The 288,358-nt window shown below is 40.0% G+C and overlaps 5 protein-coding genes across 6 annotated transcripts; 4 read left to right on the top strand and 1 right to left on the bottom strand.

Annotated features, from left to right (window-relative positions):
* The first annotated feature begins 9,249 nt into the window (after positions 1-9,249).
* On the top strand, positions 9,250-51,691 carry slc7a14a (solute carrier family 7 member 14a). Of its 2 annotated transcripts, none has more exons than XM_059353326.1 (10): positions 9,250-9,369; positions 28,094-28,662; positions 31,048-31,284; positions 35,147-35,364; positions 35,482-35,628; positions 40,067-40,275; positions 40,366-40,513; positions 41,570-42,065; positions 43,477-43,713; positions 45,228-51,691. In XM_059353326.1, exons 2-10 carry the CDS (start codon positions 28,356-28,358, stop codon positions 45,524-45,526), a joined length of 2,298 nt encoding a protein of 765 aa, XP_059209309.1. In that variant the 5' UTR covers positions 9,250-9,369; positions 28,094-28,355; the 3' UTR covers positions 45,527-51,691. The 2 variants fall into 2 exon arrangements, with proteins under 2 accessions (XP_059209309.1, XP_059209310.1); XM_059353327.1 differs by lacking the exon at positions 9,250-9,369 and adding an exon at positions 9,724-9,828.
* A 3,629-nt stretch (positions 51,692-55,320) lies between these two features.
* cldn11a (claudin 11a) lies at positions 55,321-59,924 on the bottom strand. The gene is made up of 3 exons (XM_059354108.1): positions 59,486-59,924; positions 58,808-58,972; positions 55,321-56,707 (listed from the first exon to the last, which is right to left on the bottom strand). The coding sequence occupies exons 1-3, from the start codon at positions 59,709-59,711 to the stop codon at positions 56,439-56,441; spliced, it is 660 nt and encodes a 219-aa protein (XP_059210091.1). The 5' UTR covers positions 59,712-59,924; the 3' UTR covers positions 55,321-56,438.
* Positions 59,925-111,804: 51,880 nt separating this feature from the next.
* On the top strand, positions 111,805-201,994 carry LOC131988743 (glutamate receptor ionotropic, NMDA 3B-like). The gene is made up of 12 exons (XM_059353974.1): positions 111,805-112,569; positions 158,318-159,018; positions 166,196-166,692; positions 168,540-168,811; positions 169,519-169,755; positions 173,337-173,483; positions 173,794-173,939; positions 179,637-179,752; positions 194,597-194,748; positions 195,966-196,130; positions 197,442-197,509; positions 199,541-201,994. The coding sequence occupies exons 1-12, from the start codon at positions 112,033-112,035 to the stop codon at positions 200,493-200,495; spliced, it is 3,993 nt and encodes a 1,330-aa protein (XP_059209957.1). The 5' UTR covers positions 111,805-112,032; the 3' UTR covers positions 200,496-201,994.
* A 17,498-nt stretch (positions 201,995-219,492) lies between these two features.
* On the top strand, positions 219,493-236,154 carry LOC131988270 (phospholipid phosphatase-related protein type 3-like). The gene is made up of 9 exons (XM_059353371.1): positions 219,493-219,795; positions 220,254-220,439; positions 222,844-222,973; positions 224,865-225,060; positions 228,415-228,472; positions 230,827-231,000; positions 231,875-232,699; positions 233,595-234,265; positions 234,365-236,154. The coding sequence occupies exons 1-9, from the start codon at positions 219,715-219,717 to the stop codon at positions 234,708-234,710; spliced, it is 2,667 nt and encodes an 888-aa protein (XP_059209354.1). The 5' UTR covers positions 219,493-219,714; the 3' UTR covers positions 234,711-236,154.
* Positions 236,155-250,960: 14,806 nt separating this feature from the next.
* On the top strand, positions 250,961-285,076 carry palm1b (paralemmin 1b). Its single transcript, XM_059353307.1, has 6 exons — positions 250,961-251,688; positions 271,422-271,464; positions 272,798-272,878; positions 278,569-278,684; positions 280,467-280,537; positions 280,784-285,076. The coding sequence occupies exons 2-6, from the start codon at positions 271,423-271,425 to the stop codon at positions 281,161-281,163; spliced, it is 690 nt and encodes a 229-aa protein (XP_059209290.1). The 5' UTR covers positions 250,961-251,688; position 271,422; the 3' UTR covers positions 281,164-285,076.
* The last annotated feature ends 3,282 nt before the right edge of the window (positions 285,077-288,358 follow it).

Raw genomic sequence — 288,358 nt, 5'->3', positions numbered from 1 at the left:
GCTCTTCTCTCACTTCTCACATAGCTGCGTTAGCAAAGTGTCACCTTCTTATCTGTAATAAGTTGGCTGCAAATTAATTACGCTGTTATGAAGACGCTGTAGCTTGCTGTCAGCAGGATTACATGCAACGCTTGATGGTATAAAAAATGCACTGCTCACATGATGCCTATTAATATGCATAGACAGGACACAAGTCTTTTTATTTAATTTTTTTAATATATGTACTTTACATACATAATGAGGTAAATTGATTCCTTGCACTCCATTTTCATCCATATATTGGCATATTTTTTTGTGAGCTGGAGAGCAGTGAAGTGCTTCAGAAATATCAAGTCCTATTACCGAAACAATACTTGCGTTTCTGTCAACTTTCTAAGCACATTTTGAAGATTCTCATAAGAAAAAACTTGATGGAAACACCAAAATTCGATGAAAATTGGGAAAATTCACATACAAATTTTTAAGCCCCATAAGGTGTATTTTGTTTTTTGTTTCGTAAAATAGTTAATGTGCTAAATGGGATATGAAAATGCTTATTCAGATTAAGTTCCCACGAAGGGTACATTTAACTGATCAGCTGTTTCCGCTCTGCCGGTCAAGCCGAACTGACATGAGTGAACAATTATAGGTTGTCCAATTTAATCTAATTCCTGATGACATATTTTCTTTCATGGGTGGCATAAATTGTCCAGTTAGCAACCTTTTTTCCCTTCTTTTTTTCTCTCTTGCTCAATCTCTTTTTCTTCCACTGTTTTCTTGCTGGCACAATCCCTTCTTCTTACACTGTTTACTGACAGATGAGCCTACAGCAGTACATTACACTGCCTTCTTCTGACCAAAGTACATTAATACAATGTTGTGTATTCGCTTTAAACCAGCTGATGGAAAAGTTGCATTTTCTTTAATGCGACATTTCAAAATTTCACTTCAAAATTTGATTTGACGTTAATGGAAACATGACTAATGTATGTTATTCATTGAGATAAAAAAAACAGCAGCCAAATCACTTTACAGCAATATTTCTGTCATTACGAAAACAGTTTGTGTTCTGATCCCTGCACATGAGAGCGGACCATGGACACACGGTTTTGCCACCATTAAGTATATATAAAAACTTCCCCATGTGGTTAATTCATATACACTATTTACTTGTTAAATCACCAGAAAACATGCAACATAGTGATATATATTGTTGTCAAGGTATGAAATTACTTTTATCTGGCCATATCACCCAGCCAGACATCCTGACCTCCTGAAGTCTTTTTTGCAGAACTATGAAAATATCATACTAATGCTGCTTTTTCTGCTGAGTACAGACATACTTTGTTTTAGCATATGAGCAGTGCTGTTATTTCAAGTCATTAATCAGGCATCTTGTAAGAAACAGGTTTAACAAATTATTTATTTTTATTTTTTTGGTGAGGAAATTCTTTAAGGGGTGCTTTAAGTGTTTTTCCATGGGGAACATTTGTCACTATTATTGTGTTACTGTGTGTGATATCAATTCAAGCTAACCATAGCTACTATGAAGAATGAAACACTTTCTTTGACAGCCACCTGTCACACCTGTAGTATATTGGTGGATTATTAAACCCTAAAAGGATTTTCAATTGAATCATCTTTAGTTGCCTTGAAGCATCTTTTCCTCACTGTGTGGGAATATGACATACGATATTCTCTTTCTGCCAGCTCTAACACATCACTCAAGCTATTTGTCTGGATGAGATAAATCTTGACACCTGACTGCAGTTTAAAATCGCAGCATTTAAATATATCATGTAATATATGCCTTCGAAAATGTTTCTACTTGACTTAACCTTTCTGTTCTGCTGTTAGAAAATAATTTTACCATAGTCATGCTGTAAGAATATTTCATTTGACTTCTACCTCTGCAATTACTTTCTAAAACCTTTTTGCTCAATGAGACTAAATGTCTTGTCAAAAGATATTTTTGCCACATAAACACAAAAAGAATAGAACGAAAACTAGAATAAATCTGCAGCTAATGTCAATCCTTAGTATATCAATATATTTAGCAGAAAAGATAAATAAAGCACCTTCATCTTCATTTATTGCAAGTAAAGTTGATAATTATAATGAATGTTATTTGACTATTAAAGTGCTCCTGGCATGGACAAACAAGTAGTCGGCTCACACGCGTCTAGCCGACACACCTGCACGTGTAGTCAATGCAAAAACACACACGCGGTTACCATGGTTACCACCTCAGGGTGCTCTGTAGATGTCTGTGGTATCACAGATCATCTACATTTCAGAATGCTGAAGGCAATTAGAATGAACCTGACCTCACACACACAAGTTAACACACACACACACACACACACACACACACACATTCTTTAAAACCGCTTTAACGGTGGAAACCAATCTGGACTCAAACTCATCTGTCAAAGGAGGGCGCTATACTGACCAAAAAAAAACCTGACTTCGTAGGGATACAAGGTTATCACCCAGCAGCTGCAAACTCATTTTAGAAATCCAATCACACACACACACACACACACACACACACACTCTCTCTCTCTCTGTCTGCATTGCATTTGAAGCTGAACCCAGTTTATGAGAATAGATCTGAGATATCATCTGGGAAATGTACAAAGTAGGAGTCGATAGTGTGTGATATAGAGAGAATGGGAGATGGAGAATGATGATGAGACGGTGAACAGGAAGTGAGACGAATGTGAAACAGGGAAGCTGAGAAAAGAAACATCTGTTCATCCAGTGCAGCAGATTTTGTCAGGTGTGTGTCGTGTGTGCACATGTGCTTGCACGTGTGTGTTTGTATATGCTGGAAAGTCCTAATTCACTTTCCTATTCTGCTTTTCTACTTTATTCATCCATTAATACAGAACAAATGCTCCGAGTTTGATTGTGTTTTTGCCTCCTCTTTCCTCCATCCCTCACTCCTTTCTCTGCCTTGAACATTTGAAGGAGTAAACAAGCTTTGCAGTTTCAGTTTGGCTAAATGATGTCCATTCAGAGAGACATTTGTCTAAATGCACTGTTGAAACCAGTTCTCTAACTCCTGAGGTGGAAACAGACCATGCTGTTAATCACTTCTGAAAACAAATACCATATCAACACACTCATACACACACAATCACAGGGACATATAGCCTGCAAACACCAATCGATACACACTCTCAGTCGTAAATCTAAAAGACACACACACACACACACACACACACACACACACACACACACACACACACACACTCTCAATCTAGTTTGGGTCCAGCTGCACAAAATTTTCTGTGTTCCTGCTGTGCTGCAGAAAGTGTTTATTGGACCTTTATTAGTGTGTGTGTGTGTGTGTGTGTGTGTGTGTGTGTGTGTGTGTGTGTAGTTCTGAGGTGAAGCACAGACGGAGGGCAACACTAATGACCCCATCCGGACACCTGTGGGAGAAGCAGACCTCAAAGAGCTGCAGGGGATCATGGGAAGGAACCCCCGGTGCCTCAAAGAGACTTCCAGAAACAGTGGCATTAACTCACAGCACTGCCAATTAGCTTTGTGAGTCTCTATGGGTTTTGCCTTTTCGCAGACCAAGCCTGTGTCAAATTGTGATTGCACAGCCCTTACAAGGTTTGTTTTAGCTTGTTTAGGTGACAATTGAGACAGGGTGGCCAAGTAGCACAGAACAATGAGACACACACTGGTTGGAGAAGCAATATATTTCAGCCTTTTTGTTAAGCCTCAAAGTCCATGTGCAGTTTTCAGGTTCATAGTTGTATTTTGGGTTTCTACTCAAACATGTTTCTGTTTGAATTCAACAGTATTGACCCTCTGTTTGCAGTTTTGGCACCTTTCTCTTAGGCCCCTAGCTCAAAAAGCTTGTATGACCTGATTGGTCACTCGCTCTTACCTCCTCTGCGCCATCACTGCAGCCGGGGATTTACTGTAACAGCACTATAGCACCACTTTCTACCTATATTAGTGTAGTATTGTGACATCACAACCTGGAATCCTGATGGCTCATTTAAGACTCAGTTTCTGAATACCGACTGTGTGTATTTTTCCATAAATTGAGCATTTTTTTTACTTTTTGCAGTAGTTTTAATAGCATCTAAACCTAATTTACAACAATAAGAAAACACTCCAATTTTACTTTTTACAATTAAGCCTTTGATTACTGATTTTAAGCCAGCAAATTCTGAACACATAATTGTTTTTTTTAATTGGTAATTTAATTGGTTGTTATCAAACAGTTGCTTATTTACACATCCATCAGTTATGGGGCTAAGTGAACATTCGTTTGGAGTTGTGTTTCTGGCCACCTGGTAAATAAAAGTCCAATATTCATCCTCTTTTAGCTCAGCTTTTTGTCTCTACCAACTGTTGAGTTTCCCTGTACACCAATTGTGGAAATAAAATATAACACATAACATACAATATCCAACAAAGTGTGCACCAACAACAATTGACACTACATATACAGACAAACAATGGACCTATAAGTTATATAAAGAAAATTCACAGTGTGCCAGAGTGTAGTCAGATTTTAAGGTATGTTATTGAGGTGCTATTATGAAGATGCAATGTAGAAAAGAATTGCAAAGTGCAGAGCAGCACGGAGATGCAATTGTAAACATGTATGATATTATGCATGTAAAGAGAATAGTGCAAACATTGAGGGCTCTTTAACTGCTAAAGTATCCACTATATTCAACAACTATTGTCTGAAAACAAGCAAGTAGACACTGTAGTGATATCTCAAGGATCAATAGTGTTCCTGGAAATAAGAAAATGGTCTGGCCTTGTCTTTTCTAATTTAATAAAGACTATCTGTAATACTTAGATTGACCCCAAATCTCAAACAATATCCATTTAGCATCAGATCATTAAGACAAACTTTAGTTTGTTTCCCTTGGATTTCAGATAATGGCACTTAACCTTTCAATTCAAACAAATAAAACAATAATTATTTAAGGACTGTTTTTAAGCTCCCCTTGGCAGCCTTTTAGGAGGAAAAGCTATTTTGTTTAGCTGTAGGATGAAAGATTGAGTTTCTCTTAAGGTATCGTTTTCTAAATCAGGTCTGGCAGACTGAAGAAGGGTCGAAGAAACAGGACTGCAGTGACCTTGAAGCAACTTTACAAACCACTTGTTTGAAATATATATATAAAAACCATCCTGCTACATCTATCCCTCTTTCCCAACTCACTTCGTTTGTCTGCATCACCCTCTCCTCTTTTATCATTCTGTCACTGCTGCTTCCCCCTCTGTCATATCTCTTTCTTAACTCATCACCTTCCCATTTATCTCGCCTTCTCTCCTCATTTGGCCTCTGCTCTTTTTCTGTCATAATCCCTTTCTTCAAAAGCTGGCAGAGGGTGAGGCAAAGATGGAGGGAGGGTGGGAGGCTACTTCTGGAGACTGTGTTGAATAATACATGCCTGTTAGAGCGGAGCCGAGGAGGCTGACATGGATGGAGGAGAGACTATTGAGCTGGATATAGAGTTTTGATAGCGTGTGAATATGGAGCATTTATTAAGATGAGATATGAGCATGCAGGTTAGTTACAGAACGGAAATATGAGATTCAGTAAATCTATTAGGTTTACATAGGGCTGGGCGATATATAGACCAAAAGTCATATCCCAATACATTTAGGCTGAATATCAATATACAATATATATATCCCGATATCTTTATCGCAAAGTGAGAGCAAATCAAATCAAGTCAAAGTCAAATAGGACATGTCACAAGTAATTTTATTGAAGCCATTTATTTAAGTGAACGTGAATACTGTTTAACAACAGAGGTACCTTTTAAAAAAAAATCAAAGCTCCATAAAGTGCATATTTAAACAAAAAATATCTTAAATGACAAATAGCCTATGAAATAAAAATAGGCCAATCTTTTTCTGAAATACATATATTTATATGAGAAAAGAATAACGAACATTACAAAATAACTAAATATGACAAACCCTCGTAAGGGCAGCATTTATATATAAAGTAGGAAAAAAAATTGAACTATATCAATATTTTATTTTTATTGATTCATCGCCAAGCCCCAGGTTAACACATGCAAAAGGAATAGGGTTCCTAAATGTGGACACAGACCACATCCATCAACACGTTAGCAGCCACTGCAGTGTGTTAATGGTTAAACCTCACTTACATGTATGTGGGAGACGTATTGACCCGACTCTAATATGACATATGAGGAAGCAGATTGTGTGTGTGCGTGCCGTGCACTCCTGCAGGTACTCATCTGACACATATAAAGGGTCACTCCTGCCCTGTAGCCCAGTGACCTCATCAGACAGTGTTGAATTATGGGTAGTGGCACTTGGGTCTCACAGCTGTCTCTCTGCTTAGGGCGCAGTGATAGTGAGTCATCTCTCAGTCTCACACACACACACACACACACACACACACGTTCACCGAAACTCCCACACTCACATGGCCGCTGGACTGCGGGGTAGCTGACATTTAGCAGTGGAGGAAAAATCAGTGAGTGTGAGCCTGAAACAAAACAACAAAGCTGCAGCCATGATGGTATCAAACACGCCAGCATACGGTGATGTACAAACTGCACTTGCTTGATAAGCTGCCTTAAACAAATTGAGTTTCCTTTAATGTTTTTTTTTAACATCATTAACTTTTTTATTGTCAGTTGACCATTTACTAAACCCCTGGGCCCTTCATGCTTTCCATCCATGCACAGCAGTTTTGCAGACTGAAAACTGTTGTGGCAGATTTTATCAGCAATAACTAGAGAATCATGCTAATGTTAGCTCCATGAGTTGTTTGAAAATGCTACCGCTGGCAGACTTCTGACTTATTTTGCCCTTGATGGCTACATGTCATGCTAAAAGACTAAGCCCAAAGCTGTATGCATGCAAAAACTCCACATTATACATTGTACAATTGATGATCCGTGTAGAAGACAGCATTGTTCTTGTGTTGCAGTATACAGCTATTTAGTCCTAGTATTAGATGTGAAAATAAAAATATGTGATTAGACTGTTTTTTAATTCTAACACACCCCTCTGGCTGCTTAGCTTAGCTAAATCATGTCAGAGAAGAGATGAAAAGTTTTGTTTTGAAACAAAATTTTGAAATCAGCCATGTTGGTTTTGAAGAAGCTGGCTCACTTGATGATCACTTGACGTGTTTCATTTTAAGTTTTACGAGAAAAGGATTCCAGCAAAAGGACTAATTGCACATCAATTCATCTTCATCCTAAAATCCTTTTCTGTTGAATTTAGTGGATGTAATGCTATCTTGGGAAAACTTAACCCATAGACTGGAGTTAAGTTATCAGATAGCGTTAGCAAGGGGCAAAAATGAACAGCCTTCTGACTCCTTCGTGTTTCTTTTAGTATCACAGAACGCTCAACAAGATGCTTATAAGTCTTTCTAGTTCTGTGTTTTACTCGCATTCACTTCACTTCACTTCACTTTTGTGTAGGAGATGTTCTGTACTGTTCAATGAATTGTGGGCGTCTCATCTTTTATTCTCTCTGCTTCTCAAGAGCCACAAAGATGGCTGCCACAAGCAACACTGGACATATCGAGGAAAGAGGCTGGATTTGATAAAATGCCTTTGAATTGTCTACTGGAGGGACCTTGTAACTCGCACATGTCCTGTTATAACCTATGCTTATAAACTATGCTGCTTTAAAGGCACAGTCTGTCAGAGTGAATATGTGAACACAGAATATGACGGACTGCACTGAAGCTACACAAATTAAACACACACACACACACACACACATACACACACACACACACACACACACACACAATACAGCTGACAAATACTATCTATGGCAAATAACATGACCATCTGCTGAATATTTGATCAGACACCAGCACAGGCTTAATAATTTAGCAGCAGGCCTTTGCATGACTCTCACTGCTTCTGCCTTTGGAAATGAATGGTGGATTGTAGGGATGCACTTTCCCTTATGATAATAAACACCAGTGCTGCTCCAACACCCCCTCAAGTGATTGCATACATGTGAAATGTCACATGGATAAAAATGGATGTCCAATAGCTGTCTGAATCTGTCATCATTATGTTTGACAGACGTGTGACCTATGCCGCTGAAGCTCTGTGTGGCAATTTCACAACCTATTGATCTACTGCATGAATGTAAAGCAATTACCAGCCAAATTACATGGTCACATAGGACAACAACACTTCAAGTGAAACAGTAAAAGAGCAATTTGTGGTTCACCCATAGACTGTATATAAGAGGTGGGCATAGCCACTGTGATGTCACCCATTGGTTTGTGGCTTTTTAAAGCCAAGAGCATCATTTTTCCTGGAAACAAAGTATGTGCAGAATGGATTGGGCAGCCAGGAAGAAACTATGGGGCCAATGTTATCATCTAACACTAGCTCTGGCTAAGCTAGCTTGGTTAGCAAAGTGCATCCATATTAATAGGAACGCCCAATTCTTTGGAATGACTTCTTGTCCAGCCAATCACTGAACAAGACATTTAAGGCAATACAGTTAACTTTCATGAAAACACACTGTGAAAGGGTCAGAGTTCTGAGACAAAACACACAGTGCATCATGGTACCTGTCACCTGTCAATCACAAGGTAGCAACGCTCTAAAGCATACTCTACTTTATTGTCTATTTGACTCTAGATGGGACCATAATTTACCAAATAAACAAAGTTATATGAATGAAGACTTGAAACTATAGTGACCATAAACTATAAAGCCTATAAAATCCTTTGGAAAAAAAAATCTTTATCAAAATACATAATATTTGACACAATTCATTCTTTACAAATAAAATGTTTAATGTGTTTTTGACAGAATCGCATGGATAAAAACAAAAACTTCTGTGAAATATAAACATTTATTATTAAAAATCACCCGTTGCCTCTTTTATTAAACGTTAGATGTTATGACAACAAAATAAGAGAAAGCCAAAACAAAAATGCACAAAGCCAGCAGAACTACAAAGTATATAAAGTACAAAATATTGACGACGCTCCATTATATAAAAAAGATTAATTATAGGGATATTGTGTGCACGTTGTCGTACTAATCCTTGTGTCACGGTCGGGTCAGTGTACATGACGGGGGCTGTAACGTCCCGTCCGGTCAGCTCGGTGTCTCCTGGCCGTTCGAGGGCGATCAGGAAACAAACCGGATGAATAATCCACCGTGTCGGCGGTCACATGTCGTGCAGCGGGCTCCTGAATGATTTAAAGCTTTTTACATCATCAGCCTCCCCCTCCCTCCCTCCTCCTCCTCCTCCTCCCTCCCGCGCTGTCTCCCGCTGATGCACCGCGCAGCCCGGAGATGCTGCTGCTGATGCTGGTGACCGACTGCAGCATCCGACATGGGCATCCTTTAATCCGGCCGTGGCACAGTGAGTGTTTTTCCACCACTTTTTTCTCTTCCTCTCATCCCCTCGTTACCTCAAAAACCCCCTCCACCCTTCTCTCTTAGTGCCCCCCCCTTCTCTCCTCCTCCACCTCGCTTTTTTGTTGTCTTCCTTTGTGCCGATTTTTTTTTTTCATGAGCGATGGCGCATAACGCGGCGGAAACAGTGCGTCCTCGTTGAGGTGATGTTCGCGGAAAGAGTGCACGGAAATGTCGCGAAGCGGTCGCTTCCTGTATGCGCAGCTCACCTTAACGGTGCGCGTCTTTGCGTGAGAAAGACAGAAAGGGGAAGAGGGAGTTTTTAGGGCGGGTGTCGCTTCTCCCACCGGGACCAGGGGCTGCAGCAGGCTACGTTTAAAGGGTCGAGAAGAGTACAGGAAGAGACAGAGGGGCGTCTGGGACTCGACTGAAAGAGGGTGGGACGTTTAATTAAGTGCTTCTGCAGGTGAGAGTGTGTGTTGTTATTGCTTCTATCGATTTAGGTGTGTCAGAGAGGAGAGGAGAGGAACAAAGATGGTGAAACTTGGTGTGTTTATGCTCAGGATAGGAGAAAGGAAAGGAGATGGAAAAAGAGGGCTGTTCCATGCAGTAACTGTGAACAGCAGTAGAGTTTATTTTGCTGTTATTACTTATCATGATATATGGTATAATTAATGATCATGTAGCCTATAATAAGATTTTTACAAGGGCTTAATTTGATGTGAAGAAAGATTTTTTTTATTAATCACAGCCAGTCTGCATCTATCTATCTATCTATCTATCTATCTATCTATCTATCTATCTATCTATCTATCTATCTGTCTATCTATCTATCTATCTATCTATCTATCTATCTATCTATCTATCTATCCATCTACTGTGGTGCTGGATGCATGTGTGTCTATGGAAGGGCAACAGCACTCAGACACTGAAAGCCTCAAGCTGTGGAACTGGGCTAATCCCTAATGACATGTCCAGCTCTCTCTCTCCGTCTCTCTCTCTCTTTCTCTCTCTCACTCTATCTGCCATAAGGTCTTGTTCCTCTTTTCCCCCCTTTTCCTTGATTCTTTTTTTCTTCTTCTCATCCCTCATACTCCGCTGTGATGACGTGCTGTCCGTGGTGCTGAAAACAGTCATCAGCAGATCGCTTGCTAATACGCTCGAGCTTGATGGCCCTGTCAGCGCTCAACAGGTGCCTATTACTTGTAAAGAGACAGCTTCCTGTGCAGGAATAAAGAAAGTTGCTTTCAATTTTAATTTAATTACTTTTAGATCGAGGTTGTATGGTAGAGGTGTGGGGGGTTTGTTTGAAAATGACAGATTCATGACACAGAAAGTGATTCAATAGTCAACATTATTACTGACATCTTAAAATGAAAAATTGATACTTTTTATAGCACAATTGGCAATTTGGGTCCTTAGCTGAAAAAATGAGAACAATGCTTGAGCGATTATATATTTAATGGCATTTTAAAATGTAGGTAATACTTCAAAATCCTTCGAGCTTTGAAAATATACACAAGAGGTAAAAATCCACCAATATAGCACCATAGCCTGCCACAAATCCGTAAACTAGACTTAATGAAAAAGCAGAAGCAGCTCTATGCAAAACAATGGATGCAAAAGAGGAAGAAGAAAAACATAATAATGATGAAGGGGATGGTGAAAACAGCAATAATAAGAAGTAGAACCAGACGATTACATAACTGACCAATTTAGCAACTGCAGTTTGTCTTTCTGAATGTCCCCCACACACTCACTAACACACACACACACACACACACACACACACACACACACACACACACACACACACCCTCAAGACATCCAGGTCTCACATCACAGGACTCAGTCACACCACTGGAGCAGCTTGAGGTGCAGTGACTTGCTCCTTGCTTAAGGGCACTTCAGCAGAGACAGTGGGCACAAAGACAACATGACTGCCTTTTCACCATAGCATTAAAGTAGCCACTGTTTAAGCCTGGTAGAGTTTCTTCTTCTCTTTCTTTTCTACATTTATTAGGAAGTTCATAGACAGATGTGACAAAGGTTCCCAGCCGGATTAGAATTTGGGATTATTCTGTATCTTAACCTCTACGCCCAAGGGAGCATCCCAGAAGAATAGCCTACGGTAGAATGTTGCCTGCGAGGTCGGAGTGGAGAGTGCAGGCTAGCAGGCTGGAGGATAGTTCACTGGGCAGCAAGCTGGAGGCGAGGTGACTGTGATGCAGGCTAGACGCCAAAAGGCCGATGTCTGACAGGCTGGGGATCAAGCTGGAGGCTTGCAGGCTCAACGCTATGATGCAAGAATGATGGAGCGGTTTCCAAGTCCTCTGTAACTCTCAATACAATCTCTTCTAGCCAAAGCCTGTATAAACTTCCCAGAGAGTTAAAATCAAACTGCCTGTATTGTCACAGTAGTTCAGAGTGCTCTGAATAGTAAGAAATGCCCCTAAGTTCGTCCAGTGGGACCATGTTTGGCCAGATCGTTCTTTCACATTTTCTTCGTTAGAGGACCCAAATGTAGGAGACAGACTATGATGCAGATAACAGGTTTATTGCATTGATTACTGTTGATGGAGATGCGTTGAAGAAAGGGGATCATGGCAGGAGGACTGGAGAGAGGCAGGGGCCATAATGGAGAGTATGCCGATGGATGGACAGACAGGCAGACCATCAGGAATACTGAAGCAATACAAGAAAAACTATTGTCTAAGATTGAGGAGCTGGTGGCCTGAGAGTAACTACCACTGTAGCTGAGTCACTGATCTGGGGACAAGTGAGGAGAAGGGCCCCGGGTTTGATATGCAGGAGAGGTGATAATTAGATCACAGGCAGGTGTGTGGTGAGCCGAGAGCTGGAGAGGTGATGAGCCGATGGCAGGCAGGTGTCCACACACACACACACACACACACACACACAGGGAAGACAAGAGGAGTGGGAACCACAAGGGAGAAACATGGGCTGGGTTGTGGCTGTGATATTTGCATATTTTAGTCTTTTCTTTAACACCTCCCAAAATGTATAAAATAAATGTTCCTTCAAAATGCTGTAGTGTATGCAGCTTTGTCTAAACAGTGGCTACTTTGGTTCCGATTAAAGAACAGTCACAAAAAACTATTTACAAAGTTTACAAACTGACTTTCAAGCTGCCAATAAGTTTAACTATGCAACATGGTGGGAATTGAATAGAAGAAGACACAAAATTTTCTTTCGGGGATGAATAAAGTAATCTATCTATCTATCAAAATAAAAGTTTAACGAAGCAGCTCCTCCTTAATAACGGTTATGTCCATTTCAGTGTTTTGTAATTATGACTCAGACCTCTTACTGTGCAACTCAGTTTCCGCTGAAAGCAGGTCTAAATGTCAAAGTGACTCACTGATGACGTAAAGGTAATGGCTATATCTATTTATTAGCCAACATTCGCTATCATAAGCTAGTCAGTCACACCTGATTAACGAAGCATGTAGAAAGAAACCCCCTGAGTGTACTGAATGTGCCATTTCTTCTGCAATAACAGCTGAAACAAGTTGAGAGCACAAAACTGACATATCTGCATCTTTTAGGTTGATACAGTGAACTTGTCAGCAAACAATTGTTTATCTATAGATCTAGCAGTTAGGGAGAAACATTAGCCTTTATTTGGAATCGTGTTTCTGTCCACTTGATGTATATAAGTCCAATAGTCGCTCTCCTTAAGCTTTATTTTTGGTCTCCACCAACTCCTGAGGGAAATATCTGCCTCTTTAGCTGCTAATTGCGCCACTGTGTTCCAAAACTAGTTGCTAACTTTGTGTGTGTGCTGTTTGGTGCTGAGCAGGTGGTTGACGGAGGAACAGCTGCCTGTTTCAGCATGAAACGATGCCGTGAGAGTGAACTCAAACTGTAAATTTATGGGCTGGACGGCCAAACAATGAGCAGAAACTCCGCATGAAGCTCTGTAAAGCCGAGGGGAGCTGCAGCTTGCGGTGATAATTCTTTGTAGTTCGTCACAATGAGCAACTCATTTCAAGGACATGCACAGTTATTATAAAACTATCAATCAAAGTCAAGTTAGATTGAAGTCACAAGCCAAAACAATGACGACAAAGCTCTAAATATACAGAGAAATTGTGCAACTACAGGGTTAACGAAATGTTCCTATAGTCTCTCATTCATTTAGGGGGATATTTCCAGATACATTTGAAACATTGTGATGTCATTAGTTCCTGCTGACTGTAAATTATAGGGGTGACTCATGCAGCACAAACACACACACACACACACACACACACACACACACACACAAACATCCAAAAGCCTTTATATTTATGAATGGCCGACTGCCCCCACCCTTTCTCCATCAGATGCTGCTCAGCACTGACGTCAGTGGACCTGCCAGCGCATAAAGGCTAATATAATCAGGACCTCACACACACACAGACACACATTGCATCCTTTCCTTTGTCTCTGTCAGCAGTACACACACACCTCTGGTGATTGGCTCAACAGGCACTAAAGAAAGTGAAAAGAGAGACAAAGCAGAGAGATGGAAAGAGACTGGAGGGCCGGTGTGTGGGAGGTGGGCGGCCTTGATCATTATCATTACAATGTAATCCGATCACTGCTATAATTTTGTAACTGTGGTTTCTTCCCGCAAGGTTTATCAGTATTTTTCTGCCTTTTTACCTCCATTGCTTGTAATCTTGAACACTTTCTAACAAGATTTACCAATCCGCGCAATTATATTGACAGTCAGGGTTGAAAGCTTTCATGTTTTAAGAAGATAAAAAACCACCTGATGATTATTATGGATCATAGGTTAATAACTGCAATTTGGTTGGACTTTTTTTGCCTTCTACTGTGTGTATGTATGTACTGTGTGCGCCAAATGTTCCCATCATTATAAAATCCATTTAAAAAAGCAGATTGAGACATTCTGTTTCTTTGACAAACACAGTTGAACATGTTGCAGATGCAACAAGTAGTTCCAGTGTAGTAAAACTGATTGAGAGGATATCATTTCATGTCTCTAAGGCTGTCTCAGTTATCCCACCTAATAGGCCTCATTCCTATAATTTTTATGTTCCCCTCAGTAACTAACAAAGAAATTGCCTTTTGTACTTCCAGAGGTAACTACTCTTGTTGCCTCCAGAACCAGTATTGTATAAATCCTTTAGACATTAGACATCAATGTGACAGAAGAAGATAAAATGACACCAGTATTATCATTTGTTTTGTAGTTAATAGTGAATCTTTATCATTAGTTAAAAGCTCTTACAACTTATTTCTACTTGCTGTAAATTCACTGAGATAGAATGCATTAGTTAGGAATCTGTTTACGCTCCACTTTTTTAACAACCAATGGGTCCTCTTCAAGAAATGTATTTGTTTCTTCAAACGACTGAGCAGAAAACACACATACATCTTGCAAACCAGCAGCTTAAACCTTTAAGCGACAGTAGTAACTACGTGCTTCTCCTTTTCCAAAAGACAATTGCTATGTTGTTATACTCCTAATAATTAAAAAAAATACAGCTATCTCTATAGTTATTAAAAAATGACTCTTCTAGATTGCCAATTGAGTTTTTAAACATGAAAGAAAAATATTCTGATTTCAGCAAAGATATTGGCCCAAAAGCTACATTTAAACTGCAGGCAAATCTGATTTGTTTCTCAAATCAGATCTTGAAGACAGACTTTCCACACTGTTGTTTACGGTTGGATCAGAGTGGATTTGTGTGTCCAGACATCATTGACCTTTTTTCCAAGGCGGAAGCACTAGAAACGGAGCTCTGTCATTTTCTCCTCCAAACAATTGCACCGTCAAACTCTGAACTGGAGGAGGTTTGAATTAGAGCTCAACAGACATATCGGTTGACAGATATTATCGGCCTCTCAAAGGCACATTTGTATTGTGTATTTGCTGTCTAATATGTGCCATTATGAAAACTTTTTACACAAATGTTGCTTGTCATGATTTAGAAATGGTGTTAGCTATTATTTTTTAGAATAGTCAGCAATTGACTGACACTGAACTGTAATGATGTTTATTTAACTATTAAGATAAGATCAGATATGACTTTATTTATCCCGCAGTGGGGAAATGTAGTTGTCACAGCAGCTCAAGATACAGACACATAGATATAGAAGACAGAATAAGAATATAAAAAATAAGACATATACATATATTCTATATACATTATATTCATACATTTCTGCTATTTGGCATATACTATGAATATATATTTTGTGTTTGTTTGTTTTCCTGAGAGTACTTTGCATTTTACAGATATTGCACATTGGAGAAAATATATTTTAGCTTGTTAAATAAGTTTAAATAAGTTGTTGCATGTAGTAGTAGTAGTAGTAGTAGTAGTAGTAGTAGTAGTACTATATATTTTATTCCCATTTATTCTTAATGTTCTCAGTTATTTATAGAATTGGATGATAATGTAAAACATTGTAAAATGTATAACAATGTTAAATATTATTTAAGTTGAGAAAATAGCTCTCTGGGTGCATCTGCAGAGTGGTGAAAAATCTGTGCAAGATCCACATAAAAAAAGGTCTATTTTCATTCCAGCTCAAAAAATGACAATATTAGCCCCCATATCAGTTATCGATGAATTTCCTCCCTCTAAAATCAGTATCAACATCTGTCTCAAAAGTCCCATATCTGTCTGACTGTGGTTGGAAAACATTGCAAAGTGTTGTGCTGCAGTCATAGCCAGCTTCACTGTGAGAGGTGTGGTGCAGACTTTGCTAATCTTAGAAGTCAAAGTTGTTTGATTTCAAAACATGTTCATGGACACTGGAGTTCAGCGGGTTTATCCATTTGGCTTCCCAGGTACAGTGTGAAGCACTCCAAGGCCAGACTCTGAAAAAGAGACAGAGGAAAACAAAAACAGACAGTCAGACAGAGAAGCGGAGGAAATACACTTGAGAATGTGTTGTAGGTTACAGGTGAAGGTGGAATCGATGAAATTAAAAGCCCTGCCAATTGTCAGCGGACTGTTTGAGCATAGTGAGCAGTGAACACAACAGGGACGACACTTATTTGCTGGCAAGCTGTTTAGGCTGACAAACCGGTCCTGCAGGCAGAGAAAGCAGAGAGGAAGTGGAGAAAATATAAAAAGTGGTGTTAAAGCGATGCACACTATATCTGGCTCTGATGGTCTATGACAGTTGCATTTTCGCAAGTCATTTTAAAACCGAGATAGATAGAAAATGGTTTCTCTCTCATAAAACACCAGGATTGTGTGTTTTTTATGCAGTGATGCTGTAAAAAAGCTCTCGTAGATACTATAGAAGGACAACACTGCATGCAGAAAGGAGAAGGATTAGCAAATCAGATCGATAGAGACAATACTGCGGGGGAGAAAATGTCTTTTGGCAACCACTGGTAATATTTCCTTTCTCCATTATCTCTGAGTGCCACCAATATTTCTTGCTATTGGAGCAACTTGTCGAAGAATTAGTCAGCAGGATATAAATGGGCCAGTTTCAGAGCCAGGTTTTAAGCTTTCTCATAGACTATATGTCTGCAGTTGAGGTTGATACTCGGGCATCAGCTAGTTGGGGATAAGTCTCCGAGTGTGAAATGACCCTGTTGTTTTTTTGAGCATCACAGGCCACACCGACAGAGATATCATCGGCATGGCTGGTTAGTCACGGAGCCAAAGGGAGTGACACCGTTGTTTTTTATTTATCTTGTCGTCTGGAGCCAGACCCAGTGAGCTTTAAGCTTCAGGCTCCCATTGTGTTGCATTAGGGCAAGATAGATGGGGATGAGGCAGGCCAAATTGTGAGTGAACTGGGCTGGCTGACGGCTCAGTCATTTGTCTGCAGCCTGGCACCAGCAACAACACAGTCCACCTTTGAAACTTTTGACAAATAGGAACGATGCGCCTTAAATGCAGACAACTTACGGCTGGGCGATACAAACCAAAAGTCATATCCCGATATATTCAGGCTGAATATCGATGTACGATATATATTGTGATATTTTTATTTCAAAGTGAAAGCAAATGTTCAGTCAAAGTCAAAGCCAAATATGACATGTCACAAGAAGTTTTATTGAAACTGTTTATTGAAGTGAACATAAATACTGTATAACAGGAGTACCTTTTTTTTCAAAGCTGCATAAAGTGCACATTTAAATGAAAATAGCCTATGAAATAAAATAGGCCAATCTTTTTCTGAAATAAATATATTTATATTAGAAAGAATAATGAACATTACAAAAGTGATATGACAAACCCTAATAAGGGCAGCATTTATATATAAAGCAGCTTGCCTGGAGCAAGGATCACAGTGCAAACTTGAACTATATCGATATATACAATATGGTCTAATTCCATTTCACATTTAAAAAATATATCGATATATTTTTTATATCGATACATCGCCCAGCCCTATCTCTTCTTTCTGTTTATATACAGAGTACATCAGTATGATTTTTTCGGTCAAAATGTGAAGTGAATCATCTTCATTAGTAAGCCAGAATATGAGCCAGACATGTAATGAGTAAACTAGTCAGTGAGCCAACTCAGTGAAGCAGAGGGACATCCCTGTTTGTGCTCATGTTTGCCTGTTACCAGTTCCAATAGTGACGATACACACATTACACCAAATGGTTTGGAGTGCCAGTGTGCTTGATAGTGTCAGTGGTCACTCATTAATTTGTTTATACCAAAATTTGTAGGGCCAATTATTTTTTTCTACTGCCACATTGATTAACTGCACTGTGGCTGTTTTAACTTATTCCGTGTTCCAAGGCCACTGAACAGCCTGCTAGGATTTTCACAGTTTTGTCTCGTTTTCCATTTAATTAAGCAAACCAGTGCACTCACAAGTCCAGGAGGCAGGGAAAATGGTGAATGGGGATTTATTTGAATATTTAAATCACAGCAGCATTACAGGTTATTCTCATGCAGGATTAACAATCATGCCCAGATGGTTTATTAACACAATGATGCAGGACATAACACGGTCAAAAGCTTGTTTGGATTCAATTTTTTAGACTTCTACATCCTGGCACTGATAGATTTTCACACAGTCACTGACTTTCTCACAGTCATTTTCACAGTCTATTTACTTAGATATACTGTAAAAATATAAAAAATGATATCTAATTAACAGCGTAAATCAAAGCAAACCTGCTTAAATAATGAGACCTATAAAGAAATTGTAAACAAAAGTTATACAAAGTTATCGAGGGATTAAATCTCAGAGGGCGTCCATCACATCAGGGTTCTAGTGTGTTTCATTTAGTACAGCAGATGGTCACATTAACATGTTTTTATGACCGCTTTTAAAATTCTCCATACACAATAATGTTTACAAAGAGAGTTTAACTACTGTTTTCTTTATGGTAGCTCTGAGAGCTCAATGCACTGCAAGTTAGGAACACACATACACAACAAACGCAAATGCAGAAACGTCCTCATCAATAAGAAATTTGTGCTGCTTTTAGAGGAAGCTCACAACACACAGGAAGTGTGTTGTGCATGGCTGTTTTCGGGGGACTCTAAAAAGTGATGCACACAGCTGACATTGTATTTGCCTTTGATTGTTTTGTATTGATGTTGGCTGTCCATCACTGAGATTGCATGAATGAGATATAATGATAAGCAAATGGTGATAACAAAAGGTTAACAGCAGATATCTGCAATCTGCAAATAAGTCCAAACAACTTAAACTTTAGGCCATTTTCCATCACCACCGACAGCTAGCCGACTTATTTAATTTAATAATCCACAAACGGCAACAACAAGTGTTGTGTGTCCAGCAGGCGGCAACCCTCCGGTCTGAGCAGTTAGGTGGTTAACCCGGAAGTGCGGAAGTGAACGCCTGCAAGCTTTCAAAAAATCAGACAGGGGTCGCCAATGGTGGTTGCAAAAGAAGTCCGGTCCTATCTATCTCAATACACAATGAGACTACTTCTCACTCGATTTTTTTATTCTGAAAAAAATATTGTGGCAACATTATGGTTTTAACCGCCAGTTCAAGTCTTCTTTAATACAATATGATGTTAATTGTGTTAATAATAGTCCTGTTTGGGGAAAAAATAGATGATAAAGCAGGGTATGATTTGGGGCACTGCTACCTTGTGATCAATCAGGTCAATCAGGACAGAAGCCAAGCGAAACAATGTGTATCCACGACACTGTGTACATCTAAATAGCCGTGAACTTATTTTTCGTGTTTTCGTCTCGGAACTTTGAACCTTTCACCATGAATTTTCAGTTCATGGAAGTTTATTTGAACATTTTGGTAATTTATAAATGTCTTGTTCAGCATTCCTTTGTGCTAAAAGACACTCCAAGGAGTCGGCTGTTCAATTTTTCCATTAAGTAACGTACATTTTGTTTTAGCGTTAACAGTTTATTTTTAGATACACACATAAATCCAGCCCTTGCTCTTCCACAGTCCAAATATGATCTCTCCCAGTTTCAAAAGATGATGATGACAGCCCAATTGCTGAACTCGATGCTTCAAATGGGCAGTCCACAAACCAATGGGTGACATCCCAGTGACTACGTCAATTATTTATATATACAATCTATGGTGTCCAGCCATGTGCGTCACTTTTTAGTGTTCCCATGAAATAGTTTCCAATGGGTTATGAGCTTCCTGCAGTGCTTTTTCTAAATGCTGCACATGAAATTGCACAAATTGATGAAGATGTTTCTTCATTCACTTGTGTTTTATCTATTTTCTCAATTCATTTGCAGTATATTGAGCTCTCAGGGCCACTATAGATTTTGGGTTTCTGTAAAATAATCATCTGCTCTTCATAGAACTCCTCGATTAACAACCTAATCACTGTAATAACGTTTTCTCTCTCTGCATACGGAGAGGGCCCGCTGGCATGACTCGGCTGGCTGGTCAGGCCATGTAGATAGTTTGACATGAGTAAATCAAACAAAGGTTTTATCAGAAAATTACAGAAGCAGTCAGACAGTCATTTCAGCAAAACTGATGGGAACATCACAGTTCTTATTTAAAAATACGTCTCTGAACAGCGGAGACAGACAGGGAGAGTTCATGTGTAACTGATGAGCCAAGCAACGAAATCAACCTGGCAGGAGGCAATTTCTCTTTTGTGTCAAAATGAGGAATCAGATTCATTAGGGCTGTCAGACAGGGACACTGTGGCCAGTCAGCCAAAGCAGTGAACCAGCCAGGCCGTCACCAAGGTCAGCCAAGCAGAGAGAAATGAATTCAGGACTCCACGTCTTCACTTTATAACCAGCCAATTACTGCTGATATCTGAAAGACTCCCCGACTGGATCTAGTATTTTAATGCTTCTCTGTATTAGATATGAAGGCATTTAAATATTTGTATTCATGAATTGACGTTTTGGGTTTTGACCTAAACGCACACAATATTAAAAAATCAAGTGTCATTCAGGACCAGACTACGTTTAACGAAAAGGTCAAACGAAATGGAAGTAGCTGTGATTGAATGAATATGGATATACTATGTCATAGTAATTGATAGCATTATTGAAGATATTGGACTGCAGACTGCTTGGTGCTCTAAGTGCCGCTGTGTAACACTCTATAGAGGCTCATAAATCTAAACACTGAGAGGCTCTGAAGTAGAGCTGTGCACACAAACATGAATTATGCACGTTCACTTTTCCTTTTTCACACAAGCATAGTCTGTCTATCCATCTATCCACACACACACACACACGCACACACACACACACACACACACACAAACACACACACACACACACACACACACACACACACACACACTGTTTAGTAGCCTGGTTATGTAACAAGAAACACTCGCATAAACATTTTTACTCTTTAGTGGCTATTACATGTGATTCATGTGGAGCATTCACTGATTGTCTCTTTATGAGTGGTCCAGGCAGTTTTTCACTCATGGATTTTATTTTACTTTGAAGAGATTTTGAGTTTGAACATCATTTATGAATAATAAATTATAAAGTAGGTTAAAAGCATGCCTTTTCTTCCATTACGCCCATATCATTCATTATATTCTTTTTGCAAGTTAGACAAATATACAGCATGCAATACAAATAATCTAATAATATATTTGGAATATATACAATGATCTGAGTGGGTTCATTCTGCATAATGAGTACATTTTGATGCTGATACTTTTTTCTGAACTTTTGAATGCTGGACTTTTGCTTGTAGTGGAGTAATTTCACAGGGTGGTATTAGTACTTTTTTATAAGTAAGAGATCTGAATACTTTTTCCACCACTGATGAATAGTATGTTAGTATGGATTTAAATTCAAATCAGCCAAACAGAAGAAGAAAATTTTTAAAGTAAGACAAATTTCCCTGACTCAGACATTCTAACGATGAGTCGACTCCTTCCTCTTGTGTCTGTGGGCCATGAGAACGTGGGCCAGGGCTTCTTGCCAGGTTTGGTTTTTTATAGGGGCTGGGGCAACACAAGCCTGTTGCCAGGTTGGTTTTGAGTGACTGAGAAGGGCTCTCAGCCTTATTAAGTCAATGCAGCTCTTAGTGTAAAGGCAGTGAGAGCACAATCAGGTTATTCATCCAGTAATTCAGACGCAGTCAGGGGCGGACACCGAGACGAGCTTAGTCATGGCTGATTAGACACAAGGATGGATGTTCTGACAGCTCTCTTATCTGGAGAGGAAACACTAATGCTCCGATGCTAGAGGTGGCGGTGATGATTATGATGACAGGGACTCAACTATTGATCTGTAAACGGCAGCTAATGGCTGTTTGTTTAGCGATGTAATGTTGAAGAAAGGTGTTGTTGGAGATTCTATTACACTGCTTGTGTGTGTGAAACAGCAGTGTTTCCCTCACACACTCGGAGGTGACATTCATATTTTCCTTTCTCACAGCTTTTCTTCATTTTGCTTTGGGGTTTTTTTCTCCCTTCATGCTGTTTAGTTCACATATACGCTTATATTTCCAATGACTTCTCTTGTAATGAAATGGCAAGAGCGATATGAGTGGCTCCATGGCTAGATGTTAAAATATAAAATTTATTGCTTTCTCCCACACTGTATTAAATAATTCAGCAGCTAACGTCGCCGCCGGCACTTAAGTTTGTGCTCCATATAAAGGCTGAGAAGCTCAGCAGTGTGCAGCATGCAGATGTTACCACCTGCCCCTGCATACACTGTTTGTTATGTAATTACATTTTAGCTTCTGCATAAGTTTGACTGTCTGGTTTTAGTATTTTTCTCTCTTTCTTTCCCAGACTGCAGTGATCTTGCATTCATTAGACTGTATCGATCAGAGTGAATGTGCATTTTTCTTTAACTCAAATATTTGCTTTTGCTGAGAATTAGATGGAAGATGGATACCGTCGTTATGTCAGCCAGGAGGAGTTTAGCATAAAGACTTGAAGCAAGGTGAAACTGCACGAAAAATGAATAACTGCTTCTCCTGGTTACCTGGAGGCATCACAGTGATGCCAGATTTCCCCCCTGCTTCCAAGCTATTTGCCTCCTGGCTGCAGCTCCAGGGTGGTATAGATCTTCTAATCCAAGTCTTGGCAGGAAAGAAAAGTTCTAAAATGTCAAAGTATAATTAAAAGGTTGTCTTCCACCAGTCACTGCAGTATAACTGTAAGCTAGAGAGCGCAGACAGTATATACACTGCAAGGGTGCATAATTATATTGTTGTGAATAGGAAATTATAAATGTTTTAAGGGGCTGTACGTGACATTCAGAACATTTATGTAGCAAGAAACAATTATTTACTATGTATAGACATAGTGGAATAATGGCATCCTGAATTAAGTCACATCTCCTCCATTTGTGTTATATCCAAGCTTCTTTGTTGACAAAAAACAACACAAAATTGTTGTGGGAGCTGCATCATATAGCGGTAATTGCTGATAATGACTTTCCTGACCCACAATGTTGTCATGGAAGCGTAATGGTCAACCACTGGTTCCCTTCTTGTTTTACATTGTTAGCTCTGTCCCCAATTTTTTGCTGTTTTTAGGACTGTTAGCAGTGGTGTTAGGACTGTTAGCATAGAAGCCAGCTCAGCCACCACCACCATATTGAAGCCATGCTCAGGCCATCGATGCTCTGTATTCCGTGTACAGCCACTTTAACCTTCATCTGGATGATAATCTGAATTCAATTATAAACAGTGACAAGAAATCCTGTGATTCATACGCTTTTTTTTTCTGCCTCCACATGGTGACAGCCTTCTATGCACGTACGCATTTGCATCCCATTCTCGTGAACGAATATCTCAGGACTATGGCAGGGTATTAGGGCTCTCATTTGCTCTCTCGAAATATTAGGCAAGGCAAGTTTATTTGTATAGCACAATTCAACACAAGGTAATTCAAAGTGCTTTACATAAACATTAAAAACAGCAAGACACAATTGAAAACAGTAAAAACAATCAATTAAAACAGGGGAATAGAAATAAAAATAGAAATAAGATAAAATAAGATACAGCAGGCTAAGAAAATAGATGAAATAATAAAAAGCACAACTCAAACATTGTGTAGTTAAAAAGTAAGGGCAGTAGAGTACAGCAGGTAAGTGTTAAAGTTAAGAGTACGCTGCAGTAAACAATAGACCTCAGATCTACAGGTAGCTTGTATTACCCCCCTCCGCCGCGTCCATAAATATATATATATTTGTTTTCATACTTGGCCCTAATATGCCGTCGTACAGGACCACCTGGAGAAACTTTTTAAAATTCCAAATGTCCTTTGTACGCTGCATTGGGTCAGCTCCTGACTGAACTCCGAACATCATATAAGTCAATTTATATCACGAAAGTCTGTGCACACAAGACAGTTTAGTAATCATATTTAATCTATGAATAATATTTACTCTATGAATATATATATATATATATATATATATATATATATATATATATATATATATATATATATATATATATATATATATATATATAATACATAATTTAATTCATATTTACGGTAAAACACATTTCAATTGTTTTGTCTTTATTTATTTATTATTTAGGTTTAATCCTTTGTGATTGTTTTATTGTGAAGGTAAACTAAAAACACCTTTTTAACTTGTTTTTAAAGGCCCGTAAGTCTTGGTGTCTGTAAAGGTTAAATGCTCTTAGACTAACCTTTATTCCAGGGAGGACTGACAGTAAAGTGGAGCCAGTTTTCCAGCACAGCGCAAATTGAACACCTGCTGCCACAGTGCTTTGTGCAGCTCTGTTTTGTTGATCTACAACTGTTCAAATAGCTCGCACAGGCTCAACACAGGCAGGCAGGTGGTGGTCACTGTCAATGAAACCAGCCAGAGAATATTAAAATGTCACAGATGCTCTGAAAAAACAAGCTGCTTGCTTGATTTGATTTGTGATAGGGAATGATGAAAGGCTGAGTGTGCATGTTGTTGTTTGTGTGTAGTACTCAATACACATCAACACTAAAGTCTCAATAAGAGCTTATTTAGTTCAAAGCTGCCACCTTTTTAAAAAAATCTGCTGAATGTGATTGGATACATGCAGAGGTATTAATTTTTCCAATTTAAGGTCTGTCTGTCTCATTACACACACACACACACACACACACAAAATATTACTGGCAGTTGAGCGAGCTGGCTTTCTTGATGGTCAGTGTCTGACTGAAAAAAGGGCAAAAAATCGAATGGGGGCACATTGCTTTTTCATTTTCATTTGATTTTTCATTTTTTTTAAATTATTTTGAAATTACCCTTTTACTTGAGGTCCAAGCAGGAAACATGCAGGTGGAATTAATAACACTAATGATGGCTGCAGGGACAGGGACATTTTTTTTTTTTGGCCAATCAGAAAGTTAATGTCACCCTGGTTGCCCGTACACAGAGCCAATGGAATTTTTACATTGGATTTTTGATTATTGGAGAAAAATAAACTCTGTGGCAAACAAAAGTTTATGATAGTTACATGTTTTGTTCAGCAAAGAACAACATAAATGCAAACACTAGTCCATGCACAAACTACACAATGGTTGCATGACAACCTCTGTTGTCTCATTTAGCCACTTGTTAGCAATAATCCTTTTTAAGACAAAAAGAAAGCTTTAAAATGTACGAGTTGGGTATTTACTAGGGATGCACCGATCTATCCGTCGCACATCGGTATCGGCCGATATCCACCCTGTTAACTGCCATCAGCCTATCGGCAAATAAGATTACATTCGCCGTTTGCAGTAGCCAATGCTCATCAGTTTGTTCACATCATTTTTGAGCCGGCAAAATGTTGTGTTGACTGACTCCTATAGCCTAATTCGGAAAAGAAGAATTATAGGCTTTTTTAGGTAATTGTATAGCAAGCTAAAGAGGCTTTTGTAACAGTTATTATTTTGCAAATACTTCAAATCAATCAAAGCAAATCAAATCAAAATGACTTTATTTATCCCTGAGGGACAGTTCAGTTAATCTGTTAGCTCTGTTAGAATGAGACAGCCTGATGGCTGTAGGAGTGAAGGGTCTTTTGAATCTCTCTGTCCTGCAACGGAAAGAGAGAGGAGCCGTCCTGCTGTTTTTTTGGTCCATAAAGGTGTTTGTCATGTGAAAAATAAATTCAAAAGTAAATTTGCATTGTAGAATTTTTGCTCATTCAAAGATAGTGTGATGAAGAGCTGAAAGACAGTTCAGTTATATTTTTATAATAAAATATTTAGTTGTAAATAAATAACAACAAAACAAAATAAAGAAAAACAACAAAAAAAACATTGACATGGGCAAAGTGGCATTTTAATTTTTTTTTTTTCATTGGTATCGGCCCAGAATTTTGCAATTGGTGCATCCTTAATATTTACTGACGTATTTTATGTTGCAGAGTAAAATGTAAAAATCCCAAGACCTTATTTCAGGCATCTTACCAAAAACCCATTCAAAAATCCCACCAACTTGAAGAGAACTGGAAGAGCAAAAATGCTCATTCCTGCAGCACTTTTTTTAGTTTCAGGGTTCTGGTATCGTCATTGCTTATTGTCACGTCTCCCCTCTACAAGTAAATTGTGAAATTTAATTGAATTACAGTCAGGATACCTGTGGGTCGGCCTTGTGACGGGGTTAATAGCTCCTGCTCCATCGCACGCAAAATGAAATCACCTTTTGAGCTTTTTCTACTGCCGCACATGCTCGTACTCCCACTAAGTGCAGGGACAATAGCAGTCCCAGCCTACTCTGGTTAAACAGCTGGGTAATTGCAGCCATCATTTGAGTGGCTCATATTATAGCTGAGAGGCGATGTGAGTGCGCTGTATGTGAGTGTGTGTTTGTTCAGCAACTTGCGCTTGTTGTTCAAAGTGGATGAATGGTGAGTGTTAGTTCACTGCTGTTAAGAGAGATGGAGAGAACGAGAGAGAGATGGACGGTGCTACAATTGATGTCGATAATAGCTCTCTATTCAACAGCTACGTATGACATCAGAGACACTGATGAGGAGCTGCAGTATAATAAAGCCTCTGCAGTTCTAATATGTCCTATCATTGTTTAAACAAAACAAAATGTTGTAATAATTCTGCACTAAAATCTTGCGTGTTAGCTTAATATTTCTGACCCAAAGCATTGTCAGTTTGTTGATTTAGTATGATCAGATGAGATGGGGACATATTTTCTAGACATGGAGAAACTAAAAAGTTCAGTGGCTTTTTGGATTATAGCTGCAGAATAATAATACAAAGTTTTGGAAAAATTATTCAGATACTTTATTTACATAAAAGTAGCAATGTGGGAATTAGTCCTACATTCAAAGTCTTACTTGCAGCATGTAAAAGTTCTGTAGAATTTTCAGCAAAATGTTCAAAAACTACCAAAACAAAAAAAAGACTTATTATGCATAAAAATGCACCTCATTTTATTATTATTACTGATGTATTAATTACACTATTATACAATAATTATTAGTACATTCTTATAATAATAATAATTATGATAATAATAATAAATAACATATTAATAAAAAATAATACTAATACTATAGTAATGATAAATTACTATATAATTTTGACCTCTAAGAGAAATTGCCTAATTCCAATTCAGTTATTTGCTTTTTTACTTGAAGTTAATTATTAGTTTGTTATCTTTTTTGTATTATTATTTCTGACTTTTTCTGACACCCATTAGTTGCAAAATTGTTGTAGAAGGCAATTGTTTTTCAACATTTTTATTTTTATTTTATTTTTGACACTAATATGTTGCAATTTATTTCTTGTATTGGACAAATTAGGGCTCATTAGTGTGTTAATTTTGGGAGTTATTAAGATTTTAATGTAAAATAGATGCAGTAAAAAGCACAATATTTCTCTTTGAAATGAGATGTGTAAAATTATATTGGAGCATGAAATGTAAATTACATGTAACTTTATAAAGTTAAGCTATTATAGTACCACTGATTCTACATTAATGTATCTGTAGAAACTTTATAAACTTTGGTTTGGGTTCAGTAGAAATATATGAGCCATAAATATAATTTCACATATTGCTCCCTCTCCTCCGTACAAACAAAAAAAGATTAAGCATCTATTGTCGTCACTAATGAGCTTGGCTACTATAGCAACAGAGCTACAGGGAGAGGACGGCTAATTAGCTGCTTCCTCATTCAGGTACAATTTATATGTGGACGAATGTGAAATGCATCTCCACTGTTGGGCTCCTGTGTATGTTGGCGTGCATGAAAATAAGCATTATGTAAGAAAAGTAATATAAGGTAATGTGCTGTGAAATACTGCAAAAATAAATCATCCCACCTTTGTTTTTCAGATATCTGTCTCTCTCACCCTGTGGGGAACAACTAAGATGGCTTTCCACTAAACAAGAGACGAGAGGTTGCATAATACGGACGCAGCAAGACAAAACCACGGCACGACCTTTTTTGAATCCACCATCATTTGGATAACTCTTCTTCCTCAGTGCTGCACATTGTTTTCACAAGAAAACAGTAGAAGTACCAAAGAGACAACTTCACACTCTTCCTTGTGAAATCCTTCCCTTTGACTCTGACCCTTGACCTTTAGCTCTCAGTATGACCAGTCTGGTTGGGAAGCTAGACCCTCGGAGGGTACAATGGCGCTCCACGTGGAACACCTTTACGTCCCGTGTCCTGAGGACCAAACCTGTGGAGTCCATGTTGGATTCGGCCATGACGGGCACCAGCTCGCATGGGACCAGACTGGCCCGGGTCCTATCCACAGTGGACCTGGTGTCGCTGGGCGTCGGCAGCTGCGTCGGGACGGGGATGTATGTGGTCTCGGGGCTGGTCGCAAAGGAGATGGCTGGTCCGGGGGTCATTGTGTCCTTCATTATTGCTGCTGTGGCCTCCATACTATCAGGTGAGATGGGAGCAGTGGTGGAAGAAGTATTCAGATCTCTTACTTAAGGAAAAGTACTAATACAACACTGTGAAATTACTCCACTACAAGTAAAAGTCCTATATTCAAAACTTACTTAAGTAAAAGTAAAAAAATACCAGTATCAAAATGTACTTAAAGTATCAAAAGTAAAAGTACTCATTATGCAGAATGGACCCACTCAGACTGTTTTTTATATCTTCTCAAGTCAAGTCAACTTTATTATCAGTGCTGCCATATGTACAGGACATACAGAGAACAGAAATTGCGTTTCCCTCTTATCAACGGAACAGAAACAAACAACAACAACAACAGAAATAAACATCAAATATAAAATATAAGTAAAATATATAAAATATAAATATAAAAACATAACTTAAGTTATTGTACATTTTCTCAGTATATATATCATTTTATCAATTAAACCCTAAGAGAACCCACACTGACACAGTTAGAACATGCACACAGAAGACCCGCAGGCTGGAGTCGATCCAGCAACCCTCTTGCTGTGAGGCAAGAGCGCTTACCACTTCACGGTGTAGCTCTGCATGCACAATATGTTCCTGCAAAATGTCCAGAAAACAAGAATTTTTCACAGTAAGACTCTTGATTTTAATAAAAGTGATTCTGTGTAGTTTAGAAATATAATATCGTATGTTATATGCAATAAAATGTACTTACTCCTATTTCAACCCCTATTCCTAAAAAGTTGGGATGCTGTCTAAAATGTTGATAAAAAATAATTGGATAATTTGTTAATAGTTTTGTAAAACTGTCCAAAGGCAATATTTTAAACTATTGAACTGTAACTTTCGTAAATGCACATTCTGATTTTGGTTCATTTTGTTTTCCTCACATTCAACAAAGCATCCCAACTGTTGAATTGTCAATCTCTTTTCACCAATAATTCATTTTTTTTACATTTCCAGAATGTGCTTTATAATAGTGATGTATCAATGAAGCCTCATGAACCATTTGCTTTATTTTCTGAGTCCACTAGATGTTGTTGTTGGTGTTTTTTTTAATGCGTTAGCCTGATGTGAATCTTCAGACTTGTGGGGAAACCGGAGCGTCCCGGCGAAAACCCAAAAAGCAATGCTCTTCTGCTAATATTGATGTTGTGGTGTTCTTGTAGATGTTGTTGTTGGCGTTTTTTTAATGTGCTAGTCTGATGTGAATCTTCAGACTTGTGGGGAAACCGGAGCGTTTATATTATTGGTCAACAGATTTATGTAAAATGTGGTGGAAACAAAAAAAAAATCTGCACCAAAAAACAAATTATTGGTTTTTGGTGCAGAAAGTGAACAAGTGGTAACTTATGAAGCTCTTTACATTTTTGTTGAGTCTTGACCGATCGAAGAGAAGACAGTGGCAAATCTGGAAGATGTAATTAGTATAAATATGGCGGTATGAACAGATTAACGGGATAAATATGGCGAATATTTCAAATGAACAGTATAAATAGAAACAACAGTCTAGCAGTATCATTATGGCAATATGGCACAGTATAAACATAATTATCAGTATAAATATAAATATGGCAGTATAAACAGAATTTACAGTATAAACAGTGAAGTCTATCAAAAAAAGAGTTTGTCAATGTAAAAGTGGCTGGTGCCATTTTTTCCCATTCTAAATATATTATTACATTATTTGTTTTGATGCTTTTATGTCAGCAGTGTTTTCATTTTGTAAAGATGGGGCTCATTTAATTACTTAATATACTGTTATAAGATTTAATTTAAAAAAGTCTAATCACTTTAAATTGATCATATATTTCATGTTAAATCTCAACCTGTAAAGTAACTAAAGCTGTCAGCTAAATGTAGTGGAGTAAAAAGTACAATATTTGCCTAAAAATGTTGTGGAGTAGAAGTATAAAGTTACATAAAATGGAAATACTCAAGTGAAGTACAAGTACCTCAAAATTGTACATAAGTACAGTACTTGGGTAAATGTACTTAGTTACTTTCCACCATTGGACAGGAGTGAATTCACCTTGTCCTTTTTTTCTGCACTTAAACTCTTTTACTGTCTCTCACTCTTTCACACACACACACACACACACACACACACACACACACACACACACACACACACAGGGCTGAGTGTAACATAGTTAAAGGTTACTGTCATTCTTATTCCCATTACGCTGACATGATTCATATGAAGAGCCTGTTAATACCTATCCAGTTAGAACAAGGGCGAACACATTATACGGGCGAAGCTATAATATAAAAGGCACTCAGGGGATATTTTAGCACTACATTAGTGCTCCAGTCTATATACCTTCAGCTCTGCCTTTCTCAGATGATAATGCATCTGAGTGTCACTGATATGTGTATGAATGTGTGTCTGTTCCCACAGGAGTGTGCTATGCAGAGTTCGGCGTGCGGGTGCCCAAGACCACAGGTTCAGCCTACACGTACAGCTACGTGACCGTGGGCGAGTGCGTGGCTTTTTTCATCGGCTGGAACTTAATTCTGGAGTATCTGATCGGCACGGCGGCGGGGGCGTCGGCTCTCAGCAGCATGGCGGACTCACTGGCCAATCACAGCATCAGCAACTTCATGATTACACACATCGGAACGCTCAATGGTTTGGGTGAGTGGGGAAGGATGTGTGCTTAGCAATGTTTAATCCACACTACATGAGTACCAAAGGGGTCAGATCTCTGCACTGATCACACGATACAATTTGCTGTCTTGAGTCTTAAAGTTGTGGTTTTCACACTACATAACTGCCTGGCGACATGGGATTACACACTCCACCATTTTTTCTTCTATGACCAGCAGGAATCTGGTCTCCACACGACATTTTGTTATGAAAACGATAGTCATGCTTGTTGATGTTGTCGTTGGCACCAAATAGACTATTTCCACACAACTTTAGTATTTAGAGCCTGTTTCCTCTTAGTGCAAAAACAACTTTGGTCAGTGTTGCAAATGCAATGCAGACAATACAGTTCCTGTTGTTTCAGGCAACCCCTGCCCCAGTTTTCTCCTCAGCCCTTGCTGTACACTCACATTGGCCCACAAGACTCCTTGACAGGTCTAGACACCACATAGCAGTGATTAGTCGGTGATGCATCAGCAATCCTCTCGGCCTCCATCTTTGAACAGTTCACATACTGGCCCTCATTTTTCAAACGAGCGTATGACAGAAAGTGAGCGTAAAGTGGGCGTACGATCATTTCTACACAAGGCTCGGCATTTATAAATATGTGGGCGGAGGGTACGATCAGATCTCATGTCTGGTCTCAGCTCGTGTACGCAAATTTGAGTCAGTCCACACATCTGAGAATTGTTATTAGACTATTGTATCGATGCCTGGAGCTGATAAAACTCTGCTGTGTTTTGTTTTTTAATGGTGGCAAACCAAAGCATGTTTAGGCTACATCACGTATCATTAAAACCTCATGGAAAATAAATACACCTTGACCATGAAATTCTTTGAACAGGCTACAAGCTGAGGCTACTTCTTTTATTTCATAAACCCCAGTCGCTGCGTATTTCTGTAAAATGTCTATTTCGCTCCTGTTGTTATTTGTCATAGTGCACTTTGCTGATAAAGGTGACTTTAAAAAAAATAAAAGGAAAAAAAGAAATTGCTGTATTGTGTCCTTCGATGTCGTAAACTCTCGGCATCTGAATCGAGTATATATTAGGGCGTGATATTTAAATGCTAAAGAGCCGACCATTCTTACACTGTGATTGGAGACATGCGAGCATTCATTTCATTAATCACACGTGAACCTCTTTCTTAAGATGATATATACGCTGATCTGTGCTCGTTTCTACGTTTGTTTGATAAATGAGGGCCATTGTGTGAGAGCACTGATTTTCCGAGCTAATGGCGATTTTGGGCCTTTTGTCTGGGAGCCTCACTTGTGTAAAATTAGAGCTTAAGCTGTGTAGTGTGAAATACTCTTTAGAGGAAAAATATGATTTAACTTAAGTTTCCGATGAGTTTTAGTGTCAGGATTTGTATTAATAATGACTAAGTCTTAGTCTGAGATCTGTATGCAATGCTGCAGTGATACAGGAGGGATGGTTTAAGTAACTTGTGCTGTTTTATCATAGAAGGTCAGCATCGAAAATTAAGTAATTTACTATTTTTCTGATGCTTGGGAACAATACATACATTCCTTGGAAAGAGTGGTAGCTAATACACAATAAATACAAGGACAAATATTTATAGCATTTTTTTATTCTGTTGATTACACTATAATTGCCTCCCCTTATACGCTATTAGCTTTAGTCAACTGTCGAGTAAAGATTGCTTTAAAAACTATAAATAAATGAAAAATACATTTAGTCAAGTGACCTCTAGAAAGAAACAATCTCTTTTACTCCCCACCACAGGTCAGAGACACTTCTTATGGTCCAAATATTTGCTTCTGCAGAGTGTTGAACCTGAGTTATCTTGGTTTAAATGTCAGCTTTGTCAATCTTTTGACCCAAAGAAGCAGATTTAATAAACTCCATTTTAGCTGTAGTTGTTTATGTTTGTCATCAGTGTCACAAACTGCCTTCTCAACAGAAGCACAATGTCATCTGTATCCCTGGAGAACGTTTGTGGCCACTGTGTTTGAATGATAGTACATATTTGAAATCCTGAAAAACACAAAACAATAACACCATCTGGGAAATCAAACCATATCAGATTTTTTTCCATGGAACATCTGAATGAAGTTTCACCGCTTATCTTGGCAATCATGTCATGATGGAAAGTAACAGCGATCGTAGCATCTTGGATTTCTAAATGATTCCTGCAACACAGTGTTCCAGGTCATAAAGCGTAGCATGAGGGGAATGCCTGCTAATCTGCTGTAATACTATATCTGATGTGTGTGCCAGCTGCGTCTATCAAGGCGACACCACCCTGACCGTCTCTTCCTGTCGGACACTGACAAAGCGGTGGTAGTGGTCACATGATAAGCAGCATGGCCAGCTGTTCAACACCATAATGGAAAGTTAATGTTTTCCCTTTTCCTGCCTGCTGGAGATAAACGTGTTTCTCCACACCACGGGGAACGTGTGGAATTTAGCTCCAAATATGTCTCATTAGTTTGTTAGCAGTATGTGTGTGTTTCCAATTTTGACATTTATAAAACAAATGTAACAATTTCTAGGACAGTCCCTATTTTATGTATTTTTTTAGATTAACCAGATTTAAAGAAAGATGATGTAACCGCTAGCTTTCAAATACCAAACCTTGTAATCATCCATGTCTCCCTATGGTCACTTATAACTTTTGTGCATACACTGCGCTGAGTGACTGTACTAGCATCATACAGGCTTCACAGTGTTGTTGAGGAGCACTGAATTTAATGTTTTTAACAGGATCTGGTTTGTGCAAATGGCATATTTTTGGCAATTTAAATGAGACAGGTAGAGTGAAGTGATTTTGACAGAAATATCACAATTTTAAGCTTTGTTTTGGTCACTTTTTTTTAGATTAAAACGATCAAAACCTATGAGCTGTTTGAGGACTGTCAGAAAGTTCAAATTCTTCTAGTTCAGTTTCTTATTTAAAAAAAAACATGTATAGATTCATCAAGAAATAATTCCTTTTAATCAGCACTAATGATCCAATAGAAGTGTGTGTGTGTCTGTATGTGCAGAAGCCCTTCCCTCTGCCTGCAGTTTATTATTTTCTTTTCATTTTGCTGTTGATCTTTCTGGGCGTCACCCTTTGGATACTGGCTGTGTAGCCCCGAGTGTGAGAGCTGGATTCCATCAAAAGGTAGAAAGATGGTTAGCAAGCATCCAAGAGGAAAAGATGGAAAAGGCAGACACATGCTAAAATAACACAACCATAACTTAGTGAAATGCACAGTTCATTCCAAAACAAAAGGGTCAACTTAAAGTGTTGTGTTTATAAATTGCAATCAACAGATCCTACTCATTGTGCCTTTAAAGTGGCTCTTTAAATCGTATCCAGCAGTGCTGAAACAATTAGTTGATTAATGGGCGACCTAGATGATTTTGGAAACCATATAAATACAAGGTCTAACTTTTCCAGAGTTTTAATTTCACTGCCTTCTTTTCCACTCGCTGCAATTTGCTCAATAAAAAGAACAACATCTAACTGAACATAAAATGTGGTTACAGCCTTGGAAACAACAAATGAGGTTAATCAGTGATACGACTGTGTCGAAATTTCCTCTGTCAAGTAATCTTTTTTTTTTTTTTGCTGCTGCTGCACTGCTCACGTTCTGTGGGTTTGGGACTTTTGATCAGACAATACAATACATTTAAAGATGTGGGAAATATGGGAGAGCATTTTTCACATTTTTATGAACAAATAAACCAATCAAACTAATAGATTAGTTGATTTAGCCAGCTGTGTTTTTGCAAGGCAATTTGCATCACCCACCGCCACCAAGGTGCTTGAATTTCACAGGTTCAGTGTATACAACTATATCTGTGTGCATGTGTGTAATCCTAATCCTCTCCTGCAGGTAAAGGGGAGCAGTCGTACCCGGACCTGCTGGCGCTGCTGATAGCGCTGCTGGTGACAGTGATAGTTGCTTTGGGAGTGAAGAACTCTGTGGGATTCAACAACGTGCTGAACGTCATCAATCTCATAGTGTGGGTGTTCATGATGATCGCCGGGCTGTTCTTCGTCAACGGAGAGAACTGGGACGAGGGGAGGTTCCTGCCCTTCGGCTGGTCAGGGGTACGCACACACACGGAGATACACTCGCATAATGAGTAATAATAATGTTTATTTAGTCTCCGTCTGCTTGTGTTCTTTATGCAATCTATAATTTATCTTGCTTCTGTTCTGCTCCAGGTGATGCAGGGTGCAGCCACCTGTTTCTATGCCTTTATTGGATTTGACATCATCGCTACAACAGGAGAGGAGGCCAAGAGTCCCAACACCTCCATCCCCTATGCCATCACTGCCTCACTCATCACCTGCCTCACTGCCTACGTCTCTGTGAGTTGCCTTAAATACCTCAGACAGAGACATATAAAATGCCTCATTTGTTCCCCTATGTTAGTACTAATCGTGTAAGTCAAGTGCAAGGGGCCGTCCTGGCCTTCACATACTTTGTCACTCTAAGTAACCAACCACAACAACTATGAAAAGGAGTCAAACAACCACAAGGAGACACAAAATGACCAAAAAGAGACACAAACCAATTTCAAAGAGGCACAAAACAACTACAGAGAAACAAAATGACTGCAATTAGACACAGGTGACCAGAAACAAAACAACAACACAGAGATACACAATTACTACAAAGAGACACACATCAACTTCAAAGAGACACAAGCTGACCACAAAGGAAAACAAAACAACTACAAAGAGACTTAAAATGACTATAATTAGACACAATATGACCACAAAGAGGAACAAAGCAACTACAATGAAACATAAAACAACTACAAAGAGACTCAAAATAACTACCATTAGACACAAAATGACCACAAAGAGAAACAAAACAACTACAAAGAGACATAAAATGACCACAAAGAGACACAAAAATTACCTCAGAGTAACACAAAACAACTAAAAAAAGACTTAACATGACAACAGAGAGACACTCAATGATTGCAAAGAGAAACAAAACGACTACAAAGAGACATAGTACAACTACTTACTAAGTACTACGACACAACTACTGTGTCTCAAAAGTATTACAATTAGACACAAGACGACCACAAAGAGAAACAAAATAACTTCAAAGAGACTTAAAATGACTACAGAGAGACACAATATAATAACAAAGAGAAACAAAACAACTACAGAGACTTAAAATGACTACAAAGAGACACAAAGTTACTGCAGAGACTTTTAATTACCATAAAGAGACATAAAACAACTAAAAAATAGACTTAACATGACAACAGAGAGACAAACTGATTACAAAGAAAAACAAAACAACTTCAAAGAGACTTAAAATGACTACAGAGAGACACAAAATAATTACAAAGAGACACACAACAACTTCAAAGAGACACAAATCACTACAAAATGACTACATTGTGACACAAGATTACCACAAAGATACTCAAAATTTCCACAAAGAGACACAAAACAACTACAAAAAAACTTGATGACTACAGAGAGACACAAAATGATTACTAAGAGAAACCAAACGACTACTATGACTCAAAATTAGTACAATTAGACACAAGATGACCACAAAGAGAAATAGAACAACTTCAAAGAGACTTAAAATGACTACAGAGAGACACAAAATGATTACAAAGAGAAACAAAACAACAAAAAGAGGCTATAGAGTCTGTGTGCCTTTCTCCTGTGTTGGAGAGGTGTTGCACGTTGGTGTCCAGGGACCTGTTGTCTCATAACCCTCCCATGATAGCAACTGAACACAATCCCTGTTGCTGAATTGAATGTTTCTGGCATGCACTGTGTAATATTGAGGTGAGATAATAACTTGGCTCACTGATTCCGAAATACAATTGTTATTTCACAGATGAATACAGTCTTCCCACACTGATTGTGGGAAGACTGCAGTCTACAATCACAGTTTAATATCCATGCACCCACATTGTTTTTTTTTTGGTAAACACTTTGAAACAAACTGAACTGAGAACAGAACAGAATTTCAGTTAATGTTTTGGTCATTTTTTGCAGTCATTTTTAACCAAAATCTTAATTAAACTGCTTGTGTATTTATCATTCTCAATGCATTAACTTCAACGTTACTTTCCACTTCTTATCCACATACTAATGAACACAGACTGAACGTGTTACCCCAAATTTTGAGCAGTGTCTGACAGTAGGAGGAAAATATTCAACATCCTGATGCTTCTTCTGCACTCCAACTGTGTGGGTGCTTGTCTCATCTCTGATCTTTACGTATTCAGCTCGCACAGCCGACCAGATTCTTACTTTGACACGTTTGTGCTGGATGGATGTTGCTATGGGTACCATGTAACATCGGCCTATCAGGAGAGAGGATTCTTTTTCAACGACGCCTGGGGCCAAAGATTGCATCAACTTCAAAACTTCTCTTTTGAAGAAGTCGTCTCTCTGCTTCTGTGTCTACAAGTCGCATCTATTCCTCCAAATAACTGCAGAATCTATTTTCTCCACTTGTCTTAATCTCCATCTTTCTTTGATGTGTCTCACTCCGTCGCCATCTTGGAATAACTTTTTTTGGTCCCATTAGGATTCTCGAGCTGCTGCACTTTTAAGATTCAGAATCACTTAATCATTAAACACATGTGTCACATCTATTCTCTGGTGGTTTACGATGCACTGTAGCTTCATCCAGAATCATCAAACTGAGTAGGGTTCATCCTTCAGTGCTCCCCCTGACTGTTTCTCCACGCTGAATTGCCTCACATCTATGCTCTTAAGTGGGCGTCAGCACACTAAAAAGGGCAGTGAAGGAGATGCTTTTGGGAAACCCTCAGTCACGGTGGGGAGTCACATGAATGTACAAGCTGAAAATTGGCTGACAGGGAGCTAAATTTGCACTGTAGGATGCCATTTGGGATCAGCTTTACTCTCCAAAACAAATATGTTAAACTGGGATTTGTTGCAGGATTCCCTCTAGATTAGTATAGTCCCTTTTGACTTGGTTCACACACGCAGTCGACCATCCTGTGCCCAGATTGGACGCAGGGTTAAAGGGCAGCGGGGCTACTAGGAGAAAACTGATCTTTATATCTTCCTCTCTGTGAGGGTTAGTCTTTTATTATTCCTGTCTCTTTCTGCAATCTGTTCATGCAAATCCCTCTTTTGCAGCACAGTATCTGACAGATGGCCCCGCATGATTTCACACGTCAGACGCAGCGATCAAGATCACACGCACACACACACACAAATACACACACGCACACACACGCAAACACACACACACACACACACACACACGCACACGCACACACACACACACACACACACACACACACACACACACACACACACACACACAAGCCTATACACATGCACAGACAATGAGAGAGAAGCATGACTAATGAACATTTTGCATGTGATGCACTGGCGGTGTGGAATGTAGCTCAACACTACGTATAAACATTTAGTCTTTAAAACCTCAATATTTGCATGATTATAACATAAGTCAAATGATTCTGATGAGGTGATTAAAACAGCTTAAATGTGAGATTAATTTCCATTTAGTAGCTTTTCTGGAGCTTTATATCATATCTCATGATCTTCATCATCTTTTTTTAAATTACTTTGAAACTAGTGAACAATGGCCTGCATAGATAAAGATAAATATTTAATTATTTCACTTTGAAAATGAAAGGACACTTTTTGACATAGCAATATATCATGATGAACATAAGGAAACCTTGTTTGTTTTATCATATTGCAACAAAGAACTCATTATTTTTCCAAAATTATACACTGAACAAAAATATAAACACCCCATGTCAAATTTTAGAATTTTTATTAACATTAGGGTTATGCATATGAAGCAAATCAAGATTACTTTTTGTTAGTGACTAATCTTCAGATCAACGTCCATTACATCTTGATATAGGCATCAGCAAAGAAGTGACAATCCTTGGAACACGTTTGAAGAAATTGAATGTTCAATATCTTGTGTGTGCACCATTTGCATTTCTCTCCTTCGCATGGAGGTGATCATGTTTCTATGGTGGTCTGTGGAATTTTATTCCATTCTTCCCGCAGGGCCACACAGAGCTGGCACACATTAACCAGAACTGGAACACGGTTGTGGACACATCGATCCAGAACATCCCAAAGATGCTCTATGAGCGACATTTCCGGCAAATACGAACTCTCAAACTATCTAATTCTGTCTGATCACTGCCTGGGAAAGCCACACCCATGTACTAAGTGAAATCACTGCATCACTGAGCAATTGCTCACTGACAGAGAGATGGCTTAAAAATGTTACACAAATCAAGAGAAATAATCCTATTGTACAAGTAAAAGTTAGCATTTGTTCAATTAGAGTTGTTAACTCTCTGTGGCATCAATATTTGACATGAGCGTTTATATTTTTGTTCAGTATATATTTAGTATGATAAGGAAAAAATATTTTCTATTAGTAATCAGTGGGGATTTTTTTTTTTAAATGACGGAAACATTTTCACATTGTTTTCAAAAGTATGTTTTCCATGTTTTTGTTAACATTTTTTCTGACACAGATATGCAGAGTAAAAAAAAACTGTATTTGTGCACATGGGACTACAGTCTTTCCTCAAATATAATGGAGTCTACTGCAAAAACAGTAGTGCCCAAAAACTAGCACAATGAAAAAAACTCACTTTTCAGCCATTTAAAAATGGTTTTATCTACATTTGTGCTGAGGCAAGCCCAGAGAACACTTCCACCAAAGGAAATAAAACAATTCAGTTGGGTTAACAAAGCCTCTGTTTTTCTTCCCCCCTCTTCCATCCAGGTTTCTGTGATCCTGACTCTGATGGTGCCGTACAATGAGATTGACGCAGACGCCCCGCTCATGGAGATGTTTGCCGTGCACGGCTGTATGTTCGCAAAGTATATCGTGGCCGTGGGCTCCATAGCCGGACTCACAGTCTCCCTCCTGGGCTCTCTGTTCCCCATGCCCAGGGTCATCTACGCCATGGCGGGTGACGGCCTGCTGTTTAAGTCAGTCCACATACTTATTTAGCATTCATTAATTTTCATGTTAAGTCTCATGACGTGTGCAACTGAGTCAATTAACTTCTGTGTGTCTAGGTTCCTGGCCAGTGTGTCTTCCTACACAGAGACCCCTGCTGTTGCCTGTGTGGTGTCAGGCTTCCTGGCTGCCCTGCTGTCCCTCCTGGTCAGCCTCAGAGACCTCATAGAGATGATGTCTATAGGAACCCTGCTGGCCTACACCCTGGTGAGTGGATAATGATGGTGGACTTTATATAGACCATATGGGTACTTGAAGGATGTAGCGGATTACCATATATATCTTGTTTTATTCCAGAGATTTATTCCGAGACCCATTTGCAGAAATTTTATCCTTTAAGGAGTTATTGTGCACTGCAACAGGGATTTTTGTGGGAAAACTAACACATAAATCATGTAGAATTCTGCAATAGCTGGAAACATGTAGTGCATAACCAGCCAGTGTTCCCTGGTAGCCGGTACGGGTAGGCAATATGGCCAAAATACTCCATACTCCATCATCATACTCCATATATGATTTTATATCACGGTGACAATGTATTTCATGACAGAGTAGCTGTTCTATAAATCTGATTTAAGAAAAGCTTTAAAATAACAACACTCTATTTCATATTTTCTTATTTTCTTATTTGCAATGTTCATGTTACAAACAAAAGCAAATGCCTCATGTCATACAATTAAAAACCAAAATACTCAGAACAATAAAATAAAATTCTACCAAAATGGAAGTTTTATGTTTCTTGAGAACAATCTTTTTTCCAAGAGCGGCAGGTGGAGGAGCTCTGAAGAAGATCTTAGTCGTGCAAACAGTTAATTAGTTTATTAGTAAGTTTGTTTGGGCGAAATTTTAATGAGACATTTCTGATCTTGTAGTGATTTTAAAGAAATTTCACGATTTAAAGCTAGGATGTTGTTATTTTTCCTGACACAAGCATTTGTCACACTTTTTTTTAGAGAGCTATCAGTGATTTGAAAATATGTCAATCATTTCTGTTTTTACAGTTTTTGGCTATGATAATTGATGTGATCTTGGAGATATTTTTATGTTATTTTTTTAAGAAAACATGGCTGTTTAACCTGCAGGTGTTGTTCCGAGGTTGGAAGTTAAACTAATCAAACCACATAAAATAAACCATGAACTTACATGCATGAGTTAAAAACAATTATTCTTGTTGGATGAAGTAATTACTAGAAGGAAAGCACTTTTTTTCCCAACTTCCTGCTTATAAAAGAAACAAATCGTTTTTTCCCTCCTGTTCTGCAGGTCAGCCTGTGTGTGCTCCTGCTGCGTTACCAACCTGAAGGCGACATCCACGGCTTCGTGAACTTCCTCTCTGAGGAACAGAACAACAAGAGGAAGGAAGGCGTTCTGGCTGAGTGTGAGAAAGACGCCTGCTCGCCAACCAGTGAAGCAGATGAGTACGGAGGTCCGGCCACTAACACCTGCGGAGCCAAAAACCTGCCGTCACTGGGCGACAACGAGATGCTGATTGGCAAACCGGATAAAACCGCCTACACGGCCAGCCACCCAAACTACGGCACCGTGGATATGACCACTGGCATTGAAGCAGAGGAGACAGAGGGCGGGTTGTCCCGGCGGCTGAAGAAGCTGATTGGGCCGCGCTACTACACCTTGAGGATCCGACTGGGCCTCCCGGGGAAGATGGACAGGCCGACTCCAGCCACGGGGAAAACTGTGACTGTGTGTGTGCTGCTGCTCTTCATTTCCATCTTCGCTTTCTGCTCTTTCATCATTTTTGGTGAGAACACATGAACAAATTGAGACAGGGATTTACACAGTCGTGGAAAAAAATATTAGACCAACCTTTTTCTTCAATTTCTTGTTCATTTTAATGCCTGGTACAACTAAAGGTACATTTGTTTGCACAAATATATATTGATAACAAGAAAAATAGCTCATAAAAGTTTAATTTATGAGCTGATATCTAGACATTTTCCATGGTTTTCTTGATAATAACCAAAATCATTATCAAGTTAACCATGGAAAATGGTCATTCTGTGGAACTGCACCATGTAAATAATAAATAAAAACACCTTTTCAACTTCTTTTAACCCTCATCTTACAGGTGTATGTCAATACATTAGAATATCATAGAAAAGTTTATTTATGTCAGTAATTCAATTCAAAAAGTGGAAATAACACATTATATAGATCCATTACACACAGAATTAAACATTTCATGTCTTAATTTATTATATATTATATTTATTATTTTATATTTATATATATTTATTATTATATATTATATTTAATAGCTCATAAGAGTTTAATTTAAGAGCTGATATCTGGAAAACCATGTCCAAACAAATGGATCTGTAGTCGTACCAGGCATTGAAATTATCGATAAATTGAAGAAAACAAGGGTTGCCTAATATTTTTTTCCATGACTGTAGTTCAGGCAAGGCAAGTTTATTTGTATAGCACCTTTCAAAAACAAGGCAATTCAGAGTGCTTTACACAACACATTAAAAGTTTAGAAAGAGACTTTGAAATTACATTCAAATATTATAACATTTTAAGACTGAAAATGAGCAAATACAATACAGTATTGCGATACAATGTACTGCAATTTAACTGTTTAAATGTATTTTGTGTCCAAAAAAATTAAATTAAATCACTATTTTTTTTGTCAAATAAGAGAAAATTATCAATGTAATAATCTCACTTCAGTCTTTTTATTCCTCCACAATGAGAGTCAACTTGTGGGAACCTAGAGATCCTATTTTCATTGAGATAGCATGATGTCAGAGGTCACATGACTACTTTGAAAATCACCATGAAACATAAAAAAAAGCCTAACTTTGCAGAGAAAAAAAATTGCTAAATACCTATACCTGGTGGCCATGAATCATTATAATATTGTCACACAAAATATTGCAATACTGCAATCAATTTTTTTCCCCACCTCTAGTAATTAAGCAGAAGATCAGAAATGTATTGCCCCTAAACCATTCAGTGCTTTGTAGACCAACAATAGTATTTTGAAATCTGAATTCTTTGACAGACAGGAAGCCAGTGTAAGGACTTAAGAACTGCAGTAATATGATCTACTTTTTGGGTCTTAGTGAGGACTCTGAATGAGCTGCAGCTGTCTGATGGACTTTTTAGGGTAACCATGAATTCAGCGCTAATCTTTCTTCTCTCCTCAGGAGCGAGCAGCATCACGGAGGGTCGCTGGTGGGCTTTGCTGCTGTTAATCTTCTTCATCATCTTCCTCGCCCTGCTCGTCATCATCATCCTCCAGCAGCCAGAGAACCCTAAGCGGCTGCCCTACATGGCGCCCTGTGTGCCCTGGGTCCCTGCTTCAGCCATGCTGGTCAACATCTACCTCATGCTTAAACTGTCTGCCATCACCTGGATACGCTTTTCAATCTGGTGCATCGTTGGTAAGCCGCCACTTCACTGAATGATCCTTTGTCTTGACTTCAGTTTGGTGTCTTTTATTGGCAGGATTTGTGTCGATACTGTCATTCTGGGCAGATGGGAACTCATCATGTTTTGATCTTAAACAATGGAGTGATCACTTTACTATAGAAATGACTCATTTCTCATTGGCTCAGTGAACCGGTCAAATCTTGCGCGTCTCACTTACTCACTGTGTTTATTTTTTTATGGAAGAAGAAGAAAGTCTCATTTTACTGTTATATCCTGCCTCCGTTTTATCTGTTGATACATCTGTATTTGTGTGTGTGTGTGTGTGTGTGTGTGTGTGTGTGTGTGTGTGTGTGTGTGTGTAAATGCAAATAAATAGTCAATAGTTCAACTTATCATGCTGACATTTCTTTGAAGTTTTCACTGCTTATGTAAAAACATGATGAATGCAGATTGGCTGTTTTTGTTTGTACACAAACACTGTTGGGCATCTGAGCTTTTTTTTTTTTTTTTTTTGCTGTGTGAGTAGGATTGCAGTATTATTCTTTATTCTGACTCACTCAGAGTGGGTGATTGCTTAGAAGCAGATAGAGAGCTTACTTTTTCTTTGTGCTTTTTTGAGTGTTTGCATAAAATGAGATTCAAATATACATTTTCAAGACTGAATTAGCAGATAAAATATTTTTAGCGTTTGTATGAGGTGCTAATCCATAGTTATTGTATTACCTTGAATGGTAGGCTGGAGTACAGGCACATAGGCTAAACAATGTAGTGCTGTGGACAGGGGCAGCAGCAAAATGTATATTAACCACCTAAACAGAAAATATATGTTACAGTATACAGCATATTTCAAATATTTTCCATCACTTTACCTTGTTGTCAGAGAGTCCTATTTAAGTTTACATAGAGGGGAACTGAAGTTGTTATCTCTTTTTAAAGTCACCAGACTTCATTGACAAAAACTGTAATTTTAACTTGCAGAATAAATGAGTTGCTGGTCTGCTGCTGCCTCAAACAGTTAGTTAGTTAGTGTTATTGTGTTACTTTATTGATTAAAAGGGTTAGTTCAGATTCTGCAAAGTCACACAATAACCCAAAAAAACGAACCAATCAAGGCAGCGGTAGAAGGGTAACTTGTATGTTCTGCGAGACAAAATTACTGTTTTTTATCAATGTGGTCTGGTGACTTTTAAGTGAGCAAAGATAGATATATGGGCTTCAGTTGCCGTTCAGAAAGGGCCGCCTGACAGCAGGCTAAAGCGGTAAAAAAGACTCTAAATATAACTTGGATGCGAACTGATTTTTTTTTTTTCAACATACGTTTTGTGCTGCCCCCGTCCACAGAAGTACATTGTTTAGCTTCCAGTCCACTACTCTTGAAGGCTTCTCCTAACTGCTGCTTAATGCCAAATATGGAAGTATTTCATACAACACCACATCCAAACTATCTGCTTAAAACGTGGCTGTAAGCTCTGGTTTTGTATTTGTGTATGTGTGTATACGCTGATGTCTGTGTGTGTCCGTTCAGGTGTGCTCATCTACTTTGGCTATGGCATGTGGAACAGCACGCTGGAGATCACCGCCAGAGAAAACGAGGTGCACGCCTCCACCTACCAGCGCTACGATCAAGGTGTGGACGAAGGCTTCTGTGGCTTCGACGATGATTTCTACCCGCCTACCACTGACTCCTGGGGTGCACCCGAGGGGGGCTCAGGGCTCACCCCGCCCCCTGAGGCGAAATCCGAAAGTGACGGGGCGCCGCCCAAAAGCGGAGGCAGGACCATTGCCAATCACGGCCTCGCTGAGGAGGATCCCATGGATTTCTGAAGGGACTGACTCTGTGTTACCCTGAATGTACTGCCTTGTCTGCTGCCTGGGGAAAGGGAGGGGAACAGTAGTGTGAGTGCATGGATGACTGTGAGTGTGCGTGCGTGAGCGTGTGCATGCCTGCATGTGTGTGTGTATTTGTTAGTGTGTCTAACCCTTGGGCTAGATAGTTTCTTGGCAGTGGAGCGGCTTTTCATTCACCTTACTTTGCCACGCTTGGCTCTCCAGCTCACACAGCAAATGAGGACGTCAAGGTCAAGTGTCTTGTCACTTGTTATTCACTTACTGGAGTCCGCATCCCACACAAACCACCGGCAGATAGAAAAGTGCGGACGTAGCAGAAGATAAAATATAATGTGGTTCACTGCACTGTGAAACATTGTTTATTGAGCAGTCCGTTAACGGTATATCTTAGAGTTTACGGGACATAGGAGAGGACAAGGTGATAAGCAAGGGACAGATGAATCAGCACCTCTCTTCCTGTTTCAACACAGACAGACAGGAAAGTTAGATGACAGCATGCCATGACCAAGAGATTTCCCCTGTACAGGTGTGACTTTTGCTCATTTCCTTTTCTGCAGACAGGAAAACGGCTACATATGTTCCCAAAAATCCCCACAAAAACTTGCTTAAAAATCATAAAACTGCTTTCTGTCTGTCTTTACCATTTCCCCTGACCCCTAACATCTAGCCCAAGGGATTCAGGCCTGGACTGGGAAGAGGGTGTTGATGTTTTCTGTCACAAATAGTACTTGGACTTTGCTTGCAATAGTGCCTTCATCTACTGTATGTGTATGTGAGTTTCTGACCTGATTATGTCTGTTTTATACTTTAATTTTGCCTGTGTATGTGTGAGGGTGTATGTGCAATCAAACTCCACCTTTTGCATCGATTCTCATGTCTGTGTGTGTGTGTAGATATAAAGTGTGTTCTTCAGGTTGTTTTACTGTGTACGTGTAGGTATTTGTTTCGTTTTTGTTACTCTTTGCCCCCAGCATGAAGCTCAAAATCAATCCGCCCGCAACAAAGCAGCTCATGGTGCAATGTAACACATACTCATCAGCTCGTCGGCGTTCCTAAAAACAGGGGAGAGGAGACGGTGTAACAGAGAGAGAACAGGTTGAATCCTAATTGACAGCCTGCACAGTTTATTGTGATGGATGTCATATTTCCTGCGTGCTTGTTCCTCTGGTGATGCAGTTCTTGCTGTCTTAGCAGAGCTTAGGAGGAATTAATTTTCAGTTCATTCAATTCAGGGAATGGATTTTCTGCATAGTTTGTATCTTTTCTCACAGAAAAGAAAACAGTTATGGGACTGTGCAAAAATAATTTTGAGAGAGAGATGGGGAGGTCAGAATAGGGGAGAATTTACTTTTTTTCCGTTTTCTTGCTTATGTTTGGGTATTTTGACTTTGGGGGCAAACAGGTGAGGGAATTTGAGTCGTACTTATATTGGCCTTGTCTGAGGCTACATCCACACGACTAGATTTTGTTTAAAAATGAAAATGATCTCTACCTAGCTTGCCTAAAATGCAGGATTTCACTGCACAACAGCTGCTAGCATAGACAACAAGGTCAGAAACGGCTATCATTTGTTATCCATGTTGAGTCAACCACTGATAGTCAAGGCCGATGTTGTGCATGTGTGATGTGTGACGAAGCACAGGAGGACATTTTGTGATTTGTAAGCCCTAATCAGGAAGAGAACGTTGGTGTCAGACTCAGACAGTTTTATTGTCATTGAAACCACAGCATAGAAGAATGAAATATAGTTTTCAGGTCTCAGTTTACGTTACTAGGATTCAAATATATAAATATATAGATACAAATATATAAATGTCAGTACCTAAATAAATAAAACTAAAATAGAATAAAATAAAGACTAGATTTGCACAACGTATGGCAGGTGTAAACATAGCAATGTTCAAAAATACAAGAGTGCAGCAAAACATAGCATAGCAGCAGCTGGTAAAGTGACATGATCAAATCTCCTTTTCTGCCCTTCCAGACTGAAATGCAACCTGCAGTTTTCAAACTAAAACACTGTCGGCAGCATTTTAAAATATTTCCGTTTTAGGAGTTCAGAAACACAGGAGTAGTGTGGACAATAGTGGTAAAAAAACAAAAAAAATTAGAGTGGATGTAGACTAAATTTAAGCGGAAGATCCAAATAAATATTAATATTAGTAATGCTGTGGCAGGTCTTGCTATTTTTTTTTAAAGTCCCTCCCCAACAAATATTTTTTGTACAGTCCCTAACACAGAAGGGTTGCATTGAAAACTAGTTTTACTGACAGTGTGCGTTGAGTGAACTGAAATATAATCCCTCCTATTCCCTCTCTCCCCCTCTCTTTCATTTTTAAATCTTATCCTTCCTTCTCCACATTTTTTATCCTCTACTTCCACCACTGCTTTGCACTTCCAGCCTGACTCTTCCTCCATCTACTTCCCACTTCGCCCCGCTCTTGATCTCATCCAGCCATGGCAGCAGGGGAGTTGCCACTCTAAGTCACAAGTGATAGAGCCAGGATTGGTTTTCAGCGATGTGTTCGTGGCCTATCTCTGATACATTAGCTCCAGTTTCACCTCAGGGTGTCTGCTATCTCTCGTCTGATTTGTCACTGGAGCGTTTACTTCTCTCCCTGTGGTCCTGCTCCGATACTGGCCCACACTAGTCTGAATGAGCCTCCCTGTTGTCTGAACCTCTTCATGTAGCTAGTGTTGAAGTCCCACTCTTCACATGTTACCTACACTGCTGCTGCACCCCGAAGAGATATTGTGAAAATCAATCAAATCAAATCATGGTCCTACAGAGCTCAGTGTGTAGGCCATGTAAGCTAATGCTGCCAGGGTTCGGGGTTTGAGTCTATACTTGAAATGTATGCACTCGTGGCACTGTAAGGGATTGTGGCGTACACCAAATAGCATACTGTTATGTTATTATGTTGAGGGTGGGGGCACTTCTACAATAGCTGCTGCTGTGTGCCCTGATTGTGTGTCTTTTCCTCTTGCCCCCTGTTGCTGCATCTGTCCCTTCCAGGGAAGCCTTATTTGTCTAATGCACTAAATCTAAGGATGCCACGCTAACCCCCCACCCTACCTCTGCTCCTCCCACATCTATCACTCCAAAAAAAACCCCTTTGTATAGTAATAGGCCCCTCAGTGTCGTCCAGTTATTGTGATACCTGTCCCAAAAAACAGCCCACTATTCCGAGGAATTGCGCTCATATTGGACGATTCTGCAGCTTGCTAATGCAGGAAGTAAGGTGTTGTTTCTGTAGTGTAGTGGAACATAAGGATGCTGAGGTTGTGGAGGTGGACTGATGGGGCTCTTCCAACTGTCATGCAGTGACTGGAGTGCCCATCAACTGAGGTCATGTCTCATGAATCTTTCACAACCAATAGGTGGTATAATGACTTGGAGGAAGTTTATATTCTACGATAGAAAGTTGCACATTGTTTATGTTTTACAAGCTAAATCCAGTATTCCAGTAAACTATATTTATATTTGTTTTGGCCAACAGAAAAGATGTAAATAATGAGGTCAGTATTTAATGTAGGGAGCTTGATGTAGCAACAGACATTATAAAAAGTTTATAGTAAAAATTATAGTATAGAAAATATAAGAAAAGTATAATTACCGTGTCCATGATCTCTGACAGAAGCCCTGAGAGGCAAGTGAGGAAAAAACTTGTGATCCATTTTCTAATATGTGAATCTAATCTGGGAAATATGTGCTTTGCCAGGATAAACTTTCTTAGTTTCTTAATTTTTTTTTATCAGTGAAACCGGTTAGGGGTTAAAGTCTTACTGGGTGATTCTCTTTCTGTTTTTTTCTCACTTTATTTTTTTGGCCAGGATTATTTTTCTAAGTTTTTTTGAGTAAAATGATCCTGGACCAAAAAGAGGTCCACCTGTTTTACAGATTTTACCTTTTCTTTTTTATTATTTATATAAAATATTGATTTGCCTGTTCTTAAGTATTAACACAGGAGCAAAAACTATTTTGATAAAACCTAGAAAAAGCTCACCAGATTTTTTTCTCACTACCCTTTCAGGGCCTCTGCATGTTTCCTATTCTAAGTCATGTAATTTAGTAGCCTAACTTTAACCATAGTTAATTTAGTCAATTCACATGGAGGGATAAGGAATTGTTATGTGAATTTAGAATATGTATGGCACAAGGTAAATCCAGATGATAATAACCAAAACCGTAATATGATTATTAACCCCACTGCAGTGGCTTTGCATGGGTGTTGTAGAAATAGATATTTTTGTAAATTGATGTCGTTGAATGTAGCCTTGAAGAGGTTTTGCAGAATTGTCCAATATCAACGTTCTGTCTGGTGATGGGGTTGGAAAAAACAGCACATCCTAAAACATTCTGCACACTATATCACACACCCATCCAAACATATATTCCACTTTTTCACTCTTCAGCCAAAATACCACCAACTCCCGACTCAGCCAAAAAGAATCCAGCCGTTTTGCATTCATAGCTCAGCCAAAACAAGACGGCAAATCCAGGCGCTGCCATGCCTCTGACACTGAACTGTACAGTCAACTTATTATATAATCTGCTCTGTGCGTGTGTATGCATATGAGTGCGTGAGTGCATGTATAGTATGTGTGTACGTGTGTTTGTGGTTTATGCCTGCGCCTCAATGTGACCGTCTGGTGAATGTGTAGCATGCTCTCATGCACGAGGCCCAGACTGTAAATGTTGTACTTGCATGTGGTGACTGATCGCTACGAGACATAATAGAACACTAAACCAAACCAAACGCAGGCTTAGTTCTTATACCTGGGAACGCTGGCCTCTGCGCTCTGAGAGGATTTAACAGATGTATTACAACCAAATCAGCTTCAAAAACATCATTGTTCAGAATCCTTACCAGCGAATTGAACCGAGAGCTATTATATTCGGTAAAGATTGCTATCATTTTTATTTAGATTCAAACCCAAACCTTTCTTAACAACTGAATATTATGTTAAAAGCGAATTCTTTGAGCCGAAAGAAGATTAATCTCTCCTTTATTTCTCAGCTCGTACGGTAATCTCACCCAGGTATGGGAACCAGGGCTCCGTTTGAAAATAGAACATGTAGCAAACACACAGGTGTGGGGATGACTCCTCTCTCATCCTCCCTCAAACACTTACAGTATGCCTACTTCCTGTATATCCCTTTTTGCAACCACAACCTCTGCAAGCCAAAGTCCACAATGTTTGTTTACTTTTCACATACAGGAGACTGTAGTTTCTTCAGAGTGAACACTTATAGATACAACAGAGCTAACCTTTTTTCTTGGGGGTGGGGGGTGGGGGTGCTAATAAGCTACTAATGTCAGTTTAACACGGTGACAACAGTGCAATGATCATTTTTAAAATCCTAGTTGCTAAGTATTTCATTGAAAGTATTAGTCTAGACAGCGATGGCTACGGCGGATGGGTTTGTCCAACACTGAAGGAGAAAAGAAAAGTATTTTTCTACAGCTGTCTCCCGTCCACAGGTCCTCCTCGGGTTAGGTGTGCACAAAAGAGCCGGGTGGAGTTATCAGCCTTCACTTTCTGTGTTTTTATTTAATCACAAGAAGGCCTGGGAGAAACTGCTAAAATATATTTTTAACAACCGTAGTCTCTTGAACGATAACGCTCATTTATAAACCTTAATCCTTTCCTTTAAAGGATTTCGAAATGGTTGCTCTTGACGTCAATAGGACTGTAGAAGGTTTAGGAGTACTAAAGAAAACATGCAGAGACTATTTTAATACAATTCTATAAAGGGTAAAACTACAAGCATAATCAAATATTGCCACTATTGCTTTTAAAGTCAGCTACTATTTGTTTATTTTGTCTCGGAGAAGGCGTGCCATGTTCTTCCTGTGCTCTGTGTTCGCTGTGGCCACGTGTCCAGTCAGTGTGTGTCGGACTTGTTGAGATTGGCTTCTCTCGCAAACAAACTAGATATTCCTTTTCTCTTCTGTATATTTTGGCACAAAGCTGTATAATGTAGTTGTTTTTTATGTTGATTTTTTTAATGGTTTCTTCCATATGTGTGGTTATTTTGCTCCTGGGTGCACTGTTTTTTGCTGAGTTGTTGATATTGCTTCCATGCAACAATGAAAGCTATTTATTGCAAATACTAAAAAGAGGTTTCTCATTTTTTATTGTTTCCTGCTCTGACTTTTATAATGAATACCATACATTGACTTCAGTCACATTTACATATTTGAGAAGAATATGCATGAATGACTGATCCTAAGTCCCGCCCATTCTCATTTTGTGCTCCAATAGCAGTTCAGCAAGCTTGATACCGGCAGAACCTGGGATCAACTTTCTGTATCTCTCTTCTTACTGTATGTGCTACGCTCATGTTGGAAAAAGTGAAACTGGATACCCTGATCGTCACATCTTAAATTAGTTGTTAGAAAAATGCTAGCTTAGGTATCGCTGCAGAGAGTCAGTTAGCCATAGTTAGTTAGCCTAAAGGCAGGTCACGGTGGGCAAGAAAATACAAAGGCTAGCTTCCCTTTGTTTATATCATCTCTGGAAACCATGTGCTGCCTTGAAGTAAATTTTTGGTGTAATTAAGTTGGATATACAAAACATCTATCATCCAGTGAGTAAAGTAAGATACTGTCGCCTCTGCTGCTAGCTTCTTGAAGACTGCAGCACCTGGATAAACAGAACCAGTGTCACCGTGTTTCTGTCAAGCTTGTCCAACCTAGCAACAGTAACTAATGGGGCTGGGACTTTGGATTGGTCAATTAAACACAGTTTTACCATGCTATTCCAGGTTAAACCCAATATAGAAGGACCTCCTAAAGACAAACTGGTTTCATGTCAATTGGAGCTGATGAGCTTCATGGTATCCAAAACTCCACCAGTATTTAAAACAACATTTTAATGGAATATTCAATGGAACTTTCGCAGTCAATAGATCTGCGTGTTGATTTAGTCAATTTAGAAATATTAATTTAATTATAATTATAAAAAAGTATTTCAAATATCTGGATCTCAGAAATATTTAATATTTCTACAGTGAATTTTTAAATATTGATTTGTGCATTTAAACATCAGAAAACGTTGATGGCGCTGACTTTGAAGGAAACTGAAAGCTGGACAGTCCAAAACATAACAAGCTATCATTAGCCCATTAGACATGTTGTGTCATCCAATTTGGGTAGTGCAGTGTAACTGGTCAGATTTACTGGTCAGACCTCATGTGCTCATTTGCATATTGGTGATATTACCACACATCAAACTCAGAGGATGTTTTGGCTGACTGACTACACATGGTGTAAGAGGAGAGGAAGAGGCCCCTTGATGTTGGCAGAAGAGCTACTGTGAGCATCATGCATGAGAATGAATCACACAGATATATTTCTTGCTTTTCCCCTGATGTCTGTTTAAGTTGCTACATTTGACGCTAGTTGTTTTTATTTAAGAATAGAAGTCGCTAAGAGAGTCTGAAAAGTTGCTAAAATCTAGCCCAAGCTAGCTGGCTCAGGAAGCGAGCTAGCTTGGGCACCAGCTCAGTGTTGTCAACTTGAGAATTAAAGTTACTTACTAGTAATAGTTACTTACTTATTCCAAAATCGTTACTTTTTCTTTGTACTTTTATATTATACTCCAGCAACTCCATATATGGACTGTTGCATTATGCATACAACTTAATCATAACATGGTGTATTGAACTTTTACCCTAAGGCTCCTATATGTTGTGCAGGGCATTGTGGGTCAGAATAGCCAGTCTTGCAAATGCTTTATGAGGAAGGATATGCATTAACATGTTTATTAGACCTCAAGGACACATACAAATGTGTCGTGGTATACTGAATAAATAAATAAATAAAACTCCACAGGGTGCCTTTAACTCTGAGTTTTCAGATTCTTGCTTGGCCTTTTGTGGTCTATTTTGTTGTTAACTGGTCAAACCATAGCCATTACCATGTTTGACAATTCTACCATAGTGTGGTGTGAACATATAGATTCTCTAACATTACTTTGAGATAAAGTGCAGCACAGTTACAATGCTGTTAACTAGTTTTTGTGTCTCTCATCAGTACAAAAGAACAGGGTTTTCTGTTGAGTTTTCACAATGCAGCAATGATCTACAATCGAACTGTGTGAAATCCATTGAGGCAGAAAATCCTATTCCCTCCACCTGCAGGGCAGCTTCACTAAACCAAAACACAACTCAGCCACAAGACACAGCTTTCTTTTATTTGTTTTTATCCGAGGGCTCACCTCTTACCCTCTTTCAGCCGTAAAAACTTGCTGTATTGCTCCAACATTGCAGCTATAATTGTTCTAACCTCCCACACAGAAACAAAGCGGAAGTGGAAAAAGGTCACTGGTGTTCTCTGGGTGTTGCTGAATGGTATTCTGGGAAATGAAACGGAAATTTCAACTGAAGTAGAAATAGACAAGCCAGGATGATGGACAGTGGATCCAGAAAAGTAATTATCAGGAAGAATTCTTGGGAAAGTACAGAATATCACAGACTAATGGTGTTTGTGTATGTTAATGTCCAAGAGCAGAATCTCATTTCTCTGTTCAAACTTCCTCTTAGTCAACAAAAAAGTTTCATTGGTAGATAGAAACTTAAGATAGCAACGTCTTAGCATAGCTTATGAAAACACTGCTAGTCTCTTTCAGTAATACGGGACAGCTTGGTTGCCCACTACCCTCCCACTGTCCTCCTGTGGACTGGATGGCACTGTGCCTGGAAGAGGATCTCATTTCAGGGAACACACACACACCGACATGATCGCACACACCTGCACACACAGGCCGGGAAATACACATACTGTACACAAGTGACAGAATGATGTGTTGAAACTAGGGCAGATGGGTGTGTGTGTGTGTGTGTGTGTGTGTGTGTGTGTGTATGTGTGTGTGTGGAGGGGGGGTGTTTGAAGATAAGCAGAGGACAACTGAGCACATATTGTTTCTAAAGTATCATGTAATATCTATGATGTGGCTCAGTGACCTTGATATGGACAGAGTCAGCCACACACTGGACACAATTATCCTTCTTTGTTGCATACCGTGTGTGTGTGTTTGGCAGGGGAGGGCTGTGTGTGTACTTGTATTTCCTACGAACTGAGGACCAGAATATGTTTTTATCTGACAGAGTGAGGACATTTTTGGGAAGTGAGGACATTTCAGCCGGTCCTCACTTTGTCAAAGGCTTGTTTGAGGGTTAAGACTTGGTTTCAAGGTAAAAGTTAGGTTAAGGGTAAGGGTTGGCGCTAGGAATTTAAAAATGAGTTAGATTAAGGAAAGGGAAAGGGGCTAGGGAATGTATTCCTGTATGTCAATGAAGGGTCCTGTGTGTGTGTGTGTGTGTGTGTGTGTGCGTGCGTGCGTGCGTGCATGTGTATGTGTGTGTATGTGTGTGTGTGTGGCTTTGAGTGTCTTAGAGACAGGCTCCTCTGTGCTGACCTTATACAAGGGCACTGAATCATATTACAGATATGATGCATTAATAACAATTCATGTTTTCTCATTGTTCCCAGCCTATATTCACATAAACAGGGACACATATGACACACACACACACACACACACACACACACACACACACACACAGATTAGTTTATATCATCAACCTACAACAATCAGCTTGTTCCAGCACATTGATTACTGTATCACACACACCAACACATACAATGTCAGCTTTCTGTCTGCTGTGTTGTTTGTGACAAAATGAAACCTAACACCAAGATAGAGTAAAAGAAAGTGATGTGTGTGGGGGGAGAACATCTTATCGACTCAGCATGGCAGACTCGAGACAAAGACCCTTTTAATTCTTTTGTCTTTTATTATAGAAAATCAAACAACAGCACATCCGAGAAACAATAAATAACCAGTTAATACTGCTTCTGCGGGTATCTGAGTTGGAAATTTCCATTTGTGTTCAGAGCACTTTGGAGATATTGAACATTCAAGTCATCACAATTCTTAAAAATGAGATAATCTACATAATACTGATTTAAAGCTACAGACCGGTTCTCTGTAAAAAAAAAAAAAAAAAAAAAAAAGTTTAACTAAGATGTTTAATGGTAAGGTATAATTCCACAGTTAAAGGATAAGCCGTGTTTTTTCACTCAGTTGTTATCCAAATAAAACAGAAGCAAGTTAGTCACAAAAATGTGTAAGGTTTGGATAATGAAATACTATCAGATGAGGGAGAATAAATGAAGGTTTTTTTTACTCTCTTGTAAGTTATTTTTGCCAAGTAAGTGCACATACTAAAGACTGTAACACTGCTGGCTGTGAAATTTATGTTCCCATCATCCTGCAGTGGCTTGGAAAAAGCAGTGCCGCATTTTTTAATCAAGTCCATCACTCAAGAGGCAAATGCACTAGAGACTTGTACAATGCTGTCAAGGAAAAATCAATGTCCATAAACAATGTTAATAAACATATTTTCAATTCCAAACACAATGCTATCATACCCTGCTTATCAAAACAACAGATATATGATATTATATGATTTAAAAAAACATAGGAGCATCTAAATAGAAAAATAGAAGTAGTATAGAAGATCAATATCTCAGTCCACAAGGTGATCGGGACCTCATGCTGCTTTGCAGGCAGTTATTTGTACAATTATGTAACAGCGGGGAGAGTCCACACCACGCCCATCATGAGGAGGCTGGAAGATGAGCTCTGTGATACAAAAACAATCCATCGGCAAGAAAAGAGCTCCAACAAAAACAGTCTTTGTGTGTTTAGATGTGTGAATGTCTCTTATGTATGTTTGTGTGCCCCTTCAAATATTTTTCTTGAGTGTGTTTATGTGTTTTCTTCAGGTTTGTATGTAGCTGTGATTGTATGTGTGTGCTAGTGTATATGTCTCTATATACAAACTCCAGTCCTCTATACATCCAATCTCTCCCCCTCAGACGTGGGCGCTCTTGGCGTGATTGGTGGAGGTGGGTGCTGGCGGGTTGCCAGCTCCCTGTTTGGAGTAATAGAAACGATTGTTGTCCTGGTAGGAGCGAGATGAGGAGGAGGCCTCGGAGGAGCAGCAGGTGAGAATGGACCCGCCCAGCAGGGAGAAGATAGTGCCCACCCATCCGATGTAGAGGGACAGGCCGAACGCCATGAGGCCCTGCTCCTGGTGAGCACCGATGGGAAACCAGACCGTAGACACCATGCCACACAATGCTGAGGAGAAACACAGAGAGAAATTGTTAGTGGTCAAATTAAATGAAAGGAAATAAAGAAAAAAACAGAGACTCAAGTGTAATTGAATTGGTGATTGTAATAAATACACACAAACATTTAGTCTTACCACTCAGTGTAAGGTTAGAATGGCAAATTACATAGTAAAACTTTGGATGCAAAATGGTTCAAATAAAAGCATCACAAGCGATATAACAGATAAACTGAACAGGGAATGCAAAATGGTGCTGCTAATTATAATAAATACCTACAGACATGTTGTATTATCACACAGTGTTAGGTTTGAATGGGAAATTACATAATATTGCTGGGGATGCAAAATGGTTCAAATAAAAGCATTACAAGCGATAGGACAGACAAACTGAATTTGGAATGCAAAATGGTTTGCGCTACAAACATTTTGTATTACCATACAGTGTTAAGTTAGAATTGTAAATGTAATTTTAAAACTGGGATGCAAAATGGTGCAAATTAAAGCAATACAAGCTTTATGAAAACTGACAGACTCAAAAGTAAACTAAATTGGGAATGCAAAATTCTACTGATTATATTAAATATGCACAAAATATTTGTATTACCGTACAGTGTTAGGTTTAAATAGCAAATGAAATGATAAAAGTCGGGATGCAAAATTATGCAAGCTATATAAAAACAGACACACTCAAAATTGGGAATGCAAAATGGTGCTGCTGAACTTAATAGGTACACACAATAATTTTGTACCATCACTCAAGGCTAGCTGTTAATAACAAATAAACAACTAGAGATGAAAAATGGTGCACATAAACCCTGCCAAATAGACCAAATAAAAGACTGTTAAATGTAACTAAAATCCGGATGTATTGACATAAACAAAGCTAATAAGATTTAATAATAAAGTAATAATAAGAAAATGGTTGTATGCTGGTATGAGTACGAAGTAAAAACTGTTAGCTTGTTAGTAACTGTTGAATTATTATATTTTTGTTATCATTTATCCTTCAAACAGGACACAAGGGCATGACAGATTGGAAGAAGGAATGTGTGCAATAATATTAGTTAGCAGCCAGACTTAATGGTATTATATAAGCTTTGCCTTGAACTACAGAACAGAGGCTTGATCTAAGACTTATACAAATATTGAAATCCCCATACGGCTGACACGGACACATTTAGTATACATTGGATTGGTGCCAGTTTGCACCCGAGGCTAACTCAGAACAACTGCATGGAATCCTTTTATCACCAATACGTTTTGAATATACTGCACTAGAAAGGGCAATAACCAAATCCACAAATAATATGTGGACTGAAGGCTTACCAGCTGATGCTTCAGAGGACACAGTTTACAAAAATAGTTTAAGTTGGACTCAAAATAATTGCTGCTGGGGGAGATTTCGCTGTAGAGAGGTAGTGATAGGCAATATGGTGAATGGTTTTTTATTTTTCTGTGCAACAAGCTTGCAAATGCACAAACAAAGTGTTCCCGGTGACAAAATGCAAAATCTTTCAACCAAGTCAGAGCTTTAACTTTAACTTTAACTGGAATCAATGGTGATGATTGTGAATCAGAGATGTACAGCACATGTTGGGAATTGTTTGGCTTTTAAAAAAACGTGGGCAGTGGAAAAGTCATGCGATGGATGCAGGTGTTAAAATTTCATTTGAGGGACAGAGGCGTTGGAAAATGCTGAAGCCCCAGTCAAATATTTATAAGCACAGTAAAGTGGACAAATCGGGGAGTGAGTTTCCATGTGGTTCAGGACAAAGGCTGGGTGTGGATGAGAGTAGGTGGAGGAGAGGAATGCGATGGGATCTTGGGGGAAGGGTTCAACAGAACAGGAACATATAATGTGTGTGTGCATATGTGTGCACCCTTGGGAGGAAGACAGACATATTCAACATCCTCTGTTCTCAGCAGCTTGTAAGCATTTGAGGTGGGGTTAAAAGAGGTCACAGTCAGAAAGCTGGAAGGGATGTTGAATGTGAGCGCAACACAATTTGACTGCTCTGACTTAACATATATTTCCTCTGACCTTGACATTCAGTCTACTATTTTGTTATAGTTCTATTGTGTGAATAAAGTTAAGTTGAGTCTCTTACCGACTATGAGCATAAGCACTCCTCCCAGGATGGTGCATTTGTTCTTGGAGGCCTGGGGCTCAATGCCGAGGCTGATGCAGGGCATGGACATAAGGATCATTACCACTGCTGGGAGACCCAGGATCGAACCTGTGATCATCAGGGCACGAGTCGTATGGACGTAGGCTACAGAAACACATATAAAACAAGGACAGTTCACACCCTGGACATTCACTGTTGCTACAGAGCAATAAAACAAGGACAAACAGATTAAAAAACAGTTTTTATCCAACAGCAGTCACCATACTCAATACTCAAAAAGCATATAATGTGCAATAAGGGACCAGTGCAATGGAATGTACAATTGTGCGTGTATGAGTGATGGGTATCTGTTTTTTTTAGCAGCTTTTATTTATACGTTTTATTGATTGATTTTATATGTTGCAAAGATGAGATGGCACTTTTAAATCTCGTTGTATTTGTTATAATGACAATATAGATATTCTATTCTATTATAAAACAAATAAGACATATTTGATCTTGTGGGCATTTTTTTATGAAAAGGGGGCTTAAATAAAAAGCTGTGTTACGAAGAAGGAACATAATTAAAATACATGGCATAACATTAAGTGATAAAAATAATAAACCTCAATGTATCAAGTGAATACAAACATGGTGCTGTTACAGGGATGTACACACCTGGCAGGTCCAGCATCTGCGTTATGGACACGCAGTGGTAGATTCCTGTGGAGATGACACAGTCCGCCCAGGGTCCCTTGCCTCCCAGCTCATCCATCTTCTTGCACGTGTTATAACCGTATTTACACATTAACACCCAGTCATTCGTGGACGCCGCGATCACGATGCCCAGCCAGCCGAGGCAGCTGATGAGAAAACCGCTCAGTTGAAGACACGAGTTCGCCATTGCGCAATCTGTGCGTAAAGACCACTTGTCCTGGCTTCAGAAACCGTAAGAAACCTTAAAAACTACAGCTGGGAGTTACTAACAAAATGAACCAATTCTGATTTAAGAGCTGTTATTCCACCGTAAAAGTTAATCCACTCAGTGTCACTTTTCCTCCGCAATTCAATAAGTCCATCAATTGAGCTGCAGGCTTTTGCGCACTTCAAAAGAGTGAAGGTTTCACATCATCACAGGTTTTATAGGGGAAAGTTCAGTCAGGGAAAAAACTACTCTAAAAGTGACAACCAATCAGAAACTTAGATACGGACAAAAAATGTTTTAAAAATGGAGAAAACAACACACCCCACTTGTGTTATCTGGTGTGCACTGCCCCTTCCTTGCATCCAGTCATACAATACATTCTGAGCAGTGTTGACTGACTGAGCTGAGAACATGTAACCAGAAGTCTGGTGCCATCTACTGGCCAAACTTGCCAAAGTGTCATACATCTTCATCTTACCCAAAAAAACACCTCTTTTGGGTCCCTTAACTACTATACTACAGATGTGGAAGTAACGAATAAACAAAATCAATATCAAGAAATCCATGGAAAATGTCTAGATATCAGCTCTGAAATTAAACTCTTATGAGCTATTTTTGTTGTTATCGTTATATTTGTTCAAACTAATGTACCTTTAGTTGTACCGGGCATTAAAATGAACAATAAACTGAAGGAAAAGTGTGGTCTAATTATTTTTTTCATGACTGTAAGTGCTTTTTTTTCAACCTCGTCTCTCTCATGTACTGTAGGCTTCTTCGAGTAAAAACAAAAGTCACATTTAAAAAATCCACGAAGAAGTCAACGGTGATGCTCAGGTTTGATATGTTTACCTTCACCTGCCGAGGTATGTATGGGGGTGTTGTGGTACCCGCCGGGGCTAGTAGTTTGTGAACATTGTTAAAATTCACAACAATGTAATCAAATTAAGGATCGGGTAGTAATGAGTTATGGTTAAAATTAACACTACTGTGGCCCGGCATTTGCGTCTAATCGAATTTAAACGCTTAATCGTTTATTTAATTGACCGGCTTGCGGGCATGCTGGGTGACCTAAATCAAACACACCCCTGCCGTTAACGGGTACACGCTGCACCTGGAGGGAATGCTAAACGCTAAAATACTCATGGTGGGCATTTGCTCTGGAAAGTCTGTCTTCAGTGAGGTGTGGGAGGACTTTATGCTGTTTGTGACAGTAATGTCTGATGCTACTGTCATTCAGCTCAAACATGTTTGGAACTATGAGGAGTACAGTGGTACTAGGGAGGCTGAGTGGATTTGTTATGCTATGCTTTGAATATGGATGAAATAAAAATACACCTGGAACAGATTGTGGAGGACTTTGCAGTGCACAGGACTTTAGACAGGTGAGTACAGCAACACACATGGAGGTAACTTACAAACTGTGCAAGCTCTAGTGTTTAAAGGGGAACACCACCAGACACTAGAGAAGTATTTATTTAAAGCATAAAGTCTGAAGCTGCTTCATAGACAATGAATGGGGGACTTGATTTTGTTGACCCACAAAATGTTTTTCTTTTCTTTTTTAACCCAAACAACTTTTATTCTGTTGTAGTGTTTTCAGCTCTGAACCAAAATATTTTTATATATACTGAGAAAATACCCCTGGGGGATCTCACTGTCATAACATCCATAACATATCTCCCAATTCACTGCCTATGGAGCAGTTACATACTTTACACTTGACACATCACATATTTTAGTGTCGGCACTCTAGATTTTTGTAGTTAGGAGAGAGCTCTTCATGTTTGCTTATATTTTTGGACTGTCTTGTTATTGTTGGTAAGTCTCATTGCTTCAATCAATGTGTTTGTATCTTCCAAATATACTTAAATGAGATTTAAAAGAAGCTAAAATAAAGGTTTTGAATGCTTAAATATCATCTTTGTCGTTTTTTAATGTGCCCCTTTGATTGAACACTGGCCCCTCCTTGGCCCTTACAGTAAAATTGGTCTAGAACTGCCACTGGATTAGCGTGTATGCATTTTGAAAATGGGGTGTATTTCCCCTTTAATGTGTTTTTTGTGTGTCTGTAGCTGCTTGTCTTAACATCTCTGTGTTGGCTGCCCTGGTGGGTGATGCTTTAATTTGTCGTGTTAATTAACTGATTAATGATGCTTGTGCACCCGCTGCGGTGTCTATACCTCCTTTTGTTTATTGTTTGTCATTTCTGTGTAATTGTCTGACTTCTGCACTCTTTCTGATTAAATCTTGGACGGCTACAGCGGAGATGAGTGTTAATTTCTAATTGCTAAACTGCAAAGGCTGCAAATGTAAATCATACTACTTGTAGTTTTGCTCTTTTTGTGCTGGTCCCTAAATCAGAATTCTGGAAGCACTGCCCTATACTCTAAATTACCAACAGAGGGCGACATAGCACAGTAACAGTCCACTGCTGACATTCAGGTGTTGCAGGACATAGTGTTTCTTTCTTCCTGTCCTTGCTGGATGGAGTTAAATAAGTCCTCCATCACTCACATCAGACCAGTGATGTGGCAGCAGCATAGCAATCAGTTTAAGAGGAAGACAGAGACTCAGTGAGACGCTTCAGATGGTTCTACAAGGTCACTGAGTGTAATGACATGTTTGGCCTACTTCTTCCTCTCATGTTCTCCACATTGCTCTTGTCCTGTTGGCAGTGTTCACACTGGCTGGCAAAAGTGACACAATTTTGATTGAATGTGATTGAAATCCGGTATGTGTTGACGGATAAAAACATGTTATCTGTTCGGTTCCAGGTCTGTTATGTTTTGTCTTGTGGACAAAAACAAATCTAGATGAGAATCAGATATGTAGGAAGGCAATATTCATCCGAATGTATCCATCAGAAATTTTAGGTCATTGCAATTTTCTTGGAGTGCGTGCAATTTCTCACTTCAGTAGTGTATCCCAGCAGTATTACCGTACCTATCAAAATATAACGTGTGCTGCATATATATATATATATATATATATATATATATATATATATATATATATATATATATATATATATATATATATATAAGCTGCTCTGAGTAGAAAAATCACGTTTTAGCGAGAGAAAAGCAGCTGAAAAACAGATGTTTCAGCCAGCACTTTTGGAGTAATGACACACGTTTCTTTGTCAAAACATGCTCAATATTTCCTGCAGCTGTCGAAGATGATCAATTATTGCTTTTCACTGTGGATCTGTTGTGGGTATTGTTTTCATTGTAACTTCATATTTTATAAGAGACTACAAGTTGTTCTACAAAATTTATGCTTCATACTTTTTTTTTTTCCCTTACTTGACAGAAGATGAATTTTATTCAAGTCAGCTGCTTAGATGAAGAGCTGCAGGCACTTACTGGAGTTTAGGCAATTAGAAAAGCTCTAACACACGGTCTACAAGCCCCTGACACGGCTCTGGTCAGCCCTCTAGCCCTTAGACCAGCCCCAGCTGACACTCCAGCATGGATGATCATTATCTGTCTCTTTGTGGTCATTGCAGATGGCTGCGCTTTAACTAGGGGCTTGTTTATTTATGTATGCATGTGGCGTGTGTTGAGTGCCAACATAATAAAGGATGAACAAAGTACAAAAAAATTGACAAGTGTGTTTAAAGACCTGTGGTGGAGACACTGTTTGTGTGTGTGTCACATCTGGGGTAAAAATTGTAAGACACAAACATTATAAATCATTGGGCTTAGTGGTTTGAGCGAGTAAGACACGTAAACACACAGAGTTGCACTTTATCTCACACCCTATTACGCTGTGTTTCACATATCTCTCTCTCTCTTTCCTCGCAACCTTTCTGACTCGCACCTCGAATAGAGTTGTCTGCGCAGACAGACGGACAGACAGACGGACTGACACATTCATGGAGCAGAATCTAAGACATTAATAGAGAGTGAGTGAGTGAATTAATGTGTGTTCATGAGAAAAAGTCAAAAGGCATAGAGTGAGCATGAGCGGGGGCATATCCCTCTGATTCCCAGAGCAGTTTGTCTGATACAGGAGGAGTGAGACGGCAAGGGAATGGGAATATTATGCTAATGGAGTGAGGATTGCAACAGCGATGCTGACATAGAGGGATGATGGGATTTTAGCCCTCCTGGGGTGGGAAAGAGGGGGCGGCGGTGCATGTTAGACTATGTGTGTGGGTGGAATGGGGCATCTGAACGCAGCGGAAAGTTTAAAACCTTTTGGCGCAGGAGGGGGAGGCAGAGCAGCAGAGTAACTCCACTCCTACCCTTCATGCTGTCAGAGCTGTCAGTCAGGCAATTGAAAGAGATGAGGAGCAATGACACACTCTTTGTCTCAGCAAAGCAAGACTAGTGGTCCGGTTCAGAGGTGGGGGGGTGCGGTGGAGGAGAATGAGTTATGAGCGGGGAGGTGAAGAGAAGCAATGATAAAGTGATTGGAGTGAGAAGGGAACCTTTTTAAGGCCGGCCCACTGTGATGGAGTGGCAGCCATACTGGATGAGTCATCCCGGGCCTGGGGGAATGATGGGTACTTTTTCAAATAGTTGTCAAGTCACATTCTGTGATTAACAGGAGGCAGACGCCGAGGAGAGGAGGATCAGTTTATGCTACAGTGCAACAGTGACGTGACTTGAACTGATGAGGTTTGTGACTGACTAAACACTGCACAGTTGATGAGTCGAGAAAAAACAATATACTTGTCCCATAACTCTAAAATACACATAACGCCATCTGGTCTGTGAAACTGCTATCAGGCAGGTAGAGGAGGCATTTAGATACACTTTTCTTTCTCTGTTATGTACTACAGCTGCCCTTACAAAGTACATACTGTTTCATGCAGTATGAGTACATACAATTGTGCCTTGAACTTTGACCCTCTGGCTCATATATAGACCCATTTATATGTTTATATATAACCAGAGCAGGGGCGTCTCTCTCTACCTTTAAAAAAGACCCAGCTCTTCAGAGAGCATCTTCTTTCCTAGCACCACACGACAATTCTACTCCTCAAAGAATTGTCACTAGCACTTATTGATGCAGTAATAGCTCTTATTGCACTATACCTTGATTGTTTGTTTTTATTCTTCCTGTAAGTCGCTTTGGATAAAAGCGTCTGCTAAATGACTAAATGTAAATGTATGTTAAATCATGCATAGCACCCTGCAAAATACAACTGGCTGTTGTAAGACATCTTTGTATTTTTTACATACTGTTTGACATACAGGTGCATCTCAATAAATTAAAATATCATAGAAAGTTGTAAAAAGTGTAGTCAAAAAGTGGTAACGAATTATATATCCATTACACACAGAATTAAACATTTCATGTCTTAATTTATTTAATTTCTTCTAATTATAATGATTATGGCTTACATTTTATGAAGACCTTAAATTCAGTGTCTTGAAAAATGTTAATATTACAAAAGACCAATTTTAAAAATTATGTTTAATATGGAAATGTTGGTCTCTGAAAAGTATGTCCATCTATATGCACTCAATACTTGGTTGGGGCTATTTGACTTGAACTACTGGAAATGGACTTTTCCATTCTATTCTAATTTATTGAGGGAATGGGAATTATGGGAATTAACAGGAATTTATGGGATTTTTACTTATTTTTTGAATGGGTGGGGGTCGTGGAGGATGAGTAATATTTAATGTGGCATTCATGTTTTAGTTTGTTCAATAAAATAATTTAAACTTGATAAAGTTCTACTTACAAGTAAATCTGTTGAAATTTCATGTTTTTGGATTGTATTTGCAATATTTTGAATGGTTTCTGCTTATGACAAAACAAAATGTTTATATTTAAATTTTCCGATTTGTAATATTTCCAGAATTCCCCAGCTTAACCTCCCATGGAAAGTTTCTGGAAATTTCCAGTAAATTTTCCACCCCTTTACAGCCTAATTGTAGTATGGGTATTGGAACATACAGTGTGTGTCTTATGAAGGGACACAACTCTGAAAAAACATTTTCCTGCTATTGCTATTCTCCTAATTTGAAACCAAATCGATTTAACTTGCAGCTTCTGATTCTTTCTTTCCACAGAGGCTGTCTCTGTTGTGCTTCTGTGGCTCTGCTGTGCATTTACCAGCGTGTTATTCACAAAGAAACAGTCTGCTCAATAAGAAGTAAAACCGAAGCCTCCGTATTGGGGGAATTTTGGCATAGTTTTTGCTGACATTTGAATGTGAGGCATTGTCACGCATTAAAGTAAAAGTCTAAGTGAGTGTGAATAATATCCTCTCCTTGCCCAGAGCTTCCACCAAATTTAAGTTGCTTGTTGGTGAAAATGATTTTATATCCCCGGCTCTGTGCTCGGTGTTAACAGGCATCACTTGCCTGGATTTTTGCATAGACACGATTAAGATGGATTACACTTAAATCTTCTCTCTTGCTGTATGCATATACATCTCTCACATCACTTCCTGCCATCGCGAGCTGCCTGCCACCTGTTTTCCATGCGCTATGCACTTTCTGGTTGATTTTTGGAGGTGAACTTTTCCCACAACATTTTAATGTTAAAGGGACAGTTCACCCCAAGATCAAAAATATATATTTGGTCTTTTATATGTAGTTCTAGGGCTGAGCGATATATCAATATAAAAGATATATCGATATATTTTTAAATGTGATATGGAATTAGACAACATCGCATCTATCGATATAGTTCCATTTGTTTTCTTTCTTTATATATAAATGCTGCCCTTACTAGGGTTTGTCATATTTAGTTATTTTGTAATGTTCATTATTATTTTCTCATATAAATATATTTATTTCAGAAAAAGATTGGCCTAATTTATTTCTTAGGGTATTTTTATTTAAGATATTTTTTTTATTTTAATGTTCACTTTATGGAGCTTTGATTTTGAAAAAAAGGTACTTCTGTTATTATACAGTATTTATGTTTACTTAAATAAACGGTTTCAATAAAACGACTTGTGACATGTCATGTTTGGCTTTGACTTTGACTGAACATTTGCTCTCACTTGGCGATAAAAATATCACGATATATATCGTATATCGATATTTAGCCTAAATATATCGGGATATGACTTTTGGTCCATATTGCCCAGCCCTAAGTATTTCTATTTATTATTCTAGATTATTTTGGTGTGAGTTGCCGAGCGGTTGGAGTTATTGGCTGTATAAATGTGGTGCTCAGCTTGTGGTGGTCCAATTTCTAAAAAAGGTATTTTTTTTATTTTTGTGCTTTGAGCACCACAAGTGGAGTACCATCAAGTTCCATTATGTTTGATAGAAGGCAGACACCTCTACAGACAGCTGATATCTTCAACACTCTCAACTCACACCAAAATGATCTCGGCTGATAAATTGCACTACAGATAAGAGAGAAAAGTGTATTTTGGACTCTGGACTGAATTTTGAAGTGGAAAATTTTAGTTAACCTGCATTTTTATTATTATTATTATTATTATTATTATTATTATTATTATTATTATTATTATTATTATTATTATTAATAATAATAATAATAGATTTTATTTATGGGCGCCTTTCACGTCACTAAAGGTCACCTTACAAACACAGCAAAAAACATTGGCTAAAAACAAGAACACAAACAGCTACATAAAAACAAACAAACTACATAAAACCAACAAACAGAGCAGAGGATGGCAAGGTCAAAGGCTAATCTAAACAAGTGAGCTTTGAGCTGTGATTGAAGGTGGAGAGAGAGGTAATGTCACGGATGGTTTGTGGGAGAGAGTTCCAGAGCCGGGGGGCTGCACGGCTAAAAGCTCCTGACCCCGTTGAAGAGAGGCGGGCAGGAGGAGTAGTGAGGAGCATGGAGGAGGAGGAGCGGAGGGTCCTGGAGGGCGTGTAGGCTTGGAGGAGATCAGAAAGGTACATAGGTGGGAGGTTATGAAGAGCTTTGAAAGTGAGGAGAAGTATCTTTTAAATCTATGCGGTATTCAAAAGGCTAGTGCAGTTGTTGGAGGACAGGCGTGATTTCTGGAGGGGGTTCTGGTGATGATCCGGGCAGCTGAGTTCTGGACCAGTTGGAGTTTATTGGAAAGCTTGAGAGGTAAGAACATTGCTCAGTTTTTGCTTATGTTGGGCCGGAAGGCTGTTATGACCAAATGGGTAGGAGATGAACTTCCTTCAATACATCTCTGGAAGTCCTTGTTATCAGACTATATTTCTTTGGAAAGACTAAGATTTTGTATTAATGATAAGAAGGATCTCTTTACAGTTAAGTTTGGCAAAGTGTTGGACTATCTTGGAACTTCGAGTGTAACTGCCTGAAATGAAAGACCTAATAAGGACTTTTGAGATCATTGCTGTGGACGTTTTTAGGATTTGCTACATATTTTATACTATCTGTATGTGTACTGTGCTGGACTGTTATATTTTTTAAATAAAAATAATGTAAAAAAAAAAAAAAAAGAAAAGCTTGAGAGGTAGACCAGAAAGGAGGGAATTGCAGAAGTCTATACGGGAGGTAACCAGGGCGTTTCTAAGGATGGCGGTACTGTTAGGTGTGAGAGACGGACAGAGAGGGTTGATGTTGCGCAGGTGGAAATAGGCTGATCGATTGATATTGTTGATTGTTCAAATGACAGAGTGCTGTCGAGGATGACACCCAGGACTATGGAGTTGTCAATTGTTATAGTGAGGTGGTCAGACTTGGCCCAAGTAGATTTTGAGCTAACAAGGAGAACTTCAGTTTTATTGCTATTGAGTTTTTTCTCTCCCTTTTTTTACTTCTCAAACTGCGGCTACAGCTCAGTTTATTCCTCCATAACAGAGCTTATACCCATGAGTTATTTGAATGTCATTTTTATCAGTTGTCAAACTGTAGATGTCACAATTTGAAACAAATACCTCCAGTAAAGCTTGCAGCTAACTAGTGTCCGAAGAGCTGCTTCACGGTCCCACTCACATCTCTGTTTGTTTCAGCCTGTAGATGACAGGACAGACGGAGCGTGTTGCTGCAGTGGAAACTCGAGTCGCAACTTGATTTGTGTCTAATCCTCCAGTGTGTCTGCAGTGTAGCAGCCATCACTCACCGCTAACTGTGTTAGCCATTAGTATCAATTAATCTCAACAAACGCTGTTGGCCATTACACTCAATACATCACCACAGGCTCTGCTAACTATATACCGCGCCGAACATAACAGTTGCACGGCCCCGCCGCTCTGTGGGAGAAGATGAGAGATACATGTGTCATTCCCCATATGGCTAAGTGAGAGACAGGGAGATCCAAGTGGAAAACAGGAAAGCAGACAGAGGTAGGGGGAGAAGAGTGAAAGAAGAAGGCGATACATAACTCACTCTGGGCCTCTGGGACTGAGGAGTGTAGCCTCTGTCAACACAGTAAATATACTCTCAGTATTTGTCATAATAGTTCATTAGTGCTGGGGAGAGATTTACGCAGGGAGCAGGGGTGAGGAGAGTGGATTAGGAAAGGGGGCATTTTGTTTTCCAAAATACGTGTACTAAAACGTATTTTTTTTTTTTTAGCTTGAACGTATTTTAAAACTCCCTGACAGTTGGCACCTCACCATATAAAATTATTTCCATTAAGCCCTCTCTCTCTCTGTCTCTCTGTCTCTCTGTCTCTCTGTCTCTCTGTCTCTCTCTCTCTGTCTCTCTCTCCAGAATTTTCAACCTGCCTTAAATTAGCCTCCTCATCATTCTGCTCTTTATAATCCTCCTCCCCTCCGCCTTTCTCCTCTGTTGTCACCAGGAATAGAATAATCTATTGCTCTTTACATGGTGGGCTGTGCATTATCTAATATAGGAGATGGGAATGTGTTGGGCAGTGGGACAGAGAGGGAGAGAGAGAGAGAGAAGAGGAGAGAGAGAGAGAGATAAAGAGAGGGGGGAGATGCGTCATGACTTGTATATCATGTTGATGAGAGGCTCTGCAGTGCTGGACTGGAGTTTAATTTCGGCCATGTGAGGACGATGTGGACTGTGTGTGGATAGTGGAACAATTTCAAAAATACACTTATACTCTTTTTTTTTTTAAATCTGAGAATTGTATGAAAGGAAATTTATTGACCTTATGTCTGTGTTGAATATGGAGTGGTAGTCATGGCGTCATACTGGAGATGGGAGAAACACCTCGTCTGGAACTGTTGGAAAAACAAAAAACAAAATGCTTTTGAAATTTTGAAGTTTCATTCATAACAAATTTGTTTGAATGCTGTGCAACATTTTTTGCACATCTATTCATTCTGTTAAATCTCAGTATTTCTGCATTGCAGATAAAGATCAGAATACACTGATATTACTAGAATTATACTATTTATAGATTTAGGTTCCAGTGGTGGCTGCATGATTAATTTAATACCCACACTCCCTACACCTCTTTTTTTATTTCATTAAAAAAACCCACTTAATCTGCTGAATCACTTAATTTAAATTGAGGATTTTGTTTTCCAAGGCGATGAAGTCATAAACTATGATAACAGACATTTAAAGCTTCATTCCAAAACCTTTTAATATAAGCTTTAGATGTAAATATACTAATAATTTGTACATTTTATGTGATTTTAGTGCAGGTTGCCACAAGCATGATACCAAAGCTGGCAACTTAACTGTGACAATAAACTTTGACAAGCTGTGCAGTCAGGCACACAGCTGTTGTTTTTCTGAAAAATAGTTCCAGCAAATACCATGTCCCACACCTCTAATTATCCATTGTCTATGTGGAGGTGAAAAACCCCACATAATATAACAATAATATTTGTTAGCCAAGGGCAGCCTTCATTCTTTCTGCTAAGCTAGGCTTTAGACAAACTCCAGCTCCTCAGTTAATACACAGTCATCTCATCTCAAAAAACAAATATGCACAGCACTATCTTCTAAAATGTTTGAACTCTCCAAAGCTTCACTAATTAATATTTTCATACTAACAATGGGTCAAGTGATTATGTGATGTGAAAGCTTATGAACATACAAAGAGTCATCATTCAGCTCTGCAGCTCCCATCAGCTCTGTGAAGTGTTTCAGCATCTTTCAGCTCATTGCTTTGGCTTTATGGCCCGCAACTTTATTGTTTGGTTCTCTCTCATCAATCTCATATTCAGTCGCTGCAAGATAAAGTCACTATATGTTACTCATCTTATACATCAAACAGCAGATAGACTTTTACGGAATTTAGTGGCTTAAAAGAAAGAGTATTTGGAGGAGACCAAAGCAGAGCAAACGGGAGAGGGAATGTTAGACTCATGTCGGTCAGGCATGTAAATGTAATTATGACATTAAGGGGCGGGGTGTGAGGACTTGGCAGTTTAGTATAAAGACAAAGAAAATCTGCTTAGTGTGGGTGGAAGCAGTGGTGGATGGGTCAAACAATCACAGGACTTTGACCCAAGAAACCAATGTTCATGCTAGGGATGGGCGTTTGGAAGGAACATGCCAACTCGATTATCTATAACATTAACGATCAATTAATCGATTAATCGCTGCATGCGTACATGTGCAAAATAAAACATATACAGTACTATGCAAAATAATGTTTTGATAATGGATGGTTTTATTTTGAAAGGACGAAAAGAGACTTGATCCTGTCCATCGTAAAACTAACACAAGTGAGGTGATACTGTAAAGATAATGTCAAGGAGTTCAATGTTTTATGTTTCAGCCCCCGAAGAGACATGAGGTTAGTTTTCACAGTAATCTTGCATATTTAAGTGTGTTTTGTGTTTAAATAAGTTTTGGATCAAATTTAACCTAGTAATTCATGCTAGCAAGGTTTGATACAGTAAGCAAGTTTTGCTCAAATTAATACTCGTGCTAGTACTACTTGTATTTCTGTGTGTTTTATAATTGTTATTGCAACTTTAAGTTTGCAAACTGTAGCTTTCATTCATTCATTCATTCGCTTATCCGCGGGCTTGAGCCAATCCCAGCTGACATTCTGTGAGAGGGTACACACTGGACAGGTCGCCAGATGTGGCCACAGTCCAAAAACTACATTTTACTTCCTCCCACAGTCTCCCCCACTTTTTGGACTGTGGGAGCAAGCAAAACTTAGTTTAAAAAAGGAAGCCCGGAGTACCCGGTGAGAACCCACGCTGACATGGGGAGAACATGCAAACTCCACACAGAAGAGCCGCAGGCGGGAGGCGAGTGTTAACCACTACACCACCGTATATCAGTCATAGATAAAATTAACGTTAAAAAAATACACAGATCTATAAAAAATTCCACGTGATCGACCAAATTCTTAACGACCATCATCGATTATTTATTCCCATCCTTAGTTCATGCCCCTTTTGTGACCCAAAGTCAACATTTTTATTTTGAGTTTACCCACCAATTATATTCTATACATAGATATGTTGAGTCCTACGTCTATTTCCACATCACCTAAGGAACTGTGGTCTCAAAGTAGTTATTTTAATCTCAAACATGGTTACGTTTAGGCAACAAAACTACCAAGACTTCAGCTCAACAACATTTACCGTTTGTATTAAACGGCTGCCGTCACATGTTTAAAACGGCGATCGTGCAACTGTTTCATAACCTTAATTATATTTCTTAAGCTATCTTACGAACCACTGTGCATACATTTTTGTGAGACATCATACAAACTATAACTACACCGGTCCCACGAAATGAATGGCCACGATTCTTACAGATGTCTCGAAGCTTTATTTTCTCTCTCTCTCTGTACTTCAGCTGACACCGTGAAAACTACAATAAATAAAGACATACACACTTGAAAACACATGTAACTCCCAATCACTGTTAATTATCATTGTAACATATAAACAGAAAGTTACCGTGTCCGCCACTTGGACCACATGTAGAATTATTGTTCTGCCGTTGCTTGCTCTCCTCTACAGCCTTTTCTGCTGCTCTGACCCATAATGCAACTGAACCACAACAAACTGACCCGGCCTCACATTTCGACCTCACATTTCCCACAATGCCCTAAATCAGACCCTTACATTTCACATTAAAAGCCCTCAAAAAGAAATACATTTAACCAAACATTTTATGACATATTAATTATTGTAGTTTAAATCACCTTTTTATAACCAGGAACCTGAATGACCATGAATGTCTATAAACACTACAAACACATAAACTGTTTCAGAGACAGTTACACAAACTGTTCAACTTTTTCACTGCTGTGGTTGTGGGCCAATCACATGTTGCATTGAACTGAAGAACACACTGATTGACTATGAGCGATACTAAATACAAATATATACAATACATACAATACTAAATACAAATTGACATTTTTTTCCTAGATCTCGGTAAAAAAAAGATATATTTTGGCTGGAGAAGTTTCTATACCACTTGGTTATTTCAGTCCATACCTTAAAGGTATCCGGTGCTGATACCTGCCCTATGGGCAGGAAGACTGACAGACAGATTCCTCATTCAGGCACTTAAAACAGATGTGCCTGGTCTGTGGGAATCAACTGGCTTTTGCTGCCTTTTTAAGACACTCCTCAGAATGAGTGCTGACACATTGGCACGAGTGCTGATCCGCTCCAGGATCGCCTCATAGGTGAATTTCATTATTTATTTTTTAGACGAGATTAACTATAATGGACGGGGGTCGATGACCCGAGAAGATCATTACTTATCCACTGACTCAGTCACCGGTCTATACCTTGCTATTCCTCAATTACCAGCTGACAGACAGCCACGTGGAAACAGGGTCATGCCAAAGCCCCAGCCTCCCTACGTATATTAGGGCTAAATCTCCTTCCTCTCACCCCGCTACCCCTCTCTGGGACTCTCCAGGGAACGTGGGAGAGATTGAGTGCTCTATTGTTTCTGTTAATGCGGTTTAGCTGCCTGTCAAAGAGGCGGTTGGGAAGTGCTTCAGTCTTAACCGCCAGCTTGTCGCTCACTGTGTGTGTGTGTGTGTGTGTGTGTGTGTGTGTGGTTGACATGTAACTGTAATGCGCTTGAGTGTGTCGCATGCATTGGTGCAGTATTTAAACATGACTTGTATACATTTCTGTGTGTACACATGCAGCTGTTGATGTCGAACTACATGATTATGTTTATTTCCCAGCCCACTTTCTTATCAGTGCATTCTCATGGTGCTTTTCTATATGTTCTACTGCCTCTTTTATCCTGCTTCTGAGCTTAAAAACTTGCATTTATGCTTTTTTTCCACTAACTTGCCACCCCCCCTACCCATTCCATATGTATGCTTAACCATACAAATGCATTTAAATGTATTTACCCCCTATCTGCCTTTGCTCCCTGACTGCCAACCCCGCTTTCCCCCTCTTAAATAAACCAATTTAATCATGGAGGCTTCTTTGCCCTTGTGCAATGCTGTGTGTTTCTGTGTGCTGCTGGTTTGTGCCTCGAAGTGACTGTGTGTGTGTGTGTTTATGTGCGCGCAATAGAGTGAGCTAGTGAAAGAGAGAGAGCGAGAGATCCCCACAGGCTTGTGTGTGTGTGTTTGCAAGTGTGCACGTGCATCCTGCTCTTCTGCTGTCAGTGGTGGGTTCAGTGATGCCCAGCATACTCATCCAAAATCTGTGTGACCTTGCCAGTCAGCTAGTCAGTCAGGCATGGCGGGGCATCTAGTACACCTGCCCTCCTATGCTGTTTGTGTGCGTGCATGTTTGTGTGTACAGTACGTGTGTGTGTGTGTGTGTGAAGGAATCTTCCTCCTTCCTTCCTGTCTTATTTGTGAAGCTCCAACTGTAACAGACAAACAAGACCCCCGTTTTGTCCCCCTAGATCATCTGATTAGCATCTGATTGGGCCTTTAATCCTAATGACTTTTTCCACCACACGCTTTAAGATCAGACTGTCTTTGTCACCCAGTTCCAGCCAATAAAACATGTTCCCTTCAGACGTGTCCCGAAGTGACGGCAACGATTGCATAATGTCACATTTTTTAATGTATTTGAGTTTGGAAAGTTGCCGCTTGAGATTGCAAGACAAGCTGTGATACCCAGACGGGTAAAAGAAAAAAAAAAAAACAGAAAAAAGTATGTGCTCTCTTTTTCGCCATAACAACTACTATCGAAATGTCCCGGAGCATTTATCAGGTGTGTATTCATCAAAACTGTTCAGGGAATCGAAACTGTTCAGCCGCTGACAGTTTCAACTGTAATTGTTCTTGAAAATGCCTTGATGTGAATGTTTTTAACTAGCAATGTGAAGCAGAGTGTTACTGCAAAAAGAGCCTAAGTGCTGAGCAAACCTTCCCTGGATAAATAGAGATTAGAAACACACACACACACACACACACACACACACACACACACAGGTCTTACGTGAAATAGACCAGGCTCAAAGGCGAATACCAAACAATGCAGCAAGAAGCTGCGATACTGTAATTTCAGGACAGGCTTGAGTAATTCAGCCAAAGGAAATCCTGATCTAGCATCTCATCAATCACTTCTGTGCGAACAGCAGCACCTGTGTGTGTGTGTGTGTGTGTGTTCTTATTCTGTTCACTTCTGTTAACTTCCTGTCTCCTGTGGAGGGACATTGAGCTTAATTCATTTCTCTAAAGAAGCAATCTGGCTCCGGGCCGTTCAGTGCAAAAACCAGAGCAGCGTCTCCATCATCTTAATATCAAAAATGGCCCGCATCCCTCCCACTGCCCCTCATCTGCTCTGGCTGGCACACCCCCAGGGCCGTTTGTCATGCAAACAGCGTCTCATATGAGAAGGGGGGGTTGACATCAGGAAAGACAGATGACACATTTCACTACACCTTTATATAATTGCAGAGGCTTGTCCGTCAAACTACTGCAGAGAAGAGGAATGAATGAGAACCCTGTGGCTCGGGGCGGGAATGGAAAGAGTATTGGTTCTGATTCTTCATTTTCCTCTCTTTCTCAGAACTTTACTCAACTGCCACCTTCCTTCCTCTCTTCATATTTCGCCTCTGTAATGGATAAGGCCGGCTGAGTACAACCAGTTCAGCGTTGGCTCAAAAGCCATTAGATATAGATGCTGGATGTGTTCTTGGATAGGACATAGGGGCTTTTATTAATCATTTTCATGTCCTGGAAAGTGTAATCTTGAAATTACACTTAATAAATAGCACCCTGAACTCTAGTGACTTGGCACTTTATAAGCTGATGTCTTAATCAATTAACAGGCTTGTCTAAAAAATACAGATCCATACTTTTGAGGCCCTGCAGCCTCTCAATTGCTTGCCGTTGTCGTTACAGATTTAACTCATTCATGCCAATAGGAGTGCACGTTTACACCTGTATAAAAACTGCAATTACTCACCTCCTTCAGTAGTGTTAAAGATAAATAAATCAACTTATTCGTCATTATCAATTACTCAAAATGTATGTAAATACAAGTCCACGCCTTCCCTTCCTCTTACTAGATTAAAAAGTCAAGATGGCTAATGAAATGATGATGTTGAATGGATCATTGTCTAACAAAAGAAGAGTTGAATATCTTTCTGGGTTCCTTAGAATATGGCAACAAAGATAACAACAACAACGGGGATATATTTATATTGTGCCTAACTTTAACGGGACATAGCATATATAATGGGCTCAGAAAAGCTTAGAACGGTTGCCCACTGATTGGTGGTTTGTTCTCTGGTCACAGACCACCACAACATCTCAGTCTACAGGCGCATCTCAATGAATAAATATATCATAGAAAAGTTTATTTATGTCAGTAATCAAATTCAAAAAGTGGAAATAACACATTATATAGATCCATTACACATAGAATTAAACATTTCATGTCTTAATTTATTTAGTTTCTTCTAATTATAATGATTATGGCTTACAGTTAATGAAGACTTAAAATTCAGTGTCTCAAAAACAATTGAATATTACAAAAGACCAATTTTAAAAACGATGTTTAATATGGAAATGTTGGCCTAAAAGTATGTCCATCTTTATGACTCAATACTTGGTTGGGGCTATTTGACTTGAATTACTGGAAATGGACTTTTCCACCATATTCTAATGTGTTGAGATGCACCTGTACATGTCCAAGATCCAAGTTCCTTTGATGGATGTCCCATTGGTGTGTGAGTGTGAATATGTATGTTGCACCTTACATGGCAGCCTCAGCTAGTCCATGAATGTTGACTCGTTTTTTCGTTATGATGAGAAAAGCATGATGCAAATGCAGTCCATTTGACCAAATCAGGTATGGAATAAATCTGCACATTCTCGGGTTCAAAATGAGACCAAACTTTTCAATCAATGTCCATTTTGGAGTCATGATAAAGGTCAAAATGTGGCCCACAACAGATGAGGTAAGGCTTGTTTTTAGCCTGGTAGATTGTTGGATATGAACCGACTGAAGCAGTTGTTGATCACTTGTGAACTCAACCAGCCTGGTGAGAAGATTGCAGGAGTCATTAGGCAATGGAATAAATAAATAAAACAGGGTTTTTCAACAATTGGGAGTCATTGCTACCACAATAGATCTTTGTGTATCAATGTGGTCACCTGAATAAATATTGACATTGTATGTTCCCCCATAAGGAGCTAGAAGTTGTGGCTAAGGAGAGCAAAGTCTGGAATACCTTGCTTTGCTTTCTGCCCCCATTATCCAGCTATGGATGGATGGATGGATTGTATGTTTCTGCAAACCATTGATAACGCTGAATTTCTAAATTTTTCGACCACAAATATCCATGTTTCTGAAACACTGTTTTCACTGAGACACATGCCTTCTACAACACACATAAATGTCCATTACTGTTTTCGGGACGATCAGTGTTTTAAACCCTTTGAAAACATTTGGAGTTTAGTCACCAAAATCACTTGGTTAAGGTAAGGGGAAAAACACTAACACTGATTTCATGCACAACTTCCAACACAAGGACAAAGCCCTGGTTCAAAGCCCTGGGTCGGCTCGTTTGCTGGAGACTGGTAGTGAGCTTAGTCATAAATGTGTAGAAAAAATATTTGGGTCATGGGTCCAGTAGTAAGTATGCAAGCTTTTTTGCGGACAAACAGATACACACACACGACCAAACGCAAGATCCTCTCCGGGCTCACGCCTGCTGGACATAATTATTTTTGTATAAAAAATTGGAACGGGTTAAGACCAGGAGCAAAAATGCGAAAGCTGAAGAATTTGAAATCAGCATAACTGTCCCAGATGTGAGGGTTGCAATTTGATATGTGCATTTTTTTTAGTTTCTGTTGAAATTTTTTAGTTTCTGTTGAAATTTTTCCTTTATTTTCTCTTCCCTCCTTCCTGCAGACTGAGATAACTGTTGCAGGTGATTTAGCATCAGAAGATCTGGTGAGGAGGAGGAGGAGGAGGAAAGGGAGCAGAAGGGGGAGCTGTCTAAAGGGGAGAAATGGATGGACGTGCAGGGATCACGAGGGGACACGGGAGGGCCGCGGTGCTGACACCAAATCGTCTGAATCAGGCTTTCTCAAGGACTTTTCTAATTCACAGTTTGATCTTGGCCTGGGGGATCACGGGGAAGACGAATGAAGGAAAGGAGGAGGGGGAGCGTCGGAGGGATGTGGAGAGTAAAGAAGGAAGGGCTCTCACAGGAGCTGAGGAAATTGAGAGAACAAGCTGGTATTTTAGGACGGGGAGATGGATTGGTATCTGATACAGTGCAACTCTGATGACAAATGGGCCCTGTTGTTCCTCAGATCCACAGAAAGCAGCCAGTGCAATGTTTGGTGTTTCTCTGTTATAAAAGTGTGTGGAGAGGTGGCCTTTGCTGACAATTAATGAGACTAGGGGGACTGTCCAACATAGGAGATTAATGTTGGATATTCAGGCTAGCAGTGGATAAATCAAGCCTCAAGCTGCCCGTTTGAAGCCCATAAATTACTGAATGGCGGGGAAATACACGATTCGCTAAAAACACCTCAATTGTTCGTTGGCAAACCCTTTACAAAAGCACTTGTTTAAGTGGCCACAGTGACAACAACTGCCCTATCATCATACCAATTCAATAGTGTTCTGTTTTAACTGTGCTGCAGCAACTTTATTGATTGTAAAACAACAGAGCGCTAATTGTCTCTTCAATTTGTAATGCATTTAAGTCTGGAGAGGAATCGCGTCCTTATCAGCACTGAGCCAGGCAGCAGGAAGCGGTGCCGGCGTCTCACACAGAATCACACTCCACCGGATGTACATACACATATAAATGCATTGCGGGCTTGCACACATGCACACACAGATATGGCTACATGGACACACACAAAGACACACACGAACACGCATGAACAGCCCTACCTGCGAGCGGACCACCCCCGAGGCCGTTTTCATCCGTCCAGTCATGTATGTGTGTGTTTGAATACCTCAAAGAGTCGTGCCGGAGCCCGCCACTCCGCTCGCTCTGCAGCCCTAAGCTGCGGGAGGCAGAAGAAAAAAGGATTTGCGAGTTCACCACTGGCTGCTGAAAATGACTGCGATGCTTTGGCGAGTTCTGCCTATGTGGGATTTAAGTGGCTGAGAAATTCGAGGACAGTTTTTACTCCTCTGATTCAATCCACTGACTGATCTGTCTTTGGCAAACTTAATACACGAATGTAAGATTTAAAACCTCAGGGGCCAAAGAAGCTCTTGACTACTTTCCTTTTGAGCGGGTTGTAATAAAAAGTGTCATTGTGAGGGAAAATACTCTCCATAGCCCTGCGGGTGCAATTTACAATATATTTGAATATCATAAACCATGCATACACAGCCAATCCACGGACTCGTTTAACACTGTGTTTGCGAGGCAACTATTCCATACATTGTGAAAAAGCAGAGTTAATCATTTATGGCTGCAGAAATTCTACATTTTCTTTCCTAAATCTATCCAAAGTGTCGGTTCCAGTGGTTTCCTTTTGCTTATCCTTAAGCCAGGACCGGCTTAGACTGATAAGAGGAGCTAGCCGAGGGTCATCAACTGCTTAGCCTGTAGGCTTCTATGTGTGTGTGTGTGTGTGTCCATATACGGAATTGTGCACATTGCAGTATGCGCATGTTTGGTTGTGTGCATGCATGTGCGTCAATATTCATTATATGCCAGCATATGCACAAGCATTGTGTGTTTTGTCAGCAGTGCTGATGTGCAGTGTATATGTGCAGAGGTATTCAGAGAGGTCTGGGATCTGCTTTATCTCAGCTCTGTATAAGAAATCCTTCCCTGACCACATTCAGGGGCCAATCTTATATACTGTACCTGCTCCTGCAGTGAGATATGGTCATACAGGTAAAAGATATTATGGCTGTTAAAGCATGCTGTGCATTCCTCCATATTGCTGTAATTGTATTCTGTGCTTTAACCCGACTTACTCAACTTTAAATTCTGCTTAGTCTGAGTTTCTGTATTCAGCTCTATGGTATTATACTTACTATTATCAGTTCTTCTGTAATCTATTTGGCTCTAATTCTCTCCTGTACTGTTCTTAGTACTTCAGACCATTCTGTTTCTTCCTTTAATCTTCCTACATGGTTGTCAGCCTGAAAAAAAATCAATCAGGGTGCTAACAAGATGACGTGGAAGACATGAAATCTGTGAACAAATTGGTGAAAACTGCACACTGTGGTAACTGAGATCAAATGTAACAGTCTTTATTGTGTGGGGGCACCAGATTTGATTTTGTTTTGTCTGGAGTTGGGCATAAAAGTTAGTTGGAAAAGGGCAGAGACACAGTTGGTTGTCTTGTATCAACACCATTAAAATTATGTGAGGAGGAAGTTGTTTGTACCTAATCAGACAAACAGTACAAACAGCCATTAGTGTAGCCTATTCAAAAGCTGCACTAGTTCTCATTATCCCCCATATTTACAACTACTTTATGTCACCTAAGATGTAATTCATTATTATCATTAAGAATATTGTCCTGACTGAATTAATTTTAAGCCTCAATCACATTCTAATGATTAATGTAATAAATAGGAGTGTAAAAAAAATAATGATACACTTGAGTATTGCAATATTGTGTTTTGTTTTACTGAATCGATTCTCAGTTATACCTTATCATCCATCCATCCATTATCTCTAACCGATTATCGGAACTTAGAGACTATCACAAGAGAGACAACTATTCATGCTCTCATTCACTCCTATGGTCAATTTAGAGTCACCAATTAAACTTGGTTCGACTCCGGCTTGCAGCTCTTCTGTGTGGAGTTTGCATGTTGTCCCCGTGTCAGCGTGTGTTCTCTCTGGGTCCTCCAGCTTCTTCCCACAGTCCAAAACATGCAGATTAGGTTTAATTGATGACTCTAAGTATTGTAGGAGTGAATGACAGCGTGAGTGGTTGTCTGTCTGTATGTGTCAGCCCGTGACACATGTGACAGTCTGGCAACCTGTCCACAGTGTAACCCGCCTCTCACCCAATGTCAGCTGGGATTGACTCGAGCCTCCCACGACCCGAGTTAATATAACCAGTTCAGTAGAATAGATGGATGGATTGTTAGCAGAAATATAATATAGAAACAAGAAATAAAAACACAACAAGTTAGCTTTTCTTATTGATGACTGCATAAAAATAAACCCTTATCTAAATTTATGCGTATGGTGATCAGGGTTTGTACAGGTGCTTGAAATCCTTGAAAATGTTTGAATTTAAATGTATTTTCAAGGTAAAAAAAAAGTGCTTTCTTACTGTATTTCTCTTGCAATCTGACTATATCCATCTATAGACTATAGATAATCACATGTTTAATGTAAAAAATTATGAATAGCCTATCTGAAATGAAGACCGTTCCTCCTTAAAGTGTAATACCATCGCTGTTGGTATGGTTAAGTTAAATCTCCCCCTTTTAGTATGTAAGTACTCATCTAAAACAGACAATTTACAACAGGTGTAAGATACTGGAAAAGCTTGAAAATTGAAAAGTGTACGAACCCTAGGTGATGTGTTTAAAATATAATTGATTTAAACAGTTGCAATATATCGCCTTGTTTACAGTATCACAATATAATGATGTACAGTGGTAATCCTTGTATCATGATACGTTTTGTATCACCATATTCTTGACCAATACATGGCCCTAAAGAAACAACTTGATCAGAGACAATTGTGTGCTGGGATCACACCAGCTGTGGATCCATATAAGCCCTTTCCTTATTTTCTACCCCTGACTTCCTGTGCCCTTGCTCAGTCCACTGCTCAGACTGCATCCATCTTTAAATTCGGCCTTCATTTTGATCTCTGCTACACACCTGTATAGTTTTGTGACTGCACCCTAGACAGTTATGACGTTATCGTGGTGACAAAATCTGACTGCAGACAGAAATATAAAAGCAATGCAAAGTACTGCGTGCAACTCTCTGATCACACACACACACAGACTCAGCGTGAAAACAATCCCAGCGTTGCTGTCACGGCTGTTAAAGAGGAAAACAATGAAATAAGGTATGAGATGTGTACAAATCTGATAACCGGCTTGTGACGGAGGCTGTAAGTACTGTAAATGTTTCTTTAAAGGGCTGAAGACACGGAGCTGTACTCTACTCTGTTCTGCTCTACTTTCATCTGCTGGATTGCACTCTCGCACAGCGCTTTACTCCACTCAGGTAAATATTATAAAGCACAAGTCTGAGCAAATATCCTTTGTCAAATGAAAACAAGACGTTCATTTCATTCACAATGTAGTTGTTTTAAAAGTTGTGTACTGCACAAAAAAGCATCTTAAAACACAGCACAGGGCAGATCAGATTGTCAGGATGATCATGTTAAAGTTAATTTGTATTGACAATAGATGAAATAATGATTTTTTTTACAGCAGGAAGTTATGGGTGGGTATAAAGAAATATTCTGTCACATAACCTCCTGTAAAATAGTGAAATTGCAGGTAGTTGAGTTTTGTTACCTTTCGGATAGAGCCTTACAAGTTGTTTCCCCCCGGACCGCTACATATTTACCGAACAGAAATGAGTATCAATCTTGTGATCTAACCCTCCGCGAGAAAGCAAATAAGCCTATTTCTCAAAATGTCAAACTACTGTATAGTAATTTTAGAAGAACATTTTGTTCTGTGTTGTACTTGGAGGGGAGGAAAGGACTTCATAATCTAATGGAGAGCTGCAGGAGAAAGAGGAGCAGCAATGGTCGTAAGGAAATTATATGGCTTTTAGATGATTTAGACTTTCGCTTTTATGGTATTTCAGCACAATCAGATCTTGTATAAAACTTGTTTACAGCGCACTCGTAAATATTGCTTCTTGTTTTTCTGATTATTTACTGTGCACCATCCAAGACTCAAGTGTCATCATTCTGGAAGGATTATTATCTGAGGTGTTACGAGGTCTGAACTAACTTATCTGTTGGCTGAGATAAAACTAAATCTTTCCCCTCTTGCTGTACGGTAACACTGGACATAAATTACATCTAGTGTTAGTGTCCTCGAAGCACGAAACACAGCAGCAACACGAAGCTTTATGGAGCAACGAGCATCATTAGATATGAGGGTTTTAATAGTGGGAATTTATGCCTGTGGTTAATGAAGCAAGTCTCAAAGTGGCTGTAACTATTTCTGAACTGCAGGAATTAATTGGATTGCTGCAAAATGGTTAAAGTACACGTCAGCCAGATATCTACTTTAAATTCTTTACAGTTGGAGAAATTTCTGTCTTTGATGTAAGAATTTCCACGGCGAGATTATTGATTCCCTTTAACTCCAGCTGTGAATTGGGTCCGGCTTGGAGGGAGACTCATGAATGAAATAAGAAGAACTTTCTAACGCATACAACTCAATCTTCTGATCAGTTATAACATAAGTCTATACGCAGATATCATAATTCCTCTTGAATCTACAGATGACAAACAGTTTTTTTGGGATGGAATCATGTTTCTCATTGGAAGCCGCTTTTATTCATTGGGATCAGTATCTTCCTATCTGTGTGACTGAGTGAGTTCACACCAGCTGATCAATAAAGAGCTCTGTTTACTCTGTTTGTTTTATGTGAAACAAACACACCCAGCAGGCCATTATTGTTTCCCTCAGCGTGATAGTAAAAATACATCATAAACATCTTCCAACTACCCTGTTGCCTTGAAATTGATCATTGCTTCATTGACGCCCACTGTAGCGTGTCATAGCGACGGTAATGATATGAGGAATATTAGGCCATTGACAACACAATCGTCCATCTGTTTTTAAAATCTTGACCTTGACTTATGTGTAAGAGAGTCATGGCATTGATCTCAGGACTAAGCCGTGATGTATTTGTGCTGGTCATGTGTGGAGAGTGTTGACTATTTTGCCTCCCGTGAGATCAATATTCATTACTTGTCAGTTTAGAGCTTAATTATGAATGGTTATAATTAATGCTTTGCTTGTTTGATGAATGGTTATCATTGTGTGCGGTGGCACCTGGCGCCGGCGGCGACAGCAGTTTACAATATCATTTCTCCAGCGAGCCCTCGGCTATTTCGTACCCTGTGACCCCGTGCTCCCCATGCATCTGCAGCATCTGTACGCCTCTGCAGACGGCTAATCAATGATCTAGATTGTCTTATACATAAAAAATGATGCAGGAGTGCCTGAAGGAGATACATCATGAATGGAACTTGTCAATGGAAACTAATGCAGGTTTTTTATTCCCCCCCCCCCCCCCCCCCATATATTCATATATTCTTTATTGGCAGGACCATAAGAGAGTTGCAAAATATGAGGTGTTATGTTGGGCATCCAAAGCACTTCAAAGGCTTGGATGGTCATTAAACTCTTCAGATGGATTATCAGTACAAAATATAAAAACATTTTTTTGTACTGAAATGTTTTTACTGAAAATGTTCCAAATATTCCAGCAACATTTGGCAGCCTTGGAGCATTGAGCTCAGCTGCTTTTTTTAAATGTATTTTTCTATATTATTTTTGTGACCATTGTGTCTAATTTCGGGCCTATAAAGATGATCTCTTCAAGCATGGTCCAAACATCAAAGGTACAAGCTTTCCCAGGGATATTTCTGTAAGAAACGTCCAATCACAGTGCCAAGAATCTTGCATCTTGAAGTAATAGATTACTTTGCAGAAACTTGGTGACACAATCAGCTGTTTGTGTCAGTTCACTTTGGGAATCTGGATCAGGTTTAGATGAATTCAACAGTTATGTTGCAGTGTTTCATTCCCAGTCACGACAAAAAATGCTTGGTTTCTGCCTGAATGGAGGTTTTACGTTGGTAAAGGAGGTTAAGTAATGTGGGAATCAATATTTAGAGCATGTTAATCCATTATTTAGAGCCATCCAACCTTCAAGAAATGTCTATAAAGAAAGACTGAGAATAATTCAAACTGATGGCTATAACCTAAACCTACATTATCACTGAGATTTCTGGAAAAAAAGAGACAATTTTGACATGGAAGCTTAGAGTGGAAAATCTTTAGAACCAGCACTTGCACCAATATTGCAACTCTATTAAATACAGTATTGCCAAAGCAGGCTGTATAAACAGATTATCCTTAATCCATATTTATGTTTGAATGCTTCTGTCATTTAATTGCATGAGCGATATATTGTTTATACATGTAGAAAGAAAAATCACTTGTATTGCTAAATGTCACTGTTTCCATTTGGACTTGCCAACAAATTAGGGTTGTCAAAAGTATCGATACTCAAAAAAGTATCGATACTAAAACGTTGTATCCGGATACAATACTCATTTTCAAAAGTATCAAGTATCTGAAGCTTGTTATCATAGTTGCAGTTTCTTTTTGCACAACTGTTTTTTATTATAAATACTTAACCTGTGGTTCTGTTAATTTTAACATGTTGCATTTTTCTTGTTGTTCAAAATAATTCTGTTAAATTTTGGGGTCTTTGTTTTTATCCTGGTGGTATCGAAAATGGTATCGAGTATCGAATATTTTCCTGAGTATCGGTATTGACTTGAAAATTTTACTATCGTGACGACCCTACAACAAATGTTACATTCCTTTTTCATTGTTTGTGGTTGATAAGCGACAACCTCTTTTGGTTGTTGAAATTATGATTGGGGGCAAAGGAGGAAGTCAGGCGAAGTAGTATAGAGTGACAAAGTCCACACAGGGACGAGGTCAGGATGGATGGATGGCTCAAACAAACACAGGACTTCTATTGTCCTGCGTGAAATTAAATCAGTCATGCACAAACAGCCTATTATGTTGTTTTGGTATAAGGATATTTTATGTATGAGGTTTAAAATGCAAGTATAATACCACCATTTAGGGGAAGAAAGGAAAATAATGTGCACATTGCTAGACAGCAAGAAAGAGGAACAAGCTGAAATTTGCACAAATATATTGGAAAACAAATAAAATATTTAAAAGAAACCATATAATAAGATGAGATGTACTTAAGCCATTGTAATGGTAAGAACCATGATAGAATAGAGAAGAAGATCTAAAGAGCAGGATGGAGACTGGACGATGCTGCTTTGATATTCCCCCTGCTTGTGTTCCTTTTTCAACAAATGTTGTCAGGAAAACAAAACATTAACTTCTTCTAGATGTGTCTCCTGGCCAAGTATTTGGCAGACAGGCTGTAAATTTCAGAGAGATAAACAAGTTAATGGGGTAACATGGGACCAGCACCCTGGGGTGTTGGTTTAATCCAGGCATGTCGTACTTTCTTTTCATTCCACTGCTTTAACATTTGACTCACTCAACTTTTCCTGTAGCTCCAGCACAAAGATCTCAAATCCTATTTTTCTGCCTCCACCCCAGCAACAGCCATGGCCAGAGGCATTACGTATCTGTCCTTCTGTACCACGAGGGAATCTCTTCAGATATGATGCAGACATCCACTTGGAATCAAGGATGGACTGATTAGATTTTGGAGGTTAAACGTCAAGATTTGCTGTGATCTCACTAATTGTGTTTTTGGCCATAACTCAAAAAGGAATTAGCTGATTATAACAAAATTTCACATAAATGTCTAATAGGGCAAAACGATAAAGTGAGGAAGTTTTAGATCCAAAAGGTCAAAGGTCAACTTCACTGTGACTTCATAAAGTTCTGCAAAAAACACTTTTTCTGGCCATTATTCAACATCATAACTCTGAACAGAAGGGGAGATTGTGACCATATTTCATATTTTGTCAGATACTGAATTGGTGAGACTAATCTTGTTGCCGGCTTGAAGATGTATGTGAAGCATCCAGTTTTTAGAATTTGTAGCCCCTTTGCACCAACATCCATTTTTGAAGCGTTGTCTGCCACTGTGGGTACATGAGCAGTGGTGGTAAGTAACTAAGTACATTTACTCAAGTACTGTAGTATCATTTTTAAGTACTTGTGTTGTACTTCAGTATTTCCATTTTATGTAACTTTATCCTTCTACTTCAGCAAATTATGAGGCAATTGTTGTACTTTTTACTCCACTACGTTTAGCTGCCAGGTTTAGTTGGATTTTTGTTATTAAACCTCATAACAGTATATTAAATAGTTTAAATGAGACCTACCTTGAGAAAGTTCAAACGCTGCTTGCATAAATGCATCAATAATAATAATACGTCAATAATATGTTTAGAATATATAAAACAATCTTAGTGAGGTCATTCTGCATAATGATTACTTTTACTTTTGATACTTTAAGTACATTTTGATGATGATACTTTTCTACTTTTACTTCAGTCATTTTTTTTTTGTAACTATCTTTTTATTTGTGAATTTCAGGTTAAAACAAAACAGAAGAGCAATAGTAGAAAGATTTTGGTAACATAGGCCATATCATAGTGTAGAAAGAAAAAGCGAAGAAATAAAAACACACAGAGAAAAAAACAACAAATAGCATGAGTGGTTTCCAATTACAACAGGTTACATAACATACTTTGTGTAGACCATTTCCTCCAAACTTATCATATATTGGTCAGATTGCAGCCTGGATAAGGAGGTAAATCTCTCCATACAGTTTATCTCGTTAATTATTGCAATCCAATCATCCTTTGTTGGCAGGTTTACCTGCAGCCATTTCAGTGTAATAGTTTTCTTACTTGCAGCCAAAAGGACTTTGTATAGGTACCTATAGGGCTGTTTCCACTACCGAGCAATACCTGGAATGAGGCGGGTCTCACTTGCCGAAACGCCCCTAATTTAAATATAAGCAGTCCGGAGCTGACTTTAGTCTGGACTTTTTTCGTCCCTGTGGAAGAGCAGGGCCATTTTTCTCCCCTGAAAGAAGCCTGGTTACTGATTGGATAGATCGCTAAGCGGGATGTGACCTACTAAGCGGGATGTGAGGTAGTACTCTACATGACAACACACGTCATTTGTAAAAGCCGTCAAAGCAGTGTTCCCAACTTAGCAACTTTGTTGCTGAATTTAGCAACTTTTCAGACCCCCTTAGCGTCTATTTTCATTCAAATCCAACGACTCCTTCTTACTCTTCTTAACAAGCTGCTAACGAGCCGGAGGCCGGCTTGTTAAGAAGAGCCGCCGTTAGCGGCAGTTAGCTACAGTTAGCTCTGTAGCAGTACAGTGTGTATGTGCTGCTGCTACAGGAGGTGTTCACTTAGCGATCTCTGTTTGTTTACAACAAGCACCGGACACTCTATGCACAGTTAGCGATGCCGTTAATTCACAATCACTATGTTTATGATCAGCGGAGAAGCTGCGCGTAATTAGCCATGCCGCTTTCAGCTGCTGACGTTGTGCACAGTTAGCAACAGCGAAAACCATCAGCACCTCCGGAGTCTCGTAAGTCCCTCTGGGGGCTAACTTGTAATGGAGACAGGCAGAGTGAGCAGACTTTTAAGAGGGTGTGGCCTGAGACTTTCCAGGTGGACACTTTACCCCCTAGTCCAAACGTGGCTTATCATGGGCCACGAGATTGTCCGGAAATTTGCCCAGGTATAGTACAAAAAAAATCACAGGTAACTGTTATCCAAAATATATACTTAAGTAAGTTTTGAATGCTTGGCTTTTACTTGTAGTGGAGTCATTTCATAGTGTGGTATTAGTACTTTTACTTAAGTAATGGACCTGAATACATTTTCCACCACTGTACATGAGACTGTACAGACATTGATGTAAACTGCAGCTTGGCTGGTTGGTGTGAGGCATACAACTGCAAGGTGGTGATTCTAGTTTCTATATGTACAAGGTGTGTGATGTATGTTGTCCAAGAGGGAGCTTAATCTCTGATTGTCTCGGTAGATTTCCAAACTTCTTCGGGTTGGATGGAAGCACTGGTCTTCAAATGAACACTGACAGTTTGGTTTATTCCTCCGTCTCAGTGAGTTATCAGTCCCCATCAGCCGCCCCTAGAGCACTGTGATGTGGAGAGGTTTTTATTATGTGTGTGTGTGTGTTATTGACACTAGCAGAAGGACAGAAACACCCCCAGGTTAAAGGAGGATGTACCATTCTCTGATTTATTTTCATTTCTAGACCACACCTCATAGGAGTACCTTACAGACCCTCATATTAATTTACAAAGGCAGCTACACACACAAACGCACACACACACACACACACACACACACATACTAATAGAACACACACACATAGAACACACACACTGTAAACACATGTGCACAGCCTCACTAAGTCTGAGGATTAAAACCCTCTGTTTGGTCACAAATTAAACGTGTGTGTCTTCCTGCATGTGTGTGTTAGTGTGTGTTTTGAGTGTATGATGAGAGGGAGAGAGAGGGGGATTTTGGCAGTGTGCTAAGACGAGAGAAGGTTCAAAGCTGTGGGATTCTTTTTTTTGCCGTCTCACTGCTTCAGCGTGGCACCACCAATGACCTCAATTAGCTCTGCCTCTGATAGACACACACAGAGCATCCTGAGATCACACACACACACACATGCATACACTAGCGAATACTGGGATATAGTGCAAAGAGAGAGGGGACGGCACTGGTGATACGGCAGGATTAGTGAAAGAAGTGTGTTTGAATTTGCTGCTCAAACATGTTTGTGTACTTCTTCGTTTCATCATTAAAGGTAAACTTTCACTTCCCAGGTCTTCTGCCTGTTGGCTGGGAAAAGAAAAAGGATTGTGACACAGAGTGAGAAAGTGACAGAGGAAGAGAGACGGAGAATCACAGAGCCTATCTACAAGGAGAAGGGCGAGACAGTGAGTAAAAGTTGGGTGCAGATCAAAGAAAGGCTGTGAGAAAGGGAAAAAAAAGAGGAGACAGAACAGAGTCACAGAGCCAAGAAAAAAAAAGAAAAAGTACAAAAAAGCAGAAGGGACTTTAAGTTCAAAGAAACGAAAAAAAGAAGGAAGAATATCAGAGGAAGAAGAAGTTAAAAAGGGACGGAAGAGGGATGAAATGGGGAGATGAATGAATGAAAGGCACAGAGAATGAATGAAAAGCAGAGGAAAGAAATATGAAGAAGGAGAACATGAACAGGAAGAAGCGGGCTGTGCACAGATGTAGATGGAGGAAGCGAGGATCTGTCAAACGGCAGGCTCGCTGAGAAACAGTACTCTGACCTTCACGAGACAAGCTGCTACCACTGACAAGAATTTATGCATGCTCTCACTTTGTATTATTGGCTCAGAACAGAGAGTACAGCCATGCGTGCACACTTTGTGTGTGAATGAACATATGAGAATGAGTGTGTGGGCGCACGCCAGCCACAGCGTGAATAAGGTAAAGATTAAGGGTTTTCCCTCCATCACACACATCCTGCGTCCTTCTCTTCCATTTTTTTTGCTCTCTCTCTGGAGCCCCATCTCTCTCTGCTCTCCGCAGGAACTCCATTAGACCTTGCACTATGTTATCTTATCCAGGAAAAATAGCTAAACCGCCTGCGGTTCAGAGCAATTATTGTACAACGTATCTCAGGAGGTGTTACAAATTAAACATGGCTTGGGTCACGCACGTTCCCGCTTTAAGCAACAGCACGCAAGCGAGCGCTCACCCTGTAACATCCTACTGTATCACGTGTGATCACAAGATCCCAACGGTTGCACCTATTATTCAATTTGTCATACAAGTAGGAAGCACCTGAGGTGTAGAATATAAGAAAAGGTCATCCTATAATGTTAATAGAGTCACGGAAAACCCAATCATGATTCATCATGAGCAGAGGATGCTGTTAAATACAAACAAGAGATTAGTGTGTGAGGCTTTGGTGGCCTCAGGAACATTTAGTTAGCGAGTGAATAATATTTCAAAACAGTCGGTGGAGAAATGATTGAATTTCTTGTCCGAGGAGTTGGTCTGAAGAATAAATAGCTGAATTAATTGCGATCTAGAAGCTGCCTTAATTCTTTCTGAGTGAGACTGCGATCCTCAGGGGAACAACATAGATTGAAAAACATCATGTAAACTCAGCAAGAGTATTTTCTGCTAAAACTAAAGCCGGTGTCTTAAGGAAAAAATTATATTTTCCCTCTATAAACAAGTGGTTCACATGTCGTGAAAGCTTATCCGTTAACAGCAAGATCACAAGTGAAAGCTCACAAGAAATCCATCTGAAATAATTGGCTACCGAACAGGCACAGCTGATCATGCGGCGTGAATGCTTATTTCTTTCTGTGTAATAAATTGTACTTTTTCTCATTTTATGTTTTTAATTTGTAGTGTGGAATGATAGGAATTCTTTCTTGCTTATTCAGCGTATTGGCTGAATGTTTTTTCATGAGTTTAGAGGTTTATGGACAGTTACTTTTACAGCTCAACATTACATAACTGAATTAAATGCAGCCTGTGGGGATGAATACAGATGAAGTGGGGTAGACATATTTTAGATGCTTTCCGCACCGCTGCTGTACTTATGAAGGGGGGTGGGGTGGGGGGGTACTGTAACCAAAACAAATTACTTCCTTGTAGCTATCCTGCAGTACTAATGCGGGGCAGCTGCACGCAAGGCGGAATTTCTACAATAGCCACCACTGCAGGTTCATTTTCAGAGAATTGAATAAATATCTGCTGTGCAGCTCAAAATGTCAGGGAACCTAAATAAATGTACCCCAAGGGAGCAAAACATTTTTTACACACTCTGCTTTTTTATTGTTTATTCGCTCTCCTGGTATCTTCTCCCGATCTGAGTGTGCACACGTGTGTGTGAGTCTCATCATGCCTCGTGTGTGTGTGTGTAAGTGCATGTGATTTGGAGTGTCTTATGCAGATTTCAGGAAGCCCGTGCTAGCAATCTGGCTACTTTTAGAAGCATCTGCATCTATGACGGCAGTTGTCCACCTGTTGTGTGAGCCAACATTACAGAAGGCTTTCCAAGAGCGTGGAGAGAAGTGGGGGGTGGCGGAATTATCACAAACACAGACTGATCGCTTCTGATGTCTGGCCATGAAGCCAGTTGGAGATTTATGGCCACGCCCCAACATAAGACTGGCAAAGCTGGAGGACGGAAACTTTTAGCTTCTTTTAACTTCATAATATCACATGCACACGCACACACACACACACACACACACACACACACACACACATTCCTGCTGGCTTCACATGAACCCGCTGATAACCTGCAGACACTCAGCAGGGCTTAAAAACTACACATTCACATAGAAACACACACACACACAGGCCAGAGGCTGTTTTCTGACATGTGATTAGCGATGACTCCTAAAAGTTAACTGGCCTCTGGTTACCAACACACACCCACCCACACACACACACACACACACACATGCTGCACACAGACACTCGGGTAAGTTAAAGAGGTTTTCTGCCCTGTGGTTGTCCTTGGGCAATATCATCACAGAGAGAATCAATAGAGCCATCGCTCAGAGTGAATGGGAAAAAAGGAGAGAGACAGAGAGACATTGAGAAATATATAGCAGGACAGAGGGGGGTGTAGAGAAAGATGGGGGGAATAATAGATGTGAGGTAGGGGGAAGGGAGGGAGAGCAGGAGTAAGGAAGGGGAAAGAAATAAAAAAGCAGAAAAGTGAGTAAAAGAGTGTTTCATTAGAGGGAGCGAGAGTAGCAGAGTATCACAGAGGGATAAAGAGGAGGAGTGGAGTAAGCAGCTGGCAACAGTGTTCGCGGCAACAGAGTACAAAAGGAAGCTGAAGAAAAGTGACAAGGATGGATGAAGGAAGCAAGTGAAAGTAGAACAGATGGAGAAAGAGGGGAGGGAGAGACGGGATGAGTGAGTAAGCAAGGCCTGTGAGCAAGTGAGTAGTAGGGAAAAAAGGAGGGGAAGGATTTAAGGAAGAAGAAAATCAGAGTATGATTCATGACAAGAAATGGGTGGAATAAAGAGAGAAGGAAGGGAATAAGTTAGAAATTAAGGATAAAGGTGGAGTGACTCAGTCTGAGTGAGTAAATAAAGAAGAAGACAGAAGGGGAGGAAAGTTGAGAGGGAACCATCGAGTGAGCCGGTGATTAAGGAGACAAAGAGTGACCCTGCAATCAAATTCTGTCAGATTTATGGCGCGCTGTACATGAGTGACACTTTATTACGTCCGAGGATCAAATTGTGTTGTAATTGCTCTTGTCAACACGGCCGATCAGAGCGGCGGTTCTACTTGAGCGGCAATAAATTCAATACAATAAAGTTGAAAGTAAAACAATGCTACAAAATTGGTACACACGCAGAGGGCATTTCCTGAGCAGAAGTCATCAAACATTTACTTCCTTCCTTGTGCTGTGAATTTTTAAAGCTGTACTTATCAATATTTTTTATCTTAACAATAGATCCAATGTGGAACGGGGAACGGGTTAATCGAAGTGACAAACCCACATAGAATCATCACTCTGCTGTTCTTCTCACCTCTACACATGCACTTTTAGTGTCTTTGAGCGAATGTATTTGGTTTTACAGCCCACAGTTTTACTGTCTTGGTTTACTATATAACTGTTCTCTTTAGCCCAGCTCCAACTGCACCTGCTGAGCACTAAACAGCTAACAGATAAAGCTGCCAAATAGTTGGTAAACAGAAGCATTTAGCACTTAAAGAGACAGAAACTCTCAGTTGTTGGCAAAGGAGAGTAAATATTGGACTTCCATTAATCAGGTCACCAAAGGTCACCTCATAAAAGCTATTAGAGCTATTATCTAGCCATTTTCCATGTTTTTTTAATAAAGATGTTGGTTATTATCAAGAAAACCATGGAAAATGTCTAGATATCAGCTCTTAAATTAAACTCTGAGCTATTTTTGTTATTATATTTGTCCAAACAAATGTACCTTTAGTTGTACCAGGCATTAAAATTAACAAGAAATTGAAGAAAACAAGGTTGGTCTAATAATTTTTTCCATGACTGTATATTGTTAGGCTTCAGGGTTGACTAAGACCAGAATAACAAACAAAGACTCTGTCTAGAAAATAAGGACTTTAACTAACCAAAACAAATGAAAAAAGTCTTACCTCCCTACCTAGTTAAACAGGAGAAAAACGACAATAACAAAACCGGGCGGTCCACCCTTACTACTCAAAAGGAAAAACTATATCTAAATCTCAAACAAGTTTCATTAAGCAGTGTGTGGGAGCGGTTGGGAGAGGAGGAGGATGAAGAAATGCCTGCTGCCCGCACTGCCATCTTGGCTCTTCTCATACCAGGTGGTTTCCTGGATGAAGCCAATCCCGGCCAGGGTGTGGAACCTTGCCACCAATCCTCCCGCGGCCACGGCACACCCCTATCTGCATATGAAAGTGAAAAAAATAAAGACACAGGGCACACACACAGCAGACTGCAAAAAACGCAGTCATAACACATAGGATACCAAACTATTGCTAATGTTGCTCCATGTCAGCTTGAAGTCTGAACAGGAACCATAACCGTTCTCCCGGTTTAATGCTAGCATAGTGCTATTGTTGTAAACAATGAATGAAATTTGGAAACTTCACTATGGCAATCCAGCCATCAGTGATTGTACGGTTTTATCTGTGTCTCACTCAAGCTCGGACAGCCGATTACCCTCTTTTCACTTTTTTATTTTGCATTAGCATTCAACAATTACTCATGCTATGCTTATTAGCACCTGAATAGCAACCGTGCTGTTCATCAGGTTATCAACTGAAATGAAACAAATGTAAACAAAAGCACAACATTAATGACACGGACATATTATCAACTGTACAATCCGCATGCATGAACATATTTAAGGGCTTCAACACAAGTTGTAGTCACATTTGTATATAGATATCTTAACTTACCAGCTCAGCTTCACCATTCAAAACAACAGCATTCATACAAAAGAAGATCCAGTCGGTAAATGCATCCGCCCCAAAACACACTGGGGGAACTGCTACCACGAGAGGTCGCTATAATAACCACAAATGTGAGCAAACTTCACACAGTGATTGAGAATGACACACGAAAATAGCCTAAAGTCACATTTGAGGTGATCATACTGAATCATATCAGCACCTCCTCAGCACCTCCTGGCAATGAGAGTAATTCCCAAAACGCTGTCGAAATGTGCTTTTTTTATATTGACCAGCTGGTCTCACACTGCCAGCTGCAGTGTTTCCCACAGAGATAGATTCTGTTTGTTGTGGTACCTGACCAGGGGACGGTACTGACCTTTAGTTAGCTTCTGTAGCAACTCTAGTTCAGGCCAGATACCCCACCAGATCAGCAACTTGTTGCTGATTAGACCCAGCAGTGCCGCTGGGCAGCAGCCCCCCAGCAGAGGCTGAATGTTGCTGAGTTTCTATAGCTGCTCACTGAAGGTCTGTCTCGGGAGCTGCTCCTCCTCCACTCTCCTCACATTGAAGCCTCCATGCTGTGATCTGGTTTAGAAAACTTTAGACAGTTTGGAGATGGGAGGTTGAGCAATTCTGTTCTCTAAAAAGCTGAGAAACCCCCCTTATTGTCAATATACCTAGCAAAGCTTCGTCCTTCAACTGGATCGGTCTCTAGTTTATGTTTGTAAAGTTTCATGGCGCTGTTATTATCCTAGAGGTCTCAACAAGTCATTTTATACAGTGAGGTCAAGTTTCACAAAATGTTCTCACTGCAATTAAATGGCTATTACAGCTACTAACATCATCGCACATGAATAAAACTGGGTTCAGTGAAACCACAAGAGTCTCAGCTTTCCAGTGAGATCCAATTGATGCAATTCACAGGCTCTTTAGGGACCCCAGCGTGCAGAGATATTCATTTGCAATGAGTGAAAATAATGGATGAGGCATGTGGTTCTTGCCTTAAACTGCATTTTATCACCATGAAGCAGGCATGTACAGTATGTAAAGAGGAGACTTGAGACCCGCAGCCCGTTTTCATTCAGATATCTTGCCATCTTGCTCTCTGAAGGTAAAAAATGGCACAAAAAATTGCCTGGTTAACTTAACAAATTTCCAAATAGCCATTATTTAGATCACATATGGGAATTTATATATTCCCATATGTGAAAAAATAACCAGTTATAACTGGTTATTTTTTCCCCTGAAAATAATATTAAAACTTTATAACGGTTGTTTTTTTAAGATGAAAATTGCTATTTGACTGGTGACGCAAAGTGATTGGACTCTGCTCTATAGTAAGATTACAAAATGACATAGTGTGGGAGAAGCCTAGTTCAGGGTCATGAAAAGGTAAACAGTGATGCCGTCTCAATGCTGTGTTTACATTTACTTTGTGTGGTGAGAAATGCGCTGTGTCACACCTGGGTCCCGGAGGTCACCTGTACATCACCGCAGCAAGGGGATAAGACAAGTCTGTCTTTGTATATCTGAAACAGCCATGCAGTAATATATGTTACTACCATTACTGGCCACTGACGGCTTCTGTCACCTTGGTCTAACCCTAAAACATATGACTGCTAGTGGTCTGGACAAGGGTCTAGAGGAGGAGCAGCAAGAGGTAGCCGGAGCTGATGGGCTCCTCTGAATGTGTAATTACATCGGACTAGTTCCAGCCAGGAAGGCAGCCTGTCTGTCGTCAACTTCATTAGCAGGTCCCATGTTAATGCAATGACAAATGGCCTACACGGGAAAGAGGCTGATTAGATTGGAGTAGATCATAGAAGACACAGATTAGCTCATATTAGCCTCATACAGGACCTCTCATTATTACCCAGCTGGCCTGTGCTCCTGTTCTGAGGTGAGCTTCGGCTCCCCTAGCTCCCTCCTCCTCCTCCTCCTCCTCCTCTTCTTCGTCTCTCCCACTCTGCACATTGCAAAGTGCTGTGAACGCTTGGGGAGAGGCATAGTGGCCTATATTAATGTAATCCCCTGCACCTCGCACTGCCAGCTCAGCACAGTGCAGCCTCCTCTACGACAATGGGAGTAATGGGTATGTCTCTTATGTATTATCACCACTCACCGTTAGCCAGGGAGACATTAACCTGTGGAACTCAACATGTACATCTTTCTCACCATGACAGTCTGCTGCGGCCTGATTTTTTTTGTTGCCGTGAAGAAACGGATCCAGGAATGTTTAATGTAGGTTGAATCTTTACCGCTGTTCCGGAGGGACTCTCTATCTAGGAGAGAAAGTATTGGGCACATTTATTTCTCCGCAGCTAAGGAAATTGCAAAACAGTTGCAAGGTACAGCTAATCTTTTTCACCCTGTAAATTAACAAAAAATGTAATTAACCCACACAGCCCTCCGGCATGAAATGAAAAACACACTTAGTTTACACATATCAGGTTGATCAAGGACAATTTGCGCTTATATTTGTTCAGATCTTAAAGATACAAGTTCTCTGCTGAAACTGTCTTGAAGCTTAACTTTAACTTGCTCAATCAATCTACAAAGATTGTATGGAAATGGGCAAATATTGTGGATCAAAGGCTTGAATGTGATGATGAAATGAAGAGCATGATGGTGAAATGAAGAAATTAAGCTTCTGGAGAAATATAAAGCAAGAACTCAAGTCAGCCAAACTTTTTTTGAAAGATGAAACTTGAGGAGTTTTAGACCAAGTGGACACACAAAACAGAATGTTTGATAAAGTAATTTATGTGTAACATTTTAGACTGGATCCTATATATTTACAGAGGCTGCCTGAGGAAGCAAGCAACAAATGTTAAACATCGTATATCATTGTGTAATTAAATCTGAAGCCCCGCCATAATTACTTTACACAAATGAAACCACGGTTGAGGGGATTGGTATAGACATCTCTGCTAGTCTCGTTACTGTAGTGCTTGTGCTTTTCTCAATTAACATCACATTTACCATAAACCTCATTACTTACTGCAGTAAAGCGCCGTTGTGACTTGTCACTCCTCCTCCTCCCTACCATCACTCCATGCACATATTTTTTTTTAATGTTTTACTTAAGAGGATAAATATGTTGGAAGTGATTCTTAAGCTTTTCATTCATTCTGCCATCTGCCATCTCATGAAACTCTGAAGGCTTTAATTAAGCTTCAGCCTTTCTCAGTTATGTGCTCTAAAATAAGTTTTCTGTCAGTCTGACCCAATGACATACTTAAAATGCAATTTTCTTGCACATTTTTTATTTAGAAGATAATTAGTCTAATTGCTAAAACATCTTGTCCTACATAGCCTCTTTAAAGGTGTTTTGACTAAGTCAAGCAAAGGATGTGAATGTTTTCCAATCAACATTTAAAGCAGTGTTCATTTCTTTTATTGTTTTTTAGACACTATGAGACATTGGAGCAAGCTGTGAAAGCAACATTGACAACACCTTATTAAGTTGTGATGGCAAACATTAGCAACTGTTTACACATCCAGACACTGAGCAACATTAGCATTCATTTTCAGTCTTGTTTCTGGCCACCGGATAAACAAAAGTCCAATGTTTATTCTTATTTTATCTCTGTTTTGGCTACAGAGCCACATCACTCTATCCACTCTCCGCAAGCATAATTACATCAATCTTTACAAATGTTGCTCCTGGTTTTGCAAACCCGCATTGATAACCAAACATGACTGGTACAACACATGTGTGCTTAGGGCTGGGCGATATATCAATATAAATGATATATAGATATATTTTTAAATGTGATATGGAATTAGACCATATTGCATATACCGATATAGTTTTAAAAAATGTCTTTCTTTATATATGAATGCTGTCCTGACGAGAGTTTGTCATATTTAGTTATTTTGTAATGTTTGTTATTCTTTTCTCATATAAATATATTTATTTCAGAAAAAGATTGGCCTATTTTATTTCATAGGCCATTTTATTTAAGATATTTTTCATTTAAATGTGCACTTTATGGAGCTGCTGACGTAAGCCGTTTGTGGTTCAAGACCAGCAGACAGTTGGTGCCACTCTGGAACCAGTTTTCCTGGCCCAGAGCCGGTTCTTCTTCGAAACACAAAGAACTGGTTCAAGATTAGGAACTGACTCAGAACTGGCCCTGGAACTGTCTTTGTGGAAAAGGGGTATGATTGGATTCCTATGATATTCTTAAACTAACCATAACCAATCTCACTCCTCGTTCCTAAACCTAACCAACCCACCACCACTTGATGGTTGTGGAAGTCCCGTCCATACCCTTGCCTGACTCAATTGCAAGTCAACCACAACTGTCAATCATGACATCAGGCTAGGGCTGGGCGATATGGACCAAAAGTCATATAATATCAGATATATTTAGGCTTAATAACGATACACGATATATTTATCCCAATATTTTTATCGCAAAGTGAGAGCAAATGTTCAGTCAAAGTCAAAACCAGATATGACATGTCACAAGTAGTTTTATTTAAGTGAACATAAATACTGTATAACAACAGGAGTACCTTTTTTAAAAATCAAAGCTCCATGAAGTGCACATAAAAAAAAATAAAATATATATAAAATATATAAAATATATATATATACATATATATATATATACACATATACACACACATATATATATATATATATATATATATCGCCCAGCCCTACATCAGACCCCTTTTTATAACAACAAATAACTAGAGCTGTCCTTGCCCAAGGAAAATTCTCTGTGACTAGCACATAATGATTCTGTCGACAAACTGGTTAATTGATTTCATCCATAAATTTTAAATCTTGTTTTTACTAGAGAGGATTGATTAGAGATGAGGTCAACTAAAGAAATCTTCAATTAAGACTTATAAAAAATTTAAACAAAACCTATGAGAAGAATAAACACTCAGCATGACTACTACCTTAACTGCTAAACTACCTAAAATGACAGAAAATATATTTGGGAAACATTTATTTATTGAGAACTTTGATTTTTTTTTTGTAGTTTAGCCTATGTACCATCTGCTTTCATGGAGGGAGCGGAATTCATACAGCAGCCAGCCACCTGGGGAGCTGCTCGGCAGGTAGCAGACAGTCAATTCAGAAGAGCTTTTCCTTTTAAAACGGCTGCCTGTTGAAACTGGGTTGATGTTAGCAGCGATCCTGAATAAACTATCAAAGTTGCCGCCTGTACAAAACATAACAATAAGCTAAATAAACAGGGTTAAATCCTTTAGCATAAGCTCTTGGGTTTGTCACTGTAGGTGACCCCTTTCACATTACATATTCATTTGATCTATCATTAAAATAAAAATACAAAATATATTTTAGTGGCTTTAAAATCATAACTGAAATGTCCTTTGATATTTAAATAAATGGTGTCAAATCTCTTTGTTTGTCTTGTACTTGTTGTATTTCTGTGTGAGGAGTTTATTCAGTAGCTGTCATACAATCCCCACCAGCAATGTCATGATTAAATAAAACATTTAATTCTAACTGAGCTAGCTTTTATAATGCAGTGGTGTGTGATTGTCAAAGACTGGAGTCGCCATGGGAATTTTCAGGAGCCAATAAAATCGAGTTTGTGACAAATTAAGGAGGAATACAATAAATGTCAGCAGCCTTGATGTCAGTTTTGTGCCCCAAACAATCTCTCTGTCATATTACTGATGTCACAAACGTTGTCTCTACGATGACAAGAAGCTTAGTTCTTTAAAGCAAAATGACATATAGCTTTCTCTGCAGATTATAAAGACATTTTATCCAGGGCTTATTGTTGTGCATTTCCATCCTTGTTTTTGGCCCGCAGAATCTGTTTCCTCTGTGAAAATTACAGAACAAACCACAACAAGCTGTTCAAGAACAGACCTACCACAAACAGCATCTGTTTGTTTCCCGTCTTTTGTTTTACACCAGCAACAGGTGTTACTTGCATGCGTCGGCTGAGATAAAAGACAGAAAATCTTCAGACGCCTATCGATATGCACGTGCTTTCATTGTTGCTTATGATCAGCACGAGCTCATAATGAGCCTAAGACATTATTTTGAACACAACACGATGATCAAAGACCAGGAAGGAGCATAAAGAGAAAGAAAAAGAGCAGCAGGCCAGCACAATCCTCCACCTTGGGAAAGTTTAAATGATTAAAGGGCTCACAGTCTAACCCCCGCCACCATCCTGCTGCTCATTATGCGCCGTGTCCTACTATTGGACCTCATCATTTTCTATAATTGCCCCCATTGGCCGGACTCCTATCTGGCCTATTTTGTCCCATTCTGCTGAGAAATTAAGGCATTCCTCTAGCGACCCTGACCTGTCCCAGGCCTTGTCGTGTGACTGACAGCCCATTAGCGGCCCATTGATTGGTTGAATCTTGGAATGTGTGAGCCAACCTAATTAGGGCCGAGGCCCTCCTCTCTGAATGTCAATTGAGACCCATGGAGGAAACAAAACTTCAGGCAAATGAGGCCTTTCTAATCCTCTGGACGGAGACTGTTGTTTTTACTGAACAAGATAAGTGTAATTTACAGTACAGAACCTCAAAAACAATCTCTGAGTATGTGATGTACAGTACAATGTGTCATGCACATATTAATTAGCCCTGTAAGCATGCAACGATACGTAAATACACACTCCCTTGTGCATTGACTGTAATTTCCACATTTCATACACATATATTCACAGAAATATAGCCAGAGGTCCTGATTAATGCTTCACCTCAGCCACCTGCACAAACCCACAATGTCTCTTAGGGAGGTGATTAAGCGGACACACACATTTGTATGCACACACTCACAGGAAAAGAAAACTTCCTATCTGTCTCTTTTCTCTCGCAAACACGGAAAGTGTGCTTTACTCTGTTTAAACACACACACACAGACATGCTAAGACACACACTCGCTCACTGGAGGATACGTGCTCGCATGTTTTTCTGGGAGCCGGTTTTGCCGACGGCACGTTTGGAGACTGTTTGGGCTAATCAGTGCAGCTCTCCACCACAGATGGTCCTTGACTGAATCTACTACTATCCGCCATTAGTCATCTTGCCTTCTTCTCTCTATTCAGGCAACAACAACAATGTATTCCTCCCAAAAAAGTTACCATGACAGTTTGGGTTTTAATGGGTTTGTGAATTCAATCATGAAATCGTAACCACTTGTGTGTTCACAGGAGTGCTCAGGAGGATTTTTTTTTTACTGCAGGCGAGATGCTAATGAAAAGTGTAGTTGATGATGCTTTTGTTTTGAAAAATTGGTGCTTGTGTGGATGACAGTTCATCAAAATGACTTAGGGTTAGAGGTATATTTGTTGGAGGTAGTTAGGACAAGCTGTTAAACATTTTCTGTGTATTTCTATATTTTTTTCTGTATTTCTGCAGTTGGATTTCTATGTGTAGCAGCTCTTTGTATTGAGCTACATCTGAGTGTTTTCTGTTCTGCGTCTGAGGGTCCAAGGTCTTTTTAAGGACACCAACTTAACTCAATTTGCTGATCAGCCACTGCTCTCCCCGGCAACACAGGGAAAGAACAGAGGGACAACTTATCAGAAGGCAAACCGGTCGTGCAAACATACATTGTTTACAAAACAATCCTCATATAAAATATTGACACCTTATTTGAAATATACATAATTATAAACCCTAAAATGCAACTGTACTCTGAATATTTAATTCTCATTTTTAATTGTTTAGAGCTTTTTGTGTGAAATAATTTACCACTTAAGAGCATTTCTTTGTTACGATCGTCAGAAGAGCATCTTAGCGTGTCGTGGTTCACCTGCTTCTCTTTCCTGCCAGTGTGATGAAAACAGCAAATTGAGCTGATTTAATTAACTGGGAATGTTGTTTCTATATGCTAGTTAGGGTTGGGCGATATGGACCAAAAGTCATATTCCGATATATTTATATTTAGGCTGAATATCGATATACGATATATATCCCGATATTTTTATTGCAAAGTGAGATTATTTAAGTGAACATAAATACTGTATAACAGGAGTACCTTCTTTTAAAAGCAAAGCTCCATAAAGTGCACATTTAAATAAAAAATAAAATAAAAATAGCCTATGAAATAAAATAGGCCAATCTTTTTCTGAAATAAATATATTTATATGAGAAAAGAATAACAAACATTACAAAATAACTAAATATGACAAACCCTAGTAAGGGCAGCATTTATATATTTTATATATATATATATATGTATATATATATATATATATATATACATATATATTTTAAACAATATTGATATATGTGATATGGTCTAATTCCATATCACATTAAACAATATATCAATATATTTTTTATACTAATATATCGCCCAGCCCTAATGCTACTTACAATGCTAACATGCTAATGTGTCAATGAATGTTCACTGTGTTAACAGCGCTCTAACAGACCATATTGCAGCTGAGGTTGAGGGGAATGTAATCAGTTGGTTTATTTTGCAGGTATTTGCTGATAAAGTATTGGTTAAATGAACTGTTTGTCCTGGTGGTGGCACAAGAGGAAAAGTGAAGATAAGATCTATATGAAATCAAAGACATCTTTACCAACAGCTATGACATTTCACTCCAAACCACAAATGTCCACCCCACGGTGGCCCTGGAGGAAAAGTCAACAAAGTTCATTATAATACATCATCATGATCCATGAATGTGTGTACGAAATGTTGTGCCTATCCATCTAGTAGACATCTCTGTTCCCCCTGTAATTGTACAGGCCTTGTGCCAGACCAATGGGAACCCACACAAGAAAAAAAAAAAGAAAGAAAAAAATATATATCCATTTCCAGTGTTTCCTCTATATTTATTTTGCAGTGGTGCTCTGCTGTGTGTCCAAGAATGAGGCAAGTGTCTGTAGTTAGTAGGAATGGGAATTAATAATTGATAATCGATTATTGGTCGTTAACAATTTGGTCGATCACATGGAATTTTTAATTGATCTGTGTTTTTTTAAATTTTCATTTTATTTATAACTGTGTATCAGTATCACTGGACTGAAACTCGGCAGAGCGTTCAGTTCTGCGGCCGTACGTCAATAAGCCAATGAGCTGAGAATTAAGTTGGATAAAGCTACAGTTTGCAAACTGAAAGTTGCAATAACAATTATAAAACACAAAGAAATACAAGAGTATTAATTGGAGCAAAACTAGGTTACTGTATCAAACCTTGCTAACATGAATTACTAGGTTTAATTTTATCCAAAATGTATGTAAACACAAAACACACTTAAATATGCAAGACTGTGAAAACGTACCGTGTCTCTTTGGGGGCTAAAACATATAACATTGAACTATTTTGTCCTTTTAAATTAAAAGCATCCATTATCAAAACAGGCTTTCGCATAGTACTGTATATATACCTTTACTTTGCCCATGTATGCAGGCAGCGATTAATTGATTGATAACATTATAGATTCTTTGAGTTGGCAGGTTTCTTCCAAACGCCCATCCCTAGTAGTGAGTTCATGTCTGTAATAATCGTAGGACAGTTGAGGGTATTTGTTATCTAAACTGCCACAGTCAGTTGAGCAGGTGAACTGGAGGTAACGTTGTGGGTAGCCTATTCTGTATATTAGTGTCTTTAGCTGAGCTAAACTAAATAATATTAAATCATAAAGGATCAATGATGCTCTTTGGCCGTCATTTTTCTCTGTGAAGTTTGCTGGAAGTGATCTCAGTGTAGCCCCAGTTTGTGAGCTCTGCACCAGACTCTGTTTTTTGCCAGCTGCTAAAGGTTAAATGAGTAAAATTTTACAACTTAATGCTTCATCCGCACACAGCATCGCAGAGCACATTGCTCGTTGCTGTCGCCACATGAAAGCATGGTGGGAAATGGCAAGCTATAACTCTGTAGCCTTCTGCTAGTTAGCTAAATAGTTTGTTACTTTCATTAGAGGTGTGAATCAGTAGAGGCCCAATGATGCGATTTCATCCCGATACTTGAGTCACGATACGATATTATTGCAATTTTAAGCAATTTTGCGATATGGTGAGTACTGCGATACAATATTTTGCGATTCAACTGTTTAACTCCATTTTGTGTCCACAAAATTAAAGTCAATCGAGAATTATTTTGTCAATAACAGAAAATTCTCAGTCTATTCGTCTCACTTAAGTCTTTTTATTTCTACATGCTGGGAGTCAAACCCACAGACTGACCAACAAAGTATTCAGTCAAATTGAACTGAACTAATATCAAACATGTATGGACGACAACAACTGCAGCATTTTAGCAAACTTTTTCCTCAACTTTAAGCTTCACTGCTCTGAATTATTTTTTCAATGAAAAAATAAAAAAAGCCTAACTTTGCAGTGCTATTTTGGCAACTTCCCAATAAAAAAGTGACCATGCTACAGCCTCTTGAAAAAAACAGCCAAAATACTGCTGTTAGAATGCTAAATATCGATACATGAATCGGCCATGAATAGATATAATATTGCCACGCAAAATATCACAATATTATGCTGTATTGATTTCTTCCCCCACCTCTAACTCCCACTATGCTTTGGAATATTTTTCTGTAATCAGTGTAGCATAAAAGCAAGGTGGAATTAACAAACTAGCTAGCTAACTAGCAGAAGGCTATTGAGTAATTGCTCTCTAATTCCCACCATGCTTCCATGTAGGGCTGCACAATAAATCGTTAAAAAAACGTGAACTCGATTCACGCATACATGTGATTTCATTTCTATACACATCGATTCTGAAGCATTTTATATCTCGAGCTACATCAGAAACAAATGCTCCTATTTCCTCCCGGATTTTTTCAAGCGCCCCCAAACGCAGCACTGCCGCTGCCTCCTCCCTCAACCAATGGTAGAGCTTCTTTACGTTGACACGTGTTTCAGAGGAGGAAGCCCGTCTGCAGTTGAGTGTTTGGAAACAGTGAGTCAAAGCGGAGGAAAGTCAGGAGGGTTGAATGAATGGCGACAAAATCCCAAGTAGTATTGGCGAGAGTCACCCACCCACCAGAACCGACCTTGTGCCCAAAAAATGTTCGCATTGAGTGGTATGGAAGTATTAAGGATTTAAGCCAGTCAATGACAAACAGTGTGAGGTGCATTGTAAAGTGTGTTTTGCCCCCGTTGCGGCGCCGCAAGGCAACACCACAAATCTCTACAATGACCTTTAATCTGCTTCAGACAACCTAAAACAAGCAGTGTCCTCAGAGCTTGCGTCATATCTTCTGACAAGCAACATCGACAGTGAAGATGACCCCTTAATCTGGTGGGGGCAAAATAAGGGTCAATATCCACGACTGTCTGTGATAGTGAGAACATACCTGTGTATTCCTGCGACAAGCTCACCTTCTGAACGTCTGTTTAGTATAGGTGGGAACATTGTGACATGTCACCGTTCGTCACTGAAGCCTCAACTTGATAGACTTAAGCCAATTCTGAAGTGCTATGTTCAGGGTTGTTGTTCAGTTGCTGTTGATACGCATTGTTCTGCTTCTCTTCTGAGGACGGCCTTGTTAGTCATCAAATCATACAATTCTTTTGTCTTGAAGAAGATTTTTTACTCGCGATTGAGATGATAGTGTTGTCCTAAAAAAAATTCTGAGGTAATAAATCAGTTGAGAAGTTTTCTCATTTTGTATTGAAATGAATGGACCGAAATGCTTCTGCAACCTTCGTCAGCGGCCCCTGTTGGAATTTTGGGTAGATTGCAGCTTAAGGCACTTCCTGGTTTGCCTCTCTGCTCAGACCCGGAAGTTGCCACCTGGCTAGACCGCTAATTCTTGTCTTATTCATGGTCTAATAATCAGTAAATTCATCAATTCAGCCACTGACAGAAGTCTTCTAAAGTGGGTTGGAAAAACAAGAATTTTCTTACCCTCCCATCCCTGCTCCATCTGCTACTTGGGTCCAAACAGTCACTGGATCTTTGACCTGCTGGAGTCTCTACAGGAACAGTCAGGGGATCATTAATAGGCTTCATCCTCTGGGGACCACAACTGCCTGTACAAAATTGAATGATAATCCATCCAGTGCTTAGTCTAGCTGTGATATTTCAGTCTGCACTGGAGTGGTGGACCTTGCATAAACTTGCATAAATACATATCTCTTTCACCTCAAAATACAGAATTGAAAAATTCTGAAACAAAAAAATCATAACACCACAAATGAGAGCGAGTGTCTTTAAAGAGGCTTCAATAATCCGCAATAATGAAATCTGTTACCACCTGAGTGCTGCATGAGCGGTTTAAAACAGAAAGGAATCTTGGCAGAAAATGAAATATGCACAAACACACACCAGACACACACAATGCCTGCACTCTGCCGCGCACACACACACACACACACACACACACACACATGTACAGTACACATGTGCAGTCACAGACACACAGGCTCAAACCCCCACACACAAGACGACACATTTACACATGCAGGGTGCTGCTGTTGCTTCCAGATAAGTCTCTCTCCATAGACCAGTGTCTTTGTACATCAGGGGGAGCAGAGGGTGAAAGGAACTGCGACGGATGAACTCATGTCGTTAATTTGTTTCAACTCTAAAAGACACAACACTTGCCAACACCAAATCTTCCTCCAACATTACCACTTCTTCTCACTTGTGTACTTTTTCCTGCTCCCTGCAACCCTTTCCAGTTTAGCTACATGTGGATATTTCTCTTTCTTTCTTCCCTTTTTTCCTTCCTTTCTCTCTCCCCGTCCTTCTATTCTCGCCTCTCAGTCTTGCCCCTTGTTAGCGAGCATTGTGCTAAAAGGTGATATTAGTGGCTTTAGTGCAGTGCCAGGAATACTAACTCACAGCTCCCTGGCATTTCAACAGCCTCTGTGCTACCTGGGTTTGTACTGCCAGATTATTTAGGATTACATTTACACGAACAGACACACACATACACACAAAGAGACGCACACATGCATAGACACAGACTTCCCCCCCTCACAGAGGAGCACCAACCTTACTCAAATTGGCAGTTGTTGTTGGCTCACCCCTCGGCTGAACCGCTATGTTCTCCAGCAGTCTTCTACCAGTGTAATTGCAGTTCCGGCTCAGGAATTAATCACTGATGTGGTTTAATGGTGTGGGTTGTATGTTTGGGGGCAAAAAAAAAAAAAGAAAATTTGCTGTCTACCTCAAAGAAACAGAAATGTAAAAAAGGAGAGTTAGAGGGAAAAGATCAGAGGGAAATGGGAATGAAGGTAAAGGCAGGACCAAATGGGAGGAGCTGGGGAGATAAACGGATGAGGAGAGGATGTGTGCACATTTGAAATGCAAAGACAGAGGGCAGGTGGAGAGAGGAGTGGAAGGAGCAGAGGGCAGGAGGTGACGAGGCAACAGGAGAGGAGGGATCTCACACAGTGAAACCGAAACGTGGCCCCCGCTAGCAGAGATGAAGGGCTACTTTAATTGGGTTTCTGATGCCTTCTTAATCCCTTTCTCCATATTAATCCCTTACAATGTACATAATCAAAACAAATACTCCCATGGGGGCACAGCTGTTAATAGGAAACAGTAATACAGATAAAGTGTGCATTTGAGATACCTGTATATAAACCTTTGGGGACAAACTAAGGACATGTCCCAGTCATCACTCTCCCTGTGCAGTGGTGCCAAAGGGGACTTGCCATCACACTTGAGACCTTTAATAAGCATCCTCCTGCTGGAATGTATTGTGCTGCTGCAAAGTAATTGTGCAGTCATTCTATTCTTGAACACGGCTTGATATCCATGCAAGGCGGCAACAAGTGGAAACAAGTCACCTTGCCCAAAAATAAAAATTACATTTGGGTCTACCTTTTTTTCTCAGTTCTGTTTGTGCCGACTGCTGAAAAATATCTATTCCCAACGCTCCCAATGCTTCAATTCGTCATGCAGCCACTTACGAGGCTCTAGAGTTTATAGTGTCTATACTTAACAATGCATATAATTAATTTCACAGTTAATTCTTTTCACTCTTATGGTGGATTCAATTTGGAATGCTTTTTCTAAGCTGCAAAACTTACTCTACCGTTTTTTGAGTGACTTTATTAACATTTAAGACTGCTATGTGCATTTTAGTTGCATTTGGGGGAAGATGCCTTAGTGATATTATTTATTCACCGGAAAATGAATATGAGGTGTTTGAGTGTGATGTAAGTACATACAGTGTTGTCATGCATAAACCTACTTAGTATGGGGGTAAAATAAAGGCACCTGCCCCTGGGAGTCATTTTTATTTTAAATGTTTATAGATTTTATAATTTACACAATGGATGCCATCTAATCAGGAGCATTGCTTTTATTGATTTATCATTTACACAGTAAAATAAACTGTTTTCAAAAAGCCAAGGAGGGCTGCCTCAGTGTCATTTATTGTTAAAGCATCAACGAAACAAAGAAAATAACGAACAGTATTTTAATTATGGCACCAGTTCTGCATTTTAAAGAGAGGTCTGTGGGTAAATTGCCACAAGATGCTTTTGCAAAACAATTAGGTGTCGGTTTGCAGTTGTGAATTTTTTTTTAAGAGAATGCTTTTCCTTATTTTGCGTCATATATATTACAGAGTTGAATGTTCATATTAAATGGGGCCTGTTTGATTTTATCTTTTCACAGCAGAAAATGCCACTCCATTGCAGTTATAGTCATTCCTCACACAATCTAATATCAGTAAAACCCCTAGTCTAGGTTAATTTCTCCCCAATTTTGGATAACATTCCTCCTCAAAATGTTCTGTGGTGTAGTTTGTTAGTTAAGAAGCTTTTATTTGTGATGTCACTGCAGAAAGTGTCACTGCTCCTATTCCTCTGCTACATGTAGCTACATGCTAACATCAATGAAACCCCTAGTCCTGGTTAATTTATCCCCAATGTCAGATCACATTCTTGCTAGAGCATATTTGATCTTGTAGATGTTGGTTTTTGAAGCTTTGGTGATTTTTCATGATAATTGTGTGGCTAAGCTCCATCTCCGACTGGGCTTCTTTGGGGGCGGGGCTTAAAGAGGCAGATCGTCTCAGACAGAGGATGAGTAAAGGTGCACCAACCATGGTCAGAATGAGGAAAATTACATGTTTTTGAAAAATTATGCATGTAAACATGTTTTCTTAGAAACCCAAACACTTGACTGGAAATTTGCACAATAGGTCCCCTTTAAACATAAGCCAATCTATGTTTTTCTTCAAACAAATAATTTGTTCCTCATATGGATCTCTAACTGGATTTTTAAATTCTTCTACAATGTGTCTCTGTAACACTTTTAGCTTCACCATTTTACCCTATAGTCTTATAATTTTCCGTCATACTATCATGTGTAAATATACGTTCGGTTAGGCGTTGTTATGCTGACTCGCCGCTATAATGACATTAAGCACATGATCTACTGCACTTAAAGTGACAAACGGTATATCATTATGTTACTGACATTGTCAAATCTGAGCTCATGTTCGAAAGAATGTGACATCAAAAAATATAGTGTTGATATAATAATATAATGTGAGCAAATGTGATTATAAGGTAAGAAGAGAAACTGTTCCTGTAGCATGTGATTATAGGTATTTTATTTTTACATGATTTGATATCTTGGAAGTAGAAAAATTGCTTCAGCAGCCTGGTATATCCAGACACCTGCATATTTTATATAAGGCACCTTGTGGTGAACTTGACTTGACCCAATAACCACATTTTACAGCATACACAGAGAGGAGTACATTTGGAAACACTTAGTTTGTTCTTGTTCCGGCCCAGCTTCAACAGGTACCTGAGGGAGAGTGTGTGAGGAGCCATGCAAGTTTAATGTTGCTGGTTTCTGCTGCAGAACAAAGCCCACAGTGTTGGTTTTCATCTTTCCTCTATATGGAGCAAGTGGAGCATGAGGAGACGGAGGAAAGGTAAGAAAACACTTTGTGCCCAACTGGATCAGATTTGTCAGTAAAACCGCACTGGTATCACACCAGGTCACCCAGCAGGCTGTGAAATGACTTGTTGATCCCCAGGAATGTGTATGTATGTGTGTATATGTGTGTGTGTGTGTGAGGCAGACAGAGCCAGTGATACCTTTATCTGCAGGTGGAAACCTTTTCATGTCAGACCTCTCACACTGAAATGGCCCCTGCAGCCTCACCCCTATCCCAAAGCCGCAGAGAGCGAGACAGAAAGAAGAGGCAGAAAAACAAGAAAAGATAGACATTTGAAGCATCAGTGGTGTCTGACAAACAGTGAATTATCAGAAAAAGAGAATGTGGGGGCCCAGAGAGAGCCACACACGCCACTGCCCAGATTTCTGCCGGACATGAAGATTTACTGAATGTTCTGCTCTGACGATGGCAAATTAGATCGGGGGAGAAGAGAAGTGAGAGCTGAATGAATGAAAGGAGGACTGAGTGCTGTCCCTTCCATGAAGCCAAATTAGCATGCACAGTAGATCTCTTTTATGGCAGTGGCGCTGTCCGTGGTGCTGAAGAGATGTGGTTACACAACGGATAATGTTCTACTTGGACGGCAGGAAGGAAAGTGGGAATAAATCTCAGTGGAACATTGAGATTTCAGCAAGCTATTAGCTTTGTGTTGGCCAAACCTGGCAGGGACATTGTGGTCGGAGCTGCAAAGGTACTTAAAAGTGTCCTATTAGCTCCTGAAACAAATGGCAACCATTTATAACACCATCCAATTCTCCCCTTTTTGGGGGGACAAAAATCAATCTTATTGAAACTTGCAGCAGTTTATTTTCAATATTTATGCTCTAAATGTGTGTTTTAGAAAGGTTTCTACCAGCCTTAGGCTAAGAGAATATTATAGTAAATGAGTTTGCCTTTCACTAAAATGCAAAAAATACACTATAACCTCTGAAAGTAATTTCTGGATTGGATTGCCTGTCTTATGCTACAAAAAAATCATAAAATAATTACAAGGAGACATATTTGATTGCTTGTAATTTCAATTCTGAATGAAAACATTAAGTGCAAATTCTCTCTGGGACGCGAAGAAGCGGAAGGAAATGTTACCCGACGAATTTTCATTAAAATTCAACAAGAGGCAGGCTCCGTGAGAGGTTAGATTATTGGCCGGCAGGCGCATGGACACACACACATTGAGACACGCGCACACACATACACACACACACTTCACAGCTGGTGTGCCTTCCTCCAGCAGAGACTGACAGAAGCGGGGCGACCGCTCTAAGCTGTGAGCGCTCATCTCTCCTCTCCTCCACCAAGCGCGTCTTTTTACTGTTGACATAAAAACTTTGAAGAGGTGAGAGCCGGAACGTCAAAACGCCGACAAATCACCGTCGACATCGTGCATCAATAAAGGGGGGGAAAGAAAAGAACCATCAAGTCCGAGAAAAAGCGTTGGAGCCGGGAGAAAGAGGGAGCTATGCCATCTCCCGCCGAGCAGAGCCCAGTCCTCCTCTGTTGTGTGTCGGAGCTGCAGCATGGTGTCTCTCTCTGGACTCTGGACCTACTGCCTCGCCCCCGGGAGACCTCATCTCCTCTTCCTCTCCGCCAGACCGCTCCTGCTGCTGCTTCTATTTACCGTCCTGTGCTCCCCGGAGCCGTGCTTCCCGCACCCGCAGCCTTGCCACATCCTCGCCCGGATAGGACACACCGTGCGTCTCGGCGCGCTCTTGCCGACCCGACAGCCGGCACGGATACAAAACGCGCTCAACCGCGCCCTGGCTAGCCTCCGGCACCAGAGCGGAGGTGGGGCGGACTCCACCACGACAGCCTCCCAAACGCCTCCTCTGCTGCCCTATAACCTGAGCCTGGAGATGGTGGCTCGATCGCCCGCTGGAGGGGACCCGGAGTCGCTGTCCCGGAGCGCCTGCCAGGACCTGGTGGTCAGGGGGGTGTCCGCGGTGCTCGCCTTCCCCCGCTCCAGGGAAGAGCTGATCCAGGTGGAGTTCCTGTCCTCTTTCCTGGAGCTCCCTTTCATCTCCATCCTGGAGGACACAGAACCTCTAGTGACTAAGGTATGCTGTCCCCGTGCACCTGTAGCAGTACAGGCACACTGAAGGTTATGTCATTGTTTTCTGCACCTTGCACTTTAATAAGCAGCAACACATTTTCAGCTGGACTTTATCACAGAGTCGACACACAGATAAACCTTTGCCTGACCTGTTAGCCTGTGGCAAGGATTTTGGTGTCTGAGCTGGTGAAAACTCATCTCAGCAGCCAGATTTTTAAACCAAGCTAAAGGCAAAGGAATCGTTTAAGGAAAGGTAATTGTACCAAGGATCAATTATTCTTAAGAATGATTAGAATAATACCATTGGGGAACAATATAGTAAAAATATAATGTGGATAATTGGACTAGAAGATTAAAAGGCCATTTAGTGTCTCCGACTCTTAAGTTGCAGCACTAAATGTCTTCTTCCAGCAAAGTGTGTGTTCAGATTGATCTCAGCTGAGCGTTTCACTGGTGCACCTGCAGGCCCTTCACATGCATGTTTAATATCTGGTAGCTCTGCCTTAGTATTGGACTGAAACCCTCCAGCCCTCCAGCAGCAGAGGTTTAAAGTGAAATGCTTTCTCTCTCTCTCTCTCTCTCTCTCTCTCTCTCTCTCTCTCTCTCTCTCTCTCTCTCTCTCTCTCTCTCGTTAAGCTCTCCTCTTCTTGTGTGTGTGTGTGTGTGTTAACAGACTCTGTGTGCATCTGTGTGCACCTCAATGGGAGTGTGTGTGTGCATGTATGATTGAAGACGGCTGTGTTTTGGCAGCTTTCACAGTGAATCATTCAAACAGTTGAGATGCTGATAGATGGATGCTGTGGAGAGGCGTGGTCGGGGGAATTTGTGCGTGGTCACATCTGTATGTTTATACATGTGTGTGTGTGTATGTGTGTGTGCAAATTTGTAGGTAAGCAATATGTGTGTGTGTGTGTGTGTGTGTGTGTGTCATGTTAGTATTCCCAGCAGCAGTCGAGCTGCTTGCCAGTCAGTCAATCCAACTCCAGTCATATCTGCCTCTATCCAACTGAGCAGCCAACTGCATCTCTGTCACACACACACTCTTGCAAAGGGGGAACAGGACACACACACAGAAGGGCACATAAAGAGGACTTCAACTTTCATGCGTGTGCAACACACACACACACACACACACACACACACACCGGCTGAACTAAGAAGCAGCATTAGGGAACAGAGAGAGAGAGAGAGGGAGGAGTGGAGGAAAAGATCTATAGTTTAAGTCTGAAATCTTTGTCCTGTCGCGTCTCTTTGTCAACAATGGATTGCTTATTCGATTTCAATAAAGCTTGCATGAATGAGAAGTCACACCACTTGACGAATGTGTCGGCAATGCAAGGAGATAAGCAGGGGAGAGCGGGAGGAAAGAGAGAGGAGAGATGAGGGGAGGAAGAGAGGAAGGGGTGGGCAGGGGAGGAGGAGAGGGCTCTTTTTGAGCTGTGGGAGGCCTTTCAGTTCTTCAGAACTGTGCCAAGCAGTCAGTGGGCAAAAGAGAAACAACCATCACTCTCTTTCTCTCTGTGTCTCCCTCTTTCAGTATTTTTAGCAATAATTTTCAAGCAGCATTTTCATATAAATGGATGCCAGTTTGCTTTGTTGTTTAAGCTACAGAGAAGTGTTTCAGCCTTTTTATTAAATTCATGGAATCTTTTTTTTTTTCCCTTAGTGTCAGGTTTCTTGGTTCATACGAGGTGACGTGTTCTAGGTGTCTGCCAGCAGCAACATCTGTTTGTTTGTATGCCGTGGAGGAAAAACAGGGCAGCGACGAGGAGGATGCAGCAGATATATAAAAGACGAAGGACAGAAACTCGAAATTAGAAAAGGTTAAAGATAACACAGTACTGAGTACTGGACTGATCTCTATAGGAAAATGAAGTGCAGAAAAATGAGCCATTTAGAACCAGAAATATAATTAAATATAAAAGGAATAATAAACTTGCATAGACTATTCTACAGCACTACATTATTTAGAAGAAATATCTAATTGTGATTATTTTGACTGATATTGTTATTGCAAAATGATTCAAGATATTAGAGGGAGTGATCATTTTTGCATAATACTCTCATTTTCATTTAAAAATCTAATAAAATGTGTGATGTTTTGCGAGAATCTCTAGCAAACAAACATTATTTCTTAAATCTGTTTAATAAAATTTGTTGGCCGGGACATCTCAGATGGAATTTTGACACATACAATTCAACAACTATTGAGCTTCTGATAAGGATATTGCACTACTCCATATTGTGATTTCAATAAAATTTTGATTAATCTAGCAGCCCTAAGCTTGCATAATATGAAATATCAAGGATACCCCCCTTCTGTTGTTGTAAAAGTTTGTGTTGTTTCTTGAGTTAACAGTATAGCGCTTAAAAAGTTCCTTAATTATTAAAATCAATAGAAAATGAGTTGCTAATCCTCCTTTTATGAGAAAAAATGGCAACCTTTTTCTGTTTCCATTATCTCATAAATAAGGATTTGCAGCTTTTATCCATTTTATATAAGTGTAAATGCGATGTTTTCTTCCGATTTGAAGACATCCCCCTCTCAGGGACATTTTTCACTATTTTCTGACATTGAAGTGAGTCAAAAAAATGGATCGATTTATCACCCAACTGCTTTGTAGAAAGCGACAAAAATCATTAGCCCCCAAACAGCATGAATTTCAGTTTGTGGCCAGTTGAAATGCATTCTCTTTCTTTACCTCTCCAGGGTTTACCTCCATAGACAAAGAGTAATGTGAGAAATAAACTAAAAGGAGGTTGGGAGGAGGTGGGACCGATTCTTAAACACACGCAGAGGGCAGTGACGAGTGGGCTGGGTCAACAGGGAGGCAAATTGTTACCCTGTACAAACAAGGAACAGTACACTGGTTTTTCTGCTGATAGCAAAATACACAAACAGAAGATATAATTCTAATTAAAAATGCTATTTACATTTTAGCATCAGTGGAGGAGGAGTACTCCTGAGACAGAGAAGGAGGGCTGGAGAAATGCAGAGACAAAACAAACGCCTCTGCCAAAAATGTACCGGATCCGTCACAGATTGATCCAAATAGAGGAGGTTTTTTTTGTTTGTCTTTGGAAGGAGAGACTTCTCCCTGGAGTTTTTTCATGAAATTGTGTAGATTTTTCCCTGCAGGGCATTGGGAATTAAGCCTGTGTTTTTTTCTGGTGAACAGATCCCTTCTCTGGACATCAGAGAGAGGTAGATATAAACACAGAAAGGAAGAGAAACACTTGCACATGCAGCTGGAGACACTTGCTGTGCTTCCTTCCAGCTGTCAAGTAAATTTTACACACATTTTAAAATGCCACAAAAAAATGAAAGGGGACTTGTTGAGTGTGTTGCTATTACAGGCTAAATAAACCTACCCAAGGTCAAAGAACATGTCTTTCAGAAATTAATTCATATTTTTTCTTTACTGTCAGCTAATTTTTGCCATATTCTTCCTGAAGACAAAAACATTGCTTGGCAGCGCCGCGGTGGGGGCGTCATACAGCCTGTGTGACATTTCTTGGAGGTTGTGATGATAGATGTTTCCCAGGCTACCTTTCAGTTCACCCGAAATTACTGCTGAAGGGCTGTCATCATTATGTGCTTGACAAGTGAATTTCTTTCTAATTATCACAAGTTTGCTGTTGTCAAAATATTCAAAATATGTTGCAATAGCGGGGAAATTCCAGCAGCGGCGGAGACACGTGAAGAGGACACAGACGGAGAGAGGGACAGACAGACAAACAGAGTCAGACAGAGACAGAGGTCGGTTGTCCGTCTCCTCCTCTCTGCTTAGTCAGACTGAGCTGTGGGACTTGGTGATGCGTCTCAGCAAAGGAAGTGCTTATTCCTCCCAACCTACTTAAGCTAATTAGAACCAGTGTATGACCCCTAACTGTAAATCTCTCCTGTTCATCTATGGCAGGGAGGAGGAGAGGAGAGGAGAAAGGAAAGAGAAACAGAGGAGAGGAAAGGAACAAAGGACAGATGAGAGGAGAGGAGAGGAGAAAGGAAAGAGGAACAGAGGAGAGGAGAAAGGAAAGAGGGAAAGAGGAGATGAGAGGAGAGGAGAAAGGAAAGAGGGAAAGAGGAGACGAGAGGAGCGGAAATGAGGAGAGATGAGGAGGAGAGAAGAAAGGAAAGAGGGACAGAGGAGAGGAGAGAAAAGGAAAGAGGGACAGAGGAGAGGAGAAAGGAAGGAGAGGAATGGAAAGAGGGACAAAGGGGAGGAGGAGAGGATAAAGGAAAGAGGGACAGAGGAGAGGAGGAGAGGAGAAAGGAAAGAGGGACGGAGGAGAGGAACAGAGGAGAGGAGAAAGGAAGGAGAGGAATGGAAAGAGGGACAGAGGAGAGGAGGAGAGGAGAAAGGAAAGAGGGACAGAGGAGAGGAGGAGAGGAACAGAGGAGAGGAGAAAGGAAGGAGAGACAGAGGAGAGGAATGGAAAGAGGGACAGAGGAGAGGAGAAAGGAAAGAGGGACTGAGGGGAGGAGGGGAACAAAAAAAATAAATGGCCTTCCAATTCCCATCAGGGCCATTATGGGCATTTGGGCAGGTGATTTGTTCATCAGAATCTTCTCATGGAACGAGGGAAAGAAATGAAATTGAGGATATTTGATGTTTAAAAGGAGAAATTTAGAAATAACCTTAATTAACCCAAAAAATAAATCATCTGGGTTTTGAAATTGGTATTCCACCAGTGTTTTAGGATGTGTTGGCAATAGAAGCATAGTCATTATCGAATAAAAATAACTCGTTTGTGCAACAGAGTTAATTGAAAGCGACCAATCTCAGCTCACTCTTAATGCGGCCGGGCCTTTTATAAAGCGCAGTCGTACTGAACAATTCTAGATACGCTGATAGTATCACAGAAATTATTTTTGTGGATCATGATTTCTATTCCGGAAATGTATTAGCAGAGGGGAGCTGAAGGAAATGGTTTTTGCTGATTCCTGAATGTGATTACGTGAGAGGGGTGGTACGGTGTGAATTCATTATTTGTCGTTCTTCACAGTGGAAGCTGTGTTCCCGCAGCTCCGTTACTGTCACTTTGCTCCCAGCTGCACCTTTTGGCTGCAAATTCAGGACTGTATTTCACAAAAGTCTGACTCTGAATATCACTCATATTTTTTTTCCCGTCTTTGTAGTTCAGTTAGCTCCATTATTTCCACATGAAATGTTATATTCTCGTACTCCCTACAAAGCAGAGGAGCAGTTTATTCATATTTCTCAAGGTCTAGCTTCAACTTGTGTGGTTTTTAAAAAAAAAAATTTACGCAGACCTTTTATATGCACATTAGAAGGCATATTTGCTTGGATCCTGTTGCTCTGACCCCTCACTTATTACAGCGATATTCCTAATGTTGATGATTTGATCTTAAACTATTTGTAATTTAGCTCATTGTGCGGCTGCAATTTAACTCCCTCTGAATCCCAACATTAGTAGAAATGCCTAAACTGCAAATGTCACTGTCATTAGCCCTTTCCCTTCAAACATAATCACTACAATACACACTCGAGTACAGTCCTGTAAGTGTATTATTCATGAATTTCTCACTGTTTATGATTCGGAATAACCTTTATCATTCTGGTGGGGAACTACTTTCCCCGCTGCAATCTATCCATCCTGCATTCTTTCATTAAGTCACTTCTTTTTTTTAATGACATACCTCATTCTGCTTAGTAAAATGAAGATTAGTACAGTAAAAAACCCAATTTGCGACTTTGAATGAAATTACATTTTAATCCAGGGACCCTGCTGAATAAGACGCATTGTGGCTCTGAGCTAGCCCTGCTCTCAGAGGACACGCACACTGCACACACGAACACACACACACACACACACACACACACACACATTTATGCACGTACGTATGCAGAAAAGCACATGCACGAGCCACACACAAATGTACACCTGCATATATATGTGATTAACGCACACGCATACACATACAGTGTCGTCTCTCACTAAAGGTTATTAAGCCTAATGAGGCTTTACAAGGCCATGCTGCCTTTAGTGTTTTCTTTGAGATGAAGAGGGGATTTGTGCCCCGACCACAGTGGAATAAATGAGTGCAAGGAGAGGGACAAAACTTGTGTCGAGCCAGAGCCGCAGGCAAACTGACAGTTTGAGACAAGCAGGCCACTTAATGCAAACAGCTCAAAGCTTTTTCTTTATTAGTGTTATGATGACAGTCCAGCGTGGTCTTGACTGAGCCAGATTAATTGAGCAGAGCAGAAACAGCCGAGTGTGTATTACCAAAAGGACCGTGGGCCTGTTTGAGCTGCTCAGTATGGCATTTGAGTTTGTGTTTGTAATGTTTGGCTTGTGTTCGGCTTGTGTTCTCGCCTCTGGTGAAACAAATGTTTCCAGTAACTCCACACCAGTACGAGATTTCTCCATAGAGCGAAATAATAAGCCAAGCAGACCAGTGATGGATGGAGGCAGAATTGGAAATAAAAGGGCTGCATGTTTCAGAGAGAGGGAGATGTGGTTGTCATTATGGTGGGATTGAGCGAGGTATGTATGGATCGAGGAATGAGGGATCAAGGAAGAAAGAGGGGAATGACTGGGTAGGGAATGCTAAAAGGAGGGATCAGGAAGGAGAGAGGGAATTGGGTATTAGGGAACAAGGGAAGGAGAGATTAAGGAAAAAAGGGAGAAATCTAGCAGTTGGGTATGAGGAAATGAGGGAGGATGGGAAGAAATCTGTTGCAGAATGTTATGAAGGAAAGGTTATCATTCAGTAGGGGCAAGGAAGAAAGGGGGGACCAAAAAAAGCACAGGAGGGAAAGAATTTTAAGATTTAGGAATGAGGGATGGATGGATGCAGGACGAAAAGGATGTAGAAAGGTGAATCAGGAAAGAGGGCGTAAGGAAAAAAGAAATGGATCAGCTACAGAACACAAGAAGGAAAGAACAACTGGACAAAGGAAGAGTGAAGTAGTGATCAAAGGAGGAATCAAATGGGGATCAAGGATGAAAGGAAAAAAAAGCCGGTATGTAATCTCAGAATTTATCGACTATCTGTCCGACGACAATTTAGCCTCCGGGGGCAACAGCCAATATTTCCAGGGTTCCAGTTCAGTCGGTGGATATCCAGATAGACTTCCTCCTCGATCATTGTTCACAATCCGAACTTCACTGATACTTTTTAAGTTAAAAGGCCTAGATGACATTTTGTCTTATCTATATAAACAGACATCAGCACATTAATGCAGATAAAGTTGTTGTTTTTTTAAAGCGCTGATTAAAAAGATGATGGCCGATGGGTTTTGAGATTACATTTGGGCCAATGTGTCCCTCTTTTTTTTTTTTATCTCTACACTGTTTACCTGCATTCAACCAAAACTCGCTCAAAAGTGATTGGACAATTCAACTTGTACCACAAACACAATGAAAATGGAAATGCTTTTGATACCAAGATCTTGTTCAGTCATTCATATGATATCTGTTTGGATAGATCATAGGGTTGGGCGATATGAGAGAATATACCGTACAACCAGCCTGTTCTCCCATCAAAAACATCAATATATTAGTGTACAGGCAGCGAAAAATGAGCAAACGTTGAACAAACAACGGACTTTCACCCAGGAGAGTGGGGTTCACGTCCCGTGGGAAAACAAAAGTAAACCATTTTTAATTTAAGTTGTTTATGTTACATTTTTTATGGAACTTGCGGCAGTACCGCCAGCCGCGATACGTACAAACGTGCCGTAATTTGCGGTACCGACACACAACCTCTTCTGCTGTTTATGTTGTAGAACTTGTTGGTACAACAGTAGAAATGTGTCCACTGGTCAAGGTTTTGTCAGTACGGTTTCCACCGCGGTAGCTATTCTTGTGCGATCTCATACAATCTCACAGTCTCATTATTCTCGCCCCGTTTTATGATCTTGCAAATCCAGCTGCCTGCTAGTAACTTCATTTGGGATACAGAGCAGGAGGAGGCTTCCTGTGAACCTTAAAACCTGTAACATTTGGGATTATTGTTCTCAAGCTTCCATTTTGAAAGGATTTTACTTTTACTGTTTTAAATCTGTTTCCAAATATAAGAAGAAAGTACGTCACGTTATTTCAAAGCAGTTACTAATTGAAATCACTGTTCGATGGATCGTTACTGTGATATGAAGTTATGTAATTCATGATGAAGCTTTTGGCCATATCGGCCACCCGTAATTGATTAGATGGTATGTGATGAGGGGAAGAGGGATCATAAAAAATTGAAGGAGTCAGTTGAGAGACGGATGGGGAAGAGGGGACGGAAGGAAAAAAGAAGGAAGAAACGGTCTCAGAAGAAAGAATCAGGTGTGAAATGAGTAGAGAAGGGATCAACAGCAGAGGAAAGGATAGATGGAAGGTTGCAGGGACGGAAGGAGGGATGACAGAGGGCGGGGGATGAGGGTATTGAGGGAATGCAGGGAGGGATGACGGGAGGTCTGGGCCTTGTGCTTTCTCTTCCATTGAGGAGTTTGATGGAGGCAGTTTTATCTAAACTGTGCCGGTTCATTAGAGGATTAGTGAGTGATAACTTCGAGCTATCTGTGATTGAAAAACACCCTCACACCTACATGCGCACACCCAAACTGATAAGTGAAAGCACACACACACACATTCTGTCTGATGCTCGCACACATTGCACATATATTAACTCATGCAAACATATTCAAAACACACAGAGATGAAAATACACATGTTGACATACTTTCAAACGTCCCACATCCTCCCAAAGTTTCTACCATCTTTCCCTTTCATATAACTTATGCTGTTGACTGTGCGGCAGTTGTTTTTGTGTGTATGTGTGTGTGTACACAAATGGAAATGTGTGTTATTGTGTTAAAGTAGGTGGCAACTGAAGCAGAACAGCAGAAATCTAGGCCAGGTGGGCTTCGGTGATAAGGGCAGACTCTGAGCCTAGGCACACATATAGAGCCCTATAGAAGCTCCCATAGGTCACAGGTGAAAGACGAGCAGACGGGAGAGGCAGACAGGAGCGCGAGACAGGTGAGAGGAGGCGAGAGAGACGTGCTGATGTGAGATTAAACAGATGCTGACAGATGGCTGTGCGACACGGTTGAACGAGTGCCAAAGCGACAGGTTAGCCAAACACCCGCGGGTGAAGACAAGAAAGTGGGGTAAATGTCCGGAAAGGGGGGGGGGAACAAAATGAAAAGTAACAAAGGATAAAGAGTAAGCAAAAAAGAAAGAGCTATCGAACAAACAGGCTTAGACAGACAGAGTGAGCGATCCAGACAAGTTGAAAGGCGAGAAAAAGGAAAGATTAAAAAGGAAGAAATAGACAGCAAAGTAAAGTGAGCAAGCTAGTAAAAAGATAAAAGAAGTAGGAAAGGTACCAGGAGGTGACAAAGAAAATGTGACAGAGCGACAAGCTGTCAGAGATGAAGTTATTTGGGAAGCGGCTGAGGTGCAGACAGGGGGATTGAAAGATGGTAGACCCCAAGGTAACTTCTGTGTTCCTTCTGGGATATTTATGTTGTGAGTTGGCAAGAAAACAGGGATGATTTAGAGCCCATCTGGATGGGCTTCAACACCACCTGCCCACAGAGGAAAGGCTGTCTGTAAGGAGGCACACACCAGTGCACCGGTGGCACCCACACACCAACACGCATCGTTACATCGGTTACATGTGTAGAAATGCAGCCATTTTTTTGCCCATTTGGCTCTACCCCAGCTTGTTTGATTTGAAATTAAATAATCACCATCCTGTTGAAATGGTGGCTTTTAAGGCAATGGATTGAGGCAATGATCCCAATCATGCGCACCAGGCAACCAGAGAGTTGCCTAGAATAGACTCAGGGCAAGAATTCTTCAAACCAATAAAGTGGAGAAGTAAAGTGAAGAAGGCTGCAGCACAGGGCTGTAGGGCTGTCAAAATTGGCCAGAAATGATATTCAAATAATTCTTCAAAACAACACACATAGGTTTTAAGTATTCGAATATTGGTAATTGTGCATTTTGTACATAAGAGACAAGCCATGACAGACATGACTACATGTATAGTTATACATATTTAACATATACATGTCTTTTAAAAGAGCTACATACCTAGACATTACAAGATAAAAAAATAAGATGTCAAAAAGCAAAAAAATGTAAATTATAGGTGCTGCAGTTACAGTGGCATGAAAAAGTATGTGAACCCTTTGAAATTACCTAGTTTTCTGCATTAATTTGTTATTAAATGTGATCTTATTTGCAAGTCCCAAGTATAGACAAACACAGCATGCTTATCCTAATACCACACAAACAATTATGATATTTTATGTCTTTATTGAACACATCCATTAATCATTCAAAGTGATGGTGGAAAAAGTAAGTGTTTGGCTAGTGACTCCATTAAGAGCTAATTGGAGTCAGGAATTAGCAAACTTGGAGTCCTTACAATGAAATGAGATTTGAGTGAGGTGTAAAGATACTTTGACCTGTAAAAAAATACTCAAACTTTTTGAGATTGCTATTCACAAAAAGCATCTGCTCATGTGACCCATGCCTCACAAAAAAAGAGATCTCTGAAGACCTGCAATCAAGAATTGTTGATTTGCATCAGACTGGAAGGGGTAACAAAGTAATCTCAAAGAGTTTAGGAATTCACCAGTCCACAGTTAGACAAATGGTCAACAAATAAAGACGATTTAGTACTGTGGCTACTCTCCCTAGAAGTGGGTGCCCAGCCAAGTTCACTCCAAAGGCACAACGTAGAAAGGGACCAGTGAGTGATTTATTCTTGTTTATTTGTTTTCTTTCGTTAGCCCTTCTTGCTTTGTTTGCCTATTTATTTTCATTGTGTTATACATATAAGTGAGCCATGTTATATTTATTTATATATATGTCGTAGCATCTGCCCCTCATCCATATACACACACACGCACACACACACACACCTGTGATGCCTCTGTGCAAATCGTCTATCATTTATATTTTTCTTTGTTGTTGTTTGCGCTGTATGTCTACTGTCTCTACTTGTGGTCCACATGGTGTAGTGTATTTGTCTCTCATGTCACCTTGTTTGTTACATCATTTCACCAAAAAAATAAATAAATAAATAAATGAAAGCGACCAGTGAGGTAAAAAAAAAATCTCCAGAGTAACAAGTAAAGACTTGAAGGAGACATCGGAACTGGTTAACACCTCTAGTCATGAGTCTACCACACACAAGATTGAACAGGCATGGTGTCCATGGCAGGACACCATCGAGAAGGCCGCTGTTTTCCAAAAGAACATCACTGCATGCCTGAAGTTTGCCAAAGAGCACCTTGACACTCCACAACACTACTGGTAAAATGTTTTGTTATCTAATGAAACCATGGTGGAATTGTTCATGAAGGACACGTAGCAATATGGTGTAAAAACAGCCCTGCATTCCAATATGAGAACATCATCCCAACAGTGAAGTATGTTGGAGGGAGCATCATGACTTGGGGCTGTTTTGCTGCCTCAGGGCCTGGAGAGCTTACTACCATTGAGGGGAAAATGTATTCACAATTTTATCGGGTATTCTACAGGTTAATGTCAGGGTGTCTGTCTGCCAGCTGAAGCTCAGTAGAAGTCGAGACATGCAGCACGACAATAACCTTAAACATCAAAGCGAATCTACTTCAGAATTACTTCAAAAAAGTTAATCTGCCTTTTGGAGTGTCCCAGTCGGAGCCCAGACCTCAATCCAATAGAGATGCTGTGGAATGACCTCCAGAGAGCCGTTCACACCAGACATCCTATCCATATGGCTGAGCTGAAGCAGTTCTGTAAGCAAGAATGGTCCGAAATTCCTCCTGAACATTGTGCAGGTCTGATCAGCAGCTATCAGAAGTGTTTGGTTGAGGTTATTGCTGCTAAAGGACGTTCAACCAGTTATTAAATCAAGGGTTCACTTACTTTTTCCACTATCACTTTGAATGTTTAATGGATGTGTTCAATAAAGACATGGAATATTATAATTGTTTGTGTGGTATTAGGTTAAACACATTGTGTTTGTCTATACTTGGGAGATCAGATCACATATTATGACAAATTAATGCAGAAAACTAGGTAATTTCAAAGGGTTCACATACTTTTTTCAGTCTTTCTTCATTTAAAGAAAACAAAGAACAGCTCTGAGGGCTTTTTGAGAGCTTCCAGCTTTGCCATTAAATTTTCTATTTTCCATCCAACTTGTTGTGCTTACCTCAGCACCTGTGGCTAATGGCAAACGGCAACAAGTCTCCAGGTGAAACCTGTGTACTTTAGTTCCCGGGTGGCCCCAGCCCACGCAAGAATATTAAGATTAAGATATTCTCTTATTAGTCCCACAACGGGGAAATCCAACCTCTGCATTTAAACCATCCTTCTACACAATGCCGTGCTAGGAGCAGTGGCCAGCACATTACTGCGCCTGAGGAGCAGTAAAGTGGTTATGTGTACCTCAGCCCTTGACCTGTCAGTCCTGGGATTCAAACCAGGAACCCTCCGGTTACGAGCCCAATTTTCCAACCTATATGCAAGACATGTCCAACTTTTCAATAAGGGGCCATGTTGCTGTAGATTTTTGTTCCACCCAAGTGCACACCTGAATCTACCAATCAGCTGTTTGAACACTGAGATCAGTTGATTAAATGACTCGTGTCTCTTGTGCTCCTGCTTGCAGACACATGGTCCTATATGGAATAGTTTGGACATGCCTGAGGACTGCCAATATGCAAGGCAGTCAACCACAGTAGTGGTAGTACCACAGTGCTTCTTTTTTTTGCACAATTGAATAATCATTTTCACATTTTATTTTGCATTTTGAATATATATTCCAATTTAGAATATTAGTTGGCAGTGCTACAGGGCTGACCACATAACACAGGGGAAAAATAAATCTCTCTCTCTCTCTGATGTCTTCTGATGTCAATGGATCGTAGATTTTGTTCGAAGTCAAAGCCACTCTTTCTGACAGCCGAACTATAAATGTATGGCCTACTAGGTTTATTGTAGTTTTTTTCTATTTTAAAAAAAAAAAGAGGATTAAACCCTTCTTTGATTTATTTGTGGAAACAGAGTCTCAGCTTTGGGCTTTGCTTGGAGACATGCTGCCAACCTCCATAGTGTGCAGCTGACTGATGACTGTCATATTGTGTAGCCTCCAATCATTAATACAGCAGGGGTTTTCAAAGGCTGACACTGTGGACCCCCTGCAGACAAACACCCTCTGTGTACTGTAATGTGGGAATGCAACAAGATCAAAAGTGAATACTCTTATCATTATCATTGTTTGTCTTCCTTTGAATTGGGGAGTAATCATGCTCAAATGTTTGATCCTATAGTTCCAGTAGTATTTTGGAAAATGTAAACACAAAGTATAATGTTGCCATCGAGAGCTCTTGGCAACTACAGGCGAGGTTTAGCTGGTTGTCATGACACACAGAGAGATGACTGCTTGTTCAAACAACAGTGGTGGCTCCTATAGGGGTTATCATAGGTGCTGCAGTTATATCACACCTGGAGTCTTTCTTCATTTAAAGAAAACAAAGAACAGCTCTGAAGGCTTTTCTCAACAGAAAATATATATTTTTCATTCTTTCCCCAAGTGTGAGTTTTACCAACTGGCTCCTCTTGTAGTGAAGAAATCTGATTGGTTGAAGTTAACCTGTGATAGACGGTGACAGACTGATGGTTCATCCAATCACCTGCCATGGATTCTTTGAAAACAAGTGTCCTTAACATTTTCAAATGATGGCTTCTCAGATGGTTCTATGCAATAAAACCGTCTCGTGCATCAGGTTACCATAAAAATATGTTGAATTAGCTACCTACAGATGAACTAATGAGTCACAGTCAGTGTTCAAGGTCCTTTTTTTTTGAGAATTGGTGGTTGTGGGCAGTGGATGTTTAGGGGGAGATAGCAGGTCAACAATAAATGCCAAAAGAGATGGTGGACATCATATGAAACCTGTGAACCTGAGGATTAATTTGAGATGCAGCTCAGCACTGTGTGCAAAGTTGTTCTGGTAAAAAATATCTAATGAAAAATGACTTAATGTATGAATGATTTATTGTAACCTATTTAGGTGTATGAGGGGTCATAACATTTATATTATGCTATCTTAGATGAGACTCGAGAAATGCCCCTAAATACTGATGACTAACATCATCCCACATGAAGAAAACTGGGCTCATTAAATCCACAAGAGTCTCCAGTGATACCCAGTTTATGTGATTCAAAGCCTGTTTAGGGACCTCAGTATATAAATATTCAAATACAGTAGGCGGCGATGGCAAATTTGTACTACATGAGAAAAACTATGTGTTTTTTGCCTTAAACTTCATGTTATCAGCATAGTAGCAACCAGGCATGTATGCAAAGAGGACACTTGTGGGAAACCCATTGAGATAGCAAGACGTCAGAGGTCACATGACAACTTTGCAACGATATTTCAACAACTTCCCGACATGATATCCTGACATGCTTGGGGTCTAAAGATTCAGAAGTTTCCACTAAAATGAGCCTGCTATGGCCTCCGGAAGAAAAAAAAATGTCAAAACACAAACGGCCCAAACTTAAACAGGGTAATTCTCAGGCATCTTCTTGGGTTAAAAGAAGTGTTTTTGTTGCATTGATTCCATTTATTCTCCGTTCCTGTCGTTACCAAAACTCTTCACACTTTGACACTGATAAATGGACACTGCACAATGCAGAAACACACACTTCTTCTGTAACACACCGGTGATCTTCTGTAGCTGACAAATACTACATAGACATATTGCTGTAGATGCAATCACACACACACACACACACACACACACACTTGGACCTGAACGCAGCTAGATACACACTTACACACACTCGGACATGACAGTCACAACTCTACCCCACACATGCATGAATACACATGCTCAATCAGATTGTATCCAGGAGCATCCGTCAAATACACCAGCAGTTGTCATTCGTTGGGAAGTCTTGTTTCTGTTCTGTCTTTCTCCCACTCTTTCTCCCTCTCTCTCTCTCGTTCTCCTACTCTCTTTGTGTATTGACCTCTGTGTTCTAGCCGCCTCCATAAAGCAGAGCAGAGCGGAACTGATAAATCCTGAGTGATATCCCAGCCTGACTGCTAGTGCAGGGGAAACATCAAGACGATCTGATATTCATATGCACAACATCTAACACATAAACACTGTTTATGGGCTTGAATGAGACATGCAGACATGGTACAAACGATGGAGAGTCACTCGGAGACGCAGGGTAGCGGGGAAAGAGATTTGAAGGGGAGAGGATTGAAGGTAATGGATGGGTGAATTAGGCAAGGAGACAATAAATGAGAGCTTAAGGGTGTGGTGACACAGGAAGAAAGGAAGAGTCAGAGAAATAAAGGGCACAAAAGTGTGATAGAGAGAAGAGAAACGGGTTGTGATCAATTTTCCTTGCTCATTGCCCTTCATACAGAGGACGAACCGTCCTCCAGATAGCGCTAAAGCCCCTTCCCTGTCGCACTTATCTCATGCCAAGACACGCAAGAGAGCGGAGCAATATTTCACTATAATTCAGGTCAGTAACATGCATATATCTTGCATCTATCCCCCATTCAGACTGTTTTTTTTTTAAGGAGAACCGAGTAATAACTTACAATTATTAATAACACTTGTGGAGATTTATTCTACTGCCGAGATCTGTCATAGAGGTCGTCTTCTTTCTAAATAGCATGAAAAACAGAAACAAATGACTTTTCGTCTCAAAGGAGAGCATGATGCCATAGAGATAGAATAGGAGTAGAACAGACATTGTGCTCTACTGTTGGTACGTTAAAAAAAATCTGTGTATATGTAAAATGTTTCAGCAGCTCTGGAGACAGATAGCTGGCTAGTTAGCTAGCTAGTGCTGCCCTCCGCGCTTCGATAAGTAGTAGCAGCTAGTGCTGAGTTGAAGGGACACAGTAGACCCAGTGTTGGCCTGTTGGGCTAATTTTCTGTGCCTCTAGCATGAAAACATGGAGGAATTAGCAAGTTAGCTAGCTAACCAACAGACGGTTGGCTAGTTAGTTAGTTAGCTAGCTAATTCTGCCATGTTTTCACGCTACACACTTTACTTTTTTACAGGTTGAAGTTGGTTTATTTTACCGAAGTTTATTCTGAAACTAGCATGCCACAAAGGTTAGCAACGGTACATATAAAATACTCCACTCTAACCTAAGGTGACCAGATTTCTGAAATGAAATCTGGGGACATTTCCAGCTCAGGGATAAAAAAAAGAATTAAATGTTATCAAGATGAAATTGGGACAATTGTGGTTAAATTTATTTGGCATATTTATTCATATTTAAATAACTGTTGTTCAAGTATGCGTGCAACATGCTCACTCGTGCTTCCTACACGGCCCATAATAACAGTTGTTGTAGTCTACACGCAACATTTTTTTCTCATTCAAGAAACGCTGAAATTGGGGGCATTTTTGGGGACAGCTTTAGCTGGGGACAGGTCATCTTAAATGGGGACTGTCCCTGAAAATCAGGGACGTCCGGTCACCTTACTCTAACTATCCTGCTATGTGGTTTTAAAAGGGGATGTCCTTTCTACTCTATTCTGTTTCTGAGGATGTTTACGACTGAAAGCCAACAAATGGAGGCTGTATTGAGCTACACAGCCTAAGTTGTTAGTTGGGCTCTTGGGTTGTGATGCAATTTTGGATAAGAAACACAAATGTTGTGTTTCACGTGTTGTAAAGACACTGTAGCAGCAAGAAGCAGTACAGAACTGAACAGGATCAATAAGTTCTGAACTACCTGAGGTGAGAAAAACACAGTGGTGGACAATAATGGCATAGAGTTTTTAATTTTAAAACGGCTCAGTGTGCTGTTTTTATGTTTTTATGAGCAGTTCAGTGAACTAACATGAGTGTATGTCGGCTTGATGTTCAACTCTGAGTTTGTGCTGTTTTTTTATTTATTTTTTTCTGTCATGACACTGGCGGAGTGGACTGGACTTGAGGCATTCAGGTGGAATGGTTTGGTTGAAAGGTCCTTTTCATGCAGGACAGCTGGGCAGAATAGTTGGACGGAGATATGTTTTTCATGCTGCTCGCTGGTGAGCACTGCTGAGAGAGAGTTGTCAGGTATAAAATTGAACTCAGGAAGAGATATCTCAATTTTGGTTCAGACACCACAGAAGACAAGATTAAAATCTGTGCTTTTAGAATGGATTTTTTTTATGTAATATGGTTGCCATACCGGATGTGATAATGTAACAGACATTATAACCATGGAAAGGAGCTGCTGCACTGTTATTCTCACCCACATGGCTTTTTTCACCCAGCTGTCTAAATCAAGAAAAGGCATTCAGAACAGTGTCTAAAAATATTTCTCCATCCTTTTCAATACTGAGCTTTGTGCAGAAAGTATAAAACTAAAGTTTGTCAGCCTTCAAAAAATGCATCTTTGCAATTTCTGGATGTAGAGAAATGTCCTGAACAATGGAACCAAAATTCACACCTCTGTCCATGTCCAAATCGGGCCACGAGGCCCCATGCTTGAATATCATTAGCTATCAATGAATATAAATCTATTGCATGCTCGAAGTTGCCAAATATTAAATCATTATGAAACAGTGCCAAGTTTATATAATATTACTCTGGGATGAGCTAGCTTAAATGCTGCATCCCAGAGTTCTTCGGCTGGCGATGAAAAAAATAAGGATACATTTTCCATGAGAGATAAAAATATTATTTAATTTTTGCTCCAACTGAATAATAGTTGGATTTTTCATTTAAGTCAGCTGTGACACTGGGGGCTTTCTCTCATCCGGCCACTGGGGTACATGGTTATCCAGTCATGGTGTGATTTTTTTTTTTTCTTTTTTTCTTCTGGGTTTGTTTTTTGGCAGAAACAATGCAAAGCTTATGACTCAGCACAGCAATCATTGTTTTGGACATTCCAGTGGCAGTCAAGCCCAGACTTTGTTTAATAGTGCTAATTTTCAAAATGGCACGGTATTACAGTTGCAGCAGTAATTGGCAGCCTTGTCAGGTCTGGTTAAAGGCTGCCTGATAGACCAGGACATGCCCAGTGAGTCGCTCCATTCCAGTTCTCTGTCCATTCTTTGTCAGTCTCAATCAGACCATCATGACTAGAGCGGTGCTGGGCTACAGGTCCACTGCCAAGGCTTTCCCAGCAGCTGCGGTGTACTGCCAATGCTACTGTTTGTGGGCATGTGTGTCTTTTGTCATAACGTTGGATGTGAAAAATGCTTTGTGCGGTCTGTGTGTGTTTACAAGTGTGTGCATTCCAGTTCTGTCCTCCATCTGGTGTGCGAAAGGCTGAGTTTGATCTGGTTCCATGTTGGTGAAATACTTTGATTTATCGAGGACCGGGTTGTTGCACATTTTGCATCACATCTGGAAAAACTGGAGTCCTGCGAATGTAAATTTTGACTTTTGATTTTTATAGCTGCATTAATTTACTTTTGGCCACTTTGGATGGCAATCTGAAAACACAGTGTTGACATATTGTCATCTTATAAAGTTGTAACGGTAGATTTGTTTGCCAACTGTTGCCTATTGACACATCCAGCAGATTTTGAGTAACGTTACATTCATTTGGAGTCGAGTTTCTGGCCACCTGATACATGAAAGTCCAACATTCACTCTTCTTTTTGGTCTGTTTTGATCTTTACCTACTCCAAAGTCAAACATCTGTCTCTTTGGCAACAAGATGCTCCATTATGTTCACCAGCTAGATGCTGACTGTCAGGCGTTCATTGCTGGACAAGTTGTGTACAATTGGTTTATGAGACCTTTAATGCTAAAACATCTGTTTTCAGTGTGGTCTGGAAATACTAAACAATCTCCATAGAGCTCAGGGATGTTGCAGATAATTCTCTGGGTTTGTCACCGTGACAGGGCTCCGACTATTTTAGTCACACATGCAACCAAAAATCAATAAAGTGTGACTTAAACATTTTCATTGGTCGCACTTGTGTGCCTGACATTTAGCAGATCTGTGTGTGTGTGTATGTGGTAAACAAAGCCCTGCACTCTTCCTGAAGCGACAACACAACCTTATAACACACCGGTAATTCACAATGAAGACAACTGTTGATTGTTTTTATGTCAAGAAAAATACTGCTTTGCCCATTACACCTGTCCTGAAATGCCCAGCCCAGACCTCACATCACATCATCATCTGTCTCCTCTTGTCTGCTCTGATTTTAAACAGCTCTGAGCATCTCTCTCTCTCCCTCTCTCTCTCTCTCTCTCTCTCCCTCTCTCACTTGCCCACACACTCGCTAAGCCCACATTACACGACTATTATACCAACATAATATTTAAACAGGTGAATTTCACTTGACCCGGCCTTGGACATTTTCACATCTCGTCTCATTCACAGTGCAGGACTGGGGACCAATGGTTCCTTGGACCCTCTACTTCAAGTGCCCTTCTGACCCAACATTTTTGCTGGAGATGGCCTCATCAGACTAAAAAAACATTTTTCTGCACCTTTCTTTTTCTGTTTCCAAGTGAATGGAAACTGACAAAAAACATGACGCTTAAAATGTATTATTGCAGCAAGATTGTGCACCGAAATGATATGTTGGTGCACCAGTACAACAGCTAGTACAACAGCTAGTACAAGTACTAGTACAACTAAGCTAAAATTGATAAAAGCAAAAGCTATAAAACTATATCCTCAGAGAATAAAGAGACTTTACATTTAATAATCTAATTTCTGGATTCAGCCCCATTGAACATTAACAAACAATACCCTGGTACATGTGAGTGTTTACAAAGGTCAGCCTGTACACCATAAGGAGTGCTGGTCAGTTGTAATTCCTTGCTGGCACTTAAAGAATGAGATATTGATCGCAGCACCCACAACTTCTTTTTCCTACTTTACCTAAATCACTTTGTGATTGACAGGTCCCAGACCTGGAGCTGTCCATCCTATTGACCGTTGATTTCATCAGCATATCCGCCTCCATTCTCCAGGCAAACCAGTGGGTTACCTCTGCTTTCAAATCAGCATCAGCTGTTTCTTCGAGAGCTTTTATTAACAGTGGATATTTTTCAAAACCTAATAATATTGCTGGTTGTTTCCCTATAGCATGCCTGAGATTGCACAAGCCTAAGTGATTAGTTTTGCAGCGGCACAAATCGCTTGGAGGTAGATTGTCAGCGGAGAGTGCAGGAGGTCCTCGGGAGGAAAGCATTCAGTCCTCCAGCTATTTAATTATGAGGGCGGCAGACCCCTGGGTGCATGGCTTCATTCTCCCACAACGGTGGCTCGCTAACAAACTCCGTTGAGTGCCTTTGATTGATCTGAAGCCATTTGAGGTGGCCGTGAAAAGACAAAGGCAGTGACAGAAGGAGGGAGGGGGAGAAGAGGGCAGGGAGGGTTTGGAGAGGCGGGAGTTGATGGAGGGAAGAAAGATGGAAGAGAAGAGAAGGGGAAGGGGGAGCGGGAGCGGGATGTCCGCGGGGAGGGAAGCGCGGAGGCAGGGAGAGGGAATGAGGGATGAAGGGAAGCAAGGCGTGGATGGATGGCTGGAGGGATGGGCAGAGAGAGGGGTGGGGATGCTGGTGTCTTTCCTGGCACAGCACTTTCCTGCACACACGAACCCGGAGAAAGCACTGAGCCAAGCTCTCATAAAAACATTTACACGCAAGCCCACACAAAAACACACTAGGTTAAAATGTTGTTGGAGCTTCCACAGTATCTGGGGAGTAGAGATGTGGATGTATTTGCATAAGTGGGTATTATGCTGTGAGCCAGTGGACAGTAGCGATGGCTAAAGTCGATAAGCTAAAGCTTTCATTCTCTCTCCCTCCCTTACCCTGTTACCACACACAAACTCTCCATTTACTGCTTTTTTTTGCTCCCCCGCTCAGGACACAAACCATCTCTCTTCCTCCGTTTCCTCCTCCTGTCTCCCCTCCTGCAAACACTCTCAACAACCAAACACATTCTTCCTGTATATTTGTTGTGCTGCTAACATCCAACTTCTCGCCTTATCTGCTTTACTTAACTCCCAGCGTGAGAACTTTTTCAATTATCCCTGCCTCTACCTCTGTGGGTTAGGGACGAAGGCACTGTTTTGGCAGGATAAAGCGTCCGCAGAGGAGAAAGGAGAGAGGAGAGAGGGAGCGGTGGGGAAAGAGAAAGAGAAGGATAGATGCAGGAGGGGAGGGAGGGGATGAGAAGTTGGGGGAGAGATTCCGCAGTGACTCCGTTCCAACAAGTCATCTTTCATTTTTATGACTTCAATCAAGTGTCCTTGAAGCCTAAATATACTCAGATCATGCACTCTTATCCTGGCTGGAAGGCTGGGATACCTTTAAGTATAATACCTGCGATTCCCATTGTGTGCACGGATTTTAATGACATACGCTCTAATGCTGTCATTTATTAGCAAACAGTGTCCTGTCCCGGGGATGCTTTGGCACAAGTACAAAAACATTTCCTCTTTTTTTTTCTCTTGGTCATTGTCTCTTGTTGTGCAGTCTCTCTCTCTCTCTCTCTCTCTCTCTCTCTCTCTCTCTCTCTCTTCCACACCTTTTATTGTCCACCTCCACCTCTTTTCTTCCCCTCTCTCTCTGTCACACACACACACATCGTCTCTATCTTTCCCTTGGCAGAGGACCACTGCAGTTTGTCACCACTGTACAATATGGTGCAGATTGGAATCACTAAAAGAGTATTTCTATTTCTCTCTGTCTCTTTCTGTGTGTGTGTGTGTGTGTGTGTGTGTGTGTGTGTGTGTGTGTGGTAGAAACACAAGAGTGTAAACTTACTGAGGGAGTAACCTTGCCTAGAGAACTCTCGCTTCAGAAAGTCAACTGTCCCCTTTGTGTGTGTTCCAGGACAGTTACAGAGTTATAGAAGTGTGTAATTCCATCTGCCGGAGTCTACCTCACTGGGATGCACTCTGCCTGTGTGTATGTTTTGTGTGTGTGTTCATCCGAGAGCACACACACACACACACACAGCAGGAATGCCTCCTGTTCCTTCAGCCATTCCGATTCCTTGTCCCATTTCCATCCTTCTTTTTCTCATTAGGACTTGTCCTCTCCCTTCTCTGTTTCTCCATCCCTCTCCTGTTCCTGTCCATTTCCTTGCGCCTTATTCTGCCTCTTTTTCTCACGTCTTCTCCTCCCCTCGCCGCCTCTACTTCTTGGTCTATCAATCTCCCCTGCTCTCCATTTTTGTTTCTCTCGCCCTCTCTCTCCCTCTTATCGCTTTCCTTTCCCCCTCTTTTTCTCCTACTCATTTCCCACCTGCATGGGATTGCTGTTCAGAGCCAGCGAGCCCGGCGCTTGTAATACCCTGACCAGAGTTATTTAGCCGCGCTATGACAGGTAGGGAAATGAAATCACCACTTGGCCGTGCGCGTGTTTTTCTTTTCGTTCCCCTTTACTGTTTCTCCTTCCCATTTATGAGACCCTGCTGCAGGGCTATTTTTAGTCGGCTGCCACCTTCTCACTGGCTTGTAAAACCTGACCGTCAGGCGTTCACTTAGGCAGAAATTCTCTATCATGATTGCGGGATTGATAAATGATATTGTTATCTGCAGTTGTGTTGTGGCTTGAATAAAATTACCTCTCTCTCTTTCTCTCTGTCCAACACGGTCTGTAATATTTCATAACTATAATGGAGGACTCACATGCATGGTGGCGGCTTCGCTCTAGGAATGGTAATGTCCATCTGTCTACCCATGGCTTCTTTGGTCCAGGCTGAGATCTCAACTATGGGATGGACTGCCATTTAACTTTATGCAAACATTCATGTTACCCGTTAGGAAGTGATTCCCTGAATTTTCCTCTTGTGTACTAGGATGCAGACTGTTGGCATCAGCCTGCCATTGGCTGCATCCTTGTCCCCTTCCACTGTCTCTGCTATCTATTTTGCAGGGCCACTGTCCATCCATCCTGGGCTTAGTGCCTTCCAGGAGGAATGGGATTGGTTTAAAGAAATTCAAATAAGCCAGTGTTTTTTTTTATTCCCTATAGCAGACTGATAATGGGTGCAGCAAGACCATTCTCCAGCACTGACAGAGTGCTGAGGAGTGAGATCAGATTTGGCAATGTGAGACTACCTCTAGTGCCATAATCAGGTCAGAAGTTTGGTTTATAGCCAAATTCCTGCAGAACTGGTGACATCAGCTGCAGCTGTACTTTATGTTTACTGCTAGTTAGTAAATGTTCGTAGGCTTAAAAGACTAAAGTGAGATGAAGCATATGCCAAACTGGTCGAATGGCAAACAGTTGGACTTACTTGTTTAAAATAAATTAAAATAATGAGATTTATAGTTTTACAAAATATGACACAAACCACCGACTGAATATATAGATGGACAAAGTGTCTCCACACTGTTACGCTGTACAAAAATGAAGCCACAAAATCAAGGATATGGGTGCTGCCACCTTGCACTGGTGATGTCATTTGGAGCCATAAGATCGAGGTCCCGCTCACACACCGGACAGATTCAGCCAGGATCAATATAAGCTGTCAATCATACTGTTGTATTCACTTTTTATAGCATCAAAAAACTATTGAAAACCAAACTTAAAAGGAAAATCAACACTTGAAGAAACATCATCACGGAGGGGGCGGGGCTTACGACCTACACTGCAGCCAGCCACCAGGGGGGAAATTGAGATGTTTTGGCTTCACTTTTTGTGGAGCTGTCATGTTAATTATCTTTATATACAGTCTGCGACAAACATATAATCTCATACATCCACGCCTTTTGTTGAGTAGACATCATGAGATCTGTGGCAAACATGTCTGTGGGCTGTTATTACAGGATTCAGAAAACTATGCTTCTGATTGTATCATACTCTGAGTTATACTAAAACATTTAATGGGAAGACATGCCGCAGTCTTGATCTAATTTAAAATGCATCCAAAATGGCTGTGAATCAGCCGGCAGAAGAGCCTTTGTGGGTGCAGCCAAAGGCCGTTTGTCTGTTTATTGTTTTGCTTCCTGTGACAATTCTTTATCCCCATGTGTAGTGTCGTGCACACAGTTCGTATGCTTAACAAGCAAGTTGGTCACCCCACCTGTCAAGCAGAAAATGGTGGATTATGCTCCCTGTAGCCCTCCCATAACTCCACGTTTTGTTCCCAAACAGTAAGTGAACTAGTGGTGCCAATTCCAGAGTTCTCATATTTCATTCAAAGCCTGTCACACCCTCTGAAAGGATCCCATACCAGTCCTAGTGCCATAAAACTCCTATGTGGATCGATTTGCTCATGCTTCCGTAAAAAAGTGGGGTGCAGTAGCCTAGAGGTTGGAGAAGCAGGTGTGGATGTTATGGTCGCTGCTGGGAAAATGTGGGGAGAGTACAGTATCAGGTGCTTTAGAAGCAAAGTGTTAAAGGATGGAAGAGGGGCCGGTGTGAAAATGCCAAACTGTAAATGTGAAGCAGGTTGAATATGACAAAGCTTGTGCACGGTTGGATGATATTCCCTGGAAAAATTTACAGTTGAAAAGAAAGAAACTTTTCTGAAATGACTCTTCGCTGGGAACAAAAATACTCCTGCTTTTCTACAAGTCAGAAAAAGCTGGTACTACTTGACAGCACACCGTTTTCCATCTGCATGTTTTTTTTTGGAGCTCAGGGGCCCAGCGGAGGTGACAGATCGGTCCCAGGGAAAGGACAGGCTGCCTGATGTTCAAGAATGGAAGACGTGTGAAGTTCTGATCCGTAAATGTCATTTTATCTCTTGGCTATCTTTCAAGAAATCATTCACTTTTTCTATCTCTCTTAAGGGTGTAGTTTTCCACACACACACACACACACACACACACACACACACACACACACATACTGTCTCTTACCCTGTCTCCCTGCTTCATCTATCAGAGGCCTAATCTGATATTAAACGTAGTCCCAAATGCTACACTACCCTTCAAAGCTCCCATTTACCTCCGAGACACATGCGTACCTGCCAATGACACTCCCTCCTCTCTCAGTCTTTCTTAAATACGGGGACACACCTGCCAAAGCCATTGATTTCTTCCCCACCTTTTCTCTCTCTCTCTCTCACACACACACACACACATACACACACACACACACACACACACACACACCGACCTGCCAGTGCCACAAAGCACCTTTTCCCTTTGAGCAGCCGCCCTACAAATGTCAGGTGGGGTAGCGGAGGGGGGTGAGGAAGGGTGGATGTTGGGGGTGGATAGGGATTGAGTGAGAGATGCACACATCAGACACGAGGAGGATTTCACTTTTGCGTGAAATCACGTTATCAGACCGGCACAGGGTTTGCCAGCCGGGAGAGGGAAGCAGGAGGAGGAGGGGCAGTGAGACAGGAGGGAAAAAGAAATGTTCGAGACGCTGTCGTCTTTCATATCCTGGCTACGAAATATAATACATATTGAATAGCTGAGATTTTATATTGATGATTTATTACTAGAAAGGCTCACATTCTGTGCCCAGGACTGTTTAAGTGGTTCATTTGGCTGTGGATGTGGACCGGCCAACAGGATTGGGTGTCAATTTCATGCTTACTTTGTCTTGTACACCAACCTAAGCTTCAAAGAAATGTCTTAGATAGAAAGAGGAGCGTATAATCGCCGACATAATATGCGCTCACACATGCTCATGCATACTATACACACTGTTGGCATAATCTCCCCTGCTTTGGCATGTGGTTGCACACTCAGTAGTGCTCACACTTTTATTGTATATGCATCATATTAGACACAGTATTTCAGCGCTTGGCGCTCACACATTAACAATATGGGCAGCAGGGACTTGTTTTTAAGAAGAAATATGCACACACACACTAGCTGAAACCCCTCAAACACACATGCTGCACTGTGCTATTTATTATTTTGTTATTCTTCATTTTGTATGGGTAATATTAATTATTCATTGCGTCTGCTCGCCCACAAATATCATCCCAGGAGATTAATATGAAATTTATCTGTCCCACTTCTTCGCCGGCGTGCACACACTCGCGCCCAAGCTGTACCTGACACCGAGCAGGAAGCCTGTTTGCTATGCAGGGGAACCTCCGACAAGCCGGAGACCTAAAGTTGAGTTAATTAAACATTAAGCATTAATCAAAATGAGATCGTTAATCTCGACACGATTATCTGTGATATTTTGTAAATGATGTGTTCCTCCTCGGGCATACTGAGTGGAAGGGGACGCACACACGGTCATGCACGCAAGCTGACGGACATATATATACACACAGTGGAGACAATTTACATAGCCCCGTGTGTGTGTGTGTGTGTGTGTGTGTGTGTGTATGGGCTGACAAGCCAGCTCTCATTGCTCTTTGATGCCCTTTACATGTTTCAATCAACATCAATCAACGGCGGGAATGCAGCTCTTCATATTAATTGGGACTGAAACATGCAGCTGCAGAGCGAGGGAGGACGTTCACAGATCAGTGCTTATTGCCTTCATTCAGTTAGAACATAATGGGGTCAGAAGTCACTGTAGACCACAGGAACTTCGCTGACCTATGCACACCACACACACACACACACACACACACAAAATTTACAGGCTCACATCTGCTCCCTCCTAATTGAAAGATCACACATTGCGGAGGTGTTTGCCAACTAAGGAAATTAAGTTTGGCTCCTAAAAGTCTGACTACTTAGGAAGATCTGACGCATGCAATCTTTTTTATGAATCTAAATTGGAGGTGACTTTGTAGAGTGTTAAACTCTGAGCTGGCATTTACAGAAAGATTATTGCTTTCTCTTTTCTTTTTTTTTCCTCCGCTTTTCTTTTTCTGCTCTTCAGCTTCGAGCAGCAGAGTTATCGCTGGGTTTTGTCAAGAGAGGGACCACATCTCTGGCTCCGAGGCGAGTCTGGGTCTTATCGCTGGTTGACTTTGTTTCTGGATATGTCTGTTGCCTTTTAGTGTACACAGAAACACACACAGCCTTCCACACAAACATCAAACAAGTACATTTTGTCATACATGCATGGACACCCTGGCACATTGTTTTACACATGGCTCACACACAATCACATGTGTACATTCAACACTCAGCAGCAGAGATGGTGCCATCTAATCCCTCTGAAGTGACAATAGTCGCTTCACTCTAAGTGGGCCACCCTTGCGCTTTTGTTGATGATAACACCAAGTTATTTTCCACGACTGTGAACTGCTCCAATTATACCCCCTGGCTAGAAGCACTAATGGCAGATAAGTGATTAGGACCTAGTGCAGAGATTTGCCCCATTTATTTGATGCAGCAATTAATACTGAAACTGAGGTAACGGAGAGTCGGATTAGTGACTTATTTTTCTGCAGCCTAGAGGGAAGCAGCAATGCCCGACAATGCTATAGTGATTACATTTGTAAGTAAATGGGGGGTCTTAGAGTCCTGTTGGCTTTGAGTCATGCAGATTCTGCCAGAACATTAGACTCTGCATCCAACTAAATGCGACCTTCCAACCAAATCTCAGTAAAAAACTGCAAAAGCAACTGGACTCTCCCAGCACAAAATCCAATCAGGAAATATGCTTATTGGCTAAAATCTCCGGGGTCTCCAAATGCCCCAGGTAACTGTTTGGAGATTACATAGTTTGTGGCAATTTCACTGATGGCAAGTTTGCACTACTAAACAACTTTTTAGTCTAAAATGATAAAGGTCATAAAGCCGCTCCGGAATTTCTATCAATTTTGGGGCCCTTTTTGGTTGAACGGCTCTATGCGAAAATGTGGTTTTAATACCTTTATTAATTAAGTTGATATTATGTGGATATTTCTGAATATATATGAGCTCAGATAGATTACTGAAACAGACTGGCAAACCAGGCTCAGGGTAGTATTAGGGTGGTGATGCACTGAATCAGCTGATGCATGTGAAGTTGACAGATTCTATTCATTTTTTAATGGAGAGAAGAGATCCCGCCATGTGTTGCATGATGGATATGGCTTGAGGAGTAGACTGGCCGAGGCAGCGCTGATCAAATATGAATCAGAATTGCTGCACTGCCTCACCTCAAATGTTTTCAGAAACACATTTTTGGTTTACTGTTTAGCTGTAAAATGAGAAAGTTTGTGACCTGGCTGCCTTGTTGAAACAGGCAAATCAAAACCAAGCATAGCGCAACTGGCAGCACATCCAGAGCAAACCTGCCCATAAATCAGATTGCTTTGGGTTCTAGTTTGTCTTTTCATTTGTTTGCCAGATTTGTTTTATCTCCAGCATTAGAAGTGGTAGTTGGTTATATGGGGCTCAATGGAAAATATGACTCAGTCTGCTACAGATGCTGTTTTGTCAGTGCTTCACAAAACCTTCATTTATCACTGGTAGGGCTGGGCGATATGGACCAAAAGTCATATCCCGATATAGTTAGGCGGAATATCGATATACGATATATATCACGTTATTTTTCTTGCGTGAGAGCAAATGTTCAGTCAAAGCCAATATGACTTGTCACAAGTAGTTTTATAGACACCGTTTATTTAAGTGAACATAAATACTGTATAACAGGAGTACCTTTAAAAAAAAAAAATCAAAGCTCCATAAAGTGCACATTTAAATAAAAAATATCTTTAATAAAAATAACCCATGAAATAAGTAGGCCAATCTTTTTCTGAAATAAATATATTTATATGAGAAAAGAATAATGAACATTACAAAAGAACTAAATATGACAAACCCTAATAAAGGCAGCATTTATATCTAAAGAAAGAAAAAAAAAAAAGAACTATATCGATATATGCAATATGGCCTAATTCCATATCACATTTAAAAATATATTGATACATATTTTTTACATCGATATATCGCCCAGCGCTAGTAAAGATACAGGAAGGCAAATGACTTCATACATAAGAACCCCTGTTTGATACTTATTGACCTCATACATTGTTTAAATAATGCATTAGTTGGGGCTGAATAAGAAGAGTTGGTGGCAGTTCTTACAAAGGATTTCTGATAGCAGCTTTCAAAATGTAGAAAAACAAAAACAACAACCCTGCTTTGTACGTTTTGTACATCACAAGGATGCACACAACGCATGTTGATGAGTAATAAAAACATGTTTTTTTCGTCTGTTCACAAGAAAACTTGAAGGGCATACTATCCATTAATGGATACTTGTGTTGTTGTGGTTACACTAAAAGCTACTTTACTTGGTGGTTGTTGCTAAAAGAAACTAACATTGATTGTCTGTAGGGAAAGAGAGGCAGACAGGGGTCTCCTGTGTCCCAGTCTGATGTTTTCTTAATCCCCCTCACCACCTCGACCTCCTCCCTCCCTCTCTCTGCAGACGCTGTTGATGTCTTCTCACCTGAATGTAAACAAATTTAGTTTCGGGGCATTTGCTGAAACAACTGATGCGTCTTGGGAGGACAGTCGCTCTGCCATGTGTTATGTACCTGTGGAACAAAACGGGCCCACAGCTCATTTGTCCAACAGCCCCCCAGTGGGTTAGTTGGCTCTGCCCATGATATGTGTTATCAAAGTGCCAATGAACTGAGTTGGATGTAATAACAGATTAGGGCTGGGCGGTATGACCAAAATCATCTACCCTGATATGGAAAAATTCAAATTACAATAATTTTCTGGTAATTGAATAAATAAATAGTCTATATAAAATAATCACCGGGGAAAAGCCTATTTAGAAGAAGTGCAGTGTAAAATGAACTGAGCAGTTTCAAGTGAAATTGTGAAAATATGTAGGCCAAGCTTATATCTTATCTAAACAGACCTGACCTGTTTATATAAGAGGGACAGCAAATCTAATGAACCAAAAACAGCTGATAAATGCATAATTTATAGGACAGGTGGCAGATATTAAGACCTACATAATTTAAACATGCACATCTTGGTTTCAATCAACTGCATGTAAGGTATACGTATCCTACATAGCCTCATGAATTATGATATCATTGGTTATAATAACCGAGGGTAGTTTTTTCCACTGGTTTTGGACCTGCTTTGTTAACATTTGGTGCAATAGTGTCACACATTCATGGCAATTGTACATTTAATTATTATCTGTTATCTGGGGGTGTGCACAGCTTCTCCATGATCATTTTATGAATCCATTTACTGTTGTATGTCTAACAACAGAGATACTCGTCCTACATGAGCGGCCACAAACAAAACATTGTGTTAATGCATTTCTGTTTACCGTCATCTTTCTAATTAGAGTAAAGAAGAACAAAGGCGCGTCGTTCCAGTTAATGACAGCGGATCGTTCTTGTTTTTCAACACCATGGTAGAAATTATATAGTAAACATATATATATATATATATATATATATATATACATATGTATATATATATATATATATATATATATATATATATGCATACTGTGCTTATCAAATTTATTAGACCACTGCTTTATGCCACAGCTGTCCTAAATTAACAACATTAGTAATTACCAAAATATTTTTTTATGTTTCTGTAAATGTTAACACACCATGTAAAAGCTCTTTAACCAAAATTATATTTTTAATGCTGAAATATAATTATTATTGTTATCCATGAATTTTTAAATGGACTGTTTTACAAAAAAAACTGTAAAAATTGTGAAGCACATTTTTATTCCTTGATTATGATGTCAATCATAGTTATTTACTTGCATTCCAGAACAGAAAAATTAGTTTTAATGGTTGAATGTTCTGCTTGATTAACTTGTCAGAGAAGCCCAGTGAGCCGGCTAACAATTTGGGTATAAAATGTGGTGAATTCTGTTTATTTGCCAAATAAATGACAATAACCTTTTAGTTTTAGACAAGCTTTTGAAAGATTTCTAAAATATTTAGGTTTTCCTGTTTTTATGACACGTGGTCTAATACATTTGTTAAGCATTTTATATACAAAAGTGATTTCATTTTGATGATGTATACTATTAAACAGCCCTATACCAGATAATAATTCAAGATGTAGTATTACCATATTTCACTTTCACTTACAGGCACTTATGAATGGAAATGAAACAATAGTTTCAGTGTTTTTGTTAAAACCCATGCACGTGCCTCTTTAAGGTTGCTTAAAGGTTACATCTGAAGGTTGCTGCATACAATTAGACCTCTGCACGGAGGTTGAGTCATCAAAATGACTAATGGCATATTTACAAGGAAAAAAGGGCTCAGGGGCTATGTTAAGTGCAAAGTTCTTGTAATATTACTTGTGATTTTTCTAAAATCTGCATCATCCCCCCAGAGTATGTTAAGTACACCACTTAAGCCCTGAAAAAAATCCTTGTTTATTTAATGGCTTCCTTAAGTGAGCAGAGCGACGGCATATTATCCTGTTGAACACATCAGATACATTTGCCATTTAGATGCTGCACAAATCTGGTGTGACTTACTGGAAAAACTGTAAATGAGCAGGCAGGGATTTGCTTTGTTCTTGACAAGGAGGAGGATAAATACACATAAAACTGTGGTTGCAAAAACCCGATCTTGTTTTTACTTTGCTTGTCTGATAGTATCTGTACCCACAGGGGCATTCGGCCAACTGTTTTATTACAACAACAAAAAGTATAATGTTGTTTCTTAATGACATCACAGGGTTTACAATAGCATTCTGCATGGAGGTGAATCTTATTCTACAGAGGTCTGACCCTGAGATCAACATAAGCTGTGAGTGAACTGTACCCCTCCCTCTGTTTGGATGAATAATCAAGCAACCTGCAAAAGTATTTTGTTTACTATTATCCAAGGAAGGGAAGCAGGACAAAATGTTTTCCTCCTGAGAGACATTTACTGCATTTTAAAATCTGCATTTGACAGCTGCACTGCTGTTGTTTATGTTTTGTAGTTTAGGCTCTGATGAAAAACATAGTGTGTGGCATGCATAATCATAATGTAGCAGCTTACAGGGCAAACAGCTGGCAGTCAAGGTCACTGGTTTGAATCCCACAATATGTTGGTGTGAATGAATGCGAATGAACGCTCACTTTCCTGACCCTTTTAAATGTGCACTGAACTGTCCTTGAGCAAGGCACTTACTCCTGTCAAGGTTAAAAGGATGTGCTGGTGCTGTGAAACTATCTCTCTGACTGTGAAAGAACATGCATGCTCAGCAAATCATCCCATGATACATAAAGGTTTAAATATTGACAATGGTAGCTGTTGTAGGAAAATGTCTACATCTATCTTAAATTAGAGCCGCAGCAGCCGCTGCAAGTAATCCTCTCTTCAAAGTTATTAATTAGAACAACATTAGCACAGTTTATTGGCAGACTGAGCTAATGACAGGCCCAGATGCACAAAATTTATGTGGGCATGTGCCTCATGTTTGCTTATGTGTCTGGATGGGAAAGTCGGTGAAGGAGAGTCTTAATGGAAATTCTGGTTTAATACACCTGGGTCAATCAGAAGGGGTTCCGGTTCTTAGTTTAGAGGGTGACTTCTTGGTTAAACTTCTTTTTTTCCACCATGTTTTCATGCCTTTGCGACAAAATAGGTCATTTGCCAAAGACTCTCAAAATATTTTGTAAAACAGAAAACGTGAGTAACAGAAGGATGGCATGCAATCCAGGACTCAAGGTGTATATTTACAAAAAACAAAAGTTTGAGCTTGAACATTAACTATGTCTTGTCTGAGTACAGCTTTAAATTACATATATGTCAAAAAGGATTAGCAAATTGTCACCTTATATTTTATTAACATTTTAGACAACATCCCAACTCTTTTGCTTAGGGTTGTATGTTCATTTTATTCCTTTTCGAATGACATTTAAAACAAAACTAATTGGGCAACAAACTATTTGTTTAGGTTTTGGGGGAAATACTTGGTGAGTTTAGGAAAAGAAACTACTTGGGGCTACTACTACTACATCAAAACACACATCATAACTATTCGATTTTGTATAATGATTGCACATTTAAAACAAAACTAGCAACAAAACTATTTGGTCGAGTTTAGAAAAAAGAAACTACTTGGTTAGGTTTAGGAAAAGAAAAACTATTTGGTTAGTTTAGGAAAAGACATCAAAACACACATCTTAACTATTTGATTTTGTATCACGATTGCACATTTAAAACAAAACTGGCAACAAAACTATTTGGTCGGGTTTAGGAAACGAAAGTACTTGTTGGTTTTAGGAAAAGAAAACTACTTGGGTAGGTTAAGAAGAAGAAAACTACTTGGTTATGTTTAGGAAAATAACATGACTTGGTTAGGTTTAGGGAAGACATCATAACACATTGGACACTACTTCTACTTCCATAGACTTTATTGCCCTTTATTCTGTGTAAATGTAAACATCTCCAGTCTGCATGCCGTAAATTGTTTCATCTGATGTTGTGGGAATTGGGACCTGTTAACAGACATTAGGATTAACTATGTAGAAGTAGCCAATCTTCTCACTGATTGTCTTATGTAGATCTATAGAGTCATCAGTATTAAATTCAGAAAGTTCAAAACTCCCTGTAGTTGCTTTAATGGCCCTATCTCAGTGCAGACGTACTTTTTGCATGTATTTCCAGCGGCTCCTGGATCCTTGTCCTTGTCCTCACTTTTCTCATACAGAGCTCATGTCCTTTAAAATTACTTTCTCCGAGTCATTTTCTCGAGCCTTTTACTGAAAACCAAAGTTGACGCTGAGAACAAATCAGAAATCTCAAAGCGGTTCCCCTGAGGGTGGGTGGGTTACAGGAGGACAGCGGATTGGGTTGGTACAGCAACAGCACAGCACAAGGACATTTTACTGCTGGATTTCATTTCCTCCAAAATGCTATATATTCATCTAGTAAACAAAACAATTTGCTAAAAGGTACTCAGATGACTCATGTTTGTAATAACACTAATCTAAAATGTGCCTCACGTTGATGCCTGGATTCATTTTCAGAGTGAGCATCCTTCTTTTTTCAGTTGGTTGATACTCGACTTTGTAATAAAAAGTCTTAATTTCTACATATTTTGCTCATTTCCTCAGCAGAAGTGGTGTGAGGCCAAACAACATGTTCATCTGTGCCCCAAATCAACTCACCCCAAATGGCCCCTCAATCGACTGGAACTCATAGTCACATTAGAGAGGCACTTCTGGCGTGAACAGGGCGCCGTTTGTCATACATATTACCCCAGATTCAGATTGGAGTCTAATAGTCTTTTGTTCACTTCTTCTGTCTCTCTCCCTCTTGTTCCCCAAATTTTCTCCCTCGTCTCTAATTAGCCCCTTTATGCTTGCTCTTGCACTTGAAATCGTTCACTCTCCGCTGTGCATATTCATCTCTTCAGTCACTCCGTCTGCCTCTCCATCTCTCCGTCATCTCTCTCTTATAGAGATGGATGAAAAGGGATATCAGGGAGTCTGGGCAGAGAGCTCAGCTGATAGGCTGAATCAAGGCAGGTCATTTACTCACCGCGAGCCCATCCATCCTGGAACCCACACATACCCCCTCTCACACCCACACACTCCTCGACTCAACACACACTCCTCACACAAACACACTGCCCCTAAATGACTTCCATCTCTCTAGGTGTATTATTTTACTCCTGGGAAGTCTACTTTCAGATTCAGTATTCAACACGACTGGAGCAAAGAGATCTTTTCCATTAGGAAGTTGTTCGGTCACACATCCGAGCACACACGCTCACCAAAACAAACACAAAAACGCACACACACGCTAAGACTAAGAAATATCACACATACTCAGACACGCACCCGGTGCCCAAAGCTCTAGACACCTCATTACTGGCATGGCGTGCTTTTACCGCTGGGGTGTTGTGAATAAATGTCTCCCCCCCTGAAGTTTTTCTGTTTGCGGCTATGCTCCCCGTGGGCTGACTGTTAATGACATCACGCCACTCTGCACCTCTACTTGGGGAACGGTTGGTATCATTCCCACGGTAACTAAATTATGTTGCCGTCTCATTGGTCCAGCTGCATGCTGGTCGAATTACAACCCAGCAAGAGGCCATTTTCTACCCTGACAGCCACCGCGCCGGCAAACGGAACACCCAAAACGGCTTATTTTACCCCCAACATGATGGCATGATTACTGCAAATGCTTGACGCCACCTCCAGCAGGTTAGCAAGTCAGCGAGGAGAGGAAGATAAAACTGGGCTGTGGGTAGGGAGAGAGTTATGATCTAGGAAATCGTGGTGATGGAAATACCGGCGGAAGGTGTTCAAGAAGGGAAAATGCCGCCGCTCCGTCGTGCGGTATTCGTTATTGACAGATGTGCGGTGTAATCAGAATACGGCATGTATGCGCTACTGTAGAGTGGATGGATGAGTCAGGGGAGAAAATGCGATTACAGCGGCAATCATAACTCAGATTAGCCTTCCGCTGTACCTCTCTCCACTGTTCAACACAGGAATCAATCACCATCACATTCCGTACGCCGCCTCATATCACACACAGGGCCACACCAAAAGGACAAATATTATTCTCTCCGGCAGAGAAAACAACATTGTCTATAGAGCAAGGACAACAATCGCTCTCTTTAATAAATAACGGCAGCTATTATGAGCATAAATAGTGAGGGGGCCAGAGGGTGTTTGTAGGGGGGGAGGATGATACATGAATCCATTCAGCATATTTCTGCTGTGGGCCTGTATCTCTGCAACTGAGGGGATCAAAGCAGCTCCTGACAAAAGAGGCGCCGAGGCAGCGTGCTGAGATGACAGCCTTCACCAATGCTAGCAGTGCACTCAGCACTAACATTGGCTGACTAGAGACCTGACTAACCAGTCCAAAACAGCACATTCAGTCCCCCCGCTGTTTCCTCTATCTGATTATTATTGATGACATCAGGACATTCGCGAGCCCGTGGAGGCTCATTAAATCAGAAGTCAACTGATAATGAAAAGTGAACACTCTGAACTGGATTACTCCATTTGCTTTACACCACAGAGTAGCAGGGAAGCATTTGCATGCTTTGATATGCACTTGCATTTTATTAATTCCCTCCGGATTGCCATTTGATAAAACTGTGTGACTCGAAATCACGGAGCAAAAAAAAAAAACCTTCTTTATGCACAAAGCCCAAAGCACTTGGCTGGTTTGAGTATGTGATCACTCAGTCTGGGCATGTGTCGTAATATGTGTGTTCACATGTCTGTGTGTGTGTGCAGAGTCATCTGCTTCTCTCAGTTCTTCAGTAGCTTGCAGTGCTGCAGGCGGGAATGCTCTGGTGTGCTCTGTGTCTTGATCATTCAAATTAATTTGAAGCCTTGCTGAGAACAATATTCCATCAAATGGTTTGTAAATCACAGGCATTCACATTTACAGCACACAAATACTCTCGCAGACTCTCTCACAGCCGGAAGAATACTTTGTATACATGTACGCAAATGCACATTTTTACTCACACAAGTACACAAACACATCCACCTCCTTACGGTTGGTTTGACGCCGATGTAGAAAATGAGCGAATCCCATTTTCTCTCAGCCTTTTCTCCCATTCCGAATGATCCCCATAAACTCGGAGCCTGGAGGAAAAGAGGAGACATGGCCCGTCAAGAATTTTATGGCTTTTCCCACAATCGCTCAGGACTACAATGGTGTTTTTACGATGTTACTGTATAACCCCCCCACTCCCGACCCGCCACACCACCAGGGAAACTAACAAGGTCCTTATGTTTAATGGACTCAACACACTCATACCTCCAGCAGTCACCGAATTGTCAAAGCTACGAGCGGCCTAAGCGTCGAGCCACCATTTCCCTCTAATCAAACCTAATTCAAAGTGTGCTTTACACTTTTCGCCTGCTGTTTCATCGCGCTCCCCCATGGGCCACAATCTCCCGCCGTACTTTCCCGCTCGATCTCTATATGGGAGATGGTGGGCGGAATTGGCTCGAGTCAAGGTATTTGCATATGTAATTTAGCGGTGACAATCAGAGAGACATGGCTCCATCTCCATCAACTGTTAACTGTGAAACAAGATTTAGCCCCTCTTTCAATCTGTGGCCAGTCCTGTGGTGGAGCCTAATAGTGTGTATCTTACTGCTTATCACTCTGTTTCTCTGAGCCAACAGGCTGTTATGCTTAGATAACCATAGTCATTTGCTGTGTTAAGTGGCTGATTGCTCCACAGTTGTGTTTGGCGTGCACGTGCGAGTGTGTGGCACACTTTCATGCATGTATAAGCACGTAAATGTAATTTTCTGCCCCTGCCTGAGTGTTTATTGCAGTCTGTCGTGCGTGCATGCATGTGCGCGTGCGTCCTGTGCTGCACGTGTGTCTAACAGCGGCAGCCGCTTCCCCTAACAAAGCTTAGCTCCCGTCCCCGGCAGCATGGCTGAGTAAGATTAAAGTCACCCATATTACACTTAGCGGCAGGAGATGTAAGGAAATTAGGAGAAAATTAAACAATGCTATTTGCATACAATTACACAACAGCACGGGAAGCAGCTCGGTTAGCCACCGTCTGGTCAACTAAAGAGCGCTGCTCAGTGTTGCTTCATTAACTATGCAAACAACAGCCTGGCCTTATTCAATCATGGCTGTTTATTTGGACTGTGAGGCAAAGTCAGAAAAAATTACACACATTCAACAGTTTCTTTATTCATTATGTATGAGGTAAGACAAGCCTGCTATGCTAGCTGCTGCTGTTTTAACTCCTCTAACAGAAGCCAGTTCTGCACTGCAGGTTAAATCAAATTGCTTAGGTTGGATTTAGATTATTTCATGCGTATATGTGAGCCTGCATCTGCTGTGACATTTTAGTCTGACATTCAGGTTACGATAGGCTCAGTTTTCATCTCAGGTGTTTGAAATATAAGTCTTGCACCCTGCTGAGCAAATCTTTCTCTGTCTTCCTCAAAACACTGCCATCACTGCCTCACTTGCTCCTTTCAGCTGCACACACATTCAGATGCAAACCATCGCCTTTTGCTTCCTTTCACAAATACGGATATTAAACCAGATATCAATTCGTCTCTCATCTTTCATCTGAAACATATATTCACACCCCCTCTGTCCGTCTCTCTTTCTATCGCTCCCTCCATCCTCCCGACACACACCTGGTGAAATATTAATGTGTTCAGTGAAGTGTTCTTGTTTGGAGTGCTGCCCTGACCATGAGCTTTGTTTCTGGACCGAACAGGAAGCTAAGCAGCCCATTCAGAGGCTCAGGCAGAGGTCCACATTCTTGATGTGGCGGCGAGGACGACTCGATGCGTGCCCTCGCTGTCTCCGCCGACGCTTTGCTCCATGCAAACGATTCACGAGTGCAATGTTGAGCCCGAGCGAGGCTGCAGTGAGCTTTCGCAATAAGTCAAGCTGCAGCGAGTCAAAGAGATCCCCCTGCCTCAAGCTGTGGAGGAAGGATGAGAGGAGATACCTGGTTTTTCAGCGCTTCAGCTTACATCTTAGGCCTCTTTAGCCTTCCTCAACCATGAAAACCCTCCTACACACACACACACACACACAAGTCCCCCTTTGTTTTTTCCCTCCAACTTGCTTCTAATAAGCTCTGAAACTGCAGGTGCTGTTATTTTTTCTGTGCCCCTTTCTTTGTACAGGGAAATGTTGTTGTTTTTTTTTTCGTTTTGGCATTGTGCATTCGGTTGCACACCTTCCAAGTGTTGATGCTCTTCTTATGGAGGCCTAAATAAGGAATGAGCTTAGTAACTGCGAGCTGCTCCCTCCTGTTCTGATTCAACGCACTCCTGTCGGTTTGCTTACTCCACATTGCCCAAAGATCCCTCCGGGTTTACGCTTGAGTATTCACACCATGGAGTGTTTGTACTGTATTTGTGTGTACTTGCACTGGTGCCTGCTGCATGTGTGCCTGTCTGCTCTGTGTTTGGGAGATTCCGTGCATGTATTTGCGCACATGCAGTTTATTTGAACACTTAAAAGTCTTCCAGCCAGCGCATCAAACAACACTCCGTATTTGTTTAGCAGAGGCAGGGGTTTGGTTCAAGGCGACTAATTTGCAGATGTGTGAGAAGGGGTATGGATTTTATATTTTATACTGGAATAATGCTGACATTCCTTTTAGCCGTGCTTATCTTGCATCCTTAGTTCAGAGTCTTTATAAGCTTGTGCTTGCGGATGGAGCTTTTACCTGAGAAGAGAGAAAAGATAAGAGCATACAGACAAAAATACACACACTCATATGCACACTGGAGGTCCTTACAGGTTGAAATTGTGTCGCTGCTGGAAAAAAACATCCATTACACTCTTAACCAAGCCTGAAAAAGACTTGTGTACTTTGGAAAAAAGATCGGGATTGACCTGAGAAGTAGAGCTGGACTTAGACAGCACCATGGCCGACAGGATCAACTCTGTTTGTGTCAATCGAGTATCTGAACATTGAAAAAAAACCCATTGCCATGCTTCTGTGTTTCAGAGGAATCCGGAAAGTCTGCAAACTTTTTAGTTCCAGACAGCACAGCCAGCTTTTATCTCGTCTAGACTGTGACATCATGAGAAAAATACCACCTGCATTCCTCTAGAGAGTATAACTCGACTCAGGCTCCCTAAGGTCTGCTTAAAAAATGACATTTTAAATTCAAATGTCCGATAACTATAACAGCAAAGTTGGCCCTGACCCAAGGCTAAAGCACAGAGATGTCAACAACAAACTCATGCAGACAGTCTCAGCGGACCTGAAAATCTGTTGTGAGCATTTACGCTATGCGCAGTATGCAGACATATATGCAAACATTACGCACACATACGTTATATCTGGTGTGTCACAGGGATAAACACTGATGCTGCCAGCTTATTCTTGAGACATGCTGGATTAAGCTGGAATGATGAGTGACTGGCAGGGATTTTATTGTTCTTGTTTCACTGAAATACTTCAAGATGCTACATGTAGGATTTTGTCATTGTTTGATTATAGATCGTTTCAGCCTCTACTGAGAATGAATGGCAAACAGCTCTATTAGTTATAATACAGAACATGAAGTGTGGGTGTGTGTGAAAGGAAAAATAGAAATAGGGGCTGGCTGATTTAGGCTGTTTTGGTCTTACTATAAGTTAGCATCACTTGCTAGCTCCAGAAGTGGCCCACAACATTTAGTCAGAGGCCTGTTCAAGTTTTGGTTTTTGTGATTCGTCTGGAACAAAACAAATTGGACTCATTGGGCTTTAGCAAATTAAAGAGTGTTCAAAAGAATACAGTGGGCTGCGTGGGGGTGTATTGCTGACTATGAAATAAGTGAGAGAGTGAGAGATTTATGTGTTTCAAGCTAAAATTGAAGCCCATTGGACGTAGTGGCCTTACAGTTGGATTACAACTTTGTTGTCCATCGAATGATGCCGTGGGCCCCATGGACTTATAAAGTAATTTACAGGTAGTTGTGAGTTGTGAAATCCATGGATTTACAGACATCTATTTCCAAATGTAAGTCTATGGGGAAATGACTTTTTGGGGCCCGTGCCATCATGTGATGGACCTGGAAATAGTTGGAAGTTGTAATTCCACCGCTTGGCCACTATGTCAAATTGGCTTTCAGGAGCTTAGAATGAGTCTAAAGGCTAATGCATAGTCCACAGAAGAGAGAAATTTGTTCTCTCTCCCAGGGCTGCAAGAGAAGAACGACGTCATTCTGTTCTTGCAGCCGTGGGAGAGAGAACAAATTGCTCTGTTCTTGACACATCATTTGGGCAGAACTTTTTTTCTTGTGTGGTTTTTCCAACAACTATTTTGTGATTGGTCAGAAATTTGAATTTGAATTTGATGTGTGCTGCGCGCTATGAGGACTTCCCAGGAGATATGCACTTGAGTTTCTTGTAAAGTATGAAATGTCCTGGCCAGAATTAACTTTGTTGTTGTTCATGCCACTTTGAGAAAACAAACAAATTTCTCTGTTCTTGTGGAGTATGTATTAGCCTTAGGACTCATTCCAAGAGAGAGTGTTTGGTAGATTAGACTAAAGGAAGTGAAAGTGTACTTGCTCTACGGACCCCACAGATGTGGAAGAATCTAGTCATTTTATACATTTCGATAGGCCCGTCACGATAATAACTATACTATACTCGACTTATCGTTCGATATATAGAAATAGATAGTTTCTGGACTCAATATATTGTCGTTAACATGTGTGACTTTTTGTGCTATTTTGTGTTGTGTTTAAAGTAAAGCTGAAAGTGTTTGACAGGCAGTAAGAACTAACGAGAAAAAAACTATATTTCCCAAGCAGCCATTCCAGCTGTTTATATGTTATTTTAATAATAAAGTATTATAATACATAATGATTATCTCATTGCAACTTTTTGTTAACAGAGCCTGAAAGCCTATTTTATTTGTTTTGGTTTTAGTTTATTTATCTATTTTTTATTTATCTAGGATATTTTTATATTTATATTTCTTTTCCACATTTCAATTACAATGTTTATGAGATTTAAAAATGAATTGCTGTGGAAAAGGATGTACTTATTATGCTCTTTTCTTTGTATTTACTGCCTCTGGTCTCCATTTTGAGAAGGCACGGCATCCCTTTTCATTGTTACGCTGATGACAGTCAGATATATGTGCCGCTGAAGAAAAAAGATGCTTTCTCTCTCTCACCGCTCCGATCAAGTCTAGAAGACATCAAGGCCTGGATGGCTTCGAACTTTTTGAATATAAAATGAGAAGAAAACAGAAGTGATGGTGTTTGGCCCTAGTGGCTCTTGTGTGACCCTCCTGTTGACTTGGGCCCTCTGGCAGATTTTGTAAGATCGACTGTTTCAAATTTAGGTTTTAAGGTGGACAGTGATTTTAACTTAGATCGTCAGATTAGTGCTGTTGTTAGGTCCAGCTTTTTCCAGATCAGGCAGCTGGCTAAGGTGAAGCCTTTCCTTATGCACCGGCACTTTGAAACAGTAATCCATGCCTTCATTACATCTCGGCTGGATTACTGGGTAACGCTTTATAATAAGGTCCTTAATAACCATTAATTAACAAGTAATAAGGCATTGTTCTCGCTTTAGATCCGGTTGTTGCAAAAAGCATAGTTAACTTATAGTAAACTTATAATAGATGAGCAATAAAGTATATTTTAATATCAATAAGCAAACAAAATAAGATTAATAAAGGCATGGCAAAGACATAATGGGTGGGTCATGGGTGTTTGTAATGCCATTATTAACACTTATATAAGCTTAGAAACACACAATAATGTTAATAAGCATCTTGTAAGGACTTACAAGGGCCTTATTACTTGTTAATAAATGGTTATTACAAGGACCTTAATATAAAGCGTTACCGATTACTGTAACTCGCTGTACTTTGGATACAGCCAGTCCTCCCTCGTACGGCTCCAGTTAGTGCAGAATGCGGCTGCTCGTCTCTTAACTGGAGTTCGTAAGAGGGAGCACATAACTCCCATCCTGGCCTCCACTGGCTGCCTGTGCATTTTAGAGTCCATTTTAAGATTCTTTTATTATTTTTTTAAATCTTTAATGGTCTCGCCCCGTCTTACCTCTCTGAGCTCCTCCACCCCTACGCTCCTGCTCGCTGCCTCAGGTCAGCTGATCTGCTGCTCCTGGAGGTACGCAGGACAAAACGGAAGCTCAGAGGGGACAGATCTTTCTCTGTTGCAGCCCCCAAACTATGGAATGAGCTGCCTTTGCACATCAGACAAACCTCCTCACTGTCCATTTTTAAAACTCATCTTAAAACCTATTTTTATTCCTTGGCTTTCAACCACACATGAGGCTCTGCTCTTGTTTTTAGTGTTTTATGGTTTGCTTTTATTTATTGTTTTTTTATTTTTTTTAAAGTAATGAAACTATTTATTTTAGTGTTTATTCCTGTTTTATTTATTTTATTGATCTTGTTCTGTTTGTTTATGTACATCACTTTGTTGCGGCTGTGGTTGTTTTAAAGTGCTTTTCAAATAAAGTTGAGTTGAGTCTAATATCGTTCTAAAACTAAAACATCGATACAACAATACTATCGTTAATCATGATAGTTTCTTAGAATATATATTGCCTAAAAAATGTGTTATCGTGACAGGCCTACATGTTGAACGCCGTAAGTCAAACAAATTTCCTGTACCACTGAACAACTTTCATAAGAATGAACAGGGCCCTGCTTCCAATGCTGTATCCACTTCTCTTTCTACATCCATCGTTTTAACTGCCTATAGGATGCCAAAACAGAGTAGACCAGTTTATGAGACTGTAGACAGAATTCTGGAATGTTCTTGCCAGCAATCAGCAGCCAAGTTCAACTTTTTTGACTGACTACCCAGCATTTTTTTGCCAGCACCCTCAGCGCTGGCATCCCCTGCTGCATCACCAAAGTGGCCTCATTTAAATGAATGAGGTGGCTGCATTTTAAATGCAGAGTTGTTGTATGTCAGGGCACAGACTAGCATTCTCAACAAAACACAAGTAGGCAGACAGGTGTACATGTTGGCTCTCTGTCAGTCCAACAGCAGCTCCACTAAGTCAATTAATACCCTTAATATGAGGCTAATGTTAAACCCAGCAGGATGCAACCACAAACAAACCTTCCAAGTATTTTTCATGCACAGTTGTCCTTACTCAGAAACTTTTTTGTGATCTTTCATTCTTTATGCTGTTTTTTGTTTTATTAATGCACATCATTTAAAACAAGCCTTCTTTTTTCTAACTGTACATCAGTTTTGCACCTATAAGCACAGCAGAAAAACGCTCTCTTGGGTGTTATTGCTCTAATATATCACTGGAAATAATTGTGCCAAAAGATTCAAATGCAGTCAAGAAGGAACTGCAGCTGTAATAGGCAATAACTCCAGTGTGTGCTTTTTTTAAAGTTTCATTGGGTCCACTTTGGTGCTTGTCACGTTTGATTGCACACAGAATTTCTGAATAATTCCTTCCTCCTCCAGTCAAAACAGCAGAGTGCTTCCCCATCTTATGGGCTGGAACTCATGCCTTTACGAAAAGCCTCATATCATCTTATCTCTTCAGAATCACATCACAGCTCCCACATCTGCCTCCTCCATCCACTCTAATTTGCTTTCTCTCCTAACAGCAGCGACTACAAGTACAACTTCCATAATGCCCCGGTTAGCTCTTATTATTATTATTCTCACGTCGCAGCTCTTGAAGTAATTCTACCGTTGTGCTCATTGTGAGTCGCTCTGGATAAGAGCGCCGGCTAAACGCCTCAAATGTAAATGAAATTGTAAGAGAAACTCTCTAAAAGTCAAGCAAGTTAGCCGTAATTGTGAGTGCAAGAGAAATAATAAAATAACACTGGCACAAAAACAGCTGACACAGCTGTGGGATGTACTGCAGATGATCATTATTACAATTAATTTGACAATGATACATTTTCTAAGATTTCTTCCTTGGTTTTCTAACAAGCTGGATTCACTGGGAGCATTATTTACAGCTGTTTGTACTCATCTGCTGTTAAGAGTTGGTGTCTCATTTTTTTGTGGATGCTTTTATGTGTACCAAAATAACAAAGCCATGCATTATTATTTGGCACTACATTAATATTTAACGGATAAATACCATAGATGGATCTTACCCAGAGCAGATATAGACTCACATGCTAATTCCTCCAGCTGCCTCGAGGCTCTATTTTGATCTTCTATCATCACATTTTGGGCTCTTGGGGTCCTTTTACAAAATCTGCATGATGTTGGTTCCATTGCTGTCAGTAATATGCTGAATAACGCTCACACCTGTAGCAGGCGCCTCCTTTCTATCTCTATTCCTCTGTGCCACCCGCCGCCGTCTCACCAACAGCCCCCACCCGCCCCAGTCGCCGCTACCTCTCCGGCCCCCTATTGAGTTCAAACGAAGAGGCCTATTTTCACGTCCCCTCACACACACACACTCATATCTCAGGAGGATAAATACATACGCTGCATTAATTCATCCATGTCTTTGCAGACTTCAGTCAAATGATTTTTTTTCTTACTCTCTTAAGGGACTCAAGGACTTTCAGCAGAGGGGCCCTCTGTTTACTTTGTACTCCCGGGTGGGATATTTCCATTTGAATGAATGCGTGTGTGGGTTTAGATATCTCATCTTCAGAAGCATGTGTGTATGAGTGCACTCCAGAAGTTTCTCCATGCATCCTGTATGTACACTACCTGTATGGATTTACACAACACGTATAGATTTGATTAACTTTTAATGTGCATGTTTTTGTGTGCACTCCTGTATATGTTTTTAAGATGCTGAAAATGTATATGCATTTGTGCCAGAGGGTGTTTACGAGCATCGTGTGTCGTGAATGCCTATCATCTTAGTTCAATGGGGTGGTGCAAATCTTAAGTCATGTTAAGCTAAACTTTGGGCTCTCTATATAAAAGCAGTTTCCCCCCTCAACCTTGCCTAGAGCACTGATAGGATGAAAAATGGATGGAAGCCCCAAAGGAAGGAGGGGGAAGGTCCATCTGTGAGCTGCATTCAAGGACAACAGTGTTATCCATTTTGGAACAGTATGAAACAAGCCAGTGTTTTCAGTGGGGTTTGGAAATGCGGGCTGCTGGATGAACTGTGGATGCTACTGTTGTCTTGCCAAGCCAACTGTGATGTTGCAGATTAGACGCGAATCATTGACTCCTTGTTTGTATCAACGCGGCTCTTCTCATTCAGAGTGAGAGATAATGAACAAATGTGACTGATTGTTTCTGATCAGTGTTGTGGTGAATTACTGCAGCAACATGGATTGTTTTGCAGTACTCGGGCGCTCATAAAAGCTGCGTTTAATGTGATTTTATGTCAGTCAGCCCGGAGGTGTTGGGGATTGGGTGTATCTATTAATCTCTGTTTTGTTCTTGTTTTCTCTTCTCCCTTTCTTCTCTCCCTTTTTGTTCGCTCCTCCATCATTTTACTTTTATATTTCCCCCTAACTTTTCTTCCCTGTTTGTCTTTGTGCCGTCTTGTTTATTCTTTGCACATCCACATTCTCCCTCCTATCCTCTCTGATAGAACCAGTTCCACCTGCAGTTGTCGGCCCGAGTGCCTCCATCCACCCTGGGCAGCCTGCTGCTGGCGGTCCTGCAGGGGAGAGAAGGGGACCGGGACAGAGGGAGCCGGGGGGAAGGCAGCTGGGGAGGAGCAGCTGTGATCTGCCCCGGGTGGGAGGAAGGGGGCGACGGGTTGCTGTCTCACCTGCAGACGCACAGCGGTTCTAACTGGCATTTGTGGGACATCATCAACCTGACCCTCATCTCCGTGGGTGGGGACAGAAGGGGGGACACCAGCGAGGAGAAGAAAGAGGATCAGAGGGAAGAGGAGGCTTTGAAGATCCTCTCCACCCGTTTCCTTCGCTCCCCCTCTCCTATCTCTTCTGTTCTCCTCCTGGGATCTGACCCCGAGTGTCTCTCCTCCGTCTTGCGGGCAGCTCAGCGCCTCGCTCCATCACTACCAGCCCTGCAGTGGATCATGGGATATCCCTTATCTCCAGATTCGCTCCACACTCTGGGAGGTCCCCTTGGACTCTTGGCCTACGGGGAGGTGGGCCGTAAACCAATCAGCTTCTACATCCGGGATGCTTTGCAGCTGATTGGCCGTGCGGTTGCTGCTGCGACTTTGGTGAGGCCGGACCTGGCTCTGATTCAGAACATGGTGAATTGTTTCGACAAACCCAACCGACATGATCTGCCCTCTTCAGGACAATATCTGGCCAGGTAAATGTACACATACTCAATATACACATTAATGATGTAATTAAAGGGCAGTTCAACAAATAACAAAGAAGCACATGCTATTGGTTTTGGTTTGAGGTGCAATCAAAATTCATATGGTTTATTTCTGTTCTTCCTTGTACCTCCTGGTTCGCAACTGTGCCGGTGGAATCCAGTGGTAACATGGCGAGCCTGGCTACTTTCCAATAAACAACCTAGATTGCCAACTAAAACTAGAAACCCCAACCTCAGTTCTGTGATAAAAGCAGAGCAAAACACCCAGAAGTATTAACAAGTAGACAGGTTAAATGACTTACTCATCTAATAAAAAAAGAACTGTTTTATCACTCTCCCTCTTCACCTTATTTGCCTTCTCCATCAATGGGGCTCTTCTGCCAGGTATTGTTCTATAGTTACTCCATGTGTTTCAATGTCTGTCATTTCCTTTACCTAGCTAGTGTTAAATCAGACCAGGTGATGGATGCTTGACCTACTAACTAGTGGCTGGTTAGTTATGTAATCACAGTGGAGCATCAATAAAAATACACTTGGGATGGATGGATGGACTTCAGTGCACTTTATTGCCACTTCACACACTGTGCAGCATTAATACTTTTGACAGGAACTACTTTTCCATTTATCAGGGCGTGGTTTTCTCAATGGATTGTAGTAGAACATACCACCTCTTGGGTGAGGAGAATAAATCAAAGAGCACATTGAAGTTGTCGTGTAGTTGTCTTTATTAACAGACATCAAATACACTGCCTAGGTACAGTGGTAGAACCAATTTGCCAGATTAAGAACTGCTAAAGGTCCCGTCTTTAATTTCCAGTCCCCAGATTCTCTGAATCCCTGGGTGTAGTCTTGGTATTTAACCCTATATGTAAATTGCCTTTCCTGAATATTCATATCTCATGTGAAGAACACGTGTGTGATTCATGCAAAACATTCAGACCTTAAAAGGAGAATATTCATACTGTTTAGATTAGATCCCAAGCACCCCTCATTGTTGACGTCATATACAGTCCTGTACTAGGCCATGACCTTAAAAGGAGACGACTCATACTATGGCCCAATCTCTGATGCTGACTTTTACACACACAAGAGACAAGGATAGGCCTAAACTTATAGCAGAAGACTTATAATTAAAATGATAAGTCTATAAGTCTAAATATACCACAGGATGCACACAGGCTCTCACTGTCCAAATGTATATGCTAACTTTGAACTAAATGCAGCTCGCTATCCAGTTTTCCAACGAATGCATTTTCTTGCATGTGTAGCATTCAGCTCGTAATCTCCGGTGCAACTAGAAAAAAAAGAATGTATAAGGCACATTGATTGAATGTTGATTGACAGGCCATCTAGCCAATGGAAATACACATAAAACAGCAGCAACAGGCTACAGTATAACTAATGATTAGATATGCAGTCCATCCAAACGAGGTAGGAATACAACAACAGATAGAATGTTCTTTACCTAGCTAGGAAAGCTGCTGTAAGCTATTTGTTGAGTTGCCTCTTTGCCAAATGCTGCCCGCTAAGCAGCGATTACGTCTTAGGCTTTTATTGTGAATGGTAAATATGGAAGGAGTGAAGCTGTAATGCCCAGCCTCTATGTTATTAATATTTAACCTTGGCAAGTATTGGTGCTCCAATTAAAAGTTAGTTACACAATTAAACTGCTAAAAACCTCTCCCTTTTTTTGGTTCTTCAATGGTCACTAATTAAGTTACTAACTTAAGCCTTATTTTTCCTTTTCCTTCACCAAAGGTGTTCTTATTCTACATCCAATACATCACTCAACATTTCCTTTTTTAATGATAAATCAAAGCAAAATACGTAACTATTGCCACTATTGCCGAATTATGATGTTACTGCATGACTACATACATTAATTCATGTGAAGATTGGAAGAGTACAAAAAATAAAAGGTCTTTTTTAGCTGCTGTACAGGTTTTTACACTATGGTCTCTTGCTGTTATCCCATCTGGACCTGTGAAAGCCAGACAGCTAGACCTTTCTCCTTTATATAATGTAGGCTGTGCAGTAGCTTGGTGCCCTCCGAACTCAGCAGGTGTTGTTAATTATAGCAAAGTTTCACTTTCTGAGTGCCTGTGAGATGTCTACCTCCAGCTCTCTATAATATTGAACATGTATATCTATTTTATAGTTATGTCCCTGTAACCCCTGGATGACCCACAGACCCACAGATGATGGACTTTTTTTCTTTGATAGAACATACTTTTTTTAAAAGTGTTTGTGTCATTTAGATGAATCAACACTTAAACACAAATTAACACAGATTGTTACAAATTATTTCGATTGAGGTCAAGAGCAAGATCAGTTCCAGAGTAGTGCCCCGAGCTGATTTTTTCAAGAAAAGTGGAGTAGAGTGGGCGATAGAGAAACTTATTCCTCTTAAAAAATGTAATGCATGTATATTGCTTCGGGTTACATCGGATTAGTAGTGGTCTGGTCAGGATTGGACCACAACTACTCTCTTTAACCCCTGCAGCCAGCAGTTTTTTAATGCCTCCCGGTGACTCTGGAAAAAAAATGCTTAGCTGAGGTTCCAAAAGAGTACACATTTAAATCACTAAATGATATATGGCAGACAGTGACAAAATGCAATTAAATTCCTCGGGTCACACCACTAAATGTCTGTTAGCTCGTTAGCTTTCTGACTGACACGTTGGCATTATTGTGGGGAGTTGCTGGCTCCGCCTGTGGTACTGTACGCTCCGGTTGTTGCCCTTGCCTGTCCTCTGCACCACGGGGGTGGCTCCTTCTGAATAGCGCTGTCATTCTCGGGGTGGGGAGGAGGTCTTTATGGCATACAGATTCGCAGACTGACACCAGAGAGTTTTGTCTGTTCACTCTTCGCTGTTGCTGCTGCTTCAATCCCCGCAGCTTTTAAAAAGGCCCTCTGGCAGCTTTCGTGGGTTCTGTCAAGGTGCGGCCTGTGATATCGCATATACACACGCAGTAAAAAGGCATATTGAAATACATGAAAAACCATAAATGTTTCAGTTAAAGCAGAAAAATAAATCCTCACGTGTGCACGGCAAAAGAAAAACACCTCACACTCACATACATTACAACTCTTCTTATGTGGCTGATACTGAGTGATGGGCTGAAGCCTGAGCCATAAACTCCCTCCAAAGTTAAGTATCTCTGCTCTGCCGGTTGACATGGATATTTTATAAGGGTGCAATGGATATAACAGCACGTATCTAACTTCTGTGGTCATGTGGTAGTGGTAAGGGAAGGATTTGTGGTTCGTGCCGGGCCCACAGCAAATATTGAACACACACGGTGCCTGCCAGCTGAGAGTGATCATCAACACCACCCACATAATCACAAGCTGGATTCTAACAGCGTTCCCTCCTTCGGCAGTTAAGTTGAGCACTAGGATGCCAGAACAATTTGGCATGGAGGGCCAGAGGCTTAAACAAGTGGAGTGGGAGTTGTTGGGTTACAAAGCAATATTATTGGACATTCATTATTAGAGTTAAAGCAAGTTGATTAGCTTTAATGTGATTAAATTGCTCAATTTTTCGCCGCGCCAGCAGCATGGATTTATGGATAAAATTGTCAGCCGGTCACCCACTTTGGGCCAGACTGAATTATTCCCGCAACTATTAGATAGATTGACTTAAAATCATTGTATAGATACTCATGTTCCCCAGAGGATGAAGCCAATAATTTTATCATCCCCTGACATTTCCTCTAGCGCTAACATTAGGTTGGCGTTTGTGGTTTTTTAAGTGAAACGTCTCAATAACTGTTGGCGTGAAGTATGTACCATTAAGGTGGAGTCCCATACTGCAGCGTCCTGAAATAAATTACCTTTTAAAAAGAATTGTATTTGTCCAATACTGTCCAATACAAAGACCAAATACCTGCAAATTAATGACATTCCCATTAGAGTTAGTTTCACTTTGTTTAGGGCTGATTAAGTAGTCTTAGCATGCTAGCTTGCTAAACGAAAAGGGTAGCCTTGGTGAAAGGTATGCGTGCTTAACATCAGTATGTTAATTGTCCTTGTGAGCATATTAAATTGCTTATGTTCGCAAAACACCACTGTGCTTAAGTACGGCCTTACAGAGCTGCACACTCATAGTTTTATTATACTTTGAACATTAAGAAAGTAGAGCTGCATGATTTGGAAAAATATCTAATTGCAATTATTTTTGAATGATATGGCTTTTGCGATATGATTCACGATATTGGAGGGAATTATTACCATTATTCTCTTTTTCACTGAAAAATTGATTAAATGCATAGCGTTTTTTTCTGACTATTTGTACCCAAAAAGATTTTTCAAGTCTGTTTGAGAGATGATTTGGAGGCTACGACATCTTGCAACACCACAATACTTAATCCAGAATTGTATTTTGACACATATTTTGTCTTTAATAAACATATCCATTTTGCTACTTTCAGTAGAATTTGAATAAGTTGTTCAGCGCCAAAATGAATCAATACGTAATGCTTTCAAACTGGCCCAAACTTTATCAGGACACCAGGGAAAGTCACAATCCTTCTGTGGGGGCCAATTAGGACAAAGTCTGGACTATCAGACTATTCTATTTATAATAGCGTCTTCGACAGTACGGTGTCAGTGACCTTTGTTTCTGGCCTGTGAGAGACTGATAAAACGGGTCGTTCTATCGCACCATTCATACCGCTCCAGTTAGACTCCATGCCCTCCAGTGCAGTCCCCGATTCTTATCCGTTCACTGCAACAGGCAGACATGCCATTGCTCCAGAGAGCCCTAACAAAGCTGAAGGAAGTAAGAGACTTCCACATGGAAAAGGCAATTAACAGCTCAATGCCCCGGGGACGGAGTGAGGCGGGCAGGGAGGCAGAGAGGATGTCTGGAGATATAAGAAAGAGACGAAGGTGTGAGGGAGGACGAGAAGCAAAACCTGCACAATGTTTCTCTTTGTGATTCAAAGCGAGGGGCCGATGAGGATAAAGCCACAGTAAAAATATGAGAAACTAGCCACTTTTGATGTTGTTCTTCCGAATGTCCAGAATCAAAAGATCCCTAGTGCTTGTTCCCAAAAATACATTAGAGAGAAAGGATGAGGTTGTCAAAGGCAAACATATAGATGAAAGACAGGGGGGGAAGTAGGAAACAGCAAAAAGGAAAATAGGCATAAAGTCAAAGAAAAGGAAGAATAAACTTATGTGGGAAAGGATGCGAGGGAGGAGAGAAGGTATGGGAAATAGATGGAGGGTTGTTGTTATCAGAGTGAGATCTGCCAGTCAGTGCCATCTCACTCGACACAGCTGCCACACTGATTCCATCTCCACCGAAGAGATTAAAACCATTGAAAACAAGCAAGCTTCGTATCATCGCAGGCAGACAGACAAAGAGCGAGGGAGTAAACTTTCCTCCAAAGTAAAGGAGATGGAGTGATAAGGGAGTGAGACACATGGCTGGGACTCTCTTATAGAGTCATCATTTACCGGCCACTCTGCTGACGTTGACTTTCTGAGTGTGTAAACCAGGGCCAGGTGTTAGTGAGAGAAAACCATCTCTCTCTGACAACACTTGGCCGACTTATCAACCTGCTTTGACATCCACAGTCATTCTTTAAATGCAGCCTTTGGCCCGATGCAACACAACAGAACCCATAACTAAAAGGCGTCGCTGCTTAAAAGTGCGTCGTGCTTTTCACACCTCCTGCTCTTATCTCCGTATTATCTAACACTCCTATCTCACACTCTTATCTCTGGGCACGGTTCCAAAAATGTCACAAACTGCGGGAAAGGGGGCTCCGCACTTCTCTGCTCACATAAGAGATGTAAAGTGAAGCCTGTGGTTAATTTTTTGTGGCCAGCCGCAGTCATTACAGTATAGTATATGAGTCTGGAGTGGGTTGGCTTGATGAATCTGCTGTCTATGGGATATGATGATTCAGCCGCGCTATTACCATGAGTGATTTCAGCTCAAGGCAAGGCTAGCACTTCCGCTTTATGGTCACAGAGACAGAGGGAGCTGCTGATGAGGAAACATAAGTTAACGTGCAATAGGATGGGAATGACTTTCAAATCAGAGGCATTTTTAATCAGCTCTTTAGAATTATGGTGCATAGAATGGGTTTATAAATGGATATTGTGATGTTGAGGTAAATCACAAATGGGGAAAAAAGAGGGTAATGAACAGAAGCGCCAACAGAATACAGAAAATCGTGCATATATTCACATGTTGTATCAGGCTCTGTGTGCTGCAGGAAGCCTTTAGTCCACCCAAAGCTTGGAGGTGAGGTTAATGACCCTCATGATCAATTTAGTCTTTTTCATTTTCCTTCGCATATCCCATTTTTAATGGAGAAAGTTCTCCAGCTCAGTGCTGTGCTCATCAATTCAACACATAACTTGGAAGATGAGAGAGGGAGACAGAGAGAAGAGAGATAAAACAAAAAGGCAAAAGGGAAAAGCTATTTTTCTGCTCTGAGAAAGGGCTACGGCTTTTGCAACCTTTTCCATTAACAGGAAGGAAAACTTGCCATTTCTAGCCTTGACCCAGACGTAATCAACAGTCTCTGCACGGTTCAACACCCGTACCGAATGCAGTGATCCCTGCATACTTTAACATTTAAACAACCACCCCTACGATATACATTGACCTCCTGACAATCCCCCACCAATCAAGACATAATCAAACAGTACTTGTATGCCTTCACATCGAGACATCACCTGACGATGTGCACATGATCAAATGCTAAGACGTGAGCTAACAATCCCTGCATGGTTCAAGAGGCCAAGCCAGATTTATGTGTGGACGGGGATTGCTCTTCCTAATTTATTCCACCGTGAAGACCAATGCGGGCCCGCCAGGCGAGTGAGACGAATGGCAATGACTGTCTGTATGGACTGGCAGATAGGAGGAGACCCTCAGTGCACTGCATTAACTTTTAATTATGATTTTCTGGGAGATGCAATTACCCATCTGAGACTAGACTTGCTAAAGCTCCACAGCCAGACCATGTCCCGCCTGGACCACCGTTTTTAACTTTTTCCTTGCTTTTTTATTTTTTATTTTTTAACATCTGGCGAGTTTAGTGGTGTGTATTGCTGTCTATATTTCTAATCTGCAACAACAAAGCATGGATCTTTGTTGCCTCTTACTTATTGTCTGTTTGTGTCTCTGTGTCCCTTGAGGTTTCTCTCCAACACGTCCTTCACCGGGGCCACAGGCCTGATCCAGGTGGATGCCGGCCTCTCTCGGGTCCTCTCCTCCCAGCTGTTCCACGTGTGGAGCCTGAAGAGGGGCGCTCTCGGTCAGCCGGCCTGGGTAACTGTAGGCCAGTGGACTCGAGGCAGGCTGGAGCTAGAGGGGGGGATCTTGGGACTTGTTGGAGGGTTCGGAAGCAGCCAAGGGCAAGGTCTTGGAGCTGGGGTGAGGGGCGGGGACGGCCAGGGGGACAGTAACGCTGGAGGACGGTGGAGGCCGGGAATTTCCGTTGAGGGACACCGTCTGAGGGTGGTGACACTGGTGGAACACCCGTTCGTCTTCACACGGGAGGTGGACGAGGATGGATTATGTCCAGCTGGTCAGCTCTGTCTGGACCCCAGAACCAACCGGTCCGACCTAATCCAGGGCCTCTTCAACCAGCTGCACAACCCAAACACTACAGTTACAGACTGGGAAGGGACTGGTGAGTTGTTTTTTGGCATTTGTATATTTCTGATCAATCTGTGGAACCTTGTATTGTGTGGAAGAAAGATAGTCCTCAAGCTTAAAAACCGAGTCTATCTCACAAGGAATTTTATTTTTTATTTAACCCTTATTTAACCAGATAAAGACCCATTGAGATCGAGACCTCTTTTACAAGGGCAACCTGGCCAAAAAGGTGGCACACGTCACAATGGACAGGAAAGACAGATAGATAAGAACATACATTGACATACTTAGTGCAGAGCAATAAAGTGCAGGAGTTTACAGCAACAATTTAAGAACACAGACACTGATCAAAGGATTTCCATTGTCTTTTCCGTAAGATGCTGCGGAAATTTTCCAATGAAACAAGTTCAGGTCAGACTGGAGGGCATTCCAAGCCAAAGGGGAAGCGAAACTGAATGCTTTTTTTCCTGTTTCAGTTCTGACACGAGGAGCAAAGAGATACAAAATGTCATTTGATCGGAAGGCGTAGTGGCTTTCAGTTCTCCGAAGAAAAGTGTATAAAAAAGCGGGAACCAGGCCAAGAAGGGCCTTATAGCAAAGTCATCCAGTGTGTATGACGTCTTACATTTAAGGAGGGCATGCCAGCTTTAGCATACAGTTCACAGTGGAGGGTGAGGCGGCTACAACCAGTGATGAACCTCAAGGCACAGTGATAGACCGGAGTCTGAGACTGAAGGCAGCTGTTTGAGGCACACATATACACAACATCACCATAATCTAGAACAGGGAAGCCATGCTTTGGAGTGTTTCCTCCTCTCTATCTTGGCTCCTTCTTGTTGCATGTTTCTAGGAGCGTAGAAGCAGGACTTTCACTTTCACGTCCTGATTGATCAGACTGTTCTAGGCTGGTACCGGTCCTTGATTCCCATCCTTAGTCCTTAGAATAATGTTGTGGTAAAGCATTGGTATGCTGTACAACTCCTGTTATACCTGTCGAAAACACTCTAACTTGTGGGAGGCATCAGTTCTAATTTTTGAAAACTTGAAGCTCCTCTTGTGTAAACTGTTAGATCTCTTGGCTGAGATCTCGTTGCTAAATCACTGTCCACTTCTCTGCTGCTCCTCCTCAAGATTGGAGTGGATTTTAGAAGTAAAATCAATAAGGGATCATGGCTGGTCAGTCCAGTTCAAAAAATCTACCAGGTGCAGTGTCAAGGGCTCAGCTCTCCAGCTGCAGCTCTGATTCATGAGTGAAGAGGATTAAAGGCATTAAATCGATACAATATCACGACTACCATGTCCAAAATGTACCAAGTACTTATGTATATTTATGATTAATGAGACTGTTGGCCACATATACAGGCAGCCTACTGTATAGCAATAAAATATAAGGGATCTTAACTTTCTTTGGCTTGAGTGGAAGGCAGCTAATAGAAATTTGTATTGAGGATGATACAGGAATTCACAAAATTCCTTGTGCTGGTGCTTGGACAGAACTAGCACAGACCTTTGTGCCAAGTTCCAAGAGCAATTGGCATAGTGCTGAATTTTGATTGACTGAGTTTGCAAAAAAAGATGTGCCAAAAAAAAAAAAATAGCAAAAATGGCAGAAAAGTATAAAAAAAAATGATATTATATCCTATCTATCTTGCCAATTTTTTTCCCTAAACATAGTTAAAGGGTTTGTTCATTTTCTGTTTTCCTAGCCTTGGCGCAGGGGTAATTAAAAACACAGAAACAAGTTTCCTGTGAGGTTCCATGAACATTTTTCACGATCCATAGTCAACAGTTGAGGATAAATTCCTAGAAGTGCAGCCCACACACCTCCAAAGCATGCATAATAATATATTTCACATTTTCATTTTGTTTTTATTCTGTCAGACCTACCGGAGGACTTGAGGAAGTGCTGCTACGGTTACTGCATCGACTTGTTGGAGAAACTGGCAGAGGATATGGGTTTCACCTTTGACCTTTATATTGTTGGAGACGGGAAGTACGGAGCTTTGAGTGGGACAGGACGCTGGACGGGGCTGGTCGGGGACCTGCTGAGCGGAACCGCTGACATGGCTGTCACCTCTTTCTCCATCAACTCTGCCAGGAGCAGAGTCATCGATTTCACCTCACCCTTCTACTCCACCAGCCTGGGCATTCTGGTACAATTGCTTTAAGTCATCATTAGTTTGTTGGAGTTTGTATTTTAATGAATGTGGGAGGCGTGTTGCATGTCCTGAAGAAACACTGCATTGTGAGGCAGTGGCAGTGTCGCAGTCTTCAGTGTTACTTTGATTTGTCAATCTCTCTCTCTCTCTCTTTCTGTGGCTCACACTATTTCTGTATCATTTGATGATATGGTCTACAACTACTTAATTTCATCCTAATGCCCCGATCGCCAAGTCCTCTGGTGAGGAACACGGGATCATTAGTTGTGAGTAATTAGTTTGCCGAGTTTTCAGCGGACGATTATGAAAGTTCAAAATGAAAAGCAGTTTAAGAGTGTATAATTAGTCTGAGAGGCATTTTGAGAAGCCATCTTAGTCCTCAAACATGCTGCAGTTATTCTTTGATTTGTTAACATCTCCCTCTGTGGCTGACAAGCTGCAATTTATAATATGATCTGACAATGCGGTTCCATTTGAAAAAAAAACAATGATTTCTTGCCTTTACAAAATGATGAATAGCACAAAATAAAAACAATGTATGCAATTTTTTTTTAACTGATTGTGCCTTGCAGTGTTTATAAAAGAAATTCTGCAAACTGGAGGTTGAATTATAATGACAAATCATTGCAAAATACAATATGTGTAACTTTTGCAGAGAGAAAGACAGTTTCTTACACAATTTTTTGTTTTTGACCTACCAGGTTCGTAGCCGGGACACTGCAGCCCCCATCGGAGCCTTCATGTGGCCTCTCCACTGGTCCATGTGGGTGGGCATTTTCGTCACGCTGCACCTCACCGCACTCTTCCTCACCTTGTATGAGTGGAACAGCCCCTTCGGCATGACACCCCATGGCAGGAACAGGCTGCGTGTGTTCTCCTACTCCTCCGCCCTCAATCTCTGCTACGCCATACTGTTTGGACGTACTGTCGCCACCAAGGTAAAGTAGCTCTCTTCTGTGTGATAAATAGGCATCATGCAGGGTGGGGCAGGGAATAGAAATTGGAAAAAAAGGGGGGGTGGGGATGTGCATTATTATTAAGAGTACACAGACGGAAAGGGCAAGTTGGAAGAGGAAGTTTGAGGGGGGAAAGGAATGGGGAAAGATGATAGAAATGGCTGGGGAGGGGACAAGATTGATAGGGGCGAGGTTAAGATGGTAGGCAGTGATGAAGTAGAGAGGTACAGGGAGGATAATGCACATACAGGGAGGGAGAGGCGAAAGGGTAAGTGGGCCGACAGAGATTGAGGGAGTTATGGAGAGGATGATGGGGATGGATGAAGGTGGAAAAGGCGGGAGCGAGTAGAGGTTAACTCCCCGAAGAAGTGAGACGTAGAGTTGAAAACAAGAAGGCAGGGGGAAGAGGGCCGATGGGGGGCTGAAAGGGTGAGAGTGCAAGTTGGGAAATGAGCTTCAAAAAGAAGGTAATAAGGAGGTGGACAGAAAGATGGCGAGGAAGGGTTGAAAGGGTAAGTGGTCAAGCAGAGAAAAGCATCAGAACGGCGGTGACTTGGAGGTGGACAGACGGAGGATGATGTAAAGGGGAGAGGGCAAGTGGGTGGGCCGTGCAGTTGGGACGAGAGATGTGTGAGATAAGTGATTGGCGAAGACAAATGGAAGTCAAATCCTCAGACTGAGGCGAATTTATCCATTAAAAAAATATGTAACAAGATGAGAAAACAATGTAATGCCCTTCAGAGATGAAAAAAAAAAATTCCTGTCATGTTTTGTTTGGTATGAATGCGTTAAGAGATTAAATGCACCTTTGCAGTAATAGCATTCTTCAGAAACCTGTCAGATTTGACTGATGGTGTCACACACACATTCACACACACCCACACCCGACTACAACGCGGATGAAAAACAACCATCTTCTGCATTCTTTGTTTTTCAAACGGCAACATACTGTGCCCAAATCCATCATTATGATAACTTATGCATTGAGCTTCACATTTTCATGCAGCACTTTCTGATAAATATTTGAAACACACTGTAATTTGCTTAAATAATTCCTGTAACGCCTTTAAGTGAGAATGCACACCATCGTGATATTTCTTTAATCACACGTTGTCCCTAAAGGAAGCAGTACAGATGACTTGGTTGGAATGGAGGCCAAGTGATTAGAGAGACCTTCCCATAATTGAAAGGTCACGGGTTTGATTCTGGCGACTGGCAATGTGTCAATTAACCGGTTGTGTCCATTAGCAGCTGTGTGACCTGTTAAAATGCCCTTGAGCAACTCTCTGAACCTCTGTGTGCTGGATCAGAGCCAAAGAGTCATGTTTATTTAGACTATGGGGAGGACACTGGGCAAGTAAATCGATGGCTAAACTGCTAATGATAGCTTATTTCCTTGGAGTCAGTTTTATTGCTGTGTTCAGGTTTGATACAATTTGGAGCATTTTAAAAGTCTTCAAAACAAATGAATCAAATACATTATCTAGTTCTTTCTATGAGGAGAAACACAAGAGAAAAAGTGTAAGTAAGGAGTGGTGTTTTCAAAATATGCTGCAATCGTTAGCATGCCCAGCTACTAGCTTACTACCTAGAGCAGAGTTGGAACAGAGTTTGACTTCCAAGGCCAAGGAGCACATTATTAATCACTACATTAGTTTGTGGGAATACAGGATAGGAAAATGTTCAAGACTTATTCATTCACTGTGTAATATTTGTCTAGTATTTTGAAGCTGGTCCTGCACACTAGCTGAGGGTCGTGTAGCAGCTTTGTCCTGCTCTGGATTGGATTTGGTTTAACACTTCAGCAACCCTGACCCAAAGTAGCGTTGTGTTTGCCAAAAATTTAATCCGTGTCCGTGAAGCCTTTTCTCTTGTAATGGAAAGTTAAAACAATCTGTGTGAATAGTACGTAAGCTAAACTGTCAAACAGGATGTGCTAGAATGGAATAACAGTCTTATTCTACATTCTCGCTTAGAAAACTAGAAGTTATATGCAGCTCAAGCTTGGTAACATGTAAGTATGTAGACAACTAGTGGACAATTAAAACCCCCTTTTTTTTTTTTACATAATCGTATAAAACAAGTGGAAGTGGCCTCCGGGTTTGAAAAATAAAGCCAGAAGTGCCTCAGATCTGCATTCTTTCTAATGGCCAGCAGGGGGCAACTCTACTGGTTGCAAAAAGAAGTCTGTTGTATAGAAGCCTATGAAAAAATTACCCATAATCTCACTTAATTTTCTACCTCAATAAACATTTTTCTAATGATTTGATGGTGTCATTCTCTAGTTTCAAGTCTTCTTAAATACAGCATGATTTAAAATTTTGGTTGCATGCAAAGTAAAATGACTACCACGGCGGCATGTCAATCAGGATAGAGGGTTAGCAATAAATATCAATGCAACTGTGTACATTTAGATAGCTTTGAACTTGTTTTTGATTTACCATGAATTGTGAAAGCTAATTTAAGCCTACCCTTTTTTTTTTTCGCAACAGTTTCCTGTTAGATCCACCCTTTCATCCAAATTTGGTCACTTCGGGCTTCAAAAATCCAATATGGTGACGACTGAAGTGCCAAATATAAGGCTTCCAAACTCTAGACAACAAAAAACAATGGGCGATGTCATGATTGCTGTGTAAGCTTATTTTATGTTAATTGGTTAGCTAGCTACTGCTGTACTAATCTGCCAGTGACAGTTGTCATTTCAGTTTGCAAAATTGACAGTTACACTCCAGAAACTAAAGCCTTTTGTTTCAGCCTGATCATTACAACTCCAACCAAGCACAAAGTGCAAAAAAGAATATTTACGAGTTAGCATTTCTTCCCAAACACAATACTACTGAATAATTTATGCTTACACTGTGTGTGCCATCCTCCCTTTTTCCCTTTTCAATTCACTAACTAATTATGTAAAAAGTTGAGAACGCACAGAACACCTTCATAATAATGGGTTACAACCTTGTTTGTATAATTAATGTCTCATTAATCTCGAGCCTTTAAAACACAAGAAATCCATCTCTTTTCTTCTGTTAAGTGGATTTTAATTGGTAGAATAAATAAATGATCACAGTGTTCAGGTGGATTCATTCCCCTAGGCAGGCAATTTCATGGAAAGATATTTCTGATGTGCCTCAAAAACAGTCACACTTTGTTAGATTTTTCTCCTCTGCATTAGCTTCTCTTCTCTTCTGTTTTGATTAACTTGATTACCCTTACTCTGGGTTAAATTCTGATTTTCAAGGAGGATAAGAATGAGAAGAGGGGAAGCTGAGAGCCGCAGGGGGACTCGGCATTTATGTCAACACCTTACACTCCTCACACCTTTGTATTTTTAACCCCTGTGCAATTTCTGTTATCACAGTTTCCTCAATGTTTGTTTGTTGTCAGTTTGTATCATTTTTGTCTTGACATCATGACTTTTCTTATTTTTGAGGCAAGATATTTTTAGATTCACTCATCATCAAGATCTGCTTTTTTTTCTTGTTTATCTGTTTTTAATAATTGTAATAATTAGGCCAAACCGAAGCAGAAAAAAATCTCTTTTGGTTTACATGTCTACTCTGCAGACTCCTAAATGCTGGACCGGGCGCTTCTTGATGAATCTTTGGGCTATCTTCTGCTTACTGGTGCTGTCCAGCTACACCGCTAACCTCGCTGCGGTCATGGTCGGCGAGAAGACCTTCGAGCAGGTCTCGGGAATTCATGATGACAAGGTTAGACTGCATACAAGGACACAAACTTGCAACTGCATGCATGTCAGCACCCCGCACACACGCATGACAGCCACAGCTACATGTGCACACAAACTAATCTTACACAAGGACAAGCTAATGAGTATAGACTGGAATTATTTGCGCAGGATTATCGCATTCCATATCCCTAAACCCTGTAGGGAGTTCAGGGCTACAATGAATTTTGATATGAGCCGTATCATGATATCCACCCCCCTCTCTGTCTCCTTATCACCTCCACCACCATCTCCACCCTCTCTTCTTCCCATGTCTTCCTGTGTCATTTCCTCAGCTGCACCATCCATCCCTGGGCTTCCGTTTTGGGACGGTGAGGGAAAGCAGCGCTGAAGATTACATGAAGAAGAGCTTCCCAGAGATGCATGACTACATGAGACGCTTCAACCAGCCCACCACCCCAGAAGGTGTACATATGTTGAAGTAAGTGCACACAGTTTACATTTGTTTGTTTTTTTGTTTTTTAAGAGACCCCATTTAAACTTCTCATTCAAATGCAATCCAGATCTAAATAACCCAGTCACGTTTACATCTGTTATCTGTGGTTGTCTGTATTCTGTGCACTTATTTTTCATGCACACCATGCATAACAATTCTGCCTGCTGACAACAAGAGCAAACATGGCAGATTTATAGCCATCACAGGCAATTTTAATACAGAACCAATTGTATACTTTGAAAAATCATCCCTTAGAATAGAATTAATGTGTTGATTCTTTAATATCCTACAGAAAATAGTTAAAGGGAACATAGAATGATCATTTATTTGATTCATACATGTATTCTAGTTTTTACTAGAACATGTTTACATGTTTTAATGTTTAAAAAAATAGCATTTTACTCATATAGGCCCTTATTTATCAAACGAGCGTTGAATCGAGTACAGATCTGAGTGTATATTTCGTCTTACGACAGGGTTCACGTGTGATTTGTCAAACGATCGTATCTCGCCAATCACATCGTAAGAATGATCGGCTGTTGATTTATCAGCAAAGTGCACCGTTACAAATAACAACAGGAGCGAAATAGACATATTACAGAAATACGCAGCGACGGAGGTTTATGAAATAAAAGTACTTATAGTTATAAACTCAAACAAGTTCTGTGAATATTTTACATTTGGAGCACAGACTTAAAAGTTTGCACAGCTTTTTAGTTGAAGGAGGTAAACAATGTTTTAAAGTAAGTTTTAATTAAAAAAAAAAAAAGAGGAATTTATCAGAGGCAGCAAGGGAACTGTGACGTCCAACAGCTGCAACAGAACAAACTGGTTTTGTTTGGCAGCATAAAAAGTGAAAAGGAAGGAAATCAGTGGTGCTGTCAGCAGAGTAGTAGTCATTTATACATTGTAATATATAAAGCCTAATAATCTATATAATATCCAAATATTGTTGTTATTATGATGGAGATATATTATTCACCTCTTTACATTTATTAAGAATTCTGTCCCAGTCAGAGCAGCGTGTGGCAGCGCTGATTGGAAAGGTTTCTATTGGGGCAGCACCGCTGGTGGAAGAGACACTGACGATCCGGTGTCCGAGCCGGAAATGAATGCCGAGTGCTCTGTTTTAGTGCCTGTCTCTTTAAGCCCCCCCTCTCAAAAAGGCCCTGCTCTGAAAGTCAGCATTTTCAGGTCTTCCACATTATTGATATACAGTCATGTAAAAAATTATTAGACCACTCTTTTTCTTCAATTTTGATAATAACCAAAATAATTATCAAGAAAACCATGGAAAATTAAACTCTTATTAGCTATTTTTGTTGAAATCATTATAATTGCCCAAACTGATGTACCTTTAGTTGTACCAGGCATTAAAATGAACAAGAAATTGAAGAAAACAAGGGTGGTCTAATAATTTTTTCCATGACTGTATAAGGAGAACTGGATACAGCATTTGGAGACGGGGTACCCATTCATTCCTATGAAATTGAAAGTCTGATTTACAGATGTCTCTTTCACAATGTATGTCTATGGAGAAAGTGTTTTTGGCCCCCATGGAATCACGTTACAGACCCAGAAGTTGTAATTTCACGGTTTGGCCAAAAGGGCGCTGTTCCTGGTGGCTTTTTCCACATTTGCACCCTTTGCTTCTCTGCACCATCATTGCAGCCGGGTAATCCCTGTAATGGAACGATAATGCCACTCTCTTGTTGTGACATCACAACTTTCCAAAAGACCCACTGGCTCGTTTAAGCATAGAACATTTTGTTACTTTCACAGTATTTATAGCACCTAGAGCTGCTTTATGATCAAAGAGCTTACTTTTTACATTATGGGACCTTTAATACAGTTCCTGGTGTTACCTGGAGGTCATCCATAGACAGTAAATCCTGAAACTTCTGCATCAACATCAAAACTTCAAGAAGCAGCACAAATCAAATGTCAGTGCACCAACTCCAAAATGTGTCACCCAACGACATCATCAATCCAAACTTTGAAAGCTCTGATTTCTGGCTCAGGAAGGCTGTTTTTAATGTTTGTACCTACTGACATCGCGATCTAACATCAATGCAATAGCTCAATGTAATTTGTGTTTTAGGGCTGATTTTCCCTTTGATCTTTTTCCACCTGCAGTGATGTTGTGTCGAACCCATCGAGGATGTTTTCTTATTATAGTGAACACGCTGTTTGCTTTTGCATCTGACAGAGATACCATCAAATACTCTGACACACACTTTGTGAGCTGCATATATTTACACCCTGCCTTGGTATGAGCCTCCATCCAGAGATGCTGCTTTTTAGAACAAGATGTGAGTGGGGTGAAAGCCTATGAATTACATAAATTGCATAACAAAAGCCTTCCACGCTGAGGGAAAATATTTTTTGTTCGTTGAAAGTGTTGCATGTAGAGATGAATGAGGGTCAGGGACAAATTGATGAAATAAGGGCTGAGGATGAATAGATGGATCGGGTGTCAAATGGGGATTGTGAGAAGATGAAAGCACTGAGGCAAGGCAAGTTTATTTATATAACACAATTAATTCACAAAAGCAGCTAAAATTATTTTTACATAATGCATTAAAACATTGAATGCAACAGAAAATCATAAATTTGAGGGAGAGGAACCATAAAAAAAGAAATCGTAAAAAAGAGAAATAAAGAAAGTAGTTCAGGATGATAGAGGTGGTTATAGTTCATTCAAAGGCTGTGGAGAAAGTGAAGAGGTTTTACTTGGTCTTAAAGGTAGCATAAGTTGGGGAAAGTATTCGTCTGGCATTTTGTTCCAGCTCTTTGGAGCAGAGTAACTCAGTGCTGTTTAGTAACTCAATCCTGTCTCCTCTTGTTTAGTTTGAACTTAAGGGAACCAATCTTGGAACCCATCGGCTATCAGTCTGATGGTGATTTGACCTCTGTTGGCACCAGACAATAATTGGGCGGCTCTGGTCTCGCCACTGGATATCTGGAAGACTGATATCCAGGTCAAGACCTTCTATTCCGTGCGCCGGTGCATTTTAACTGTCCGATTAGCCACTTGAGGCGGAGTTGGAGTTGAGAGATAAGGTCTATGACTGGCTAATATCTAACAGACGATATGCAGATCCACTGTCAGAGAGGAGCTAACACACATACTGTTAACTTGCATTCAAACTCTCAAATGTGATTGGTCAGTGCTGCTATGACTGCAAAAGACTAGAGATAGAAACCAGAACACTTTAGATACCAAACTCGTTGTCTTTGTCTACAGATAATACATTCATATACAGATATCTGTTTGTAGAGATTACATGCATACAAGTGTCCCTTTTGTGTTTTTTAGTTTTATCCTGATTTTGATCATATTCTGCAAATTATATTTACTTGAAACAGGTATCCCCTCTTTTCTTTTTTCAACTCCCTGTATACTTCGCAATAACATAATTCAGTTTTCTGCACTTTAAGTACTTTCAGGAAAACAAACAAACACAAAAAATAATATATTAATAATAAATGCCAAATAGCATAAAGGTATGTATATATGATGTATTTATATATATCTTATCTTATCTTATCTTATCTTATCTTATGTGAAGACATGTCCTGAATAACTCCACACCTAGATAATCTCTCATTTCTTGCTGAGTAACCTCAGCAGCTCAGGATGAACCCACTTTGATTTTTAGCTGCCTGAACTATGTTGCCAGGTCCCGTATTGTATTTTTTTGAATTGTAAATTTGTTTTATTATAAAGCAGGTGAAGGTGTATTAATACTGTGAAGGTGTCAATGTTCTACTATATATGGGTATTAAGTGTCTCTACAGTGCTGTTACAATTATTCTTCAACTATAGTGAGAGTGCAGAGAGAGTACAGATGCACAAGACCCAAGATTTAAAGATTTTTAAATGAAAATACTGTGTCTTTTGAAGATTAAAACATGCAAAAATGTTCTAGTAAAAACCTTAAATATAAGTATGAACTTGATATACTTGTATATACTATACAAGTATATCAATTTAGTATTGATATACTAAAATGAGTCTTTTTAATGTCTTGCTGGATTTACCGTCTCTCATATTTTATTGGTATATTGTGTTTTTTGTATATACAATCTAAATTAACCAAAGCTGTCAAATAAATGTAGAGAAATAAAAACAACGTATTTCCCTCAAAGACGTAGTAGAGTAGCAGTATAAAGTATGCTGAAATGAATAACACTTAAGGCAAAGTACCTCACATATGTACTCAAGTGCAGCACATGATTAAATTTAATAAGTCCAATTCCACAGCTGCAATTCAAACATACTAGACATGCAAGCAGAAATGTGTTCATCCTGGCTTACCCGAGCACAGATACACACCACACTCTGTACCACACACGGCACACACACACACTCAGCTATAACCGCGTATTCCTCTCAGACACGATGCCTACTCCATAGAGCACCAGCAGAGATGCTGAGATAGTGCATGTGCTGACTTTGTGATACAAGTGGGAAGATACAAAGCGCTTGTTCAGAGAAAGAGGATGAGAACAGGGAAGATGAAGGCGGCGTTTGTTTGCGTGCGAGGCGAAGCAGAAGTGGAAGTCGCAGCAGTGCAGAGAACTGGAGTGAGGCTGTAAAATACTGTGTTGGCAGAACTACTGACCCCAATACTGCACTCAAATCTTTGAGGAGAAAAAAAAAAGACTCAAAAGCCTTCTCCTGGAGAGACATAATGCCCCAGGCTGCACATGCAGCTGCACATGAACAACTAATGTATATGCTCGGAGGAAGTAATGAACAAGCAAGCACATAACTACACACAACTTACAGTCGTACCTACACACTTTTTTTACATGCACGCTCACATGCACCACTCTTATCCTAAGGCCTGGCATCGGATAACTTCCGACCCTCTTTACTCCCAAAAGAAGTCTACCCTTTCTTTTCTCCCTGTGCCTCGTACTTGACAGGCCTAGACAGAGGGAAAACAGGCGCTTCTGCTTTGCCGGCACAGCAAAGACTTTATAAAGTCAACCTTTTGTTTAGCAGTAAACATCCTGAATAACAACAAGTTTCAGGTAATTTGATCAGTCTGCTCTGTTTTTCTTCCATTAGACTGTTTATGTGCATGCTTTTTCCCCAATACATGCATTTATGCTTGTTTACCCGTCTGCCACTCAAATTCAGTGAATGTGTGCGTGCAAATGCTTTTGTTCAATTTGTGAGTTTTCATCCGGAGAGGTATCTTTTTTGCTTTGTCAATGTGTTTGGTATGTAGATATATTATTCAAATGCAGTGTTTTTCGCTTCATAACCTGAAACTTATCTCCTGACGGAGCCAGAGGCTGTACGCAGAGGAACGCTCTGTAATTAGGGGTCAATTAGGGTCAATTGGATCGATATTGCCGGAGTAGGAGAGTCTTCAGCAGTGCGTTAAATGCCTTATCAGTCCGCCACAGAGGCTGTTGGTTTAGGTAATGATGTATGTGTTTACACAGTGTATTAGAATGCAGTTAATCTCATCCTCTGTATAAATGACAAAACGGGATGACAGTCTCAAATAACGGGGATCCTGAATGCGTCTGGGGAGTGTGAGAAAGTTTGAGAAGTAGATCTGATTTACAGGTCTTCAAAAGTTTAAGGTTTGTTGTCTTCAATTAATGCTTCTCTCTCACTCCTGTGACCTGTGTGTTTGTGTGTGTGTGTTGGTGGTGAAGGACAGATCCTCCTGCCCTGGATGCGTTCATCATGGACAAAGCCCTGTTGGACTTTGAAGTCTCTATCGACGCGGAGTGCAAGCTGCTCACAGTGGGGAAGCCGTTCGCCATTGAAGGTACGCACGCACGCTCACAAAGACAAACGTTTTTTTATTACTTGTAGTGACACTGTATTGACTTGTAGTGCTTCCCTGGTTGCACTTTAAAACAGCATCTTCAAACTAGCTTGTTTTTCAGCCTTATAACATTATCATTTGTGTTTTTTTATCCTTTTGTTTGTATTTCCTGTCAAGTCTCTTTTCAGTTTCTCTTTCTATTTCTATGTCTGACCCCAAACTTTACACGGACCTTAAAGGAATAATTCAGCTTTAAATTTACCATTTCTATATTGTCATGAACCGGCTCATAGCTCATGACAAACAAGGGAGACCACACATGTATTCAATTTATGAGTAACAAATGTTTATAGGTTAAATTAAAACAACACAAAGAAACTCAATTATGTGAATCAGTAGATCAGTGGTGAGGTGTGTGTGTGTGTGTGTGTGCATGCGATGTAATGAAATGCAGGTGAATTAGATGAAAGCAACTAACTAACAAAACCAAAACCAACAAAACCAAACAATGGTGGTGGCTGCAGAAGAGTAGGGGATCATCACAATATCAATTACTCGCCCCATGTTACCTTAAATTCTTAAAGAAAACTTGGGTTTTCTCATATGCGTCCATGTTGAATCCAAAAACGGCCAAACGTGGAGTTAATCCTTGTCGAATTTAATTAATAACAGCACTCAGCAACACTCGTCCTGACTGCATAGACACTCACGGTAACCTGCAAAAATACGAAACAGTAGCGGCAGAAGTGTTTTAAATAGTAAGATTAAAGCAAAAGTGCATGTCTTTGGTAAATTAAACTTGCAATACACTTCACAACTTGTTTGTAAATGGATGTTTTACATGGCGTTGTTTAACACAAGCACCTAATTTTATTTCAGTTCATTGGGATTCACTCAGTTCGCACTGTTTCTCCAAGAATTCAAGGTAACACAATGCGATTAATTAATATGCAAGTGGTCGTTTTAAGGGTGAAGTATTTCTTTAACCTATTCAAATTTGTATTCCTGAACCTAAAATCTTATCTTAAACTCTTTGCTCTTAAAATAAATGAACCTTGTGGGGACCTGCTCTTTGTCCCCAAATGTCAGGTGAGTCCCCAAAATGTGATTAAACCAAAAGTGGCTCACACATTAATAAAAACACACTAGAGATTTTAATTTTGAATGTTTTTTCTGACCCTCTTTACACAATAAATAACCATTAAGTGACAAGAATAGAATGAAGTTACTATTTAGGATCTTGTAGTCATAAAATACAAAAAACAAGCCAGTCTCCAGTACAACGAACAGCTTGTTCGCTGTCTGCTGAGAAACCTGCTCAGATAATGTCGCAGAGATAGTTCCTCGCTCAGGAAGAACATCTGATTACCTCATATAGGTGTCCACCTTTGCCTCTGGGTCACCTCAGCCTGGGCAGCGGACACTGCTGTCTCATCATCTCTGCCTTGTAGAGCCAGCTGTCTCTCTGCAAGTGGTGCCAGTCGCCAGAAATTGATTGTATCGCCTATCTTTCTTGAACCATGCAACAAACTTTTCTTTAATCACTTTAGAAATAATATTAATAATATTTTTTAACTGATCCGATTGTATTTATCAGTCAGAATTCTCTGTTGTTAATATTAACATCCCTAACTCACTAGATAATGCACCTGTACATGAAATACTGTATAAGACCGCTCTCTAACATACCGCAACATTCATGCAACACAGACAAACATGTAAACAATATACACATTAAAGCATGCACACACACACACACACACACATATATATTAAGATCATAAAGTATGCACATACACACACGTTCAGACTGGAGATCAAATACTTTTGGCTCCATGACTGACAGAATAACACAGTGATTCACTGGATGAACTTTTAACGCTGCAGGGTAAAAGTACTCAATCATCTATTATTAACAACAATGGCCAGTCCGAACACTTTGAACTTAACTCTTACAGGTCAAATTAACTGCAGCCAAGTCATGGAGCATATAGACAGATCCACATGCCAGTCAAAAAACAGCTAATGATCCACGTAGGGAGTTATCATATTCAAGTTTTTGTATATTGCTACATGAATGAGTGGTGCTGTGCAGGTGCATGTGTCTGAGAGCACCGATACGTCCTGGTGTGTTCTAAATGTGTGTGCTCCAGTGCTATTCTTGAAGGAAATTGTTTTCCTTTCACACTTTCAGAGGGAGGACATTTTTCCATAGTAGAGTCATTGCTTATTCTTCTATCTAAAAAAATCTCCATATGAACCATGGCATGCAGAGAAAAAAGAAAGGAAAGCCTTAGAATAAAGCCAGGAAGCCCACAAAAACAGTTTTTTTCACACAGCTGTCATGTTTTAAAGTTGAATTTTCCTTCTTTCTCCTGCCTTTCCTCATCCTGCTCCTTTTACATCTATAACTTGTGTATGTGCATTACCCAAACTAAGACTACTAGAAAAAAAAAAATTTTTTTACATTATTAATAGCCTAGCCTGAAAAAGTTCTACAATATTACTTAAACAGATATTTGAAAAGTGAAGCCAATACAGAAGTGCCTTAAACCTGCATTCTTTCCAACTGCCAGCAGGGGCAACTCCACTGGCTGCATTAAAGAAGTGCTATTGTATAGTAGTATATGAGAAAATTACCCTACTTCTCACTTGTGTCATTACGTCTGTAAACATTTTCAGAGTGAGTTTATGGTCTCAATCGCTATTTTGAAGCCTTCTTCAATACAGCATGATGTTCAATTTGTAAATTATGGTCCTATTTACAGTAAAATAGACGATAAAGCAGTTCATGTTTTAAGGCGGGACTACCTTGTGATTGGCAGGCTGCTACTATGGAGCACTGTGTGTTTTCTTTGTCGAGCTATGACTCATCTACAGTATGTTTTCAGTTGATAAAAGTTAATTGTAACATTCTGGTCATCTAAAAATGTCTAAACTCTAATGAGTCAACTGTTAATTTTAAATGACACCATGCTAATAAGACAATATAGCTTGTTCTTGCATTTACTGATAACTTTCTCCGAGGCCGAACCCTTTTATCCAATGTGGTCACTTCTGGCTCCAAAAAACCCAACAACTTCTCCAACATAAATGGCAAAAGAGGTCGTTTGTCAGCACAAATTCCAGCACGTAGGTACGTATCGCGGCTTGCGGTACAACGGCGAGTTCTAAAAATAGCACACACGTACGGTTTGCGGTTGTAAAAAACGGCTGCAGTTTATGTGGATTTGTGTTGTAAAACCACTGGCCTTAGGTTTAGGGTGAAAAACTTCTGGTAAGGCATTATAAAAGACAGTACACTAAATAAATGTACGTAAATGCCAAAAGTGAAGTATTTACAAGGGTCAAGTGACTGCGGCAAGATACGTAAAAAACATGATTCACGTAACTTACGTAAACAACGTAACCTAAGTTAAAATGTTTTACTGCATGAGACGCGAAACCAGCTCTCCTGTGTGAAAGTCTGTCACTTGTTCGACCCATCCACCACCCCATCCTTCTATCAAACATGGGAATCCGCCTTTTAACTTTGCTTGGCTGTCAATCACTACTACATCAGCAAGATGGCGGCGGACACATTGCAGCGGATGGTGAAATATTGAGACATAGCTTGTTTTTCGCTGCCTGTACACACAAGCTAAATTGACATTTTTGACAGGGGAACAGGCTGGAAAAACCAGCAAAATGACAAACTTGAGGCTTCCTGTGTTTTACAACCCAATAGGTGATGTAATGGTTGCTATGTTCACTTTTTTATAAGTCCAATATGCTGAACAATATGTAGAACATCTTGCAAGCACCAACATAATATCATAACTTAACTTGCTCAGCAAACATAACTGAAACTTGCATCACTGCAGCATTTCTTTGTTAGTCAGTGAGTCAGTCAATAAGGTCTTAGTTCATTCTGTTTTGGGTCCTTTGGAAACAAGACTCACCATTGTGTTGAATAGCTAATAATAAATTACCAGTAATAAATTCTGTTCTTGCTAAAGTAAAAAACGGCTTTACACAGCCATTACATATAACTAATAGCAGCAGTATTGACAGTTTCTGGCAGAAGTAGTATTTTCTTTAAGGAGTGTGTGTATACTATCAACTCAATGCAGATTTAGATTTTTGCAGAACAAGAGTAAATTCTATCACTTTAACAAATAAAGGCTGCTGACGACCTGCCAAAAGAAATTATGTCTTAGCTCCAATAAAAGTCTTGTGCTGCCTTTCATTGAGGTAAATAAAGGTTCCAGCCATTATAGCAGGTTTTATTGTATTCCAGTCACATGTCATCTGCACATATACACTTCCAGAAGGTGACTTTGAATTGAAATTTCCTCCTGCCAGAATACATTTATTGGATGTATGAAGCATTTAACCTCTAACCCAAACTCAGCCTATAGTCACTAGAAGGTTTTTTAAAGGTATGGCATTAGTGTGTGCACTCATGCCTGTCACCAGCATACATTCATGTGCCTGCATATTATATTTGTGTGTGTGTGTGTGCACTGCCATGTGTATTTGTTTGACTTCAGCCTTTTCTTTTCTCCTCCCACCTCTGAGACAGATATAGAGGCAGTAAATAGATACTAGTGAGGGTGCCACATGGGACCAAACACTAACTTTGATACCGTTTTTCTGCCAATCAAAGTGTAGCCTCGGAAAGACCTCACTCCCACATTCCCTGCTCACTGTACAAGTCTTGTTCACTGGAGATTATCTACTGCTTTCTTCGCTGCATAAGACAAAATGAGCCGAGGGACACTGCCATAGCATTACTCATGATTGTGAGAATGAGAAAGCAGGTCTCATTGGTATGTAGAGTGGGTCAGTTTGATGACTGCTTGATTCATTGTCTACATGAAAAGGCAGGCGAAGAATCCAAGCTGCCTATAGTAGCTATTCAACCCCACAGCCTGTGTAAGTAAGAATGAGATGGGAGTGAATAACTCAATAAGTCTGAACGGTACGAGGAAGAAAGAGCAGGAAATGGCCCAGACAGGAAATGTGAGAGAGTAAAAAACACAGGAGGAGGAGAGGAGATGGGGGGCAGAAAACGAGATAGAAAAAGTAAGTAAGAAAAAGAACAACAAAGGTAAAGAAGGGAGGGCCGGTGAGGGGGTGTGAGCGTGGTGGGAGTTGAGCACAAGAAGGAGATAGAGGGCTTTCATTTGCCCACTGCCAGTTTGCGCCTTTCTGCACAGCGAGTGATAAAAGAGCCAGCCAACAGAGTCCCCTAATCAAGACAAACCTTCACCCCAAGCAGATGGAGTGAGGGAGGGGGGAGGAAAGGACAGACAGAGAGAAAGGATGGAGGGGAAAAAAGAGAGGAAGTGTTATTTGGTCCATATGAGGATGCAGGCAGGATTTATAGAGCGGTTTGTGGTCAGGAGATACAGAGAGGCAGAGGAATTGGGGACTGTGGAGACGCTGCAGGCGAGGTGCTCTGCTGAAATCTTCAGGCTACTTAAGTGGAGAGGGATGCGGGGGTGTCGCTGTGCGTCTGTTTTCACTGAGTGCTGTTGGGAGATGTTTACGACAGCCTAGACACACCCCATTAATAATATTGCCACCGAACACGCGGCCGCTTGTGCTTGTTTGTATGTGCGTGCGTCCCTGTGTGCATAAGTGGGCTACACAAGCTCAGTCAAGCAGGACGGAGCGCGTCTGAAGATCAAAATGAGGTTGGCAGAAGAGTTTGTTGCCGGGGTGAGACTGTTGTTGGTCCGGGAGCTCACGTCTGGGAGGAGTGACGTTCAGACGCCTTTGTCTGCTTTTGGGTGTGTGTGTCTGTGTGTCTGTGTGAGAATAAATCTAGGTATACGAGAATTGAATTCCAAGCATCCATTTAAAATTATACTATACAGAATGCACCGGTTTAAGTAAATCAAATTATGTGGAGTTGAACCAACAGGTCAGTAAATCAGCGATTGCTTTCATAAGGATTTACTTATTAAAGATGTTTTCCAAGTAAAAATGACATTTTTCTGTTCTTTTTCTTTTTTTTTTTTTAGATATATTTTTGGCCATTTATGATAGAACAGAGTGAAGGGGGAGACAGAGGGGAAGACATGTGGGAAAGGGCTCTGAGTCGGATTCGAACCCGGGCCGCCCTACCAGGTGTGCCACTGGGAACGCCCGACATTTTTCTGTTCTATTAACCTTTGTAAAATGGTTGCATGTCGCAGTTTTAAACTTGCGACTGTCACAGTCACATGACCAATTCTTGGTTAACGTTGTGAAACGGTATTACGTGGTTATTTTTAGTAAGCTTGGGTGGTATCACAGTATTACAGTGCTCAAGGGTTTAAAGAAGTCATGACAGTCTGATTTTCAGTACCGTCCATAATACAGACATTGCTCTTTCTGTGTTTGTGTTACACTGATTACATACAAACACAAATACTGTATACCCCAATCACATGTTACTGGGGATTTCCACCGGGCGCGTTACAGCAGCAGCACGTCTCCACAGCGTTTTTGCTGCGTCTTCTGCCCGGCGTCAATTCACAACGGGCGCGTTACAGCAGCAGCACGTCAGCTTAGCGAGTCGGTCGTATACACGCGAGATAACGAGGTCACGCGATAATCCTGACCATACGGGAGACCGCAAGATCCCGTGATAAACTCTAAACTCTATTTATACAGTCTATGGATAAACTGTGTGTATAAAGTAAACAACAACAACTACAACCAACTTACTTTGCTTCTCTGACGTGAAAGATATGTTGATCTGACCATCTATCCTTATAAAAACAATATGTTATGTCATAAATGATTGTATGATGTTCCACTTCAACAATCAGTCTCTTGTCGTCCGTGTCGCCGATCCTCTGAGACCCTTTGATTGATTGATTGCTGATCTGGTGCCCCGGTCATAACATAATGTTGATGTGAAGTAGTTTTAGGCTGCATGAACTGCGTATTGTGTTTTATTTTGAAAGGGGCGGAAGTGTTTTACGCTGATTCTGAGTCGGACTTCCTGTCTGGTGCGATCTGCTCTGTTGAGATTCACGCGATTTGGCAGCGTCTCGCGGAGAAATAGAAGTCCTACCTAATGCTCGCGTAGAGACGCTGACGTGACGCTGCTGTAACGTTACGCAGCGCGCCCGGTGGAAATGCTCTCATTGATTAGAGTGTTACCTATTTGCAACGGCATACGCGACGCTGACATGACGCTGCAGTAACGCGCCCGGTGGAAATCAGGCTTTAGAAAGGTATGACAGCATGAACAGCCTGTTCTCCCTTCCTGTGTACAGGCTGCGGACAAAAAACAAGCTATATTTACATATTTCACCTTTCGCTGTTATGCGACCGCCGCAATCTTGCTGACGTAATAGTGATTGACAGCCAAGCACGTTTAAAAGGGTGCATTCCCACATTCGGTCGTAGGCTGGGGAGGTGGTGCTGGATGGGTCAAAGAAACGAACAAAAGTCACATGAATCACGCTTTTGAACATAACTACTAACTAACTACTGATAAACAACCTCTTTTGTTGTTTGGGTTGGAGAATTTGTTGGTATAAAAAAAGAGATACCGCCCAAGTCTAATGTTCAGGCAATAAAACTACTTGGTTCGGTTTAGGAAACCACGTAACAGAACCAACAGTTAAGTTCGAACTACTTTTCTCATTTTTTTTCCTATGATGGCGAAGGTAGGACATGCTGTGCTCTGAGTAACTACCCTGATATTGTACCTTACCCTTAAACAATCACACTGCTGATGCCTACAGCTAACATATCCAAACCAATCAAACAAATGATTACCAGCCAATCAGAGGCAGTGCGGGCAGGCCAGGACTTTGGCATCCTAGGAAAAAAAAAACACCACAGTGGATTAGAGTCTGGGTTAAAGTTCTGTGTTTGTTGTCACTCTTTATACTTCCTGTTTGCTTCCATCATAATTAACAACTAAGAACAAACATAAATATGAATTATAATAAGCTGCTTGCACAAACAACATATTTGGTTATTTTTTGGTTGATGCCGGTCTGTAAATGTCTGCTGTATAAACTGACAGCTACAACAATAACTTAGCAGGAGTCAAACCAACCAATCAGCTGACAGCTCAGCATCTTAAACCATGTTACTGTAATTAAACACATCAGAGAGAAGAAGTGTTACATTTGTAGTAATTCATCAAGATATAATATAATCTGTAATACGTTTTGTAAGATTTTTGCTGATATCCTCCAACCCTAACACATACTATGAAATTACAGCTTAGCATTTGAACTAAACATTAAACACATAGTTGATTTTTACATTTCCAGCAGCAATTAATGAAAGACCAAAGAAATCCTGCAAACAGAAAGTCAGACTTCATTAACAGAAATATAAGAAAAAGGCTTAATAATACATGCCAATCTTTGAATATTAAATAAGCTTTTTGAACTAAAGCACGGACAAAAAAAGAAAGAAAAAGGAAGCAGTGCCTGGTAGGAAAGATGTCCTAAAAAAGTAGTATAACAAAGACAATAATTTAAAAGTTATGAAAGATCATAAGTTCTTTACTCATAAAAACAGTTCCACTGTATTTCAAAATAAGGCAATACATTTTTTACAAGGCTATAAAAGGGTTTTTGAATAAAACTTCGTGTGCACGGGCGTGTCTGCAGGTGTGTGGGGGATTTGAGTGACAGCTCTGGGACTTGTGATGGAATATGAGGATGTCTGGGGGAAAGAATCAAAACAAATGACAAGTGGCTGCCCACTTGTATTTCACTATTTGACTGAGTGCACTAAAGGAATGCGGATTGAGATAGGCTGATGACAGAAAAATGCTGTCTGTCTGCTGGAAGAAAAAGACAGAGAAGAAGAAGGGAGACATACAGAGACAAAGCAGTGGACTCGAGAGAGGAGCCCAAAGATAAAGAGAAGAATGGAGTGAAGCAGAAATTGAACGAAATTGAAGGGATGACAGAGATAAGGAGCGTACTAACAGAGGAAGAGACTAGCGGCAATGGTGGGAGAGAAATGACCTCAGACAGGGGAAGAGGACGGATGAGAGGGAGAGGGGGAAGAAAATGAGGAGAGAAGGGAAAGGTAAAGGAGGGTGAAAGCAAGAAGGGAAGCTTAGACAGTCTTTGTCATGTAGGAAGCAGAGTGTGACAGTTGTGTGAACCTTAGCTGTTCTCTGTTTCTGTCCTGCAACCCCCATCAGGCTCACACACCTTGACAGCCAGCACACAAACACATAAACTCGCTCAAAAACAGCTGCCAAGCGTGCGACGATCACGCACACACACCAAACCGCTGTTGGCGTGAGTGTCTTTCACTGCAGCGAGGATGAAATGAAACAAACATCCCCAGGAGGTCTTGTATAGCAATAAATCTCAGAGAGGGTCTTTTGATTCTAAGCTGAGGGACAGATTTCTCTCATTCTGCACCTGCGGAAATCAGGGACTGTAATGCAAAACAGATGCAGTTTCCAAGTCTGGGGAAGGGCAGAGCAACGTTTCTGTCAAGCTTTCAAGTTATAATGACACAGAAATTTGCCGCTTTTGAAATGAAGGCAATGAGCAGCGTGGGGAAAACTACTTAAATCTGTTAGTTAATTAAAAAGTATTCTAGTTATATAATTTCATTGCTGTATATTTTATTACTGTGTCTGGTGTCATTACTCCGCATACAGCCAGTGTTTACCTTTAACAAGAGGAAAATAAGGAAGTGATGGTGAAACAATTTGTACAAATCAAGCGCAGATTAATATTTAATGTGCTATAACAATGATTTGCATTACTGCCTGTGTAATTAAAATATCTTTGAAGCTATTAAATCTCTGTCTGACAGCTAAAGGTTGGAACTCTAATTGCACATTATATTTAATTGCATGTAAACATCTCTGTGCAAAGAAATCAATAGCTGCAGCTGTCAATTACATGTACTCAGCCATGGTTGTTGTCAGTATACGTTTAAAGTAAACTGCAGTAAAACTTATACTGTATAAATGTGTTTTTAAAGCTGCTGCAGGGAGTTTTTACCACCTGGTGTCAGTTTAATACTGAAGCCCCAATATGACTTCAATGAGCAAATGACACCACAAGGGAACAGATTGGTTATTTCTATAGTGGAGGGTTTTATTATAGGAGAAAGCTTTTTCTTTATAGAAGTGTATTTTTTGTATTTTGTGGTTATTGGGCAGGAACAGTAAAGACAAAAAGAAAATAATTGACCAAAGAACAAATACAAGGTGAAAGAGACAGACGACTCAGCATCTGTTCAATGACCTTGGTCGATAATTCAAAAAATGGAGAGAATTATGGAATTTGAGCACTGTTTTTCAAACCTGGGTGTCCTGACCCACAGAGGGGGCACAGAAACTTTGATATATGTTTTTTAATATGTGTAAAGTTTTTGTGTTCGGAAAAGTTGGTAAGATATTCACAGATTTGTGTCAATAAGTCATCAGAGTAACATTGTTTTCAGAGAAACGGCATCAATTTGAACAGTTAGGTAGACGGCAACCTGATTTTCATCAATGTCATAAAATAAGCAATAGCAACAATATTTAAGGGTGTAGTAGTACTAAAATCCCCCTACACATAAATGAGATATTCTTAGTAGTAGCTACCATAACTATTGTTTTTGGGAAAATCTGCCTTTAATAATGTATGTGAAATTTTTAGACACATATTGTATTATATGATATATTATATGCATATTTTCTCAACATTACATACATCAAATTTCGACTTTATTCTCATAATTTCGACTTTTATCTCAAATTTAATAATGATTAATTTTTTTTCTCTTAACTGCCCCTAATCCTCTTCCATATACATCATTTCTACAAATAATTAGAAATAAAATCCATGGTATGGCAAAGTTTGGCAAGCCCTGTCCTAGACAGTATGAATGTGTCTATTTTATTCATGAATACATTGTGAGACATGGTTTTACAATATCTGAATTAATGTTGGTGGATAAAAAAAACATTGTCATATTTCAGTTATTAATCTTACATAGCCACAAATATCAGAATAGTTTTTTATGGCCAAGTAGGTTTTCCCATACAAGGAATTTGCTGTGGTGTATTGGTGCATAAAAACAAACAAAGTACTAATACATACATTACATCATCGCTATGCATTTAAAAATAGGACTTAAAATAAGTTGTGTCTGTCTTTCGCTCGGCATGGAAACACTACCACTTCTGTCCATAGGGGGCGCCAAAATCCACAAAAAATGAAAGTTTCTTATAGTTTCTTTAAATTTGGTGCATTATTGTTATACATCCTGTCAGGAAACAGCTACATCAGCAACATTCAATTCAACAATTAAACAGTAATTACAAATGAAGGCCATCAACATAAGAACAGCTTCAAAAGACCTCTAGTGTCAGCATATTATAACGTTCCCCTGCAAATGAAGAGAGGTTGGCCTTTGTTTGACCTTTGTGCAAAGTAGAGTCTTGTATCTGTAACCGGAGGGGATTAATGTGAAGTGAGCGTGTAGTGGATGCTCTGCGTCATAGACTATGATAAGTGTTTTTTTGCAACTGACGGCTATGATGATGAGGTTGTGGAGGTGAGAGGTAGGAGGTTCAATTATTTTTGATGCTGTGTGGGTGATTTTTATATGGAGCCTGTGAGTCTGTTGACGAAAACCGATTTCATAGCTGGAGCAGGATGATATCTGTTTTTAACACATTCAGGTTTTTAATGTATTTTCTTTCAAAGTATGACATAAAACGGCCAGTAAAAATAGAATCAGGGTTCCTACGGGTGCTGGAAATCCTTGAATACCACTTGAATTTTACTGTGGTGAGTTCAAGGTTTAGAGAGTGCTTCGGTTTTTACTATAGTGCTTGAAATTATTGAATTTTATGTTATATGGGATACCAAATCTACTTACAAAAAGGTGACACATACTGAATTAAAACTGTTGTGCTTTCTTTTTATTTGTCACCATTCTGAATTGTGTTTCGAAACATAATTTTAGTTGTTTATAGCAATAATAACCTCTAATTTAATGTGAAGTGTAAGTGAAATAAGCACTATGCTGCATATACTGTATTTACTGTATATAAATATGTAATTTACAACAGCTTTAGGGTGCTGAAGAAGTTTGAAATGCACCTCAAAAATCCTGGAAAGTGCTTGAAATTCAACTGGAAAAGTTGGAGGAAACCTGTAGAATACAACCTGTATTATAGGCTGCTGGCTGGAGTAATATAAAGTGTCATATCACCTCTTAATATTCTCCAGGCAAGCTTCAGGGGCCCTGGCTGAAAAAAAAACGTAATGGAAATGTAGTCGAGTAACAAATTAAAAATAATCAAACACACAGTAAAGAGAGAAAAAACAAAAGAATAACCTTAATTGGAGGTGACAATGAAGTGGGGATTGAAATGAGTAATTTAAAGAAACATAAAAAATAAATTTCTAAAGTCACTTTTCATAACACAAGGTTGTGCCGAACCATCCTCCTGCACAGTGTTTTCATTTACACAGAAGTAATTTACACACACTAATAAATCATAACAGGGTGACCACAGGCAAGTGAGTGAACAGCCCAAGGGAACATAACTGCCTGTGAGGAGCACAGTCAGGTAAAATATGAGCATGTTGGAGCCCCATCCGCTGAAGGGAGTCTAGGAGTGTCGAGTCAAACTTGATCCCACTCCAACCCCGGAGACTGCACCATGTCAGCCCAAAAATCTGACACATATGGGGTGCTGGGAATGGGACTGAGCATCGGGCACTACAATTTGTCATTTTATCTTGTGAAGTGCTTCGTAGTGTAGGACAAATGTAGCCTGAGTGTAGGCTTCCTCTCAAGGCTCCAACGGAAAGAGCGGTAGTTTGACAGCGTCTACAGCTCGCTCCGTGATGCTTCAGATGTTGACATTGATCCCAGAGGTCTATCTTTAGTCAAGGCATGCACTAATCTATCTTTTTTTCCTGCTCCTGATACGAATTCCAATTCCTCAACTCAAGGTACCGATCAGATATGAGTGCTCTCTTTTCCCCAGCTTTAAAGATTTGTAGACCTCATGGCATGGAAGTCTTTGGACTCACTTTTATGGAAGTTAATGTGATATCAGGGATTGCTGTGGCACTTAAAACGGAGGTGTCAGTCTGCAGTGACTGGTGCTGCGTTCACGTACTCCTCGGATGGTCCCTTTTCTCGACTTCGGAAGTTGTTCTTCCAACTTTGGTGTTGAGCTTAGAGTCTTAATGGGTAAACAACAAGGACATCGCAAAGATGTGTTGTATTTTATTGATCAGAGCAGTTTAACTACACTTTAACTGATAGCTGTAGTGCTTTAATATTGCTTTACCTGACTCATTATCAGGGTTAATGCTAAATACTGTTTCTAACCAGTCTAAAACGTGTTGCATGCATTTTGCTGTCAGCATTGTTGGCGCAGTGCAAATCCCGATATTGTCCAATTGTAACAATGCGGGCAGGGTTGCAATGATTGACTAGCAGGACCTAGAAGTGAGTACATGTCGATTCTAACTTGTCCACAACAACAGAGCAAGACTACAGAAGAGGATGTTGAGGAAATTAAAGATGTTGGACCCAAATGAAAAAGAAGACTCCAGATGTTTTAAGTTGGAAGTTGTTTTTATAAATGACTCGCGAGGAGCAGTGACATTAACAAACAACTGTGTATCACAGTGCAGTGTCAAAGCCAGTTCTGAAGATTCTTTCCGTTCCGGCATTGTATTTAATGCAAACCATAATTTGAGAGTGAGAGAGAGGGGCGGGTCTAACCATCTATAACATGTAGAAACAGACTTGGCTAGCCAGAGACAAAAGTCTGTTTATAGACGAAGCTGGTACAAATTGAACAAACTGTGACTTCCTCAGTTAACTAGGTCAAAGGTTGATTATATTATGGTTATAATATGGAATATTTTACCACTGAGAAGACATGCGTTCTTGGAGCTGCTTTGACCACAATCAGTATGGACGACCAGACGTTTGCAGGAATTGTGCATGCACCTCCCCTGCCGTGCTGATCACAAGGAGCGTGAAACGGAAAGCATCTAACGGTTACAACCCAATTCCATTTTTTTCCAAATTACATGTGTGCAAAACATTTTAATGCAATACATGGCTTAATATCTGGTTCCTACCAAACATTTACATTGCCCACCATGTTTCTCTGTAATACGACCAGAATTTCTACCAAAATTTCCCAGAGTTTGAGAGTTGTTTTTCCAATTTGAGCAGGCATTCACAAGACTTTTCCCAGTCCGGAACTCATTTTTCATGAATGTAATCTGTAATTAAACATTACAAATATAATTTATTCTGCATGTACTATAGATTGGTCACATCTGCAATCCACTTAACAAGGACAATATTGACACAATAACGATTGGTCATCACAAGTCTTGCCGATCATTAAAGGTTCATATTTGCCCTTGAGTGTTGTGCAGACATTAGATGTGTCCACTATTATTGTGAGAGGCCTCTCAAGCTGTGAGGATGGAAAGTGGTAAAGGGAGGATGAGACGGTTCAATACCAGAATTTGATCCACTACAGTATGTACCGCAAGGGACACCTCCATCAGCTTTAATGGTTTTTTGCTTTGTTTCCCTGAACAAATACTACACCAGAAAAAAATCTGAGCACATTGTATTTGCACTGAATATGCACTGTAGCTGGTAGAAAATGTGTTGACTCTGATTCCAGCTGAAGCCTGTAAAGCCATAAATCTCATTTTTCCAGAGGGCATCTGCCCTTTGGCTAACTGCACCTGGCTGACTGTGGTTTCCTGTGCATGAACACAGAGTTAGATGCCGGTTTCTAGTCTCTTCCTCAGGCACGGCTCTCACATTCTGTTACATGTAGCATATGTATTTACACCTGTGTGTGTCTTCTTCCAGGCTACGGTATCGGCCTGCCCCAGGGCTCCCCTCTGACCCGTAATGTGTCCGAGTTTGTGAGTCGCTACAAGTCTGACGGCTTCATGGACATGCTACATGACAAATGGTATAAGGTGGTGCCTTGCGGGAAGCGAGTCTTTGCAGTCACTGAGGTAAGTCATTGGTGAAGGAGTGTGTTCATGTATTGTGTACGTGTGCGGTGTGTAAAGCAAAGCCTCCTTCCTCTGTACTCCTATAAATGAGTCTCCCTTTGGGACACGGTCAGGATTGCCTGCCAGCTAAGCACAGAACACTGACAGACACGTTCACATACACACGGACAAAGACATACAATCACATAAACTCAGGCCTATTTACTGACCTTAACCAGAGTTACAGGCACGTACTGTCTGAGTGTTGATACTTATTTGTGCCACAGCCGAGAACTCTCATTTCTCGCCCCTCCCTTTTTCGTTTCTCTCCTTTTAAAGAACTCGGGATCTCTAGACAGAGCACTCTGTCTGTATCTATATCTCTTGTTTGTGAAAAGAGAAGCTATTCAACTCCCTTTGGCCATCCCTTTTAAATCCCACTTCAAAGTTGAATCATATTATAGCAACAAACGCAATTACACAGTCATAGGTTTCTCCAGTGGAATGAAAACCTCAACTTCACCCAGCAACGAGAAGTTATTACTATTCATCCCGTCTGAAGCCCAGGAGAGCGGGCCACTCTCAAACAATGTGGGCGTTAGTGCGATCTCGCCCTCTGGATTGGGAGCAAAAGGAGGTCAGTGTTGTCGCTGATGAATTTGTCGAGTCAGCGTGGGGCTAATTGCCATCGGAGGCAATGCAGAAATGAGCCCGGTGAAGGAAACATGATTAGAGAGTATTGGAAAAAACTCGCCACTGTCTCTTCCACTTCCTCCAGGCCCATGAAAGCCTCATAAGAGATAGACATTATGTCAGGGGGGGATGTGGGCGAACCAAATGGGAACAAACTGCTCTTCAATTAACCGTCGTCTCTTTTTACCGTCTCCCCTCTAACTGCTGTTCCTTTCTATTACTCTCAGTTTTGCTTCCCCCTCAGCTCTTTGTGCTTTTCTTTTCTCCACATCTTTTTCTTTTCCAAACATGTCTTTTACGCTGTTGCCCTCTCCTCTTTATTTCTATTCTTGCGGGCTTTACACAGGCAAACTAGATAGACAACAGCAGAATATCAATTGCATATTCACAAAAAGTGGCCTAAATTGTAATTATGTAAATACAAATCATCAATCTCTGTATTTTCCTCTGTGTCGGCTTAAGTCCTTACTAATCTGTGTCACTCCCCCAACCTCTCTCTCCCTCTCCTCCTCTCCTTCACTCTCTTGCTGCCGTCGCCCCCTCAGACTCTACAGATGGGGATCCAGCATTTTTCAGGCCTGTTTGTGCTGCTGTGTATGGGGGTGGGCGGAGCCTTGCTGACCTTGGCAGGTGAACACACCTTCTATCACCTGGTCATCCCTCGCCTCCGACGCACGCACACACTGCAGTACTGGCTGCACACCAGCCAGGTGAGAAAACACATCCTACACGGATACACACACAGAGAAAAGATGCAAAAAAACAGCTGTAATTTTCACATTACTCATATGTGTATGAGCTCACATATAAAAAAAAACAGTCACACACACACAGCAGCATACTGCTGTTGGCGAGACCTCCTTACCCCCTGGAGTTAACTCTTATCTTAAAGGTAACCTACGCCCTCTACTGTTGAAAACTCATAATAACACTCATGAATAATATTGTCCTTAAAGCTGAATCATATCATGTTTTATAGCATAGATTTAATTTGAACTGTTTTTACTTCAATGTATTGCTAATTGGACACTTTGTTAATTAACTAATCAGTTATTTAATTGCACGCTATAAAGTTACTTAATTATTTGAAATTAGTTAATTAAGTACAAAGTCATTAAGCTGGCAGCGCTTTATAAATGAATGCCCACATGATATGTGTTTGTGCATTTATTTGTTTAGTTATTTTCTCAGAGGCAGATTATTTATCTTACTACTCATATTTCTGTCCGTCCCAAGTATTGATTTTTACTCTGTGCCAAATAATTTTTGGAATTTGTTTTATGTAACTTGCAATTCATATTGGTTGTTTTGTAAAGAAAAGGGGGAACAAAGAAACGGAATATAAGAGAAGCTTTGGTTTTCTTTGCAATAACACTGTTATAGAGACAACAATGTACACCAAAGGAACCACAAATTGGGGATTTAAAGGTCATATTTTGTCTTTTTTATGAAAGTCTAGCCATTACCAAATGAGCTGCCTGTGGCGATATTGTTGAGTGAATAATGGATATCAAGACTGCTGTTTGCTACATCCCACTGAAAGGGCAACCACTCCGGGGCAGCCTTTAGCATTCATCACAAACCTCACAGTTATCTGAGAGGATGACATCGGACTTAGTCCCTCAAGATAATCCTTACCTGGAGTGAAGGTCTCCCTTTCCCACAGCTATCTCCAGGCATATATGTCTCAGGGAGAATTAAAGCAAAGGATTTGTAGATTTATTTTCAGTTTAACTAAAGCACTAGGGTGCCTAAATCAAATATGGCCGAAGCAACTGATACCTTAACCTCTCTTAAAATTTCAGGCACAAAAGAACTCTATAATTAAGGTATTCAGAGGAGCGCCACAGCAGGGTTTGTGAAGAATAGCTGCCACAGATGTTCAGTGCAACTGGGTAGAATAATGGATCATGAAAATTTAAATTCATCATCTCTCCTGATTTATTTCAGAGCTGCAGATTTCACATCACTGATCAGTAGTCTTCTTATAATTCTTTTTTTCCTTTTGTCTTCACTTGCAGAAAATTCACAGAGCCCTCCACACCACATATGAGGATGTTGGAAAGGAGCTGACCGACCTCGACCAAAAGTAATGAAGTCATTAACTGACTTCATCTGCATCTACACACTTAATTGTCAAAGTTTATTATGAAACAGCCAGAATTAGAATCAGCCAGTTTAAATTCATCAGTACTTCAGAATTTTTTACATTTAAAAAAGTTACATTATTCATCTCTGGCAGGAAGATATTTCAAGAGTTTTTCTAAATGATTTCCCAATTGCCAGTGCAACAATCTGCTTTTTATCTACTCTTTCAAAGAACAACCTCAATTTTTTCTCAATTCTTAAAGGAATTTGGGAAAACATAATTTGCTGTCTTGCTGAGATTTAGATGAAAATCTCTTTCATGTCCGTACAGTAATATGAAGCTACAGCTTAGTTAGCTTAGAATGGCATAAAGACTGGAAACAGGGGGAAACAGCTAGCCTTGCTCTGTCCAAACATAGCTAAATCTGCCCACCAGCTCCTCTAAAACCCACTAATTAACACGTTATATCTTGTTTGTTTAATCCGTTCTCAGTTGCTGACAGCCTAATATTTACTGACTGTAGACTGTTATCGATATTCTAATCTAAGTCTCTGCAAGACAGCAAATAAGCAAATTTCCCTATTGCTTTAAAACAAGTTAATTTGCATTAAAATGAGGTTTAAATAGCCACACTTGCAGATTGTTTTTACTATCACAATTTGATAACAAACACAATTACATGTCAGGAGGAAGATTTATTGCATTGAGATCTTCAACGGAGATTACCTTCATTTAGTTATACATAACCCAAATAAAAAAAAATCTAATCAAGGCAAAGCAAGTGATATTCACATGATTTGAGTCAGATAGTACGGCTTATCAGCAACCTGCAGGTCTGAAAAATGAAGCCAATGTGGAACTGCCTTAAACCTGCATTCTTTCTCATAGCCAGCAGGGGGCGACTCATCTGGTTGCAAAATGTTTATTTGTATAGAAGTCAATGAGAAAATGGCCCTACTTCTCACTTGATTTATTATCTCAGTAAACGTTCATGAGTTTATGGTCATAATTGGTAGTTTCAAGTCTTCTTTATACAGTCATGGAAAAAAATTATTAGGCCATTGTTTTCTTCAATTTCTTGTTCATTTTAATGCCTGGTACAACTAAAGGTATGTTTGTTTGGTTAAATATAATGATGATAACAACTTGATAATCAATCGATCAAGAAAAGCATAGAAAATGTCTAGATATCAGCTCTTAAATTAAACTCTTATGAGCTATTTTTGTTGTTACCGTTATATTTGTCCAAACAAATGTCCCTTTAGTTGTACCAGGCATTACAATAAAGAAGAAATTGAAGAAAACAAGGGTGGTCTAATCATTTTTTCCATGACTGTATAACATGATGATAAATCTGTAAATGATGGTCCGTTTTAGAGTAAAATAGACATAGACATTTTGCTACCACGGGACACTGTGTGTTTTCCTCTTCAAACTTTGACCCTTTCAGTGTGTTCTCACTTCATGAAAGTTAACTGGGACATTTTGGTCACTTAAAAATATCTTGTTCAGTGTTTGGTTGGACTAAAAGACACTATAAGGCGTCAGCTGTCCATGTCAAATGATTGATGCCCATGCTAACCAAGCTAGCGCTACTTAGCTAATGACACAGATCCCAATCCATTCTGCAAATGCAATGGTTGCAAAAAACTAAGATGGTGGCGTCAAAAAGCTGAACCCGTGGCTTCAAAACTGGATACAACACCCCAGTAGGTGACATCACAGTGACTATGTCATAGCATTACGCTTTCACAATGACTCAGTCGTGCCACCGTGGGTCAAGATGGCGCTGTAAGTGGTAACTTCCACTGTATCTCTACATAGCAAATAGTTCCTTGCTGTTACACAATAATATTCTGAATGTCGTATAAAAAACCTAGATAGTTCTGTTTAGTCTGCACTTTACAATCCCTGTAAACGTATATATTGTGTTTACAGTTTGCTGATAGGAAAATGTATCTGTGTGCACTGCTGTACAGTATATCTCACTGGATATATGCCCTTTGCTGTGATCTTCCTCTCTTTCACTAGCCCCTCCTCTTGTATCTCAGAGAACTGCACCCTACACAGGAAACAGCATCACCCTCCTCCCCCATCTCCTCCCACATCCCTCCCTGCTTCCACTACAGCTGGAGACACCTGCAACTCCTCACCATCCCACGAGCCCAAGGAGAAACGTGTGCACTTTGACCTGGAAACCCTCCACAGCTACCGCCTGCGCACACACACCGCCTCGGTGCGCGGCAGGCCCGGTATGGTCGGCCGTCCCGGGCTCGGCTTAGGAGGGTGGGGGCTGGGCAGCCTGGGGGGTTTTACCTCCCCTCCTCAGATTAGCCTTCATGCTAACGGGGGCCCCGTCTCTTCACTGGCTTCCACAGGCTTGGTGCTGTCTCCGCTGGGGAGCAGGGCGGCGCAGACCAGCCTGTGGGAGGGCGAGCTCCAGGACCTGCAGGGGAAGATCGAGACGTTCCGCACCCAGCTGAGAGAGGCTCTGGCCAGGAGAGCTGAGATCCAGAGCAGCCTGGAGAGAGAGAGGAGCGGACTTGTACGCAGGGATACCAGTCTGGACAGAGAACGGGACAGACAGAGGATACAAACTATTAACACAGACAGAAGTAGCTCCGCTCAGATCAAACTCCCTGAGAGAGACAGGACCAGCCAACTGCAAACCCTGAATAATCAACAGACAGGGAGGGCTAACCAATCAGGCGGTCCTGGGACTCAGTTAAACACAGTCAACAGTTTGGACAGAGGGAGAGCCAACCAGATACGTTCTGTTAACACTTTGATGGGAGAAAGGACAGTCCAATCACGCACTTCCACCAGTTTGGAGCGAAGTCGAGTCAACCAACCAGGTGCTGGAAATATACCTGTCCAATCACGGAACACTTCTAGCCTGGACAGACAGATGGCTAACCTATCACGCACTATGAACACTTTGGAGAGGACAAAAGCCAACCAATCAAGTGTAAGCAGCGGGACTTGATTGTCTTTCTGAAGCTGGGATGAGTAGTGCAGTTCAGTTGGTGCTTGCATAGCCGTGGGAAGGTGGCTTTGTTGGAACGGGTGAAGTTTAGGGGGACACTCGCTGACAGTATATGTTAACTCACACCGTTACTTACTGCAACCTAATAATTTTCAGAATCATTTCCACACTCGCTTAAAATTACAACTAAAAAATTTTAACTGCAATTTTTAAAAAAGCTAGTAAAATGTCTACATTATCCATGAAATCATAAATAAGCAATGTAATCTTGTGGAATGACAGTCAATATAATTTCAGCAGATATATAACCAGATCAGAAAAACTATGATTAGCCATGATGATATGATGGCTATTTTGCTAAAATCACTGTGCTTATTGAGGAGACACGTAGTTCATATGAGGAACTAGCAACCGCAGCTGTCAGACAAACAAGCCTATCACCTTGATAAAACGAGGCCTGTCACACTGGTTAAAAAGGCCTGAAAGCACATAGAGATAACAGCGACAAGAGCACAGAAAAATCTAAGTTAGCCAAAAAAAAAACAGCAAACAAAACTATTTGAAAATGCACATGCAACAACTGTGTTAACAGAGTGCCAGTTTCTGGAGATGAAGATGCAAAAGAAACTATATATTTTAACTAATTCAAATAATTATTTCCCAAAAATGTGAATGATAAAGGAAGCAAACTGTGAAGGAGTGGTACAGCCCTAAATCAATGTACCCAAAGATCCCATGGAATGAAAAACAAGCTTTTTCTGTGTTGATACCTTATATCCTTGTGTGTATTGTTCCGCCATCAGCACTACAACACTAATACCGCTTTGTCACAAACACATTTTTGGATATTTTTATAGCCAAATCCCACCCTCGCAAAATGTGTCGGAACTAAAAAGGTGTTTTGTAAACTGAGCGCTTTCCAAACAGACGCTTTGAGATGGTAATTTTGCCCTGTGATTTGATGGGTCTTGCATAACAAAAGGATATTAAGGCAGGAAATACGCACATTAATGGAAAACGGTTTGTAATACTGTCTGTAGTGGAATGGATTCAAGCCATTTCAACCCAAATACACACCTCCAGCCTGTTTTATTGCTGCTAGGTTTAGTTAACCCAATGTACCGTGCCATTTAAATTGTTTTGTTCACATTATTACCTTGTGCCGGGTTAACACAGACCACAAAATGCCTTTCCACATACAGAATTTAATAAAGTCCAGTGTTACATAACCGGTCATGGGGGTGTAACTCAGTCTGTGGAAACAGCAGGATAATGTCTTCTGTGGCTCTGAAATTAACTTTAGGTATGAAAAATAATCCCTCATGACAAATATACATTTGAAGACTTTGCAACTTTCTAAGAACTTAAACATAAATGTGTGGGGGAGTTGAGGTAGGCTAATCCTCCTCCACATAATAGTTAATAATGATAATAATAATGATAATAATAATAATAATAATAATAATAATAATAATAATTCACTAATAATATATATAATTATAATTATTATAATATTAATAATAATAATATTATTTTTAGTGGGGCAGCATAGCTTAATATCTCATAAAAATTATGTGATAAAAGCACCAAATTTGGTAGATTTGTTGATACATACAGTCATGGAAAATTAGATTAGACCATTGTTTCTTCAATTTCTTGTTTATTTTAATGCCTGGTACAACTAAAGGTACATTTGTTTGGACAAAAATAATGATAACAACAAAAATAGCTCTTTAGAAGCTGACATCGAGCCAATTTCCATGGTTTTCTTGATAATAACCAAAATCATTATCAAGAAAACCATGGAAAATGCCTAGATATCAGCTCTTAAATTAAACTTTTATGAGATATTTTTGTTGTTATCATTATATTTAACTAAACAAATGTACCTTTTGTTGTACCAGGCATTAAATGAACAAGAAATGGAAGAAAACGGGTGGTCTTATAATTTTTTCCATGACTGTATATTTTTAACAAAACTATTACTAGAATAGAAACTAGAAACTAGAACTAGAATAACTAGAATATTGGGCCATTTCAAATTTGGACCCTGGTTGCCATGGCAGCCGTTTTTCAAATTGGCTGCCAACAGTTGGTTAAACTCTCCTTTCCCCTTGGACCCACATGCAATAATGAACATATTCTAGATCCAAAATACAATACCTTTTTTACAGACTTTTAAAAAGTAATTGATCATCTCACAATATTACAGTTTTATTATATTGTTATTTGGGAAAAGTAGGATCCAGTATTTTTGACCTATTGTAAAGACCACTGGTCACTGGTGAGGCCTTTTTTGATTTTAAGGATTGAAAGGCAACTTTTAACAAAAAAAATGCATTTCCAGTTGGCCTTTATCTCAGCATTTCATTCATTTCTGTTAGGAAAAGTTAACAAAATCTTTCTTCTTATTGTTTGGATTATGATTTAAGATAATACTTCAATTTCAATCTCACAGGATAAAGGCAACTTAAAGACCTGAAGTCGTATTCACAGAGCCTCTCTGTATTCCCTCTCTGATACTCTGCATTAAAAAAGTATGCAGTTGAAATAGCCAAAGAGCTGTCCAAAAAAGAAGCCTATAAAGTGTGTGAGATTGTTAAAAACTTTTTTAAAATACAAAATATCGAAACTCATCTGAGGCAATATTCAGGGGAAAATATCTGCTCAAAAGTCCAAATCACTCGTTATACAAACACTTCCTGCAGCTATTGCGCTCACAATTTCAGTGAATTGAAAAGTTCATCAACTGTTCTGTACCGTTAGTTTCATGTTAAATATATTATGAAATATCCAGAAAATATGTCATTTAAAGTTTAAAAGGTTGGGACCAACTGCTGTAGACTAAATGTCAGGACTCTTGTGAATCCTCCAACTTTATGTAGGTGGAATACTAAATTACTGCAGTACCCCTTTAATTAGAATCACGGCCCTTTAGTGTCTTTTTGGCCAGAACCATCCCATCACTTCCAGTACTACATTAACATTTAATGTGTCCATCAGCAGCTGCAGCAGCACGGGTCAAAGTTGTGTTATTTGGGTGTCAGTGTACAAAATTGTTTCCATTTTCCAAAGTGCAGATGATGGCTAGGTGGCATCGTTTTCAAAAAGCTTTATATCTCCTTCCGACTGTTGGTAATATTATGAAGGAATACTTCAACCCCAAAATCTCAATTTTTCTATTAATTACTCACTGCATGTTACCTAGAATTGTTGAAGGAAATTGTGTTTTTCTCACATGCCCCCATGGTGAACACTTAAATAATTGAAGGCTGCATTTAACAACATCAAAACTATCAAAACATCTATTCACAATCTCTCACACAGTTGGTGCAGTAAAATCCAAGTCTCATTTATCCAGTCGTATGCTCACATCTTCCCAAACACGTTTATGGCTCGTCCAGTGGTGGAAAAAGTATTCAGATCCCCTACTTAAGTAAAAGTACTGATACCACACTGTGAATTTACTCCACTCCAAGTAAAATCCTCCATAAGTAAAGGTTCAAAAGTATCAGCATAAAAATGTACTTAAAGTATCAAAAGTAAAAGTACTTCTTTTGCAGAATGGGCCCACTCAGATTGTTTTTTATATTCCAAGTAAATTATTAGCTAATTTGTTTGGATGCATTTATGTAAGCAGTGCTTTGAATTTAAGACAGGGCTCATTTTAACTACTTGATATACTGTTTAATTTGTATCCACGATGCAGAATTGACCCACTCAGATTGTCCAAATATATTATTGTATTATATTTGATGCATTTATGTAAGCTTTAATCTACTGTTGTGCAGGTAGGGCTAATTTTAACTACTTAATATACTTTTTTCTGGTTTAATTATTTAAATGTATTTTTATGTTAAATCTCAACCTGAAAAGTGACTAAACTAACTAAAGCTGGCAGCTAAAAGAGTAAAATTTCCATATTTGCCTCAAAATGTAGTAGAGTAGAAGCATAAAGTTAAATAAAATGTAAAAATATACATGTACGCATACCTCAAAATTGTACTTAAGTACAGTACTTGAGTAAATGTACATAGTTACATTCCACCATTGGACTTGTCGTTGCAAGTCCAGATCCAGACGAGTGGCAGCTGCACAAGACTGAGACAGTTTATGCAAAAGTGTTTTAAATAGTGAGGTTTTACCAAAAAAAGTATTTAAGATGTACTGAGCGTATGACTGGATAAATGAGACTGTGATTATACTTGCTGTTGCTAAACATGCCCCCTTTTTACTTTAATTGATCATGAAGTTCCACTGTAATTGGATTCTGTGTGACGCATGGGTGAAAAACATTTTTTTCTTTTTTTTTTTTCAAGAATTCAAGGTAAGACCGTGTGAGTAAGTGATATAAAATGGTCTTGGGTGTTTACATGGAACTATAGTATTCAGATAGGTAGGTAAAAAAAAAAAAGAAAAACTAATACCACACTGTGAAATTACTCCACTATAAGTAAAAGTTCTGCATTCAAAACTACAAAAGTATCAGCATCAAAATGTACTTGAAGTATACAAAAGTAAAAGTAGTTGTTATGCAGAATATTCCATAAATATAATTGGATTATTATTCATGCCTTTATATCTGCAGCATTTTAATTTTCAGTAGGTGTCATTTTAACTACTTAATATACTGTTATGAGGTTTAATTTAAATGTCTAATCACTATATATTTATCATGTTTTTAATGTTAAATATTGACCTGAAAAGTAACTAAAGCTGTCAGCTAAATGTAGTGGAGTAAAAAGTTCAATATTTGCCTCAAGATGTAATGGAGTAGAAGTATAAAGTTATTTAAAATGGAAATACTGAAGTACAAGTACTTTAAATGTATACTTGAGTACAGTACTTGAGTAAATGTACTTAGTTACATTCAACCACTGAAAACCACAAAACAAAATTACAATCTCAAAGTCATTTCTCTAAACCTTTAATTATCCACTGAAATCCCCCAAACAGCTCCAAACTGATCTGTTTGGAATTGCAGCTCCAGCCAGTAAACAAGTGCCATCAATTTGGAATAATTTTTTTCTCCATTTTCATCAGTGAAGGAACTTATCATGAGTCTGGCAACAATTTTGCACTCAGTGACTGTGTTGCGCATGAATTCACACTGATTACAATTTCCTCGCTCCCTGCTGGTTAGAATGCGCTGCAGCAAATGAGACCTCATGCTGTTTGTTTTTTTTAATCGTTATTAATCATTAATATAGATGTGCTTTTTTTTTTTTTTTTTACACCGTTTCCACTCTGATAAAGTTTTTGCTCTCTGCTGAAACAAAGTTTTATGCCCCATGTCAATGATGCTTCAGAGCCGATTTATATAGGGAGTCTCAGTCATGTGCGCAGTCGACCAGCAGAGGGAGCTGCGTCCCTGCTTCCCGCGGCTATGGACAATGGAGAGTTTATGGATTGAGGTTTTATTCCAACAAAACCACTTAAATAATAACCATGACAGATGGAAGCTGCATTTCGTGCTGTTGTTCTCATGCAACAGTGGAGGACCTGGGGAAATAAGGCCTTTATGAAATCACTCCAGCACTATTATACAACGCGATGTCACCTAATAGCAATGTGATGCTCAATCTTGTGCGAGAACACTTTAAAACAGGTGTTGGGAATTTCTCCGGCCCACAGGTCTGAGACGCAGACGTTACTGAAACAGAACTTTACGACGGTACTGATGTACATTTAAACGTTTCAAACTTTGCTGTGGTGTGAAGTGGTTGTGTTCACATGCCATGGTGTCTATAAGGAAAAAATATATATTTTAGGTCTTCAAAGAGAAAGAGCTTGTGGTACTGGATATTTAAACAAATAATTTTAAATTTACCCCTTATAAAAATTGTATCAGCATATTATTGAATTTTATCATAATGATCATTCTCATGTTTTGAAATAAACATTTATATACTTATTTACGTGCATTATCTCGTATTTTCAGCGTGAACTGCCGAAAGCAATAACAATTCTGTGGGTAAGCTTTGACCTCCGAGGATAATTTAAGGACAATACCCTGTAAGTGAACATTGTCTGAATCACCTTGATAAACTTGGCCTCCATCAAACCCATTTAAAACCCATTAATCCACTAATTTCATTGCATATGTGTTTGACCATTAAACCAAATGTTGTTTTAATGACTCTTGCAGGTAGTTTCATCCAAAATTGTCAAGGCCACTTCATACGTAAGTACAAAAACACATTCCCCACAAATGACACTGGCATACAAATCAAAAGCGCTAATATAAAATGTGTTTTTGAGTGCATATTAATCTGCTGCTTGGCAAAATGTGCAAGATCAAAGCCACTTCAACCTCTCAGTTAATTAAGAGTGCAAAACAGAGCATCTGCCCCAACACTGGTTTATGTCCTGGATGAGCTTTAATTGGTAACAGGTGTGAGAGGAGCAAAGTGTTATTGAAATTATTGAACATCTTGCTGTGGAAAATGATAGAAAGGAAATCATTATCAGAATTCTACAGTGAGGAATATGGCAACCTGACAGGAATAATCCACACAATATTAATATGCAATACACACTAACCAATACACACTAATCACAGGAAAACAGAATCATTTTGTGCACATATAAACCCAATGGAAATGGTTTAATAAAGTGAAACATGTTCTTCATAGGGATGCACCAATCCGGTACTGTCTCAAGTAGCTGGATGAGGGCCGATCCATTGAATTTAATTCTATGTTTATATACTGTCTACTTTATATAATAGATAAGATAAGATATGACTTTATTAATCCCACAGTGGGGAAAATTAGTTGTCACAGTAGCTCAAGATTCAGACACATAGATATAGAAGACAGAATAAGAATATTAAAAATAAAATATATACATACATTTCTGCTATTTGGCATTTATTATTGATATATATTTTTGCGTTTGTTTGTTTTCCTGAAAGTGTTCTGTATTTCACAGGTATTGCACATTGGAAAAAATATATTTTAGCATGATAAATAGGTTGTTGCATGAAGTAGTATAAACATCAATTCATAAATATATTTGAATATATGCAGATATACACAGTAAAGTATAAGTGGTATATGACATATACAATATAGAAAAACATACAGAAGGCCTAATATAGGCCTAATGTGGTCGGATGTAAACAGAGATATAGGGGACTTTTAATTCCTATTTAAGTTGTGAAGTTGCTGAATTTAAAAGCTTTACACTTGATTGGTAATTCCTGTTAATTTGAAAATATTTTTAAAAAGTTTCTGGTACACGATTTATTATTTTAATGATAATTCAGAATTCAGTAAATACATATCTATAGTATGTATTTAATTGTTGTTACATTTTGTTTTACAAAAGTTAGGAAGCAATGTGGAAGTCAAGCCTGGTGTTTCCTTACACATAAAATAATGATCCTAATCATTTCCACACAGACATGCAGCTTATTAACTAAACACTGATGTTAGTTTGGTCCTCATAATCTGCCCATATGAAGTCCAGGTATCAGTATTAGGTCAGATGGATGCATCCCTGGTTCGTCTTGTGTAGTTTATCAACATTCTGATCATTTTAATCTATATTCTCATTATTAAATGATCTTTTTTGATGTAGAAATCATGTAGCTCAGACAGGAAAAAAGATGTACTTCTCCCTTTGTACATGCCTTCCCACACCTGTAACCTGATAATGATTGCTGCTCCTCCAGTTTAAAAATGTGCTCCGGCTCTGTTTCGCACCTGTGAGAAAGTGAAAATGGAATTGCAAGATCTGCAATTTTTTTTTTAGTGCAGCCATTGCAGAAACACTGGTTGCACCACATGATTTAGGTCTCCAGATTATGAGTAATTTGTTGTTTGCAAACTCAAGAACCTTTACAATGCAGCTTCAAAAGGGCAAGGTCTCCACTCCACACTGATACGTCAGGATACACCGTGTTGCATTACCACTAGTGAGGAAAATGAGAAGTTGCAGCAGCTCTGAAACGAAGACAACTTTAAAGATGTGCAAATATCTATTGCAATTTTAGGTTTTAAAAAGATTTTGAGGACTAAACAATCAAATACTGCTGCACAGAATACTTAAGGTGTATTGAGTTATCTCTACACCCACTATAATAAGTGTGACACTTAAGCAATTGATTTATGTGGGATGATAATGGTGTTTATCTTGCCAGAAAACACCACACTATATACAGTCATGGAAAAAAAACAATTTTTTCTTCAATTTCTTGATCATTTTAATGCCTGGCACATTTGTTTGGACAAATATAGTGATATATTATCTGATAAGAATTTAATTTAAGAGCTGATATCTTGCCATTTTCCATGGTTTTCTAACAATAAACAGAAGAAAACAAGGGTGTTCTAATATTTTTTTCCCCTGACTGTACTCTTTCAGCTCTTAATCAATTACTTCATTGCGTTTTAACTTAGTGAAATACATCCGACAAAGTGATATCAACTATCATCTATGTTCAACACGAGTCAAAGTAAAGTGTGGGATTGCAGGTGTTGTTGCTTAATTTTGGCACAAGCCCACATACTTCTTGAAGAAATGCTTTAGTTCCTGAGCCCACGTAGGAGGAGGTGTCAGCAGCTCTCCACCTGAGGGTATAATGGTGTTGTTTAACGTGTCATGTAATGACAGCTTTCAGCCACACAGAGGCACTTGAACCTGTCCCTATAGGCACCTGAATGTTGAGTGTGAGTGTGGAGTGGAGATACCTGTAGAGAATCACACTGTGGATATTTTACTGAGACGGAGACATGCGCTCATTTCAGATCATTTTATCCAAAAGATAGCGAGTTATGTGTTATCTGTCTGCGCCCCTCATGTATATTTGCTAGTCAGTCACACTTCAGTCACCCCATGAAGCAATGGCCTAGATAACACAGCACAGCAAGTTATTGTCACACATTCCTTCTGTATTGATCTTTCCTCTTGTGTTTCTTTCTTAACCACATAATCACAGTAACATTAGTACTCTTTTAAAATCCCATTTACTATCCAACGCTGAAGATTGAGTGCTCATATGAAACCTGACACTCGGTGATGGACATATGGATATGATAGCACAAAATATAATTCTTCAGTACAGATGAGAGCTAACAGCCTGTGGGATGTTTGAAGAGGATGAGAGAGGGAGGGATGGGTGTAGCATGCTGATGATTTAGTGCTGGTGCATCGACCACACTGTATAAAGGGAAGATAATCACACGGTGATAAAGCCAATCAATCACATGTTCTCCACACTCGCACATGGCTGGATTCTCCTTGTTGTAATAAAATAAACAATGGGCTCTTTGCACTGAATGGGTGGTAAAAAAATCAATCAGAATCACATTGAATTGTGCAGACTTTCATAGATGGATGGGTTAACGATCTGCCTATCATCATGCAACACACATGTGAAGTGTGTGCTATACACGTGTACATGTGTGCATGCATCAGATACGACATGCATGTGTGGGTGTCTACATATGGTTTGCACTAGAGCCAGACCGGTACTCACAGATTACAGATATGAAAGCCTACATAGTGATTTTTTTTTTTTACCTGAAATGAAAATAGACCTTGTGCACAGATTTTGTACTCATAGGACGATGCAAAGACACCCAGAAGACTGTTTTATTAAGCAAAAAAAAATCTGAACAGACTGAAAGCTAAATACATATAAGTACTTCACGTTCAGTATCAGCCAATTGCTGACAATTTAAATAAAGATTTTTTTATGTAAAAATGGCTGTTTTATACCATTGGTTTATTTAAAAAATATATCATTATTTTACATTATATCAACCAATATTAGAAATTAAAATTTAGAAAATAAATTTAAAAAAAAAGATAAATTAACATCAGCACTTCATGTTCAGTATCAGCCAATTGCTGACATTTAAAAAAAATAAAATAAAATAAACATGACACTATTTATTTGCTTTCCGAAGCAAATACCTTTATTAAATAAAAATGAAACATTATTATACATTATATCAACCAATTCTAGAAATTAAAACCTTAAAGTATAAATAAAACATTTTTAAATAGCTAAATTAACATCAGTATTAGCCAGTTGCTGACAATGATTTGCTTTTTAAAGTATTTATTTAACATTATTAAACGTTATATCAACCAATTCTAGAAATAAAAACTTAGAAAGGGTATTTTTTGAATAGCTAAATTAACATCAGTACTTCACGTTCAGTATCAGCCAATTGCTGACCATTTAAAAAACAATAAACTAAAATTAAAAAACAGCAATATGACACCATTTATTTGAAAATGAAACATTATTATACATTCTATCAACCAGTTATAGAAATAAAAACTTAGAAAATAAATACAACTTTTTTAAATAGCTAAATTAACATCAGTACTTCACGTTTAGTATCAGCCAATTGCTGAAAATGATTTGCTTTTTTAAGCATTTTTTTAAACATTATTAATCGTTATATCAACCAATTCTAGAAATAAAAAATATATTTTTTTAAAGAAAATATATTTTTCAAATAGCTCAATAAACATCAGTACTTCACATTCAGTATCAGCCAATAGCTGACCATTTAAATAAATAATAATACATTCTAAAAACAGCTTTATGACACCATTTGTAAATCACCCCGAGCATTATATGTACTATAAAAAAGATCTTCATATTCGTGAATATCTGAAAATATAAACACCGATACCAATATGTCTGTGACAGACCAATATCGATGTCTGTGGGGGTTTAGTTGCCACGCATATCCGAATGGAGACGATCGGCCTTTTGCTCAGCCTGTATGGTAATTGGGTCACATGTGTGAACAGCATTCAAGAAGAATTTTAATCAAACTTAAGAATCCCCAATGTACATCCCTCTGGCTATCAATTACCATCCAGCTGGGGTTAATAGTGTAGAGTGCTGATAATGCACTAATTCTGTATTTTAAAAAACTACAATTGTGGTGATTTCTGCATCTCGGAGGTACTGTTACAGTGATCAAATCCACCATGTTGAGTAGTCTGTGGGAAGCAGAGTGTTCATCCACCTCCACCTCACATGTCTCCCTCCCTCTCTATAGTGCTTTGTCTAGTAGGTAAATAGGAGCCAGGCTCTGTGAGTGATGAGTTTATTAGCTCCTGCCAGCTGTGACCAGCCCCTGGGTGTTATTGGCGGGGTGGTGGTGGCGGTGTGTGTGCGTGATGTTGTCGGGGTAGGGGGGCTCTGGGCAGGGAATGATGAGGGGGGAGTCGGGATTTGAGGGAGTACCCCATGAGAACCAGAGAAACTCCCTGGCAACCGGAGACAGGATCAACACTAAATGGGGCACCCCCCATTCATCTAGCACCGAGCAGCGACACAGAGCCAAATGACAGAGATTGAGAGAGAGAGAGAGAGGGAAAGAGGAGAGAGGGAGAGGGAGGGTGGGGGTGTGGGTGTGGGAGGGGGTGCTCCTGTGTGCAAATATATGAATGAGTGTAAACCCATTGGAGGCTGGTCAGCAGGAAAATTAGTCTGCACAGATTTTAACACACAGGCTGCAAGTGTCCCTGAATGTGCCACAACACCCAGCTCTAACAATGATTGACACCAGATGAGATTTAAAATATGTAGAGAGAGGAAGAAAAACACGTGGGTGCTAAATGGATCAGTTTAAAGCGTCATTAAGAATTGATAACTGTGGGAGCAAAAAAGATATAGATCTCTTAGAGAGAACATCCTCAACAACCACAAGAGTGCACACAAACACTACACGTGCACACAGCCGACTCTTTGATGTTAATTGCCGCAATGTCATTCATGATGAGTCAGTGAATAGCAGCAGAGGTGTCTGTGAATGTGCTTTGAATGTTGGGGGGGCTATTAAACGGTGCATGCGTGTGCGCGTGTCCACGGGCTCCGCACCGGATCCTCCGGGAGGAATCCAAATGCACCACAGCAGTGGTCAGACGGCTGCCACACCCCTCTAGAGTAAACAAAGGCAGAGACATCTGAGCCACCATCCCGGGGAAGGTGTAGAAGTTGAGGGTCAAAACAAACGAATGTGCTGCTATTTGCAGAAGGCGTGTCTGATGCTGAGCCTAATATTATAATTACAGTGAAATTGGCTCCTGTTTATAGATGAGAGGTTATCTCCTAAAAAACGCCCCCTCGCTTTTACGCACACATGCGCACAGGCCGCGTTTACTCACACACATATTCCAAAAATCCAACCCCTTTGTCTTGGTCGCCCCGAAACAGGAATTCAGCAGGGAAAGGGAAGAGAGAAGTGTGGACCAGACTGTCTCCTCCCCCCACCATAAGCGCACACACCACACTCTCTCCTCCCCCTGTACACCCCCCTCCTCCTCCTCCTCCTCCATCCTCCTCCACAACCCTGCTCGCCCCCCATGCCTTTGTGTGTGTATGTGCGCACTGTGAAGCTGACTGCGTACCCGAAAACCGTGTGACGGATGCTTTGCATAGAAAATAAGCTTCTTCTTTTTTTTGGAATTTCAAATTGATTCGTTCTATGTATTCTGTGGAATAAGAAAACTTGCAGGTGCAAGTGAGAAAAAGGAGAACCGGGTGGACGCACGTGAATCTCTCACTTCTCCAAAGGCAGGAAATAGAAAGGAGGAACGCGTTACCAGCAAGTGCCGCAAATTGGACTTTTCCACCATCAGCTCCTCTCTCCTCTCCTCTCCTCTCCTCCTCTCCTCTCCTCTCCTCTCGCCATCACTGCTCCTCCTCTGTAGGTCTCCCCACTTACTCCCATCCAACCTCATTCTCCCAGTCTCCTTTTAGTGATCCCAGAATAGCTTCACACCGGAGGAGCGCTCTCTGAATATTAGTAGGGGGTGTTTTTGGATTTCGGGGTGACTCTGGAGACGCCGGAGATGGATTAAAGGGGACGGTGCACCGCAAAACTGGAGCAGCACGCACGACCACGCCGGGGGGGAAGGGGGCGACGGGACTCGGTGAATTCGCGGAGCCCCCGGGACAGAGGTGAGTGCTCGGGCTGTCCGGTAGCATTGTGTGGCTCTCTTCTCCCCACTGCATGCATGCATCTCCCCAGCATCCTAGCGCTCCTCCTGGCACGAGCTGAGAGAGGCGAGCAGGGAGAAATCAGCACATGGTTTTCACGTTCATAATTGATGATCTCATACGCAATCTGCTTATTTCTGCTTGTGGTGGAGTAACAGCTATGTTATCAATAGCCTGTATGGTATTGTGTTTCTTTATTGTGTGTTTGTTTTTTGTTTTTTTCAAATAAAGTAGCTACAAAACTGTAACCTCCAGTTGGAGGAAACTGCAGTTAAAACAAAATGCATGTTCAGAAAAACATGTTTTCCCTCCTGGAAATATGCAACCACCATTACCATGTTTTACATTTTGTTGAATGTATATTAGATTAGAGCTTAAAATGATGGTGGAGCTTTTTCTTGAAGAAATAAAATAAAAATAGGTGTGCTAAGTTGTGTAAACCCCGCTGCACATTAAGTGGAGCATATGGCCCTTTATGTCTCTGTGGCTGTTAAGGCCCCTGCAGTGGACATGGCTTTGCAGCAAGCACTGTAACTTTATTGATGGATGAGTACACTGTGAATGGAAAATGGATATACTGTACTGTTACACTTTATAGTCACCTCATTGTTTCATTTTGAAGTTTATGTTTGTTAGCTGTGGGTCATAATGAGAAACAACAACTTTACAACGTGTTTTCTGATTTTAATGTTCAATCAACGGCCTGTTGGGAGGCAACATGGATCTATATCAGTGCTGTGCTATATCATGCAATATGATAATATACAATACCATACAATATGGTTATATCATAAATATAGGAAAATACATAACATTTGTTATAGCAAATAGGACATAATTAAAATTCATAGTAATATTATAAAAATGGGACACTTTTTTGGTCATTTTTACTTAATAATTAAATAAAAACTATGGCATTCCTAAAAGAAAAAGAACAAAACTTAGATTTTTTTAGAACATTTTAACCAGAATTCAACCATCACACACGCTATTTAAAATATGGTGAACAGTAAGTTAAAGAAAAAAAATTCAAAGATATACGTTTCACCCCACTATATTTATGTTTTATGGGCACTGTGTCCGATATTTCCTAAAATAGGACACTTTTTAGGTCACTTTTACTTAATAATTAAATAAAAACTGTCGTTCCTAAAAGAAAAGGAACAAAACTTACATTTTTAAGAACATTTTAACCAGAATTCAACCATCACATATGCTATTTAAAATTTGCGGAACAGTTAGTTAAATAATTTTTTTTTGTTTAGTTCTTTGGCAACACCTGTGGGAAAAAAAACACTAATAGCAGGTGTATTTTTTTCTTTTATCTAATTCTCATTTGTTTTTTAGTTTTATCGTTAAGTTTTATCATCACAGAGTCAAATCATTATGTCATTTCACACACAACTGAGTTTAAGAGCGACTCTGTTGCGTTAACTCCGCCTAACTTCTCTGGCGGACCAAGTGATGGAAAACAATCTCTAACTGTGCTCTGCTTGTGATTTTTCTCTGGAATATCACCACAGATACATGGTTCTTCATACTGCAAATGCAAGAGCTTTTATTGATTGGCCATAGGCTGAGTCACTATTGTGTTACCTCATTTGGCAATGACTTAACAGACACTTATTTCAGTGAAAATCTGAGATCATAACTTAAAGCTAAAGAAACATTTTCCTTGTTCATCAAAATACACAGTAAGCATAATAAATGTATGTGATGGACGTCTCCTTTAAATCATTCTATAGCCCCTTTAAGTTAAAACACTATTGTTTCACACTGAGGCTGCAACTCAATTATTTTCAGCATTGATTTATCTGCCAATGATTTTCTCGATTAATTGACTGTTCAGTTGCTTTTAAGTTGTCGCAAAATAAAAAATATAAAATCCCAAAGATATCAAATTTACTATGACATAACACAAAGAAAAGCAACAAATCTGCACAACTGAGGACCAAAAACTGGGTAATGTCTTGCCTTAAATGTGTATCAAAATAGCTGTGGATTATGTGTTTAACTCATTAATTGTCTAATCCTTTAACTCTATTTCATACAGTGTTATACTGTATATACTGAAGTATATATGACATAAAGTACAGGGAAAACCATAATAAGTGAGCCGAGGAACTGAACAAAGATGGATGCTCTCCAACAGGGCACGAGGGGTCACTGAATGGTTTAATGAGTCTGAACATGATGTGAATCATATAGTAGTCACCAGAACTCAGCTCAGCTGAACACCTATGGGAGGACTTTAGAGCAGCATGTTCCACAGCATTCACAAACCATCATGAAAACATCAAATAAGGGATTCATTCTAGTTGTTGGTGAAGATTGATGTTAACCACTCCAGTAGACACTCAAAGAATCAATGCACTTACACATTTTCAGAAAACACCTTGCAGAGACACTAGACATTGTTTTTTTTTTCTTAAAGGCATATTATGCAGGAATTTTCACTTATTGTTTGTAAACAACAAATTTGGCCCTTCCTCCCTGGCTCAATGAAAGTAAAAGTAAACCCCAGACTCACTCTCTTCACCCCACTATATTAATGTTTTTCTGGCACTGTGTCCGATATTTTTGTAGCTTTGTGCCCAAAGTGTGACGCCCAGTAACATGCCTGAACACAGCAAAATGAGAAGAAAAGAGAAATGCAGGCAGAGGGCAGGCTCTCTGCAAATACAGTCTCCACCACACGATTAAGAGGGATTACTTCCGTATGCGTCTATAGGAAAACCCTGCATTGCACACCTTTAATTTTATCTGCATATTATATTGTACTCTAGCCTGACGTTCAAAAAACAGATTGCCTTTACTGTGCTATACCATACTGTACTGGTCGGTCTGTAACACCTCCACTCCCACTCCCCTGTCAGTGGTCACTGAGTCTTGTATCTTCCTCGCCGTCTGACAGACTGACAGACTGTTCCTGTCCACCGCAGGCTATACAACCCACCTCGTTCACACACACACAGATGTGATGTGCATTGCTTAGACTATACACACATGCAAACACTGTTAGGATGTTTGCAAGAGCACAGCATACATATTTTGCAGTCACACACACACACACACACACACACACACACACACACACACACACATACACACACACGCCATGCCCCAGAGGACAAATGCTGGTGTGACAGATAAACGGGCCTCTTTCTTCAGTAAAGAGGCTCATTCCGTCTGTGTGTGTGTGTGTGTGTGTGTGTGTGTGTGTGTGTGTGCGTGTGCGTGTGTGTGTGTTGGGGTGAGGTTTAAGTGCTGACTGGAGTAGGTCACTGAGACCAAGCGGCTGAAGAGTGAGACCCAGGTCCCAGCGTCTTCCTAAGCTGCTTTCAGCTACACTGGAATCCATCCATCCCAATATCTTCCCTGTGTCTGATCCTCACTCCCCCTCTCCCCCCATCACCACTACCAGACATACACATATATACAAACTGGAGCTACACTCTACTATCATTCTTTTTCTTTATGTCCTTTGATCTCCGCTTATCTTGTCCCCAGTCCTCTCCTATTTTCCTTTCCTCTCCTCTCCTCTCCCTTCCTTTCCTTCTCCTTTCCCCTTCATTTCTAGCGGTCATGGAAATTAGACTGTAGAAGTCTTTGATTCTCTGTGCCTTACACTGCCTCAGGGTCAGGGCCCTCTTATCTAGGAGAGAACGAGTGAGAGAGACAGAAACAGAGAAAGGAGGATGGAGATAAATAGAAAGGGTGTAGAGGTAGAAAGAGGGAGCGAGAGAGGTGTTAAGACGGAAGGACAGATGGCGAGAGAAGGGAAGGTGTAGAAAGGCCGAAAAAGCAGAGACAGGGATTTGTAGACAGATAAAAAAAGACAAAACAGTGGAGAGAAAGTGCCAGCAAGAGAGAAATAAGCAAAGCTAAGCAAACACAGAGGAAACGACAATAAACCGGAGAGACGGAAGATGAAAAAGGCGGAGAGGTAGAGATGCCTAGACAGCTTTTAGCCAATATGAGTTTTCTTGAAGGAAAGTATTTTTAGATTGAAGCCTCAGATCAGCAGATTTTGTTGTTATCATATTCAATCAGCATTAAAAGGACAGATCATCCCAAAATCAAAAAAACATTATATTCCTGTTACTCGTAGTGCTATTTATCAATCTAGACAGTTTCGGTGTGAGTTGCAGAGTGTGGGAGATGACCGGGTACTCAAGATAATACAATAAAAAGATACTTTACTAGACTATCTTGAGTTACTGGGTCATGATTTCTAGAAAGAAACATTGCTGTTTAGTTTTTGTAGCTTTTTGGACTCTTTGAGTGCCATGTAGTGCATTCATCCAGAATGCAGCTGCTCGATTGGTCTTCAATCTTCCCAAATTTTCACACACAACACCCCTCCTCCGCTCCCTGCACTGGCTACCAGTGGCTGCGCGGATACGCTTCAAGACTCTAGCTCTGGCGTACTCTGCTGCTAACGGTTCAGGTCCTACTTACATCCAGGACCTTGTCAAACTCTACACCCCTGCCCGTCCTCTACGCTCTGCATCAGCCAAACAGCTGACGACTCCCACCCTGTGTGGGTCAACTCGCCTCAAAACCACTTCCAGACTTTTCTCTGTCCTGGCTCCCAAATGGTGGAACGAGCTCCCCACCGACATCAGGACCTCAGACAGCCTGGACATCTTCCGCCGCAGGCTGAAGACCTATCTCTTCCAACAATACCTCGGTTAAGTCATGGTCACCTAACAGATATACTAAAAAAAAAAAAAAAACTCTTATTCTTTTCTCTTCTTTTCTTCTTTAACATATAGCACTCCTTAGCAATGACAGTTAGCTCTTAAAGTTATGTACTTACTTGATTCCTGTGGTCTATGTCTAGTACCATCAGGTTGAATGCACTTATTGTAAGTCGCTTTGGACAAAAGCGTCTGCTAAATGACATGTAATGTAATGTAATGTAATGTAATGTTATGTAATTATATTCAAGAGAAAGCAGACATCTCTACAGCTGATATATCCAACATTTGGCATCTCACACCAAAATAACTGTAATAAAAAACAGCACTACAGGTATGAGAAAAGAAGGTGCATTTTTTTTTATTTGGGGGTGGCCTGGCCCTTTAAATGTGTCAATTTGTGCCCCAGAAATGGAAAATTGCAAGCCTAAAATGTCATTTACACAATATTAGAGGACCAAAACTCTCCACTGAAACTCATTCTAAATAGTGCGAATCATTTTAGTTGGCTCAGCGGGGCACAGTGGCACAATATGCAGCAGAGTGACACACCTGAGGCTTTTTTGAGCAAATCCACATTGGACCATTCATCATATTGTCTAGCAAGCAATTTATATTAAAAAGTAATTACTGACCCAACAAAAGCTAACTGAGATATTAGGAGGAGGCGAGGAAGTTGTTAGAAAAAAGGAGGGTGAACCAGAGGTGATACAGAGGAAGAAAGGGAGAAGTCAAGAGAAAATTGTTGGTAAATTGGAGGCCGTTTGGCAGGAAGAGGAAGAGGAAGGGATAGATGGCAGGTGATTGTGAAAGCAATAAGTGAAATGGGACACAGATTGGTGGGAGAGGTAAAGAGGGTGAGATTGACTGAGCGAGATGGAAGGAAATGTGTAGAGGACAGATGTAGAGATATAAGGACGGCAGAAAGGAGAAGGATATGGAGCTGTAGGGAGAGCTGTGAATATTTAACTCTGTTTAGTTTTCCATGCGGGCCCTTGGCTCTTGCTTCTCTCTGAGGCCTTCTGATCGCCTACAGGTTACTGATGGCGGCCGCGTGTGTGCATGTTTACGAGCTTGTGAGGAAGATAAATTAAGTGTGTAAAAACCATTTGGAAGTTAAAAGCTTCCTTTTGATTTGGAATTTAATATTTCCGTTTGTAGATTTCACCATGACTCTCCAGCATGTGCAGCATCTTAATAAACTTGTTTGTTTGCCTGTTCCAGTTTGCAACATTGCTCCTCACCAACAAACACTAAAACATTTCACCAACAAGACATCACATTCTTCGGACTAATGCATTTTAATTTGTGCACTATAAACCCTTTCAGGCTTAGCCAGCCTTTGAAAACCTTTTGAACCTTCAGTATATTTCATTCATCAAATACTGTAAGTCCATGCCTGGCAGAAGTTAGAACATCTTTTTGATTCTTTCAGAAATATTGATTATAGAAACCCTTGAAAGCGCTCTGAGGCCTCCTCTCTAACATCTTTTTGCAATCTGCTATCCCAACAGGCTGTGACTGGTCCCACCCCAAGATGACATCCCCCAAAAACAAAGCCAAGAAGAAACCGCCAAAAGACAGCATGACGCTGCTGCCATGCTTTTATTTTGTAGAGGTATGTATTGATGAATCAGCGTTGTTATATATCAGTGCTTGTTCGACATGACTCACTACATTACTGCATCGATCACTAGCTGAATCACTCTTTTCTGCTGTCAGACCAGGAGCTGTTTTTTATGTTCATTGCATCAGGGTGCGTCTGACCTCTACTGAAAGTTAGATGTTTTTCAAAAGCAAATATTCTGGTGTCATCACTTTCTTCTCGTCCCTTGTGTGTGCTTGATGATGTGTCTTAGTTGTTGAGATAAAACACTGGATGAATCACCTCTTTCCAAGCAAATATTAAATGCGAGTCACTCTTTTTCTTTTGTCCTTGTCGCTGCGTGTGGCGGGCGTCTGTGCGTACGTGTGTGTGTGTGTGTGTGTGTGTGGTGGGCGTGTATGTACGTGTGTGTGTGTGTGTGGTGGGCGTGTATGTACGTGTGTGTACGTGCACATGGCATGACCGTCCAGCTCCCGATCGTCCTGTCCTCCTTGGTGTCCCTGTACTTCCTGGAGCTGACAGATGTGCTGTCCCCCGCGATGGTGGGCTTCCGTTGCCATGACCGCGACCTCTCCATGCCCTACGTTGAGACGGGCGATGAGCTCATCCCTCTGCTGATGCTGCTGAGCTTGGCCTTCGCTGGTCCTGCAGCGTCCGTAAGTCCATCACACACACACACACACACACACACACACGTGAGGATTGTTGGCAGAAATTAAAGAAACTTTCCTGAAAAATGAAGGGAAGTTTGAGCAAAACTTAAATTTTTTACATGAAATGTAAAGTGTTGACAGGAAGTTTTAAGGTGGTGAAGTTCATGTGGCTTATGTCTTCTGAACCAAGTACCAAAGTCTCTCAAAATTACGTAAATATGCTCCTAAATTTACTCGAAGATGGATTTTTACATGTTAATTTATGTATTCACAAAATCTCATTGAGATCACATCAACACACACGTGAGAATTGTTGGAGGAGAAAGAAACTTTCCTGAAAAATGAAGGGAAGTTTCAGCAAAACTTACATTTTTTACAATAAATTTGTCTTTTTTTTCTTGTGACCCAGACTTGGAGGAACACAACAGCTCTTTTAAGTGTTGACAGGAAGTTTTAAGGTGGTGAAGTTCGTGTGGCTTATATCTTCTGAACCAAGTACCAAAGTCTCTCAAAATTACGTAAATATGCTCCTAAATTTACTCGAAGATGGATTTTTACATGGTAATTTATGTATTCACAAAATTTCTTTGATATCACATCAAACCACTCAACTTCCTGTTTTAATGTACACACAGTCACAGCATAGCCATAGTGAATGGATACCTATAGTATATGCATATTTGAAACCTAGTAGTTCTAGCTTTGATTTTACTGTTTTAATTACCAGAGTGAGTCAGAACTGAAGAACAGCTTCTTCTTCTACATAGATTTATACAAATAACACATAATATGCAGCAAAGCAAGAGGCATCCCAGAAATTATGGCATTCTACCAGAAATTATTCTGTTTTAAAAGGTGTTATAGATTATTCTATAGGTTTATAAAGATAAAGAATTATTGATGAATGTAAGTTTAAATTCCACTAGTTTAAAGTGAAGCCATTGCAGAATTTGTTTTTTCAAATAGCCAGCAGGGGGTGACTCCACTGGCCACAAAAAGAAGTCCAACTGTATGGAACTCTGTAAGAAAAATGACCCTACTTCTCACTTGGTGTATTACCTCAGTAGACATTTTCCTAAGTTCCTAATACGTTTATGGTCTCAGCTGTAAGTTTAAAGTCTTCTACAACACAGAGTGATGTTGTTTTTTATATTATGGTCCTATTTAGAGTAAAACTGACTACCTTGTCAGTCACATCCACCCCTTGCTCTCTCCCAGCTCCACCCTCTTCTCCAAATATGATCCAAAATGCACATTTCAAGGCTTCAAGTCGAGTCCTCAGACCAGTGGGTGACATCATGCTGCTTTGTCTATTTCATCTTAACTGACCTAAAATACCTACCTAACACCACTTTAAGAGAAACAAAATGCATCCCTAGCTTCATCTGACCTTTCAGTTTCACTGTATCATTTTTACTGGAAATCATTCCTCTTTTAAGAAGTATAATCGTGACTTCTATAATTAATAAATGAAGCTGAAAATCCGCTTTCCTTTTAAGCTCAGTTTTGGTCTTCATCAAGTCCTTAGTCTTTGATTTGCTTCATTGGTCACAAACATTTCCATTTGTTGCTAAGCATTTTGCGTACATTTGGTTTATCAGATCCTTTTTTCACTACTTGCTTAAAACTGGACTGTGAGAGCAGAATTTGCAGTCTGTACCACCTAAAGCTCAAAAGCTTTTTGACTAATAACTCCCAGTGGGTTTGTCACTGAGCAACATTTGATCCAAATGCAAAATTCTCGACTAGTGAAGCTTTACAAGAACAAAATCTTTTCCATGTTGTATTCAGAAGGATAAATCTTGTCTCAGAGGACCAGGGCTTTAATGTTTCTTGGGGTTTAGGGGTTTGTGTTTGCGAGTTCTTCACACACACACACACACACACACACACAAACACATCACACAGAATGTGTACAGACAAATACATAGATCACTGAAATATGCAAACGTACAGCTCCTGCTGCACTCACAAAGCAAATTCAATCTCCCCTCAGAAATGCAGAATCAATGGACACATTGATAAATACACACCTGACATTCCAATACACACCATCAAACACGCCACAGGCCTCCCCAATCAATACACACACTCAGACGCACACACCGCTAATCCATCAGCAGCATGGAAACGAACAGAGCTCTCCAACACTCATCTATCACTCAGATTGGAAGTGATCACTATTCGATAGCACCTTGCCTCCATTGTCCCTCTGTAGCTCTCTCTCACCGTAGATCACAATCACACAAACCGATATTTGACATTAATAGCACTTTTACCCTTTTCCCTTTGATTCTTTTCTCGTTCTGTCTCTTCCCTTTCTGGTTCTGTGCCTTACTCTTTGTACTGTACGACAGAGAGGTTTTTTCTCACCTCATCTTACCGACTTCTCTCCCCGTGTCTGTAGATCATGATGGGGGAGGGCCTCATGTACTGTTTGCAGTCCAAACTGAAGACATGTCCCAAGTCAGAGAGCAGCATCAACGCTGGAGGCTGCAGCTTCAACTCCTTCCTACGCAGAACCGTACGCTTCGTCGGTACGTCGGATTAACAATCCTTTTGGGGGGGTTTTTGGACGATACGTGGCTGTTGCTATGGACATAGCAATAGTTGTGGTGTAGCTTGCCTCAGGGTCCATCTTTTACAGAGACTCATTACTGCATGGTTTGTCAAAGAGCATTATTTTCCCATAGATGCTTTTCCTATCAGTAATGAAAATGATCTAGAACAATCACCTCACTGCAGTGATTCCTGATGAGGTGTAGTTAAGTTATTGGTACAAAGGTCGTGTTCAGGCTCAAATGTGTTTCCATTGATCTATTTTGTTTGGGGTATTTTTCAGTTAAACCATTTTTTTAAATCATTTGAAGCTTTACTTTGCTTTGTTTTTAATTGCTCATTTTTTCTCAGGTTTTAATGTCCAAACAGTCAAACTGTGGTAGTTAAATGCACAATATGTCATTTTCTCCCGCTAGGGATCTGTCAATCAAAACAATAACAAAAGAGTTTTTAATATGGTCCAGCTGCAGCCTGTACAGCTGCAGGCAGCTTCTCCGCATTAGGATTCCTTCAGTGTTCGTCGTTCAAGAGGTTTTTACCAGAAGCTGAATTATCTCTAGAGGTCTCCTCCTCTCCAAAACAAACAGACTTGGTTATTAAAACCAGTAAAAACACTGAATAATACAGTTTCATGTAAAAAAACTAATTTAAAAAAATCTTTGACAGCCCAGCTTGTTTCTCTGCTTACTTAATATCCAGAAATCCAATGACTAAAATCTTTAATTTGGTTAAGATAAAAAAAAGTATTCTAAAATTGTGCCTTAAAACTGGATGAAAATTCAATATATGAAAGCTTCTGGCAGATATATACAATGATGGTGCATGTGCAAAGGGGGTATGATGCCATTGACAGGTGATCACATAAACCGTAATGGATATACAAACTCTAGGCTAGAAAATAGTTTGAAATATTTGGGGTAATGATAATAATAATAATAGTAATAATACATTTTATGTATAGAAGGCTTTACATGGTACTCAAAGGCACTTTACAGTTAAAACACAGTGAAAATGCAGTTACAAATAAACAATTAAAACCAACAGTATTGGTTATACATTAAAAGCAGTTGTGAACAGATGAGTTTTGACAAGTTTTTTGAAGGTGGGTGGATGTAAGCATTCCTTATGTTTTTTGGGAGGGAGTTCCAGAGGGAGGGGCCGGCTTTACAGAAAGCTCTGTCGCCCCAGGTTCTGTGCTTGGTCCTGATGGGAGGGGACAGGAGATTTGCTTCAGAGAAATATGTATAAAGCTACTTGACATTATCCTTCCTCATGCAAGAAGTTAATTGGCAACTTATTTGGCACTTGGCTATCAATACAGAGGACTAATCTTTTAAAGTTCAGTCCAGGTGTCGTTCACATTTGGCTGTAAACAGACTCTTAAGTTGTTAAGAACTGCCTGCTGACAGTAGTAGAGAATGAACTGCTGTTGTTTATAAGATGGAAATCAGTTTTGGCTCTAACAAATTGCTCCATTTACCTGCTGAGCCTCCAACATGATGCCACTTTTTAGAGTAGGGAAATAAGCTAATTACATGCATTAAATGAAGGGTGACTTGAGAAGTAATAGGCAGGATATAATGCTCCATGGGAAATATCTTGAGGCATACTTTGAGCTTTGAAGTGAAAACAGTAATTAATTCACCTTGCCAAATTTCAGTGTCTGCGGAAAAAGCTTGCGACATAAACTGAAGACTCGTGGTGTCACTTCAGGTTGTTGGAGCAAATTCAGTACCGTTTTTTTTTTTTTTCGTTTTTTTTTTTCTCTGCAGGTGTTCATAAATGAACAGCTCAGTGAAGCAATCACCAGGGGCTTTTAGTTCATCTACCAAGGCCGCCTTGCTATCTCTATCTCTGTCTCTCCCTCAGGTGTTCATGTGTTCGGTCTCCTGGCAACAGCCCTGGTGACAGATGTCATCCAGTTAGCGACTGGTTACCACGCCCCTTTCTTTCTCACCGTCTGCCAGCCCAATTACACGGCCCCGGGAGTGTCATGTGACAATAATGCCTACATCACACGGGACATCTGCATGGGGAAGGACCAGTATGCCATCATGTCAGCTAGGTAAGACAGAAATACATGTAGAGAGTCGTGGACATGCAGAAAGTCTGCATAGGCTACTTTCATGGAAAAAAATATTAGACCAACCTTGTTTTCTTCCATTTCTTGTTCATTTTAATGCCTGGTACAACTAAATATACACTTGTCGGACAAATATAATAACAACAAAAATAGCTCATAGGAGTTTAATTTAAGAGTTGATATCTAGCCATTTGCCATGGTTTTCTTGATAATGATTTTGTTTTTTATCAAGAAAACCATGGAAAATGGCTAGATATCAGCTCTTAAATTAAACTCTTATGAGCTATTTTTGTTGTTATCATTATATTTGTCTAAACAAATGTACTTGACATTAAAATGAACAAGGTATTGAAGGGAAAAAATGGTCTAAGAATTTTTCCATGACTGTATATGAAAATGCACAGATATACAGTGCATTTATTGCAGCATATTAGTTTTAGCTTCTTATCACCAAAGCAGGCTGCTCCCATGCTAGTTGATACACAAAACCATTTAAAACATGCTACATATTGACGTTCTGCTCATATAAATGTATTCTTTATCAGAAAATACTAGTTACAATGATGAATGGATTTACAGTAGTTGCACAGTATACTGTATTTGCTATCTTGCAGGAGTGCGTATGCAAACTAAGACGACGAGTCATCAAAACTAATTTGCATTTGAAGAGGATTACAGGAGATTAAAATAGCACAGGAGTAAAATTGTTGCTACAGTTTGGATTTTCTGAATAACACACTATTTGCTCATTAATAATAATACTCTGTAGTGAAGTTAAGTGTTTATTTGTACAACAAGACTTAAAGGGCCCTTACAAATTGTCATTGTTCCCAGCTGTAGCGTCTCATCTGCAGGTGTTGTGTAGCTGAAGTCTGAAGAAACTCCTTAGCAGCGCTGAGTGTAACAAACAGACAGAGGTCAGACAAACAAGCTACAGCATATGGGTATTAGACAGGCATAATAAGTGCATACAGACAGAAAAGATTACAGCTAAATATAGCTGATATAGGGATTATCCTAGTAGTACAAACGCACACATGTTTGTACTTCAATGCTTGTGAGGACCCATATTTACATAATGCATTCCCGAGCTCTGAAACCTAACCTCAAAGGAATAGTTTGGATAATACGCTTACTCGCTTTCTGGCATGGAGTCAGATGGGAAGATTGACACCACTCTCATATATTAAGATAAGGCTGGAGCCAGCAGTTGGTTAGCTTAATCCGGACAAAAAATTATGTGTAAAAATTACAATTAGCATTTTTATAAGTGGTTCATAGGAAAACAGCAGAGACTCAAGGAACCTATTGCACCCAGGCAACAAAAATAGCCTTGCACAAGGACTGTCACAATATCAGGTTTTCAGTGCATAATTGTGGTAGTCAAAAGAGTTCACAACAATGATATTATTGTCATATCTATAGAATATTCTGAAAGAAAAATGCTTTCTTAAGTGTGCGTTTTGTCTGTTTTTTTATTTTTATTAATTACACTCATAATCAAGTGAAGGGAGGTGGAGATACGATTTGTAACTCTACAAAAGCACTCAAAAAGAAAAATTACACTTAATGGATAATGAATGAGCTACTAAATGGGGAGACATTATATGACATATTATAGAGCCGCTGGATTAATTACACAATATTATCACTTGTATATTACTAACATAATATCAGTATTTAATTGTTTTAAGTAGCACAGTTATTGTCAATACCACTATATTGCAAAACCAGTCCCTCACATATAACAAGATGTATTGTCAAACAGAGCCTAGCTAACTGTTTCCTTGTTCCCAGCCGTGATGCTAAGCTAGGCTAAGCTAACTGGCCGCTCACTGTAGCCTTATATTGAATGAACAGATATGAGAGTGGTATCAATCTTCTCATCTAGCTCTGGGCAAGAAAGCAATTAAGCAGATTTCCCAAAATGTCAAACTATTGATTTAATAATTACAACATAATACCTAACCTAACAATTGACATAAACCTGACATCAAAGTTATTCTAGCCTGAAGCCTAAAGCCAAGTCTTGACCCTCAAATAGACCTTTATAGACTCAGAAATGCACTGATTTTCTGTTGCTAAGGGTTTGTTCTTCAAAGCAATTAAAAAAAATGTTGGTGACGTTGTGAATTAGCGGGGGATCATGGGAGTTGTCATTTGCAGTCAGCTACTCATGATAAGGCGTCCTTCAGTGTTCAGGATGTTTTTATCAGGAGCCGAATTATCCGTAGATGCTTCTCTGATGCTGTTCAGCAGACAAAGGACGTCCTGGAGGGACTGAAAGTCAAGCTGCCACTTACAGTTAACTCTAGATCCAGACTACTGATGACTAAAATCCATCATTCGGTTTGGAAATATGGTTAAAAACAATCCAGGAAAAGTGCAAAAATGTGGCTTAAACCTAAATGAAAATGTAATTAAGACAGCTTCTGATGGACAAATACAATACTGAGGCCTGCACAGGATATAAAGCCACTGACATTTTCATTTCATTAGAAAGAGACTGAAGACCCAACTCTTTACTGACCACCTTCATACTCGATCTACACAGATGACAACGATAAATATCGCACTAACTGCTTGCGCGACCTAAAAGCACTTACATCCTAATGGACTCAAACTTAACCCACGGCACTTACTCTTGCTATGTTTCTTGACTTCATCTTTGATTGTGTTGCATTTACTCTCAAATGTATGTCGCTTTGGATAAAAGCGTCTGCTAAATGACTGAATGAATTGTAGAATTGTACAGAAAATGTAAGCAAAAAAAACCCCAATAAGTCATTTTTCCACGTTTTAATGCGGAAAAGTTACATAAAAGTTCTAATACTCAGATCGGTCTTCACAAAGATAGCAGAACACTCAACCATCCCACACACACACACACAAACACACACACACACACACACACACACACACACACACATACAGGGTGAGCCGTGAATAAGTGGGAGAAGTAAACACAAGGATAAACACACTCAGTGCCTCGGTAAGGCAAATTAAATGAGCTTCACGATTCAGTTTTTCTAAACTCCAAATTAGTGGCTTTGACCTTAGCTCATTCACTCTCCTCTAATGTTCCCACTAATGCCCTGGTGGTATTCTGTTTGTGTTTATTAATGCTCACATCCAAGGACGCTCTCTCACTTTGACAAACACACAGTTAGACAGTCACACAGGTTTTAATGTCAAATACGAGCCAGACATCACAAGCAGCTTTATTCAGGTTTATTTAAGAGGCAATAAACACACTCAGAACCCACTCAAACATAAATCTCTTTGTCTCTCTGCTTTCACTCTTTCACACCTAACTCTCCGCCTTTCTTCCCTCAGGAAAACATTTCCTTCCCAGCATGCAACGCTCTCCGGCTTCGCTGCTGTCTATATCTCGGTAAGCACTTATGACTAGGTGTCTCTCTTATGAACAGTTTATCCACTTTAAAGTACTTAACCCCTTTTTTGTTTTTTGTTTTTTGGTTGAAAATCCTCCGCTGCATTTTATCTACCCATAGAATTTTTCTGAGTTTGTACAGTTGACAGCTTATCATTTCAATTATCTGCATTCTCGATAATGTTCCTCTGCTTATTCTTAACGAATGTTGCTGCTGGCAACATAAGATTACTTACCATATCAGAGGATTTCAAGCTGGAATGAAATCGCTGTCACTTTGTACATAAATCACAATTGCAACATGGTGTTTACTCACTGGGAGATTTCAGACTACAGAACCCCCCGGGGGCCAGAGAGACGTTCAGATCTCACATTTAAAAAAATAAAAGCAACTGTCTTTTCAGGTCAGCTTCCTGTTACATCCTAGTGCATATTGACAGCAGCTTCTTTTTTTTTGCCATTCTCTTGTCCAGTGCTGACAGCAACAGTATGTGAACTGTACAGCAAAGTAGCAATGTCATTTTCCCATGAGGTAACACCCTCCTACACACATACACCCTCCTCCACCAATGGAGATTCGAGCCACTGGCCATATCACTGCTGCCTCACTGAGCCCAGAGTGTGCTCATTAAAGCTCACCAGACCGATTTCTGATGAGAGACAAAAAAGGCAGGAGGAGGAAAGCAGCTGTTTTTGGTTGCTAGAGTTACAACATGTTGTTTTATCTCTGCAAATTTAAGAAGCAGCCCATTAACACTGCTATCAGATAATTTTTTTCTTCACCACTGCCCGCCACATTAAAAGCATATATTTCATGTATTCAGTCTTACAAGACAAACCATATCCTTCCACATGTCTCTGTATCTTCTCTTCACACATAACTTTGTTTTAGACATTTGCTGAAATCACATGACAAAGTAGACAAAAACCTGAATTGCATTGGAAATAAATAAATAAATGAAATGTCAGCCTTCTGACAGATTCTTGCTTCAAGAAAAGTTGCATTTTTATGCTCACTGCTTGGTGGACAAGCTTGTTAAAATGGATATATTTTTTTGCAAAGCCTGCTTCTCTGTCACTCAGCTGTCCTCCACTTTATGTAATCTAAATATAGTGTGCATGCAGAGAATTTCAATGTAAATATATAAATATATCCCGTCTCCCCTCTCATGTCCTTCCCGCTTTCTTGCCCACACAGTTTTTCTGTCAAAGAACATTCATCTTAATGACCCACTTACCTCTAATGCAGCACACAGGTTTCTTAAAACAGCTCTAAGGATTAACTAAGATGCTGTTATTTACATAATTAATCCGATAATATTTTTTACTTTTTCAATGTAATGTCATTTCAAGTGAATTCTTTGAATATCTGCAGTTGCATTGGAAGTAAAATTATGTTATCTACTGATTTTTTTTTTAAATGTATAAAATGTAAATAAAAACACATAAATATGCATAAAATTCAGAGTTACAGAATGCACAGAATTTACAAAAAACAGAAGTTTCTCAGTGTAAACATTTAAATAAACAGTCTCTGTACAGTATTTAATTTAATATATGTCAAAAAGGATTGGCAATTTAGCACATTTTGTTTTATTTATGGTACAAACTTTTTTGGAATTGTGGTAGTTGTAGTTGGATAAAAGTGTCATTTTGGGTAATATTATTATTCATTTTTCATAGCACTGCAAGGACACAGTTAGCTTAAAGAAAAGAGTGGAAGAAGGCGTAAAGAGAGAGAAAGAGAGACAACCTTTTCCCCTTTTCATGCTAAGCTAAGCTAACCAGCTTCTGGCTGTAGCCATGAGAGTGGTATGAATCTTTCCATTTAACTCTCAGCAAGTGAATTTCCCCCAAATTGTCAAAATATTCCTTAAAAGGTACGATATTGAGGTCAACTCTTGTTCTTATGTCTTTAATGACATTTCCGCCCAGGCCTCCATATGTCTGGCTGTCTGTCTTTTGCATTATATTTACAGTCATGGAAAAATTATTAGACCACCCTTGTTTTCTTCAATTTCTTTTTCATTCCGATACCTGGTGCAACTGAAGGTACATTTGTTTGGACAAATATAATGATAACAACAAAAATAGTTAATACAGAGTTTCATTTAAGAGCTGATATCTAGCCATTTTCCATGGTTTTCTTGATAATGATTTTGGATATTATCAAGAAAACCATGGAAAACGGCTAGATATCAACTCTTAAATTAAACTATTATTGTTGTTATCATTAAATTGGTCCAAACAAGTGTACCTTTAGATGTACCAGACATTAAAATGAACACGAAATTGAAAAAAACAATGGTCTAATAATTTTTTCCATGACTGTATGTGTGCCTCTTTCTCCATAGATGTATTTCAATGCCAGCATCAGCAGCACGACCAAGTTGCTGAAGCCGCTGCTGGTGTTTGGGTTCTGCATGGCGGCGGGCCTCGCCGGACTGACGCAGATAACTCAACACCGCAGTCACCCGATAGACGTGTATGTGGGATACCTCATAGGGGCCGGCATCGGAGTCTACCTGGTGAGTTAAACAAAGTGCACAAGAGCAAAAGATCTATTAGACTCAAATGTGTGGGCAAAATATATTAAAAGGTCTCATTTATTAATCTCATTCCGAGATAATTACACCTTTTATGCTAATGCAATTGACTGAAAGACATTTGAACAAGTGTACATTTCTTGAAATGGATTTCCTATTTTGGGATTTTGTTTGTGAATGAGTGCCAGCATATGTTTAGAGGCATTTAGGGATTTGTTTTGTCCCCAGGGAGTAGTTAACAGTCAGCATGCAGCGTGCTGGGAATGACCAAATACGCACAAACAGTTTTTTTTGTTTTTAATTAAGTGGTTTAGTTGTTTTGCTTTGACTGGATTGTCCCATTGTGTTATTTTAGCGCAATCACAGCATGTGCTAACAAATGCTTCTTTTTTTAATCACCTCTCCGCTCCGTGTGCTTTCCATACTTTTCTCTCCTGGCAGTTTTTTTGGCAGGCTCTATATATAGCCTTTTCTATTACGGAGGGAAAGAGAGAGAGAATGAATAATCCGATAAGAATTCTCTGGAACAATTTCACACTTCATTTTAAGAAAACTTGTCGTTGCCATTTTCCACGCTCTCCTCCTCCTCTCGCTCTCTTTTCTCTCCTCTTTTACATTTTAAGAAGGGGGGAGCTTTTCCTCCTGTCATTAAAGGATGAATTCTGAGAGAGGGGGAAGAGAGTGAATCATGCTGACCTCAGTCTAAACAGAGGGAAGAAGGAGAAATGTCTATTTATGTTCATGCTCCACACTAATAGGAATATCCGTTTTTTTCCCTCCAAAAGATTAAAGAAAATACATTTTCATGCTTCAAGACTTTATTTTGACATGCATTTGTTTCTTCTCCCTGTGTCAGGCTGTGTATGCAGTAGGAAACTTCAAAGCATCAGAAGAAGATGCTCCCTCTTTGCACAGACTGGCCCAAGCTCAGCAGAAGGACGGCCTGAGGGTGCTGAGCCAGCGGAGTCATGACTCCCTGTACAGGAAGACGCCCAGGGTGTCAGAGAGCAGAGAGGAGCTGGCGGCCGGGCTGGGCTCCGGGGCTCGCAGTAAGGTGAGGAGGGAGAAGGCGTCGCTGGCCTCCCTCAAACGAGCGAGTGCAGACGTGGAGCTCCTTGCAACCCGGGGTCCCATGGGTAAAGAAACCATGGTAACCTTCAGCAACACCTTGCCCCGAGTCGCAAATGGAAACAGCCCCATCTCCCCCTCAGACGAGCTGCCCACCACGCAGCGCCACATGACCTTCCACGTGCCCTTTGACCCCCAGAGGTCCCGGCAGCTGGTGTCAGAGTGGAGGCAGCGCTCGCTGGAGCTCCGCAGCCAGAGCTCACGAGACGAGGAGGAGGGGATGGATGGGATGGATTTAGGAGATGAAGGAGCAGCAGGAGAAGGAGAGCAGGAGATGCCTTCCTCTCTTTACCCCACAGTACAAGCCAACAAAGGCACCGCCACGCCCACTGGAGCCAGGATAGTGGTGGCCCCTCCCCTAGTTCACATCCCTGAGGAGGCCACTCGGCCTCCCCCTGTCTCCCCCAAGAGCGCCAAGACCCGCGCCAAGTGGCTGTCACTCACAGAGGGAGGAGGGGTGAAAGAGCCGGAGAAAGGGCCCATAGCGGTGTCGACTCCCCGCGTGCCCAACACGCAGCCCAACCAGCCGCCCAGCCAGCAAAGAGTCACTCAGGTGAGGAAGAAATTAGAAAATAAATGCCTGCAAATCATTATTATTATAACTTTGAGCAGTGATTCTTGATTTATTCAGTTCTAGTGGCATGCATCCAGACAGGAGCTGCCAAACTGTGTGTGTGACACCTCTGGTGATTTATTTTGTTGGGAAAGTCAAAACAGAACAACGCAATTTCATTGATTAGTTTCCAACAAAAAATACTCTCACAAGGGCTCAAACACTTATTATAGTTGGATTAAATCTAGCAATAAAATGTCTGTGACTGATATTTTATTATGTTTTACAATATTTACTGTAGTAAAAGTCCCTGATCAAAAAATCCCTTGCTGTTTTGTATATAAAAATTATAGATTTTCTTAAAGGCTGACTCTATGCACATTCTTGAAATGGAAAAGCCCACTAAGCCTTAGCAAATACTTAAGTTAAGTTAAGTTAAGTTAAGTTAAGAAATCACAGTGCAAAATATACTGATGTGGTCTCAATGCTAGTTGGGATCCAAGAGTCTCCCAAGAACACAAACTAATTAACTAACTAAATGAGATGGTGTTTCCGTTAGAGCAGTAATTGTTCTGCAAGTTAAAATTGCTGTTTTTTTGTCAATGGAGTCTGGTTGAAGAAAGCATAGATAATGGATTCAGTTCCCTGCTGTAAAGGGATTTCTGACAGCAAGGTTAAGCAATGAAAATATTTAAATTATAGCATGCACTTAAACTGAGATTTAATTTTTCTAAGCTGGTCCCTTTTTTGAGGTGGCTAAATATGTTTTATTGTAGCCCCCGTCACAGCAGCACATATCACTCTCTTCAAAGCCTCCAGACTCCTTTTACAAAGACAGTATTTCTCTCTCTGAGTATCTATGTAAATTGTGACTAGCTGTTCTTCTGTCCTGCAGGTGATAGCCATGTCTAAGCAGCAGGGTCATGGAGTCACTTCGTCCACTAAGACGTCAGAAGGGGGCTCCTCCTCGGGTGGCGGGTCCAACTGCTCCGAGTCGCCCTATTACCGGATCCCATCTGATCGAGACAGCTGCACTGGGAGCAACCCAGGGAGCATCGCCGGAAGTGGGAGCATCGTCACAATCGACGCTCACGCCCCTCACCACCCGGTGGTGCGTGTGTCGGCCAATAACGGCAAGCCGTGGGAGTGGAGGAACACCATCAGCGGTAACATGATGGCCGCCGAAACAGCAGGGGACAAACACCGCGTGGCTCTGCAGCGACAGGACACCGTCAATCACTACCGGGACTACCGGACACTGCCAGTGAAAACTGACTCGCTCTGCTCCTCCTCGGCCAGCGGCAGCGCCGAGGGAGGACCGGAGCTTCCTCCCCCACCTCTCCCCACCTCCTCCTCCCCTCTTCCTCCCCCTCCTCAGCTGTCATCACCTCTACCGCCTCCTCCTCCTCACTCCTCTTCTTCCCCCTTGCCTCCCCCTCCTCACCCAAGCTCCTCACCTTTGCCTCCTCCTCTCCCTCACCCTGCCTCCTCCCACATGCCTCTTCCCCTTCACCTGTCCTCCCAGATGTCCCCACCACCCCTGCCGTCATCCTCTCAAATGCCCCCGCCTCCTCACCAATCCGCCTCCCAAATGCCCCTACCTCCTCACCAATCCTCCTCCCAAATGCCCCTACCTCCTCACCAATCCTCCTCCCAAATGCCCCTTCCTCCTCACCAATCCTCCTCCCAAATGCCTCTACCTCCTCACCCATCCTCTTGTCAAATGCCCCCACCTCCGCACCCCATGTCCGGTCCACTGCCCCCACCTCCACATCCATCCTCTTCCCCTTTGCCGCCGCCACCTCACCACTCATCCTCCATGCCTCCGCCTCCTCACCCGTCCAGCTCCAGCATGCTTCCCCCTCCTCCCCATCCCGACTTACTGATGGACAGCCACAGCCAGTCGCTGTCCCGCACCTCCACCCTGCCTCGCCGGCCCTCTGTTTCCGCCCGCAGCCACGCTGAGCAGGAGCACTACTACAAGGCCATGCAGAACGAGAGGATGTTATAGTTAAGACATCATTGTCATATCAATGATTGTACTGAAGACTCAGCTGAAAGAGACAGTGACAAACAAAGTAGGTCGTGGCAGGTGAATAAAGATTTATGACTTTTGAAAAATGACAAAAAGGTTTAGTGACCAGAACAGCAGCTTTGGTCAAAATGCTGGAGGCAGCAGGGGCGGAGGACTGTGGCGAGGTCTGGTAGTTCACACGCACTCAGCAGATCTGGGTTTCTCCTGCTCACACGTACTGCCCACAGCGCCGACTCAACAGCTCTGACTGGGAAAAGAACAGACAAGAGAAGAAAGGGGAGTCAAAGAGAGCAGGGTGAAGAATTAAAAACCCTAGCTCACCTTGTTCCAGCACGCACATCCTCCGTGTTTCTTTAAGACACATTCAGAAAAGGAGGGGAGGCTGAGGCTGCAGCTGAAAGAGAGATATCACAATGAACGGTCTGGGATTTGCTAAATCGAGTTTCCCTTGAGAGGCTGGATAAGACTGAGAAAACAAAACAACTACAGGCAATACTAGCTCTCCTTAAACTAGGAGAGCAGCTTTTTGAGGTTGCCAGCCATTACACACAGAGATTTTGCTGTTGTAACCAGCTGGAAAACTTCAAAGCAACCAAAAGCAATGAATTAAGTGCAGTAATGTTAAGTTCAACCGCTGGTTCAAGAGTATTTGCCACAATCCACAAAAGCATGAGAGTCTTTTTACCCCTCTGAATACACAAATCAAATGGGGAATTTTATGTTTGACGCCAAGCAAATCTTTCAGTATCCACCGCAGAGAGCCAGCTTACGAGGCGTTGCTTCTGGTTTGGGGTGTGAGAAGGAGGAGGAGGGGTGGGCATAAGGAGGATCACGCACAGTTGGGCACCCCTATGCAGACGTCACTGACTGGATTACTGTTGTAAACATGAGAGGCAGTGGAATGGAAAGAGAATTGTTCCTAAAGTGAAGAGGGTGGCTGGGCCGCGCAGCACAGCGAGCCAGGGAGCCAGTCTGTCTTTGCTGTGTGCAAAACCTGCCACGGAGCCTGAAGCAGCTCTAAGGAGATTAACGTTTGTTTATCAAACCATGCTAGCACTCTCTTCCCTCCGTAGCCCTTTGCATTCACCCTCTGGCAAATCACAATGGTGACGAGACTGTTAATGGAAAGCTGCCCAGTCCACAGTGCAGACGGCCATCACCAGCAACATGCACACTGGCTCAAGGAGGTGCTGGCTGGATGCAACTAATTGGCTCTTGTTGCTAGCAGTCTCCATTTATACCTGTTAGCATTCCAAAGATTCTGGTACCACTTTCTGACGATGCATACTTTCTAAGGGGTTTGTAAGTTGTTGTAGATGTTTTGAAGTGTGGTTGTAAGAGGTACTTATAAGACGACGTCTACATGACCCAGTTTGGAGGATCCAGCAGGAGTAGCTTCATGGAAGCTAAGCAATGTACTGCTGTGGACCAGGGCACCAACAAAACTTAATGTTATTTTAGCCACCTAAAACAATCTATATGAGTTTAAGCTATATTTGGAATATTTTCATGACTTTACCTTGCCATCAGACTGCCCTTTCTGACAGGGAACTGAAGCCGTTATATCCATCTACAGGTGAATCTCAATACATTAGAGTATGATGGAAAAGTCAATTTCCAGTAGTTCAAGTCAAATAGCCCCAACCAAGTATTGAGTGCATATAGATGGACATACTTTTCAGAGGCCAACATTTCCATATTAAACATACTTTTTAAAATTGGACTTTTGTAATATTCAAATTTTTTAAAACACTGAATTTTAGGTCTTCATTAAATGTAAGCCATAATCATTATAATTGAATAAGAAATTGAATAAATTAAGACATGAAATGTTTCATTCTTTATGTAAGTGATCTATATAATGTGTTATTTGCACTTTTTCAATTTAATGAATGACATAAATAAACTTTTCTACGATATTCTAATTTATTGAGATGCACCTGTATGCTCTCTTCAAAGCCACCAGACTCCTTTGACAAAAACAGTAATTTTGACTTGCAGAAAATGGGAGTTCCCGGACGACCGCTGCCTTGATCGGTTAGTTTGTTTGTGTTATTTTGTGACGTTGGTTAATTCGAACTAACCCTTTAAAACACCTAAGTCACACAATAACACAAACAAACTAGCAGATCGAGGCACCGGTAGACCAGGAACTTCAATTTTCTGCAAGTCTAAATTACTAATTTTGTCTGTGTGGCTGAAAATAGGATAGATAACAGCTTCTGTTCCCTGTCAGAAAGGATTGATGGCAAGGTAAAGCCATGAAAATACTAAATATAGCACACACCTAAACAGATTTTTTTAAGGTGGCTAAAATACATTTTGCTGCTTCCCCTGTCCACAGCAGTACATTTATTCGCTTCTGTGTCGGTAGCGCTGCCTGCTTCTCCAAACTGGGGCCCCGTTGACGGCTCTCTAATGTAGGTTAGGACCTCACTTCAAAAAACATTCAAACATTCTTTTTTTTTATCCAGCTATTTCACTTTTTAATAAGAATTTTGCTGGAAGTCTAAATAATGTCTAAAAATTCAGACTTATTATCCTTTTATTCATCCATCCATTGGTCCATTATCTATACTCGTTTATCGAGGGTCACGAGAGATCTATCACAGGGCAGCTCTTTGATAAGTATGCTTTATTAGAATGTGATACCACTAAACAGTTAACCAACACCATAATGGGGGACAAAAGCTAAAAAAAAAGCTAATTTTAGTGCAGTCAAAGAGTCCAGAAGAAGCAATTAAGTTCACCTCAGTTGAGATTCTTTAACAACTTCTCTATCATACAGTCAAGAAAGTGTCGTAGCCAATCAATTAAGGACTAACTGTAGAATTAAACCAATCATTAACTGAAAGTAATAACAGTAGTTGCAGCCCAAAGAAACATGCCTCGAATCTGCAAGTTGAGAGGAAGTGCGTGTTCTTCCTGCTCACCCCTGCCTCCTGTGTGTATTTATACTATGCTGTATAAAGTTGTTATCTGGTACCTAACATTTCATACATCCAAGTTTTTTCTAACTATCTGAAGATATGCCGTCCAATGACAACTGATTTTTTTTCCCATGTTTTTTTTTTTTTTTTTAAGATCATACCTTGATCATATTTTTAATGATAGATACAGACTCACAAACACACAGATGAAAGAGTGGGTTTTCACCCATGCACCACCAACATCTGAAGAGGGTACATGAAGTGATTTTGTAAAGTTGTGCTAGGATCGAGCGAGTTAAATGGAACAAGTTGTATTTCGTAGTGGCGCTCCTCAGATGAGGAGCTGGTAGATAATGTTGCTCGTCGGTTTGTGCTGCATGTGTGTACGAGCGTGTTTTTTTAAAAACTTCTGTGCTTCAAGTCTGCGCCGTTACCTTTGACAGACAGACATGCTGCATTTTTCAGTGCTGGTGATTATCGTACTACTCCCCCCCATTTTGACTGTAAAAATACTTGATATTACCTAATATTATTAATACTGTTATTATTCCGCAGTCCTCTTTTATGGGCAATTGTTTTCTATCTGTGGTGATGTGTAACATTAATAACCCGATTGAATAAAAAACAAAGACTTCTTAACCGAGGGTTTCATTTTGTGTTACTTGCATCACATTGGCTGGTGTGCAGCTCAAAATAGAGAGAGGGGTCAATGCCGGAGCAGCTTTTACCGCCACTCTAATGAAAAGGATCTTCTCTCCATTGATTCTTGTGTTATGAGTACTTTCATGCTCATTCATACTGTACACTCACACATTCACACACACACATACAGATACACACAGCCAGACGGATACAGCACATTTGCAACATTTGCTCCTTTCCTGTGGGCTAGTGTCAGGTTTCCATAATGAATTCTGCTAGAATGTTGGTCAATCCCAGATGACCCGCAGGGATGCAGCATGCATTGGCTGAGGCTCATCTGTGTGTGTATGTGTGTGCGTGCATGTCTGTGCATGTGTGCCTGCATAAATGCAAGCATGTGCGTGAAAAGAATTGAAAATATGTACTTAAATTTGGTTCTGATATGAATTGTAGCGTGATTAACATGCATTACGATGGATGATTATGCAGATATGAGTTGGGGTTTGTTTGGTTATGTGCATGTGTATAAAAGTAGCACTTGGTCCAGATGTAGTGAGGTTATGTGTCCATTCAGATATGTGTCAGTTTTGTGCATTTTTCTATCTGTATTCATGTTTGAGTTCTTGTTTCGCCGTGTACACATATGTTTGTGTGTGTTTGTGTGTGTCCGGTGCTTCGGAGCATTGAGCTGTGTGATGAGGCCGTACAGGCAGCGGGGGTGCAGATGGTGTACTGAGGCCTGAGGACAGTCAGCCTGTCCATGACTCACACTCAGCAAGCCAGCATCTCTCTCCCTCCCTCCCTCCATCTCTCTGACGCTCTCTCTCTCTCCCCTTGGTGGCCCAGAAAGCACACAACACAACAAGTGTGTGTTTGTGTGTGACTGCAGGAGGCAACAGAATATGCAGACTGAGCTGTCTTCATGCATGTGTCTATTTTTGCCTGTGTGTATGCTTATATCTGTGTGTGTGTGTGTGAGAGAGAGAGAGTGGCTGTCCAGGGGAAGCTGCTGACGGTCTTTTCAGGACTGATTTACCACTGCAGAACAGCACAAAAGCCCTTTGTCCACAGCTCAACTTTTATCTTTCTCACTGTGTCACTATCATTCTACCTACTGCCATCCCACCCTGCTCCTCGTGAACCTTTACACATGGTGGAAGGGGGATTTGGGGCTTTGGAGCTTATATCCTGATTTTCTTCCACCTCTCAGTTTCCTTGAATAAGGGATTAGGATTCAAAAGGGTCATTTTACTTCCGGTCCGATCAATATAGGGCGTAAATGTAAAAATCAAATATTGATCTTTTTCTGGCATGGAAAGATTGTCATAACCAAAATATCGCCTATCTGATTAGGGTCTACATGGACGGGCTGTATTGACAATACACCTTAGCCCTTAAAGGGATAGTTCAGATTTATTATAGTGGGTTGTATAAGGTAGTCACCCATAGTCAGTGTATTACAGACAGTAGATGTCAGTCGGTGTGCACCCAGTTTGGAGAAGCAGGCAGGAATACTGGGGCCAGATTCACAAAGCATTATTAAGAAAAAAATGCTTCTTAAGTGCTAACTTTAAGACAATTTAAGAATTAATTTTTTTAATGTTTTAACAGATGTATTATTTTGGCAGTTGACATATAATTGAAATGGCCTTTCAGTCTGTATGACATGTAGGCCTATTCCTAGATTACACTACAATGTACTCTTAAAGAATCACAGAGGCAGTTGCTGTATCTGATACTACTTAATGAATCACTGTGAACATATTATTTAAGTAGGCTAAGTTACTGAAACCACGTGAGGAATCTTAAGTTAAAAATCTAAGAAGGTCCTAAGTTAGAAAACTAAGAAGTTCCTAAGACATACGACAATTCTTGAGAAAAGAATGGTTCTTAGGAAGATCCTATTTTTTTTCTTCAGAATTTTCTTAAGTTTTATCTTAAGAACACTTTTGTGAATCCGGCTCCTGGTTCCTAAGTTAGGCAATGTTCTACTTGCAGGGCAACGGAAAAATGTATTTCAGACCCCTAAAAAAGGCCCACCTAAAAAAATCAATGTCAGTTTAAGTGTATGCTAGATTTAGAATATATTCACCACTTTACTTCAGTCAGACATTACTGTTTACGTGGGGGGAACTGAGGCTGTGATCTAGCTCTCTTCAAAGACACCAGACTCCTTTGAAATAACAGTAATTTTACCTTAGAGTAGCTGGTATATATGTGTGTGTGTGTGTGTGTGTGTGTGTGTGTGTGTGTGTGTGTGTGTGTCAGGGTTTGTACGGGTGCTTGAAATCCTTGAAAATGCTTGAATTTAAATGTTGTATTTTCAAGGTTTAAAAAGTGCTTGGATTTTGGATAAAGTCCTTGTAAATGCTTGAAATTCGTACTGTGTTTCTCTTGCAATCTGACTATATCCATCTATAGACTATAGATAATCACATGTTCAATGTAAAAAATAATGAATAGCCTATCTGAAATGAAGACCGTTCCTCCTAAAAGTGTAATACCATCGCTGTTGGTATGGTTACTGAAATCTCCCCCTTTTAGTATGTAAGTACTCATCTAAAACATGCAATTTACAATAGGTGTAAGATACTGGAAAAGCTTGAAAATTGACCTTGAAAGTCCTTGAAAAATGCTTGAATTTGACCACTGCTAAAGTGTACGAACCCTGATATATATACGTATATATGTGTGTGTGTCCTCCTGCCTCATTCCCCAAACTGTGGGTGTGCCGACCGCCATCTCCTGTATGTAATACTCTGACTGTGACTAAGAACCACATACAGCCTGACTAAAATAAATCGGAACTACTAAGAGTTATTCTTTATCAGGGTTTATTGGTAAAATAGTTAAGGAACCCCTGTTCCACAGCCGTCTTGAAGGAGTTCACCAATTATGAAAAAGAAATGAAAGTGATGGTTTTTATATTCCTATGGTGTAACGGTTGTTAAAATTCTCAGCCAGGGACCCACAGTAAATTGCACTCAGTCTCACAAGGGCTTATTAAACAACGTTAGAAATCCTGTCATTTGCCGACCCACCAGACACAGACCTTGTAGTGAGCTCTTTCGGATTCCAAATGATAACCAGCTTTAATGTGCCAGTCAGACGTCTGCTGCCACAGCTGGGGGCTAACACTGACATTTCAGGGAGGCTGTGTTCACTGAGTCAGTAGCTGCATTTCCATGTTCCTGCCTAGGGGTCCAAGACAAGGTACTTTTTTTTTTTTTTTTTTTTTAAATCTACATCTTACCTGTTTTTTTAATGTGACCAGACAAAATACAATATGGCACACTACCTACCAAAATAGCTTTTAATACAACACAAACATCCCCGACCAGCATTGTCAGACATTTGGCTGGTGGTAAGAATTGTTTCCCTCCATGGATAAAGTCTGGAGTTGGAGATATATGCTTGCTAGCTCACCAGGTCTTTGACCCTCAGGCTGTGAGGGTGATAAATGTCAGACCAGGCTACATGTTACTCTGTTCCTGCCCAGCTGGGAGCTTGACATTTTTATAGGGCTGTCCTCACCTCACAAGGCCACTGCTGCTTTTCAGGAGCTTGATTTCAGCGATTCTGATTCTTTAGATATTGCAGTTTTATGGTCCCACATGAACTCAAGGTCTAGGTGGCAAGTATTGAAGAAAACCGGCAGCTGAAAGTGCCCAACCTGAAGCAGAGAAAACTGCTTTTTTTGTTGTACTTTCAATGTTAATGCCAGGAGAGGATCAATATACAGTCATGGATAAAAAATATTAGACCACCCTTGTTTTCTTTAATTTCTTGTTGCCTGGTACAACTAAAGGTACATTTATTTAGACAAAGTTAATGATAACAACAAAAATAGCGCATAAGAGCTGAATTTTAGAGTAGATATCTAACCATTTTCAATGGTTTTTCTTGATAATAACCAAAATCATTATCAAGAAAAACCATGGATAATGGCTAGATTTCAGCTCTGAAATTAAACTCTTCCAAGATATTTTTGTTGATATCATTATATTTGTCCAAACAATTGTACCTTTAGTTGTACCAGGCATAAAAATGAACAAGAAATTGAAGAAATCGGTGGTCTAATAATTGTTTCCATGACTGTATGTGCAGAGTTACAAATAAGTTTGTATGTTGCTAAATTTTAAAAATTTAATTTTTTTTAAGAATTGTAAAGAAAGAGAAGTTATGTGCCTTCTCATGTTTATTAATTTTATCTGATGGCCAAAATAGTATTTAAGCATTAGTGTAACAGTCATTGCTGAGAGACCCTCAAGACTTTTGTAAATACTTTTTGGTAGTATATCTTTTAAAGAGTTTGTTTTCTTGGTTTATTTGTTTGTTTGTTTGGTGCTTCCTGTTTTATTTTGTATATACTAACCTTGTGTGTCATGTCTTGTTTTACTTTCAGTCTTTCTCTGTTTTGTGATTGTCTGCCCCACCCTGACTGGTTTCACCTGTGTCTTATCACCCTGCTTTCCTTGTGTATTTAGTCCTTGCACTCTCATTTTCTTTTGTCAGTTTGTCGTCTTGCCATTGTGTACCGCTCCGGCATCGTTTTCCATGTGATTTGTGGTGGTTTTGAGGACACCCTGTAAACTGTAAAGAAGTGAAAATATAGCGTACATTTCATCTGACTAGACCAGCAGCTCCTGCAAGGTAAAATTACTGTTTTTTGTCAATAGAATCTTTTGGCTCTGACAAGAGGATAGATAACTTCTTCAGTATCTCCTGTAGAAAAAAGCTCTAAATAAAGCTTTTTATTTTTTTTAGGTGGTTAAAATTTGGTTTGCTGCTGCCTCCATCCAGCAGCACATTGTTTAGCTTCCATGTCAGTGCTCCTGCCCACTTCTCCAAACTGGGGTCTGATCTGCTGCAAGTAATTCACTGACTATGGAACTATGGGTAAGTACTCATACAACTCCACTTCAAACTATCCCTTTAAAATTCAACCTGAGTTGCAGACGTAGTGGTCTGCATGTAATGTGCAAATTCTGTTATTCGCGATTAGCATGCTAAGTGGAGATTTAGCTTTATTAACTTCTAATGTTGCATTACTATATAATTCAGGTATGACATTCATGTTGCTTAGCGTAATACATACTTCCTACTAGTTTCACTTAAAACAACAAATGTCAACCCACTGGTGGTACTAGATGAAAAGTCAGATGATAGTCATAGTAATGTAAGTATAATTCCTCTTCTAGAGACCATGAATGTCTGTACAAAATTTCATGCCAATCCACACAGTCATTTAGAGATATTTTTGACCCTGTTTCCATTTCTCAGCAACATCCAATCTGAGTGATCTGAACACAAGTGGACAGCTGTGTTCTCACCTGGCAGTAGCATGCGTATCCACATGTGTCTTCAGTGACCACTTGTGATCCAATTCCACTTCCCTGCTCTGTATGTAAATTAACACGTACATCATATCCGTTTGAGAAACACGTTTGCACTGACTTGTCGGCCCAAATTGAGATCAGGCAGTGGGTTTGAGTTGAGTTGAGTAGGTGTTCCCTAATGTGGACAAGAGTCACATACCCGTTCTCACTACCATCCGAATGTGGACACATGCAGCCTGAACCACCTCCGAATGTTGTTTTTTACATCTGATCTCAATGCATCTTGACAGTGTTTTCACCTGTATTTAGAGCTGTCCACTTGTGTTTGGATCACTCAAACCACATGTTACTGCTGGACCCAAGAGTTAGACTGACCAACATCGCCATCATTAGAGCCCCTACACTAGCATGGCTGCCAAACTCACCCATGTTAAAGTTGAATAAAAGTGGCTAAGCGTCTGCAAAAAAAAAAAACTGTTTCTAAAAATTCCTCGAAAGTTGACTTTGCAAAGATGCTGGGCTTTCATGTGACAGCTTAAAAATACTTTCTACAAAGCAGAGAAAGTATGCGAGTCTTTTGGTCCCCGCTCGCTCTGCTTCTCCAATTATACGTGATGTGTCTGCTTTGCTGTCTCCTCGTGCTTTTCTCTGAGAACAGACACAGCGATAAAGATGGAGATGGAAACCATGTAGGGCTGTACCCCCCTTTACCCCGCATGCATGGGTGCCTGCAGAAACACATGAACGTATGCAGCTCACTACAGACGTATTCACAAATAGATATGCATGTCTGCGTTTGCCCTTGTGCTTTTTTACATGTAGGGGGACAGTGCAGTGTATTTCAGCATGAGTGGGCTGATCTGGTTGTGGCCTTACATGCATGAGTAAGACTGTACAGTACATGGCTTCAATACCCTCCAGGCCTAGCAATGAGTAGTAACACACTGACACAGTTATCAGACCAGACTAATTGGGTCTGGAACTGTGTGTGTGCATGTCTGTAGGAGACCCTTGCATGTTCTAATGTATGTGTGACCTTCATGCATTTGTGTGGAACTCAAGACACAATACTCCTTCCCTGCCCTCTCACCTCTTAACCTTCTCAACTGTGTGCATGCACGTATACGTCCAAACGCTGTCCCCTGACGCATCTGCAATGACTGCATATGTCACATCAACAACCACGTCCCCCCACGCTGTCATACCTCTACCCCCGTACGTCTTCTCAAATTCCTATATCTCTCCTGCCAGGAAGAGACTGTCAGATGTGTCAGTTTTCTAAAGAAGCTCTTGGCAGATGATCATGCACTCTTGCAACTGTCTGACCCAGTTTTAGTCCTCACATCTCCACAGTAAAGACGCTAAGGGATATTATGCATTATATACAAAAAAACACACACAAACATTTAGCCAGCTCTGCAGTGTTGCTCATACCTACAAAGAAATCAAATAGTACATTTTATCATGTGTAGTGTAGCTCGCATAAGTGTTTAACCAAAGTAAATAATCCAGTATGAAATTTTGAAAAAAGAGAGTCTCATCGTTAATCCAATCTAAATCAGTCCGGTCTGGGAGCATAAATTTAATGAGTAAATTAGAGCGCTGCGGCACTGTACTCATCTGTACTCATGCCTGTGATCCATCCCATTTCATATCAGCTGCAAGCAGCGGAGCAGAGACAAAGGCTGCATCTAAATGTATCTGACTGTTTCTGAGCGTTTTGTAACCTGCAAGTTATGAAGCATCTTGTTTTCGTGTCATATTGTATGTGGCGAGTGACGATCAGAGGTTGCATTCATTGATAAAAAATTTAACAGGTACAGAGGCAAAGGAGGAAGGAAGGAAGAAAGGAAGAAACAGGAGGAGGGAGGAGGAGGAGAATGAAGGCAAAGAATAAAAGGGGAGCGAAGAAATGGAAGCAGAACAGAAAATAGAAATAAATTATTATAGATAGAATGCACAGAAGAAATTAATGAGTAAACTAATGGTATGAGGGATGAAATGATGAGTGGAGACTTGGTGAGGGAGGGCAGGAGTATTAATGAAGGAATGAAAGTAATGGAAAGAAATCTGTATCAAGAAAGGAATGAAAGGAGACAAAATCAAGGGAAAGGGATGAGGGGATGAATGGATGGAGGGAATAAGAGAGAAAGAGATCGGAGAGAGGTGAAGGAGAAGGAAACAAAAAGAGAGAGGAGACGGGAGGAATATGGCAGTAAGAGAGAAAAAAGGAAGCAAAAACATAAATGGAGGAGAGAAAAAGCTCAAGTTTCAAGTGGCTTTATGGGTGAAAGAGAGGAATAAAAGAGCCGTCACTCCACTGTGACTCCCGGTTGAGGCCGTGAATGGGTCGCTGGCTTCACCACGATCCTCGCTGACCTGCATAACAGCCACCGATTAACACATTGTCACATCTGATGCCAACTTGATCCAGCAGCAGAGAGAGAGAGGAGGGGAGGGGGTCGAAGTGATGAGAGAGAAAGACAGATAATGAGAGAGAAAAAGAAGATGAAAATAGGAATACAGCCCCAGTATCATGAGCCAAACATGAGAGTATGTGTGTGTGTGGGCAGATGCAGTGACGGGGCAGTGACAATAGGTGTGTAACTAATGATGCCGCCTCATAATGAGGCCGACACATCCGTTCACACTCACACATTTCCACTGCATGACCCTCATTATTCCCCTGTGGATTTTACAGCAGCAGACTGATGTGCATTTGTGTGCATATTCAAAAGGCCAGCCAGATTAAGAGAACGGTATTTAAAAAAAAAAAAAAGGATTCAGACAGAGACCAAACGCTCATCTTTCATTATTCATGCCTGCTTTATAGTGGCAGTAATTCTGCTGCTATGGAGAGAAGCACAAAGAGAAGTTAAAAAAAAAGAAAAGAAAAGTGAGACAGGGAGAGGAGAGAGGAGAGGAAGAATGACTAAATGAAGCAAATGAGACAGAGACGAGGTAAAACAAAAAAAAAGGGTGAGAGAAACATTATCTTTTGATGTACTTCTGTGAAACAGCTCATTACAAACCACAGCAACAAAAGAGAAAGTACAGAAATTCTCCCACACACACCCACACACACACGGGCATGACAGCATATAACTGAGGAGAATACAAAACAATCTACAGTAGCCCACAGAGGCCAAAATTGACATTTAAAAGCATACAGTTGAGAGACAGAGACGGAGTTAGGTAGACGGGGAACGCAGGAAGACAAAAGACAAATGAAACATTTTGGCATTTTTCTGGCCCAGTGCACTGAGGGGATTCCAGGATGGAGGAAACTCTTTATACTCCGTCTCCCTCCAGGCCTGGAGCTGCCTTTCAGACTCCCTCTCTCAATACTTTCCCTCACTCTGCCTCTTATCCATTCACTTTCTCAACCCCCCTCCACCTCCCCCTGCTGTGGATTTACACCCGCCTCCTCCAAAAATTCCACTTTCAGTTTATTTTCATTTTGGGTAAAAAAAAAATTTTATTCCGACGATGTTTATTCATGACCGAGGTTCTGAGAGAGAGATAAGAAGCCAAGTGCTGAGCTGGCCCCGAGGGCTGCGAGGGGCTCCAAGTCAGTCTGCACACACATGCACATGTACATAAACACTCCCGCACATTTGCACAACACACACATGCAAACCCTCCCACAAACATCGTTTTTTTATCTTCTTATCACGTACAAACTAAGGTGTTTTGCCCGCCGCCGTCACTATCAAATTGAGTCTCTGCCTCCTTTTGCTGTTTCTGTTTGTCACAGGGAAAATTATTTTCTTTTTGAGATGTCAGTTCCAAAACATGTTTGACCCTCATCTGTCAGCAGCGTTTATCATGATGTCATGACACACACACACGCACACAGCGCAAGGGAGGCTCTTTATCCAAACCCGCCCCCCTCCTACATGTACTTGTATTTGTATGTTGGTGCTTCTGTGCAAGCGTGCAGACAGATTTGCAGTTTAAATGGCCAGAGGGAAAAAGAGATGAGAGACATGATGCACACAAAATGTGCAATAGGCAGAGAGAAAATGAGGGGCTTGTTTCTCAAGAGTGGGTTAAAATCCTTCTCATTCTTCTTCACCGGCTCCCAAATCTGCTCAGCTCACTTTCCATACCTTTTCTCTAAGAACCAAGACAATACAAGCCAATCTGATCCCTCTCTGTGTTTCTCTTCTGCTGCCCCTTTTGCATCTTTTTGAATTCACAGAAGCCCCGGACCGAGTCTGAGCTTGTATTTGCCATGAGAACAATGGTGCAACTCCATAAGATAACCAGCTATAATCACACTTGCAGGTTTAAATTTTGGCTTCCTCTGAGTTTCTGTAGGATGGCTGTTAGAGGATTTTGAGAAACTGCCCTATTGGCAGTGCTGAGGATGTACAGATAGATGAATTCCCATGCCCAGGGTTAAAGAGATAGTTTGGGTGGGATTGTATGAGGTACTTATCCATAGTCAGTGTATTAGCTACAGGCATAAGTATCGACACAGAAGCTGAGCAATGTGCCGGTGTGGACAGGGGCAGCAGCAAACCATATTTTAGCTCAGCTGGAAAATCAATATCAGTTTAAGAGGATGCTATATTTAGAATGTTTTCACTGCTCTACCTGCCGTCAGACAGCCCTGTTTCACTTTATGCAGGGGGAACTGAAGACATTATCTATGCTCTCTTCAAAACCACCAGACTCCATTGACAAAACGATCATTTCTACCTTGCAGAACACAGGAGCTTCTGGTCCACCACGACCTCAATCGATTAGTTTGTCTGTGTTATTTTGTGGCTTTGGTGTTTTAAATGGTTAGTTTGGATTCGCCGATGTCACAAAATAATACACAATTGTCTACATCAATATATTGATTTCTCATAATCCAGTAGGGAGTGTTGTGGTGATTTGCAGATGAAAAGATATCTGAAGTGAGTTAAATTGAATCATAAATGTGAGCTTTTTTTAGATGCCTGACCACTGAAATGCTGTTGAAACAGTTGTAAGTAACCTGGGAATTTAAAAGAACTTTAACTTTCAATCATATATCGTCCAGATTCAACGTAGATCATCAAATCATTGCTTATTGCGAAGCAAACTCAATTCTGAAAGACCATAAAAATCTTGAAAGACAGGGTCCTGCATGAACATACAAGTCTCTGTTAGAACAGTCTGGGTTATTTCATAAGAGGAATTTCTTTATATTTGTTTATGTCTTGTTTTGTAACTAAAGTGGGTGAGGCTCCGTTTGACACAGCTGTGTGCACCAATCAGAATTTAGCAACATTTGATCTCATTTGAAAATCTGATGACACAAATCTGATCAAAACACACTCAATCAATCCCAGTAGACTTTATGAGTCTCATACTTTAACTTTGTATACTGAGCCATAAATATTTAATGTTGTTTAAATATGAGACGCTACAGGCAAAAATATAATTTCTATGCACTGAGCTCTGGGTTTTTTGCATCAATAAATGCAAATGCAGATATTACGAGAAAGAAAACACCCAAATCACACATTTAGCTGCTTATTTAACAACTAATTTTTCTTAAATTCACCAAAACAAGCAAAATGTAATGCTCCATTTGTATATTAAAAAAAATAATTCATAACGTTTTAATATAAGTAATGTATTGGGGATGTTTCTGGTGATATCTATTAGTTAAAAAAAATATTTACCCTTTTCACCTGTGTTACAAAATATATGGAATTACAAAGCATATCTTTAAAGGCCTTCTTAAAATCTCCACCTGAGTAGCACTTACATACACCAAACTTTTCGGTTTCATTTATACTTTAAATGTTTTGTACAGAGTGGCTTGTTTGTATATCATTCATAGCCAGATTAATAGAATATTTTGTTTTCCTAAAAACATGGTAATTTTTTATTTATTTATGGCAGCTGTTTATGGCAGTTTTTTCTGATTTATCGAGTGATAAAAAGAGATATTCAAACTTCACTCTGTAAAAACCGTTGACTCTAACATATCAATAAAAGGAAACAAGAATTTTTAACTGGGCTTTATCCAATGTTCAGGGGCAAGATTCACAAAGCATTCTTAAGAGAAAAAAATGCTTCTTAACTGCCACTTTTTTCTTATCTTTGGTCTTAGACAAATTTTAAGGAGATTTGGTATTCATGAAGAAATTCTTATATTTTCTTTAGTTTTTTCTTAACTTTCTTCTTAAGTTTTTCCTAAGATAAACTTGAGAACAAATGAGATTCTTGAAAACAAAGTTCTTAGATTTCTTCTCATATTTCTTCACAACTTTAAGAGAAACCCTCACCAGTCTTAAAACAGCTACAGTGAAAAGGTTAGTCTTGATATATATTTACTTGAACAAATTTATATGACATTTATTTCTTTAATATTTAGTTTAGTCCTAGACAATGTGTTAACAAGTTTTGTTCATTGAAGTTGGTCAGAGTAGATTTTTGTGAATGTATCACATAAAGCTTATTTTGGTAGTTGACATATAATTGAAATGGTTTTCAGTCTGTGTGACATGTAGGCCTATTCCTAGATTACACTACAATGTACTCTTAGTAAATCATGTTATTGTCACGCGAGTGATCTTAAGTTAAAAATCTAAGAATGATCTAAGTGAGAAAACTAAAAAGTTCATAAGACATACGACAGTTCTTAAGAAAAAAAGGTGAACATTCTTAGGAACATTTTTTTTTTTCTTAAGAATTTTCTGAAGTTTAACTTAAGAACACTTTTGTGAATCAGGTTCCTGATTTCTATTCTTTCAATAAGATAAGGCATAATTTGCATATTTAAACATAACTTTTCAGAAAGCTTGTAAATTAAAAAAAAAATAACTGTCTTATTGTAAATGATCCACTGGAGTTGATTCATGGTAATATGATTGATGATGATTTAACAAGTCACCTATAGGGTCTCCCCTTCATTTTCATGGCCTAAAAATATAATTTTCAAAAATACTAACAAACATTTGTGTCATGTAGCTTTTCCCCTTAAACAGAACATTCCTGCAGTAAACACTTTACGCTTACTTTCACTTTATGCACACATGTAAGATGTTAAAAATCAAACTATTTCTTGGTGAGTAGGCAGACAGAGAAACCATGTCTTGAACACGAGCACCACCTGCTGGCTGCTGAGTGTAGGTGCGACATATTTGGCTTCTCTGATGATGCAGATGTGGAATAATAATTTGGGTCAGACAATAACAGGCGACACCAAAATGGTTTAAATACGCATGATAGCATTTTATTTTAGCATTGTGGCTGGTTAAATGTATTTTTGACTCGATAAAAATAAAAAAATCCATATTTGTTAAATCACTTTTATGCTGTGGAGCCATTCAGCCTCAGAGCTTATTTATTATGTAACAGAATGAAAACACGTCTTTAATAGAAATTGATGCTTTCCACCACTAGATGGAGAAGTGGGGCAGAAAAATGACTGAAATAATGGTCCTTTCTGCTTTGGCAGCAGCACTGGATTGGATCCCAATTTTCGGCTGCACGTACGCGGCTCTTCTGCAGCCCTGAAGCAGACAGCCTGGTTCCTTGGACGTCATATGATAAGGCTGGAGGAGAGCCAGCAGGGCCCCCGTTTGGAGAGGAGGACCAATATCTCAGTCAACGCGCGCAGTCAGGGCCCCCTTTATCTCCACAAGGCAGGGAGGCGTATCCTTTCCCCCCTCTCTCTCCCACTCCCCTTCACATACCACTCTCTCTCTCTCTCTCTCTCTACACTAACTAGACTACAACCTGCTTCAGACGACGCCCCGCCGCCCATGAGATTTCCCACTTAGGGCAGAGCCAAGTCCGTCGTGCGTCTTTTTCGCTCGAGAGGAAGCCATCGGGCTGTTATTATCGTCGGGCTGCGCGCTCAGGCTGCCCACGGCATCACCTCAGTAATAACAGAAGGGGTGCCAGCCAGGAGGAGAAGAAGAAGAAGAAGGGGAGGAGGAGGAGGAAGAGGAGGAGGAGGAGAGGAAGGGGTATTAGAGTATTCCGCTCAGAAATAAACAAGAAGACACCCTGTTTGGAAGACGTCTGTGGCGGGAAGGGATCTGCAACTGAGTAAGTCGTGATTTTACAGTGTGCGGTGTTTTCCTGTGGGTGACCTGCTTTTTGGTGGTTTGTCCAGCGGCTGCTTGCAATGTTTAAGCTGCCAGCATCCTTTTGACTCCGGCAGGAGGGATGACAGAGCCTGACAGAGGGATGGAGGCAAGGAGGGCATAGAAATAAGCAAAAATATTGGCGCTATCTTTCCCTACTGGTGACATTCCTCACTGTAAACACGGTGTTTGCGTAAATATGATGTTGCAACTGGTAATCACAAGAGGCGCAGCATCCTTCAGGGGGCATTTAAAGCTCATGATAAAGTCAAGCGCAGTTTTGGAGGTGAAATATATACAAATTAAAAGAAATGTGTGCATGTCATGTCAACAGCCTGTGTTAGATACCCAGAGGCCTGTTTTACTGTACTGCACTTTGATGCCAGGACCGACAGGTGTAACGGGACGACATGTTTACGCGAATGCCTTTGATGATCCATCATGTAATATCGATCTGTTTTGTGGGGAGAGTGTTTCAGGATGTTTCTTTTTTTTTTTTTTTTTGCCTCGACGGTGAATTTGCAGTGGCGCCAGGCGTGCACGGCCGTCCCTGCACGGGTGAGAGATGCTGCCTGGCTGTGCAGGAGAGGAGAGTAACAGGGTATTCTGTGGTGTGTTGTGATGTGAGCAGTCTGCTCCAACATGGCGCGCATGAGCTAAAAAATTGGCCATTACATACTCCTGTCTGGAATTTCCACAGTGCAGTGGACCAGGCAGTTTTTAGGTTTGAGGATAGAGAATGAGAAAGAGTCATCCTTTAACTGCCTGAGCTGAGATTAATTTCAGCTCAGGTTGCCACTGGTGATAGCGCCTGGCTCCTCTGGTCTCTCAATATCACGTAGGCTTGTGTGTGTGTGTGTGTGTGTGTGTGTGTGTGTATATGTGTGTGTATACTCTCCTTCTGTTGCTATTCCAGTCTCTGAATAGAACAATATCAATTGGACAACTCTGTTTTTTTTGTGTGTGTGATTATGTTTGATCACAGCAGGTGACACCAGACAAAGTGTGTTTTTGTTTGGTCTTGTGTCCATTGTGTCTCTCCTGGGTTTCTGCCCTGTTGTCAGCTTGTTGACGAGACCACCAAGTTTCTGTTGACAGCATAGAGTCTGTAAACAGAACACACCCACTGCATTTCCTAGAGATTTCACGCGAGTCCTCGAAAGACAGGACTCTGTTTAATTAATCGAAAAAGCTACAGTGACACCTGTGTGATTGACTTTTCTGCCATGGCAGTTTCTTCTGAGGTGACTTTAAGAATTTTTTCACATCAGCCCAGATGTGAATTTGAGTATGGTCATACGGCACTAGTGAGGGTATGCTGGCAAGTTCAAGACGAGTGGAAGGAGTGATGTGTTCTAGTCTGACGTTTTGATGGAAAAGTGTACCACACTGGCAACATTTTTGGCTCAGTGTTGCCGTTTTCTGTACTTTGTCATCGTATACTTACATCTTAGAATCTTTGGCAATAAAGGATAGAACTGGGATTGGGTGATATGACAATCAAAACTACATAAGAATGTCTTTCATATAGATTTTCAATATAGATTCAGCAAAACTGCAGTACAGCAGTTTTTGTCATTTAGATGATGGTTTATGCAAAGCTAGAGCAAACCATCCATTGACTTTTCACTAGATTGACTTTTCTTCCTGTTTTGCATTGCATGTGGTTATTTCATAGACTATTTCTTTTTTCAATTACCGGAAACCATCCTATATTGTGATAAATATAGCTATCAAGATTTAAAATGTCATATATCAGTTCATTAAACAAGACACTTTACAGCATTCCCTTATCAGGAAAAAGCCTAGAAAATCACCGTTTCCTGTTTTGGAACACAACCTTTACTTTGTCAGATTGTGTGCTAGAGTTGGGCAATGTCTCTTGAAATGGCATATCACAATGTCCACAGTGAACATTGATATGGTCTGTGCAAGTTATCCAAACTGATTCATATCATATATAACTTATATGGGTATAAAAGCCACTATAGGAGCTACATACACCATTAGAAATAAAAGGATGTCTGTCATCTGATAAATTGTGTGTGACATTCTTTTGTCAGAAATTAATGTATTCCATTGAACTATAAAAAAATAATTACATTTGTAGAAGTTCAAAATAGTTCAAGCAAATACTTATTTACTTTAGATTTGGTCTAACTTGATTTTGTGACAGCCCTGGTGTTTACCTTTAGTTGCTCCCATAAAATCAATCTGTGCAGCATTGATAAATCAGAATTGTTACTAACCTAATGGGAATTGTGTGCTTCACAATGTTGGGCTCAATGGACTATGACAGTCAGCCTCCGGTGATGGCAATGACATCATGCATTGGCCCGACCCTATTATCTGTATTAGTCTTCATTTACTAAATACAATACAATACAAGTGCACAAAAAGCAGACCTCCGAGCACATAAATCAAAGCAAGCAATTACTACGTGGCCTGAATCACAATGAAAGACTGAATTTGTGAGAGTTCAGAGCATCAGTGTGACCCCGTTTGGAGAGGTGTTTGCACTGGTACAAATACATAAAAGGAGGAAGAATCACATTATCAGCGGCACCTCTCTGTGCACTGTTTGTTGTCTGTTCTGTCATTGTATTGTATGAGCGAGACATGTTAAGTCCAGCCTCAGTTAGGCCTCAGCCCGGCTGTGTGCGAGCTGAGGGTCTATATCCGGTCGCCTGCTCTGTGTTGTGTCAGCGACTGGCAGTCGAGCTGACAGCACTTGTCTTGTCCACCCAATCATCATGCGGCATTATGACTCTGGACAGCCACATTTCTGTGTGTCAGGTTTTGTGTGCTTATATGTCCGTGTGTGTGTGTGTGTGCAGCTTTGTGTGTGTGTGTTTTAGTCTGTCTTTGCATGTATGCCAGAAAAAGATAAATGGTGTGTGTGTGTGTGTGTGTGTGTGTGTGTGTGTGTGTGTGTGTGTGTGTGTGTGTGTGTGTGTGTGTGTGTGTGTGTGTGTGTGTGTGTGTGTGTTGAAGGTTGTCTCCTGGCCTGGCAGGCTTGGCACTGGGATGGATCTGTTTTCACCAATTTAGATAGGGGAAATGGGCTGGTAACCGGAAGGTCGTTCATCCTAATCTCAGACTGTCAGTGACAAATGAGGTGAAATGTGAATGAGTGAATGAACACTTTTTAACTACCAACCAACTACAGTCAAAATGCCCTTTAGTGGGTTCCCAGACTGAGAGAAAACTGGTCATATTGAGTCGCTCCTTGACGTGAAAGTGTGAAACAAAAAGAGCACACTCACTCACTGCCCTGATAAACACTTTAAATTGGGAAAGGACATCCAAGTGACATTGCTGTTCTGTTGCTGATATTAATTCACTCGGCCAGTCCTCCAGCCCGTATGACCATGTAGGTTGTTTGTTCCCACCCTCTAATACGACCCACAGGAGTCGTTTCTAAATTAGTGCCACTACTGGTGGCTTGCTTATTTATTCTTCAAACCTACATGTAACATTTGCAGTTTCAAACATGTTGATAATGGTGTGAAACAAGTGCAGGTTGTTAGATTTAGGTGACAGAACTACTTGGTTATGTTTAGGAGAAGATCGTGGTTTGGGTTACAAATAAAAAAGGAAAATTTGTTGCTTAACTTCACTTAGGTATGTAAGTTAATTTGCATTATATATTTGATGAGTTAAGTATGTAACATATGTTAACTTGCATACAAGAGTCAAAATAACTCAATGCTGACTTTTTGGTTTCGTGTGGGACATCAGACTTCTGGGTCTAAGTCCTGTACTTGTTTGAGCCAGTCTTCTTCCCTGACCACGCTTTGGAGGCTGTTGTCATGAATGGTTCCTATGAATCGTAATGCGCTGAATTTCATACCTATCACAGTTACGTGAGGGGAGAGCACAAACAAATCCAGGACTTTTTATTTTTTTATTTTTAGCCTAACCCTTTTCTTTTCTTCATGCCAAGATCTAACCAAGTAGTTCTGTGTCACAATATTACCAACATGTTTAAAACAGCAACAAGTATTGCATAGGAGAACCATGCTGCATATGTTTTCATAAGAAATTGTATTTGCCCTTGCGCAGACTTTGTCACTCTTTATACTACATCAGCTGACTTCCTCTTTTGCTCTGGTCACAATTACCATGGTCACTAGAGGTCACCACCAAACAAGTGTATTATGGGTTGTAATAAACGTCATGACAAACCCCCAGAGAAGCATCACCCAAATCAGTTATCAGCTCAACAGCTTCTTAGCATCTCTCCGCCTATTGGTTTTATTTCTCAACCCAAAACATTGTTTCAACATGCAGCAGAGAGCTGTTTTCAGCAGACAAGCTCTTATTAACCCACCGTACGCTGCATCCCTAGCACCAAATGGAAGACAAGTTAGCGACTAGTTGGTGAACATCTAGCAGCTTTAAGACAGATAATTCCACATTAGGAGTTGGTTAGCGATCAAAACAGAGCTGAAAGAAGGCTGGATATATGCCAAGTCAGAGACCCTGCTCTGAATGAAGTTGCTCTGTATCTACTGGATTTGTAAATAAGCAACTGTTTGCTCATCATATCCACTTACACTAAAAAGGTGAGAGTATGTCAGTGTTGTGTAAACAGCTTGTTTCCGCAGCCCACCAAGTTGCCAGAAAAGCAGTAAATGCAGGTTGAATGAAAATGCCAGGGGGTTGAAGGTAACTTCTGTATTTAAAGTGGCAGAAAAACATCTAATACTCTTTGCTTTTAACATAGCACTACCAACACTAATGCATGACTTCAACATTTCAGTGGCAGAACTGGTTGGTTCCAGAGAACAGCAGGCCTCTCATGGGTTCACATCCCGCCCTGAGCCAGTCGCCCCCGAGTGATGGATATTGCTAATTATCCTCAACGACCTTGCTGTCATTAAGAAACCATTCATGCAGTGGTTATAAAATCACATCAGCATGGTAGTTGAGGGAAATGAAAGTCATGCATTACAGAATCTCTTTCAGTTACTGTTTAAAGATGGCATTGTAGGGAAAGAGAGGAAGTGGAAGTGAAAGCTCAGCAAGCACAGATAAGGAGCAACATCTGGGCAGATTGCAGAGAAGTGAGATATTATTTGATAATGTGACGCAATCCACCTTGCTCTTTCTGACTCTATATTTTTTCTCTTTCTATTAATCTGCCTCCTCTTTTCCTCCTGGATAGTCACTTTTTCTTTCCTTTTTTTTAACTATCTCTCATTACAAGCCCCCCTCCTTGCTGCTTTGTCATGACAGATAAGGCGAGAGAGGATTTGTTTTTTTTCACTCTCTTCCCAGCAGATAGTCTGTCTTCTGATAAACTGTCATTTTTAGCCACTAAGTCATTTTAATCTCAGAGGGAAGTGTGCTCAGCGGTATGTGTTTGTTGTTTGTGCATTTGTGTGTGTGTGTGTGTGTGTGTGTGTGTGTGTGTGTGTGTCTGTCTTATGCACCCCTCCTGAACACGCGCACACCCACACGCTCATATGACGATCACCAGTGTTGTTGCAAAGATGATATCAAAAGCTCTATTGATAAGAAAGAATTCATCCATCGTTCTGCACTGAAGATAACCTGAAACTAACACCACACACACACATTTACACACATCCACATCTGGTTTAAGGGGAAGGAAGAGAATAAATCGTGGGTCCTGTACCCTTATAAATTACGACTTTTTTTTCTTTTTTATACTCCCAGAAGAGATTGCACAGAGTCATACTGAGCAAACATACTTCACATAAACAATTCCTGAGAGCCTTAAGTGGGGAATGGGATCTTGCCGTAAGGGGAGGCACCTATTTGGCCCTAATGGTTCCTGTGTTAACGTTGAGAGGCTTCTCCAATAATGCACGTCCATAGGCTTCCTATGTCCAGATATATAGAGTTTGCTGATTGACCAGAGAGCACACCAGGACACAGGAGACAGTCCACTATAGAAATTGACCGCCTGTAAACATTAAAGCAATGGTGTCAGCAGGTAATGTTGATGCTAATGGTGGTACATTGTTCTCTCCAAAAGACGCAGACTAAGGAAAAGGTCAATAACTAGAACCATCAACCTATTTACTCAGGCCAGTTAGAGTTAGAGACACACATGGGCATTTTTGTGCATGATTTTTGTAATCTACCAACATTCCTAATGCACTAGGACATTCAGTATTCACCCAAGAATTTTTGTTGCAGTGCCTACACATACATTCAAATTAAGGCATGTGAGAAGACTCCTACAAGGGACACATTGTCCTTTCTGCCTCTCTGTCCCTCCTCTCAGCCACATTTCCTCTTTCCCAGGCCCGGTTATGCCGTTTCTCAACCTGTCCACTAGAGGTGGGGGAAAAAATCGATACAGCATAGTACTGCGATATTTTGCTTGGCAATATTATAACTATTCATGGCCGCCAAGTATCAATATTTGGCTTTCCGATGGCCGATGGGCCTTCAGTATTTTCTCTGGGATTTTTTTTTTTCAAAGGCCATAGCGAGAGATACTGGTATCATATGAAACTAGGAGATCTAAGGAATCAATAGGCACCATGTTCGCAGGATATTGTATTGGGAAATTGTTGAAATAACGATGCATATTTCGTTTTTTTTTATCTTTCATTCAAAAACATTCAGAGCAGAGAAGCTTAAAGTTGAGGAAAGTTTGAGAAAATGCTTCAGTTGTTGTTGTCCATTCATGTTTGATATCAGTTCAGTTTGACTGATTAAAATTTGTTTTTTTTTTTTAAAGTATTGTTTATCTAAGTGGAAATGTGCGTTGATCATCCTACTGCCTACACAATTGCACTTCTTTTTAATTAGGTGGGTTGATATACACATCCCTGCTAATTGGGTAACACCTCTGTTTGGAGAAAACAGTCATTTAACCCTGAATTAAATTAGATTGAACGTGCCCGTGACTCCCACATCCAGGCACTCCTTCCTTCTCAGCTGTTCCCCATTTCCCTCATTAGTCTGGTAACATATATATACCAGCCCATTTCCACCCACCCATATTGTCTAGTTTGTATCCGTCTTAGCCTTCCAGCCATCATTCTACCGGCCTGATCCACAAACCATTGATTCTCTTCCTAACCAATTTAGTTTATCTTTTGATTCAAGTAAACACAAACTTTTATCTGGACCTTGTGAGTCATGCTTCTGGGTTCGGTTCAAGCTTGCTTTAGTAAAAAAAATTCAGTTGCTCTAGCTGTGTCGTGAGAATCAGCAGGAGACCCTTTATTCTGGAGCACGCAGATTCAAGCCCTTTTGTAAAGAGTCCAAGTTTAAGAGCTGTTGTTTAGTTCAAAAGTGTTGCTGTTCTGAAGTAACATGTGGCATGCTTTGTTGTAGGGTAGCAACTAATTAATTAATTATCAATTAATCTTCCAGTAATGTACTTGTTAATTGAGTCAGTCTGTAAAATGACAGAAAACAAGTGGAAAATTCCCCATTATTATTTTAAACAGTTGGATTGCATTTAACAGTGTAGATTTTCAGCTGTTATCATATGACGAGAGCAACGTTTTCATATTTAAAAAGTTGGAATTTAGGAATATTTGGCATTTGGGATAATTAAAAGGCTTAATTGATCATCAAAATTGTAGTACATCAAGTGCATGCATCCTTCTCCAATTGTTATGTAATCTCTTTTTAGAGCCTTTAGTTTGTTCTTTTCTTGCAGCTTTGTGATGTTGCTATGGACAACCACATCCATGCTGGTTATCTGTCAACTAATGTCGATCTCTCTTGTTGTGTCCAGGAGGTCACGAACTTCTGCATCTGTTGTCTTTGTCATGATATTTCTCACTCCCTACTGAAACTACGCAGTTTGTAAATCAGAACAGATTGTTTGCCAGGTGGGAAGCTAAAAGGCCTTTACATCACTCTCAGCCATGCTGGTTGTTGCTCCATCCTGTTACCCAAATTTAGATTTTTTTTTCTAAGCGTTGAACCAAACTCCAAGCTCTCAAATATCCGAACAGCACGGACCGATCTGTGGCATCAAAGATGTCTTTCTACAAGCTGAACCCATGTTCTGACCTCCTTGCAGTGGCTGTAATCAAAACACAGCAATCAATAAAATGTCACAAGAGCCGAAGACTCGCTATGGATTCTAGCAAACACCACAACCGAACAGATTTGCAGCGTAAAGGTTCGCTGTTGAAGTAATGAAGGTCGAGTGTGGTCAAGTGAAGAAATGAGGAAGGTCGATGAGGAGGAATCCAGAGTGAAGGACTTAGAAGAGGCAGAACAAGAGAGAGATTTCGAGAAGGCGTGTGAGAACTAGGACACGTGCTTTTAGTCAGGTTGGGAGCTTAAAACAAGATATAAGTAAGGGCAGAAGTGAACTTACCCATGAAACGGTCGAACAGTGTCTTAAACCCCCTTCCCCTTCACCTTTCAGATTTTGGGGGTGTCGTTTAATAACTTTTGTAACTTTCTGAGACCAAAAATCTGTCAATCACGGCCACTTTATGCAGCAATTGCTCAGGTGTGCAGAGATTTTTTTTAAAACGGGCAGGATTTGAACTTCTCTCTGAAGCTCTCCTCTTCATTCTTTATACTCCTTTCACTGTTTTGAGTGTACAAATGAGGCCAACATGATATATGCCTTCCAAAAACGAATATTCAAAAATGTGTGTAGTGATCCCCATATTTAAAAGAGGATCACGTCTCGCCCCTCTCTATGATGGCAGTCTTTTCATTACACCTTCAAGTGTGGCCGGAGCTGCTATGGATACTTTCGCCTGCAGATGAAGTCAGACGACTGTTTGTTTGTTTGAACTAGTTTGTTGCGTATATCCCAGCCCAGTGTAACATCCCAAAATAAACCCCATCCCCAGACTATACCCGGGCTCAAAGTGGACTATCCCAAAATAAATAATAATAGTAAAGTAATAAAAATATGCACCACACTATAGGCTACCTCTATGGTCCAGATTATACCTGCTTGTGTTTTTCACAAATAAGTCTGTATTTCAAAGTCCACAGTTTTTTTCCATGATAATTCATACAGGTGCATTTCAATAAATTAGAATATGATGGAAAAGTCCATTTTCAGTAGTTCAAGTCAAATAGCCCCAACCAAGTATTGAGTCATATAGATGGACAAACTTTTCAGAGGCCAACATTTCCATATTTAACATACTTTTTAAAATTGCTCTTTTGTAATATTTTTTTTAGGTCTTCATTAAATGTAAGCCATAATCATTATAATTAGAATAAATTAAATAAATTAAGACATGAAATGTTTCATTCTATGTGTAATGGATCCATATAACTTTTTGAATTGAATTACTGACGTAAATAAACTTTCTATTTTATCTAGACTAGACTAAATCTCTCCTGTCCAGATTATACCTCTTTGTGTTTTTCCGGAATATTAAACTGGATTTAGTATTAAGTAATAGTTCAAATGCAATAAAAAAAAATAGAAATTGGAGAAACATTAGGAAATAGTGATAATATTTTTGCTAGCTCACGCTTCATTGTAGTCTGCACTTGATTGTTTAGCAAAGCCCCAGTGTTCAAGTCCAAGTTCGAGAGTCTGAGTCTGGTCATCATTACCTGAGTTCTAGCCATCAATGTGCAAGTCTGAGTCATCGTGCACCAGAATACATGATTCAGAGTGGAGTCACATGTCCCAAAAATCAGGCTTCGTGTCCCTATCTAGGACTGGAACACTCCATCCCTGCTGTGGGGGTTGTTCAATCTGGCCTAGGGGGGGTTGAAATAGTCCAGCCTGTTTTATACCCCAGAGTATATTCTGGGCTAGTCCACTTTAACCCCTGGTATAGTTTGGCATAGGGTTAATGTGCCAATGACAAGTAGGTAATGATCCATTATCAGTTGAAAAAAGTCCAAATTGTGCATGCATATATACAATACGTAGTACAAAAGTCAGCCACATTTCCAGCTGTGCATTTCCAATTTGAAGATTTCCCCCATTACTTGCACAAAGATCCTTGCAGAGGGATTAGAGCTCTGACCACTTTCACACCTTTGCATACCTGGCCAGTGGTTGTCAGAAGCAGGCATGGCTGTCTGCTTGTCAGAGACTATTGACTGTAGGTGTATTATGCATGTGTCTGAGTCTAGGTTTAATAATATAGGCTTTAATAATGCTTGAAACTACAGTAAATGTCAAGCTATTTCAGCCTCTGCTTCTTTATTCAGGTTGCTGAACATTCCCCTGATTATGTAAGTGCCATAAAAAAGTCACAAGAACTTTTTTTATTAGTTAGGGTTTGATACATTTGATACACAACATGAGCTTGTTGGAAGAATAAGACATCAGAACTGGCTGTCACTTGTTTCTGACCTCCTCATGCCACCCCACGTGTCTCAGCGTGTGTGTGTGGATTCTCATTTGTCTTCTCAACATGAATGTTACACAGTATTTCACTCTCTTCTGTACTGACAGAGCTGTTATTTATGGCTGACCTCTGGAGGGGAAAGGAGTTTTACCCTCTGACCTCTGGAATACTAACAAGTGACCTCAGCGGACTTCCTCCAGTTTTTATTGGCACTGCACTGTTTATGTTTGGCAGAATTTGTGTTGTGCCTCAGATAGAGGGACGCAGAGCTGCATGTGTGGTGGTGGACCAGTTGTGGTGTGCGTCCCGGCCTGGGACAAGTGTGTGTATGTATGTATGTGTGTGTGTGTGTGGCCAGGGCCAGGACAGAAAGGCAGGGAGTAGTATTGTTGTCCCTGTGCTCTTTTGGCCTGAAGGAAGGAAGCTGTGGAAGTGGGGAGGAGAGAGAAGGAGAAAGAAGTGCCACTCCGACTCAGTGAGTGTGAAGGGGATTTGAGATTAGTTTCCTCTTCCAGTCTCTCTTAGTTTTCTAATGTAGGACCTGGGTCATTAAGCTCAAGAGTCATTTAACAGTCATCATTCTTTCTGAAGAGGGAACATTTCTGTGCCAGACAGTGTTATGGTGTGTATTTGTATTGGTGTGTGTCTACATGCTGTTTCATTCACAGGAGTAGCCAGAAATCTTTTTCACAACTGGGATCCTTCCAGATTTTTAAGTAATAGCACGTAATTAGTAATTAAATTTGTCCTTGACCTCTATTTTCTCTCTTTCTTTCTTTTTATCTCTCTCAATTCCACATGATTTCTACACAGGAGTTAGTTTGTGTGAGTGTGCTTGTGTGCGTGCGTGTGTTCATTATGGTTGTGCAATATCAGTTAAAAGGTTCTTGCTGTTATGAATTAACACCTGAGTAAACACGAGAGCTCTGGTGAAATAGGTTATGAGAATGTTCATACCAGTATTGTATAACTGGAACCATTAGAGTCTATTTGTTATAATTTGTAACATGATATGAATAGTGTAACATTGGTGTGAGTCTATCAGTGTCTTTCTCTATTTATGTGTAGCTACTTGGCTCCTCTGGTTGTTTGGCTGAAATATACCTGCTCCTCTGACTTCTCTATTCTCTGATTGGTTAACAAGAAGGTTCCTAATCAGAGAACAAGCATCCCACAGTTGTTAATGTGCAGTATGTGTTGCACATCTGGACATTTCAGACTAGAGTTTGCAAGTCAGATGAAAATACAGCTGCTCTATTTAAAGAATACAGGTGCATCTCAATACATTAGAATATCATGGAAAAGTCCATTTCCAGTAGTTCAAGTCAAATAGCCCCAACCAAGTACTGCATGTAGATGGACATACTCTTCAGGGGCCAACATTTCAATTTTTTTCGAGACACTGAATTTTAGATCTTCATTAAATGTAAGCCATAATCATTATAATAAGAAGAATTTAAATAAACTAAGACATGAAATGTTTCATTCTGTGTGTAATGCATCTATAAAATGTGTCATTTCCACTATTTTGAATTGAATTACTGACATAAAAAAACTTTTCTATGGTATTCTAATTTATTGAGATGTACCTGTAAGTCCATTGATATTCTATATGTTTACAGTCAACAAATAAAAATATAAAATTATATTAAAAAATATTCCTATGGCTAATGAAAATGAATATTCCACTAATATTCCTGATCACAAGTATGTGTATAGTATTTGATGTAAAGTGTTTTTTATTATGTCAAAATATGGAAATGTGGAACAGCTGGAGTTCCCTGTGCCATATTGGTTATTTGCCTCAAAATAGGACCTTTCCTAAGTTTTCCACAAGTGGTGGATTTGTTGGACTGTGCAAACACAGCTTCCCTCTTTCAACCACCTTCGTAAAAACGTCAGCGTTGTGATACCTGCACATATCCAAAAACCTCTTTTAATAATGTTTAAAAGTAGGTGTTTCCCCTTCTTTAGGGCATGCATCTCCACCCCAGCCTAGCAAACTGTTGGCGCGCAATGCACAGAGCTGACTGTAAACAAGGCAATAGGCAATTGTTTGCACATTCCAGTAAAAAACACATTTGACGAGCATATTCTGAATGCACTATATGCAAAGAATGCTCATAAAACCAGAATTATGTCATCATATGGCTAACGCCTTAATCAGAAACTGCTACATTTGGATAAGGCCTTACTCAGAATATCTAAATGGAATCTGCTGTTTACATAACCCATAGCAAATTTGGATTATTGTCATATTTGGAATAATCATGGAATGTGAGTGTGTGTGTAAATGTAGTCAATTTCTCTCAATACTTCCTCAGCCTGTCAGCCCCAACATTCACTTCTACTGAATCTAAATCTTTAAAAACAGGTTATGAATATCTACTTTCTTTTTAAGAAATAGCTAAACAGCTGGGCAATGTAGTAGTTTTGTTACTCAAACAGGATTAGAGGATTTATTGGGGAATATATTTCTGGTGGTGCATTTGATGCACTAGTTTGTCTCTGCAGCAGTAGGACGGTGTTGATGGGATTGACTAAAAATAAACTACAGTGCCCAGGTTCATTGTAATGAAGGAACATGTCATTCAGTGCAACAGCACGGCTCATTGATGTGTTTTTATAGACACTACCAATGACAGCAACATAGACAACCATGGTGGCCATTAACTCATTTTAGTCTGTCGTGGAATTTGTTGACTATAAAGAAAACATATAATATCACAAGACTTATCTTTTTAAAAAACTCAGTTAAGTTAAATAGCTTGTATATTTATTCATGTTTTCATACCTTGTCATTATTTTCCATCAAGCTGAGGGGCTTCCCATATGGTTGCAATGTTGTAGGTGTTGGATCAGTTCAGGCATTGTGCACTGAAGTGTTTACTATCTAATGAAGCACAGATGCTATAATAACAAGCTTTAAAAAAAAAAAATCTGAGTAGCTGTGAGCGTGGGATCAGAATCAGTATGTTGCAGTGTCCAATTCCAGGTTGTCTTGTTTAAGATAATCCTAGATTAGTAGTGATGAGACCTGGTGTAATCTGCCACTACCGCTGACAGTCAGACACATAGATGGATGACCGTGGCTCTCCCAGAGTCACACAGTGTGACTTGTCTCGTATACGGAACAGTACAGTGAGTACTTACTGACCTTTTTACTCCCAGACTGTGTTGCGTAAATAATGAATACTATGTTTCTTAACCGACTTTTCAGTGCAGTTGGCTGTCACAAACTTCCAGAAAACAAGATTTTATACGTTTCAGATGTGATGGTTTTGCTACAGCGAGGACAATCGTTGGGCTTTATGATCATGATATTCCTAAACAAAGACTCTCAGTGGGGTAATCATTCATTAAGCTCCATTGACATTAAGGTAATCACTGTTAGGGCGTTTCAGGGCAGATCGAGAGTATGTAAAGTGACTGCTGGTGCCGGAGGGCCATGATGCTATTAGAAGAGGATGCTGGTGCTCTATGCAGGCACTTAATGTGTTCCTGGAAATGCTACAGCAGCAGGGCACTCAGGGAGCAGGGCTGGTCATTAGTCCGTTTCCCTGACTTTTTTTTTTGTTGTTCACCTGCCCTGACATATTGACAAAAACATCCTCTGTTTTAGTTTGTTTGTATGCAAGTTTGCCGGCTAAGACCACATCCTCTCTCAGCTCTGTCTGACTGATAATGTTGATCTGTCATGTTTATCTGTCTCAGTGTGTTTCTACTGGGTTGTCAGTGTGCAGCTGTCCTCCCTGGATGCCTTCCTTTCTCAGCCATAAATGTAATTACTCTTCTGACCGTGCTGCAAAGATGCCGGTCTGTGTGTCTGCTTTCCTTTCTCCTTGTTTGTCCATAATTTATGAGAGAAACAGCAGGACATGGGCCCACAATGTTCCAACAAGGTGGACATGTTTTTTTTTCCAATACATCTTAAAAATTCATTACAGCTGTATCCTTGATGTCAGAGGATCAGGTTTGAATGGTTGGACAAGCTTGGAAAATCTGAGCACTTAACTCCCAATTGGTCCAGTGGACATCTGTTGTTAACTTTGGCATGAACTGGATGGTTTTGATCACAACTCACAACTGGGTCGATTGTTTTAGAAGTAGCCATGGGTTTCAAACCTCCATAGAACCAAAACCAGCATTGGTCAAAATTGTATTTTCCAACAGAACTTTGAGTTGGGCAAAGTAATCTGAAAGTCTTCAAGGTCAACGTAGTTGCTTTTTGCAGAATTTCCAACTGAATCTCACTTGTCTTTATCAAGTTTGTTTAGTTACAATGGAGTTAAGTCACCCTTTGATATCTGGATACCAGCTTTGAAACTTCAAATTGGCATACTGGGTGTCAACATCTTGTGGCCGTCGCCATCTTGGTTATTTTGCAACCAGTGCATGTGCAGAACAGGTTGAGAGTCTCAAGGATGCTAAGTTATGAGCTAACGTTAGCACTAGAGAGCTAGCTTGGTTAGCAAAAGGCATCCGTTCAAAGTGACAGCTGACTGCTTCGGGCACTTTCACAACCCAAAGTTTAGTCAGTTTCGATTGAACTCTGGTACGGTAAAATTGGCCTCTTGTGTGGACCAAATCAACCAGTTTGAGATCACTTGCAAGAAAGGGTCTTGATCTGTTTCCGAACGGTTCAAGTACGTTTCGATTGCACTGTAAACGTAATCCAACCTAATTACAGGAAATTAACCAAAGTGCAGTGGATTGATGATGTTTGCTTGACATTTGAGTCGAAGAACACATACAGGAGATTCTGAATAAAGTCGACACAGACAATGACGCTTACAAGTCCAGTAGAGGTAAAAAAAAAAAAAAAATTATGCACAAAAAAATGTCATGGTGCATTCGGCTCCATGTTGCTTATAAAATATAGACTATATATTTAATGAATTACCAGAAATGTGCTTTATCATGATATGTATCATTATATGAAATGTCCTATCAGAATAGAAGATTTTAGCAATATTCAAATGCTGATTGACTCTGTAACATTATCCTTTTAGACATAAAATGTACTGTTTGAACTTGCATATTAAGACAACAAAAAGTTATTTACACTGATAAATTAGTAGGAGAACAATTTTATGTTAAGTTGACAGAAGAATTTAACTTGATGTTTCATTTTGGCATACAATTTAATAAAGGTTGTTCAGTGGTTGAAAACACAGATAATGTGCTTAAAAAGTTATTCTATACTAAGCTAACATTTTAGAAATTTTGTTTAATGTCAGTGTATACAACTCTTATGTAACTATTTAGACATTTTGTGTGCAAACTGTTAATATAAAATTGGGATTTAGAGAAAAATGGTTTATTCAGGGGAAAGGGACGTTAATTATAACCGATGTATCTTACAGAGGTTATTAACATTAATAGAAAAACGGGTGACGCTTTATAATAAAGTCCTTAATAACCATAAATTAACAAGTAATAAGACATTGTTCTCGCTTTAGATCCGGTAGTTGCAAAAAGCATAGTTAACTTATAGTTCACTTATAATAGATGAGCAATAAAGTATATTTTGATATCAATAAGCAAACAAAATAAGATTAATAAAGGCATGGCAAAGACATAATGGGTGGGTCATGGGTGTTTGTAATGCCATTATTAACACTTATATAAGCTTATAAACACACAATAATGTTAATAAGCATCTTGTAAGGACTTACAAGGGCCTTATTACTTGTTAATTAATGGTTATTACAAGGACCTTAATATAAAGCGTTACCGAAAAACGTGTCACTTGTTCCGTCTCCAACCAGTTTTGTGGGTTTGTTGTGCCTGGTCTAAGCTGATGCTCACAGTGACCTTTTCTCAGGTCAGGATGGTCAGCCGTTGCTCCCAGGCCTCCTTCATACCACTGGTGAATTGATCCAGATGAGTCGCCACACTGCTTCCCTGTAACCTCGGGGCAGGGAGGGAAGAAGAGAAATAAGTTTTAAAACACTGTCAACAAATAGCACCTGGATGAAGGTCTTAACTGAATTATGTTTTTTTGAATTTGGAGCCTTATCTTATTATTCATTAATGAATTTTACAGTGCAGGCTTCCCTTTCCAGCCTCATTTTACTCAGTGCATTTCCAGATGTCTTTCCTGTTTGTGCTGGATTGGTGGGAAAGGTGAAAATTTGAAAGAATGTGTCTAGACAGTGCAATATGTGTGTGTGTTTATGAGTGCGGTTGATCAGATGATTGTGGTTTTGCTTTTTCTCCAAAGGGTCTCCATGTGATGATGATGTGGTTTGTTCCAGAGCAGAGAGCACTGTGTTTGAATATGTGTGCCAGAAGTGTGTGTGTTTGAATCCTGCATGTTACACAGTGTCCTTCCATAAAACACCCCTGAGGTTTTGTGAGTCCTGCAGCAGCTGTGATTGGATAGTGTGCACCCACAAGCATGACAGAAAATGTATGCTTCTTTTATGTTCTGAGAAGAGTTAGTGTTGTTGCATTGCACGCCTTTGTGTGGGAAATAAAAAGAAAATGTGAAACAACCAGGCCAAGGGCAAGATATGAATGATTTGCTCTATTGATACTGCTCACAGTCTGAGCTTTGTGTGCATTCAGCTGGGAAATGATGCAAGCAAACTCACAGTAACAGTGGGTGTCCTGGCCACTCATCAGGAGGAGTGACACGATCAAACAGTTTTAACACTTTTAACTGGCACTGGAGAGGGGTGGGTGTGGAGTTATGTAGAGTCGTTGTGTCATCGTTGTTTTGTAAGAGTTTGGTTTGGATGAGTGCAGAGGAATCAGAATCCCATATGTGTTGTGATACAGTTTTAGTTCAGGCTGGAAAAGGCCCAGTTTGCCCACTTTCTGTGCCTCATGCACTACCAAAAGAAATAAGAAAACAATTTTTTTAGGGCTACCATGATTAGCACATTCTGGCTCCAGTGTACGCTTGCAGGTCCTGTATTAGAACAAACACAAATTAAAAACAAAAACATATATATCTATAAAAATGTGACATCTCTCTATGTCTCTAACTAATTATATTTAATACTTTAGCTGAATAAAAGCCTGAGAGGCAACTGTGGCTTAACAGGAAAACCAACACAAGGCTGTTTTTCAAAGTAAAAGCCCCATGAAGTAACTATATCTAACACTTTACCTGAATAAAAGCCTGCGAGGTAACTGCAGCTAAACAGGAAACCCAGGACAAGGCTGTTTTTCCAAATAAAATCCCCACAGAGTAACTATATGTTAGTAATTTATTAGAATAAAAACCTTAAAGGTCACTGTGGCCTAACGGGAAACCATGACAAGGCTGTTTTTCAAAGAGCCCCATAAAGTTACTATGTCTAATAATTTAGTAAAGTAAAAGCCTGAGGGATAACTGTGACTTAACAGGAAACTGATATGATATCAACCATGCTTGAAAGTATCCTGTGATTTCATAGATGAAGGATGTACCCATACATAAATTCCACTGATATTGAATTATATGTTATCTACTTCAATCATCTTAAAGATATACTATGCAAGATTTTCCTTTAAAAAGAAAAAAACAAGTTTAAAAAAAATAATTGTATAACAAAAGTCTCCCTCTCAATCATCTTTTATAACTAACTAGAAGTGTGCGGCTGTGGCGATATGTCTTTTCTTTTCATGTTGCTGTGTAAGGGATGTTTCTGGGTGTCACCATTTGGACATGAATATAGAATAGAGAATAGAGAGAGGCAAAATGTCAACCAGACAAAGTTCATTCCAACACAAAATTGATTTCAGGGCTTTCTTTCACTTTTGTTTAGCCATGCAGGAGGGGTTAAGTTTAAGGGTTGTCTTGCTCATTTGTTGAAGTAGTGTTTTTATGTCCTTTTGTTGGAAGTTATGCCTGAAGTTTGTGTGTGTTTTTAGCCTAACTGTGTTATTTTTATCTAATCATAACCAAAGGGTTTTTAACACGTTTTTAAAGTGTTTAAAACAGCCACGGTCACGTGTTTACAATCCGTTGCGGCCATCACATGTTTGCAACGTGTTAATAGCAGTGGTTGACTGAGGTTTACAGCGTGTTGGGGTCATCACGTGTTAGCAGCGTGTTAAACGCAGCAGTCAACACGTGTCTTAATGAAAAGGGGTTGCAGCAGTTCAGACAACAGTCACATTCAAGATATTTGTGGTGCCAAAACGTAGAAGAGGGAGAGATTTTCTATGTATCTGAGTCACAGTATATGCCAACATTTATTCTGGTGACTGTAGTGGTTTAAGTAAGTAAGTGACAATTCCTGCATAGCGTGGCTTTAAAATCACCTTAAGAATTTAAGTTAACCTTCCTGTTATGTTCGTTTCACAGGAACAGCAATAATGTTTTTGGGTCAGTTTGAGCCAGGGCATGTTTAATTATCCAAAAGTGTCAGAAACCAAAAAGTCCCAATAAAAATTGTTTATATTTCATCATTAACTCCATTACTAACCATTTCTAATAATATTTAGTGCAGTGGTGTTCTTAACCTCTCATAGATCATGGTTCAATGAGGATAATTCACTTGTTTTCATAAAAGAAAATGCATGTTACAACTTTTTTTAATGTACATTAGAAAGACCTGCATATAAAATACAATATTTTTACATGACATTGATTTTTCAAAAAATGTATTTTACATTTTTAATTGTTTTCTTTTAAATAGTAAAAATTTTACTAAAACAGTCAGCACATTTATTCAAGAACACTTACATCATTTTTTTGCCAGCTCACAAATACCTTGTTTAGTGGGAAAAGGTTACAATGCATGCATTATTATTAATATGCAGTGTGTGACACTTATTGTATAGAACAAACGGCCCTTATCGAGGGAGATTACGGCTTTGAGCACAGTCTGGTAAAGCCCCTCTAAAGCTGAAATGAAAATAACACTCCTGTAAATTCATCCTACACAGCATAAGAGAAAATAAGTTCCTCTCATATGGGAATGTCATTTCAGACGATAAGCGAATCGTTATTATAAATACATCTTTGTCAGAAGTCAGGAACAATGTCCTGCTTTGAAGAGATAACGTCAGCTATTAACTAAGGAAAATATATATATAAAGCTTGAACTGGTGAGATTTTGAGAGAGCACGTTACTGTGATATCTTTGTCCCCTCTCAGTCTCAATCCTTCTACTCTGGCTTCAGCTCTGCTTCCGTCCATCCTCCATCCCGTAGTCTGGAACCTATTAGGGCAGGAATCTCCAGCAGCGCTCTGCTAGCACATTAGCATGCCTTCACTGACTCTCCCTGACAGGAAAGAGACACTGATTTAGTGCAAGCAGACAGATATTTAACCTCAGTCACCGGGAACTCTCTGGAAGGTAAATGGCTGCCGAGCCAACGCAGGGAAAGTTGTTTGTCACTGTGTGTCACGTCTGATGTCGCCGGTCATGTGTGGTTAAATAACTCTCTCTTTCTTCTCCTTCAGGATGGCTGAGGTGTCACAAGAGGAAAGACTCCAGGCCATCGCTGTAAGTTGCATATACACACACACTCAGTCTGTTTCGTCCTTACACACACACACACACACACATGTAGAGTGCACATGAGGGCACTGTTGATGGCTTTGGAAGCAACAAATCATTGCTGCTTGTCAGGATCTGACCGGCCGTCTTAATGACTCAACCTTTTAGATCCCATCTCCTTCACCCATTAGAGGACATCCAAAGCTAATGCAGCGTCTCTCAGTGTCTCTCTTCCCTCTCTCCCTCTCTCTCCCTCTCTCTCTCTCTCTCTCTCTCTCTCTCTTTCTATCGGTCTTTCATCCTTTCTTTCGGTCGGTCGCTTCATCTCTCTCTCTTAGTCTTTTTCGACACACAATATCTAGGTTTCTATGCAGTATAATTATGTATATTGTGATGTAAATTATCACAAAACATTTATAACTTGTGGTCGACACAAGCACAATTTGGTTTATGTAGGTGAAGCCTCAGTTTGACGCTCGTACCATTCTTCCCCGTGTCCACAACCAAATAATCCATAGAGACCAGTTGGTAAACTTTAAATGTTTACTCAAAAATTGCAGAAATATCAAATGTCACAAAATTAAATATCAATCGCGTCCTATACGCAAAATGAGAAAGTTATGGAGCGATAGAGAGGAGAGGGCAAAAAGCTATACGGCTCCACTCTCCGCTTGTGCTGACTGACCACAAATTCACACTACCCACCAAATTACCATTACCAAACACTCGCGAGAGTGACACATTAAAGATGCAGTCTTCACTAAACAAAAATATATCTAGCCACATATATTGTAAATACCAAATAATGTACATATTGTAAACATTCTTAGTCTTAATTCTTATGAACTTCGATTATTCTATTAATAACAAAAAAACTGCATTTAGGCTCCTACAGTTTATATTGAGTGCTTTTACAAGAAATCACATACATACAAAAAACGTCAAATCAAGAGGGAACATTACACACAATTTCTCATCAAAATTTAAGATTTTTCTTAAATTGACATGTTGAGTGAATAATATGAAGCTATAAATATATCCTACATGCAGTAATTGTCCGCCGGCTTCCCTCTCTTTCTCTCTTACTCAGACACACTAAGCAATTATGTTGACTGACATAAATGTACTAAGTAACCATTAAATCCTCAGCGCTTCCATTAAGGCTGGGCATGTTTTGATATCAGCAACGATAACATACCTGAGCTTCCCCACCCCTATTAACGACACAGTGCGGTGCTCTTTAGAGACAGCTGTTTTATTATGTCTTTAACATTGTTTTGTTCACTTGCAGAGTAATCAAGTCAAGTGTGTGTGTGTGTGTGTGTGTGTGTTGTAACAGGAGAAAAGGAAGAGGCAGACAGAGATTGAAAACAAGAGGAGGCAGCTGGATGATGACCGACGGCAACTCCAGCATCTCAAGGTACACACACACATTTCCACATGAATACACATTTACATTTTGCACGTTCTATTTGTGCAAATGTACTTGTGAGAATAACTTTGCATTCATTATGTTCTTTGAAAATAAATCTCGAAGAGGCTCTTCTTTATTGCAGCCTCACACTGTATTTTATCCTGGCAGTTTGCAACAAATAAAACCAAACACTTGCAAATATGGTGGATTTGAGACCAAAAAGTAGCACCATATTGAGCTTTGATCCCCACAGTGTGCCTGGGAGCATCACCTGCTTTATTCTTTAATTTCCTGTGTTTACAGTTGCCCTGTTATTTCCACCGTAGGTAGGCAGATCCAGGAAGGAAATCCACTCTCCAGCTTCAGTTTCATTTATAACACCTCAGTAGTAGGTCAATAGTTTTTCCGTTATTCCGCTGGCAAACAAACAAACAAACAAACAAACAAGACAGACAGACAGACAGACAGACCGCATGGAAAACATGACCTCCTTGGAGTTAATTACAGTAGCTGTATGCATCACAGTTGTACTTAAAACAGACAGTGAATCAGCAGTGAAACAATGAAAGACAGCAGGAAAGTTGATTCCAACTGTTTTGACTTGGTCAGAAAATGTGCACCATTATCCCCATATTGCAAGATGTATGCAGGATATTCAGAACATTAATATAGCAGAAAACAGCTTATTTGTTATATACAAATATAGTGCAGTGATGGCGTCATGACCAAAGAATGAAGTCACTCTTGCTTGTTTGTTGCGATTTGAGATTCTCTGTTTTTAGTCTGGCTTCACATGCAGCTATAGTGCATATGAAAACCCAGTATGTAAGAAAGAAACACATGGCGTCCTAACTAAAGCGTTTTTTCTCCCCCAAAAATGTTGTACTATTCCTTTAAGGGGAGCCACTACAGGTGAATAGGATAAATACAAGTAACTAATAGATATCACCATGAAACTTCCATAGTTGATTACTTACATTAAGACAGTTTTTTGAAAATGTATTTTTAAATATGCAAATTAGGCATTATCTTTTGTGCTAATTTGCATTAATTTCCAATCAAATATCTGAACTAGATAAAGCCAGGTTCAGTATTACTTTTTCATTTTGTTGTCACTTTAGAGTTGAAGGTTTTTAAAGTTTGGATCCCTTGTTTTATGACTCCATAAAATCAGAAAATCAACTTTTTAAAAAAAGACTGCCTTTAAAGATATGTATTGGGAAACTCTTTAAAAAGCCTTTTTTTGGTTTCCATCGTGGTTGAACCTCACATTGGGCCTCATGCATTCTTATTTTAAATTTCACTTGTCATTTATATAGGATTCTCAAACTCAAGTTAGGAACACATTAGTGAAAAACTGGTTCAGATCTGTTGTAGGAGTTATGTGCACAAAAGAGATAATGTAAAAGAGCTTGAGGAAATTCATGAACCTGCAAGCTCTCTACTTAAGAACCAATGAGTGGTATGAGTTGTTCTTACATGGGGCCCACTGTATGAACCATGTAGTATCCTTATCCACAATCTTCATGTGTTGCTAAGAAAATCTGTTCTTGTTTGATTAAGGGGTATACTATACCACACTTACAGTACCAGAGTCATAGCTCGCAAATTCCACCATCTTGCATGGAGAGACAGACCCAAAGTTGAAATGGCGTAGTTGCACCTCGCCCTGCATTCTACATCCCCTGAGAACACTCCATCTCCACTTTGTTTAAAATGTACTGGAGCCTCCTCTTGCTGATAAGATTAACGTATTTATTAATAAAATTCTTCCCAGGTGTAACCTGAACCCCTACATGCCTCTCCCTCTAACCTTACCAGAACTTGAAGCAAAGTTAACACAAATACTGCCGGTCAGTTCTTTATTTTCTGTGGATTAGACGTACAAAAAAACAAAATAAAACTCAGAAATCCCTTTAAATCTATCAGTCCCACACGGTGAGATACTCCCTAACTGTTGCTGTCACGGAATGTTCAGAATGGCAGCAGATAACACCGGCAGCTCCTCCACATGCTGTTTATACACACACACACTCCCCTAAACACATTCAGACCTGCGTGCATGTGGACATACACTCGTTATATCGGAGCCAAGGCATTCGTCAGCGTATGTGTCAGCACTATCAAAGCTATTTCAGCCCCGGACAATTCGGCAGGTCACAGATATGAGAAAAGGTTGCGGTGTGTGTGCCGGCAGACGTGTGTGTGCATTTGTGGCAAAAGTGCCTGTGACCTGTGCTACTGCCCTTGCGTGCTCCCACTTTTTTTCTATTTTCAGAGCAAATCGATTGTAAGTGTCTATCTGTGCGTGTGTGTGTGTGTGTGTGTGTGTGTGTGTGTGTGTTCATTTGAAAATGTGTGCATGGCCTCATGAAAGAACACAGAAGCCTCAGACAATGCAGTGGGCTTTGGCAGAGGAAACAGATTTTTGTCCCACTCCCACCAACAGGAAAGGGCTCTTACACCCACCGCACCCCGCTTTTCGTCTCACACGCACACACACACACATGGACACAGACACACCGAGGGGAAGTGTAATCACGCTGTACAGGAGCATTAGAAAGCTCTTTGTGCTAACCACAGCAAGTATTGCTTTTCCAGAGGCGGCTTTCATGTGGAAAACCCAATAAATGTCTCCGTTTACACGCCACATTTTTATAAGCGTGTACCTGCCCCGACCATTAAGCTGTACAAATACAGGAGCACACACACATATATAGTCACACAGGGGTGCAGACGTAATGGTGAGATGAGGTAATACAATGTTGTTAACACAGAAAGCATTAATAGGAGTTCTGTTTTTAATTAGCCAGCCGTGGCAGATATGATTATGCATGCAGCAGCTGGCATCCTCTTTAATTAAAACCTCTAAATGTCAACATATTATGTTATCAAAGTATGTAAAACACACAGTTTATAGCAGAGCATATGAAAGTAATGTTCCAAAATTAATCGAAAAGTACGTACCAGTGACATACACTAAAAGTTATTAAAAACAGAAACTTACAGCCAAGCCAGCTGTTTCCCTCTGTTTCCAGTGTTTGTACTAAGCTAACCCATATCCTGGCTGTAGTTTAATATGTACCATAGAAATTGGTATCAATCTATATGGAATGAAAGCTTTTTTTCTCGCCAGAAAATGTTGTACTATTTCTTTAAGGAGAGACACTTCACACAGGTGAATCGGATCAATAAAAGTAACTAATATCACCATGAAGCTTCTACAGTTGATAACTTACATTAAGACCATTTTTTGTATTACAAGTTTTCTAAAAAATGTATGTTTAAATATGCAAATTAAGCATTTTCTATTGTGCTAATTTGAATTAATTCCCAGAACAAATATCTGAAAATTGGATAAAGCCAATGACATTTTTTTGTTTTGTTTTAAGACTCCATAAATCAGAAAATATTGTCAACAGCCACAAAAAAAAAAATCAACTTTTGAAAAAAAATGCCTTTAAAGATATGTATTGGGAAAATCCACAAATTTTAAAAGGGTATTCAGGTGAATAGGGGACAAAAAACACAGGACATATATATCACTATGAAATTTCACCAGTTGATAACTTAAATTAAGACAATAACAACTGTTATGTTTCAATATGCAAATGAGGCATTATCTAATGCTTACATTTGGTGAATTTATGATTAATCTACAGACACAAATAGACAATGTGTAGCAAAAGAAACACCTAAATGTGTATTTTGATATTTTGTATGTTAGGGAAGCAAGACAGCCCAGTATCTCAAATCTGACCATGGAAAACCAATGTTTTTGCCTGCAGTGTCTCACCTTAAAAAGGTTTTTAAAGGAAGACAATATCTTATAAAATTAAAAGAATTACATGTTCTGGATAAACTTTATTTTGGAGAAACTTAAATATTTTCAAGGAGTAAAAAGTTTTGGGGAGTGGGAACACATTTTGGAATAAAACTCTTTCCCCACAGCTGCTCAATACATTTGGATGTGTGCGTGTGTGTGTGTGTGTGTGTGTGTGTGTCTGTGTCCGTGTCTGTGTCTGTGTGTTTGTGTGTGTCACAGTTCCGCCCTTTGTCTGCTACGTTAGCAGCTTTTACTACAAAGAACAATGGAGAGAGAGACGTAACTTCAGCGCTCCAGCTTTACGACTGTTCGTGTAGACTGGTGTGTGAGCGCGTGTGTGTGTGTGTGAGTGCGCATGAGTGAGTACATTAAGTGATGTCAGGCGTTTGGGTAGTAGGGTGTGGCGAGAGAGCCAGAGTAGAGAGCTTGAGAGAGGAAAGCAGGGTTAGATTCAGTGCCCAAGAGAGCATACAGGGCCGGGGTATGAGGAGTGTTAAATTACACCGTGAGAGTGTGTGTGTGCTGTAAAGCTCTGTGGAGCTGGATGTCTGGAGCTGAATTACTCAATGTGGAAAGTGAGAGTTGAAACAGAACAACAGGCAGATAAAAATAGATAAACACAGATTGGACCTGAGTGAAATACACCCCGACATTTACAACCGTGTTAAATATATCATGCGCAAACCAAAAAAAGTTCATGAACTTTATGATGGATAGAGATCCGTACAAGAGAGAGAGAGGAAGGGGCGTGGGTCGAGTCAGAGGAGAAGAAGAAGAAAAAAATACGGGGGGGAGTTTTTGCTGTCGAAATTCTTGTTGCATCACTGGAGAGGAATTCACATCAAGCACAGGTCCAGATTTTCAGTCCAACTCGTGAAAACAAGAGCTTTTTCTAGCACTTTTCCATATGGCCAAGCAGGGTTGGATTTCTCTGCACGCACTAACAGCTGCGAGGAACACACACTGTTATATTTACCTCAAAGCATGCCAAGTATTTGCTTTGATATTAGCTTATCTGCAGGAGGGAATGTGGATGCGGAGTCAGGATAAGAATAAGAAATTGATAGAGGAAATAAACATAGACTGAGAAAGAAGGTAAGAGAATAATAAAATCAGAACATAATTTATACATTTTATTCCTGTGCTGTTCTTTATTTCAACTCATTTAGTATTCTTTAATTGTCTTGTATTAGAATTCACTTTATCTACAGTTATCATAATGACTTAACAATCAGTGCATTTAGTCACAGTCTCAACTTAACCATAAAGAATTCTCGTAATTATCATCCACCTCTAGGAAACGTTTGATGCGGATTAAGATTGGAACAATTTGCTGCAATTTATCTACATTTCCAATCCCATGCTCAATTTAGTATAATAGGAGAATTATATCATAGTTTGGATTTTTCTGTTGAATGCCAGAGGCTTTGAAGCCCTGGCCGGGTGCCATAGTCCACTTGGCAACAACAAGTTGGCAGCAGTTGAAGAATGTGACAGAATCAGTGAGTGGCAGCAGTCAGCAGAGAAGTGCTGGACGCACTTACTGCTAGATTTTCGTTGTAGATTAGCTAAAGGGCTAGTCGTTCTCAGTCAAAATACCACTAATCTCTTTTGAGAGCAATTGCACAAGTGAGAAAGGGTGAGGACGTGCTGCTTTTTGGGGTGATTGAAGTTCTACTAATGAGTTAATCAACTCCTGATGAAAGGAGCATTATTAAAAGCCCTCTCTCCATGCTTTTCGTTTTTTTATTATAGCTGATGTGTTCTTTTTGCACCACAAATTTATAGAGAAATGAAATCATTCTCTGCCCTTACGTAATGCCTTTTTTCTCCATGTTCATTCTCAACAACAACATGTTGTTATTTGCAGTCGAAGGCACTGAGGGAGCGCTGGTTGTTAGATGGAGCTCCAGCAGAGGAGGAGACTCAGAAGCGTCTGCATGAAGACGAGGTGAAAACCAAACTCCTGGAGCAGGTCATCCTCAGGTCAGCATCTGAAAACACCTGCATGTCCGATCTGTGAAACAGCCCACAACAATAGGCCTCATACAGCACGGTCCCTTATATGTCCTCTTAAGTTTTAGCAGAAAAACAGATGCCCAAATCTGTTTTTTGCCAGATGTGCTGAGTAATGAATCCCAATTCATCATAATTGTTTATTAAGCATGCACTGTAAAAAAAAAAAAAAATCAGTTTAATTTACGGTAAAATACCAGCAGCTGTGGTTGCCAGAATATAGAAGATATAGGAGAAGATAGTGCTAATCATGAATACCAACAAAAAAAGGCAAAGATGTGTGTATATATCACTTCATGCATCAGGCAGTTTGTTTTAAGTGAATGGCTCAAATATGTGAGGCTGTCATGGTGGAAATGGAGGCATGCAAACTTGAAAAAAAAACATGCAAGCTGCAGGACAAATAAAGATGTGTCCTCTCATTCTTTAAGCCACAGCTATATTAATCATGCAATAAAATCCTAATGTCCCAGCAGACAACATTACAGTTAGATGTGGTTGATCTGTGCAGCTATGTTTGAAAATACAGTCACAGCTAACAGGGCTGATGATGCTTCTGATGTCATGTGAGGGTTAAGCTTTGTATTACATTGTAGTGATGTCCTCCAATCTGCGTGTTCAGACTGAGACAAATCTCAAAGAAATCAGATGCTGAACCATAAAGAATTGTGATTTATTTATGTATGTGAAGTTTGAACCTGGGCTACATATTTTTGTGAAATAATGGATGACTAACTAAAGCTAATACATGTAAAAACAACAATATTTCTTCTTAATTTAAGCACTTGATTAAATGTACCACTAATTATTTACCACCATTGCCAAACTGCTCATTGTAAAAACCCGTCACAGTTTATAGAATGACAGTATAGGGCATAGTTGTGTACATCACCAATTTATCTTTGATCATTTACTTTATTTATTTATTTATTTATTTATTTCTAACTCCAAATTAAGGGGGAAAGTAGTTTGGCTTTACTGTTGGATTGCTGACAACCTGTTTTATTATTTGATCACACTCTTTCTTTTCTTTTCTTTTCTTTTTCTCTTTCTTTTATGAACAGTAATTTATAACAAAATTGTCTATGTTGTGATGTAGTGGTTAGCCTCACAGCAAGAGGGTCACAGGTTCAAATCCAGAGTTGCGGCTCTTCTGTGTGGAGTTTGCATTTCCTCCCCCATGTCAGCGTGGGTTCTCTCCTGGCTCTCCAGCTTCCTCCCACAGTCCAAATACCAGCAGATTAGGTTTAACTGGTGACTTTAAATTGGCCGTAGGAGTGAATGAGAGCATGAGTGGTTGTCTGTCTCTATGTGTCAGCCCTTTGATGGTCTGGCAGCCTGTCCAGGGTGTACCCCACCTCTCACCCAATGTCAGATGGGATCGGCTCCAGCCCCCCTGACCCGAGTTCACATAAGCGGTTATGTAAAATGAATGGATGGATGTTTGAACTAGATATTTGAAATCTTATTTCAAGCTGTATATGTCTGTAAGCATAGGTAGATTGCATATGAATAACCAGTCTGTATGGTAATATTTCCTTTTACTAGGAGTTGGATTGTAAAATAGTGTGAGGACACTGTGGTTAACAGTGAGATTAAATATTTAAGAAACACATCTGGGTTCTAATGGTTTGTAAAGCTGATCATGTACTAAAAGTTTGCCTTTGCTATAAATACAGTATAATGGAGTCTGTGGTGGTAATTCATTTCATTTCAATAATTAATTAGCACATGTGTTTGTTTCTGAGCCAGGCTGGAGCAAGAGATTGAAGAACTGGAGACAGACCCTCCAGCCAATAAGGGTGTGGCCAAAGAAAATGGAGGTAAGTTCAGTACCCATGGCAACATATGATGACATAGGAAACCATGGCAACGCTGCCTAGACACCTGTGTCATAAAAGAGGAGGCAAGCTAATAATGGCCTCTTCATTTGCTCTATTTCATTTTACCTCTCCACCGGAGGTAATTAAAACAATATTTCCTTTCTTTCTTTGACTTTCCCTCTCACCCTCTCCCCTTTTGCTCCCCTCTCACCTCCCCTCTCTGTGATACTCTGGTGCTCCCTATAGGTGAGAATGGAGTAGTGCAAAGCTCCGGTCAGACACCCAAGAGAGAGGTGACAGGGATTGAGGCCAAGCTGCTGGGTCCCAGTCCTGACCAAGCTAGCGCAGACAACCCCGTCACCCTGGTGTTCATGGGCTACAAAACCGTGGAGGAGGAGCAGGAGACCCGCACGGCCTTGGGAATGGAAGGGGTGGATGGCAACGTCAAAGCTGAGTTCGTTGTCATCGAGGATGGGGAGGGGAAAGCTGGAGGAGAGGGAGCCACAGAAGAGCAGGCTCCACCCAACGGGAGCATGGCAGAGAAAGAAAAGGCCAACGGAGGCGGAGAAGAAGGAGAGAAGGAGAAGGAGAAGAAACAGACCTGCAAGTGCTGCACGGTCATGTGAGCTGTGTGTGTGTGTGTGTGTGTGTGTGTGTGTGTGTGTGTGCGTGTGTGTGTGTGTGTGTGTGCGTGTGTGCGTGTGTGTGTGTGTGTGTGTGTGTGTGAGTGCACACCTGCTCCTGTGCAGGTATGTGTGCCATTGCATGTGTGTGTATTTGCAGATGTGTGTAACTCTGTGTTTGTGTGGGAGAGTGTGTATCCGTGTGTATCTGTATGTGTCTGTTGGGACTGGGGAAAAAAAACAAAAAACCGAAGTACAGTCACAGCCAATACACCAACAATGAGAGCCAATACAAGCTCCAGCTACAACAACAAGAACCACAAAGACTCATAAGTACACTTTACTCTGCATACTTTCTCTGATATGTATTTGACTTTTGATTTCTATTGATATTTTTCTATTTTTCTGTCTTGACATTTATATTGTATTCAGTATGTATATCTTTATTATGGGACTGTGTACTGTAAGTTCATTGTTATTATTGTTGGAAAAAAAGAAAATGTATTCGCTCTCTGGATTGTACTGCGACCCGCTGGGAAAAATCTGGAAACTTTAAATCATTTAACTCAAAAACAGCAAACTATGAAGGACACAGATACTTAAATATATATATATATATATTTCTCTGTGTAGGCCTACCAACTATTTATCGGTCAATTTCATATTGCAATATTGTCTAAGATATTATTTTAAATAGTATTTTAATATATTGATATGAAATTATGTTTTATACAATGTATTTATTGTTTTTGGTTCTCTATATCATCTCAAACCATTAACTGCATGTAAGCTTGTAAGCACTACCAGATTCGCGTTACAATCATAACAAGTGTCTGTGCTTTCTTAGACTCATATGTGCTCATATCTTTAGTCACACAAGTCTTTCTATCAGTAACAGTTGATATAATTGGCAGTGTTAGAGATGTGCATTAAGTTTTAAAAAGAAATCAGCACGGAGACAAAGCGGCTAATTAGAACTGTGACCATATTGCAAACCGCATTAGCTTCTCATAGATACTCTATGTGACACATGTACATGAAGATCACAACTTTTGTATTTTTTAAATAAGATGGATACACTTACTTTACGATCAATAGTCATGACGAACCATTGCGCAACGATTAGAAATGCTTAAAATAATTTTGTTCTCTCAACAGTAGAATCAATGTAAATCTTATGAGGTAGCACTGCATGAAGCCTTGCAACTGTTTTGACTGTCTTGTCACTTGTTAGGTCTTAATTATACGCTATCACGTTCACATGAATGTAAATCCAGGGGTTAAATTGGGATTAGTTCTACCATAATGAGAAGAGGCGGGCTTGCTCAGCTCAACGTAAAAGAAAAGCTTTTTGTCTCTTTATGAACCAAATAAAAATCTGATGTTACTGTAATTTCACTGTGTGTTGGTCGGCTGCTGGTTTCTGTCCTGCTCGCTCCCAGTTTAACCCCTGACTCTTTGTCTGTAGACCCAGGCCCGATAGTACTTGAATAGATTTGCAGAAAAAGAAAGAGATTTAAGGCTTTTAAATAGACTTTTCTAACAAATTGTGATACTCTCCGGGGATCCTAAAGGGACACTTCACCCCAGAATCAAAAAGACATATTGGTTCTCTTACCTGGTGTGAGTTGTTGATGCTGGAGTTATATCAGCTGTAAAGATGTTGGCTTTTGGTGGAAAAAAAACTACATTTAAAAACTTGACAGCAATGTCTCTTTACAGAAATGATGACTCGGTTACTTAAGATAATCCACAGACCTGTGACCACTTTCATGAAGAAACTATTTGTTTTCCATATCAGCACACAAAAGGAAGAATGCATCTACTCAAAGACTCAAACTTGTGACTAACAAGATGTAAAAATGAATGGCATCCTCCTCAGCTGAGCTAGCAGTATCTGTTCCTTCTGCACCATGATACTAACTGCATCATGGTTCAAAAGGAATAGATACTGCGGGTGTAGTTTGGTAGAAAGAAAATAGTTCCTACATCAAACTGCTCACACTAAGGTCTGTTGAGTGTCTTGAGGTAACAAGGTGGTGATTACTGGAAGGAAACATTGATGTTGAGTTTTACAAATGTATTGAGTGAGTGCCATCTAATTAAATTTTATTGTATTTAAGAGAAGACAGACATCTCTACTCCTGATATCCCCAGTACTCACACACTACAGGTAAAAGGGAAATTCTTTCCAAAAAGTCCTCTAACCCACCTATGTCATTTGTGCCTCGGCTCTAATATTATGACCCACATGAGCGTTTCCTAAACTAGTGCCCCTACGCATTGAAGTGAAGTCTAGAAAATAAAGTTGACTATCCCTTCACCACTCCTTTACCCTGCCTAAATGGACTTTGTCGTTCCTTGTATTTTATATCCTCACTTCGGCATAATGCCTTTGGCCACTAGAGGGCACGTAACAACAAATGTAAATGTGGGTCATAATAAGCTGCTGTACAAACAACATATTGGATATATGTGAATTTTTGATTCTGTGGTGAACTGTTCCTTTAAAATCTTTTCCACCTAAGAACAATATAAGAATGTAGTTGTGCCTAGGTACCCAAGCTTTTAGGTAATTGTATCAGAAATGGGTCATATTCTATGAGTTTAGTCTAACCATTTTAAACAGTAAGATAAATCATGCATGTATACTATTAGATAACTGAAAGCCTATTGAAATACACTTTGGCCCTAGTTTATCACTTGTTTGGCAGACAGTAGAGGCCATTGACGTTCTGGGTCTGCGATGCTACACCACCAATGCTTCTGCTCCCCTCCCCCCAGACTCATCCATGTCTCTGATTCACCGACACACCATCACCATTTTCACCATCGTCATCGTCAAACACACACAGCTCCACCTTCTATGCTCGGAGACTTGCAGATCAAAAACCTCTGGTGCTAATCCTGAGTCTCGTCTAACACTCTGCATCCACCAACTACTTTTCAACTCCCTCTCCCACTCTGTCTTACTCAAATCACTGGTGAGGGGGATTGTGGGAATCTACTGCCTCGTGCATACGCTTATTGAATAAGAGAGTCTTTCGCAACCTTCAGTGCCAGATGCATTCTCTCATGTCCTGCCTACATTTACCACCAGAGAAATGATCCCTTCTAACATTCCAAAGGGAGGTCAGCAGGCGTGGACAGATGAAATATGTCTATGCTTTCCATATGTACAGTTGTACTACTTGCAACTTTCTTTATGATATTGACTCTCATGTTTTTCTTTCCTATGGCCTCTTTGCAAGGCGATATATTGTATTTGATGTGTGTATTTTTAAAAAAGGAAAGATGACTACATCTGTGTGTTGTTGGTGCCTTTGTCAGGTTCAGTTGGTTGGACTTGTCTGTCTGCCGCCATTTTTAGACCGGGGTTTTTCTTGCTCTGCTCCTGGTCATAATGACCCAATGGAAACACTGCCTTCTACTCTGGAGGGGTACAACAACTATGGTAAAACATTATTCTAATTTTTTCACATGATGACTATGAACAAATGCAGCTCAGACAATAGTAATATGCAGACCACTGTTGGTATCTTGAAAAAACTTTGTATCCTCTTTTAACTTTTTAAAATAGTTGATTTTGCTGTAACTAACAGATTGCGTTTTTTATTCCACACATACAAGAAACTACACACAAAATTTAACATTTTATGGGGATACAAACTTTCCGCAGGAGACTGACAGTCTTTGTATGTATGTACAGTATATACACGTGTGCATATCGATATGCATACATACATCTGTATACATAGAAATACGTGTAAATTTGTTGAGCTAAAGCTTTGCTTAATTGTGGGTCTCTGGGACAGCAGCAGAAAAAGCAACCTTGTGTTAGACCAATGCCTGTTCATCTATTCTGTGGTCGTCTAAATGTTTAATCTTGAATAAAACTACTGTTTGTTTACAGCAAGTCAGATAAGTGTGTATGTAATGAGCCAAATGTACACATGCTGCAGATAGAAGCGTACACATAAGCCATGGTTAATGATGTGTGTGGTTTTGGCATCTGAGCTGATGGAGTCACAGATGGACAACCTTCTGGGAAGACATACACATAATTATAGTCAGATAAAGCATCCATTTATAATAGGGATAACGCAACTGGCTGGTAAAAAAAACACTGAAAATAAGCAGAATTAAACAACCTGTATTTCTTGGTGGAAGTGTAGAAATGTAAGTTAGAGGTGGATAGAGATGTAATTATCTGTATCTGTAAAAAAAAAAAAAAAAATTATTAAATACTTATGTTTACCTAAAGTGGGTGTGGTTAATACCATAGCTCCCATTAAATCGGGTGTTAAAATGTTGTATTTTCTAGGATAGTAATGATTGTCAATGACATTTTTGTGCCTTTAAAGCCTCAAATTAATTCAATATTGTAAATTAATTGACTATGAAATATATTTCCACATCCTCGTACTGTACTTTTGTCCCTCTAAAACAGAATATAGCGATTACTTTGAAAAAAATCAAAGTCCTATGCTGCAAACAGAATGGGCATTTTGATCTTCTGGCCATCCAGAATTATATTAATCATTTTGAAGACATATAATTGCTACCGAACATAACATAACATACAGAACACAATCATGGCTTTTGCTCTCCCCAGTATACATAAACAACAACTTTGGGTAGAAGAAAAATCTGTTTCCATCAGAATGTGCTTTTCGGAATAACTTATTTTGATCTAGATGCACCCCTTTGGTAGAAGACTAAGCTGTGATTGGAGAGGAAGTATTAAAGATGGGATGGAAACATAAAATTACGAGTGATAGAGTGATTCCCACCAGTAGTCCTGTATATTGAGAGTCAGCATCATCATAACTGCATATTTGGCTCGGCTGTTCAGTAAAGTGCATTACCCAAAACATGCCACTAGAGTGCATACGTCCACTGTTTTGAAAGTGGATCCTGTTGTTATATTGTCAAATATGCTGTGAAATGGGGAGACAAAGGCAGACGGGCATTTAAACAGGTCATCAGATGGAGGTCACACATACACAATTCATCAAAACAGATAATTATATTGCTTTATGCTGCAACATACTTGCCTCCCATAAATAACTATATGAGCGTCAGTTTTTTGACACATTCTCTGTGATGAGACGGATTACACTGTTTGATAGAAGTAGCAGAAGTGTTCCACATCACGAGACAGACAATATATTGTGTGCTGTTTTTAGGTCACGTACACACACAATAAAAGCATCACTGTCCTGGATTTGACCAGTGGAACATAAAACATTCATTGGAAATAAAAAGGAGACGGAATTTTTAATTTGAAATTCATTTGAATGGAAAGATAGAAAGCCCCAACACAGAAATCATCTTAGTCAGCCCTATGAGGGCAATGCTAAAAGTAATTGCTGCTATAGTAACCGACACCAGAAATCGCCTTTCCTCTGTCATTAGTAGTTAAATTTAAGCCACTGGTTACAGAGTATGATACATATATTAGGATGGGTTCACAGGCATAATGGAAAAAAAACTTTTTTTTTAACATCTAACCCAATTCCCCCGAAAATACGGTTCTTCCACTCCTGTGGGAGCCAGTAAAATCAACATTTAGTCCTTGCTGCAACAGTGTCCCACTTAATCTGAGTTTTTGTCACTTTTCAACTTCAAAAAGTTTCAACTTTTTACCTCTAAACATCCTATCATTCTGTTTTTTCCACCTTATTTCCCACATATTATACAAAGTAGTAAGTCAGACAACAGTATGAATTAAAGAATTGAATGTTTCTTGCCATCTTTCCTTCCTCTTCGTATAAATTAGCAAGCCAGTGTTTAAGTACATAACTGCCTCCTACATGTGCTTTGCTTCCTTCTGTGATAATACCAGGTCATTACACATGAAAGAACACATGTTCAGCTGATTCTGGTTTATTACAGTGCCTCTGCTGGCTGCTCACTTAATTTAAGTAGTGTGTAACTGAGCTGCATGCCCTACCTTTAAACTGATCATGTTGGTGACCTACATTTGGGCCCAGAGATTTGTTTCTCTTGCAATTTTAAACTGCATGTATTGTTTTCAAGATGTTTTCCTGAACTGATAGCCTTACTGTGCTGACAAACCACAGTATCAGGGCAGTTACCACCTCTATTGTGTTGTGCCCCACCAAAACCACTAGTGTTTGTATTATAAATTTGAATAGGTAAAACAAGTTTCGATCATTACTATGTTTTGGATTCTCCCAACACTTGATGACCAGTGTGGGATGAAGGTCAACTCATATACAAACATTAATGATTGACTTTCCTAATCCTTAGTAAATCTTCTCATATCAACAGTGATGAAACTAATTAAACTAAATCAATTTATTCAAGTACTGTACATAGAGTGTTAAAGGTATTTTACTTGACTTCTTCCTTCTTCCACTACATTTCACAGGCAGATAGTATACTTTTTACTCCATCACATTTGGCAGCTTTGTGTGCTGGTTATTTTTTTTCAGATTAGGGTTTCGTATACAAATCAGAATAGCAATGTATTAAAATATGATCTGTTGTAGATTAATCTACATTACCTGGCAATATAGAAAGTATTGGTCCCACCTTTCTATAAATTACTAAATAATACTTAAATACATAAACTCATATGGACTTTTTGCATACTTTTACATTTGATACTGCAAACATTTTAGCTTATTCTGTCTTATTGAAGTAATATTTTTAGTACATGGCTTTTGCTTATAATGGAGTATTTTTTACACTATTGCTATTTTTTTTAAAGTAATGGATCTCAATACTTGGTCCACTAAACCAGACACAACACATATGTTGTGGACACATACTGCTCATTTGAATGTGCGAATAAAAACATTGTTGAGTGTGTTTATTTTTATACAACCTAATCTCTACTACATTTCAGAGAAACATTTATTTGACAGCTTATTATTCTACTAGCCTATGAATTTTAAATACAAAACAGCATCAGATACATCCCATTGATGTTTAATCTACCCAATAGTAAGAAGTATTATCTGCTCCAGCTTCTCCAGACAAACACAAATGCTATTTACATAGCCTATTAATACATATTACTAATTTAATAACCTACTAAACTGCAATATAACATAATGGGCCATATTTTTTCATACATACTTTTGCTACTTCAAGTAGGCCTACATTTAGCTGATTCTGTATTCTGATTTAAGACTAGTTTTTACTTATAATGGAGTATGTTTTATAG

This window comes from Centropristis striata, chromosome 16 (genome assembly GCF_030273125.1).
Source record: "Centropristis striata isolate RG_2023a ecotype Rhode Island chromosome 16, C.striata_1.0, whole genome shotgun sequence".
In the NCBI taxonomy this organism is placed as follows: domain Eukaryota; kingdom Metazoa; phylum Chordata; class Actinopteri; order Perciformes; family Serranidae; genus Centropristis; species Centropristis striata.
This window is presented reverse-complemented; position numbering and strand designations above follow the sequence as displayed.

What these genes read in the sequence shown, in the direction of transcription:
- palm1b (XM_059353307.1), top strand. Translation starts at nt 271,423, where the DNA reads ATGGCTGAGGTGTCACAAGAGGAAAGACTCCAGGCCATCGCT. An exon ending in GGCAACTCCAGCATCTCAAG is followed by an intron (nt 272,879 to 278,568) that starts GTACACACACAC and finishes TGTTATTTGCAG; the next exon opens with TCGAAGGCACTGAGGGAGCG. An exon ending in CTGGAGCAGGTCATCCTCAG is followed by an intron (nt 278,685 to 280,466) that starts GTCAGCATCTGA and finishes TTTCTGAGCCAG; the next exon opens with GCTGGAGCAAGAGATTGAAG.
- LOC131988270 (XM_059353371.1), top strand. Translation starts at nt 219,715, where the DNA reads ATGACATCCCCCAAAAACAAAGCCAAGAAGAAACCGCCAAAAGACAGC. An exon ending in TCGCTGGTCCTGCAGCGTCC is followed by an intron (nt 220,440 to 222,843) that starts GTAAGTCCATCA and finishes CCGTGTCTGTAG; the next exon opens with ATCATGATGGGGGAGGGCCT. An exon ending in GCCAGCAAAGAGTCACTCAG is followed by an intron (nt 232,700 to 233,594) that starts GTGAGGAAGAAA and finishes TCTGTCCTGCAG; the next exon opens with GTGATAGCCATGTCTAAGCA.
- slc7a14a (XM_059353326.1), top strand. Translation starts at nt 28,356, where the DNA reads ATGACCAGTCTGGTTGGGAAGCTAGACCCTCGGAGGGTACAATGGCGC. An exon ending in TGCCCTTCGGCTGGTCAGGG is followed by an intron (nt 35,365 to 35,481) that starts GTACGCACACAC and finishes GTTCTGCTCCAG; the next exon opens with GTGATGCAGGGTGCAGCCAC. An exon ending in TTCAATCTGGTGCATCGTTG is followed by an intron (nt 43,714 to 45,227) that starts GTAAGCCGCCAC and finishes GTGTCCGTTCAG; the next exon opens with GTGTGCTCATCTACTTTGGC.
- LOC131988743 (XM_059353974.1), top strand. Translation starts at nt 112,033, where the DNA reads ATGGTGTCTCTCTCTGGACTCTGGACCTACTGCCTCGCCCCCGGGAGA. An exon ending in GAAGGTGTACATATGTTGAA is followed by an intron (nt 173,940 to 179,636) that starts GTAAGTGCACAC and finishes TTGGTGGTGAAG; the next exon opens with GACAGATCCTCCTGCCCTGG. An exon ending in ACTGGCTGCACACCAGCCAG is followed by an intron (nt 196,131 to 197,441) that starts GTGAGAAAACAC and finishes CTTCACTTGCAG; the next exon opens with AAAATTCACAGAGCCCTCCA.
- cldn11a (XM_059354108.1), bottom strand. Translation starts at nt 59,711, where the DNA reads ATGGCGAACTCGTGTCTTCAACTGAGCGGTTTTCTCATCAGCTGCCTC. An exon ending in GCAGATGCTGGACCTGCCAG is followed by an intron (nt 58,973 to 59,485) that starts GTGTGTACATCC and finishes GTGTTTCTGTAG; the next exon opens with CCTACGTCCATACGACTCGT. An exon ending in AGTGCTTATGCTCATAGTCG is followed by an intron (nt 56,708 to 58,807) that starts GTAAGAGACTCA and finishes GTTTCTCCTCAG; the next exon opens with CATTGTGTGGCATGGTGTCT.